We start from the raw sequence: 288,358 nt of genomic DNA on the forward strand, positions 1-288,358 counted from the left end.
AAAGAAATGTGTACTTGCAGGTTTAGGGTTTGATACCGTATCTTATGCACAGTCGACAGTTTTGCAGTGTTTTTTTGGGGAACAGTGATGCAAAGCACCACACGGTTTGGGGAAAAAGCAGAGCTTTTCCCCCCATTACAGAATCTGCCTTTTTTTTTTTTATACAAGGGAAAACTCTTTCTGTTTCTAAACGGTGATGCTGGAATCTGATTTTGCATCAGATTCCGAAGCTCACGATCTGAAAAGTAACAGAAAGGTTTTTAACTCTTAACTGTCAACGTTCTTCTAAGGGGCTGAAGCACGATTCACGAAGGATGCTGTGTGTCATGGGCGCACCAAACACACGCTCAAGCTACCTCGCTGTGTTTCTCGAACCGTGTTTTTAAATTTGTGAAAATCCTTGCTTGCAGTATTTTTACGAACTTGGTGAAGCGAGCTGTGTGACGCGACCACCGCCGGCTCCACCCGCCGCCTCTCGTTAGGAATCCCCAGCAGGCTCCCCCCGCCCACAGGCGTTTAACGGCCGCCTGGGCTGGCTCCACTCGGGGCGACCGGCTGCGGGGAGGCCCTGCCGGCTGGTGACCGGCCGGCCGGGCTCTCGGGTGGCCTGCGGGGCCCTGCTGGCAGCCTAGCTGCACGGAGGCTCAAGGGCCGGGGCCGCGGAAAGGCTCCGCGGGGTTCCCGCGGTACCCCGGGACGGCTACCGCTCTGCTACGGGGCGGGCGCGCTGGGGGGGGGGGGGGGCGGGCGCGCTGGGGGGGCGGGGCTACCGCACGCTAACGCGCAGGCGCGATGGAACGGCGCGCGCCGTCTCCCAGGGTACGGCGCGTTCGCGTCCCGTCGTTCCTCGCGGGCCGTTGCGTCCCCTCTGACCCGGGCCCGTTGCTCCACCATCCGGGCTCTCGGCGCCACACGGGGAAGATGGCGGCGCTGCTCCCTGCCGAGTGGATAAAGAACTGGGAGAAAGGGGGCAAGAACGAGTTGTGAGTGCGGGGCTGTGGCGCGGGAAGGTGATGGGGCGCTGTAGGCCGCCGGCCTGCGGGAGGGAGAGGCGGCCTGGGCCTCACCGCTCGGGGGAGGCTGGAGGGGGGGCGGCGAAGAGGTGGGAGCGGGCGGGGAGGACGTCGCTCGGGGCTGCGTCCTTGCTGCTGGGGCTGAGGGACGAAATCCTGGTCGGACAGAGGACCCTGGCCGCCTTCCTATCCGGCACGGCCTCCTTTGTCGGTTGCTGACGACCTCCGCCGAAACTCGTCCCCGGCAGCTGGGCCTAGCTGTCTTGGCGCCCGTCGCCCGCTCCCCGAGCGCCCCCTTCCTGCCTCTGGGTTTGGTTTATCGGGTGTCGGGCCCCGGTTGAGGCGGCCCCCCGGGATAATATGGAGCCTGAAGCGTTCTTGCTTCGCTGGCTGCACGATGTTGGCCTTTCTGGCAGAGGTCTCGGCCCCCGTTCCTATCTTTTACCTATTCCGGGTTGATTAGCGCTGTGTTCTTTGATTCAGGCAAGGTGGGATCAGCTAGTCATTCCTATTCGTCCTACAAGGTAACCCTTGTGTGCTGAGGGGTCTGGCTGCAGCTTCCCATATCAGTCTAGGTTTGCTAGGAGCTTTTCCTTTTCAGAGCCTTTTGTGTATCAGTTTTAAGTAGTCGTAGCTTGGCAGGGTCGCTAGCTCTGCTGCCTGCTGTGTTTCGGGAGTGCTTCTCTTCAGGGTGGCAGTCACCAGTCTGTCAGTTGCACGTTACTATGTTAGTGTGGACAGGGGTATTCTGTGTACTAACTATATGTTTGTAAATGCTGTTATTTTAATTGTTCCGTGCCCTTCTGTTTTTTGTTGTAACTAAAAAAACCCTACAGTTTCAAATGTGGGTGTTTGGGGGATCACTTTAAGAAACAGTACTTGATATTCACTCACTCTTTTGTGTTACTTTCTTTTGTTCATCTGTTTTAAAAGGTTGTGGAGATATGGTAATGATCTTCTCTGTGCATGAAGAAAAAGGTAGTGGGATAGAGAATGGAGCACATAGAGGCTCCCTGCACAAAACACCATTCTCCCCAAACCCTCCATTTTGTATTGAAGGCCCCCCCCCCGCCTTATAGCCATGCCATTTTTGGCTTTGAATTGTGCTAGAACCATTATTGCATTAGCATGTAAGTTTAACATGGTTTAATGTGAATGATACAAGGCCAATAAAAATCTCTTCTGTACCTACATTTCCAGCAATAATAAAAGTGTTCAGGAGTTGCCAAACAATGCTAAGGCTTGCATTGCTTTATTAAATCTCCTGCTTATGATTTTGTGGCAATAGTTGAATTTGCATCCAGCATGGTGATTTTTATGTAATAAGCACAGAGTCCTTTTTATTGAACTTCTGTGTTTAAGAACTTCTGTATGAATAACAAAGAATAAAATGTATAAATGTATACTGATACCTTTCAGAAATGCGCAAATGACTTGTGCATCTACACATATATAATGTTATGTATTTGCTAGCTTTTCTGTAATGGTTGTTATGTGACTACAGGCAAAAATGACTTAGGATTTTTGTAACTTACTGCTGTGATCACTGAGATTGTATGGAATTTGCACGAGGACAGAAATTTCATAGTTGATCATATAATGGCAACTGCATCGTTTGCATAGAATTAGCAGAACTTTTAACTGTGTAAGAGGCAAGTTAGCTTGGCTTTTGACCATGATAAAACCTTTTCTGATTTTCCCCTCCCCCTAGAGTAGTACTTCTTAACTATGATGGCAAGAGAGTGTTAATCTGCTGTGGGACCAATTAAATAAAATGATAGGCAAAATTCCTGTGTTTGTGGCATTTACACTTCATTTGGAATACTGCTTAACTGCAGTTCCAGGCATGATTTAAAGAGTAGTTTGCAAAAGATGCCATACATTTTAAAAGAAATGTGATTGTGTGTGGATACCAGTTGTCAGTTTTTGCAGTGACAGCTTTATAAGCATGTGGCATATGTATGAACTTGCTTTCTAGAAGCAAAAGAATGTATCTGTAGTCAGTATCTAGAGAACTTTTTAGGAGACTAACTTTTTTGGGGGAATCTTTGGTAGGTAACTTTGCATTTCTTTTTCCAAAAATTCCTATCTCCAGTTTTACTGAAGGAAAATAAAATTAGGATGTTCTCTTCCAAAATGAAACACATGAAATATTTTAAAATAGTATTTAAAGTAAAAGGGGAATAAATGTAATGATAACTTTTTATTAAATTATTTATCTAATACAAATATGCTCAGAAATATAAATTAGGTCTAGGCCCCAGTTCCAATCTCAGGGTTTGTGGTTCAAAGCTAAGACAACATGTTATCTTGATAAACAAGGTACAAAAAAGGGGAGGGGAAGGATGCTGCAAAAGGACAAAACTGACAATTCTAGCAAATACAGGATTGGCAAAAATTTTAGAATTTTTGTGGGTTTTTTGTCTTGTTTGTATTTTTTACTCTATGGAAGTCTCATTTAATAAAGCCCATGCATGAAGTCAGAGTACATTAACTCTTGTATGGAGGGGTCTGTTTTGTTTTTAAACAAAGTGTTGGGCTTATTCACAGGGAGGGAAATACCAGCTTTGTTGAAAAGTGAGGATTGCAGGAAAAAAAGCCCTCATAATTAGCAAAAAGAGGAGATTAGGTCTTATGAAAAGAAAAAAATATTTGTTGGAGCATGAAATGGGTTACATGATCTGGTTAGATCAGCCCAACATAGTATTCTGGCACTTACTAGTTACCTAAGTAAAACCTCAATTTTATGTTTTGAGGGAATATGAAACTGTATTGAGAGAAGTAAATGATTTGTTTTTATTTGACATTTCAGCTTCTACTGTGACTAGTAATGGGTGCTTAAGATGATTGCTGTATGTTTTCTTAGGTGATCCTGAGTGGTGCGGTGGTGGTCTGCCTATGCTTGAAAACATACAGGATTTGTAATACTGATGTAGCTGGTGGGAGGTGCTGTTACTGGGGGCAGGGGAAGAAAAGGTTTGATTGTTTCATAAAGAAAGCAACCTGTAGGGGTGTTCTAAAGAAATCCAGTAAGGAAGTGAGTTTTAAATTGACTAATAATTTGCTGTGAAAAACTATGAACTTTATGTTTGCTGATATGATCAGATTGTCATGGTGTAACAGTAATACCCAAAAACCAGAAGGTAAGGATTTTGTATGTGTCTTAGAGCATCATAAGGTTAATTAGTAAGGCAGCGTCATAGAGCTTAGGTAGCAGTGACCATTCACTGCCTAGAAATTGTTCAGTAGACCTTGTTCAAAACTGTACATGCTTTGATTTTAATTAATCCAGCTACTGATGTGTAATAATATCCAATACAAATACATAAATGTACATTGTGGTAGTTTCAACTGTATTTACGTGCCAAAACTATAAGTTGATCAGGATGGGGTCATCTTATCTGTCATTTTCTGTTTTGTTTAGACCCTTCTCTGTCTGAATAGAATTTATTAAATTATGTGTGTTTGTTTTGCTACTTCCAGATACTGTGTAGAGATTGAGTTGGACTCTGTGTGTGACTGCTTACTATGCTGATCAGTCTAGACTCCTTGTAGACCTGTTTGTGTGTATTTACACTGTCCTTTGTAGTGAAATTGTATTGTTTTGTATAATGTCTTCTGTGATAAGATGCTGGTCTATGACTATAGCCCATATGGATACCTATAAAATGCATACAATGGCAAGCACTTACTATTAGACTGATAGCTTACCTTGTTTTGTGATAGATCAGACACATCGAGGACCCTTTAGTGGGGAAGTAGGGCTTTAATAATGTACTTGGCTGGCAGTTTATGCAGTATGTTAAGCCTCAAGATAAACTGAAGAAGCTTAACATTCTGTAAATGTGAAATTTTGAGACTCCATCTCAAGCACGGCCAACATGTTTGTTACTTTACTTGCACAAGGAATGTCACAGTGTTGAGGTGAAGGGCTGAGAGTCAGGAAAAGGGAGTTTAGTTGTAGTTTTGCCATCCTGACTGCAGAATGCAATTGATTGTACTTTATCTCAACTAGAGAACTACCCACATCAGCTGAATTATGCATATGCTTCCATGTTTGCAGGCACATGCACTTTGTGATAATTACTGCCATATACTCTGTGTGGGAGTGTAATTGAGGATGTAGGACGTTGCGTATGAATTGGGAGGCTTAGGTTCAGTTGCTGGCTCTGTGATGCAAACTTGTTCGATAGGTGCTCAACGCTGCTTCAGAATTTGCTGTTTAAGCAAACCTATCCCATCTTAGTCCAAGACAAATTTAATTTTGAGACTTTGGTTTTCAGAAGTGATTCTGTGATTATTTTAAAATTATTTTTACTTTCTAGGTTATCCCATTTTTAATTCTATTTTACATGTATTACACAGTTTTATCTTCATATCAAGTGATACAGGTTTTAGCAGAGCAGGCGAGTTCTCCATCCTAAGCTTGCAGCAATGAACTACAAGATTAGCATAATAAAAGTTTCAAACTCTTAACAGACAGTTTGGGTCTGTGGAACTGAAAAGTGGACCTGATAAATTTCCATTGTCCTGGGCATTGTTTAAGTGGGAAAGTATTGTTGTGGCTTTGTTTCTGAGTTGATTAATTGTACTAATATTGACAGTTTTATTCTTGTGAACACGCAAGTATTTTGATTTTAATTTATGATGCACTCATTTGAGGCTAGATGAACTAAAATCACAGCTGCTCGGTGGTACTGGAAGGGAAGAATTCTGCCTTGTCTTCATTTACCAGCGCTCTCTACGCTGGTGCTTATCTGACCTCCTGGTAAGCTGCTTCAACTTGCAGAGTTGGCAGAAGAAGTTTTTTGTCCAGTTTTCTGCCAAGTTTATTTAACTGATTTAACTGACATGAGGACTAGAACTGTGTGGCCGAGAAGGGAAGAAGTATGGGTGAATGTGTCCATTTCTGCAGCAGCAAGCCATTAAATCAGTTCAGTTGTACTGCCTGATGGCACCTTCAGAAAAGGTCATCTTCCTTTGGAGTTAGAGTACCTATATGAAAGAATATAAGCACAATCATTAATTTAGATCCAAAGAGTAATACCAACACCTTCTTTTCTACTACCAAAATTTTCCCATGTAGACTTTCACAAAAAGAAAATGTTTACTTTTTTCCCTCCCAATTTAATAATTCAGGGGGTTTTAATTGCAAATATAAAGCAAGTTTTTTTACAGACTGATTTTTAAGTAGGGTTTCTTGTTACATTGATCAAACAGATTTGTGTCTTAAAGTAATGTGAAGTTGACAGTACTGTTTTGGTGTTGCTGGAAAGGGAATTGGAAAAGGTTAGAACTCTTACTTTGTATTAAAATGTACTTAAGTGAACTCTTCAGTCCAAGCAGACAGGGTTGCTGCTCATGTAACCTGGTTGATGATATCACCTTATGACATAGGGGTCAAAGTGTGCATCTCGGGAGATAATTTTTTTGTAATTGGATGTTTCACTTCACCATTACTTGTATACAGAGCTTAGAAATGAGTGCTTACAGGGTAACTTTTTTGTGGAGGAGTAGTAATTAAAATTTAAGAAAATCTGGCTTAGGTCAAACTGATACACTCTTTGGAGACAGCTGGCAAAAAAAATCTATGGCTGCTTTAAAAAAAAAATTTGCACTTAACATTCATGAAAAATAAAATAAATTACGTATTCCCCTATTTTGCTGTCTCTGTTCTGGTTATTTCTAAATTTATTGCATTCTTTCCAATAGCATTTAGAACATCTCAGCCATACCATTGCATTTTGCTGAGCTTGCATGTTTCTGCTGATGACATTAGATGTGAAACTGCGTTTTCCAGTTGTCATTAAAGGGTGCATATACCTTGTATTTGCTAATTACAATCCTTTGATAGCTGGGGCAGCTGTTTAGTCCTGCTAGAGAGGTAATAAACTGTATAGGATGCAAATAGAATGAGTAAGAGATTGCTACAGAATCCTTTTTTACTGTTTATCTTTCATGATAAGCCTCTATAATAATTGTACATACCTGCCTTATTTGAGAACATGCTTAAAAATCGCTCCCACAGGAAATTGTAGTCTTGCTATCTTATGTAGGAATATGATACAGCTCTGATTACTGTCTTCGGTTTCTGCAAATGAAAGACTTTTTGATGAAAAATAGGTGAAACTTTTCACTGAAAATTTGCAAGTGTGAAGAAAATTCTTAAGATATTGATTGATGTCTGTTATATTATAGGTAAATCACTAGCTTTTTTAAAATATTGTTGCTTTTAAATGTGAAACTGCTTTTGAAGCCTCCTGCTGGGGTGACAGTAGTGGTAGAGGAGAGGGAAATCCTTGTAGTCTGGAAGCATGTCCGTTTCAAAGCCATCAGTGTTGTGAAAAAGCCTGCTCTTTAAGCATTTATTTTATAACACGCATAAATACTGTTTTACTTCATGGGACAGTCTGTACAGTATTTAGTGGGTGTTTTTTTTATATATGGCTTTTTACATATGGGTAATTTGGTTGAGGGAGCCTCAGAAGTGAGTAAGAACAATGTAACATAACAGGTCTTTGCATCCTGTAGTGGATTCTCTTAGAGACCAGAATAGGTAAAATTCTTTCTTACCATTGATAAAACATTGCATCAGGAAATTGTGCACATAGTTTAATGTTAAAAATTTTTTACAGGCCAGAGTTTGAAAACTATTACAATCATAGTATTTCTGTGAGAACCATTTTCTCTTTCGTTAATGACAGTAAGTTAATGCTAGCACTTCCATGCTTCCTTTCACATACTGAAATTGCCTAGCGTTCTCACTTTTCTGTGGCTAAGTATGTGTAATGTTAGGAAGGATTTTTTTTAACTATATGATATATATATGCATGAGATCTATTGGGAGTCTTGTATTTCTTTGCTGTGTAACTTCTGTGAATTAATGTTTACTCTATGAAAATTAAAATGTAGTCAGCTGTCTAAACTGCCCAAATTTAAAGTTATTTCAGCCAGAACAAAAACAAAAAAAAAAGAGCCCCAAAACATTTGTGTGTATACTAATATCTAACTATTTTAATGTTTTTTTCTTTTTTATTTCAGTGTGCAACTATGTCGCACTCTTAGTGAAAACAAAAGCCATGATAATATGGGTTTCCGAGGTAAGTTGTGTGTTTTTTTGGTTGTTTTTTATTAAATTAAAAAAAGCCTGGAAACAGTTGATCATTGTACTTCTGAATGTATCTGCTTGGAACATTAATATATGGTGACCATTAATGTGTGCTAAAGGTGAATACTGCAAATAGTAAGGTAATACAAACATCCACAACTAGATTTGTCTTCAGAGGGGTCTGGGTGCAAGATTGCTTAGACAGTAGTAAGCTGTGGGGTAGTCCAGTATTTGGTCTGTGCTGTAGAAAATTGAATTCATTTTACAAACAACATGCAGCTAGATTTTATTCTAAAAGTTAAATATATGAACACTAATGTATGCAAGTGTGATTGTATACTGCAGAAAGTAATTTTTACAACTGTTTCCGAGTTCTAGACTTTTTTCTCCTTTGTTAGCGAAAGACGGTGCTGTCTTTAAGTTTTAAATTCTCACTTTAAGAAATCTTTGGTGTTTAAGGAAAAGTTAAATTTTTGTCTGCTTTGCAGAACCTCTTGGAAGAAAAGCTTCCATATTATTAAGACCGCAGATGTGCAATGCTGTTTACATGGTGTTTTGGGTTCTTGCTAAAATAGTCATAATGGGCAATTGTAATAAATTAAAACATAAATCACAACATTTCAATGTAAGTTACATTATTAAGAAGATTCCCAAAGTTTTTGAAGAAAGGCCACCAGCTGTTCTCTGTTCTAGACAGAGGTTGACTATTTCTATACACTGGTTTCTTTTTCTTTCTCCTTGCTGTCAGGATCTAAAAGATCCCATGGGAATGACTAGACAGATATGCAGTGGCTATATTGGAGGAATTAATAGACAGTAGGAATAGCTGAAGTTCTTCTGGTGATGGGAAACCCCCTGAAAATGTGTATGATCTGGAGTGAGGTACAGAGATGCTGACTGCTAAGAATTTGAGTCCACATGACCTGGATTCAGTTCTGAAAACTGCACTGACACTTGCATTTCTGCCTTTTAGTTCCAGAAGGACATTTATTGAAGTACAATGTACTAAAAGCTTACGGAGATGGGTCAGATTTGGCAGTGTACCTGTGTAACATACCCCACAATGTGGGGAGCCACTTGCAGAGGCATGTCTGAGGCTATGTGTATGGCTGGTTTGGGTTCATCGTAAAATTAATAAATTGGGTGCTGCACCAAACTGTCCTCTTGAATTGGCCTTCAAAGTAGCAGGGTAGAATTGATGTCTAAACCAATCCTGCTATATTCAAGTCTTTAGCAGTTAGTGTTCTTTGCCGAAAGCGCCATGATAGATTAAATTAACATGTCCATTTAAAAAAATAAATAAAAAGAATATCTGCTTTTAATGCAGCTACAGTGGTCTGCAGTCACTAAGTTATTGAGTACTTGGTTTAAGTCATTAAGATCTGTAACGTGTATACCTATTGCGAATATTGTTTATTGAGCAAACCACATGGTACAAATGCAAGGTGAAAGCATGGTGTTTTATTATTTTTTCATGCACAAAAAAGTATAGCGACATTGTGGAGTATTATATAAACTTGTAAGGAATTGTTCTTATCATAGATGTTTTTGCAACCACCGTGCTTAACCTTGTAAGATTTTTGGGGTTTTTTTTTTTGTCAAACACAGCACCTTTGTTTAGTGCTTCAGCTTAATACGAGCTTTTGTAAAACAGCATTCTTCAGTTATGGGAGAATTTCCTTAGAAAAATAAAATTAAAACATCCTCATTGAGCATTTTTTCTCCAATGAAATTATACTTTCTCCTAGAGATACGTTTTTTGAAAATATATCTGTGATGAGATACGATTAAGAAAAAGTACTGGAATGTTTAATATGTATTATATTTTTTTATATATATATACATGGTATTTATGTAAATTATAAGTTAAAGGTGTCTTGGTTAAACCAACTGCCAAGACTCAAGTTATTATGTGCAGGACTCTAGTTTTTCATCCCGTTTTACTGTTACCCATAAACTGTAGGGAAAATCCATCACTTACTATCTGCTTGTACGAAGTCTTAGATATTGATGGTCAAATTTAATCTATCAGCAGTAATACAGTAATCCCTCTCATTGTTAAGAGAAGCATATCCCCTTTACTTGCAGGGTGTTTGAAGTCTACAGCATTATTGTAAACATTGCTTTAAAAGTTAGACCAAGGATTATCTAATATGTTCCTTAATAATCTGTCTTCTTTCAACAGATATCCAGCAGGCTTTGTACGAGCTTGCATACCACGTTGTCAGAGGAAACTTAAAGCATGATCAAGCTTCTAACGTTCTTGGTGATGTCATAGTAAGTATATATTTGTAATAATTGCATACTTAATAAATTTTTAGTTTGTTATAAAAGTCTGAATGAAAATCAAGCAGGGTAATAGTCAACAGATTTTTTTTTTTCATGTCTAAAAAGTCATTCTTGTCAAGTCCTTTTTCTTCATTTATATACACTTGTACATACGTGTAGTTTGTCAGTGTTTTTTCTCCTTTTTGTGGTGAGGAGTATATGTATTCATTTTAGCATAAATTACAGATCAAATAATTTTTTAAGGGCATATGAAGGCTGAAGTTTTTAATAAATGTTAAAAATAGATTGCACATGTTTATGCAGCATGTCTGTAATGCCACCTACTGTTTTTTATAATTCTTTCTTACAGTGTAACAATGTGCGTGTCTGCCATTTTAGTATTGACATGTCTAAGTCCCATGACTGCCTTTAAAATAATCCATTAGACTTTGTTTGAAAAAAATTTTTTTTAAAATGCTTTGAGTACAAATAGATTAAGTAGGGAAAAAGAGTATTTCCCTCTCAACTTTTAAGTTCCTTAAAAAAAATCTGAAAAAGATCACATTACAAAGTTCTCTAAAAATTAGTCCTTGTTCTTAGTAAGTTCTTAGATTGCTGTATTGACATGTATAGAACATAAAGAAAAAATAACGTTTTGCAGTAATCTATTTTAGGATAACCTTTTTAGCTTTTTAAACTTCCGCATTGTGTTTGAGAGAAGTCAAGGCTGAAGTGCACCTTGCTTTTGGGAGGGCATGTGAAAATGTTTGATCTTTAGTTACTGTAGGAAATAGTCATTTGTTTGGTGCCTGAGAGACTATAGTTTACTGTACAGGCTGCTGCTGCTCTTCAGAGAAGGAGTTCCATTGTGCTAGAGAAATGAAGGTAGTAACCAGAGGGCTTTGTCCCTGGCCACTAGATGCTTTTTAAAATTACATTAAAATGTTATGTTACTTCATTACATATCCGTAATTAGTACAGCACTTTTGTTAGATACTAGTCAGTAATTGAGCCTCTTCACAATGAATTAACCTGAATTATTAATTATTATTAATATCACTAGGAATAATATGCATTATTAATTTGATTTTACTTTATGATGAAGTGTTTTTTATGTAATGGAATAAGAATTTTCTAAGTGTACATACTGGAATTTCTGTATCCACTAAGTGTGATCTTTTTCTTTTTAAGGAATTTCGGGAAGACATGCCTTCTATCCTAGCTGATGTATTCTGCATATTAGGTAAGCTGGGTTCCCTTACTTTCAGCATTGTGAAAGATTTGGAGAAATAGGTGCTTTGTGCATTTGCTTGTTGACTTCAGGAAACTTCATTAAATCTGTAAAGCATGACTTCTTACAAAATACGTGTTGATTTTTCCTCAGTGTATCTGTGTCTCAGTTGTTAACATCTTTTCATTCTGCTTTGTTGTGTTATACTTTCCAGAAGTTTACCAGTTAAAGGCAGTGGAAATTGATCTGCCAAGAACAGTTAGAGGAGCTAGCTTGTAAGAATGTTGGATGTTAGCTAATGGAATCAGTGACTTAGTGTTGTTACCATTCTTACAAGTGTTTTGAATAAAAGTTGGCTTACTGGTAGGTAGATCCTCTGTTCTCTGAGTGTGTTCTGTAAATATTTTTATCCGTACTGTCACTGTTAATGAAATGGAGCTTGTACTAATTGTCCAGAAATCTAAAAGCGAATGGCATCATTTACCAAGTTACTGTCTGCCAACTGAGCAGACTTTAAAGTTGTGTACTTCTTATTCTGGTAATAACTTCTGGATTTTTATGTTGTGATGTTGATCAAAGCTGTTTCTCCCATGCTTTTAGCATTTTAATCCTGTATACTTTTTTCCAGATAGTAGTTTTAACTGCTTGCATGTTCTCTCTTGTTCTATGTCTCTGTGTTTTAAACAAATTTCAGCAAATTCTTTTGACAGTCTGCTAATCACAGATCCTGGTTTGCTCCGTATACCGAAGGAGTGTGGTGTCTTCTGTGCTGTGGCTGCCTGTGCAGAGAGGCATCTAATTAAGTTTGCATATGCAACCTCAGTTCAGTTAACATTGAAATTATGAATTTTTACTTTGTTTTATTCATAATGTTTAATTCTGTGTACTTGTATCATCTTTTTGTAATAATTAGTTTTTGTAATGCAGTATTACACTGATACTCTCATTTTTTAAGCTGGGTTAGAAAACTTAGAGTAGTTGCTTCTTGAACTACTTGAATAACTGGAACTAGTGTATGTCTGCTGCCTTTTTTTTTTTTTCTTTTGCTCCTTCCCTTCAAATTTGTGTAGCCAAATTCTGTGCCTCCAGTAGTAGCAGAGAAAAATAGTATGCCTAAGGAGCTAAGCTTCAAACTCTGTGAGTTTGAAGACTCATCCACGTTCCCGGGACTAATTTTTTATCCTGCAAATTCTTCTTTGGCCGAGAGGCTTGGCTGTTAGGGTGCAGACTGATCAGGCAAATCTGTTGCCTCCACTGCCACCCTGCTAATTCATTGGTTTTTAGTCTGTTTGGGGGCTTCTTTCTCAGATCTTAGTTGTTGATATTTTCTCTATGGGTCTAGTTTTTCTGTGAGTATGTGTGTGAGTTTTGGGGTGGTGTTTTTTTTTTTTTAATGTCTGCCTTGCATTCTTTTACTGAGTTTTCCACTCCTTTTGCAGCTCCTCGCTTCCTGCAATGATGTGCTTTTTTAAACTACTTTAAACAAGTGTGCTTCCTTGGCCATTGTTTTATGGCCCGTCTTCCCACAGGAGTGAATTTATGAATTGCATTCAGTAGTTGACAACGCAAAAGAAAAGAATGGAAATACAGAGCCATAGCTAGTAAAAGACTGCAGACCAGGCAGTATATGGTAGTTACTCTGAAGATGCAGGGAAGGAGACTAGAACATGACATTAAGGCTGGGATCATGTAGTTCTTCTCAGTGATTCTTATTTCTTTTCTGTCATGCTTATTATTGATTCCTAATGCTTGCCATAAACCTTATTGCAACAAGAGAGAAGAGCAAGAAAAATTATTATGGCATTCCTCTGGTTTCTGTTTTACATTTTCATGACACTTGTGGATGTGTGAGAATTGTCATCAAAATACTATGTGGACCTCAAGGTGGATGAGTAGCTGGAAAGTGGCAAGAAGCTAGCATGTTATAAACAAGCTGCTTTGCATTATGTTATCATTAGCATTTATTGAAATAGTTGTAAAAATAAGAAACTCTTAGAAATTCCACAAGTAATGATTTTTTTTTTTCCTTTTTTTTTCCACTGTCTTTTCTACTAGATATTGAAACAAGCTGTTTAGAAGAAAAAAGTAAGAGGGATCATTTTACCCAACTGGTATTAGCCTGTCTGGTAAGTTGCACTTGAAGTCTTTTGGTAAAAGTATATGCCAAAATCTGACAAGAAAGATCAGTTCTGAAGCTAGCTTTGTGGGGTTTTTTTTGTTGGGTTTTTTTTGGTTTTGTTGTTTTTTTTTTAGGAAAATACTATTAAAATGTTTTAATAAACAATTTAAAAATGCACCTTCAAAGCATTATGGTAGAGTAATATAGTATGGTTGTCCGTTGAATTCTTTAAAGAGTTCTGAGAGAACTTAAGTTTTTCCCCTGTCAGTTCAACAGAAATTTTGCTTCTGAAGTGTGTTTTGAGTTGGACTTCTTTATGCAACCTCCTCTGTCTTTAGAAGTGTCATTCCTAACCACATGGAATAAGCTTGATTTGTAGGAAAACTCAGCATATGAAAGTAAGACTTTTCTCCCAGAATACAAGAAAGAATGAGTTTAAGCTTTGTAAATATGCAGTTCTTGGTAATAATATCCCTAGATGCTGTGTTTGTACCAGCAATTGGGCTCTAGGGCTTGTGTCTTCAAGGTGCTTTTTTATATAAAATATATGACTGTAAAATTCCAATTTCAGTGAAGTAGTTTCTCAGTTTTGTCCACTTCTGTGTTTGGGACAGAATACATTTAGGATCATGGTATATCATGATATTTTAACTTTTTTTTTGTAGTCAGAACAAATATGTAGCCTAAAGTAATAATCACAATATTTCTAGGTCGTTCTAATTGACAAATTTGATGTATGTTTTTGGTGTTTTTTAGTATCTTGTATCTGACACTGTCCTAAAGGAGCGTTTAGATCCAGAGACACTGGAGTCGTTAGGACTTATCAAGCAGTCTCAACAGTTCAATCAGAAATCTGTTAAAATAAAGACAAAACTATTGTAAGTTTTGGGGTAAGAGTTTTTTGGGGCGTGGGTGGGGAGGGGCAATGGTAATTAGTCCGGTAACAGTATTTTCTAACAATGTGTAGTGTTTCTTTTCATAAAATACTCAATTTTCTTTAGGAAATGTGTTTTGTTGCACTTTAACTTGTCATTGACAAAAGAACTTTGTTAAGCCTCTTGGTTTTCAAACTCTTGAGAAATGTAAAATCTTTTTTAATGTCATCTATTGCTATGGCTTTTGCTACAGTGATTCCATATGTGCAGATTAAATAATTAAGATTTAATTTTATTTGTAAGAAATGTGAATTTTCAAAGCATAAGAAAATTAATTATTGCTGTTGCATTAGTTAAGCATAGGCATTTGCTTTCATAACTAAGAAAATGTAGTTATGTTAGTTTTGGCAACACAGGATATATTTTTGTAGTGTATGTTTGGTTTTTGTCTCTGCATCCAATGTTTCAGTCTCAAAGAACATCACTTGAAACTAGGTCCTTAAGCACAGACTGTTACAGAGCAGTTCTCCAGCGTGGTGTGTAAGAACAAGCTTTACTGTTAAGTAGAAGCATAATCTTGCTTTTAAATGGTCTGCATTTGAAATAATAGAAGACCTGGATTTGTGTGGAGAATGCTCACTACCTTGCAGGTATTCATTGTACTGCATTCCAAAAGTTTTGCAGTAGTTCAGGTAAATTAAAGTTTCTTCAAAATGTGTTCAAAATTAGCATTTTGTATAACAAATTTAATATTATTATAAATAAGCTTCACTGTGGACATGTGTTATACAATAGTGTTTAATTTCTGTTTATTTGCAGTTATAAGCAACAGAAGTTTAATTTGTTAAGAGAGGAGAATGAAGGTTATGCAAAGCTCATTGCAGAACTGGGGCAAGACTTATCTGGAAATATCACTAGTGATTTAATCCTTGAAAATATCAAATCTTTAATAGGTAAGGAATTTCTTGAAGGAATATGGGCACTGGTTTTCCTACATGGTTTTAGGACTACAGAGAGTGTCTCTAGACTACCCTTTGAGATAATCTGTGGATCAAATAATACGTCATGCAGGCGTGTAGTGCGATAGTAACATGTATTGGTAGATCACCTTGGAGGACATTCGGAAGTTCTTGTTTCTGTGGCAAAATTAATTTTGGGAATATTGTGAAGTTAAACTTAATTTAGATACTGAATTTATGGTATGGCCTCAAATATGCATGCTGTGATTTTTGATTCATTTCAGCATTATTTTTTGAGGATGCCTTTGTCGTCTCTTAGCAGGCAGATTGGAGTATAACAAAGTAATGCTTTTTGGTATTTTAAGGTACTCAATTCATGAACATTCTTTTAGTCTTAAAGAAGTTGAACAAGTGATTCCTTATGAAGAGAAACGAGAAGTAGTAAATGTTCTTCCTTTATTTCTGTTTGTGATTTGTCCATATCTCTAAGTTGAGTCTTGGTGGGAATGTCACAATCGAAGTGCAAAATACATTAAAAACAGGAAATATCTGTAACTCCCCATGTTTTACACTTCCTTTTTGAATAAAGAGTTTTGTACAATATATTGATGTTTAGACCAATGCCTGTTTCATATGGTGCCAGTGCAGTAATGGTCAAAAGGTTAATTTTTCATCTGTTACAGAATTTTGCCTGAGACTGTCAAATCCCTGTAATACTACTACTTGTTTTGGAAGAGAGCTAGAGAAGAGGATGTTTTTTGCTAGTTACTACAGTAAAAAATGCAGACTCAGTTTGAGGAATTTTAAAACAAAACATTTTTTTGTCTTCTGGAATTTTAGGAATTGCAAATACACTTCCTATATATAAATTGTCAATTCATTTAAATTACTGACTTGCAGTAGGTCCTGGTGTAGTGGAAATGGAAGGAAGGACTGCTGCAGTTATGTATCTGCATAGTGGATGTGCTTGCATAAAACTTCTCACGGCACAATGAAGAAAATAGCCTAGATATGGATTCTTTTGATATAACTAATATTTCTGTCTCAAGCATGTCTCATGCAGTTTTGGTGGAAAAGTTTACATAGTAAAATACAGGTATGATTACAACATTGCCTTAAGCTGATCTATATCCTTGCTCCTGCTCCCCTCAAAATAAAGAAACCGTTGTCCCTAGTAATGATAATATGGAATTGACAGGACAGTAAAACCAGGTGGATCAGGGTCTAGCTCAAACCAGAACAATTTCTGGGGTGTAAAATAATTTCTAGCTGGCTTATTTGTGTGACTGCCTCAGTATGTGTGGCAGCATAAGAGGGGAGGAAGTAGCCCATGCCTTTTGCTGGCACTGTGGTATTAGCGAGGTTGGGTTTTTACTTATTAGATGATTGCCTTAAGATGGTAATTTCTAGTTTTTCTGTAATGTGAATTGGAAGTCCCATTTCAATATTCAACATAAGTTAAAATGATCGATGCTGTATTTACAGATGATCCAGATGATTTTGCTATAGATAAATCCGGGCTCAATTTTAACTGAGAAGAATTCACTTGAAAAACTGATGCATTTGTGTGGTTTAGTAACAGAATGAAGATGAAAAGTTGCAATGTTAAGCTTTTCTACTCTGTTCTTCTCCACTAGGATGTTTTAACCTTGATCCCAACAGAGTTTTGGATATTATCCTAGAAGTCTATGAGTGCAGACCTGAGTATGATGATTTCTTTGTACCACTGATAGAGTCTTACATGTACATGTGTGAACCTCAAACTCTATGCCATATCCTTGGTTTCAAATTCAAATTTTATCAGGTAATGTATTTCCATTCTTAATTTTTGTTTTTTGGTGGTTGGTTGTCCTCACTGTTGAACTGCAGTCAGTGATAACAGATTTTTGCTGCAGATTTTTTTTCCACATAGAAATTAATTTTGCAGTTCTAAAATTCCAGTATTAAAAGTGGCAATTTCATGATTTGAGTGGAAGTCTCTAATGTGTATTAGAGGAGAATGCTTAGCATTCTCCAAGACAGATGAAAACAATCTTGATACTTCCCCTTTGAACTTGTTTGGTTTTTTATATGCATACAAGCACTATAAGGTGTGAAGATTATCGAATGTTGTTGTTTCTGAAAATTGACTGTGTATTGCAGTTAAGTCCAGTGGCTTTGGAGTAATGGTTAAATAACATGATAATGAGGAGAACTGTGGGTTAATATGTTTCATCTGAACTTTGAGTAGTTTCTTTTCTGTTTCATGACATTCTGCAGTGGTCTGTTTGCTTTTTTTCTTAAATTTGCAATCTTACCCTTTTTAGGATCCAAGTGGTGAGACACCTTCCTCCTTATACAGAGTTGCCGCTGTCCTTTTGCAACATAATCTCATCGATTTGGAAGATCTTTATGTTCATGTAAGTGACAGTGCTACTCTGTCAAATGCCAAAACTAAGAAAACTTAAAAAAGAAAGTCAGATATTTTTACCCTATCCCTAAAGCTTCAGATTGAGGACCTACTGTGTAATACCTGTACATGTCTCTGGTGAGACCCCACCTGCAGTGCTCCATCCAGCTCTGGAACCCTCAGCACAGGAAAGACATGGACCTGTTGGTGTGGATCCAGAGGAGGGCCACCAAAATGATCAGAGAGATGGAACACTGCTTCTGTGAGGACAGGCTGAGAGAGTTGGGGTTGTTCAGCCTGGAGAAGAGGCAGCTCTGGGGAGACGTTATTGCAGCCTTCCAGTACTTAAAGGGGTCTTATAAGAAAGACAGAGACAAACATTTTAGCAGGGCCTGTTGCTATAGGACAAGGGGTAATGGTTTTAAACTAAAAGAGGGTAAATTTCGACTAGATAGAAGGAAGAAGGAAGAAATTTTTGACAATGAGGATGGTGAAACAGTGGCCCAGGTTGCGCAGAGAGGTGGTAGATGCCCCATCCCTGGGAATGTTCAAGATCAGGTTGGATGGGGCAGTGAGCACCCTGCTCTAGTTGAAGATGTCCCTGCTCATTGCAGATGGTTGAACTAGATGACCTTTAAAGGTCCCTTCTATCCCAAACTATTCAGTGATTCTATGTACATGTTCAGTGTTTTTTTAAAATTTCCAGCACTTTCTAGTGCCACATATTCAAATAAACACATGCTGAAATATGAATGGTGATGCACTTTCTTTGAATTACCTCCGTAGCATCTTCCACGTTATTTACCTCCTGCCTGAATAGGACGTGGGAGGTAAATGCCTGAGTATGCTTTAAATGCTCAAGTAACCTTTCTTAAGAACTAGACACTTTGAGTATTTTGCTTTATAAGATCAATTTTTGGAAAAACTGGTAGGACAATTAGCTCCTAACAAACTTTGTTTAGTTTAATAGTAGGCTTTTTTTTCAACTCGTGAATAGGCCTGTCATTCAATCTACAAGAATTCTGACAATTTGTTAGGTTGAAGGAGGAAAATGGAGTTACATGTTCAGATTTAATCAGAGACACTTATCCTTTCCAGTCTGACAGTCATATCAACTAACAAACATACCAGTTTGGCAGATGGTAAACACAATGTTAGTTATCAGAATAATTTTACATTATACACCAATTTTTAATTTCAGGATACCCATAGATATTTTAAGACTCTTAACTCTTCCACTGAAATCAAGGAAATGAGCTCTAGTTACAGCTATGGAAATTTTGCAGTGTAGTCCTGCCATTAGTTTGTATGGCAGTTAATAGCATTAGTCACAATCGGACTTGCTAATAACTGTCTCTGGCTTCATAGGAGTCTTTTGGCTAAAAATATGTTGGCTGGAGCGAGAGTAGGCGTGCATGTCTCAGATAATTGGTGTAGAGGGAGGGATGCATGATAATAATGCTAGTTTGTGAAGGAATGTTTGTAAGCTTACAAAACAAATGCTCAGACTTGGAGTTACAGTGGCCTGTGCAATCTTGGCTCAGACCTGTGTAGGTATGGGCATGTTTTCTGACAGTCTCACAGCTAGAATGGTCCCTGCATTCATTTATACTGTTTATCTTCATTGTGTTGATTCTCAGTCTCATTTTTAATCTACTTCAATTCCAGAATCTCTCTGCCAGTCTCTCTGTCTGTCTTTGCATGTTTGGAATGGCACTTTTTTCCTCTTTTAAGTTCAGGCTTAATTTAACTTGCTATGGGAGTTTCAAGAAAATAATTAGTGTGTAGGTGTTGAGTCTGAAGTGGTATATATTGTGTGGCTCCTTACAATAGCAGCTGTCAGGTTTATCGTTTATATCAAGAATGTTATCCCCCTTCTGCCATTCCTTCCCTATCCAAGCCTGTAAGAACAGTTTTCTATTTCTGTATATATACACGCAGCTATATATAATATGTATGGTATGCTGAAGATAGGATTTACCCCTTGAAATTTCACACTAGGTATTTCTTGGTGAATCTGAGTAGGTTACTTGTGTTTTCAAATGAGAAAAGTGTATTTCTTTAAACCTTTTACCTTTCCAAGTGGGATTCTTTCTTCCCAAAAGTTCTATGAAATTGAGGAATTCTACTATCTTTTCTCTGAACAAGGTGATGCTTAGTCTTTTCTTCCTCTACTGCAGTTTGGGAGGAGAAAAAACAGTAGAAATCTTCCCTTGTTAAAAACAATAGAAGAAAGATTACTGTATCAGAGAGGTCATGACTCCATAGTAAGTTTTGATTACTTATTTGCAGTTTAAGCACAATTTTAGGAATCAAATTGAAGCTTGTCAGAAAGAGAGCTTTTCTTCTGTCTTACAATTTGACCTTTTAATTTCTGAGTGTAGGGTTATCTTCCTCACCCTGGTTGTTCTCAACATACAAGACTATGCTGAGGTTTTATCATATTAGTTGTATCTCAGTGTAAGATGGTTTTTAAGAAACAGATGTTACATATGTTTAAACCACACTCCTGATAGATAGGAAATTTGGTAAGCTTGAAATGGTATTCCTTTAAAATAAAGTGTAATCGAAGTGTGTTTCTAAGTAGGTTACCTGGTTTTCCTTGGTGATGAATTTTTTTTTTCCTTTAGATGAGCAAGTGAAAATTTATGCTTTTGAACATTCACGTTGTTTTAAGGCACTGAGTTTTGTAAATGTTACCATCAACTATGTGTGTCATTGTCACCGTATAGCTACGGCTGAATGGTAAATTGGAGAGGAAAAAGAGAGCTTATATCACTAATGGTTGTGAGGAAGTAGAACAGTATTATATTTCTCATGAGTCCTTGATTTCAGAGTAGTCTGTTAATAGTATACATACTTGTTGGGGTGATGGTGGCAAGGAAGATAATCTCCCAGGGAGTAAGTTTATCTGATTAGTAACAAGGAAGGACAAACTTCTGCTTTGAGCTCAAGTGATTAAAAATACCAGTAGGTCACTTTAATTTTCAGATATAATGTTCTGGTGTTTGTTTTTTGTTTTTAGCTTCTTCCAGGGGATAATGCCATCATTGAGGAACACAAACGAGAAATAGTGGAGGCCAAGCAAATTGTTAGAAAACTTACGATGGTTGTCTTATCCTCTGAAAAGACTGAGGAAAAGGAGAAGGAAAAAGAAAAAGAAGAGGAGAAAACAGAAAAGGTGTGTGTGAATAGTTTCCTTACCAAGAAAATTATTTTAAATTATATTCAACTAAACAAAATACTTATAAAAACATTTTTATATTTATTTGAAACATAGACAGGTACCTTGTTCTTGGAAGGCTTGTGTCTGTCCTCTGATTGAACTTCCGTTATATTGCACGTGCAAAAATGCATGGTTTGGGGTTTGTTCTGGATTACTGTAGGTTTGATGTTATTGGTTCAATGGCTGATAAACTTCTTTCCTCCCTTTTTGTTGTAGCAACTCCACTACGTATGTACCAGCATTTCGCAATTTGTGTTTTTCTAGGACCTGTGATAGTATAATCCCAGTTGATGTCTTGAAAATAAGGATATTAATAAGAGTCTATTCCTTATTTCTCTCAATCAAGAATTGGGATGCAAAGAATTGCCAGATGTATGAATGCTGGTATAATTATCCTGCATTGTAGAAAAAGGTTTTAACTGACATTTTTAATTGTAACTGTCCACTGTGCTTTCCATTAGATCTGTATCTTTGTATGTGTAAGTGTATACTCTTTATTTAAGGTGCTGCTACATCATGTATTGTTCGTGTTGCCCTAGGTCTAATTTGTTTCAGTGTGTCCAAGCCTTACTTGAAAAAGAAAATTATTTAATCTTTTAGCAGCTTTTCTGTTGTCATTGCATTTGAGTGTCTAAGTACTGCTGAAACATCTCATTTAAAACAAAAAAAGCAAAGTAAAAGCTTGATATTTGCATTTTATAAGTGGCGTATTGGAGAGAGGGAAGGGGTCCATCAGTCTTGATAGCTTCTGTTCTTGATTTTCTGTATCCTCCTGGATTCATTGTATCAATCTGTTTTGTATACTTACTCCTATTTGTTCTACCCCACCTTGATAATGTACGTCTCTGACCTCCCTTCCTCCTTCCATTTTTCTTGCCTAGCTTGAAAAATCTAATTTCATTTTCTTCCCTCAGGCAGCTGATACAGTTGCTGCTTTCTGGCTCTCAACTGCAGCCACATCTGCTGCTTAAACCTACTCTTTTCACTAGCTTTATGTTTCTGACCTCCTTCCTGCTCATTATTTTAATATCCCTTCTGATTATACCACATTGTTTTACTCCACCTTCTCTACAGTCAGATGAGGCTACCTGGTATTCTCTGAAGTGGACATGGAGCCCTGTTCTGATGGAAAACTAAACTCTTGATGGGACGTGGGGAGTGTATATATTATTGCAAGTGATGTCAGAAGAATCAAGACAGTTTGTATGGCTAAGCTTTAGAATTAAGAACTAGGGAATTCTAAGTTCTAGCAGAAACTGCGACATTTTTCTGAAGGATTACAGTGACAAAGTCTGAACCTGTGTGATGGGAACATGGAGAGCTGTACTGAACAAAAACGGTTGCTGTGACTCTTTGCACACTGTTACGCAATGCATGCTGCTTCTTGAAAAGCTTGTTTCTGTGTTAGTCTTTTTGTATGTGATTAGCTGTGCAATTCGTAGCAATTAGTAGAGTAAGTACATGTGACAGCTGTTTCCAGTTTAAATTTGAATACTTTGTATGCAGTATGCAGTTTTAATGCACAGGTTTTGATACAATTTCATTATTACCCAAGTTCAACATGAATATTAAACAGATCTATGTGTTTTCTTCTGAAACTTTCCTTTGCATGTTACTCTGTACTAGACTGTTCTCTATTTTCAAAACCATAAGAAAAATAGTTGCCAGTGTAATAAGGAAGTTTTAAAAGGAAAAAAAAAGATTTAAAAATCAATGCAAACTATAGAACCACAGAAGCGTCTGCCTTGTAAGTCACTTCTGTTCTTGTCAGTCTGTCTTGTGTGTTTGCATGATTTAAATAAAACATTTTTTTGCCTTAAAATGCTTAAACGTTTTGTCCTAGACTTGTAATCTTTCCTCCGTTGGCATGAACATCATCTTAGGCTTGTAGTTGCATACAGCTAGTTTGCAGTCACTGTTCCTTACTGTTAGTTGTTTGCTAATAGACTTTTACCTTGGGTACCAGGGAAAACCAACTTATAACAATAAAAAATATTAATACCATGCCCATGAAAAAATGCTTCAAGGCATGATCTTAATTGTAAACTCCTATTATCTCTTATGTCTATATTGCAAAATGGGATATTTGGAAAACTTTCTGTAGACTTGCACATAAAATTAGGCTCTCTTAGAGCAGATGCTAATTTGAAATTCATGATACAGGCAAACTAAGAGACAGGTGAATGTTTTGGGTTCAGTTTGGTGGTGTTGGTTTGTGGGTTTGTTTTAGTTTTTATTTAAAAAAAAAAAAAAAGATTTTGCAAGAGAAATAGTGCTTTAAATCCAGAGCAACACACAATGCAAAGGATTCTTAAATGCTTGCATTGTTCTTAAAATGTAATGTAAAGAAATAAGCTGCAATAGATTGTGACATTTTGAAAAGTACATAGTCAGACGTACATCAGACAACTTTATAAACTTCTGTTTTGAACTTTTATTTTTAAGTTTTTTCTTTGATCCAGACGTTAGAATCTGTGTGGACTGGTTTATTACTGCTTTTGAAGCATGCTTATTGTCTAAATGTCTAGCTGAATTTTATTTTACATATTTTTTTATTACGTAGTTGAAATACTAGTTTTTTCACTCTAGCTGTGGATGACAGCTGCGTACTGCTTAAGGAGAAATATGAAGAAGACTAAGAATATACTTTTTCATTAATTGTTTGTTATCTTGCAGCCTCCTGATAATCAGAAGCTTGGTTTATTGGAAGCGTTATTAAAAATTGGTGATTGGCAGCATGCACAAAGTATTATGGATCAGATGCCACCGTTTTATGCGACTTCACACAAGCCTATTGCAATTGCCCTTTGCCAGCTTGTACATGTGACAATCGAACCTCTGTACCGCAGGTAAGGAGAAAAGTAGAATTCTGTGGCCATGTAGGGGAAAACTACTGTTTATTTTTAAGCATGAATTCACTAATAAGCCTAACTGTATTGATAAGTTTCTAAAGTTTTTCACTTGTGTTTAATGTGAAATGCTGCACATCTTATTTTTCAGAGTTGGTGTACCTAAAGGAGCTAAAGGGTCACCAATTTCTTCTTTGCCAAACAAGAGAGCACCCAAACAAGCAGACAGCTTTGAGGACTTGAGAAAGGAAGTGTTCAACATGCTTTGTTACCTTGGTCCCCATCTCTCCCATGATCCCATTTTATTTGCAAAAGTGGTGCGTCTTGGAAAAGCATTTATGAAAGAGGTTGGTATGACAGAACAGCTTGCCAAAACTTGAAAAATACCAATTCCTCTGATGTAAAAAAAATGCTCAGTTCTTACTAATAATGTATATATTCAGATACTGAAACACAGGAAATTTCCTTGACTGAGGATAAATTTGAAGAATCTTAAAAATAAGATAATTCTTAATCGTTTTTATGATCAATAAACATAACAAAAGTTTTTATGAACAACTTGAGGCACTTTAAGTTTATAACCAGGAATATTTAGTGATAACTAATCTCTCATTATGGTCTTCCTGTTTTAAAACATTATCTGCGTTACGGATATTTTTAAAAAACGGACATATGATACTAGTTGCATGGAATTTTTTACATTATTAGAGTGACAGGGTAGACAATGGGTTACAATAACCTAATACATGTCCAGTGCTTAAAATAGGTACTTTCTATTCCACTTGTTAGGTTACTTGGGAAGTAGGACACGTTGCAACTTTTTAATTAGTGGGGGGTCCCCCTGTTCTGCCAGTTAAAATGCTGCTATTCTTGATTCTTTTTTCTTTATGGTTATGTACAGTAGAATGGAGATCACTTCATTTTAGGAATCTCGTGCAGTTTTACTGTAAATATATGAATATAATAGTTTCATGTGTTTCTGACAAGAATGAGCAACATTTTAGCTATTTGCTCTAGGTCGGAACTATGAAGAAATTCGTCAGTGACAGAGTGGTTAAGGTAACATAGGGAAAGTTTTTTTTTAATGCACTACTGCCATCAGCATGTTCTAGTTATGAAACTACATTTAACCCACAGTAGAAATACTTATAACTGGAGGTGATTTGACTGTAAGTTAACCCATATAGTAGTTTAAAAGTTAGACTACTAACATTGCACTGCAGCTTTCATGCTCAAGTGTACCTTTAAAATAATTGTGCACTTACTGGTGTGATAGCTTAATATGCTTTTCATGGTGAGTGGAACAAGAAGAGAGGAAAGAAAGTGATTTAATAATGGAGACTAAAAGCTTCAGAGGGTATTATTGTGACAGAAAGTTATAATAGCTTCCTTGATATTTTGGTTATTACCTCTTTTTGAACAAAAGTCTATGAAGTCCCTATATATGTAAACAATGCATTTCATCTGTGCATTTGAGTTTCTGTTCAAAATATTTTAATGCTGATAGATCTGGAAAATAAAACACTTACTAGACATGTGGCCTTCATGGTTTATGCTTTTGCTGAGGTAGCCTTGTTCTGAAACTTTTACGTTAATTATGCTACAATTAACATGATTGTCTTTGTTACAGTTTCAGTCTGATGGAAGCAAACAAGAAGATAAAGAGAAAATGGTGAGTTTACTTTGGAGGAAGGTGTTTTTATGCAAGATTGCAATTGAGACCAAATGTTTAATAACTGTACAACTCTACAAAGAAGAGTTTTATGCTTTAACAAATGCATGTTAAGTCTATAACTTGATTTTGGGTTGATTTTTGCCTTGATTTTTATAGACAAGTTTGAGCCAGTCACAGATAGGGGTTTTTTTTTGTATTCCTGTCATCTTTTTTTTTCTTCTTCTGCATTCCTCAAGCCTAATCTTGTTCTTTGATTCCAGTGCATTCTACTACTTATTTGCTCAGAATCAGCTGGAGTACCTCCAGCTATTTATTCTATAAATATACTTTTCATTGGTGGCATCTTGTATCTTAAAGAATTTACTGGGGAAAAGCATAGACAAAAAGAGAAATTAGAAGTAGGGGAGGTGTTTAATAGTACAGTGGCTCATTTTTCTTTATTGGCTAATTTATTTCCCTCTGAATTTTCTCATTTATTGGATTATCAAAATTGGTCACAATGAAACCCAAGTGTCCAATTGAGATCTAACTCATAAAAGCAAGTTGGTTGTTTGGGTTTTTTAAATCAACAAGCAAGTGTTCAATACCAAGTTTGTGCAGTTTGCATTATTACTTTCATTATTACTTATTACTCCTTTTTTTCACTTGTAATGATTTCCTGACTTCCTGAATCATTGCAGAGAAAATTATTCTCTTCTGGGTCATTTTTTTTCTCTGTTTGTTTTTGGGGTTTGGGGTTTTAGGTTTTTTTGTGGGTTGGTTTTTGGGTTGTTTTTTTTTTTTTTGGTGGAGTGGGGTTTTTTTTTTTTTTTGCTACTATGGTTATTCTAACATAGTTCAATGGGAAAGAGAAATGTTTAAGTAAGGGTGAGGATAGGATACTGAAAACATGGAAATTGGTACTGTGCCTTGGGAACGTATATAATGCCTTCAGGTTTTAATCTGGAATTTTGAAAATGGAAGTAGTGGCAAGGAATACCTTAACACATTGAAAGCGTTTGCCAAAATCTGTATGCTGCTGTCTACTGTATATAAATTTTTTAATTATTTATTTGATTTGAAAATATGAGTGCAACTTGCTGTAAACTTCAGCTTTGCTCAAATATCTTATATAGACCAATAAAATATTGACAGTATATATGGTCCATAAATTATCCAATAAAAGATTTATGATGAGAGATAATTTGAAGTCTTTTTAGATTTTTGTTTTGGAAGACTTAATCTTGTGGCAAACTTATATTTTTTCAGTCTACTAGGAACGTGCAATTTGTGCATATATGCATAGCATTGCTTCTGATGTAATTACTTGATAGTTACCTTGAGTTTTTTGTCTTTATCTCAGGAGATACTGTTTAGCTGTTTGTTGAGTATTACCGATCAAGTCTTACTTCCATCTCTTTCTTTGATGGACTGCAATGCATGCATGTCTGAAGAATTATGGGGAATGTTCAAAACTTTTCCATACCAGTACCGGTGAGTAGAACGATTTGTTTCCATTCTTTGGGAGCTGTCTCTTGAATTGTCAGTACTAAAAATAGCTTTCCTTTCTAACCTTTCAAGGTACCGTCTTTATGGGCAGTGGAAGAACGAAACATACAACAGTCACCCACTTCTAGTGAAAGTTAAAGCTCAAACCATAGACCGAGCCAAATACATCATGAAGTAAGTTGTCTAATTGGATAAATAATTATCAACTGTGATACAACATATTGCATGTCACCAACTGAAGAAAAACCTTGACTAATACATTCCCTTTCTAATGACTCAGTAATTTCACTGGTAATCCTTGTTCATGAAGTATTTAATGTACTGTGATTAAAAACTGTCAAATAAGTAAGGATACAGACAAATTTGTCACCAGCCAGGGTATTTCATCTGTGAAAAATGTTCCATTAAATGATTTAAAACCTTTTCCATGGGTATGCTGCTGTTTGATAAATTGCTTTCCTTATGGAAATGTCAGAGTGCCACATATTTTCTCTAGGTATGGAGACCCTTTAATATGAGGAGTCTTGAAAATCTTGTCACAGTTACTGTTTCTGTAGGTTTGAAAGTAGGGCAGTAAGTTGAATTGAATGGAATGATTCATACTCATCTTCAAGAGGGCTCACAATAATTTCAGATTTACCTCACATCTAACGTTTCTGACATGATTGTCAGAGATTTGGGTTCTCCATTTGTTGTTGCCAAAAGAAAATGCTACGGTTTTACAATAACTAGAACCTTTGTAGAAAGGCAAAACAGAATAATTGTTACGGGTAAAACATGGACTTGGAGCTGTGAAAGGTAGAAACAATGATGTTGGTTCCCCTCTGACTTGCTGCATAGCTAGCGTGGACCGTAAAACTTTACATCCCTTCTCTTGCACAGATTTCAGTTGTGCAGATGAGCCATAGTGCTGTCAGTTGGTGAGATTTGCTATGTGTACAATTTACTTTTGTGTATCGACTTCAGGTTTCAGGTTAAGCTTGTATCTTCAGTAGGGAATGCTGTGGAAGTGTAACGCAATGGAATTAATACTATTTTTCAGTTAACTGAATGCCACAAATGCAGAATGACTTATCTGTGACTAAACTAAACTTTCAGGAGAGATTAACAGCATCACATGCTATTTTTGTATGTGGTGTGGGTCCCACTGACAATTTCCGAATGCAAAGTGCTCAAAGTTGAAACTAGAATACAGACCATAGTAATATAGGGACAAGTGGTTTGTTTGTACTCTCTGCATGTTATAGGATTATAAATTTCGGATTCCCAGAGGAGCAGTATTTCTATGCCTAGATTTCTTAAAAACGCATCTGCTACTTGGAATTTAATCTCTGAGACTAATAAAGGTATTTCTTTACTGGAACTAACCTGTTGTTTTAATATTGCTTTAGCTTGTCTATTGCAATAAAATATGTTCTCTTTTACAGGCGTTTAACTAAGGAAAATGTGAAACCCTCTGGAAGACAAATTGGGAAGCTCAGCCACAGCAATCCTACAATTCTGTTTGATTATGTATGTAGTTACATGTATTTGAATACTATTTCATCCTAACAATAGATAGTATAGGGAGAGACCTGCTGTCTTAGTGAGAGAGCAGTCCTATCTAATTTAATGACTTTTTACTTTTGATGCACATTTAAAAATGGTAATTTGCTAGTAGCGTACAGGTCTGAGATACTAAATATCACAGTAGCTCTTGAATAACCAAAACTGCACAGAAAATTAGACCCACTTATTTATAGGAGTAAAGTATTTAATTTGAGATAGCTGAGGTGGGTCTCAGAGGTACAGGGATGTGCTGATCAGGTTATGCAGAATGCAAATTCAAGTTAGGTTGCTGTGGGCAGTTGTGCGATGAAGATACATCAGGGTCACTTAGAAGAAAACGTAAACCTTTGAAGTCTGAAATACACCTATGAAGTTGGGGAGGATTTTTAAGAATACTTGGTGTTACAGAATGCTTGAGAGGTGTAAAAGTATGTTGATAGACCTCCACCTTATTCAGAAATGTGACTTGTGATTATTGATCTACTAGTTTTAAGATGTTACTTGAAGAAATTAATACTGCAATACTCATGCACGCACCTGCATGTCATGTACCAAAGAGAACATTCTAAAACTTAATACAGTTTACTCATATTCTTTCATGACCTAGATTAATTTTTTAAAATAGTCCTTTACAAGTAGCAACAGAAGCACAGCTAAGGCTTAGGATTCTTAAGAAAACTTAAATAAAGTGAAATGTTTTTGTGATTTTATTTTCTGATAACTGAAAAGAAAAATAATTATACAGAATTGTTTCTACATATTGGAGATGTCTTTCATTGATATCTCTAAGGTACTAGATAAATTCATGAGATTACATATTATTTTGAAAGTGGTTTAGGACCTTCTGAAAAACTAATTTCAGAGGATGTTTTGTGTAGGTTTTGAAGACAAGCATTGTTAAATGGTGTTGATTTATTATGTGGAATATAAGGAATACGTTCCTGTTCAGCTGAATGTCTTTTGTAACTTTCAGATTTTATCACAAATACAAAAATATGATAACTTAATAACTCCGGTGGTTGATTCATTGAAATACCTCACTTCACTGAACTACGATGTCTTGGCATGTATCCTTTTATGTAAATAAATACATCTAGTTGCTGATGAAGTAACAGCTGTAGACAGATTAAATCTGTCTGTGAGTAAATATCTTCTATTGTTTTGTATTCTTGCTGCTCTTTGCTGGAAATTCTAGTCAAGTTCGCAAATACCTTTGCACTCTTAGTGGGTTATAGAACCTTCTCTATTTGTTCTTTCACACGAAGAAAATTATACTTTATTTTTAAGGGGTTTTTTTACTACTTTCACTCTGTTGTTGAAGGTGTGGTGATCCTGTAAACTGTAGGTAAACACTGCTTTTTAAGTTACCGTTTCTTTCATGATTTTATTTTTTTCTAACTATGTTGGCGGATCCCATGTATCATGCTTGCTGTACTTGCATATCATGTTCATATATTACAAATTGTGGAGCTGGAAAAAACAAGTCTGTGTAACTTTTCTTTTTACAAATTGAGGAAAAATATTCTTAACTCCACTAAAGACTGTATCATTGAAGCTCTGGCAAACCCTGAGAAGGAAAGAATGAAGCATGATGACACTACAATCTCGAGCTGGCTGCAGAGTTAGTATTCTTGTTTTATTTATTACATTAATGTTAAAAATACTTCACCTTCCCTATGATCTACCATACTACTGATCATTACGATCAATATTTCACTTGGATCTAACAGCTAATTTTTAAAACAAAACAGAGAGTTGGCAAGTTTAATCAATAGGAAATAATTTTTTCTATGTATTATGTGTATTATGTATTTTATGTATTGCAAAAATACATATATTTCTAACATTCCACACGTATTTCGTTAATGCTTATTTAATGATTAGTATCTCATGAGGTGCAGTCACAGCTATTTCTCCTTGCATTAGGTCTGGCTAGCTTTTGTGGTGCAGTTTTCCGAAAATACCCAATTGAACTTGCTGGTCTACTTCAATATGTAGCCAACCAACTGAAAGCTGGGAAAAGGCAAGTCTTGCACAATTTTTATAATGTATTATTTGCGTGTTTGCTGATACATGGGCGCTCGATGCAGTAGTTACTCTAGTAGCGGTAAAGCTCCGTGCATAATACCAGGAAGGTTAAGAAATCTAAATAGCAGAAAGGATAATACCCTCTTTGGTACAGTATTTTTCTTCTAATTGTCTAGCTGTGACATACTATTTTTGAAGTACTGATTCTTCATCTGTAACTTCTTCTAACACAATTTTCTTAACAACTAATCAGACGGGGGAAAAAACCACTCTGCTGGTCTGTGGTATTGTCATAGAAATGATTGTACATTATTTAAAAAACAAGTATCTGTGATACAAAAGGGTGTGGCTGTTATAGTTTTAGATTTTTCTTTCTCATAATGCCTTCTCTGCAGGGATGGCTTTTAACATTTTAATATTATTTTAAATACTTTGTCCAACTTATTTAATGGCAGTTGATTGCTTCTTGATATGTCAGTGTTAATCATAACTCAAAAAAAAAATTTTTAAGCAAGGTTTCCAGTTTGAATCTTCCTTTTGTCCTTCCATCATCATCACTTAGTATTATTAGTTCATTTATTTATTTAATTTTAATGTGTTATTTTTATCATATAGGTGAGTATCAACTTTTTTCTATTATGAGTCCCCATATGGTTACTGAAAGACAGCTTACCAGTGAAGATAACGCAGCATGTTATTTTAGGGTATTTCTGTTGAGAAATCTAGTTTTTTCCCTTCCCTGCAATGTAGACACTCAGTCTCATGTGCTCCCCTGTCCCAAACTTATTTTGTTTTCTGATGATGGTACAATCACATTGAGCTACAGAGGAAGGGTAAGTAATGTTTCTTGTCTTTCCCCAGAATTAATTAATAAGATTAAGTGCTTTGGGAAAAAAAACACAACAATACAACCAAACAAAAAACCCAAAAGAAATTATTTTTAATATTCAGTTTAGTTTGCGATTGTAGAAATAGAATGGATTTACCACTATGACCAGTTCCATAGGACTGGGGTATTCAAGTATTTGAATGGGATTATATGCCGGTATTGCATAGTTCCTAGACAGAAAACATGCTGATGTTTGGAAAAGCAAACAAAAATATAAACAATATAAATTATTTAAATATTAAACTTTGTTTTGAGGGGCATGGATCAATACTTCTTATGAGCAGGTTACACACATTTCAGAAGTTACTGGAAAATATGGCTGATTTGAGTGAACATGAATGATCTGTTGAGGAAAAGTCATTGCCCATATAGAATTCAGAGCAGGAAGTAAATAAAGCCTAGTCTCTGAACGGGATGATTATTGGAGTGTTTTGTATATTCTGTGTTTTAAGTAAAAAATGTTTTCTGTGTTCCAGGTAACCTCTCCAGACTAATTTTGCCAGTAAATTTCTAAGGCTGTGTACTATTCTAAAAAATTTAATTAAAATTTAAAATAGTCCATGTTCATGAAAGAACTATATAGATACAGTATGAAGCGTGTAAAACAACAAAAGGGAGTGATAAACTTTTATGATTATTTTGTTGATACTTAATAGCACCACACCCACTATTATTTTCAAAAACAATGAAATTGTTCTGAAGGGGTTCTGAAATCCAGCTATTGAATGCCTGCATTTTTTTTTAAGTACTAACTTACTTGCAATAAAGAAATCCTTGTGCACTCAGCATACTGGTTTCTTCTTCAGAAAAGAATTAAAACATTTTAATGTGCATCACGGTGTTGCGTTATACTGTGTATTGAATGTCATAGCTTCCATTTATTAAACAAATTTTCTTGTTTTTACTTCACTTTTCTGTTTTCTGTGCAGCTTTGATTTACTTATTTTAAAAGAGGTAGTACAGAAAATGGCAGGAATAGAAATTACAGAAGAAATGACAATGGAACAATTGGAAGCAATGACTGGTGGAGAACAACTAAAAGCTGAGGTGTGTTTTTGTTAAATTTAATTAATAGTAGCTATTGCTTATTAATGGTGGTTCTAAAGAGTCTAATTCATGAACTCTGCCAGTATAGCTGGGAAAGTTGTTACTGCTTTCATCAGAGAGCTTCCCACTCCATTGAGCTTACAAGCCTTGCAGACAGGCAGCCAAGACAAAACGTATATGGCTCATGTACACAATGTAAATGGCTCATGTATACATGAGCCTTAATTGTTGTGCTTCACAGCATCTCATATTAATGAAAGCAGCCTTCATTATCCCGTGATAGATGACTGACCTGCAAATTACAGCAGCCAGTGAGCTTGTGTATTGTGCAGTCCTGTTGCTTTAGCCCTGCTCTGGGGGTAGTAGCTCCCTGTTGAGTGGAGTAACATCTTAAACCATTTTAACAGTTAAAACTGTTGCAGCCTTGGCAACTTTGGCATCAAAGACCTAGTTGAGTCTGACCTAAACTCAGCTAGGTCAGACTAGGTCAACTAGTTGAGTCTGACCTAGACTCAACTCTCTAGGGAGTTGAATGCTATAATTGGAACGAAAACCTGAGTAGTTTAAAAACGGTAGTCTAGAAACAGAGTAGAGACTTTGAGCAGATAGCAGCAGACCTAGGTCTAAAATGCAGTGTTGTGATGCCTGAGCTGAAATGTCACTCTTCATTTACTGTCTAAAAGACTAATTAATAGTAGGAAAGGCCAGTTAGTTTCCGATTCTTATATACATACATTGCAGTACAGGATCCAGAGAGAGTTTTATTGGCAGACAGGAAACTGTATTGATGTTAATTCATCAGTATTTCTGCAGTCAGAAGCACACATGGTTTCCATTTGTGATGCACTATTTCCAAACTTGGGCAACTGTTTCTGTACTACACAGGGTGGATACTTTGGCCAAATCAGGAATACAAAAAAATCTTCTCAGAGATTGAAAGATGCGTTATTGGACCATGATCTTGCCCTTCCACTGTGCCTGCTTATGGCTCAACAGAGAAATGGTGTGATCTTTCAAGAGGGAGGGGAAAAACATCTGAAGCTCGTGGGAAAACTGTATGATCAGGCAAGTACAAACACTTGCATTTGTAAGAACCCCTCCTTTTCTTTGGTAACTTCTAGTGTATCAGCACAATATAAGAATTCAGCACAATAATTATGAATATATAAGAATTTTCAAAATAAGTTGCTGTGATCTCAGTAAAATACCTGGATTTATTAAATATATATTATATTGACAAGTGACCTCTGAGTGAAAGATTAAAACATCCTTTGTCATAAAAAGTTAAGTTCTTATTTCTTAATGTATATTGTATGTAATGTATATTTCTATTATGTTTCTCTGATCTTTGTTAGAGGAGCTTTCTTTGGGTTTTTTTGTTTTTTTTTTTTTAAAGCAGCAGCCTGAATTTTGCTGCCTTAGGCAGTAGGAACTAGTTTCATTTCATTCTGGTAGAACAGAATGCTCTTACAGTTCTGCTGGCTTTTGTAGGGCTTGGGGTTTTTTGGTGGCCTTTTTTTTGGGGGGGGGGGGGGCGTTTTTTTATGTGAAAGTAGAGTTGAGTCAGCATTGAGTGACTGAAGTCTGTGGCATGGAAAATTTAGCATCTCTTCCCCCATGAGAAAATTCTTGCTCCTCTATGTGGTGTTAACTTTTTTGAAAGCTTTTTCTTTTTAAGATCTGCCTAACTTCACTTTTGAACAAAATAATACTGGTTGCTAAATATTTGTATTTTTCACATGTAGTGCCATGACACCCTGGTACAATTTGGTGGATTTTTAGCATCCAACCTAAGCACAGAGGATTACATTAAGCGAGTGCCTTCTATTGACGTTCTCTGTAATGAGTTTCACACACCTCATGATGCTGCATTTTTCCTCTCGAGACCCATGTATGCACACCATATTTCAGTGAGTAGAACTCTTCTGTTTGCTTGCTGTTAGTGATGCTTTATTGCATGTTATTAATATATGTGTTAGGTTCCTGCTAAAGTTTGTTGGAGAAGAAAAAACTTGCAGAAGCTTTATGAGTTGAGCTAGAAAGAGAAGCCATGGGCTGGAACAGCTTATCCTTTATTCTGCATAGAAAATATGGCCCATGTGTCAGCTTTCACAGAACTGACAGAAGTTGCAGCAAAGGGAGTTGTCTGTTCTGATGGTTTAGGTGATCAGTAGGAATTCTCTCCCTCCCTGTTCCCCCAAAGGTGTACGTTCTTCTGCAGATGTTTTAGATGGATTTCTGCTGTGGAGGAAAATGTTGCAGCTGCCAAGATGTGTGGTATCTCAGGAAGTGTCAGAAATAAATTTGTCTCTGCACATAAAATGTTAAATATCGAGAGCAGTTTTTACTTGGTGTAGTATAATGTGTTACTGTAACAACAGGTAGCAGCATCATGAAGAAATACAAATCCATCCAATATGGATAAGCACTAAAAGTTCTGTACAATGTTTTTGAGTGCTTTATGTATGTAAATGACATCTTATGTGTGTAAATGTTTTTTATATGTGTGTAAATGTTTTTTACATAGAAAAGCTTTTGAAAAAAGTTAAATTACATTGTTTGTCTACAAAGATTACAAATTTTTCTTTTTCCTTTTTTTAACCCACAGTCAAAGTATGATGAACTAAAGAAAGCTGAGAAGGGAAATAAACAGCAGCACAAAGTTCACAAATACATTACATCATGTGAGCTGGTGATGGCTCCTGTTCATGATGCTGTGATTTCTCTGCACCTTCCCAAGGTTTGGGATGACATCAGTCCACAGTTTTATGCTACATTCTGGTCTTTGACAATGTACGACCTTGCCGTCCCACATAGTAGCTATGACAGAGAAGTCAATAAACTTAAGGTCCAGATGAAAGCCATAGATGACAATCAGGAAATGGTATGTTTATATAATTTTATGGTCTAGTTTGAACTTTCTAACCTTGAAAGACACTTTTTTTTTTTTGTGAAATCTTGTATGAGGGTCGATTTTTAGATCTGTGAGGTTTTATGTCACCTGATTCACCCGTTCTGATTTGTCACATTCACATAATTTGGATTGACTCTTTCTTATAATTCCCTCATTAAAAGTACCAGTGGCTTCACTAACTGAAAATTACTGGATAATCTGTGTTTCAGAAAGCAATCTTTGACACCCTATATCTATGGCTTAGCTGTTCACTTTTGTCTTAACTTTAGTCAGCGGGTGTTCATAGAATCAGTTGATCTAGAGCAGAACATCATTTAGTGAAATAGAAAGCTTTTCAAGTATTCTTTAGCATTATCAGGAATTTAATTGCTCTGTCTATAGCAAGTGTTAGTATAGTACTAAATGAGTTGCATTGACATTTTATAGCCTCCAAATAAAAAGAAAAAAGAAAAAGAACGTTGCACAGCTCTTCAGGACAAGCTTCTTGAAGAAGAGAAGAAGCAGTTGGAGCATGTGCAGAGGGTTCTACAGAGACTGAAACTAGAGAAGGATAACTGGCTTCTGGCAAGTAAGTGTGTGTAGGGGAAACACTCTGGTTGTTTTTGTAGTCATCACTGTCCCCAGAACTAAAAGTTCAGCTTGCGCTAACACTTTGAAGTTGATTTTTAAATTTGATCTCTTTATATGTTGAGGTCTGTTAGCAAGGTAGACTTTTAATTAGTATCTAATGTGTCTTTGCTGCAAATGCTGAGTAGTTGCTTTTCATGGATATGTTTTGTTTGTTTCTTGCCATGCCAACACCATTAAATATTGCACTAATTTAGGAAGTAAATAAGAGATTGACCAATTCAGTGGAAAGTTGTAATTGCAAGATGGCTTGCATTTAGTTACTGTAGTTAGAATGCTGCTAAGTTAGTATAATTGCTACATTGCAAGAAGGCATGTGAACTCTCAATGAGTGGTTTGAGTTAACTTACTTTGAGTCCTGTGATTAGGAGCAATATGCCAGTATTTGAGTGGTAACATAAACCCTGTTCCAGTCACCAGATAAATATTGTGCCAGCCTAACAGCGCCACGAAGTGAAACGGCATGCAAATGTTTCAAATGGCAGATACGCAGGAAGCGGAACAAATTTTCTCTGACAAAGCCTCTGTAATGTTTCATATTGATTGTGAACTCTACTAGTATGGTTAATCTGAAATATTTTTCTCTGGTCAGTTTTCTTCTCTGGAAGAACTTTCAGTTTGTAACTGGAAGTAGTGTTCGTCTGTCCCAAGGAGCCTAGCATAATCCAGTGGAAAAGCGTTTTATTGTCCGACTCATGTAAGATACACCCAACTGATTTAATGAAGAAACATTGACAGTTAAATCAAGAAAGGTTATTCCCTATAAATATTTAATGTACTGGTACGGACAGCTAATTAGCCACATGAAATTACTGGATGAAGAATTACTACCTGACACATCTACAGCTGATTGATAAATTTTTCTGCTTAAGGAAGCACCCAAAAGCATGTAGAAAATTGTTTGTGTAGATATGATCTGTGTATAAACATGTACTCTTAATAATACAGGCATTTGTGGGGTACAGGGAATAGCTTATTATTGGCTCTTGAGTGCTTAGACTTCAGCTGCAAGAAGTTTCCCAGCATTGCAACTGGAGACAAACTTAATTTTTTCAGCAGTTTCCCCATTGAAACAAATTATCGTTATATTAGCACAAGATTATCTTTATTATAGCACAAGAAATTGTGCTATATGAGGATATTGAACAGTGTATCCACGGTAGTAGTAATTATTATTATTATTATTTTTTTTTTTTTTAAAAAGACTGGCTTCTTGTGGAGATACTTTCGATATAGTGGTTATATCATTAAGAGTTGGTTAATTTTTGGCAGAATAAGTACACTGGTAACTTTAACAATTGGAAACTAGCTATTCTGACTGGCTGCTTTACTTGCTTTACTTTTACACTTTTGAAGTAAAACTTACACACTTGATTGTTCTATGAGCTGTGGTTCTCTTGGGGTTTTTTGCAGGGGGTGGGGTGTCTAGTTGTGGTTTGTTTGGTTTTTTTTTTTCCCCGAGTGTCAAAGGCTTGTTGTTATAGCCATTGAGGGGTAGATACTAAAATTAAATAAAATGAACATAAATTTTTTAGTTAAGTAAAAGCTGACAGACCTTTCTTGAACAAGATTTATTCCATGAGCATCACAGAATCAGAACAAGTAAATCTTGGGTCTTATGGCTTGTGCTCTGCAGCCTGTGCAAGAATCCTAGTGCGAAAACACCAGTTGCCCTCATTGAGGATTATGACTGTTCTTCCGTTGAAGGCATCCATTTGCAGTCTTGAGTTTTGTGCTTTCATCCGTACATTTATTTTCTTCCTACCTTCCTTTTGTGCTGTACATCCCTCCCAGCTTGTTTTTATGCTCCTTGTTAACTGGGCAAGAGCTGCCATGGGACCAGTTTGGGTATGTGTTTGACTGTTGTGTTAACCAACCAGTGGCTGGTCAAACGAACAGGTAACTGTTGAGCATACAGTGCAGTCTTTTACTCAGTGGTAGAACGAAACTTTCACAAAATGTGTGTATATTGGGGTAGTGGTTTACTGAAGACTGTTCCTCTATTTAAATTCCTGTAATTGTTTGGTATATGGAAAAATGTTTGTTAAGGGATTGCACATAGCCAGCATGTTCTTCCATTTCTAAGGAAACTGAGCTGAAAGTCAGCCTCATCTAGAAATGAGAAAACAAGTGTTCTAGAGAAATAGCAGATGGTGTTGCTTTTGCTAATGTGCAGAACAGTTGGAGAAGTTTACCAAAGTTTTTTCTGAGCCTGTTTTTTTTCCCCCCCATTGCATAATAGAAGAATTTTCCCAAAAAGAAAGAAATATTTGCTACATCCACCCTCCTACCCACCTCCTCGTCCTCAAATAGTTAAGTGCATTTTCACTTTTTCTGAGCAGTGACAAAGATATGTCTGGAATACAAGCGGTCTGATGTGTGATACTGAACTTCTTGGGAAGAGTAGTTTAGTGGTAACCCATTAACTTTTTCTTTCTCTTTTTTTCCCCCTCAACCTCTTTGTTTTTGAAGAGTCTACCAAAAATGAGACTATCACAAAATTTTTGCAGCTATGTATATTTCCTCGATGCATTTTTTCGGCAATCGATGCAGTTTATTGTGCTCACTTTGTAGAACTGGTGCATCAGCAGAAAACACCCAACTTCTCCACGCTTCTCTGCTATGACAGGGTAAGTAGCTAGAACTCTGTGTGTGTACTTAATTACTATTATGAGCATGCAAAACTAGTACCTCCCCCCTTGCCTCCCAAAAGAGATAAACAAAATCATTACCTATGTTTAATTCTAGAAGCTGTGACAATCAAAAGTTCCCTTTTGTACTTCAGAATGTACAAACCAAATTTTCCTAGAGCTTCAGGGGATTTTTTTCAAGAAATTTTGTTTTTTACTTATCCTAATGAGACTAGAGTTTCAGAGCAAAGTCATCAACAGTCTTAGGAGGTGCATTCAGGTTTTGCAGCCTTCCAGTGTTCTGCGTTAATACGGCCTCATCTAACCCTCCCATTTTATCTGTGTGTGCCTGACTGCTCTAGTATCAACTGTCTTATACTTGACCCCCATAAGCAGCATCCTTAGGACCCTTCTCACCCTGGCGAATGGTGCTACAGACAGCAGACTAATTTGTATCATTGCTGAGACGAGGGAAGGGACTCCCATGGTGGCATGGGGAGTATTTTTGACAGCCGTAGCAGCCTGACTTTCTGGACCAAACGAGGCAGTTGGAGGAGGCATTTGTTCAGGCTGTTCTCATAGTTCATATAGCCATTCTTTTTCTCCTGTGGAGGAAGACAGGGGAGAATGTAGGTGGAAGAATCTTGCAGTTTGCATTCAGCTCCAATAGTACCAGCTGACTGTACTGTTCTGGGGTATCAGAACAATTCTGGCACTTACTGCTGTAAGAAGTCAAATTCTTAAGTTAGTGCATCGTCTGTACAGTTATAACAGAATTGACTATGAGCTTTGATCAAAAGGATGTGTATGGGGCTGTGTTGTAAAAAGTTATGGTGAAGATTGTTTTCATGTGAACATTTAATTAGGATTGTCTGGTTTCCTTTGAGATGAGACATTTGAAGTTATCTGTTTTGTTTTCATGTGTCCAAAAGAGCATTCTCACTCAAATACTCAGTCCATGTTCTAGGTGACAAAAGTAGGCAACTGCCCGAGACCGATCTGACAAACCTGTGAGGCCAGGAAAAAAATCCTTTCACATCAGCTTTGCTAGGTGCTTACTTCTACCTGCTCAAATAAATTATTAATTTGAAAACAAAACAGTTATATGGCAGTGAAGACACACTTTAACTATGGAAAACTTGTGTATGTCAGCATCAGCTATATGCAGTGCTTCGATTCTGGGCCAAGCAGTGGGGTAATAACGTCTTGAAAGCAAACTGAGAATGTTTTACAAGAGATCTCCTTTATATTTAGAAATCAGCTTAATGGTGGTTTAGATAAGAGAAATTTGAAATTCTTGTTGATTTGCATTCGTTTTGTAATTCAGTAAAGTCACTGTAACTTTTTATTACTGATATTCACAGGTTTTCTCTGATATTATATATACAGTTGCAAGTTGCACTGAAAATGAAGCTAGTAGATATGGCAGGTTTTTATGCTGTATGCTGGAGACTGTGACTAGATGGCACAGTGACAGAGTCATATATGAAAAGGTATGTGAAGTTATTAAAATGTGTTTGCTCATGAGAATATGTAAAGCCACTTGTGTAATTTGTCCCAATAAAAATGGATTTAGTGAAATCATTAGTTAGATGCAAAAACATCATGTGATTGAATTTTTCTGATGGCATAATCTTAGAATTGACTTTCTGTAATTCATGTAGTTTTATTAGAAGTAATTTTGTATAGTGTCAAAAAAAAAGTGTCTAAAAAACATCTTGCATTTCTGTAAGAAATAGCTTGTCTTGAAGATAATTTCGGGAGTATATGGAAACTCACAATACTCCTTGTAAAAGCTAGTTAAATCGTGAATAACCTTTTCTCTCAGCCACAACTAAGACTTACACACATACTTTTTTTAAAAGCTTATTTATGTTTAAGTCTTGTAAAGTGTGATTGTGTCTTAGTCTTTAGCGGAATCAGTGAAAAAGTGCTTCGGTTATAGTATTAACTTTTGCAGAATTACTGTGTTTATGCTTCCTGGAAAATATTTTTTTTCCTTTTTTGCCTGTATTCGCATGTAGGAATGTGGCAACTATCCAGGCTTTCTAACTATATTACGGGCAACTGGATTTGATGGTGGAAATAAAGCTGATCAACTGGATTATGAGAATTTTAGACATGTGGTACACAAATGGCACTATAAATTAACTAAGGTAAATAAAGATGCTGAAAAACTTAGTTTTTACGAACCTTTAACAAAAAACCACGACTTAATTACATTTAATTTGTGTTCTAGGCTTCTGTTCACTGCCTTGAAACAGGTGAATATACACATATCAGAAATATCCTGATTGTGCTGACCAAAATTCTTCCATGGTATCCGAAAGTGCTGAACCTGGGCCAAGCCTTGGAAAGAAGAGTACATAAGATATGTCAGGAAGAGAAAGAGAAGAGACCTGACCTATATGCATTGGCTATGGGGTAACAACACCTTACTTTAAGAAAGTGGTTAAAAGTGGATCATGAAAGGCTTCTAAAGACTTGGAACTGTTACAGTCTAACATTTGATTTTTACCTTATCACAGAAGATTTCACTATCCTGCATCTCAGGGCTGGCCGTGTGAATGAGAACTTTCATTTTGTGCTGGATGATCACTAATTTCCTTTACAAGACTCTATTAAAACATTTTAAATAGTAAAGATTTCCACTCACAAGAGTATAGCTTAAATTTAGAGAAATAGTATAGCAGCAAGTAGGTAGGAGGGAGAGTAAAATGAAGAAAGCCAAGGGCTATTTTACATGACCACTTAGATTTTGGAAGTTTATATGATTCTAAAATGCTAAACTAAAATGTGTAGTTATGTTTTACATCTTTCTGTGATGAATGCAGAACCATCCATGTGTGCTTGCTGGGCAATTCAGGTTGCCCTAACAGTTTTAAGTTTTGTCAGTAGGCTGCTTCTTCTGTGTGTTTGGCACGGGTGTGTGTGTATGCGTGTGTGGTGGTGGTGGTGGTGAAGATGGTGTGCAGGTAGGGCTTCTGTGTCTGGTGTTTCGTTTGTTTGTTTTGGTTTTTTCCCTTTTGAGCTCATCGATAAAGGGGGAAGAAACTGCGTATCAGTTGGGAAAAATCTGTGAAATAAATAACAGATGAACTGTTAGATTAGATCCTCATTTAAAGTTCAACCCATGTTTTGCTTTATGTTTGTGCATATTTAACAATCTGTGCGACTTGCAGCTATTCTGGGCAGTTGAAAAGTAGGAAGCCTTTCATGATACCTGAAAATGAATTCCACCACAAAGACCCACCTGCCAGGAATGCTGTAGCTGCAACAGTACAAAATGGGCCAGGTGGTGCTGGGATGCCTACATCTCTCACAATAAATACAGTTAGACTCGAAGAAGGCACTACTGAGGAGACTGGTAAACAAACCTATGATTATTATTATTATTTTTATCTAGTAGAATTCTTCTGACATTACAGGCCACTCTCTCAAAATCTGGCTCGTAAAACTGAAAAGAAAAAAATATAAATGCGATACTAAATAGAGTCAGTGTGTGTTCTTTATTTTCTAGCTGGTTTTGGGAGAGGGTGTTCTGCATTTAATTACCTATTTTAACTGTTAGCACACTCATATAAGACCATGTGTAGCTTAGGTACTTGTATTATTTCAACCAACAGGATGTATATTAACTTGTTGCAATAAAGCTGTCCTCTTTTTTTTTTTTAAACAGAGAAACTAAAGGAGAAGTCTCAGGGTGTGGTGAAAGTTATTAATAAAGCTGTCAACGCTACACCGAAGGTGACAACAAGCAATGGAAACAGTGCTTCTAATAGGTGAGAAAAATTATGCTTTGACATTTTCTATTTTCTTCCTTCCAAACCATAGAATTAAACTGGGAACTGACCTGCCTTTTCTTTTTTACTTTCAGGTTCCATATAAATTGTTTCCATTTCTTCAAGTTTAGTAAATTTATTTATTAATTTATTTTTATAGATTATTTCTTCCAAAATGTGTAACTGTACTGGTCTGACACTTGTTAAATGTATTCCATTTTAGATAAATAAAGATAAAACAAAGGAAAACATTTGTTTGTTCTGATAGAGACAGCAAATCTGAAATCTGACAGTGACTGTTTCAGGAGTTTCTATCAAACCATCAGAAGTAAAGCTCTTTTGTGATAAAACTATAGCTGGGTTTGTATGCAGGCTAATTAGCCTTTTTATTTTTGATGCAGCAAAATTATTAAAGAGAAAGATGATAAAGAAAAAAGCGGGAAGGAAAAAGATAAAGAAAAAAAAGACAAGACTCCAGCTGCCACTCCAGAGATGAAGGCACTTGGGAAGGATGGGAAAGATAAACCAAAGGAAGAACGGGCAAATAAAGATGATAAACCAAGAGAGATCAAGGAGAAAACTCCAAAATCTGACAAAGAGAAGGAAAAAGTCAAGAAGGAAGAAAAAGCTTCAAAAGAAGAAAAGTCCAAGACAGTTGTTACCATCATTGAGTCAAAGTCAACTGCAGAAAAGGAGAGAGAAAAGGAGCCGTCCAGAGAAAGAGATGTAGCGAAGGAAATGAAATCCAAGGAAAATGCTAAAGGAGGAGAAAAGATGCCAGTAGCTGGGTCCTTGAAGTCACCTGTTCCCCGATCAGAAACATCAGAATCTGAGAGGGGTAAGTTTGTGTATTTAATTTCTGTTCTTGTCTAGAAAAACAGAACGTGTCACTGGAAAAATCACTGAGTGTCAAAAAATGCTAGCAGTGGTGAGAAAGAATTGCTACATAATAGCTAGCATTTTGGCTTTGGCTTTTAAATACAGTTAGCGCCCAAAGTAGGTAGGTAGGATATCTCCAAAAGGTGAATTGTGTGAATTTCACATGTCTTCAGTTAAGTGCTCGTTTTCATAAAGCCTATCATTTTTTTTAGAATAAGTCTAAATGGTCGTTTATTAAAAGGCATTTGTATAAATGAGGCCTTGCAAGTTTTGCAAAAATTTAACGCAAAAACCTCTAGAGTGTACTCTGAGTGTTTCATCATAACCTTTGAACTGAAAGAAAACAGGGGATGTGGAAGAGGTAGGCCTTTGTGTCCTTACGAAGGACGTGGTAAGCTTTATCAGTTCTTTCTTATATTAAGGATTGACAAATCCTTAATATTGATATCTTAAGTTTTTATAATCTGAGGCTGATGTTGAGTTTTATACTTGTACTGCTTAAGGCAAACCAAGTAAAGGAGGGTTGTAATGCCTTTCATTGGGTTCACCTTTTCAGAGTCTTCATAGCAACACTGAAATTCAGATACAGGTTTACCTAAAATGGAAGTTTGAAATGAGCATAATTTTGCAGCAGTTGTTCAGATTACACTTTTCCTGCAGACTTTCATAAAGAGGGTCAAGGCATGCTGGCAACTCTAGATAGCTTAAGATAGTGGTAAAAATTGAATTCTAGCTTAAATTATTTTGTTACTTCAGAAAGCCATATTATTAGATTATGCTCTTTTAAATATGTTTCAATAATGCTATTGTTCTTTTCTTTCCTCAGAACAAAAACGCCGCAAAGTTGATACACATTCTTCTCCATCACATTCCTCAACAGTAAAGGTTAGTATAGCCTGAGGAAGGCAGCACCCATGTTAGGCTCACAAGTTTGGGATGCCAATGTTCGACTTCCTTCAAGTTTTGTGCCAAGTATACACTGGAACCACTGGAGGTTTTATGTGGCATTAGAAAATGCATTCCTTTTCTTTATTGGCGGACTGTCTTTTTTTCTATAAAAAAATATTTTTAATTAACCAAAATAATGCTTCAAGGACCTAGCACAAATTTTGTAAATAGTGTGTGGAAATTGCAAGAGAATTTTTACACAGAAGTGCCTCATTGTTTTAAGCAGTCAGTTTTTTTGGAGTGCAATGGTAGCTACAAGCAAATGAGTCTTTGCAGCAGAGTGGAGCATATTTTTCTGCACTTCTATTGAAGAATCTATAGCACTGAAGATTCCTGGATGATACGGGATGTACGATACCTCTGAATTCATCAGGCTTCTTGATGAGCATCATACCGATATGTGCCTTCTAAGGAGGAGTCTTGAAAGGAGTTCCATTTTAAAGTCTCCTTGGTGATCAGTTCTCCTGTAGTTGTGTATATTCAGTGCGCATGCAGCTTCTGTTGTACCTTCCCTTCGAGGTTTGTTTATTTCCAATGGGTTCCCACCATGTTGAGCCCTGCGTTACGATAAAACCAGATGTGGCAACCAAGCCTACTACCCAGCAAAGAGAAACCCCAAGCATTCAAGCGCAGCACAAAACCATGGGCGTAGCCTACTTGAAGACTCAGGGTAGCCATTCCTTGCTCCATATTTATTTTGTTTCTAAACCATCTATGTTCATGGAATCTTTGAATTTGCAGTACGTTGAACATTTAAAACTGTAAGTTACTAATACTTCATCAAGAGCACTATGATGGATTATGTGGGCCTTTAAACTTCACCATCTTACCAACTTTAGAACAAGTTTTTCCATCTTACCAACTTTAGAACAAGCTTTTCTTTTTTTTCTCTTTTTTCAAAGAGTACATCTTTTTCTATGTAAGATTTACTTGAAAGATTTAGGCTAATTTTGGAGAACTCAGCTGTTACTAGTTTTGGGGAAGCAGGTGACAGTGATAACTACTCAAAATGATGAAGTTTTTCCTTGCCTGTTTTTTATAAATGGCAATGTAAAGTCATTCTAGAGTGACTTCTACCACATTTAACTGAAAGTGGAGAAGATACAGGCTTAAAAACATTTTAAACCTCTTTCACCTGTGTTTCAGCTATAGTTAGAGTTAAGACTATTTTTTCTTTATATTTTGTCTTGGTGGGAGAGTGCTTTTTCACTGTTTTATGAAGAATTAGATATAAACACATTTTGTAGTTTACTTAATAATTGGGTCTAGAAAATAGATATGACTGTCTCTTTTTTTTTTTCTCTCCTTTCTTTTTAAAAAATATTTCAGTTCCTAGCTTTATTCAGTGTACAGTATTAACATAAGATTTATTCCAGAAGGAGTAGCTGTTTTTTGTTTCGAGGGTACAGCCATGCTTCCCAAAGTTCCTCTGAAAACTATTCCAGCTTACGTGTCATCTCCATTCATTTTCTACAGGACAACCTCAACGAACTCAAGGACTCTTCAGCAAAGGTTTGAATCTTTTAGACACCACCAAAGTTTACTTTCATGTTTTGTTGCAGAGAGAACTTAGCTTTGGGTCTTGTGGCAAACCCCATCAGAAAATTCAAATTCCATACCTGCAAATGCTAGTGTAGTAACAGAGGGATTTTTTCAGTGTGCTATATAGAACATCTGTACAGGAGAGAGGGATAGTTATATGGGAGCAACATGGTGAAAATCCCCTGAATTTACCATTCTGTCAATATTTTTAAGAGGTTTTATGGGTCAGCATCTTTTTTTGGTCCTCTCCGAAACTTGTAAATTCATAAAACGTCCTTGTGATTAAGCTATTTATTTGGCTGGATAGTTAAAATAGTTCTAAGAACTGTTAGTTCTTTTTTTGATACCAACTAAAAACCAGTAGATAGTTAAAACAAAAGATATTTGAGATACTTCTCTGGAATATCAGTACTCTTGCCCTCTTACTGCTGTTGTATTCATGTTTAGTGCTATGGTACGATATTTCTAAGCACCACAGACAACCTCCTAAATGATTATCTTTGCGCGTTTGCTTCCTGTAAACACGCTTCAGGTTCAGTATCTTATGAGAATGTATGCTAAAGAATGCTTTCAAGAGTTCATAGAATCGTAGAATACCAGGTTGGAAGGGACCTCAAGGGTTATCTGGTCCAACCTTTCTTGGCAAAAGCACAGTGTAGACAAGATGACCCAGCATCCTGTCCAGCCACATCTTAAAAGTGTTCAATATTGGGGAACCCACTACTTCCCTGGGGAAATTATTCTGAGGGCTGATTGTTCTCATTGTGAAAAACTGTCCTTTTGTGTCTAGTCGGAATCTCCACAGGAGTAACTTGTACCCATTACCCCTCATCTTTTCCATGTGACCCCTTGTAAAAAGGGAGTCTCCACCTTCCTTTCAGCCACCCTTCAAATACTGGAATGTGGTGATAAGGTCTCCCGTAAAGTTTCTTTTCCCAAGGCTGAGCAGACCCTGTTCCCTCAGCCATTCCTCATACAGCTGGCTTCCCAGGCCTCTGATCGTCTTTGTGGCCCTTCTCTGGACCCTCTCCGGCCTGTCCGCATCTATTTTGCATGGCAGGGACCAAAACTGAACACAGTATTCCAGGGGTGGCCTGACAAGCGTGAGTAGAGTGGAGTATGAGTTGAATGACATTTTGGAATATTGTATTTTAGACAGATTATGCAACTATGCTGTTGCTTTATTTAAACTCAAACCACTTGCAAGTAACAGTCACAAATACTGTAAACTTGTAATGTATTATGGTATGTGGCTAGTAGGAAATGGATCAGATCTTCTAAAGTTGCTAATAAGATTTTTTTAATTATGCAGTCAGTATCAATGTGTAACTAAACAGCACAAATGTTTGTCACTTAGAAAATGCTGAGCATTAGGACTCTGTGTAACTTCTGGGTTTATCAAGGATTACTTAAGCATTTTTAAAATAATTGAATATAGTGGATTATCACTTCCTATTCTATATTTACACTACTGTTTTACTTGTAACTCTCTTCGTATAAACAAAATGTTCAGAACACTTTATATGGTTTAATTCAAAATAGCTCTGATTTTATAATGGACACTTGCTGATGGGTTTTTTTAAATTGAATCTTTCCAGTACCAACCATGCCTACTTACAGGGAAGATGTATATAGGAAGCATCCTTTGCTTCATACAATTGACGAAATTATAGTGTTTATAGATTGAATCCATATACTTTAAAAAAAAAAAATTTATAAATCATTGTCATGATATCTTGTATATTTCAGTTTTATGAAATTAGAAAACTATAATATTTGACTTCAGCTCACATCTATCTGAAGTGTGGTATGTGGTAGTCTATATAATATTCTTGCTTTTCCCCTCCCTTACTGTATTAGTCAAGGTTCAACTGGTTAATTGAAACTTCACTCAAGTTTTCATTAGTTAAGCTAAATTTCTATTTAAAACTATTTATTTTACTTAATAACACATTGATGTGGTAATCAAGCAGACAGTGGAGCTAATTGTAATTAAATGATCAACAAACAGCTTTGTTTTTCTAGTCAATTGAAAAGTTAAATTTTAGAATTAACTATAATGTGTTTGTATAGATTTAACTGGAAGTGTATTGCAGTTGTGTGGCTTTTTTTGGATGGATTTACTGTTTAAGTGCTTGGGGAGTGGAGAGGGTATCCAACCCTTTCTTTCCTCTTCTAAATGCTATTTTCTATTCTTTTTCACTTAAGGAACTAATTTTCATTCTTCAGTGCCATTCTAAGAGACTTAAGGCACTTCTTGACAGTGTTCCCTATACATGGTGTAAGACAAGTTAAATGCTGCTCTTTACTGCCATGTACTTGTTTGGGGAAAGAATGGGATATTCAGAAGCCTGTAAGATTTATGGCTGCAGCTTCCACTGAACGTTAGTAGAAGTCTAGTGCTGTTGTATGCTTACAGGCTTTCCTTAGTCTTGACTTTGCCCGATTTCTGGGGCAAGACCAATGAAATGTTGGTTTACATTGCAGGTTATAAAATAAACGGTGCCAAACTTGAGTTAGGTTTGTGTTTATTCTTGATGTGGCCTTTGTCCAAGTTACACAGCATACAACAGTGCCCCAAATTTGATGTGGTTTCAGTTAGCAGCATTTCTAGAAGCAAGCTGATAAAGCCAGATGAGCTAAATCCAGCCTTTCCTTGTAAAGGGGGGTGGGATGGATGCAGTTTTCCAAAACTCTGTAGTGGGATAGTAGAAGAGCGGTGGAATCTGTCGTGAACAACCATGTGAACTTAAGAAATGGAATAGGAGAAAGCAGAGCTACATGTTTGCTTTCTCACATGTAAAGCATCTCTGGGAGACAACTGTGTAGAAAAAACATACTTGCAAGCCGCCGCTGAAAGTTGACAGCAAAAAGGGAGCAAGGATAAATTTACGTGTAGAATGGCAATGTGGGAGATGGAGCAAGAAAAGAGGAATGAGGGAAAAGAGTAGAAAGGACAGTATCTAGTGAAAGGAGTATTGAAGGTTCAGTCTCTGGAGCAGGAGGATAATAAAATTCCAGTTAAGTAATAAAAGGAAAAGAGACCTAACATTGTCGATGTGACTTTTAACATAGGACCAGTAACGTCAAGTTTTGGTAAGCTAAACATTTACGGGAACTGGAGTAGGACAGGATTAATTTAATTAACAGAGAAAATTGTTTCAAACAATATTTGGTTTAGTTCAAATGTTCTAAACTAATCTTCCACTTACCTCTTTCTTTGGTGTCCTTTTAAGTAAGATGTCTCTCTAGAAAGAAATAGAACAGTTTAATTAAAATATAGTGTAGTTTTCCCAAGTAAAATTGATAGCTTATGGAACTGGGGAAAGTATACTGATTTAAATCTGTGTGTTGCTGTAATTTAAATGTATAAAATACCAAGGAAGGGTGTTTTTAATTTAAAAAGTGCTCTTACTGATACTTTGTGGAAAGTATTTCTTGGGAAGATCTAACTATGTAATTGTATTTAAAAGGGCAGAATTAGTTACTGTAATGCATCAGTAGTTATATAATACATGTGCTACCTTATATATACACAGTAGCATTTAAGCTTTGTCAAGCATTACACTTGACATTACTGTGACTTACTTTCTATTCTCCCCTGCAACCCCAGTTTGTATTAAAAATATTCATCTTTGTGAAATTAATATGTTTTACAGAGCGTATAAAAACTGGTTAGAAATGAGAGTGGAACAACAATCTAGTACACATTATGGAGCAAAACCAGTTCTTTTCTATGTTTGGCTGCTTTATCATTTGAAGTTAAGGCTTAAGGTGGAATTTTGTATTACTTTAGATTAAAAAAAACATTATTCAAAGTATTGTCTTAAATACTTTGTGGATTAAGATTATTCCTTAAAAATTAATTAGAACCTTTTTAAGCAGCTGATTCCATTCATTCATTCCAGGCAAGATTGCAAGTGTTGTCAGTCTAGGAAGCTGCATATCCTGTTTCACTAGTACTGCTATCATGTATCAAACAATACTGGTGAACCATGTGTGTATTTAATGGAAGTGTTTCAGTTAAGAGAAGGTGTTCTTGAATTTCCAGTGTTGAGAAAACAAAGCTATAGGTTAAATTATAGATGACAAGTTTAAAAGTGTCTTCAGTCACTTTTTTTTCCTAGTATAGTATTAATGTTTAATTTCATTCTTTGAGCTAGATCTGTTATGTTAGAGTCTTTGTATTTACACATCTAGGAATACATATTAATATTTGGTGATATTGCCTTAATTTAACAGCACTACATTAACCACACTACTCCAACACTGTCCAAGAGTAAGGAGAGAGAAGTGGACAAGAAAGATTTGGACAAGTCAAGGGAAAGATCCAGAGAAAGAGAGAAGAAAGATGAAAAGGACAGGAAAGATCGAAAAAGGGTTGGTGAAGTTTTTATAAACTAGTTTAGAAAGTTGGTATATACTTGTAAAACTTTTGTATTCAAAATCCTTGCCGTAATAATTGGTTGTCCAAGCCTACCCAAGCAGAAGTGATGCGTATCAGGGTTGTTTTGCTTTTGTTCTGTTACTTTTTCAAAGGTCTGTTTACAGTATGTATTCAAAACTTTTTCCCTTGAAAACTGATCTCGAGAAACTGTACGCTAGATGTGATAACTCAGTTGCATTTTAAGTATTTGAAAATTAGCTCTCCAAAATAACATTTTAAGCAGGTGCTACTTGAGGAATATGTTTTAATTTGCTAACATCTGCATAATTGTATTTGGTGCCAGGATCATTCAAACAGTGACCGAGAGGTACCACAGGATTCAACTAAACGGCGCAAAGAGGAAAATGGGACAAGTACGTATATTTTTGTGTGTGTGTGTGTGTGTGTATTAGGCTTTTACTTGTTGTGAATTACAACTTTCTGCTGTGTTTTCAGCTGGTTCTTCAAAGCATAGTAAAAGTGAAAGTCCTTCTGATTCCCCTCGCTTAAATGAGAAGGAGAAGGAGAAGAATAAATCAAAATCTTCAGGAAAAGAGAAGGGTGATTCGATTAAAGCAGAAAAGATGGAGAAGAGCTCCTCTGGTAGCAAAAAGGTAAAGTAAGCTATTCTCACTTTTTTGTTGTTGCTGCTGTTGACAGAACAAGATGATTCTTCTTTCCTGAATTGCACTGCTGCTTTATGGCCTAAATTAAAAAGATAAGCTATGAATGGGTAGGAACATGCTTTGGGAAATTCTGGTATCTTGGGGCTCTAAATATTGCAGCAGGATAAATTGGAGGAAGAGTTCATTTTGGCAGTAGCCAGGAACATTCTGAAATTATTCTAGATTATTATTCAAAACCTAAAGTGTATTTGCAGAGTGGTTTAAGCAAATATGTGAAAGCAGGGTTTATTTACATATAAACTAGTCTGCTTATATTCAGATTTTCAAGTGCATGTGTCAGCACAGCTTTTTTTTGTGAAAACAGGTATGTTGTAGTCGTATTTGTAAAACGCCAAATAACAGTTCCCAGTTGTCGTAGCTCTTTATTGATAGTGGCTATCATAGAACTGTAAGACGAAGCTAGAATAATCTCAAAAAATCACAGAAGCTGATTACTGTCATTTTGACTGATTTTTTTTTTTTTTTTTATCTGTGGCTAGTTATAACTTTAAATGTGTATAATCCCTCTAATCAGACTGTACAATGTATACTATAATAAAATTATTTCCCATATGTGTTTTTCTAAAGGAATCAAGACATGATAAAGAAAAAACAGAAAAGAAAGAAAAACGAGACAGTACTGGAGGGAAAGAAGAAAAGAAACAATATCCTTTTAACACATTAACATTTCAGAAAAACACAGAAAATGAGCTTCCTTTTTGTTTTATGTAGTAAAGTATATTTTCTCCTTAACGTTGAATCTACTCATAAATCTTCAGACAAGCACAGATAATGAAGATTGTTCCAGTCAAGGTAAAGATTTTTATCATTTACTCTGTTTCACATGGTATCTCCTGTGGCTTCTTTTGACTGGTAGAGGATATTAAAAAAACCAAAAACAGCCTGAGTGTAAATGCGCTGAAATTACCCAGGGCTGGGTTTGGGGTTTTTTTTGTTGTGTTGGAGGGACTTTTTGGGGGTGGTTGTTTGGTTTTTGTTTGGTTGTTTTGGTTGGATTTTTTTGTTTTGTTTGTTTTTTAATTCTATTCCAGGCAGGAAAACTTTCCTCATCATCAGCATAGAGAATGTATAGATGCTGAAAGGTGTTGGGGTTTTTTTGTTGTTGTTGTTGTTGTTGGGGCGGGAGGGGGGAGTGGGGTGTCAGCAGTGTTTGGTGCAGTTGCATGTTTGGCCCTCTTTCCAAGAAATGTTGCCATACAAAAGCAAAGGTGAATCCATGTGATCCTGATAGTCATCAGTCTTGATATTCTACATGTTAATTAACAATTATCTTGCCTAATATGTTGGAAACTGAAGTTTTGTATCCTCTTCATATTTTATCTTTAACAAAAGCACTAGCTTTTAAACCAAATTGCTATATAGTGTAGTAAGTCAGTTCATTATCTCTGCTTAATCTTTTATCTGATCAGATTTGAGGAGGAAGAAGCCAAAGGAAAACTTTCGCATGGAGGCATTGACTATTTGCAGAAAGAAAAGAAACTTCAGAATATTTTGAGTAACCCATATTCAGACTGGAGCTTTTAGAAAAATAAATTGTTCTTCGAAGCTGACAGTGTTCGGAAATTTTTTTTTTTCCCCCAGACCTATGCAAATATGTGGAGACTTAAATTTAGTTTTAAGCGTATGAGGGTGTTATTTTTTTCTCCTCTTTGCATCCAGCCATTTTAACAGTCTCGGAATGTTTCATTTTCAGTTATTTGTGAAGGAAAGTGCCCCAGTGAACTTAAAATTCGTTCACCTGACCTACCCAACTTGAGTCACACACCGCTACCAATCTTTCTACATAAAGCAGTGGACAATTTTACATTTTAAAAAGTGTGTATATGTTGGGTAAACATGAAAATAACTGATAATGTTTAACAAATATCAAAGAATATGGCTTCTGTCTCTCACAAATTGTTCAAGTGCTTTATAATTCTTATGTTTGTTTTCTGTTTAGCATTGATGAATTGTTTTTGTGAACACTGTAGGTTCAGCAAGCATTCAAAGTGAACATAAGCAAAAATGAAGTAGAAACAATTTTTTTATTCAGTCACACATTTTTCAGGGTTTGAGATTATTTGCTTTGATAGAGTAATATTGTTCTGACTACTGAACAACGTCTAAGGCAGACAGGTTTCCTTTTTATCAAACTGATACTGTTACAGAGAGGGGGACGACAATGTTTTTAAATGGACAAGTCCTTTGTCTCCAGATTTTGAAGAAGGACCGATGAGGCTGAACATTCATCTTGTTTTCGTGACTGTCTTGGTTGGTTTAGAAAGTGATGCTACCTTTCACAAACACGATTTGTTGTGAATTCCATTTAAAGATACAGGGGTGGGGTGGTCAAAAACTGTAACAGTTTGCCCAGAGAGGTGGTGGAGCTGCCATCCTTAGGATATTCAAAGCCTAACTTGGTGTGCCACAGCCCTGAGCAACCTGCTGTAGTTGATTCTGCTTTACAAGCAATGGTGTTGGACAGGACAGTCTTCAGAGGTAGCGCAGTCTTGGTAGATGAAGTTCCCTACTGAGGAGTTGCAGCTTCTTTATTATTAAAATGTGAAGTTTTATTTTGACCAGCAATTCAATATAAAGTGAGGGTGGTCATCAATTAAAAAAAGCACAACTGTCTTGTTAGAACTACATCATGTTTTAAGGAACAAGGGCTTAGGTAAATGTCAGTCGCACAGTAAACTTCATATCCCACCATGTAATGGCCTAAACTGGAGCATCTGGCCTCGAATACTGACAACACCCGATCCTTTCTGTAGTGAAGTATGAAAAAATGCTTTTTATAGCAACACAGTTGTGGGATCTAATCCTGTGCTTCTGTTTGTTAAATCTTTTATAACATTCTTCTTAATGTACAATGATTGCATTTACTTCGTGCCTGATTTAGAGATAGTAACATTTTGAGGGGCTTGTACTTCTGAGAGTTTTTACCTTCACAAGTGACTGCTTGTTTCTTATTTCTATCTTTAGGTTAGTGTTTCACTACTTACAGTGCAGTGCTCACATTAATACAGTTCTTGCTGTGGATTAAATGAATGAATGACTATGAAAATAGTTTTATTTCCCCCCTTATTCTTTGAATTGTGAATGGAATAAAATGTTGAGTTGTGAGATCAGTACTCATTTGAACATCTAATTCCAATTATGTATGCCTTCGTTGCAGGTGAGATTGAAATGGGAAGATAAACAGCTGTGACCAGAAATGTATTTTCCAGAGTGTAGATTGCACAGAAATTTGTGAATGAAGAGGACCCATCTGCATCTCCTTAAATTATTCAGTTCTCTGCTTTATTTCCCCATGCTGAGGATTTAATTGTTGAGTTGTACATTACTGTATTTTAACTTGTTGCTTAGTTTCTTACACATTTATTTTCAGTACCTGGCTGAAAGTGTTACCTATTCCATATTTTAGCACAATGTGCTGCAAACAAACAGTTGCCATAGTGCAAATGAGGTTTCATGTGTACAGAGTTCCACTTTAGGTTGTCGAAAATACTGCCTGAGTTTAGTAATTCTTTCAATCTGAAATGCATTCTTTTAGATGTTTGAAAACCACAAATAAACAGTTATTGAACCTTTTTGGATTTACCTCATTTAAACTCAGTTTTTATTTATTACTTGGCCTGTTTTTAATATCAGTGACTAAAAAAAAAAAAGTCAAGTGGGAGCACTGTTTTCATGCAATGCTTAGGAATTATTTGTATATTATGTGTACAACGTTGACTTGTTTAAAGAAACAAAGAATGAACCCTGTCCCTTCCATCCCAACCTAAACCTGTGCTCAGTTGTCCCTTGCCACACCTTTTGTTTGTCATGTTGTTTTTAGATTGATTGGAAATGCTCTCTTCAAAACTGAAATAAATTAAGTTTCAATTACAGCTACAGGAGCTTTGTATTGCTGAACTTTAGTCTGAAAAGTTTCACAATGACATTTTTAAAAAAAAAAAAAGAATTTTTTTATCTGCTGAATTCTACCAGTGTAACCTTTTTTCTAAATAAACAATAGTTTTCTCAATGGGTCGTAAATCATTCTCTGTGTGGTCATTTTATTGCTTTATGTATTGTTAGGAGACTCTGATGGTGGTTGGAGTTGCGGGAGGGTGTTTTCTGTCCTTGCCTGCACCCCTGCACCGCCTTGCTGATCTGGTGCAAAGGGCTGGTTACCTCGCGCGGCGCCTGCCGCAAAGCGACGGGGGTGTTACGCTTCTCCAGGGGCTTCAAGAAGCTCAGGGCTTGCCTGCCTGCATTCGGTCAAGTTTACGTCTGTCTTTTGAGGCATTTGTTCCTCACCCGAAGCTCATTAAAATCTCTGGCACTTCTTTTGCCCATTTCCTAATTTAGTTCAAATTAGACTGACTTAGAGGGTCTTGAAAGTGTCTTAGTTCACTTTGACCAGTTTAGTTTCATGCCTGACAAAAAAAGGACTCTGCCTGGCTTCTGGCATGGCATGGTATGTCGCCTGGGTGAAGCTGCCGTCTCAGATGTCACCTGGGTAAGAAATGGACGCTCTGGAAGTTGTTAGGTCACGTTCATGACTGATTTCCACTCCTGTCCCCCCAAAGGTGTGGATTTCCTTCAGTAAATACATACCGTGCTAAAATGGTAGTGTGTTTAACAGTATTGAGCCTAAGAAAACTTCTTCATGAATTAGTTGTTTTAACTAGTGGTTAAAACAGCTGATGGTTCACAAAATACGTGGCAAACAATGAGGAACATTATGCCGACAACATAAAGACCTTTCAAATAACTGCAATACAGCAATTTTTTTTTTTCCTTCTAGAATTTTGTTTCTCTGTTTAAAAAAATTGTTTAATGTGCCCTTGTCTGTGCCTGATGCGATGAGCCCAGGTGTTTTCAGCGGTGATGGGATTTGAGTTACTGCCGTGCCCGAGTGCCTGGTGCTGTTGACACTGAAGTAGACGATGGGACTGAGAGATGGAGCTTGTGCCTGCTGAAAAGAACTGCCCTGTAAGGAGTTGTAACTTGGCAGATTTTTAATTGCAGGAGGTGATCGTGGCCTACAGGTACTGTCCACAAAGCAAATTAATTTGTTTTATTCCCAGGAGTATTTAGAAATAGACTTTTTTTTTTGTATGCATCCAACATTTAACAAAAGCAAACCTACAGCTAACAGTATCTGCTGACTATAATGATAAAAAACCCTAAGCTTTTTGTGTTAAGTATTAGTGCTATTAAACACAGAGGCCTAATTGTCTTCTAAATATTGTGGGGTTTTGGTTTGGGTGGTTTGTTGGGTTTTGGCGTTTTTTTTTTTAAATACAAAGGGAACTTGAACCGAAGGTTGAGCGTCCCAGGTGCTCTGGGATGGTCAGTTTGTGTCTTCTGTAATCTGGGAGCTGGGACAGAGGGATGTGGTGGTGGTGGTTGCATTTGAAAGTACTGAAGGTTAAGAAATTGTAGTGCTTATAGACTTGATGAGTAAAACGCTTTGGATTACCTTTGTCATTAATTAGAGGTTATTTCTGAATGAATCGGAGACTATTAACAGACCCTTGTCCCACAGCCTAAGAAGGACACAGACAAATTGGAAAGGGAGTCAGGGAAGAGTTACTGGTTAATTAGAGGTGAGGAAGAATTACTAAAAAGGAGTGTAACCAAGCTAAATAATCAGGCGCTTCTAATGAACTCATTGGGGCAGTCTAAAATGAAATGCTTCCATCAAAGTCACTCTAGTCCTTGGGCATTTACTGGAGTGTGAGCGAGACGAGGCTCTGGCTGGCTGGCCCTGCGTGGCAGCCCACTGGCCCTGCGTGGCAGCCCACTGGCCCTGCGTGGCAGCCCACTGGGGCTGCGGCCGCTGGCCACCCCGCGGAGCTGCCGCGGCCAAGGCTGCCGCACTGAGATGGGGTTGAGCTGGGCAAAGAAAACGGTCCCCTGGGGCCTCCGAATACAGCGTAACCGCCAGACAAAACGGGACTATGTCAGCCCAGGCACGTGCGGGCGAGTTGAAACAACTGTTTAAAATTCAGGCTGGAGGCACCACGTCCCCGCAGGAGGGGACGAAGCAGTCCGCAGGAAGTTACCAAACTTTGTGAAAGCTGGGATAACTGGGAAGTGCTCTGCGATGTCCTGACTTCCCGAGAGCGGCCCAAGAATGGTCTCTCACCGCATTCGTGCCTAAGGGAAGGTTTTCTCCCCCAAGAAAACATTCCAAAGGAAAGCTGGTCCCTCTCCGCTGCGGCGGTCCCTGCAGAGACTCAGCCGCATGTGTGGAGACATCAGGGGGGCCGTTTGGCGATGGGAGCTGTACGGGGCGGGCTGGAGTGAAATGGCGGGGGTCCGCGAGCGCCGCAGGGCTGGCGAGGGCGTGGAAGGAAGGGGATGTGTTCCCGGAGCTGGCTGGGTTGCACGGCTGCGGGCGACACTGCTGCGCCCCGCGGCTCGGCCACTACGCTCCCGAGGGCTGAGGGGAAGAACAGACGGGCCGGAGCGGCGGGCGAGCACCCTGCCAGGGCCCGGGGCCCCCGGAAAGCCCGGTACAAGGCACCCGTTAATTAAGCCCTGTTTCTGGCGTGGCCTGTCTGACGCGATGTTCTAATCGCTCTGTGTGATCTGCAGCATCTGGTCACAGCTTCAGCTATTTTATAACACGCTATTTTGCCTGAATATGGCAAACTTCCCTTCTTTAAAGGGCAGGGGAATATTAAATAAATACCATTTATATTTATTTGCCTCTGATCAAACTGTGGCTCTTACATTAATTTTGTAGGTTTTTGGTAATTAGCCTGCTCAGCCCGTATTTGGAATTCAAAGCCAATATTTGTTGAAAAGCTGCAAATGATATTAAAAACTGCAGCAAACCCCTCTCCCTCTCAGAAAACGCCGGCCCTGCACGGAAAGCTGTCATGGCAGCACGGGCAGGAAAGAGCTGGTCGGAGGGAGATGGGCTTAAACGGGCGCAAGACCAGGGCGCTGTGAGCCAGGAGGGGGTTGGCCGAGCCCCACCGCTCCCATGGGGTGCAGCCGGGCGAGGCTGGGGCGAGCCCTCGGCCCCTCGCAGGGCAGGCGGTGGCCGCGGCCGGGCTCGGGGTGGGCCGGCTGCCGAAGGGACGCGCGTCCCGTCCCGCCCTGGGTGCTGCTCCCGCCGAGGGCAGCGTGAGGGGACCCCGTCCCGCCCTGGGTGCTGCTCCCGCCGAGGGCAGCGTGAGGGGACCGCATCCCGCAGCCGCTGAGCGTCGCAGTGGCTTTGCTCGTGCTTTCGTGGACACCGTTACAACTCGTCGCCGCAGGCGCAAACCAGAACGCGGTCTCGTGGCTGAACGCGAAGGCGCTGCTGGGCTCTTAGCGACCGAAAGGGGGGATTTTTACAGCAGGGGAACGGAGCCAGGGATAGGCCTGGCTGGTCCCACACCCCCCGGGCCCATGGCTTTCTGGCGTTCTCTCCCTCGCTGTGCCCCGCTCAGTCTCTGCAGCGGGGCCCAAACCCCTTGTCCCCCTCCCGCGCTCGTGGCCTTGACCCGAAGCCCATCACAGGCAGCTCGCTGTGGCTCCGCTTTTATAGTCCTTTAATCAATTTCCTGCGTTATATCATACATTTCCCTACTCATTACAGCGTATCAAGCATCTGCCACGCGCTCATTAATTGGTCAATTACTTTATTTATATGCTAAACATTATCTAAAGCACCCGTCATTACCGGCATCGTGGCTGTGGTTTGTGTTGTGCATTTTTTTAGAGGCTTTATGTGCCTTACCCTCTCCTTGCTGTTGAGGCCAGGGGTGCTTTCATGGGCCCCTGTTAACCCTTTGTGGACCCATCACCAGCTCCGCCCCGTGCCTCAGCCCCGTGCAGCCCTGCGGTGTCGGAGCAGGTCCCCGCTCTCAGAGGGCAGCTCGCTGATCCCCTGCCATGTCCCCCAGCCCTTCCTCACAGCCCTCTCCCCTCGGCTTTAGCTTTGCTGCTGCTGCTGCCGCCGCCTTCAGCTCCTCACTGCTTCTCTCACACCACCTAAAACTAGAATGAAGTAAGAGAGACCTGAAACCGCAACACAACAGACGATGGGAGACTCGCCCCCCTGTAAGCGTCTGCCGGCGCAGGCCGGGGGCCGCCGCTCGCCCCGGGTCGATCCTCGCCTGCCGCTGCAGAGGGGCTCCGAGCTCAGCCGCAGGCGCCAGCGCTGCCGCTCGCTTGGCGATAACAGCCGCTTCACCGGCGGGAAACGGCGCGCTGCCGGAAAGCCTGGGCTCCGCTCCCCGCCGCCCCGTGCTCCATCGCTTCTCGTGGCGCCGACCCTGCTCCGCCGGCCCTTCGATTACAAGCTGCTGTGGAGCGGGATGCTCTCCTCTCGCTCTCCTGCAAGATGTCCTGTCATCCTAAAATGCCACAGCCACCATTAAATCATTTCTGGCTAACACGTCGATGTTAGAAACGGCAATAAATAACTACTTGGTGTGTGCACCGAGGTTTCCTTACCCTGCCCTCTGCGCCAGCCCGGGAGGCGCTGCCAGCCCTCTGCCTGTGCCGCGGCGCCCAGCGAACGCGGCGCCGCAGGCGCGTCCGGCGAGCTGTACCGGCCGCGCCAGGCAGCCGACAGCAGCGCAGAGCCTGGGAGCTCGGAGGGGGCAGAGGCTGCGGGGTGCGTACGGCAGCGCCCTTGCTGGGTGCGGCGTTCGGCTGCTCCTCGCCTCGCGGGGCGGCCGGCGCGCGCAGCCGGGGGCCAGCTGGAAAAGCACTTCTGCTGATGCTGCCACGTTACAAACTGGTCTCTGTTTTTCCTCAGTAATTCCTCTGTTGACGACTGATGAAATAAAAGCAAGGAAGCCTGAGCGCAGAGCCAGAGCAGGACTGGGGTGTTTTGGGGGAAGGGGGTATTTTGGCCAAACCTGCCTCCCCACAGGGCACCACACAGGAGATGGGGTCCCACGGTGGTGGCGGGGCTCCAGCCTGGGGCTCCCGGGCTGGATGAGACGTGGCAGCGGCTACCCCGACCCCGCTGGCGTTAGCCCAGGGCATAATGTCAGCCTCAGCCTCTGCCGCAGCCCCGGTGCCGCGGGGGCACCGAGCGCAGCGCAGCGGCGTGCCGGCGTGCGGGTGCTGCTGCTGCTGTGGGCACTGTCCTCCCTGGTACCAGCTGTAGGTATATGATGTTCTGAGTTAATATTACTTTGAAATTTATAACATCCATGAAAATATTATCTCTGCACTTAAATCCCTTAGTTTAATTGAATAGAGCTATCATTATCCAGAGCTTGTTTATGTATTGCTGCCTGCAAATAAAGTCAATTTTCCAGACTGAGATGATGAATATGAGCACCAAAGAATGTTGTAATTTACTTTTAATAACCATGACATTATTATTTTAATAACCATAAATAATGATTTTTTATTCAAAAAACGTTGCAGTGCTTTGCACAAAACCTTGGAAAGAAAACTACGCCATAATAATACGGTGGGGATTCTGTTACAGTGCATTAGTATTTATTTTATTTTGTTGTCAGGTGCGCTCGTTGCTGTGAGGAGGAGCCACTACGGGTGTGGGGTTTTTTAGGTCTGAACTTGAACACTGCTGAAGGCCTTTGTGCTTCTACTGGTGGCTCTGGAAAATGGGTGAATTACTCCGGATTTTTCACTCAGCACCGGGGCTCAAACTAAGGGCAAACTAAGGGCAAATTAAGGCCTGCTCGCAGCGGCACGTTTTGGCAGGTGCGTGGGGAAGGGCGCATCGCTCAGCCCCATGGCCGGTGTGGGGCTGTGTGCGGCTGTCGGGCGGTGCAGAGAGGGTCAAGACCGCTCGGTAGACGAATGCAGCCCGCCCATGTTGGCCCGGATGTTGAGCGTGAAATGAAGGCTAAAGGACGGAAGGGTGTTTTTTTTCACGCCTCCCTGCACTCATTGTGTGGGCACTTTGCATATAAACAGGCTCGTTTCACCGTGGGCTCCCCAAGGCCAAGGTGAGGGAGGCGCGTGTCCCTGCCGCCCGTGCGTGCTTCCCAAAACAACCTGAAACCTTCAGCCTTGTAGGATGGTTTAGGGTGACACAATCGCTCTTTATTGCTCTTACTTAGCCCTTGCTTATTCCCGAGTTTGTTTTGCTGTTGCTGAAGACACGCAGGTGGGCTCAGCCCCCGTGTCCCACCGCTGCGCACGCGTACGATAAGCACCAGTGGCTGGCGGCAGCTCCTCAGGGCGCGGGACAGGGCTCGGCAGCCCCATGACTGGGACCCACCGCTTGGCAGCCCCATGGCCGGGACCCACTGCTCGGCACCCCACACATGTTCTTCCCCAGAGGCACCGCCATGGGGACACCCCGCGCAGCTCATCTGGTTGGGTTTCAGGGTGTGCTTTGGCCAGCAGGTCCCCCCCGCCCACTCTGCAGCGGCGCTATCTGCCTAGGACCTTCGCTGTTGGACTTCTCTTTTTTGGGAGATGAGCTTCACGTCCCCCAGCAGCAGCCCTGCCCCAGCTCAGCCCCAGCAGATGCCGGGCGCTCGCAGGGGACCATCACCCGTGGTGGCCCCAGGAAGGAGCCCAGCAGGAGCTGGTTTCTGATGGGGACCACCAGGCTGGATGGGCCAGGGGTACCCCTGGAGGGGCTGCCCCTGCTGGGGTGTGATTTGGGGGCACACTGGCTGATCAATACCAGGATTACTTCCAAAGGTTCATAGCTTGTGGTGGCTTGGAAAAAACAAACGGTGGCTGAGGTGAGCTCAATAAATTAGAGTTGGGATTAGCTGCAATGTTGGGTGAAGTTTTTCTTTTAAAGGCATTGCTGAACATGTGGGAACTGTAGGGAAACTGAGCAGAGCAGAGCTGGCAGATCTTTAAGGACATTTAACCACAGAGCGCAAGAACTCTCGATCCCTAGGTGTAAGAAATCAGGAAAGGAAGGCAAGAGGCCAGCATGGCTGAGTCAAGGCCTGCTGGGCGAACTAAAGGGCAAGAAGGAAATGGAGAGGCAATGGAAGCAGGGACAGGGATCCTGGGAGGAGTACAGGGACACTGCCCAGTTGTGTAGGGATGGGGTCAGGAGGGCCAAGGCGCGACTGGAGCTGAACTTGGCAAGGGAAGCAAAGAGTAATAAGGGCTTCTACAGGTATGTCAGCCAGAAAAGGAAGGTCAGAGAAAGCGTACCCCCCGCCGATGAACGTGACTGTCAAACTGGTAACAACAGATGAGGTGAAGGCTGAGGTACTCAACGACTTCTTTGCCTCAGAGTTCACTGGCAATCTCTCTTCCCACACCTCTCGAGGGGATGGTCTGCAAAACAGGGACTGGAGGAGCAAAGTCCTTCCCACTGTCAGAGAAGATCAGGTTCGTGACCACCTGAGGAACCTGACCATGCACAAGTCTATGGGACCTGAGGAGATGCAACCCAGAGTCCTGAGGGAATGGGGTGATGTAGTTGCACTCTCCATGATATTTGAAAAGTCCTGGCAGTCAGGTGATGTCCCTGGAGACTGGAAAAAGGGAAACCTTGCACCTGTCTTTAAAAAAGGTAGCAAGGAGGACCTTGGGAACTACCAGCCTGTCAGCCTCACCTCTGTGCCTGGGAAGATCATGGAATAGAACCTGCTAGAAGCTATGCTAAGAAGGCATATGGAGGAAGGGATATGATTCAAGACAGCCAGCATGGCTTCCCTTCAGATCCTGCCGGACCAATCTAGTGGCCTTCCATGATGGAGTGACTACATCAGTGGACAAGGGAAGAGCTACCGATGTTGTCGATCTGAACTTCTGTAAGGCCTTTGACATGGTCCCCCACAACATCTTTCTCTCCACATTGGGGAGAGATAGATTTGATGGGTGGACTGTTGGGTGGATGAGGAACTGTTTGGCTGGCTGCATCCAGAGGGTAGTGGTCAACGGCTCAACGTCCAGGTGGAGATCAGTGATGCAGTGGTGTCCCTCAGGGGTCTGTATTGGGACCAGGACTGTTTAATGTCTCATCAATGACACAGACAGTGGGATCGAGTGCACCCTCAGCAAGTTTGCAGATGACACTGAGCTGACTGGGTGGTTGACATCCCTGAGGGACAGGATGCCATCCAAAAGGACCTGGACAAGTTCAAGGAACGGGCCCATGTGAACTTCATGAGGTTTAACAAAGCCAGTGCAGGGTCCTGCAGCTGGGTCAGGGCAACTCCTGGTATCAGTACAGGCTGGGGGATGAGGGGAGCAAGAGCAGCCCCACCAAGAAGGACTTTGGGGTACTGGTGGGTGAAATGCTAGACATGAGCCGGCAATGTGCTCTTGCAGCCCAGAAGGCCAACTGTGTCCTGGGCTGCATCCAAAGCAGCGTGGCCAGCAGGTGATTCTGTCCCTCTGCTCCGCTCTGGTGAGACCCCCCCTGCAGTGTTGCATCCAGCTCTGGAGCCCTCAGCACAGGGAAGACATGGACCTGTTGGAACGGGTCCAGAGGAGGCCACAAAAATGCTCAGAGGGATGGAACAGCTCTGCTGTGAGGACAGGCTGAGAGAGTTGGGGTTGTTCAGCCTGGAGAAGAGAAGGCTCCGGGGAGACCTTATTGCAGCCTTCCAGTACTTAAAGGGGGCCTACAGGAAAGATGGGGACAGACTTTTTAGCAGGGCCTGTAGCGACAGGACAAGGGGTAATGGCTTTAAGTTAAAAAGAAGGCAGATTTAGACTAGATATAAGGAAGAAATTTTTCACACTGAGGGTGGCGAAAACCCTGTCCCAGGTTGTCCAGAGAGGTGGTAGATGCTCCACCCCGGGAACGTTCAAGGTCAGGTTGGATGGGGCTGTGAGCAACCTGGTCTAGTTGATGACGTCCCTGCTCACTGCAGGGGGGCTGGACTAGATGACCTTTAAAGGTCCCTTCCAGCCCAAAGATTCTTTGATTCTATGAAAATACATTTGTACAGTCAACATCCGTGAAACCTATTTACCCACGCTGCTGCCCACTCCAGGGAACCACTCCAGAACCCAGGGGCTCTCCCCTGCCCCTTCCCCACAGGGCGTCCTTCGGACCCGGCCAAAATCAACTAGCTTCACTCATCAAGACAACAAAAATTAGCTTGTCTGCAGGGTGCCAAAACAGAAATCCGTATTTCCAGCAGCATCCTCGGTTCAGCGTTATGGGCGAAGCATCGGTGGCACCTCCAAGCTAAATACCTGTGGGGCACCCCAAATGGAGAGAGACAGGCTTGCCTGGCCAAAGGGCCTCTCTCCTCCACTGAGAAGATCAGGGGGCTCTTTTTTTTTTTTTCTTTACAATTTTATTTACAAAATGTATTAAAACTCTTTGTACAACACCTCATTAAAATGAGGCTCAGTAATTGATGCCCACACATGCAGTTTATGCTTTTACAGCCATTAGTTTGCTTGGCAATTTTTTCTGCTCACTGAAGTGCAGTTTCAACGACCAAAAATAGGAACTTAAATTACAGAAAAAAAAAAAAAAGAGGAGGAAAAAAGGAAAAGGGAAAGAACCCCAAAATCCCCCAAAGCAAAACAAACGAAAAAAATATACCAAAACAAATCATCATGAGACTACTGCCGAACTTCCGATAGCTTGAAGTTGGTAGCCAGAATTGGTAAGCACTCAACACGTTTTGTTTTAGCTTTACATGCAAGTTTAAAAAATATTGAACCATTTACCAAACTCCCTTCACTGGTGTGAAGCCTCCACTCTTAAAAATTGGTTTGATAAACATACATCTTTTATACAGCTTTTAAGAAAAATGTTTGTTTTAAATACAACTCATAACCGCACAGCTTTAGCTCGCCCTTGCTGGGGACGTGATCGCGTTCAGAAGTTGAAAAAAAAATCACAGTTTCATGAAAAGAAAATGAAAACAAAACAACAATTTTTTATCAATATCTTGTTAAAAACTCGAACAATAAATTATTCTCCTATGCGTTTTTAAAATGATTTTATATTACATTTTGTCAGAAATACTTATTTTTAACAAGACTTTTCCTGTATAATCTTCTTTTTTTTTTTTAATCCTATTAAAAGTTCAAATCTATCATCAGCAAACTAAACGCCTAAGGGTCAGACTGGTTTAAATGAGTTTCTTTTTCATTGTATGTTACTGATGAAATAAAACTCTATAGTAAACTACAGAAAATACATATTGTCGATTAGAGGTAATTAGTATGCAGATATTCCGTTGAACATTTCCCGTGTGATTGACAATATGTTTAAAGGTGTATTTTTTTTTGTCTTTTTTTGTTGTTTTTTTTTTTTTTTAAAGATGAAGTTAAGTAGTTTCCAGGCAGAGGTTCAAGGCCGAAACGCCGCTGCTGTCTAAGACGTCGGATGTGAGTAATGGCGAGCCCCTACCTGTCGCGGCGGCGGCGGCTGGAGCGCGGCGTCCTCGTTACAGAGAGGGCAAGGACAGGAGCATCCTCCCACCATGGCCATGAAACAAGAGTTGGCAGGAGCTGAGATAATAGAACAGTACTAGCAGGAGTCATGTTAGATTGCTTAATATTACTCTGGAACTGCAGCTCTAATTTGAGTTACTATCCTCTTCCCTTACTTCTGTTTTAAAATGCCCGTGACGGAGAAGCGTTAGCTGAGCACAGCTGTGAGAGAACTGGGGCGAGGCGGAAGCAGGCCTGCGAAAAACTAACCTGCGCTTCTCTTGCTTCATTGCTTGATATTAAACAGTGAATTAAAACGCAAATGCACAGCAAGAAAAGAGATATATGGTCTGAACCTAAACAGCAAGTAGCTTTCCTTTTTTTTTTTTTAATTTTTTTAAGAAGCCACCCAATGTCATTTTAATAAAGCACCTGTAGGTATGCCTGATGATCGAGGGAAAAAAAAAAAAAGCAGTATTTTCTGCCCGCACTTTAGCTACCTTGTCAAGAAATTAATTTACTGATCTGGAAGCAAGACATGCAGTTCCACAGATTACTTTCTTTTGGATTTACAGATTCACAGCCATAGACCTTAACTGGTTTTAACGCACAGATTCTTTTCTTCAGGTGTTACACCTTTTACTGCTATACAGAATTGCTCAAATTAGCTGGAGAGTTTAAAGTGGCTCGGGAAAAAAAAAAAAAATCACACCACCAGTAAGTAAATACTGAAACATCTTGACATCAGCTCATACAAGCAGTGACAGGCCAGTCCGTGTTCGCACGCAGCAGATTTCTGAGGCTTTGTGTCAGGAGGAGTTTCATAATTTGATACGCTTGGGGTGGCCGATGAAACCGGCTGCGGTTTGCTTCCAGGACACAAGTTCACTTACTGTGCAGTGGTATCAAAGAATGGCTTTTGTTGCACTGATTTTTTTACAAGAATTTTTTTTCACACACTAATATCTTATTACCAGTCCTTTCCTTTCCTTTTTCTCTTTTCTCTTTCTCATTTTATCTTTTATTTCTTTTTATTTTCTTCTCTTTTTTTCTTTTTCTTTTCTTCTTTTTTTCTTCTTTTTTTTCCTTTTACTTTTTCTTCTTCTTCTTTCAAGCAAAGCAAGAATATTTCGGTGATGGTTTGCATTGTTGTGAGTCTCAGAGTCTTCCATAAGGCACTGAAGGAAAAAATATCAGTTTTTCCTATTAAAAGTACATTGCACCATCATCAATGTGTGTCACGCCTGACACCTCGGAGAGAGTACGACTGGCTCAGGTGGTCCGAATCTGTGAAGTAGCCACATTCTCTGCTGCTTCTCCTCTTGCGTGCTGTCAGGGTGAGGATCTGTAACAAAACCAGAAAGATTTCATCACTGCCCAGCACCGAGGGGCAGGGAAGCTCAGCCTGGGGAGAGGCACAGTCTGTGGGCGATGGGCTCACCAGGCTTTTCCAGAGTCGTTTTTCAGCAATTCAACTCAACTTTTCATGCTTTAGAAACCGTGATTTCTAGCGTAGACTTTTTTGTTCTCTTGTAGATTTTTTTGAGACTTCCTAGAAGCACTTACCTGACCTCATTATAGCTTCAAAAAGAAAGGGGAGAGGTCACTAGCAAGAGAGAAGCAAATTCTGATTACAGTAATTTTTACAGCAATTAACAAAATATTTTTATATGTTCTGACCTAGCACAGTGCTGGAGAGAGGCATTACTCACTCCAGCACGAGGCCAGCTATCACTGCTGGTAATACAGGATGGAATCAAGCTTCGGTTCAGGGAAGAAACTTAAATCACTTTTATACTCTGAGAATGTTTCAAAAGCCCTTTGCAGCAGTCTGCTGATGCACTCAACAAAATATCACCCACAGCTGGAAGGAAGGAAGGAAGGAAGGAAGGAAGGAAGGAAGGAAGGAAGGAAGGAAGGAAGGAAGGAAGGAAGGAAGGAAGGAAGGAAGGAAGGAAGGAAGGAAGGAAGGAAGGAAGGGAAAGGAAAGGAAAGGAAAGGAAAGGAAAGGAAAGGGAAGGGAAGGGAAGGGAAGGGAAGGGAAGGGAAGGGAAGGGAAGGGAAGGGAAGGGAAGGGAAGGGAAGGGAAGGGAAGGGAAGGGAAGGGAAGGGAAGGGAAGGGAAGGGAAGGGAAGGGAAGGGAAGGGAAGGGAAGGGAAGGGAAGGGAAGGGAAGGGAAGGGAAGGGAAGGGAAGGGAGGAAGGAAGGGAGGAAGGAAGGGAGGGAGGAAGGAAGGGAGGAAGGAAGGGAGGAAGGAAGGAAGGAAGGAAGGAAGGAAGGAAGGAAGGAAGGAAGGAAGGAAGGAAGGAAGGAAGGAAGGAAGGGAGGAAGGAAGGAAGGGAGGAAGGAAGGAAGGAAGGAAGGAAGGAAGGAAGGAAGGAAGGAAGGAAGGGAAAGAATGAGAGAAAGGCAGGAAGGCAAGAAGGAAAAGAGAAATAGAGAAAGGGAGAAAGAAAGAGAGAAAGAGAGAAAGAAAGAGAGAGAGAGAAAGAGAGAAAGAGAGAGAGAGAAAAAGAGAGAGAAAGAAACAAAGAAGAGAGAGAGAAAGAGAGAAAGAGAGAAAGAAAGAAAGAGAGAAAGAAAGAAAGAAGGAGCGAGAGAAAGAAAGAAAGAGCGAGAGAAAGAAACAAAGAAGAGAGAGAGAAAGAGAGAAAGAAAGAAAAAGCAAGGAAGGAAGGAAGGCCGGAAAGAAGGAAGGAAGGAAACCCAGAGGGTGTTAGTTCCCGGCCCGCAGCCGTACCCCTAGATTTTCACGCTTTCTGTGCCGTACACGTTGTAGCCTTCTCTGTACGTAGCGTAATTCTGGGTGCTGGTGGCGGGAGCCGGTTTGAAGTTCTGCGTGTTCTTGGTGAGTTTCATTCGCTTGGACTCGGCCCGAGACTTGTAGCAGAACTCGATCAGCGCCACCATCATGGCCAGCCCGAGGCCGCCCACAAGGATATAGAAAACCCCGGCAACATTGCTGAGGCTCAGAGCGCTCGTCTTGTCCTAAGAGAAACCAGCCACACCGTTAGTTTTGCTGTCAGGAGCGGACGGACAGACAGACAGACAGACAATAGGCTACTTTGCCCTTAGTCCTAGCTGGAGTAACTACACTCAAGGCGTCAGCGTCCCACGCTGGGGCAGTGCTGTCCCCCCGTCCCCGCAGCCCGGGGCTGCGCAGCAGCGACTGCTCTCGCTCTCCCACCCTGCGGCGGGCGAAACCCTGGCCCGCTCCGAGGCAGCGAGACTTTTTTTGGCCGCTGACTTCCCTCGGGCCGTCGGAGCCCCCGAGCGAACCCGCCGATGGCCGCGCGCCTCTGGTGGCAAAGGCACCTCGGGAAAGCGCCGGCGGGGAAAGCAGCGGCTGTGTAGAACGGCGGGTTTTACGGAAGGCTGCTATAAAACTACAGAAAGAAAAACCCAAACCGCTACACACCTGGTTTTGGTGAATGTAGATAAAATTACTGAGCTGCTACTAAACTTATCTACCTTTTTGTCAACAGTTAGGGGAAAAAAACCACCCTGGGAAGGTGGTCAGTTACTTTAAGGTCAAGCAGCAGAGCCCTATGCTAAACTAGCACCTTGGGTGACCGAGGGAGAGCGAGTTACTGAACCAAACCAGTCACTGGAACACAAAAAATGCTGGCCAGGGTTTACCTTCCTTCAGTACATGTCAGATGGGGGAGAAGGCTTTCATTTTTAAAAATGGGATTCCGTAATCAGATTAAATAAAGCTGCAACCCTTTTGCTGCTGCATGGGCCGGCTGGCTGCATGCCGGGATGGATGCCGGCACAGCCCTTGGCTCGGCTGCCACGGCACGCCTTGCCACACCATGCCACGCCATGCCACAGCACGGCATGGCACAGCACGCCACGGCACGGCACTCCACGCCGCGCCACGGCACGGCACAGCACACCCGACAGGCAGATGCCAGAGCAACCTGCAGCACGGGGCTGTGCCCAGGGGCGACTTGCTGACGGAACTCGGTTTACGAGTATCTCCAGGGACAGCAAAACTTGCACGTAGTCAGAATAAAATATGAGCTACCTTGAAAGTGTCGTGTGTTTCACAGGCGGTTGGGATAGATGCAGTGGCAGCCAGCAGCCTGCCATTTAAACTAAAGATATTACTCGTTTACACCTCTTTTCAATTACAGTTTCCTTCTGCAGCTGCTGTGCATTCAGTTGTCCCATAGTCCCAAATTTATCTCGTACAACAGCTACAGGGCTGTGCCCTAAGCAACTTCCAGTCCAGCTGAAATCAATGAATTTTTATTATTATTGGCTTCAATGGAACTTGAAATTGTCCTCCAACATTGAGAGGGTGCTTCCAAATTCTAGTTTTCTGTTTGAATGATTATAGAGAGCACTTCCAAAGGCACCGGGGGAGTTAGGCACTCGACTGCGACTGATTTCAGCTGGAACTGGATTTCTCCTCCTCTTAGTGCCTTTGAAAATGTCCTTTACTCCAGCAAGCCCAGCACTCCTAGTGTTTTCCTCCTCGATGGCTCTATAAGCCTTAAAAAAAAAAAAAAATCCTCTGTATTTTCTTTTAACCGAATAGTGTAAATAAATATTTCCTGCAATTTAAGTGGGCAGCTACTAGGTTGATCCACCTGCCACCTCAGGGGTGGGATCTCCTCTGGGGTCTGCAGCGGTCCTGCAGGAGGAGCTGCTGGAGGCTGGCTGGCCCTGCAGCGCGGCTGGCGTGGGACAGGGCGGTACAGCAGCAAAGTGGTTCAAAGCAGAATAAAAAAGAATATATGATATTTATGTAATGAGTTACCAATAGTATTTCTATTTTTTTTTTTTAAATCAAACCAATTTCAAACTGGATTGGGAAATAGGGCAGGAAGGGCGTTTTTTCCTTATCATGGGTCTGTCCTGAAATCTTCCACCCTTAGCAAGCACATGGCTGTTTCCCAAACTGACATGTACAGAATCTCAGTCATGATTTTGAAACAAAAATGTGTTTTTTCAATAAAACTAAAAATAAGAAAAGATGCTGGCCTGAATAATACACATTGACTGTGCTGAAACTTGCACATTTAAATGAAGATACCAGCTTGGGAGGCTTTGGGGGCTTCTCGTTCCATGTTTTTCTAGCAGAATACTCAAATAGTAAAACATACTTACAACTACAGTCTGTTACTGCATAAAAGAAAAATGCTGTCACGTTCAGAGACTTACTTAATTATTTTTTCTATCCTTTTCTTTCCACCTTCAAAATGTAAATACCAACTTTTGAAAGTCATTCTTTGTATAAACAAACAGCGGGTCAAAATGTGATTGCTAATCAGTACAAAAAGACCTTCAGCGACTGACCTTACTTCCGGAGTCCTTGGCTCCACATTCACCCTTATCGTACCACCATTTGTTTTTCAGCTTGTCTAAGATGCCTTGTTCACTGAGTTTCAATACTGCAAGGTTTACAGGAGTTCTTCACGTGGGAAATAACATAAATAACATTATATTATGTTATTTTATGTTATTCAATCTTTAAACTACTTTAAAACTATACAAAGCGATAAAGCAGGGTTCCTGGCCACAAAGTATTTACACTGCAGGCAACTGGATCATCCCCTTAAGTTAACGCTAGAGCAACACTATATTACCAGGTCCTGCCCATATCGCTTTGAGTAATCGGCACTCACTGTTAAATGAAGGTAGCAGAAACAAAGCAAGTCCAATTTCCCAGTTTGGTGCAGTCACAGGCATCCACAGTAGCTTTACGGATTATGGTGGGTTTGATCTAGCAGGACCCCTCGTTTTGCACTAACAGACAGCAAGCCCCACGAACAGGCAGCCGTGGCCTCTCAGGGTAAAACAGCACCCACGGCTCCAGACCCCGAGGCGGGGTGCATGCGTGTGCACATCTGCGAAGCAAAAAAAAACCCCAGGGAGATGTCACGGGGGAAGATGTTGCCAGCCCTGACGGCTGTTCCCTGCCGGCGGTGGTTTCTCCAGCTCGGAGGCACCGTGCGGGCGGCTGCTCTCCGGCATCCTGAGCCGGTCCGGGGAATGATAGCGGTAAATAAGCAAATGCAAACCTTTATGACACAGATTAATGAACATGGAAACGCCGGCTCAAAGTGCCCCGGGTGGGAAGTGCCAGCAGGATGCAGAGAGCTGCTGACTGCGGTGCTGCCAAGAGCCCGCAAGCCCAAGAGGATCCGAGCTCCCCCGTCCCTTCCCTGTGGGAAAGCGGCGCCTGAGGAGCCCTCCGTTGGGTTTTGCCATTTCCATGTCCTCCTCATGTGATGTCTTGGGGTTTTTCCTGCCCGTTTCCACGAGACAAGCTCCCTGTGTTGGGGACTCCTTTACTGCTTGCTCCTGCTTGGACAGCTTTGATCCCTGCTCCATGGCTATGCGGGGCATCCGGCGGTGAGGAAAGGGACGGGTCCTCATCCTCAGCGATGCTGTGCCACCTCGCACGGAACACAAGCAGGCAGACAGACGCACGGCTGCCCCGCAACATGCGCCGCTGCGGCTCCAGCCCCATGCAGGAGCTCGGTCCACGCCTGCCCCGCTGCCAGCCGCACTTCTCGCTCTCGCTGCTCCTCGCCTTCCCCCCCTCCAGCTCGAAGTGCAGAGCCGAAGAGACTCAGGAGAAAGAGCAGCACAACCTATAAAAAACACCTTAATTACAAGATTAATTACATGGCGGCATTTAGGGAAATGTCCACAGGCGGGGAGGGCTCGCAGCCCTCGAGTGGCAGCAGTGGCTGAGCCTCGCGCCTGGGGCAGGCGGACACGGGAAGCAGCAGCTGGTGAAGAAAAGCCCTGTTCCCTCCGTGGAGGCCGTTGGACCTGTCAGCGCCTGGTGTCGAAAAGCCTCAGAGGTGCTGCGTGCCCTTCGGGAGGCGGGCGGGCGCGGGGTGCCACTGTGGAGGGCGGCAGCCCCAGGAGAGCGGGACAGGCTGCGCTCGGCCAAGCCCAGGCAGGTCGTGGGGTGACATGAGAAAAACAAGCGTGTTCAACAGTTCCTGAACGGAATGTTCCCGAGGCCAGCAGGGAGGGCGAAAGCAGGGAAAAGCCATGGAGGTGGGGAGAACCGCTGGTCCCTGGTCCCAGCGGCAGCGATGCCAGCGCTGCCTGCGCCGGCAGAGCTTCCCGGCTGGCCGGGCAGAGGCAGCACCGCTCCTCCTGGTCTGCACGGGCCTCGGTTTGACACCAGCCAAGATTCTATTTCTGTGAAATGGCTATTTTTAAGCAGCAGCTGTAATCTAATTAAGTATCCATCGGGGAAGGTGGCACGCTCTCAGCTGGACACAGCCGACGGGCGGTGGTGACAAGCTGCACAAGACAGAGCGCGTTTGCTGGCTCGGCTCCGGCAGCGGGCACGGAGCCCCTGCGCTAGAGCCGGCGGCACGGCGAGAAGCCCGCCGTGTCACAGCTACGTGTGCACCCACCCGTGGGCAGGGTCACAAACCACGCACGGGATCGAAGCACGCTCCGCAGACCCTGCAACGCGCCGGCTGCTGCGGGCAATGCCCCCGCCCCGCTGATTCGTGCCGACGGGGACCGGCCAGGTCGTGGCCAAGCCACTGCCGTGGACCCTCCCGGGCGGCCGTGCTGCGACGAGGGCCCGGTGACACCCGGGCGAATACGCTCCAAGAGGCCGCGCGACGGCAATGCCAGCCAGCGAGAGGCGCCTGCCCCTGCCTACCCGTTACAGGCCCCGGCACCATGTGGATTACTGTGCAGGGAACAGCGCTCTCGTTCTAAATTTCATTTAAAAACCATCCAGTTTGGAGAGATTTTATGCAATACATCTCTCCGCTTTGAAAAGCATTGTGCAGCTGAGAATACACAAACAATAGGGAGAAGGTTATAAACACCTTTTCTCCCATCCGCATATTTTATTGTGCAAATTTTCCCCTCCCCCCAGTCCTATTCCAAACACTATTTTTAATTTGCATGCCTTTATAAACCCCATATGGAGTACAGAGAATTTGCATAACATCCAATACATTATAGATTAGCTTTCACAACATTATACAGTATTGGGAAATGAGGAGGCTTAACATGCTAATTAGGGTGCTTTATTTTTTTTTTTAAAGCCAAGATTGCAGTTAATTGCACACACGCAACTGCCAAAAAAGAAAAAAAAAGTAGTAAACTAAAATTATCTTAACTAAACAGATGGGAATTTGCCTTAACCGGGGTTTTCACTATAGTTTGTCACGGCCCTATTTGTCCGGCACGGTACTGCAATACCTCAGCCCAGGCAGGAAAGAGGCGATTTGCTCTGTCCGTCTGTCCGGGCACGAAGAGCAGAGCGGGACGGGCAGACCAGCACTGAGAAGCCGCCACGTCCTTCGGGCCCACCGACCCTTTGCCGGCGGCGCCGGCACCGCGCCGGGCTGCTCCTGCGCCAAGGGCCACAAGCCATCCTGCCCGGCACGGGGGACGCTTGTGGGGCCCGCCTCAGCGCGCCCCGTCCCCCCGGCGCCGCTGCTCCGCTCGCTGGGACAAACGTGGGCACCTGAGCCAAGCAGCCCTCCCGGAGCGCTGGAGAAGGCACTACTTTGTGCTGCACGGATGGAGCACGGAACACGGCTTGTTCCATCCAAGTCCGAAGGAAGCGTTTTGTCTGCTCCCAGGATCTAATCCCGAGACCTCTGCCTGCGCGAGCCGCTCCCCCGCGCAGCAGGACCTGGGCGACCTGGCGGTGGCCGAAGGCGCGAGGCCTCTGCAGGCCCGGTCCGGCGCCTCACCGCGGGGAGGCAGTGCGAGCTGCTGCGCGATGGACGACTCAGCTCCCAGGTTCCCGAGTTACATAAATATATTGAGAAGTGAGCCTGGCTGCTGGTACATTTTCCGATTGCTTGTCTGCGAGTAGCCGCCGAGCCTTGTTCGATTCCACAGGCGCGGCTTTGGCCGAGACCCTGACGGAGGTGCGGAAGGGCACGTCTGGATCGTGGCGTTTCTCCCACCGAGCGGTCAGCGGCGCACGTCGAAGGCGCATCCCTGTACCGCGCCTCGGCGCGCAACTTGGCACGCAACTCGGCCCGTCCCAAAGAAGGCCCCCGGGCAGCGCCGGCGCCCGGCCCACGGCGGCAGGTCAAAGGCTACCAAGTTGCAAAGCGTTTTGTTTGCCATTACAGAGGAGGCATAGGGCTCTGCGGTTGGCTGTAGGCAGAGGGTTTGCCGTAGCCGGCCCTGGCACTGTGTGTTTGAGGGGCGACTTTCTTAAACTGCCTTAGAGGCAGAAGAACTACATGACTCGCCCGGGTCCCAGGGAAGGCTGGCCCCCAGCCGCCCGCCTGCCTCCCTGGCCAGCTGTGCTGCCCCAAGAACGGCTCAGAGGATCATTTCCTCAGTTTCTGGGTCTCTCTCTCAAAAGATTTCCATTTCTTCATCTTTTTCCTGGGATAATTTTGTGCTTTCCAGCTGCTTTTTTAATTAGGTTGCTGTCGTTGGGCTGTACAGGACCTCGTATCCTATGAGGTCCTCGGCGCTTTCCCGGGTGGCTTCAGCTGTTTTTCCTCTGCCTTTTACTTATGACGGGATTCTTTTTCATCTCCCGCTGCGTGGTTTCCAGCCCAGCTCTCTAGTAGCTTGGTTGCTTTTATCAAAGTAAAATGTTGAGAGGTTTGAGAGCTTGTGCTCTCTTGTTGCACTCTCTATGCCCAAGAAAATGAGCTGAGGCAGTTAGGATCGGGATGTCAGCATTCCAGATGGCTTTCTTGGGCAGAAACTTGCAGTGTTTCTCTTCCTCACCATAATGGAAGGATTTCTTTGTTTGCTTGGTTGTGCTTTTAATCCAGATGTAGTAGGTTTGGCTGAATCAGGCTTAACCATGCGAGGTTGGATCTGTTGGGCAGCTCTACCGAACCCTGCTAAGATTTTTTTTGCTGACATCTACAAATCACGGGAAGACTTGAGTCTAGAGAAATGGTACCAGGTGCCTCATACTGAATAGAATTGCCCCCAATGGCAAATTAAGACATTTGCTATGGTTGATTTATTTGAGAGAGGCATGACATTAAGAAGATCAGTGGCTATCCATTCTCACAGGCTTCACTTTATCAGAGTCTGCTGCAAACATGATTTTACACCTGGGACAAAGGTGGGTTTTATCAGTCTTTCAGCAGTTTGGTTTTTTTGCTTCCCTGTTAGAAGACTCCGCTTGGCTGCTGGCAGCATTACCTCCCCTTATTCAGCCATCAAGAAAACAAGTGGCGCCAGTCTTCTTCCAAAGGCAACGTGGCACCATCCCAAAGCGAACCCCCTCTTCCCTTTTCCTTGTGGCCTTGGGGCCTCCTCCCTGCTGCATTTTGGCCCCTCTTGGCTTGGGACACCAGCCCCAAAAGTTCTGATGCACCCCTTGGTGCTGGTACCTCCAGGTGACAAGATGATGCTGACGAAGTGAACTGATTTTTGAAAAGCAATGTGCACTCACTCAGTAAAATCTCACCCCTGAAGGAGGTCCCCAAATCTTTGTCTTCAGTTTAGAAGTCCTGGCCACCTCTCCCTCCAAATGCAGGAATTGCTACAGCGCTTCTTTGTCATGAAGATGATCTTGCATAAAACACAGCATCTCTTCCAGGCTGAGCACGTTCCCTACGCTGATGTGTGAGATCATCCCTCAGAAGAAAGAGCTGCTATACGTTCTTTGTAGAGCATCTATTACTTTTCTATTTCATTATTATCTATTTTCCAGACACACCATTAATATGGAAAAGATGGAACACGATGACAGAGCCCATCTGCTCTCTCTTCTTCTCTTCATGACACCCTCACACTGTGTGAGGGACTTCTTGCCCTGCCTCCTCTCACCACTGCACCTGTTTCAGGTTAGTTGCAGTAATTTTTATCTCCATTGAGAAAACTGGTGGCATGATGATATTTCTTTCTGGCCAGAATGAGTTTGAAGTAGAAGAAAAGTAAACTAATCATCAAATAAATGGTTCTTTATCAGTCCCAAATGTGAGAAGATGTAACTTCTGCCCCTCTCAAATTACATATCATAACAGGTTTTTAATTTGATTGATGACCTTTTAGGTTCCTTTTCATGATTTTACTTGCATCCATAGATAGATAACCCATAGATAACCCAAAACCAGGTGTTTTATCTAGTGCCATCACTCTAGCTTCTACCAGCTTAAGAAAGAGACCCAGCAGGCTGAAGTCCCACATCCAACTTCAAAAGCTGGCCAGGTTGCTCTTTGGGCAATCTGACTCCAGTTACCGGCCGTCATGTTTATGTGCTGGTGCTGCAAACAGGATCCTTCCCTGAACAAACTTGGACTGTGCAGAAGAGTTTGACCAGCTTCTTGGAAAAGTGCTGTCAGTTTATGAAGAGAACATCCCGATCTTGCCAGGAAGGGGCCGTCTTCAAGGAATGAGCAGTAGGATGTACTGATGCTAGTGGCTCTGTAGCCCAGTGTTTGGGTTGGTCCTCCCCAGTCGCAGCAGGAGATACAGAGAAGAGCCGGTGACCAGTACAGGTGAGATTTAGGAGCAAAAGTCACTTTGGGTCTTGAAAATCTCATCCGATGATCCACAGACTTCCGTTGGCTGTGTGTAACCAGTGTTTGAGTGGCACAAAGTCTCGGCAAACACCGTAGTCATGTTTATTACTCACAATCAATAAAGATTTAAGTGGTGATTGGAACAGCTTTGGATAATTCACATCCCATTCTATGCTCTAATGGATGCAATATAAATGTTATACCCAAAAATTATCATTGCCAAGGAGAGCAAATAAATGTGGCAGACAGCACACTCTTCTCTCAAACCAGATGAACCATTGCTCAGAATTAATTTAGAATTTTTAGATGCAATCTTTCAGAAAAGGGACCTGCAAAGAAAAAGTGCACCAAGTAAAAGCTCTTCAAAGCACTAATTAAAGGGCTTCCTCAGAGTTGCGCAGGATTGGGTGGACAGTGCATGGGTTGCACAGAATCGCCCAGGCAATGGAACTGCCCGAGGGCTGACCTGGCACCTTTCGCCACCCGGGTTTTACAGACTAAAAACTGCAGGCGTTCCTCCACCCATCATCAGCCAGTTTGTGATGTTCTGTAGAATATTTGGTGTACAGGGTACAGTGTGGCATCTTCTCAGCACTGTTGCTTGCAGCACCTTGAGAGTTCAAATGCAGCTTTTTTTGGGGGGGTAGAGGGTGAAGAAATCACCCATGAGCTTGAAGGAAGACATCAGAATGACACCAGAATGACATCAGCAGTGAGAGCTCCTCTCTGATCTTGAAAACATCCTTCCTCTACTCGTACCCAGGGCTGAGGCTCAGGATAGCAGAGTGCAAGCTGCAGAAGAGCCGATCAGCACCTCAGCCCGGGGAGGGATGCTCGGCTGCCTGGCTGGCTGAGGAGGATGCCAACCACCGGGCAAGAGCTCCAACCACCACAGCCCCACTGCTCTTGTGAGCGATCCCCACGCAGGAGGGCTTGGTGGCTTCCGCAGTGCTACGCAGGCAGGACGTCTGCATCCCCAGCGGCACCAGGGAGGGATGCCTGCCATCTCACCCAGGGACAGAGAGTTCACTCAGTGATGAAGCTACGAAATTTAAGGCCAGCGGCAATGGGTATCCTCCTCACAAGGCCGATGAACACTGGCTCCAAACGTACAGCAAACATGGCCATCAGGAGCCCCGTCCACTGCAAACAGGTCTGGCTAGAAGGCCAAAGACACAAGTTCCCAATGTGCTTAATACTGCATCTGCCACGGCATCAAATCCTGTGTGGTCACTAACGTGCCCTTTTGCATTTTTTTCCCATCGGTACAACATCAGATGCCAAATAACTCTGGCTGGAGAAGCGCTGTGGAAATGCAGGCACACGGCACTAGGGATGCGGCATTTACGGCAAAGCTCCTTCTGTTTTAATGTACCCTGGCACTGGCCGTTCGGGTACATCAGGGGAGGCAACATGGCAGCACCAAAGGCACCCCCGGGCTCCGGCTGCGTCACGCTGCGGCGGCGCGAGACAGCTGTAAATCTGGACTAGTATCTGGCTAGGCCAGGTTTATTGCTGATTTGTGGGCTCAGAGCAAAAAAAAGCCACAGGCGGTTTCTGGCAAATCCGGCCCTCTGAAGATGGCAAGATTAACGATGCCGTGCCTCTGAGGTAGCCTGTGACACTTGCGGAGCCACTGCAGTCAGACCAAGGGCTCTTCGCCCTTCCCTCCAAATCCCAGTGATGTGACGGAGGCGAAAGTCCATGATGGTACCAGGTGTTGGTTAGTACATTATGAAGTGCTTTTTGACTTGTTTTATTTTTAATCCCTGTTATTTTTACCTAATCCCTTTAATTTATGAATCTGACATTTAGAGCACTCTCACTTCTGCAGCAGGCATTTTCCTCTTGTTTCTTATGACTGTTTTTCTCTTGTTTCTTATGACCAAAGCTGTCCTTGCTGGGTGGAGCATCTGCGGGATTGCTGCCATCAGCACAATCCAACCAACAATGCTGTAACATTGAGTTTAGAGTTTAGACGTTAAATCTTTGGGTTTCTAAAATCCACCTCGTAGTGTCAGAGGAAAGACAAGTGGACTTTGGTGCAAAGAAACAAGCATGTTCTTAACTCAAAATGCTTCAGTAGCAAAACTACTGAAAACACTGAATTCATTGTTCCTGTTGGTATCACTGGCAAATCTCCACTAACTTCAGGGGACGCAGAGCGTGAAGCTTGTTGCAGACATGTGGGAAGTGTCACCTTTACCATGCTCTCAGAGGTAAGTATCTGACAGGGACAGGCAGAACGACCCCGAACGACTGCACCGTTGCTTTGCACTGAGATTTCAGCCCCGCGCATCCAGCACTGCAGAGAAAGCCCTCGAAGCCACGCACCTCCGAGCTGTCCTGCGCGGGCGCACGGCAGCACAGGGCACCGACAAATGCAGAAATCAAGCCCGGGCACTCTGCTTAATCTGACAGGATACCATAAAAATCCCACTAACAACCATCTTGATATCATTAAAATATAGACACAATCTAGGAAGAGACACCACATCCAGCATTATTCTCTAGAGGGAATTGCTTGAGGTTAAAGACCCATCTAAATCAAATAAGGCACTTTATTCCCCCAAGCTCTATAAATCCCAGCCTGATCTGTAACTACTGAACGGACTTTTTGTCAGATCTTGTTACTGAAATAACTTCTGACTAGGTACAAAACCTGCGGGTGAATGCATTGTCCAAGCACTCTGCTCTTTCCGAGATCAGATCTATCTGCCTGTCATAATTTACCGATTTAGCAATGTCTCCGTGCCACAACTTCATGTTTTGCTACGCACCCACGCGTGAGGGATGGGGAAGATTTCGGATGGAAATGGGCTCGTTATTAAAACCCACTATGTTTGTTTCAAGACTTAGAGTTACCTGGTACTTCAAGCTGGAGCAAACAGAGCCCTGAAACCATGGGCATAAAAACATACGGTCACTCACTATTCCTATTTGTTACCTTCTGTCTCAAAAAGTGATCTTCTGTACTTCACACTGAACATCTAATACTCGTGGGAAAAGCACCAGGCATTTCTTCGTTAAGGAATGAATACTCGGTTGCTCTTTGCTACCATTTTTTCCCTGCCCAGCAGTTACCAGTAGTTGCACATCTACAAGATTTAACATTTGAGGGATTGAAATGCTTTATGGGTGGGCAGAGGAAGGGATAAAAGCAAAAGCCATCTAGTGCGAAAAGACAAACAGCTTTTGAAATTAGACGATTAAAGCTCGGCACCTCAAGCCCCATATATATCCCCAGCCACCTAAGAAATACACTGCATGCTGACGGCTGGGGGAGTGCTCGGAGGCGTCGGGCACAGCGATAAGCCCCCGGCGGAAGGACGCTGATTTTCCTCAACAGCGGAGCCAGAAGCGGTCGCTGTTGCTCAAGGCGCCGAGGCCCTGGGTGCCGGGGACCAGCACCCTGGGACCGCAGCTCCCCGGCTGCCAGCGCTGGCCGTGGGCTCGTCCGTGGCCGTCGCCGACAGCTGGGCTGGGACTCTCCTTCAAGAGGTCACTGCACATTTTGCCTCTTTCGTGCCTTTTTGTACTGAACGGTGTCACGGGATGACAAAAATCTTATCTATGAAGCAGCACAGAAAGTAATTTTTAAAATTTGTTTCTGCTGTGACATTGCCAGCAACAGAGCTGGCAACTGTGGGAGCCAGAGCCGGGCGGTGGCTTCTCCAGCCTGTCAGCCTGCGAGGACTGCTGCTGCTCCAAGGGCATTAGCGAGGCCTGCACAGCCATGCTGGCTTCCAGTTCTGCTCGGATGGCAAACGCCTGAAAACGAGAGGCTTTGCGAAGCGTGCTGAACACAGGTTTTGCAACAGCCATCTGAACGCTACGCAGATGATCCATCAGGGGACGGGTTTTTTTAGTTACTGCTGGGTATTTAGTAGCTGCAATAGTTCTCCATAACAGAACTTTGTTCTAGTCTTCGTGACTGTGTTTTTCCACAAAGAGCGTTCTTTTGGCCTGTTCAAGGTTTCTTGCCTTTTTTTTTAGAGGCAGGTTGGAGCAACCACTGTATCCTTGTGGAATCTGTGGGGTTTCTCCTTGCAGTAACTAGGTATGCATTTTAAATTCAAGGGTTTTAACTGGTGCTGTATTTGCTGCAATGTGGCAGACACACACAGATGCATGATGCCATCGTAACACCTACGCACACTCTGAATACACCTGCACGGAGCCAGAAGTGTTACCAGCCAAGACTGCAAGCTCCTCCACTCTTTGCAGAGCTTGCAGCCTGTGTTTGTCAGCAGCAACTGTCTCTAGGAAAGTATATGTTTCATAAATGTAGCTCAAACAAATTAAACTCTGTACTAACAGGATCGTAATTTAATAGAAGTGCCAAGTGCTAATGCAATAACACGTGCCTATTGGATTAGGAAATGCAAGCTGTAACAAGTCTTCGTAGTTCATTTACAGCAGTGCCCAAGACTTGAGGTACAGATGTGGTGAGGGGGTGGGAGGAAGAGCTACCCAAACACGGAGGCAGGCACTTAATGTCATACTCAAACCAACATCATCTGAAACAGCAACACGGATCTCTCCTGTCATTGCCTGGATTCTTTCTAACCTGGACGGATATGAGCAAGAGACTCAACTTACCTCGTGTGCGCGCTATCCCCTCACCTTCTCTTTCTCTTGCCTCTAGACACATCCATTTTTCCCCCCATCTTCTATGATTTATTTTCCTCTTGGGACGGCTTCTTCTGCGACTCCTGCTCTCGGGCTCCTCAGCAGGCTGCAGGTAGGTGCTGCGTAGTCCAAAGGCTACACAAGGCATTCAAAGAACAGCCAAGTCGCTTGTATAAAGCTAGAGGCGTCCGACCCGTGATTACAGCGCCGGCGAGAGCAGAGCAGTCCACCAGAGCAGCGCAAGTGCCTGCGTCCACGTGAGCTCAATGCTGAAACGTTAGGATTACTTTGAAGAAGAAGAAAAAAGGCATTTACTTTTCCCTTTGTATGTTAAGTGACAGCAGTTACCCTCAAAGAGGAAACAGCCAAGCCCGGACGCCCAGGGAGATGCTCAAAGGAAGGGCCCTGCTCCGGCTACCTGGAGCCCCACTTCCAGCTCCTGGTTTTCCCTTCCAGTCCCAAGGAGCTCTGCCGCGGCCTTTCCCATCCCGACGCTTACAGTGCAGGAGAAATGACTCACACAAGCGATTTATGGACGTTGACTGCAGCACCACAGGTATTACCAAAACGGGTGCATGAGTCACAAGTCTCTCTCCAAGATTTCTTGCGGCCATAAAGACAGGATGTAATGTCACTGCAAGAGGCCCGGCTCTGCCACGGTGCGTCCTGCACGAGCACGTTTCTTTGCACACTCAGGTCCGTCTTGGCCAAGGCAGCAAAGCTGGTCCCCACGATGCTAAAGGTTATACAGATACAGGCAAAACAAAACAGCTCCCGATTCCTAGATGCCAGCCCTGACTCCACCAGCTCCTTCCCAGCCTGCGCAACCTGCTCATCCCAAAGTCTCGTTCTGAGTCTCCTAGTTTCATCCCGGGGAAAATAACCCTCAAACAGTCTGCACAACAGCACGGGCATTTCTGCAAACCAGAGCAGGCTCTCTGCCCTTCTTGGCAATGCTCTAAGCGAGATGCTCCGATGAACTCCTAGAGCATTTAGACTTCATTATTGGCACAAAACATACGCAGTATTATTTCCTACTATGCTATAAAGTAATAGCTGTCAATTAAACAAATATTCTGATGTCTTCCTTTTAAAGTATTATTTTGTCTTGTCACTAATTTGCACAACACAGTAATTCTATATTACTTTCCTAGCTCTGAGCATGAATTAGCTCTGTGCTACTATCACTGGCTCTGACCAGCCATTTTATCTTTTTCCAGCTCATAACCCAGGCCTACAGAATGGGTGGCAAGTAAATTCATGCTGATGAACATAATTTCAAACAAATTGCTCAAATAAATTGTGCTGCATCTCTTTAAGATAGCCATTTCCCCAAATGTTCTCTTTAACGTGCAACACATTTGGCAATGGTGCTCTTTAGATGTCAGGTACCATCTAAAATAATGCGTAACAGATTTCTTCTAAAAATATGCCACTTAAAAAAATTATGCCGCAAATGCTAACGGCTGTGCTGAAAATGTATCAAAATAGCACAGAGAAATGAGGGAACAAATCCCATCTGCTAATGACCACGCTCACAGCTCGGAAGGGCTTGGGAATGTGATGCTTTATGGAGCATGGCTCTGGGGGCAGAACTCAACTAGCATGCCGGAAAAGTCCTACGATTAAAAACAAAACAACTGAAAAATGAAGCAGCATTACATTGCGTGTCATTTCACAGATGTACTCCAAAAGAGATATCAGCCTAAAAAGGAATATATTAAAGAAATTAAGTCAAATAATTAGCAAGGAATCTTGGCATGTGAAGTTGGCGATATGCTGCATTTAAACAATCTGTGTTGATTGTCATTAAATGTTATCGTGAAGGTACAATAATACAAGAAATGTATCAACAGCAGAACTATAGAAATTTACCTTAGCAGAAAATTGTTCCTATGCAACTGAATAATTAGTTTCACTTAAGTCACTCAGCCCGCTACCCCCGTCTGCACCCTTTTTTGTCAATTCCTTCTCAAAGTCCTATTCAGCTGTCACTCAGCTCGCAGACGACAGGATTGTATAACAAACAAAATAATTAGTTTCCAAACTCATAATATGCGGTAACATATTTCCTGGAAGATGTTTTTTTTATAACTGCTATTTTGCATTCTCTCATGATTGAGAACTCAGCTCACATGTACAAGAGAATTGGAAGATGGTATAATTTTGCCATGAATCCAACGGATGAAGCTAAATTCGCATTCATTTAGGACAGCTAAGTGAACAAATTTCTGATGCACGTACCAGAACGTCTGCAGCAGCCAAGTCAGCTCACACCTATGGACATGCATCACAGACAAATTACGTATGGATGGTGCACATTCTCCTTTGGACTTGTTAAATAAGGACCGCTACCGAAGCGGGGTAACGCCCTTTGCCAGGGCAGTACTGACAGCCAAAACACTGCAGGGCAGACTGGCACCCTCTGCTCCTCACCAGCGCTGGCATACACTGGTAGCACTGAAAATGAGACATGTATGTCAGCTGAGGCCTTTAGAATGAGCTCATTAAAACAGGAACGAGCTCATTAAACAGCACAGTCTCTTTAGTCTTAAATTACAAGTGGACCCCAGGAGCACGGGACGTTCACAGGACTAACCTTACAGCCTGCGTAACCGAACGGATTAAAAAACTTGCAGAAAGTCAGTTGAATACCTTTTCTTCCTCCTGCTGCAAGACTCAAAATCCTTGTGAAATTTGAAGTCGCTGTTTAATTTTCCAGTGGCGATGAAGACACGATAACGAGAGGAGGACTCGCAACTTGGAATCATTCCTCTCCAAGCACAGGTGAACCGCACGCTAAACCGCAGGGAGGATGAGCGTGTGACCAGGTCCTCTGCGGTACAACGATGGGCACCGGCACAAGCAAACAGGCTGCATACTTACCTCTGGCTTTCAGCGCAAGCTGGAGTATCAGATCGCACGGAGGAGTTCAGCTTAAGAAACTGGCACCATCAGTCTGCAACGACTCACGGCTACGCACAACCCCTCGGCAGCAGGTAGGAAGCGGCCGATTACAACCTCGGGGCGGCCATTTCCCAAGCCTGGGTCTCTACGGGCTAAGCTAAGAGACGTGGTCTGTCAGCTCAGCCGGTAGGGAGAGCCGCCCCGAGCGCGTAACGGTCCCCGTGCCGCCCTGTCTGAGGGGGGCAAGGTCTGCATCTCCACCCGAGGCACCTTCATCACCCCGTCCTCTCCAGTTCCCCCCAGCTATCACCTCCTTTAAGGGAAAAAAAAAAAGAACAGTTTTGAAGCAACTTCTCTGAAATGTTCTATAAACGAAGCGGCGTTCATATAAACAATTAACCAGGGAGATGGGATGAGATGACGAGGGCAGCTCAGGCTTGTGGTGAGAGGATGGAGAGGAGGAGCGCGAGGGCAGCGAGGCTTCGGGGCCGTAGCGCCCGGAGGGCAGCACCAGCGCTCGCGTCCCCGGCGGGCAGCGGGGCTCCCGCGGGGCTGGGGCACAGCCTGAACTCGGCGCCAGCGGCCGGCGATGGGGGGGTGCGCTGCCGGGAAGGCATCTGCCCGCCTGCCGCAACGCCGCGGCACCGCAGCCTGCAGCCTGCAGCGCTTACGAAACGCCTCCTCCACAGAAAAGCTGCTTCGTAACGAAAAAGCCCTTTGATTTACGACGTCTCTAGAAACAACAACTAGCCCCTCCCCGCCTCCCCTAGCTTAGTCTTCTGCGGGATTTTCTCCCCCCAAGGAGGAGCTCGCCAACACCCGTCCTGCTCCCCGGGGACGACGCCGGCTGAGCCGTGCCCCCGAGAGCCGCCGTCTGTAGCTCAGACAAACAACTAGCCCGTCATCACAGCGGGTTATGACAAACGGGAAAGGCAGCGCTTTGTGATGCGCAGATTCAAGCCTCGTGTGTGCTCCCCTTCCCTCTTCGCTGGACACAAAGATGGTGGCACGCCTGGCTCCGCTCCCCTAACCCTCACTGACCAGGGCCAACTGCTTGCCGAGGGATGGTATCGCTCTTTGGAAAAGGCCTTTCAGCACAAGCCAAAATAGAAGGTTGGCCCTGCCTTAATTACGACCATTTACAAATTCCTTTTCAGCCTCCTTAGGGCTGTAGGCATTAGTCGGCTGGGTTTAATTCAACAGACTCAAAGCGGTGAAGTTCACGGAAGCTGGTTTGCACAAAGTTTGCTTTCACGGATGCCGCGTTAGACAATGCGGTGCTGGATCCCAGGAGAGTATTAAACATTTAATATACCGCAAGTGTAACAATGTATAAAAATGCGTGAAGGATGAGCGGCAGAGCTAAAAAGCGTAAAAAAGTTCACGCTCGGCTCCAGGCTGCTGGTGAGCGCTGCGGAGCCCCAGTTATTGAGCAGACCTGAATCCGAGAGCTTTTCCTTCCGCTATTATCACACAGGGGCTTTTGCTAACATCAGAGATGAGCAGCTGAGTAATTTCCTACGTAGCCAACTGTAAGCAACTCTTATTAGCAGAATGCAGCAGTGATTTGCAGTAATTGTCCGAAACTGTGGTTTACTGAAAATACCGTTATTATTGATTTTGGACCAAAGCTTGGACCTTTTTTGTAAAAGAGATTAGGAATTAGTGTTCCTTAAGGAACTGGTTTTACTAGCAGTAGGAGAGTGTCACTATGAAAATTCATCTCAGTACTTTACAGTATAACGCTGTATTTTAAATTAATTTTCTTGGCAATTCCTGCACCCAAGGCGACCAATGACACCCAGCCTACTCTAGCTACAGCTTCTCCTCACCAGGTTAAAGACTTGCCGAAATCGCCAGTTTCGGAGGGTAAGGTTGGCAATATGAAAGCACACTAGCTAACTTCTGCAATACAAACACTTCATTAAAGCAACGTGGAGAGTCTGGCTGCCATGAAGGCTGCCTGAAAGACTGGGGGGAAGCCTCAGGTCAGCAGAAGGCAGTGACAGCTTTGCCACTGCCACCACTGGCACAGGATTTTAATCCACAGGATTTTAATCCTCATCTGTTTCAAAGGCACCGCAGGCACAGACGCAGTACTGCTGCGCAGGTGGGCGCGGAAGGCTGGTCAGTGGCGTACGAAGGGTGACATCTGAGTGTTCTAGGCAAAACTCCCAGAATCTCTTTCCTCAAGATTACTTTCCATTTTAGTGCATCAGTACGCTCCCCTCTTGCAAGCAACCTATCTTTTGTTTCAGCTTTGCCTATTGCAAGCTCTAGCTCCTCGTACGTTACTGTTACTGCTAGTATTTCACCAGGAACGCGTGACTATCATCTCTGCTTAACATTACGTCTTTGCTATGATGCTTGCTTGACTCTCATCTCTTGACCCCCGCTGCAGTTAGATGAGCAGCCCGCCTTTCTGCCCCCCGACCCACCCAAGCAGCTCTTCTCCGGAGACCGGAGTCCCTCCCAGGGGCTCCGGTGGCACCCGTTCAGGCCAGCACAGCAGCGTGTGCTGGTACTGGTTCGCTTGACCCTGCCTCTAAAAAGCAAAGGAGAAGGGAGCCCTCTCGCCTCCAGCCCTGTGCTGGCCCTGGTAAAGACAAAACAACTCTCAAAACCCACTCTGCATCACAGCTAAGTCATGGAGAAGGACCGAAGCCTCGTCCTCAGGGCTTCGTACGGTGGCCAGATGCAATCACCGTTTTCTTGTACATTTACAAGTACTGATGTGCTCTGCTTAGGTCCCACCAATACCAGACTTCCTATCTGTTAGTTAAAGAAGGTTTCCAAGCTTGACCAAGCCTGCTGACGATATTAAATAAGACCATTTCTTTGAAAGAGCTACTGGGCAAGAAAATGGCTTTTTTTGCCCCCACCACAATTATTCAAATGGCTTTAATCTGTGTTCTTTTTTTGTTTTTTTGTTGTTTTTTTTTTTTTTTTTGCCTTGAGAAGTAAAATAACAGCCTTGCCGATTACTCTTTGCTAAGGTACCCGATTGTGGTGACATTGAGGCTGACCTTGGAGTCACCTCCCCCGCTGCCGCACTCTCCTTTGTCGTACCACCATTTGTTTTTCAATTTGTCCAAGAGGCCTTGCTCATTCAGTTTTAATACTGCCAGGTTAACAGCATTTCTTGAAACGATAAAACATAACTTGTAAGAAAAAATGCACAAATGCTTAGGAAATCGTAACGTATAAAAAAAGGAGCACAAGAGGACAAATTGGCTAAAATTTCACAGAACGTGGAGCTATCAAAATGTCTGTACAGCAAATACAGGGTTAAATATTGGAAGGTGGCATGGAAGATAACATCTGCTCAAAACTGAAGTGTGCGGGATGGGGCAACCGTCTTTGAGAAAAAAAGTAACAAGAACACCACATCATGCAGTTAACATTCGTCACATATGGCAGGTTAACTCGGCTTTTACCATTTAAATTGAAAAAGCCATTGAACTGTAAAATTAAAACAGCAACAAACAATCAGAAAGGACAACACGAAGAGAACACTAAAAAAATGGATGCATTAAATAAACGAAACCATAATTTACCGTCTTATTTAACTCCATGGAATATTGAAGATTTTAAACTTTAAAGTTACCTCAAAATCCACAAGAAAGAAAATGACAACACAATACATCAGGGTAGGTGGAATACTATAACAACATGGATATTGTTATATTATTCCACCCACCTTAATGCTGAGCCTTTGGGGGTTGCTACACCATAGCCCTTGGAATCCAGGTTGCCGCCGACTTTCATGGTGTCGCAGGGCTTGCGCTGCTCGATGTACTCATTCATCGTCGACTCCAGCAGGAAGGCAAACTTCCCCTTCGACTTCCGCACCCTCGCCACCCCGTCCGCCGTCGTTTTGGTGAACACCGAGGGCTCGGCCGACTTCATGTACGACCACATTTTCTCGTAGACGGCTATTTTTGACCTCTGGGAGAGACGAAAGGAGGGAAATGAAGAGCCGTGTTGGCAAGGGCACAAGGCTGAGCTCCTTGGGCTTAGTCGGCTTAGAGGTATAATTAACACCCTGTAACTGATTAAGGCTAACGAATAAAAAAGTCAGAGTAGCTCGGGGAAAGACACATTGCCCCCTGAACAATGACCAAGCCGTAAAATGGTTGGGGAGGGGGAAACATATCTCAGACATTTATTCTACTAATTGCCACGTAATTGGCAGCCCGTCAGGATGAGAAACGGCGCGTGCCTGTCCCAGCGCCGCAGTCCCTGCTCTGCGGTGGGCTTATCTGCCCGCGTGCCGCTCTGCTGCTGAAGCAGAGGAAGGATGCTAAATCCTAGCTCATCCATCACGGCCAACAGATGCGAAAGGAGCCTCTCCTCTTCGCACAAATCCTCAGCATTGGTTTTTGTGCTAACTCGCAGCTAGGAAACACCGACACTCGCTTAGTACAAGCTGCCGGCAAGGCAGGAGTCTCCTTTTCACAGCAGCGATACAGGAGACCAGGGCAGCTCTAGTGGCTTCTAATAGCGATGCTCGTAGGAGGGCTATGAACAGTAACTACGAAATCCTTCATTAACCAATAGTCAAACTTCAAAAACTCAGTTCTGCATTTTCCTAAAAGATACCAAGCACAAACATTAGCAAGAAGCTGGAAAAAATTGCTGGTTAATTGCTTGCATGTACTGTATATACATTTTTTCTGTTTTCCTCATTTTGAGACTAAGCCAATCCTAACAGCCTCTAGCTCAGCATACAGGTTTTGTAAACCTGGAAATGTTGAGAAATGTGTTACTTCCCCTTCTCTCTCTTCCCCACCAGTAACATTTAAACCACCCTCGCATCTTAAAGCCACCTCCGGACTCTTAAGCATTCATATCCTGGACTACCGGTTAAACTTTCCTGCGTGGTTGACAGAAGGCAGTAATGCCAACTGTACTTCTCTAAAGTCTGGAAATCCAGAGGATTTATATAAGGCTTTCGGTCCAAGCTGTGGGTATCTTGAATTTATGCCTCCTACTCCTTGCCAGTTTCCTGTCCACAGCTTTCCTTGCAGAATGGGAATGAGGCAGGCAGTAGCTAAATCTAGTTCAAATAAAACAAACTTGTGGCAGAAGACTGTTCATGTCCATCAGCTTGATGATCGAGACATGTTTCCTTCTCATTCAGGACAATTTAATGTGTTTTGAATAACGTAATGCTTAACCATCAGCCTCCAAGCATTTCACAGGGAGTAAGCCCTGCCTCCACCCTTCTTCAGATTAACACGCGCAGCTCGCGACGCTTCGGCGGGGGGAGAGGAGCACGGAGGGCCAGATTTTATTTTATTGTCCTTCCTGAAGAGCTGAAAAACAACTGAAACTGCAAACCAATTAAAACCAGCCCAATCGACAATAGGAAATCAGAGTGACAACAACGCAGCGCAGCTTCGCCCGGAGCTGGCTGGGTGCTGGGGTGCGAAAAACACGCAAGCGGGATTTCTGCTGGGACCATTTCTTGGCTGGAGGATGGGGCGGCTCCGAGCCCCAGCTGACAGCGGGCCCGTGGGTCCTGCCCGAGGAGAGATGCCCCACGGGGCCCTTGGCCAGGCACCCGCAGACCCACGGCTTGAAATATGCTGCTAAGCCGGTTCATCGCCGATTCCCTGGGGTGCCCTCTCCGAGCATGCTGACCTGGCTCTCCCGCTTTTCCAGCAGCCCCCTCGACGCACGGCGACATTTTCACACCTCCTTCCCTGCCGGGAGCTGCCCAGGGCACAGCCCTGCTGCCGCGCACCTGCCAGAGGGGCCGTGGGGCTGCCAGAGGGGCCGGGACGTGGCGGCCGTCACCGGCTCGCCGGCTGCCGCCATCCTCGCGCCCCGCGCGCGGCAGAGCCCGTGCGGCGGCTGTGTGCCCCGGCGCACGCGGCAGCGCGGGCAGCGCACGCCGTGGCCTGAGGCACGGCCCACGGCCGACCTGCCTGCTCTTCTCGTGCAGCTCCCTCACGCAGAAAGGCAACGGAACCAGCCGACACAGACCGCGTCAGCAACGGCAGTTCCGGCATGTCCTGGTTGCAAGGTGCAAGGTGCTTGTCCTTACAACCTTCATCTTCACATAAATAATACACACCTGCCCATCCGTATTTGCAAATGGGCATCTAAGGGACAATGGGAAGTTAAAAACACAGCTTTACTGTTTCTCTTTATGTCTCTCGGCAAGCTGACATGGTTAGCCTTCAAATATTGCGCGTGCACTGCATGTGCTTTTGCATGTTTTCCTCTGCAGAGTGTTCCTTTAATCACACAGATAAACCAGAATTTCTTTTCCGTTTCATCTCCGAGCTCACACCAGAGTATCTGTCTTTGCGAAGTTCTTCCATGCTCTTTCCAGCTGGCCTGACTACTTAAGAGCAACCGCTCATACGTCTGCGCGCTGTTCGTAGTAACGGCGACCTGATGAGCGCCCACAGCTCGCTCAGGGCTGCCAGCAGTCCAGACAAAGCATGATCCCTGCTCCAAGGGCAAAGGGTGAATATCATCATTCATGCTTCAAAAACCCGAATTCCACGACTCGAAACCGCATCTCTTTTCACCTTTAACAAACAGCTTATGCTTTATAGTTTGCTCCTGCCATTGAACTCTTCTGGACGATGCGGTGGATAAAAATCAGTACATTTCTATGTGATCACTACCCGCGTCTTCTTCTGCCAAGTGGGATTTTCATAATATCTTGTTATTATCAAATTAAATGAGCATAGCAGTCTGATCTAGTAGAAGTAGACACAAATGCAAGCTAAAAATGAACACAGCAGATACGGACTGGGAAAGGTTAAAATAAAATGCAGCAGCCACGTGTTGGTTTTGGAGTGGCCAGAGCCTGGCTGGGGGGTCTAAGTGAGGACCCATGGATGAACCCAGGACCAGGGAGGTGACGGACTCCGGCCGCTGGGTCCTGATCAGTTAGCGCTGCTCTTTGCAGCCGTTCCCCTAAATTCCTAATGAGGCCAAAACAATGATTTAGGAAGAGGCTTCTCGGAGAAAGGGACAGTGCCATCAGAGGAGCTGAGGAACCTGCAAACCCACTCAGAAGTGCTCAAGGGCATTTTCTGCCCCAGGAGCCAGATTTTATACCTGCTTAACAACATGAGATGGCCAGTTGACTAAAGCTGGACAAAGACGCAACGAGAGGAAATGAAGGATGGTATTCTGAGTAAGTAAGTGTTTTCCTTTTGTCCATTTTCCAATTGCCTCAAAAAAACCAAACCCAAACCCCAAAGGACTTTCAGAAAAGGAATCTTTCTTTCCTTTCTAACTCTACAGATGCAAATCCCGTGCTGGAAGAACATTTTCACCCACCTGCCCTCCTCTGCGGCTGTTCATGCCGCCCCTCCCAGCCCCTGCGTACCTCCCTGCCCTGTCCCAAGTCCGACACCGGCCAGAGGGGCCAGACAGCAGAGAAAGGATTTAGACTCCAAAATAAGGTAAGGTCTGACAGATCTGCACTGCTGCTAGAGTTCAGCGGCAGTAAACCATTTTCCACTCTCATTAAAGTGTTACTTTTAAAGAGATATTTAGAAAAAAAGCTTAAAAGCAAAGATTTAAACCAATTCAAAGCCCATAACTGCAGTAACTCCCTATGCTCTGCAACTCTTATTTCATTTCTTTGATATTGCTCTCAAGAAGTCCGTCACACATATTTTCCCAGGATTTCAAGGGGATATTATTATCATTTTTCTCTTAAAAGCAACATTTTCAGTGTTTCATCTAGGCCTTGGGACACATTAAAGCATCTTTTCATTATCGCAGCCTTACTGCAGCTATAAAAAGAGCTGGCCTTTGCTCCGTCCATAGTGCTGGGTTTTTTCTTTATTTGGGATATTTATGCAGAAGTATGAGCAACAAACACCTCAGAGGTGTAGGCAGCTCATGCTGAGCCCTCACTTCGTTTGGCCCGTTACTAACCAGTACATAAATACACATTGCTTCTGGGTAGCGATGTGTTTATTTTAAAAGAAGGTGTCAATCCAATCAGTCCACAATTTTAACACTGCCCTTCATTCTAATTCTCCTAGTTTTGATGTGTGGTTGGCTCCAGTACTGAAACGAAAAATCAAACAAACCCACAGCATGCCACAGCATCGAGAAGCACGGCTGGACGGGGCTGGGTGCGCGCTACAGGACCTCTCAGTCATGGTCATTTCAGAATCACAGAATCATTAAGGTTGGAAAAGACCTGTAAGATCAAGCCCAACCATCAACCCAACACCACCATGCCCACTAAACCATGTCCTGAAGTGCCACATCTACACGTTTTTTGAGCACTTCTAGTGATGATGATTCCACCATCTCCCTGGGCAGCCTGTTCCAATGTTTGACCATTCCGTAAAGAAATTTTTCCTAATATCTAGTCTAACCCCCCCTCCGGCACAACTTGAGGCCATTTCCTCTCGTCCTCCATTTCTTCGATCCATTCAACAACAAAAACTCAGCACCCGCAAACCTGGCTCCAGCTGAGCGGGACCAGATGCCTTGATTTCATTTCTGTACATCTCAAATCGCCTTGAGATACATTGCAAAACCCAGACATCTTGGATGATTCCTTGACATTGGTTAAATTTAGCTCTAAAATATCTCCGTGACCGAAGCCTCCTCCCATTGACTGAACTACCTCTCCCTCTCTGCAGACATCCGTCTCACGCTTCTGCTAAAAGTGACACTGCGTCACCTCCGCACACAACTGAGTAGCAGCAAAGCTGTTAAATCAGAAAGAAACAGCATTTTTCCTCTATAGTTAAAGTATGTTACAGGGATGCCCTTTGCCCATTTTAGAATGTTCTGCCCTCTCTGCTGCCTCCTCCACGACCTACAAGTCTCCTTCAAAATGCCTGCTTCATGCACGCCCTTGGGATATTTTATTAAAATGATCAAAATGGTCCTTTGTTTCTTATGACAGGTGCCAGGAAATTATTTCCCAGCAGTCAAGCTCAAAACGTTCTCTTATAGGTAATTATTGTCGATCATCCAGTCATGAGCCAAATTAATCCAAATCAATTTTACTTTTGAAACTAATTTATATATCCTCCCTTTTTTACTCTGTATATTTAAAATCTTAGATTATACTGATGTTAAATTTTTTAATCCTGTCTTCAAAATGAAGAGAGTGATAAACAAGCTTAAAAAAAAGAGAGAGGAGAGAAAGAGATAAGGTCCCCCCAGCAATCCAGGAGCTGGGCTATAAGGAAGAGCAGGAGAACGCTTCATGCTGGGCAGCATCAGTGTAAGAAATGGAACGGGCATCCTGGAGAGGGAGAAGACCTGGAAGGAAGCCAGTTACAGCTGCCTGGTCTCAGGGCTGCGTCCAGGCTACGTAAACTTCAATACACCTTGGAGTAGGGCAGCATACATTGAAATGCAGTAAATCCGACAGAGAAGCGCAGCAAATGGGAGTGAGACAAGCGCGAAGCGGACGGAGCATCCTGACCGCGGCAAGCACACCAAGGTAGGCAGAGACATCGATAACGGACCTAAAGCAGCGGAGTTAACGCCCTCCCCTGCTACACCAGTCCTCTGACCGCTTTACAGCTCTTTAACGAGGGAAATTTATAGCCCCAAGTCAGACAGATGTTGCTGATACGGAACACAAAGGTCCATACTAAAAGCGGTGCAGGTATTTAATCTGAATACTACACACTGCCTTTCTGGTGAGGTACGCCTCACTGATACGAACTTAGGTAGTTAAGTGTGAACCTTAGCTTCATTATCATCACTCATTGCTTTTCTTCCACGTGTGCAATTAGCTCTTCTACAGCAGCTAATGAATCCAGCAGTTTATGAACCATTAAAAAGCAAGTTACTAAACAGGAGTGAAAAAATGCCAGAAGACTGCCTTGGTAGCACCGCCGGCGCCGAGCCTGGGATCGCTCTGAGATCCACCGGTTTTAAGCAGTTGCTTTCTTAGACTTTCAACAGGGGAAAGCGCAACGGAGTGGCTACCACTGTCGTGGCCTTTTGGGTAAGGCTTTGATTTGCCGCCTGGCCGCGGGCCCGCACGCCGGGCCTTGGGTCATCCCCTCAAGGGTGCTCCCAAGCTGCCGCTGGAGGAGCGAGGGACCGCGGTCCGTGCCCCCCGCCCCGCGCCGGCCCTGGAGCGCGTGGAGGTCGGCCTAATGACGCTACCTCAATAACAAGAACATGATAAATATTATTCGTAAGGTCCCTCTGCCTGACATTTCCAAGCTCTTTACTGAGATGGAAAAAGTAGGTCTCACGAAGGCCAGAGGGCACCATTAGCCGCCCTTCCCAAGGGCGGACATGAAAGCAGAGATGCCATTTACTGAAGGGCATAGGGCAAAGTCTGACAGATCAATGTCACAGCTTTTAGCCACCGATAACTTGTGACGCCAGCAATTTACTTACCTATATGGACAGAAAAATCAATCCCATCATTACATGAACGTCTTGGTTTTTTTACATTCTCGGCAGAAGAAAGTAGGTCAGATGCCTCAAGCATGCACAGGGCATTTCTCTTTTAGCAAGGCCAACCCCCAACCTACCAAACTCTACCCAAGGCTTATGAATTTGTGGTATGCCACAGATAAGCAAGGTTCAGGTACGCGAATGAAAAACCAGGCTGTGTATTTGCGGGAATATGCAATCTTTGACAACCCATGCATAAATATAAAAGAAAGGGTGAACTGGTGAAAAATAGTATTTCACAGCCAAGTTTGTGATGGGAGACAACGTCACGTTGGTTTGTCGTTCAAATTAATGACGTTATAACCTCCGCATTAGAAATGGTACTTCCCTTCCCCAGCTGGGGCAAACGAAGCCCAGAGAGCTGAAGGATCAGGCCCACAAAGCCCAGGGCTGCCCGCTCGCCTCTCGGATCCCGCGTTGCGACTCGGACAACCCCAGTATGGCAGCTGTTACCATCCTCCCTCTGCACCCGCCGCCAGCACCGCTGCCCCGAGCGGAGCCGGGGCGGGAGCCCAGCCGGTGGCTGGCGGTGGAGGTGGTGGAGGGGAAGGCGCGCCGGCGGCCACGCCGCACAGGCAGCCAGGGAAGCAGCCTACAAAACCCCTCCAGGCTTCAGCAACGCTACCGTCTTTCCACACCTGATGTACAGAGGGGCCCGATTACAAAAGAAACTACCTTATAAAAATAATACGGTATTGTAGGAGTTTTCTTTTGAGACTTTCTTCCTGCGTATCGCGGTCATTTTGGAAACGTGAGCATTGGCAGCAGCAGGTAATGTGCTGCGGCTGCTTTAACAGCCATCTTTCTGGAGTGAGCTCGCTCACGCAAGCCGACGAGCCAAGAGTCACTTCGGTGTTGCTGACGTGTCAGCAACAGCCTGAGGAGCGGAATGTAAATCAGGATTTTAAGACGTCCTTCCCTGGCACAGCACTGAACTTCAGACTATGCCTGTATTCACCTCCTCACTTTACTGCTGCCGTCCATTCCTCCCCGTTGCAATACTGATGGGGAAATTAAAATGGAAGTCGTTACCACGAGACAAGCCGTCTCCGTAAACCCCCACGGCCAGAGCCAGCGCCGGGCGAGCGCTCGCCCCGGGGAAGCACGCTGCGAGGCCACGCGGGGAGACGAGCGGGGCTGGGGATCACTAGGGCCGTGCGCTGCAAGCGTGTCTGTCCGTCCGTCTGTCCGCCTGCGGAGCACGAGGCAGCACGCACCCGAGCCGGCCGGAGGGATTGCGTCAGCCCCCAGGCGAAGGGGCACCTTTCCAGCAGTGACGTATTTAGCAGAGTAGTCTTGTCTGGGCAAGGGAGCAGCACACCAGCCCTGCTCTGGATTTGGCCCCTAATAAATTAACAGGGAACGGCGTTTCCAGCACACGGTCTGAACACTGTCGGGTCTAATGAGCTTTCAGCTCCAGACAGAACGGGCCAATATACAAGCAATGATGGAGAAATCCCAGCGGACCGCAAGAGGGGATGTTTCATATTCACATCATTAAGAGTTTCTAAACCTTCTTGTATTTTCTAATTATGCAAAAGTAACAGTAGCAGTGCTGTGAGTAATTTATCAGCACCCACGTATGTTAAATGAATCCCTAACAAGTATTAATGTGACACAGCAGCATTACGTAAAGTAGGAGAGTCTTGAAAAACCAGGGTCCTCGCTGCTTGAGCAATGTCATTACCATTATTGTAGAGCCGCTCTCCAAAAAGCAGAGCATTCAAACAGCAAGAGATTTTTCCCCGAGGCGCTCTCTGCTTCGCCTCCGTGGTGCGGCCGGTTTCGGCGTTAACCCACTGCGAGCTGCCGCGCCAGCCTGCGCCACGGGCCGCTTCCGCAGGCGCCGCCTGACCCGAGGAAACCGCTCACCTCTGCGGTGCAGCCGGCAACCCTGCTCCTCCGGAGATTGCCTGCGGAGCCGTACCGGGACACAGGTGAGCGGGGAAGCCTAAACCACAGACACAGGTAGAGCTGACAGACAAATGCCATTTGTCACGGAAGATAAAGGAGAGACTTATTCAAACACGTGTTATTAAGTGTTGGCTGAAAGCTTTGTTGAATCCCGGCTGGTCTGCTGAAATTAGTAAAACGGTTCAGCCACCTTAAACCCGGTTCCATTCAAACGTTTCCTTCCCAAGGAGTGGATGATGGATGATCTGTTAATTTTAGTTCCCGTAAGGATACATTTTCCTCTCCAACCCATAGGCTTAAAGACATTAGATCACTTCAAGGGAAACCATTTCTTTTGTAATTATGTCGCATTTTATTTCCTGCTGTCTTTAAAACTGCCTGTTAGCCATGTGACAGAAAGGAGGTTCAACAGATTAAGAGAAAAAGCCCCCCACAAGTAGACCATCTATCATCCGTGCAATGGAGAGGCTGTGATCTCTCTGCACACATACATTCACCTTTTACTATTCATGCCCAGCTCCACCTATGTCAAACAGGGAAGGGAGAGACTATACGGGTGAGTAAGTCTTTCACACTTCCTGTGTTGAAAAACAGTTGAAACACAGTAGTTTTTCTGATTGATCGCTGCCACGTTGCCTATCAAAGATCTACGCAGCTCATATTTGAAGCTATCACTTTTCTGTGATGTTCTATTCTTTAAAGTCCATAAATACAATCACACTTCAATATTTTTGTCAGGCGTTTGTTATGTCAGACTGTGTTGTTTTGCTTGATGCCAAGAACACAGAAAGCTTAAAACTGCTAATCATACTTTTATCCAAAGGCAAAAGCAAAGCATTTGTATGAATGCTGTGCTAGAAACAAGCCCTTCATCTTCACTAGCAAAATAAATTTTGAAATTAAAAATCAAAGAGTTTAACTACAGATGAAACCCTCAGTGCTGCGTGCACAGAGTTCACTACGGTGTTTTTTACAGGCTCCAATGATGATCTCAATATCGTTTGATTGCACAGAATGCATAAAAATTGCGCGGCAGCTATTGGTTCATAATTCAAGGCTCTTCCTCACCGAAACCGCTCGCTGGTAGAATTTATTTCCCCTACCTCTTGTCTTCACACAATCCTATCATCAGAGGAAAGCAATGAGCTCTTTATCTTATAACTGGGTGTAATATGCTAGTGCTTCAGAACGCATTACGGTCATTATTCCTCCCCCTCTCCCTAATGGGTCTGGGATGGTGCCGTGCTCCTGCCGGGCCGCCCGCCCGCGGGACCAGCCTGGTCCGCCCCAGCCTGCCCTTCCCGAGGGCGGCCGGCAGCGAGCGGAACGGGGAGCCCTCTCTGCATGCTGCCAGCTGGGCTGGGTCCAGCGGCGCTTTGCTCTTCAGAGCCGGGAGGGACCCGCTGGTGACGCTGGTGCCGCTGCAGCCCCACCTCATGCGCCCGTTACACAGCGCTGCCGCAATGGCAGTGGAGGTTTTCATTACCCCAAGTGATTTTAGTGGAAGGTATTTCAAAATCCTTTTGATTGGTTTAAAGAAATTTTTTTTTTTTTTAATTTCCAAGGAATTTGGAGTCAATCCGTTCATTTGCTCTTTCACTGTTTTTTTCAGACTAATGTTTATTTTCTGCTTTGGTGTTAATCTGTCTGATAGCTTTTTCCTTTTCTTTTGAACAAATTGTTTTCTGTATTGGCTTTAGTTTTACCAGCTAACCAAGTTATACTTAAAGTTCTTTTCAAGAGGCAACCTCACCAGTCCCCTTACTGTATTTACTTGCTTTTTCTGGTACTTGCTTCCATGTCAAAGCACCCTTCCTCAGCGTGGGCAACCAGAGCTGCAGACAGAAATGCAAAGTCTCTTGCCAGGGCATCTCGTGCTTTTCTATCTGCTCTCACTGAACTATTCAGACTTCATGAAACCAAGAAGAGAGAAAATCGGGGACCACCTCAGGAGCCATCCTTCACATGACTTCCTGTGTCCTAAAAATTGTAGTTTTCTATCATATTTTAGGTATTTACCATCTGAACCGGGTTTGGAAAGAATCACTTTTTAAGAAAACTGATGAAGCGGAATTTCAAGTGCTGAAGGTGCCCACAAAGGCATAAAACAACAGTATCGCCTTCTCGCAAAACATTAATTACGAGCAAAATATTATTGAAGGGTCTGGGCAGGTTTATCCAAGTGCAATGACCAGTGAAGCCTTCAGATGGGAGCCACACGGAAAGCAAGTGCAGACTCCTCGGTGCCCTCAAGTCAGCTATCGCTCCCATGTGTCCTGAAGTAATGGAGACTTCAGCCTTAGCTGTGCGTTTCGTACTGTGTTGCAAAAAATTCCTAAAAATAAATCTGAAGTATCCAAGCTGCGCTTGAAGGCCATCAGCTTGTTTGACTCCTCCAGACACTGACCCTCAGTCTTTATCGACAGCAGGATCAATGTCGGTGTCAAACTCTCTACCCAATACTCGTGAACGTCAGTGCCAGGTAGGAGTTACCAACTGTAAGAGCAGGAACCATCACGTCCAAAGGACCTTTGGCCTTTCTACTGAAATTCCTAGCAGGCCTGGCAATTAATGCCATTTCCAGGAGAAAAAATTAGGAACTGACTTCAGAGCAGCAAGTCATTTCATCTGAGGCACGGGGGGAGAGTCGTTCTGTCAGGGGCATCCATGAAACTGAGAAAAAGACAAAGTTCTACAATAAAATATCAGTCCTTCGAGGCCTCCTTTTTCTTAGTCTTAGTTAACAGTGACGAACTACATCGGCAGTGGTGTGACATGAGCCGCCTCCAATCTCCCACAAAAGGGAGAAGGACCTAATGCATGATCTTGCTACATGTCACCTGCCTCAGTGTTTCAAGCTGTAAAGTCTTCTCCCATCAGATCAATTTTGAGGACACCTTCTGAAATTTCAGGTTTTCAGTTAAGTGTACTAGCGGGTCAGCTGTGTTGGTCAACGACCAAATACACACTTGGCAAGGTATTTTACAGAAGCTCTTAACAAGGCTATCTGCTATCAGTTAAAAGAAACCACCAGAAATTCAACAGCAATTCATATTTCTAATGTCGAAACACGTTCTGCTTCTACTGAAGTTTAAATACAGCCAAGTTTACATAAGAATTACTAATCGGTTGTAAAGGTCAGGCCTTTTGAATATATGCATATTGGAGGTGCGAAACCTATTAGACTGTGGTATTATACTTAGGCTCAGCGCTGAATTTGGATTAAATGGTGTTATACTGATTTGATGAGCTGCTCAGATATGCTGAAGCTTTAATTGAATGTATTAGAAGATGTTAATTCTAACAGATACATCCTTAAAAGTAATAGCTTAGTGATCTGAAATTGCCTTCTAGTACAGGCCTTTGCCAGTTTTCAAGAAAGAGAAAAAGGTATTTTGGAGCTCTCAATCTGAGTCTGTATGTTAATAAATATCTAAGGAAAGGTTCTTTCTTTTCCTTTTCAATATGGATGAGTGCCCTTTGAAAGCCAAAAGGGAATTGATGTAATCTATTGATTGCCATTTAAATGCCTTTTTAAGCTCATTAGTGCCAAATGTAAAATGTTTGTGAGCAGAAACTGGCAAAAACCATGAAAATACACGAAGGCTCATCTGGTTCTTAGAAATACTGGGGGGACAAATGCCCTGATGCAGAGAGTCACCACCAAGTGAGCAGTGCCTGCTGTGAAACTGTTATAAAAAACAGGCTCTCCTGCTGTAACGGTGAGAGCAATGTCACGCCGACAGCGGGCATCGTGCACGCCTGAAACGGCAATGGCGTACCTAGCTTTAAGCGGCGTAGCTGGGATAGCGTCTACCTGGGAGACAGTGTGAGGTTTAGGGAAACAGCCAAGACTACAAAATAGGTCACCAGCTGCAGCCTGCCCGGGTCTGAAGTGGCTGGAAGTCATTACCATCTGTTCATCTGAAACGAGGTGCTGGTATCGGTCCAGCTCCTAGCAGATAGGTATCCATGCTGTAAAAGAAACCTTCAGAAGTGATCCTAGTTGGAAATGGGGTTGGCAGAAAGGAGCCATGGACTGACGGCTCTGAAGCAGCTCCTTCTAGCTCACGCAGACAAGATGGTGGGTATCTGAAGCTCATTTATGTGTCGTCCCTCTACGATGCATGAGGAGACAGTTTTTCCTTGCTGTTGTCGGTCTGGCACCTGTCACTGGCCTACGGCAGCCATTAAGATCAATATCTGACTAATATCTATCTTTGAGAAACGTTTTAGCTTTACAGCTCCAGGAGAGATATACCCACACAAGCTTCTTTACGGGACCCTGGAGAGGCTGTCCTGCACCTCCTGGGTGAAGTCACGGACCAGCTACAAAGCTGAGTTACTGTTCCTGGTGCCTCTACACACGTGCTGAACTCTTGCTCACAGCCAGGTACCTTCTCCCACCTCAAGGGAAGATTTGGCTGCCTCTCACACCCAGCGTGTGTGTACCTGCGCATGGGCGACGAGCGTAAGGGAGGACTGCGCTACCTTCCTCATGTAGCCGTCCCCTCAGTCAGAAGCTTCCTTTCCCCCGGGCAGACGATCCTGACCCGCTCAGCCAACTGTTCATAGAATCACAGAATCATTAAGGCTGGAAAGGACCTCTGAGATCAAGTCCAACCATAAACTGTAAACCAAACTATTGCTTGAATTGGTTAAACGCTGGTGGGGAATGGGCAGAGGAGGATATTCTCCTCGCAGAGGGAATAAGCATCACACTGTACCCAGGAGAACTGACGGCTTTTTCTGACTCAGACCACCATTGCTCCCACGGACGCTCTAGCAGTGGTGAGAAAAGAGCTTGCCACAGGGGGAAAAGGATCCCCAACCACAGGGCAGGCACAGCCCGCGCCGCAGGCGCCCAGAAACCAAGCGTCCTCGAAGAGTTATTTCAAGTTTCAGCCATCATTGCCACCTTATTAAGTAGCTAATAAAGACTGTACAACGAAGTATTTACGTGAACATATGCATTTAATCCAAGGCAAAGCTTCTGCCCTTCTCAAATCAACCGAAGACTCTAATTACAACAGTTTCATGGCTGCATCCCTCTATTCAAATTAATTACTCTGCAAAAGTTAATACAACTGAAATTAGGCTGTGTGCCTTGAGAAAGCCGAGGCGAGCGAAGCACCACCGAGGGGCCACTCCCCTTCCCGCACGGCCCACCCGGAGCATCCCGCGCAGGCGTCCCCGAGGCTCCGCTCTCGCTGCCCGATGGAGCTGGCGGCTCCTGGCAGACCATCCTCACTTACAGCCCTGCCTCCTCCAGCACCAGGAGGGAGCCACAGCTCATGGCAAGACTATTAACAGCACAACAAAGTATTCATACATTTACTAGACTTTGTATCCTTTCACACGAAACACTCATTCCTTTGATCTCTGGGTGAGAAGGGATTTCCTTGTTATGTCAAACCATTAAGGAAATGAAGAAACACCCCCATACAATCCCTCCTTCTGTATTGATGGCAACGAGACACTCAAAAGGAGATTTTTTTCCCCCCCTAAAAACAGCATAATGACTGTCAACAGCACCAATATTTCTAATGAGGTTGTGCTACCGCTTCTGACAGGTCCACTCAACTCATTTTTGCTGTGTGGATAATACTGCCTCAGGCTGATAATTAAACAGAATACAATTTCTTACACACTAATGTCACCCTTACAAGGTCAGTGTTTATCTTACAGGATTTTAATAAAAACAGAAGCTGTTGTGATGTACCAGCCACCACAGTTAATTAAGAACTACTGAGTATCTATTTCTGTATAAAGACATTTAAGTAAGGCAGACTACAAATGCTTCATAAAAATACCTTTGCATTCAATTCCAGCTTTACATCAGATTTATACATACATGTACATGGGTGTGTGGTCGTGTACTGAAATTTTAAGTAAATTCAAGGAGCCATCAGGATTTCATCAGCCTACAGCAGCAAGGCTTTTTTTGTCTCCCTCCTCCCTCACACTTGCCTCCGGCCAGCATGCCTGACAGGCAATAACTAGTCCTGCAGCACTGGCCACCCTCCTGTACAAAAAAGCCCTCGGCTTGAATGGCATCTGATTGGCACTGCTGAGAGAGAACCGAGAGCTCCCTGCAAGGGCTGAGCACTTCAGTTCGCCCTCGGAGGCGCCAGAAATAAGAGCTTTTCAGGTTGCACGTTTTTAGATACATAAAAGTGGTCTGAGATCCTGTTTAGAGTTTTTAATGACCCTCACCAAACCCTTCGCAGTTCAGCCTGTGGCTTGGCAAGCGGAGAAAGAAAAGATGATCCTAAATAAAAGCATATACACCCTCCCACCCACCGAATATTGCACGCCTAACCAAGGCGAATGCAAGGCAGTGTTCTGGGGGACAAACGCTTCACCCCTGACTGCTTGATACAGCCACAGCTGGACGCGGGCGAGCAGCGGAGACCGAGCAGCCGCGACTGCAGCAACCGATGCACTGCCCAGAAATGAACGGCAACACGTCCCCCCCGCTTCCCCTTCTGGAGAGCGAACATCCGTGTCGGATGGCATTCCCGGCTGCCAGCCGGGCAAACAGAGCAAGTAGGTCAAGAGCATCACTCCTCCAAGAGTTTTCTGTGCTAAATGTTGTGCTAACGCCTGCGTTATTGCTCATCGGACTGAGGTTCTGAAACTGAGGTTGAAAAATCCCTTCCCGTGACAGCAGAGGTCAGGTTTTCCACCTTGAGATGTTTCAGGTTGAGCAAGACCACCCGTTTTTGGTAAAATGCCCTTTGATATTAAAATCTGCACTCAGGCCTGTCCTGATTGCACAAAGCAGCTTTCACCAGGACAGCTATTACAGCTGGGCAGAAACAAACGACCGAAAACCGTATTATTAGGTACTTAGCGTTTAGAAAAGCTCTAATGGAGATTTAACAGACTTACTCTAAAGAATTCTTTGGTTGAGCCTGAATCCAAAGTGCCATAGGCTATTTCAGTTTGTTTAGCCAGGTCTTCTGCGCTCTCTATGGGAGAAACCATCCTTTCCACCGTAAGGAAGGCAGCAAGATTAGCAGTGTAGGAAGAGATAATGATGAGAGTGAAGAACCACCAGACTCCTCCGACAATTCGCCCTGAGAGAGATCTATGGAAAAACACAACATCATCAAATTGCTTGGAAGACATTCCTTAATTTTTTTTTTCTTTTTCATTGAAGAGAAATTCACATGCACAACCCTTTTTGTCCAGATCCTCCAGGTATCTGTGAACAGGCAGACCGTGAGCCAGCTCCCCACAGCCTTTCTCGGGAGAGCAAACTTGGCGTGCACCTGGTCTCACCTAGTTAAACTCTCTCTCCAGTCTTTCAAGTGAAAACAAGGACGGTCAGTTAAATAATTCATCTGAGCCAACACCATGGGAGGCTTGGAGAGGTACAAGCTGTCCTGACTTCCACAGACCCACTGCTGGAGAGGTCTTTTGCCAGAAGACTTTTGTCTTCTCTGCTTGCCCAGCCCTTCCCCGAGGCTGGGTCTGCCTGCTGCGATATGCCAGCACCGTGTCTCTCTGGGGGCTGCCCAGCCCAAAGGACAGCGATGTACCTTTTACTGCATCGACTCTCAAAATGTAAGATGTAGTAAACTGCAAAAAGGAATCTGAGTAAACACGCAGAGGAATAAAAGAAAAATGACCCAGTATCCTTCTCATCACAACCTCGCAGGAATTGCAGACTGAATCTGCATATTGAAGTGAAGAGAGAGGTTGGTTTGTATCATATCAATTAAAATTTGCACATTGCACTGTTCCAAGTCAAGCATATTCCTCCTTTATAACCATGAGTGCAACTGAGAAGGAAGCAGAAAAAAACCCTGTGTTCTGTTTTTGTTGTGGTTTTTATTTTTTGTTTTTTAAAAAGATACTGTTAAGGACTGAAAAAAAGCCTATTTGTAAATACGTAATTACAAGATGCGTAGCGGTCAGGAGGTCTAGGTCCTGTCAGTAAGAGCTCTTGATGCTTTAAAGCAATTGAACATCAAGCTCAAAGTATTTGTTTGGGGCTGAAGGATGCCAGTGCCACGCTGCTCAGCTGCGTGGGGAACCTCACCACCACGTACGGTGCTCATTCTTCAAACACAGCTTGTTGACCAGGAATCATTTCAGGACCTGAGACAAAGCTATTTTGTATGTTTTCCCTTAACTCTACCGATATCGGTGGAGGAAGAATCAATCCCAGATACATCAAATCCGTGGAACCTGGCTGCTGTAGTCCTCAGTTTGTGTGAAGGGAAGAAACAGAAAGCAAGAAAACTCTTACCTGTTTGTTTCCTTCAAGCCCCTCAGTGCCATCCCCAGACAGTGGGTACAAGTTGTCCTACCAACAGATGGAAACAGGAAAAAAGCAAAAGTCTGGTGATGTGCCCCCACCCCACCCACACAGGGGGGTCAGCTGGTAAACTGCCTAGACTTGGCCAGAGCCTGAGATTGCTGGAGCCATGAAAAAAATCCCATTAAACTATTAAGAAAAAAAAAAAAAGAGAGAAAAAAATAAATCCATCCAACATTAAAGAACACACCAAAGAAAAAAAATCACCAACAGATAAAAACAGAGCGTGCAGTCTGGAATATGTTAGAGGAATGTGGAGAAACACACTAAGAGGTGAAGCACTGCTATGCTCCACTTTCCTCTGCCCAAGAAACTGAAGCAGCAGCTCCCACGGAGAGGGCAGATGCAGGCTGGTTCCTATGGAATACAGCACGCGCCACTTGCCAGCGCAGTGAGCACCCCAGCGACTGCCATACCAAGTCCGTACCAGCGTGCAAGGCGGTTCAGGTGGTCACAAAGCTTAGGGAAGCTTGAGGAGTGAGGCATCACCTCTTTGTCCATCAGGAAGCAATGACTTTTGAGGTGTGAATTCTGAGAGACATCGCCATCACTCTGGCCTGCGTGCGCTTCCCCAGGGCAGGCACACATCTCCTGGGTCACCAACAAGTGGAGGCGGCTTCCCTGCCTTTCTTGAGGGCCTCCCAAGAGGATAGAAGGCTTTCCAAGTTTCAACCCAGGCTGTGCTGCAGCCATGCTCACTAACAGAAGGCTACTGAGTAGCTGCAAAGGTAAGCTGCAGAAATATAAATCCAGAATAATGTAGGAAGTCAAGGAATCTCTCTACCTCGCTCTGCATTCTTTGTAGGTATCAGTATCTTGGGATTTCACAGATGGCTAAAGTCCTTTCTGGCCAGCTCCCTTACCAGTCAGGGACTTGGCTTTAGCTACTTTGTAAAACCCAATACCCTACACACCAGATCAGCCTCTTACATGAACTGACATAATTTCAGCCGACTACAAAGCAGTGCCTGCTGAACTCGTCGCCTAAGGCTCCCTTTGGAGCCAGCAGAGAGAAACAGGAGACAGACACCCTCAGCAAGAGATGTATCTCACTTGCTGTAGTCTGGGATGAAGATGCCCATCTGTCTCGTGACTTTGGAGGGAACCAAGATGCCTAACTAAAACACAGCCTATCGCTTTTAGATGGCTGTGTCAGGTGAAATTCATCTCACTTTTGTTCGTTCCTTCACTACATACTTTCCATCTTCAGAAAAGACCTGGAGTTGAATTCCTTCTCCCTGCAGCATGATGCACCGTTTCAGAGCCAGACTGAGCAGAAGTCTGGCTAGCAGATACAGCAGATGAAACATCCACCTGCATACAACAGTGGATTTATCTGGGGTTTATCTGGGGTTTCCAGGTTCCCGTGGCCCTCTTGCTTTACAGTAGGTCTTGAAATAGGAAGATGAAAAAAAGACTTGCCAGGGTGGTTAGGTAAGTTCAGTGGAACTCTTTGGAACAAACCAGTATGTGTTCACTCGCCCTATAGTTTCCCATAACAAATGTCTTACTTGCATTGGTAGCTGCCCCTTTTGTTAGCAGGACAGATGGGTTGCTGGGATGAAGATGTGCAGAAGATGGGCTTTTTTCCAAACCAGTGAAACCTCAAGCTCACACCGCTGTAACAATACCAAGTGTGTGTCGAGCTGCATGCTCATACAGCATATTACACGCAGAGAAAGGTAAAAACATCTTGTCCCAGAGATCTTGCAACATGCATGAACCAGTCGGACAGATACAGGACAAAAAATGGAGAACAGCCGCGAGGCAGCGGGAGGGGGCACGGCTGCATCCCTTGACGAAGGCGGCACTTCCCCCAGGGTCCTACGTGCAAGAGAGGGGACTTGCTAGATGAGGACCAGAGCTGTTGTCAGAAGAGCTGAGGTCACTTGCAAGAAAACTGGATGTCACTACAAAGTTGTTTCTCCCAGAGTCTTCCAATGAGGACAGAAAGGAAGATTAAACAGCTGCTACTAAGACGCAGCCTGGGCTGACATAGCTGTAAGCGGTGGTAGCACAGGATGGGGCAAAAGAAAAACAAAACAAAACACAAAGCTGACACTGATGGAAAGAAAGACAGAGAGAGTCGAAGAACAAGAAGATGGGAGAGCATGGCCTGGCAGCCTCCTGGTCCAAAGGATCCCAGTTCCCCCCAGTCCATCTGCTGATACGAAGACTCCTTATACCCACTGCAGGGGCTGGTGTAGAGGGATGCGGGAGAAAAAGGGTTAGTACATAAACACCGAGCTGGTAGTAAGAGAATACTCATATGGTCTGTACTGTGAACACAGAAATGTTTGTCCACTACTCAAATAATAATTATAGAAAGATCAATCACAGCTTTTAATACCAGCATCACTTTTTCTGATAAAGCCATACCTGTCCAAGTGTGCAGAGTTGTAATTTAAAAACAAACAACTAATGCTTTATCCCAACACGTCATTCTCCAAATTGCCTCAATAAATAGATACTTCGCACAACATTATTTTAAAGTGAATTAGCATGTTAACACATGAGAGGAGTACCAAAGACCGGGAACAACAGAAGTATAACTCAATTATCAAAACAAGGTCAGACGGTGTTTTCAAAAGGAAGTAAACAGGAAGAATGCATACCTTGAGAGGAAATTTAAAAGGAAGCATGGAGTCAAATGAGAGCAAATTAGTAACACGAGAAAAACAAAATAAATATTCAAATTCACATTCAGTTTCCAGGAGAATAATACATTCAAACAAAACGTCATTTATTTATCAAAACAGCTTGAATTTTGTTTCTACCCATGGCCATAAAACACATTTGACTTCCTACTAGTACACAGAAATAATAAGCTTCTCTCACTGCTCAATTTTTAATTGGGCTCTTCTGATCAATACAAGATGGCTGTCACGTTGACAAATAACCCTGAACAACTCTGGTGCCAACTCTCCTTGTCTGGAACCCCCGCGCATTCTGAGCGCACGTCACTTGGTACCTGCTACGCTACAAGCACGGTCCCTTGCGCGCATGCCCAGCTGGCCCTCCAGCATTCCTGCTGGCCTCATGCGGCCAGGCGGCCCTCGCCTCAGCTCAGAGTCAGGAGACAATAAATAACAGCATCTAAAGCGCTGACTTGAGATGCTTCCATCATAGGAACTGGCAGTGGGAGTTTCAGAAAGATCTAGTTACTCAGCTCTCATTGCTATTTTGAAAGTCCCACAAAGTCATTCCCATGGCCTTTAATAGGAGTCTCTTGAGTCTTCTGCTTTGAAAATAGGGATCTAGAAATACACCCTCTTAAATGACCAACCTCATGAGATAATTTTTAATGAACCCCCTGTCTTTTTCCATCAGCAATTAATTAATCCAGCCTCTTTGTTCCACATGAATAAAGAGAAAAATGAAAATACATGCTCTCAGAGATTTCAAAGATACTTTCGCTCAGAACAGTGTTACAAATTTGACTGTGTTTTCTCCCGATTCCATTTGCTGTACACATCTCACATTAAAGTAAGTTTAATAATCTACTTTTGATCCATCAAAAGTGAATTTTCAATGCTTTAGCTCACTATGCAGAAAACACAGCAGCCTTTGATAGCAGAACAAAACTGCTGGAACAAATGTTGATTCCATCAAGGGATGCACTAAGCCCCATCCTTTGGCTGCTATCTGATTCTGTTTAGACGACTCCTATTAAATACAGAGAGGAGAGTATAGGGATATATCCTCTGGAATATCCACACAGCATACTCACCGAGGATAGATCTAACTAGTCATTAGATGTCACAGCTGTTCCACACAAAGGCAGCTGAAAGAGCCTTTATCAGCAAGTACAAAAGTGATCTCTCCAGACTGCTTGTCGGCATCTCTCTACAAGTGCTGTACGCTCTCATTTAAGAAATGTATTCAGACAAAACTCACAATGGAAGAATGAAGCCCCTTTTAATGGCAATAAAATAGTATGAAACATTCATATAGTCAATGTACTGTGAATGGCGTAACCTTACAAAGACACGGATTAAGAATGGAATACTGGGGAACAGTCCATTCTACGGAAAAGAAATCTGACATTTAATCACCTTAAATCAACACATCGGTCAAAGGAACAGTGTTTCTGGAATTTAAACCAAGGTACTAAATTCTTCTTTGTTTCAGTAGCAATTCATGTAACTGCCTGGAGTCTGTTATCATGAAAGATAACAAAATAACCGGACAACATCTTCAAGCGAGGGCCATGTATTAATACTGAGCTAATAGCTTCTGATGGACAGATGTCTCTTGCTTTTTAGAAGTATTTCCAAAGCACTTATCATGGTAGTATTGAAGAAAAAAAATAGAATATGTTCCACTCGTTATATAAGGTAAATGGCTGAACATGTCAGAGTCAGATGACAGCTTAACAAAAAACCTATGCACTTCTATTTAACTGTCAATAAACAGACCTAGCGGAAACAGCGCAATGCCTGCAGCTTTCCATGTGATGTCCCAGTGCTTATTTCCCGGTCCTTTATATTGGGCACACACATGGTCAACAGCAATTTAAATGTTATCACTACTCATCACCTTTAACAGCAAGCAGAGAGGCAAAGTTTCGGTAGAGAATTTAGGCACAAAGCGGAAACACGGCGTATGAACAGGAGGAGGAGGCTAACAGCTATAACTACACAGTCAGGCAGCACACCCAAACACCGACAACTGCGAAAACTAACGTGTGGCCACAGCCAGGCAAAAACGTGTGCCTCTTTTAGGTAGGCTATATATGCGTCTGTCGATAGGCGTGACATCTAATTGCTGCTACAAAGACGTTTAAAACATAGCATGACTCGCATCAAATACCAACAGGCACACGCCAGTATCGCTGAAAGTCCTGGATTTCGCTGCGATCGTCAGGAGATTTGAATGTGCAAGGACTGTGCACTTAAAGTATCATTATTACATTATAACAGGTAAAATCCTGATCCTTTCCATGAAACTTCATAGAAGTTTTGCCACTTGCTTCAGTGAGGCTATTCAAGATCCCTACCACTATATGGACCAGGAAAACTGGTAACTTTTCAATGATTCAGGTATTGAAAAAGGTACGAATTCAGAGATCGACAAGGTGCATTTCGAACACAAGTGCTTAGTTAGAAAAGGTCTGTCTCTCTTGCTTTAATTAGCAACCTTGTTAAAAGGAAAAAACTGCATCCTGTTTGTACTAAGCAGGTATATTTAATAACTGAAAGCTGTGAACAGGCTATTAAAATATTGTCATACAAAATATAACTAGTGCTCCATCACTAAGAAACTAGATAACTTGGCTGCTTATCACAGGCACATCACCACAGTATTTTACCAGTGTAAATGTAGAAACATTATATATATATTATTCAAAAAACACTTGTGGTATGCAGTTCAATTAGAGAGAGCTTCACTATTCTCAGCTGGTTTTCAAAACGCTTCTTTAAAAAAGAAATAAAATTCTACAATAATTAATACCAGTGCTCTCTGTTAAACTGCATCTAGTATCAAACATGTTTTACTACAGCCTGATTCAGAAAGACTGTCTTCAGGAATAAGAAAGGCATCTTTATGGAAACTGGCAATGCTTATTAGACCATACTGACAATGAACACAGGGACAACAGATTAGACTGGATTGAAACGACGACACACATCCAGGGCAGGACGCTGTAACTGTTAGAGGGGCACATACGGAGACCTGAACATACAAAAGGCGGTGGTAAGCAAATCAGTAATAGATGAAAGGATGGTTCAGGAAGAACAAAACTAGAGAAATTAGGCACAGCAGAAAGTAAAAAGATGAGCAGAAGCCAGGATGGGAGTGGAGGTGTTTTAAAATGCTGTTGCATGTGACTTTTTAAAATAAACAATTCTTATTTTGCAAAGCAGAATATGTTATATGCACCAAGGAGATGACCGTAAAATGAGATATGCAGCAAAAACACGGTAGCCCTCCAAGCATTGCTAAAAACAGAAAACCCCATGCATTTTACAGCTTCAACATGGTGTATATAAGTTTGGCAGAAATGCATAAACGGCATTATAAGGCAATGTCACTCACTCTGGAGGTTAATGTTAGCAAGCATGGAGGCTTGACGACGATGCTTAGCGTTGAATGGAATGTCAAAACAAAAATTTGGAATTAAAAAGAAATGTGAAAGAGTAACATATATGCACCATGGCATCAGAAAATGACCATAAAATGCAAAAAGGTGATGGAGTGACATGGAACAAACCTTGGAGAAATATCGCATCCTTGCTGCATAAAGGCACCCAGGGAAAACCAAAGGCTGTTAAATATTCCAAACTCATTTGGAGGGTCGGGAGGATTCTGAGGGTCACGTGGTTCTTCACTGCTGTCTTCCAAGTGCCATTCGTAAGGGCTGAATCTGCTGACTAGGAAAAGAACTACGCTGACGCCAATGTACGCAAAGACTATACACATCCAAATTTCATAAGCCAAAGGATCCAGGAAAGAGAATACGCCCGGTTTAGATTTCTGAGGCTTCTTGATCATGATGGAGATGCCCAGGCTCATAAAGGGTTTGGAAAAGTCTATGACTTCTTCTCGCACCAATGTTATGGTGAGGGGGGCAACAGCTATATCTGCTCTCTGAAAAGGGAAAACAAACCCAAGTTAGTTACAAAGCAGCTGCAATATCATCATAATCTAGAGTCTCAGGCTAATGCATCAGATGACAAATTACAAGAGTGAGTAGGAAACATTTTCTTTGCAGCCTATTTTGCAGTCACTGGAGTTAACGACTACATGATAGTGATAGACAATTATCAACAAGAAAAATTACAACAACATCTGTGCAAGGGCCTCAAGACAGAGGCAGTACCAAGATGTGTTTGTTTCTATTAAGTTAAAATGGAAGAATATACACTACACAAACTGGACAGTGAGATGGCAACTAAAACAACATAATTTTCTAGTAATCGTCTGTATCCATGCATCTTGAAGACTTTGGGCAAATTATGTCTGTTATATTTTAATTTTCTCTTTTCCGTTCTTTCATCAGGTTCTCTGGCCTTACTGATAAGGCCAGGATCTTTGAAAGGAACCTAAGAGAAGTCATCAGTCACTGAATTTCAGGTGCATTTGGGCGCTACCACTTGTATATTCCTTTGAAACCCCATTGCAATAAGGGGCAGCAGATGGTAAAATAATGGGGTGATAGGAACCAGACAGCCCACCCTTTCTGTGGTCAGTGAACAGTAATACAGATTTGTGAGTCCCTGCGAAGGAAATAGCCTGGGTTATCTGAGAAGAATGCCAAGTACTATTTTTCAATATAATGTCTGCCATCCTATTACACAGAACTTAGCTCTATAGATCTATAGCATAGACCATGCACTGGGGCTATATGACCTGGAAGCACAAACTCATCTCCTTGTATCTATCATTCACCACCCTGAACCGAGAACCTCTTCAAACAATAAATCTTTGCTGGATTTCATGGTAGGGTAAGAATGTGAAGGAAAAAAAATGACTTAGTTACCTGATTAAAAATAGCACTCCAGAACAGTTTTTAAAAATTTTTAATTGTATCTGTATTTCTTTACCAAAAAGATCCAAGTCATGCTCTTTAAATAAACCTAGCCTTGATTCAGCCAGGTACTCAAGCATATGTCAGCATTTGCAATGGAAGGGACTAGAATGTTAAAAAAAAGTGTCCTTTCTATTTAAAAAAAAACCAACTAATTATTCTTATGAGACTCTACATACCTACATACACGTTTTTGTAATCTTCACTTTTAAATACCCTAACTGTTCATGTTAGTGATACTTTTAAAGATGCCCTTTTGTTGGTAGTTAAGAATATCATAAAGAAAAAATGATTCCTAGGGAAAGTTTAACTTACCAGTACCTAAACCACTGTGCACCTTTTAAACCAGATTTTTGTTTCCCACTAGTAAGTATGTATCTCTTTCTGGTGGAAAAATAACACCTGATTAAGTAGAATTTTGAATAAAAGTTAATAGGAAATGTTAATTAGAAGTGATCAAAACCTTTGCCACAAAATAATTGAATATGTCTTTATGTAAATCTGATGGTAATGTACGTGACTCATCATTAACATCTGATTTGTTCCTCCTCCTAGATCACAGAATCTTAGAATCATAGTTGGATTGGAAGGGACCTTAAAGATCATCTAGTTCCAACCTCCCTGCCATGGGCACCTTCTCCAGACCAGGGTGCTCAGAGCCCCATCCAACCTGGCTTTGAAGACTTCCAGGGATGGGGCATCCACAACTTCTCTGGGCAACCCATTCCAGTGCCTCAGCACCCTCATAGTGTAGAATTTCTTCCTGATGTCTAATCTAATTTTATCTTCCTTCAGTTTAAAGCCGTTACTCCTTGTCCTGTCACTACCGGCCCTTGCAAGAAGTCTCCAGCTTTCTTGTAGGCCCCCTTCAGGTACTGGAAGGCTGCTATAGGGTGTCCCCTGAGCCTTCTCTTCTCAAGGCTGAACAACCCCAACTCTCTCAGCCTGTCCTCACAGGAGAGGTGCTCCAGCCCTCTCCTACGAGCTGGTAGATAGTTGGTTTAGATATTTTTAAGTAAAATAAGCAGAAATGGGAAAGGCTTCTCAGTATCTTCTCAGTTAATCCCAGTACCACACGCTCTGTGCCAGCTGGTGCCTCAGTGGCACTATGCGGCCATGCCCGAGGTCCCTGCTACGTGTTTTAAGACTAAGGCTAATGGGAGGCTTGTCGGACTGACGACTGGCCCTCTACGGCCTTCCCACAGGAAGCCTCCCTCCATCAAGTGCCCGTCTGCACACACGACCTCTAGATTTGCTCCAGCCACTCGGGAATATCTCTTGACGGTTTGTACTGGAATGTGCAACTAGGGTGTATGTGGACAAGTCCACTGCTTGGGATAATCAAATAAACCACGCCTGTGCACATGAGGAAACCATTCCGAAATCATGAGCCTTGGTGTACCCTCTCACAGCCCTCCTCAGCTCTCTCAGATGTTCATGCTTACTAGGACATTGCTCTTCCCCTTGAGTGATCGCTTTCCTCAAGGAGAAAACCCTCACCTAATTTGTGGTCACTTACCGCAAAAATCTAGCTTAACGTGGCTTGAATATAAAAACTGAAAATGCCATCTGGCTTTGGATGCCTGGGTGTTTACTGGCTTTACAGGTGAATGTGTTAATCACCTAAGTAATAGAGAGACCTGGGGAGACACAGGTAGAGTGTGGTAAAGGGACTGGATGATGCTTGAACTTGATCACTGATAAATTCCCCCCAAACACATATTTGTCTTGTAGCTGCTGCTTGTTGAGCTACTGTTAAATATTAGACGTCTGCAGTCAGTAAGTATGAGATGCACACAGAATATCAGTTTTAAATGTAGCCAGAGTCCATGGCTGGCTGGAAGACTAAGCACTTTGACCATGGCTTCTGTGTTTCACGTTGAACTAATGCGGTACTTACAAATTAATTCTTATTAGAGAAAGCTTAACGGATCAGGACCCCTGCAGAGACTTAGCAATGATTCCACGCGAAGTGAAGCTTAGGTGGGAGGCAGATGCCTTACCGCCTGGCGCTTCTGCACATGGCCAGCCAGCCTTGGAACAGCTCAAGGTAGGAAAAGGCTGGTTCAGCTGTAAGAGCATTTAGTTTCTGTAGCATTTTCCTGGACTTGGAGAAATTTACTTGTCCCAAAGTAATATTTTAATTGCCAAAGTAGACACAGTGGAGCTCTTCCTAAGTGCTGATGCAGCGTGCAATGAAGTCTGTACCTCCTCCGTGAGCAGCCAAGTTCATGCAGGATGTTCCAGGATGTTCCTGATGTGGGGTTTTGGGGGGGATGAAGCTGATGCAAATCAGTTTTTAAAGGCCTGATTGTTACTATGTCCTCATTCATATCATACAGTACTGATTTCTTTGTAAATGATTTAAAATTGCAGTTTAAATTACAAGGGATACAGTATTTCTTTTTCTGATACATTTCTGTCTTCCTGCTTTCCTACCATTTTTGATAGGCGTTCAATACATTGGAAACACCAACAAACACCCTCGTGCCTCAAATGAATATGGCAGCAAATGTTTTCTGCAGAGGAAACAAGCACGGGTTCAGACACAGGGTTTCTGGAAACCATCGACAACCAGGACACTGAGAGTGGATTAGCTACAAGCCAGCACCCAAGCCTGGGTGCCCACCACTGCCCTTAATATTCGTTGCACTAGAGAGGTTAAAAAATAGACCGCTCTTTGCTTATTTATTTAGAGATACAGTGTTTGAAATGGAGAGCTTATGGAGAGCGCTAAGCACTCTAAAGGGTCGTTAATAATTGCAGCACAGTTGTGAATTTCCCTCCCTGCTATGGTTGCAGATAAGCAGAACCCATAAAAATTGAGCTCAGTTAAAAAGAACACAACCACAACCATGTCCTTCCCTGTGCAGAACTGGAGGGGGAGGGGTTAAGAACCTCAACAACTAAGCTTTGCTAATCACTCATGACTAATGGCGTTTCAAACATCATCTTCGCTGCATTTGAGCCAGGCGAGAAATGTCATGGATTCCTCTGAGGCTTGTTCTGTCTTTGCCTACTAGTGTGGGAGGGACGGATTTAGAGGACATGCAGCACAGAGGCACTACCCGCCCTGTTCAAAGCTGACCCCGGGGGGCTGCGAACCTCGAGACTCTTCAGGGGAGGGAGAAAAAATAGCAAATGGAAATATCCCTCTGCATGGAGAAAGAAAAAGGGTAAGAGGTTCCACCTCTGTAATCCAAAAGGAGGGATCGAATTCTGCTTACACACCTAAAGATGAGTCTTCCCAACTTTAGAGCCATGCACTAGAGACAGCAGGAGATACCAGCTATGGTCCTGCCTCTACGTGTTCTGGTCATTCATGCCTGCAGATCGGAACAATTTCGGAACAATTCCTTTGCTGGTGTGTCACTTTTCAAGAAGTGGGTCTGGGCTACAGTCACTGTGCGAGACCTTTGTGTGACGGGAAGCCAGCCAGCACCCAGGAATGTGCAGACCAGAGCAGAGGGACGCTGCCTGATCTCCATCGGGAGCCGAACCCCCAGGCACCCAGAAGTGCTGAATGCAGGTACGCAGCGGCGTCAGAAGAGATCGCGCTGGAATGACGACTGCCTCTGAGCGCATTTTAGGACTTCTAAGTGCAGTCTGAGGTCTCCAGGTGTCAGACAGAGCAACACATCACCTGTGGTATCAGCTGGTAACAGCCACCTTGCAAAGATGGTCCACTATACCCAAGGACAGAGAGGCCAGGTCACGGGGGCAATGTGTTTTTAACACATTACCTCACACTTACATAAAAACAGCAGCTGATATCTAACTAGCAACACGCTGCATTGAAATCTTCATGTGTATTAGCTGACTGGTGTAACAAGGTATTAAGGTGTTAAAACTGCAGTTGGCCTTGTCTGCCGTAGTTTGTCAATGTTAAGTCCGTGCGTGCTTTACGTGGGTGCCCACGGTGCCTTCTGAGACACTACTGCTGTATGCAGACGGAGACGTTAAGGTACGGCTGCTTCTTGAGCTGCAGACACGGGCGCGCTTCCTCTGTCGGTGCTCAGACGCAGGTCAGCCGAAGCCTGCGACCACGTCAGCGTGACTCTGTGCCAGGGCTGCGGTCCTGTTCCCCGGCGCGGCGCGGTGCCACCGCGGCTCGGCGGCTGCCTGGGCAGGGACCGGGCATCTGTCCGTGCGCGCACAGGAGGAGGCTCTGCCTGTCGCGGAGCAGCGGCATCTCACGGCTGCCTTTGGGCACCGGTACCTGGGCTCCCCTCCTGCAGAGACCGGGGTGACGGGCGAGCTCCTCCTGCTCACCGCACAGCCAGGCTCTGCCGCTAAGAGCACACGGACGTTTGGAGGAGAATTAGGAATCGAATTAGTCTTCCTCTGTGCTACGATTCAAAGGCTGTCTATGCCGTCTGCAGTCTTTCTGCTGCTGCTGGGAGAGCCAGAGAGGCCAGCGGCAGGGAGATGTGCAGGTGGTCCCACTCCGCGAGACTGCGGAGGCTGCCTGCGTGCGGGGGACTGTCTGCCCTTCCCACCCTTGCTTCGTTCCTCTACGCTATTTTACATACTGAAAGGTTTTTATAAAGACCTTTTTTTACCTGAGGAGAGTTTTAAAGGCTGTAAGGTCTGGCTGCTCGTTCCACTCCCGAAGCGTTTGTAGTTACAATTAAGATCTGCGCTAACCCTACTGCCAATTAGCCCCAGCGATGCGAGAAGCATCAGGCCGGGGGACGGAAGGCTTCCCCTGGCTGAACAGAGAAGGAAGAACTGCAGCCTGCTTTAAAAGGGAAAGAAGAAATAAAAGCCTACAGAAAGAGGCTTACCCTACAGAAAAGACGATTGTCTAGCACTCGGCGGCTGGTGGGTACGCAGCCCCGCGCGCCGGCCTCGCAGGGTCCGCGTGGTGCGAGGTGCTGCCGCTCGTCAGCCCGAGCGGAGGGCACCTCGTTAGCGGGTGGATGACTGGAGGACAGCACTTGCCTTGCTGGTTAGATTTGAACAGTGATTCAGTCTCCCAGACCGAGAATGATTTACCTACTTCCCTCTTCTAAAATGTCCAGGAAAAAAGCTTTACCTATCTGCTATTTTTATTCTGTCAAACATTTCCACTATGTTTTACATATGTTTTGTTTTACATCAAACATTTCTATGTTTTAGAAATTTCTCTTAGTTTAAAAAATAATAGTGCTTGAATTGGTAGGGTTTTTTCTGGTAGGAAGAAGAGTCTTATTTTGCCACCACCAGAGTGAAAGAGCAAAATTAATGTTTTCTTCAATCTGGACTGACACTTTTGGATTTTTGAAAAATAACCCCCTCATTTTTATGTTGAATTTTATTATTATAATAATTAATTATTATAATTATCATTACTACTACTACCACCACCACTTGAAAATTGCTAACAAAGCACAAGGCCCTGTTAGCTCTTCTCTCACAAGACTTCTGGGTTCTCCTGTCTAAAGCAAAGGAATTTGAGAACATCTGCTTGGCCAGAACTCCCTGCCTCCAGGGCTGCCCTCCCTACGCTGCCGAAGAGCAAGTCCTGCTCCGTAGCTGGGTTCACTTGTACAGCCCGTTGCAAAGCCGCATGGAAAGGTCCAGGGGGGCCAGCTGAGACTGTCCTCGACTTCGGGGGGCCCTACGGCACCTTTACGCCCTCCGACCAGCCCTGACGTGCTATGAGACAGGGGAGGGAGAATTTCTAATGGAAGTGTTTTAGCGCGTCTGTCCCCAGGTAACGTGTAACTCCCGGGACCGTTCCACTTGGCCTAGTTAACGCAGACGCTGTTGCTCTGAGTAGAGCTCGGCGCACACGCAGCCCCCTCCCCTCCTTCCCCCCTCCTCGCTATTCGGAGCCCTCCGACGCGGTGGTCTGGAGGCTGCAAGGACCCGGCTGCACTTTCTCTCCCGACTACACTGCATCCCGCAGGAAGCAAGAGCGACAGTAACAACGAACTGGCACAAACTAAACATTAATTACAGTTAATTAGGGTTTTGGCATTAAAATGACAAGCCGTTCGCTTCCTATGACTGTCCTAAGAGCAATTTTAGAAAAGAACTGTGTGCATGGGGCTATGCAAAAAGGGGCACAGCATTCAAGAAGCCTGGTAAGACGTCCCAGCAGTGCCAGGTGGTGGTGAGAAGCCTGTTGGGTCAGGAATATGCTGTATTTGACAAATGACTAGTCAGTGCTTATCACTTGAGCCAAATGCAATCTAAAAGATTGTGTTTTCTGCCACAGTTCAGTTCAGCTGCTGGGTAACCGGTACCAAAACCAATCAGGCTCCTTTTACACCCCCATGCCTGTCTTCCATACATGCTAATAAAGGCATTTAAAATCTAATCTCCGTCTTGTCTTCCCAAAATGGAATCCAGAGGAGCTAAATATGACAGTCATTTTGCAGACAAGGCTCACCAGGGGCATTAGGGGTAACGTACAGTTTTAGTTCCGTAATGGAGTTTTAAGCCCCCGAGAGATAAAGCAAAGTCGGCACGTAAATGAGGCGCTTGCTCCAAATAATTAGCACTTCTAGAGCACTTTTCATCTTCAAAGGGCTTTGTGCACATCCTTGTGAGTGTGGTACACGGCCTCCTCTCAACAGGTGGAGAAAGAGGCCAAGGGTATTTCATGATGTTTGCAAACAGAGCCGGGAAAGGATCTGGAGGGCTGGTGAGGTTTGTGCTCAGCGTTCAGGGGCTGTTTCCTCTGCTTACAGAAAGCCAGGTGGATTTCTGCGCAGCTTGCCAGCTCAGAAGTTCAGCTCGGCAGGATGGAGAGCTAGCTCAGCAGCGCTGGGCTGCAAGCATTAACCTGGGTCTACAGTCAAACCTCAAGGGACGCATCTGACCTTTGAATAATTGAGCACTGCAGTGAAGAGGCTTTAGTAACTGAGCTCGCAGTGTGAGGAAAGGAGCTGTTGGGGGTCAGGGAGGGAAACGTTCCTCAATTTTTCATTTATGAGAAAACACAGATTGAAACTCTGCTTCACAGTACAAAGGAACGGACTTTTTTGCAGGGGAAAATGACAATGGCAGGGTGGGTTTTGGGCTTGTTTTAAGGTATGGTCTGTGGTGGCTGCCGGTGTGGGAAGGTCACATGTATGGTCGGGTCCAAGGAGTGGCTAGGGCTCAGCTTGATGCTAAGGAGGCAGAGCTCTCTGAGCTCGGCTCCTCCCAAGGGGTTGTGGAAAAGGCAGCTGCGGCCAACCTGTTTATCATGGAATGACAGAACTGTTTGGGTTGGAAGGGACCTTTCAAGGTCATCTAGTCCAACCCCCCTGCAGTGAGCAGGGACATCTTCCACTAGACCAGGTTGCTCAGAGCCCAGTCCAACCTGACCTTGGACGTTTCGAGGGATGGGGCATCTACCACCTCTCTGGGCAACCTGGGACAGGGTTTCACCACCCTCATTGTCAAAAATTTCTTCCTTATGTCTAGTCTGAATCTACCCTCTTTTAGTTCAAACGTGTTACCCCTTGCCCTGTGGCAACAGGCCCTGCTAAAAACTCTGTCCCCATCTTTCCTGTAGGCCCCCTTTAAGTACTGGCAGGCTGCAGTAAGGTCTCCCTGGAGCCTTCTCTGCTCCAGGCTGAGGCCCTCCAGCTCTCCCAGCCTGTCCTCACAGCAGAGCTGTTCCAGCCCTCTGAGCACTTTTGTGGCCCTTTGTCCAGATGGATCTTGCACCGTACAGCAGCTGCACAGGCTAATCTTACTTGGCACCAGTCCCAACGGCAGCGACCCATACCACACCTTTCCTCCTCTGGCGTAGACGGTCCCTGTGCCCTGACCGTAAGCAGTAATTTGAGGTTCTCTTTTGTCATGCCTTTTGCATACGGTATGATTATTTTTTTAAGTGAATAAACTGTTTCATTGCTTGTCACTTGCAAATATATCAAAAGGACCCAATTACAGCTAACACTCTTGGTATTTCTTGAACCACACACAGGGAAACAGGGTTTAGGCTTCCACTGCAATGTAATTATGCTTGGAACTAAACTAAACCTTGGCTTCAGAGGTTCTCGATGTACCTGTACTCTTTAAGAGACATAACGTCGGTTTCCCAAATGGCATAACTGAGGCATGGGCAGCTCAGAAGACCTGCATAACGTCAAACCTCAATGCAACAGAGAAGTGCAGATAGAACCCAAGGGTCCAGACCCCTGCTTACTTTCTCTGATCAGTAGATTTCCCTCCTTCCCCTTAATACAATACTACAAAAACATTGTTGCTTATATAAAATGCTTTTAAGTCGAATGGGCTACCAAGTACATAATAAGGCATCGGGACTGACTGCTGCAGAATAAGAAAACTTTTGCGAATATAGCAATTACTTTAAAAAGAGTGATTCATTTGAAAAGCATTATCTCACCAAACATTTTGCAAGAATGATGATATGTTATCCCAAGGAAATTTTGAGGTGACTTAGAAATTACACTCAGCCATGGAACAGAAGGAGACAATGGAAATATTAGCTTCTGCTCACGTATTTTTAATAAAGGAAAGCTTGTTAAAAATAAACTGTAAAGAAGATTTGGGTGGAATCACAGATCATCTCATTAGCATTTGGGGAAAAAAAAGCAAAGATGAAATATCAGCTTGTAAAGTCTTTTCTGCAAAGCCAATTTTCTCCCCTTCCATCTGGTTTATCTGCATTCCAAAATTCTCATTTTCAAAGAAGTTTCTAAAACGGCAATTCTGACTGTTTTTGTTCTTACTAAACAAAGTATACCCAATATAGAAATATAAAGAGGAATGCACTGAATTAAGATTTTTTTTTTTGTCTGACAGTTGATTTTTAAAGCCCAACCAGGTTTTAAAAAGGAAAAGATGTGGGTAAATTCACACCTGCATTGCTTCTTACCCTGAAAAGCAACCATGGGGCTAACCAAGTCTTTAGTCTCCGGTCAAACACAAACCGCCATCAGTGACCCAGCGACGGCCAGCACCACAGGATCAGACTTTTAGCAGGAGGAGCACCCCCAAGCACTTATAAGACTTGTAGAGAAAAAGGAGACATGGCAAATGCAAAAGCAGCATAGGAAGGGCAAACTGGAAATTCTGCTGTAGACAAGAATTTGAAATTTGCCCAATGCCACTTCTCAATTTTTTCTGGACTCTCATTTGGAGAACAGCAGTAAAAAAGTGATACTTTCCTGCAATGAAACAATTAGAGAAGTAGACTATAAAAATGGCACTACAAAGAAATATCTAGAATTTTAAAGGTGGTATTCAAACAGATGATCTTTATTTTGCAGTTTATTAACTTTGAGCATAACTTCTTATAAAGAACATTAAAATGAAAGTTAAGAGAAACTTACCCCATAGACCAGTTCACCCACCATGCCATTCCATATCTTAGTCTCAGGGTCCCTAGCTCCATATTTCCCATCTCCAACAATTGACAGTTTGTATTTTATTCCAACATGTTTTGCTATTTCAGAAGCTAAGTCTACACAATATCCTTCATATCTCTCATTCCCTTCTAGTTGTTCATGGTTTTTCTTATACATTACATATGGTGATTCCTTTGAAACAAAAGTAAAGATCAAAAGTCTATGAATGTAAAATACAGCTTTAAAACATACAAAATGAGAACTGTTATTATCCTTTACATTACTGGCAAGTATTTACAATATTTCCTGCTTTAGTACAGAAGTTAGAAGAACAAACTTTTGCAGTTGAAAAATCCTTGGCTTGTTGTACAGCCACACATACTATTGATTTTAATCCTAGTATGGACCCATTGAAGACAACAGGACTACTCCATTTACACTTTCGTTTGCAGGATTAGGCCTGATTAGAATGTCAAATAGCATCACTGTAGTAATAATTCAGATTTTAGTGTTTAAAGAACTGACATACCCAACACCTGTACCATCAAAATAATTTCCTAAGGCCCCAGTGACCTAGAATGGGGCTCTGATGGAGATATTTCCAAAGCAGCCTAAGGGAAGCTAGGCTAAAATCCTCAGCAGCAATTTTTGTCACTAAATTCCCTTAGCCTTCTTGGAAAATTCTAGCTGAAATGCTGATTATTATCTCGCTAAATCCATAGGAGTACAAAATACAATGCTTCAGGAAATAGCATAAAATTGGCTCATGCTTAGGAGAATTGTAACAGGCAGAGAAGTCACAAACAATACTGTACAGAGCACGTTTGCTAGCGGCACTGGGGCTGACACGGGTGCTGCTGTTTATGAGACACAGGTAGAGCTTTACTCTTTGGAATTGCATGGGTATAGGTCGCTTTTCACCCAGTGCTAGAGCAGTTCCAGTTCTCTACAGGCTTCACTGTGCCACCCTTACTCAGTCCACAGGGGTGGAGTTTACAGGAGCTGTACCTGAGTGAGGGGTGCAAGATTTGACCCTGCAGCAGGAAGGCCAGATCCTGCAGTCCTTTACATAACATGCATAATAACTTCACTTAGGTGAGGCGTTTGATTGAGTTTCAAGTGTCTGAGAAGCAGCAAAGCGCAATGTTGAGCTCAGTGAGCTCCTCCTGTGAGCAAACTTACTGAGACACATCAAAGTTTGCAGGGTCAAGCCCTCAGTACATCTCTGAAAGATGCTGAACTTTTCAGTCACTTGAAGTCTCACAGTATTGACCCCTCAGGAGCCATGTGTCTTGTTTCCTAAACACAAACACACTAAGAACATAAAACTTACCAAGATGGTAGTGACTACTATAGTTCTGTTCTCCACAGATGAAGTGTCGTTAGACGTCAGCTGATCTAATGCTGGCACAAATCTTTCATATTCGTTCCAATAACCAGCCTATAAAAATGGAGATTGTTACTTCATTACACACGTCTACAAGGATTCTGGTGCATGAACCTATAGCAGGAACTGTCAAAACATATGGCTTTGTAACACTTACTCATGCAATGTTTTTGCTATTGAAGGACATTAGCTTTTACTTAATTTCCTTAAAGAAACAATGTTCTCAAGCCCATGTGCAAATAAATACAAGCCAAATCTAAGTGAAAATACATATTAAATTCTCCCCACCTAAATTCACATTATCATGGTGCCTGTGGAATAAATTCTCCCATATCCACTACATAAGAATATATTATAGACAAGAAAATAAACTGCCCAGCACTCTGAGTAAAATTCTTTGATTTTGACATTTTTATCCATATTCCGCTGCAGTTCCGACAGTGAATAGAGGCCCTGCAGACATGCCTGAGCTAGCTCCGGACTAGATGCACAGACATCATCAGCAATGCAGGCACAGTAGCGTTATCTTCAGTACGGGATCCAAAACCCTCTGCGAGCACGAGGAGACTCTTTGTCATCTGGCTTGTGCTGACCTTCATGGTCCTGTGGCTACATGGCTACGCTATTTCCCTAGTTTTTGTGTTTCTGCACAACACAGAAGTAACACTTTTGTCTGCACTGTAAACCTAGTTGAATGGCTGGGCCTTGTCCAGAGGTATTTTTGTTATCAAATATGTGCAGAAGAGTTTAAGGAGCCTCAATGGTGACTAAGCAGGTGAAATCTCCATCGCCAGGTGAAATCAGGGGGATTTACGTGCCTTGGCCGCACAGACTCTTCTCTCGATACTCGAGAAAATTTTGAATTATTTTGAAATATTATTTTTGAAAATCTGTCCTAAATTTCTTTTGTAACAGGGATCGAGGCAACTATCCCACTTAGGATCTATAGTTTATTTAGGAGACAGGAGAATGAGTAGCAAATCCTAATTCAAACCATACTTATTTTCTGTTCATTTCAGAAGGTTTCTGAAACACACTGGCTCCAGCCTCACTACAGGTCCGAGGCCTGTTACACAGAGGAATTTAGGGGATAGGGTTGAGCACAGGACCATGACAGCAGGAAAATGCTTGTCACTGGAAAAGCTCCAGAGGGTTTTAAGGGAAAAAGCGGCGTCTAAGGTTGTCATGGAAACCAATGAAGATATTACGCAGGGCGAGTGGTTTGGTCCAGGAACAGAATAGAACAAGGTTCCTGGGACAGGGTACACAGCAAGAAGGTTGGGTTTCCTCAGGGCCCTGTTATTACAGCGCGTGTATGGTATTTTTGAGTTTGTTGGAATAAATATTTATGAAGATGTGAAATTTGGATGCATATCTTGAAACTCACCTTCCGTGATCCAGCGGCTTTCATTTCATACACATCGATTGTGTAATTTGTTCTCCGCCCATAGGTGTCAAACTGGATGTTCCCTGTCATTCCTTGAACTTGCACCTTAAGGGTATAATCAGAAAAAACATTTTAATAGAAGATTCACTTTATTTTTTCCCCTGTTACATTTTGCAGGAACCCACTAGCTCTAGCACAATTTTTATGTATATAAAGAGACTTGTAGCGCTTTTGACCCAGCCAGTTATACTCTTTGTAACAAAAACAATCCCAATTGTCTCAGTTTCAGCTGTACATATTCTTTGTCAGTTAGTACTGAGCTGGTGACTCACTACCGCAGAGTGAGCTGCGCTTAAGCATAAGTCAAATTAGCCCTGCAAGTGTGTTAAATGTAAGAAAGACTGATTCTGCCATGCTTAGTCACGCTGGGGTCACATGCAACAATTCAGTGCCACTAAATCCCTCACAAAATGGTATAGAGTGATTTGCGATATGGACCAGAATCCTGTATCATTGCTCATTCCGGGAAATGCTTTATTTTAAGATCAGTCCCAGAGTAGGAGAAAGGCATGAATGTCTTCTCTGAATGAGCACAGGCAATTGTCTCTACTGCTTATGGAGTTTTGGTCTCAGTCTGGATGGATGGGTGTATAGACGGTAAGTCATTATCATTACCTACTCACATGAATCATCTTAAGGGGAAGTATAAAGTACTTACTTTCAAAGAAAAAAACCTTTCTTATTTCCCTGTATGAAAGGGCGAGATATTTCCATTTATCACTTACCAACACTGACAAGCTGTCATCTCAGGCAGAAGGGGTAACGGTCTGAAACTTCAGTAGGGGTAAATCAGCTTTAATATTTAGCAAAATGCTGTAGAAGTTACAGGAATAGGTGATGGAAGGCTAGTCAAAGGGAAACTGTTCAGGGCTGGTGACTGATCTGCTATTTATGGTTTAGAGATGGTGCAATCAAACTTGTTATGGTGGACAAGGCTACATAAAACAGCCACAATTCCTTGGATCTCAAATTATCCAGTGAGCCAAATTCAGAGTGATGTATAAGGAGGGTGATTTTTTTTTCATCAGTAAGTGGATTTGGACCTTTTTAAAACAGTTTATATCATTTCAGGGGTCTAGAAGAACATGCGAGTTATTCCTGTCTCCAGAAAGCTAGAGAGGTGAATGAAAGCCAAATGTGCCCCTAAGAGGTCTTATCAACTGTGGACTGAGCAAATGTATTTGTGGGGTAGTTGACATATAACTCGCAGCCAGATGGGAGCTGCTGAGCCTGCTTTTGGCACTTGCTGGAAGCTGTCTGGCTACCTTGGCACAGCAGTGACTGTACGTCTCAGCAGAGCTTGTTAGGCCAGCTTCATCCTGATGTGTACTGAGACATGAGTGGTGTGCACTTGACATCTTTTGACTTCAAACTTAATTCGTTTCTGTCTTTGGTGGGAAAACCAGCACTTTTCAAAACCTGGCTGCACCGAGGCAGGAAGACTCACCAGGACGCAGAACGCTTCTGGTAGCAGCGTGGGGAGGGAATCACAAATGGAGTGACCATTTATAACTGCCCAGATTTGTTCAGGTAAACTGTCTGCCACTGACCTGATGTCTTAGAATCAGCTTTAGAAATACAGACATGCACAGTTTTCAAGGCTGTAGGGAAGCAGACGCAGGTAATGCCTATTTCCCTCTTGCCAGCAGGATGACTATAGTGTGGCACTGAACCTTCTGCTGGTACAGGATATTTCAAAGATGTCTTGGAAAAAATATTCTTAGCTGAGCTGTTGCTACAGAGTGGAGAGGAAATGTTAAATCAAAAGTTTTTTCCTGAAGGAAAGATTCAAGATTGTTGTTTGAAAAGAGGGAGAGAGTGTGATGGACAGGATGGGGTCTGGAAGGCAGTGTGGGCTGAACTTGGGAAGCACTTGTTGGAGGTGTATGTAAACCTCACTTAGATGACTTTGAAACTCAAACAATACAAGACAACCCACTGAAAGTCAAACTTCTGCGCTTTTTGCCAATCGTGAGTTTGGCTTTGTATATTTTATGAATTACATTTTTAAAATAAATTCTCCCGAATTAAGGGGGTGTCCTGTAGCAGTGTTGGTTTTCTTTGTTGACATAAATACCTCGCATCTCATTTGGAGGAGTTTTATGTTTTGCTTGTAATTAAGTTCAAATGGACAGTACATACTCTTTAACTATTGTGAAGGTTGAATTTAATTAACTTCTCTTCAAAAGTGCGTAATGCTACATTAGTGAACGCGCAGTTAGGGCATTTATTAGGAAGTGACATAATGGCATAAAAATAGCTCTGGCAATGTGAGACTGAACCATCTCTCTCTCTCTTCAGAGTGATATAATCTGATTATAACCTTCTATAACTCATTATAACTTTCTGATACAATCTTTCCAATTTGATCATTGAGAAAAAGCAGTAATTAAGCTAAGTGTATGAAGGCTGACCTAGGATTTGTTTATACCTAACATGGGCTTAACTCTGATCTCACTCCAGTTCTGTGCCTGCACTAATATAATCAATTCTAAGGGGTTTGTTTTAGAGTTATTTGAACCAGATCAAAAGCAGACCATATTCTTGTCTCTTATAACTACAGAAATGTTACCCAATTTTTCCTGTTGTCACTTGCTCTAACACACATAGCAGCCTAAAAAGAGTTAAAAATCAGCAACATTAGAGACCAAAGTGAGGTAGGATCCCATGAAGTAACTACTGTTAGACATAAAAAATAGGCCATGCAAAAGGTAATCAGGCTGAGTGAAAAGTTATGCCAGGAATCAGAACTGCTTTGAGGCTAAACTGTGTCAATGCTCGGGCTGGTGCTGAAATCCAGCCGTACTGCTATGACCAACAGCATTTTTGCCATTGCTTTAAACCAATCTGAGTTGACTTTTTACTGGCAAATTATCAAAATTGCATACATGTGTTTGAGTTCATAAATGCATGTATCCCTGCAAGATGTACAAGTGCTGAGGACCTAGTCTAGTTCTGTTAGATTTGCAGCTTCAGCCTGACTTTAGAAACCCCCAATACATGTTCGTTTGCAAAATGGCTTGTGCTCGCTCCCACGGGAAGCTTGGGTGTTTCGGGGGAGTCAGACTGTAGGTGCTCTGGTGTGGACATCAGGCAGCTGCTGCACCGGTGCCACAGGGATGTGATTTTGGCCAAAGTTTTGAGAGCTAATTTGTTATGCCTTGCCCTCTACTGGATATGTTTTAGCCATCCTTTGGAGCTGGTCATTAAGTTTCTTTTTTCTTTCCTTCCTTTTTTCTTGAGGAGATGCAGCTGTTTGTGTGAGTACAGAACCTCTGTGTACATGGAGTAGGAAAAAAGTTCGGTCCCAGGAGAATTCCTTCCTGTTGTTGTGGAATATATATATTCATCAGCTCGTATGTTTGCCCTTACCATTTTCAGCGCTCTTTCTATATCAATTCCTTGGCTCCATGGTACTGCAGGGTTAGCCAAGCAGTCTCCAGCACTACCTCTCCTGGAGACATCCACACGCTGTCTTCGGAGGTAACGGAAAGCCTCTGCTATGACCAGGACTGCATCATGGGTCAGTGCAGACGTATACTAAAATAGAAGCAAATAAAATATGGTGACAAACTGCAATGTTAGAATTGCCTCAGGTTTATCAGGTCTAGTCCTCTTTGTTACTCTTGGAAGAATCATGCTTGCAAGACTTTTGCTCGCTCTCTGTCTTGCCACAGGTGCTTTATGTAGTTTAACAATTCCATTTATTTCAATTAACAAACTAAAAATATCTTCATTTTGTATAGCATATAGCAGCAAAATAACAAAATCAGTTTATAGTTGCATAAAGTTTAAAATTATTTGGAAGCTTGCTCATCTAAATGAGATCACTACAAAAGTCTGCAATTCTGTGCTGGCCCATACTGCTAGCAATAGCAAAGACGACCTCATATTTGGTTTTTGCTTGGAGTATTCTTTTTCTTTTTAAGAAGATTGCCGAGACAGTTTTGAATTGAAGTTAACATAAATCGTTTCTGTTTGGACCACAATCTTGATTAGGTAGCATGTGTGGCAAGGAACAGATCAGATTACTTTTCTTAGAAGACAGCTATACAAGCAAGCAATCACAAAATACACTTTAGGCATTACACCTCCTTGGTAATTGCCCATCTGCCTTCTCTTACTCCACAGTAAATCTGAGGAGGGTGGTAAGCTTTGTGTAGCAGCAACTCTTCAACAAAACCCCCCAGACTTCTTAACTACTTGTTCACGTTGCTGTCAACTTCGTCCCTTGGTTGCCGTATGTACCTGGTGACACCCCGCAATGCTATAAATTTAGTATCACCTACAAAATGTCATGGAGGTTTTTTTTTTTCATGTGTTTTTCACATTTTTTCCACGTTTATGTGTTTGTCTGAAGGTTTTTCCCTCCTAGAGTGGCCCAGGCTCAGTGTACAACACCAATGGTTTTCACCAGCATTACAGCACACCTAAAATTTAAAGGTCTGCGTGTTTGTACATTTCAACATGTACATTCTGGGAGCAACTGAATGTGCTCAGTGTGTAAGACCAGATTTCAAACCCCTTGTAACTGACCCTTTGTATTTCCACAGTTTGTAAGAGAATGAAGAGAAGATAAAAAAGAATGGAAGGGGTATCTGCATGTACTGGTGTGCCTGCCCTTCTCTCGGCTGTCTGTGTGATACCGCAGAGCTCCTGAATTTAGTGCCAGCAGACCTGCTGCCCATGCGTGAATTAGAAAGGTGGAAATCCAAGGTTCGACTGCATGTCAGCCCTCTTTGTGGGTAAGGCTTCTTAAATTCAGAAGTTAATTTTATCCTGTGGGGCAGGATAGCACAACTGGTGGTCTCTATTTCTTAAAAATGTGTATTATCTTACGGCAAGCTCTTCAGTTTGAGATAAAGCCTTAGGAAATCTGCACAGAACGACGCGCATCTGCATGTGCAGATCAAGAGAACTGTATCTGATAAAACAGAGTGCAAAGGTAGGATTGTGAAGAAGGTTATACAGCAGTCATTCTTACTGAGTTTTAAACGACAGCAGTTTATAAACTCTTACAGGGTGTGTGTGGGCTGGTTCCTGTTCTGGCTGTGACTCGGTACTGGTGCTCTTTTGATGCTGCCTACCTTCCCCTCTTCCTGTGATGCTTTGCAATGATCAACCTCTCCTCTTCCAGTATATTAACAAAGGTTATACATCACCTTCCACACAACAATATAGAATCAGATAGTAATTTAAAGGTATTTGTTCTTGTATTAAGAAAATATTGTAACAGCTGTCCAATCTAGCACGACATAAAACTTAAACGCTGATAATTTTTTCAGCAGACTGCGTCAATTGTCAGTAACCTTAATGCAGTCCCTTCCAAGCCCTGCCAAGAGAGCTATCTAATTTTCTACTTTATTTGAATTCTACTTATAAATGCATGAGCATGCAAAGAGAAAAAAGAGAAAGAGAAGGGAAAGGCTGATAAAATTCAGAATAAATTAAACATCAGGGCTTTAATCTCTAGGCAATTTTATTTCCTAATCAAAAATATTGTACATCAATTTTTAAGTATGCTTTTTGTCTGACTGACAAATACTGTGCACATTTCTATAATGAGCGGTACATTTGTGGAAAGGTAATGTAATCTTTGTGCTCGTACCATATACTTAAGATTATTTTTTAAGGACGGAGAATAATTTTTCCCTCAAGGTAAATTGCTTTCAAGTGGAATAAAATCTTCCCAGGTTAACTTTATATACTTCAGAGTTTTTAAGATTAGTACGATACTTATCTTCCCTTCTGTATCACTGCTAGGAAGCTTTAGAAAGCAGGCCTAAGTCCTAATCAGCAGGGAACAACACACTAATCCCAGTTTTGTGAGGTTCCATTTGCGTGCATTTGCTTCCTCTGAAATGCCAGCAAGGCTGTGGGATGGCATGGCATGAAGATAATTTTCCTTCCCCACAGAAATCAGATGATCCCAGGGATGGAGAAGTATGCCTCCGAATGCCGCTGGCCTTCTGGCAGCAGAACGGCGTAACTGGTTCCTATTCTGCCTGTAGTCCAACACAGTGCTACCATCTACCCTTGTAACCCCCCATGCATTGGGCTGGACTAGGTTCTTCATTCCTAGCTAGTATTTTATGCTTCCCTGAATTTTGCCTTACAATAGTGACAGAATTTAAGGTCTTCTCATCAACCACCAGTCCGAGGTTTTATTTGCCTGTGCCTATTGATGAAAAGGAATAGGCCTCCCTTACCAAAAGAGGAAGAGAAAGAAGGACGATAATAGGAGTATTAATAATATGCAGTGGTCCTAGAAGATTTCATTACTTCCATCACTGGACAGAGTATCCTTGATGCACTCCTCAAACAAGACAGTGAATAGCATCCCCCTCTACTCTAGAGATGCAGAGGCAGAAAAAAATCTGGGGGAGATATTAACAGGTTGCAAATCTCCTATTAAGAGTAGTCTTTAGTCCACCCAATCTATGACAGTTTTGGTGAGCCTGGGACTTTCACTCAAAAAAATTTGGAAAATTTTATTGCTTTCAGTTATATGATATCCAGCGTGTTTAAGTAAAGGACAGTGGTGTAAAATACAGGGTTAGATTATGATGGCAACTGTCAGCAGTGACTAGGAGGTGGCAGTGGCTCCTCAGTGAATCCAGAGCTACTTTATTTTGCACATGAAATTCTCTATTAGCAATAAAATGGACCAGTAACCCACAGTTTGCATCTAAAAACTAAGCTAACTAGCCCCCACACCCTCCCCAAGACTAACTCTAAGAAGTTCAAGTTAAAAGTTTTTACATCTACTGCACAATGACAGGATTTGCAAGACCAAGTTTTTGCCTCTGAGGAACACCCACCATGGTGGGCATTTGTGTCCAACTAACAGCCTCTGCTGGAAGGGCAGTGAATGTTGCAACATATTCTAAGCAGGAATCTGTATCATACACATGCACACATCCGGTGTCAAAAAACCCCAAAATTATTGTTGTAAGCAACTCATACAGTCTCCATCACTGTCAGGGTAAAATAAATACCTTTAATGGTGAATTTTTGGCTTCAGGGAATTCTCTTTCATCGAGCCTCACCCAGCGTTGTAGAAACTGTTGAACCATTGGGTTTTCACTATTAACAATCTGGAATCCAGTAATGTTGGCACCTCCGTGCATTACTCTCTCCAGAACAATGTCTGTGAAACCCTGGGAGGACACACGTAGAAAACAAGAATCATCACCATCCAAAGTCCCTGTTTTTTTTCCCCTCACTTTTACCTGCTACAAGTATAGCACAAAAGAAACAGATTAATTTCCCTCTTGTTAGCTGAAAATATTCTACCAAGGAAACAATTACTATCACAACTGGGATTGTGATAGTAGCATAGAATAGAATTTAAAATGCCTTTTTGTTCAGACCTTTGCAACAGAGAGCTGCCCTGTTGCGTTGCGCAATGTGGTACGTAATATTCACTGGTCAGAAAAAAAACAGTGGAGAAACCTGAAGTACCGTTTCCTCTTTTCTCCTCATCATGGTGAAAACTGGCCAAAGACCTCAATCCCATTTGTACCGTAAAGTGCGCACAAAGGTTCAGCGCCAGGAGCAGAAAACCACTTAATGCCCATATTGCTCTGTGGAGGCAAAGCACACACCTCCTCGCTAGGCAGTTCTCCGTCACGGTGTTACTTAACATTTCACTTGCAAAGAGAATGGTATAATTTTCTCCCACTCCGTTGTTATTTATTCCTGAGGCAGTAAATCGGTGTTGTCTTGATTAGTATGACTTGATTGCAGTCATGTTTACCTGAATGTCAATGGTTACACATTCTAAAAGGTAACCCAGAATAAGAACCCCTGTATTTCTATGCACATGCTAATCAGTGAGATCATGACTGGTTCTTATAATGCAAAATGACACATCTTAAAGTTATACAGTACTTATACTAAATAAGAGTATTTTAAGATTTGCCTTTTCTGCTTTAATCACACCAAAACATGGATACAGATAATCTTCTACTAAGTGGGATTGCCAACTTGAAAGTGTAAGTTTTGGAAAAACATTCTTCCATTCAGTAGACACAGAACCCAAAAATCAGTCTTGCTGCAGGATCAGTTATAATATTAGCGCTTTTTCTAAGGAACTCTAGCAGGTGGTGTTTCAAAGGAATCATAAACATCCCTGAAAGTCAATTCTAGAATCCAGAAGAAGGTCTGATACAGATAAAAATGTTCTGTCTTGTCCTGGTAGGCCAACACATACACAGGCACCACCCCACACTCTGAAATACAGAAGAACAGCTAAACAGCTGTTTACTTGATGGAATTGTTCTAACTTACAGCTTCTTCCCACTTATTTTATATACAAATATGCTACAATTGTTATTTCTGGAGTGCTTAAATTTCAAATACGTTACATAGAAGATTATGGTTGTCAAGTGTCTTATTTATAAGGATACAAATTAGTGGAGAATATACAATTAAATTATTATTTTAAAATTAGTAGAGGATATGAGCTTCTTAGACAAAAGAAAGACTGTAATTGAGTACAAATATATATATAACACACCAATTCTAGTATTTTCTGAAGTAATTCTCAAAATGCAAGAACTCATTCCCGCATTTCCTCTTTTGCTGATTAAAGTTGACACAACTTGAACAGAATATGTTACCCTCTAAACCTTAGCTATATTTGTAACGAAGAAAAGTTCTTACCAGGTTAGCTAACATGTAGTGATAGCCTCTAGAATGTTTGCCAAGGATTACAACCTGTGAGAAGAAAAAAGTTACGTATTATTCAGTTGTAAAAGGATGACCCTTGAGTAGTGGGAAACAGCCAGGAAACTATTTTGGTAATCCTCTAACCCATGGGTAGCATGAGTATTACAGACCCCTGACTTTACAGGCATGATGCAGTCACTTGTGTTTTTAACATGGGCAAAGTACAAAGAAGAGTAGCTCACAAGGCTGAGAAGACTCAGCTGGTGGAGATGACCTTACCTGGCAAACTCACCCTTGTGAGCACAGAGCCTCCCCTGCTGATCAGGTTAATTTTAGTTACCAGTTCAAGGATTTCTGCTCCAAAATAAGGTCACACTGTACCCGTTTACCTTGTTCCTCATTTGTGGAGTGTATGAGAGGCGGGTGACAGAGCCCCGCCACTCACTGTACGTGTTAAACTGTACCGGCACCGTGAGGCTCGGTGGGCTCCAGGTCCTACATGGACCTGCTGCCCTGAGAACCCTGACCAAGCCTCGTCATATATGAAGACTTAAAGTTAAATTCCTAAAGTTACAAGTGGTGACCTTCAGTGCGTTTTGACAGCTTTCAAAAAGCCCTGAAAACTTGTCGCTTCCAGGGCATCCAAAAGGACACATCTAACCTCACCTGTTTAGCCAAAATCACGAAACAACACTATTTCTACTCACACAATCAACGAACAAACTAAACAACAATCACTAGCCAACATCACTAAACGTGATGTTGCACCTTCCACTAAACCAACATGTCCTGCCCTCCCGGACCCCACTTGGGCATCGCTCTGTACAAATGGAGTCATTAAATGGAACGGCCAAGAGACAAAAAAGCAGCAGGATGAACTGAGCAACTGGATCCTGTCAGGGTAACGGGGAGGAGTGGAGGCAGCACTGCCTGGCAAGCCTGAATCCTGCCACGCTGTGTGCTCATCGCCACTCCAGTAATCCCGTGCTTTTGCAGAAAGCAGGAAAAAACCCACAGTTCTCATGTCTATGCAGCTGGCTGCTGGGTCACCAACAATACCCCTTGTACAAGATGATGCCACTGCACTTTGCACTATTCCCTCGCCTTCAGATTATAATCTCAATAACATCCATCTAGTCCCACAGCCATCAGGTGGAACAATGTCCCGCAGTAAGAATTTAATTAATCATGGTGATTACAGAATCAATCTTACCTAGACTTGCTGGGTTAAGCTATCGAAAGCTAAAATCAGCAAAAATAACGCTGGCGATACACCACAGGTGTATCACTGTCTATACCCAATGAGCAGCTCAAGTGAACAGATGATGCTTTTTGATGGAGAATCATCTGAAAATCTATAAGCACCATACTAATGTACTTCTCCATCGTCACCAATAAATGCTCCAAATGCCATACTCTAAAAGACATCTTTTCAACATGACCACTTACATCTTTGCTAAAAACAGATGACATTTGAGTCATTGACTTTAGATATACTGCTGAGCCTGTTAAAGTTCTTGATTAAATTATTAAGTTCCCAATTGCATCTTTGGGTCGTCTTGTCCTTAATAGATGCCATTTCTTTTAAATTCACATTTAATTCTGTAGGAATTTGCATACTTCCAGCAGTCTGAAAATAAATTGCTGTTCAGGTCCTCTTGAGAACTGTATGTACACTCTGTTGGTAGAAAGCATCTGCTTTCCCACACTCACATTTGTTTTCTATGGAAATGTGCAGGCTTCCTTCAGATCATCTGGTGTGCATGCTATTTGCATACTGAGTTCTCTGTATGTTTTAACTTCATCTTAAAGGCAGCGATTTAATTCTAAAAGGTTAGAGACAAAGAGCTTATTTAACAACAATACTCTTTGTCGTTCTAACCTTAATAACACATAAGAAAGTTTTTACATTTCTATCCAGAAATGTGTTTGTTTAAGAGAAAAATGCCATGACAGATGAAGTCAGAGGCTGTAAGAAAAACATATATGGAGCTGCTACAGGCATCAGGAGCAATACTGCAAATAAGAAATGTAGGACTCATTAGCATAGATTGGACTCAACTTCCATCTCATCTGTTGTAATATGTCCAAAATGACCAGAAATATTTCTGTTTAGTCCCTTAGTGAGGTCCAAGGTACTACAGTCAAGCTTTAATTCATAAAGCATCTTCCAGAATTGACCTGCCAGTATTTCTACTCACACAATCAACCATGTTAGTTCGTAATTATTAAACTGGATCTTAACAATGCTTTTAAAATTCACTACACATGCTGTCCTAAACCTTAAGAAGCACAACTCTCCTCTTCCCTCACATTCCACCCTCTACCAAGTGTCCAGCACCTTGAATGGAGCTGCTGGATTAGGGAGCCCAGCAGAAACAATCATAGACATCAGTGTGACTCCTAGGGGAGCGAAGGGGTGGATAAAGCGTTTTTATGAAGAAGGAAAACAGGAGCATATCAAATAAATCTCATCAACTGCTTATATATTGTGAAGCTTATATAGAAAGTGGGATATTGAATAGTGGTGGTGAACAGAAAGCCAGGATTACAGGACAAGGATTTCACAGAGCTACATGCCTTTGCTAAGTTTCACTTCCAAGACTTAATATTGCTTTCACCTTGACTGAAAGAAAAGCGTGTAAGATTTTATACTGAACAAAAGAGGAGGGGAAAAAATGGCTGGAAACTATCATGAATTATTCAGACTTCTGATCCCACATAATTCTTGCCTTTTAGATAAAAAGATCATAATGTCAGGTTTGATACAGAAAAAAATGAAGTTTGTATTTTTAATTAACTCTTTGGATATTTCCAATTCATTAAGAGAAAATCTAGAGGGAATATAACTAAAATCTATCTGGTTTTAAAATAAAAGTCAAATCTGCTGGCCAGCACCAGGCTTACTGGAAGTACAGACCTATATGCCAAATTTGAGAAATTAAGTCAGCATTGCCAATTTTAGTTTTTCATTTGCCTGGGGAAGATATTTTTTGAATGAAAGCATAAAGACAACTTTGTTTCCACTGCATCAGTCATCATGATAATGAATAGGCAACTACAATTTTTTGCCTTGCTTTTATATTTTTCTTACAGTTTTGGAAGATAGCATTATCAAGATTAACTGGCTAACATTAAATTGATATGGAGTATCATGATATTTCTAAAGTCATAATGATGACTCTCTCATGACGTAGCTACAAGGCTACACAACACCTAAGAGGAAGGACAGTGAAGAGGACGCAAAATAGGTTTAGTACTAACCTCACAATGACTCCATTACATTTTGACTTAATTTGCTACTCAAATTACAACCACAGCTAGTTCCTGGTGTAGAACGTGGATCTGGGGGTTTTAGCCACGAAAATTAAATGTTGGAATTAAGGGTGAACATTATGAGGAGACCGGTGAATTCTTAGATGAAAGTCAAGGCAGGAAAGCCATTTTTAAACAGTAGTCACGGAGACGGATCTGTGGTTTCGCTGGAATATTCCTCCAAGGACTTGACGAGGAACTACAATAGTAAGAACAGTGTGCAGGTGAACAGCAGTGGCAGACCAGGGCAGGGAAAGAATGGGTTAACAAGAAACAAGACTCTGTGGGCTCAAAAGAAATCAAGCCATGGAAGAACAGTGCAAGTTTGGTAGGTGGGACTGAGCAGTCATGTTTTGTCTTTTAGAAACATCAATGGTTTGTCTGTGACTCATAAAAGGGAACGATAATTTGTCTTTTATGGCTGGAGGAAATCACAGAAGAGGGGAGGCTGGCAGGGGTCTCTTCCAACCCCCTAGCTCAAAGCAGGGGCAGCTACAGCAGGCTGCTCAGGACCATGTCCAGTCAGGTTTTGAATATCCCCAAAGACAGGGATTCCACAAGCTCTTTGGGCAGCCTGTTTCAGTGTCTCACTGCCCTCACAGTAAAAATGATTTTTCTTATGTTTAAACAGAATTTCCTGCATTTCAGTTCGTGCCCTTGCCTCTTGTCACCAGGCGCTGCTGAGACTCTGAAACCCAGTGAGACTCACTGAGAAGAATCTGACTCCGTCTTGTTCATTCCTTCCCATCAGGTATTTATAGACACTACTAATATCGCCCCTGAGCTTTCCGCTCTCCAGGCTACACGACCCAAGCTCTTTCAGCCTTTCCTTGTACGTCAGATGCTCCAGTTCCTTAATTGTCACAGGGGCCCTTCACTGGACTTGCTCCAGGATGTCCATGTCTTTCCTACACTAGTGAGTCCAGAACTGTACACGGCACTTCAGATGCGGCCTCACTGGTACTGAGTGGAGGGGAAGGACCTCTGCTGAACCGCTGACCATGCTAATCCTATGTGGCCCAGGATGCTGTTGGCCGCCTTTGCTGTCAGAGCGCAGTGCTGGCTTGGGCTCAGCTAGTCTGCCAGGACCCTGAAATCCTTCTCTGCAGAGCTGTTTCCAGCGAGGAAGCCTCCACCCAGTCTGTACTGGTGCATGGGGTTATTCTTCCCCAGGTGCAGGGCTTTGCACTTCTCTTTGTTGAACTTCAGGAGGTTCCCCTCTGTCCACCTCACCAGCCTGTCAAAGTATTGCAGCACAACCACCTGGTCTATCAAACACTCCTCGCAACTTGGTATCATCTGCAAAACTTGCTGAGAGTGCGCTCCATCCCATGACCTTCAGATCATTGACAGAGAGGTTGAACAGTATTAGCCCAGTACCCTTACGGTACTCCAAACAGTGACTAGCCTCCAGCTGGCCTTTGTGTTGCTGATCGCAATCCTCTAAGCCCAGCACTTCGGTCACTTTTAAATCCACCTTACTGCCTCTGCGGGCTTTGATTTTAAAAAGCCATTGAGAAGTGCAAGCGAAGAGAATATGCTTGCACTTTTCCCTAGAGAAGTAGCTAGCATGGTTTTGGCAGCAGTGAAAAGAAAACTACCATGTCCAATTAATACCTGTTTGGAGCTCATGGACCTTTCATTTGAATCCATTGCCATCTGGTCAGTTTAGTCTGTTTAATCAAAGTTACTTATCATCCTTTGTTCACAAATGAAAAAAGAAAGAAAAAAATTGGATCACAAAAGTACAGACTACCTCATCTACAGCTCAAAAACCTGAAATTTTATGAGTCTATTAGTTCTTTCCATAACATAAAATACTGATGCTGACAGGCAGTATTGCCACAAAGAAGGTCTAAAGATTTTTACTGTGCTTTTCATACCTGACAAGTGGCAGAAATATGCCACTTAAATGGAATGACAGGCAGAGATCTGACCTGCTGTAATGTGTCTTTCCATTTCAACCATATCTGGGAACAATGAGGCAGTTTAGAACGCTTCTTTCCTAGGTTTTAAAAAGACAGCAAGAAAAATGAGATCTCCTATAAGCTCAGAGTGAAAAGGGATTTTGTTGTCTTTGTTGAGGTTATTCATGCATTAATTTGGGTTCCACTTTTGCAAAAAGCCCACATGTAACTTCAAGCATTTCCACTGATTTTTAAGTATACGTGTAAGTTTCTGAGGACAGGAGAGCTTGGCTACCTCCAGTTGAGCAGTAATGTGCCTTTATACCTCGCTACAGAAATACAATTACGACACCTCTGCCTTCAAAGCAGTGTGCAAGTGCCAGAAGTGATGGCACGATTCTTTCTTTTCAGCAGCAAACAAGCAAAACAGATAAATGGACTCAGGTCTACAAAAATTTCAACAGCATCGTCAGGATGAGCTATCAGTGTTGACTGCACTTTGTGGGAACAGCATGGGTATCAAGCACAGCAACTGTCTGGCAAACCTAAATTATTGTGGAGCACACAGTCTTCTCCCCTGGGTATCAGGTCAGGTGTTTTCTAGTTTCTATCCCTATTGACAGCTTTTCTGTTCTGAGGGTGGAGTTACTTAAAGCTTGTCTCAGATCTGAGCAGCTCCTACCTGATATTCGACTGAATGATTGAAAAGTTGTGCCCTGTGATGCAGCACACTATTGGACCAGTGGCACTGGCTAATTTGGTCTTCAGAACACGCTTAAGAAAGGAGAGGAACAAAGTATCAGGGTGACAATCCAATTAGTTCAATAAAAGCTGAAGTCAAGGCCCAAAAAGTTCTTGTCAGTACGTTAGCACGGATGTTTAGCTTATCTTGACTGGCATCTGCAACGTACTGCATCTCAGCTCTGTTTCTACCACTCAAGAGAAGGAGAAACTGAAGAAGCCCTTCAGCTGGAAAAGAGAGTCCTCTCCCTAGGCTCCCTCATGCTCCTGGAGACCCTTGCTGCAGTGGGGGAGCTGTCCACGGGGCTTGTGGCCACTGCACTTCAGTTCTCCGGGGTCGGTGCGCTGTTGACCGCAATGCAGTTATCGTCTACAGCGTGACCGTGTGAGCAAAGGTGCGATAGCACTTGGCAGCTGTGCATAATCATCCTCACTATGTTTACTTTGCGCAGGTCACCCCTTGTCATGTAAATTTTCCAGATAGGAGAAGGCCTCAAGTTGCGCCAGGGGAGGTTTAGATTGGATATTAGGAAAAATTTCTTCACTGAGAGGGTGGTCAGGCATTGGAACAGGCTGCCCAGGGAGGTGGTGGAGTTGCCATCTCTGGAAGTGTTCAAAAAACGTGTGGATGTGGCGCTTCAGGACATGGTTTAGGGGACATGGTGGTGCTGGATTAATGGTTGGACTTGATGATCTTGAAGGTCCTTTCCAACCTAGTGATTCTGTGATTCTGTGATAAATAGGAGGAGAACAGAAAATAAAAGCTCTGCTGAAATGAGAACAGGATTTTGCTCATCTAACCAGATGCCACAGTAAAAGTAACATCCCTTGTAACCTCAGCAGATTCATTTTACTGCAAGTTTGCAGAGCCCTCTCCCCTGTTTTCCAATTTACACACATTATTGCAGAAAGAGCGAGTTTCCTTTGAGGATTATAAACACTAAATAAGGCTCAACCATGCCTCAGTAAATTTATAAAAAATAGCTTTTGGTGTCATGATTTTGTCACTTTCTATCACACCCACATCACCAGCATCAATATATGAGGTTCCAAAGGAACCACGACCCTGAGGTGGCAAAAGATATGTCACAGTTAGTGGTGGTCTGTCACAGCCAGAGAAATGATACTTGTCCTGCCTTTAATTCCACAGATAAAAAGCCACTTCCACATTTGGTAGAAGTGGCTTCCCTCATAAAAAAGGGTCAAAACCTCATGATTGTAACTGCAGTGCAAATCCAGGGAAGGCGATTTATTTCTTCACTTAGTATTAATGGGCTGGGAATCTGGTCACCAGGGATTGTGATGCTGTAAAATATGCAGTAAACAATGATTTAATTTATATGAAGAGTGAGTACTATATTAAATTTGAGTTAAAAATTAAATGAAGAAAGTATTAAATATTAAGATGAAGATTCCACACACATATTACTTGTTGCAGATAAAAATAACTGCATATATAGTTGAGATTAATTCATCCAACACTTCAGAGGCTTCATGTCCTTTAGTGAATGTCACAACTCCATACACAGTCCCAGTTGCTGGATTTTGTACTTTTGCGCAGTATATGGACCTAAGGCTTTTACTTCCATGCAACTGCCACCTTATACACTTGTGACTACCCCTCAAAATCCTACCTTCCTCTATAGCACAGTATCAAGATCATTTGTTGGGGCTTATAAAACATTTTTCAAACATCTTTCGGCTCCTCTGCAACGTACCTCTCATGGGAGAAAATCCCTTAGAGAACAGGAATCTCCTAGAAGGGGACAAAAATGTGCATGGTGGAAGCAGGAATCTGAGATGTCTCAGAAGCGTTTTATTAAAGTTTCTCCCTCTCTGCCCCCCTTCTTGAGCCTTCTCTCCCTTACTTCTCTCCTTGATGATAGTCACATCAAGAGTGAAATTTTACTTTTAGGCCATCTCCAGATAGATGACGGTTGTGCATGTTAGTCCTTGGAGGGTAATTAAATGCAACATCTGAAAGCTGTATTGTACTTCGCTCTCCCTCCATATGGCTAAACTTTCTCTTCCCATAACTAATCTGACATCTACTGATTGAAGGTTCTGTAGTGGAATATGCATTTCATTTGTGCATAAAAGGTTACATTAGAAATTACTTAGGAAAAAAATTACAAACCACAACATAGGTTCTGAGGGCATGATACTTTCTCCTAATTTCTTTCAGTGTGATGAAAAAGTTTTCTGTGAATTTTCTGTGCCCTGAAACAATTTTCCTAAATTCATTTTCCTTGGTGTGACTTAGCAATATTGTTAGATTAACTAATCTGTTGGCACAGTTATTGTTAAAGGACATATTCTACCACAAAACATCAGACCCTGGAGGACACTGAGATGAAGAGTTTTACGATCCCTGGTAACTGAAATTCATAATCACAATTATTTACTCTTTAAGCCAAATAAAATTCATTAATTAAAATTTTCTTTATATCAAAATATCTCCTCTGTTTAGATGGATGAGAACAGTGCTATGTATCTCAGGACTGCATCTCTCTTCACAAGTCATGTCCTTCAATACAAAGACCTTCACGTCAAAATCAATCAAAACTTAAGCTACCCTTCATCACTTGAAGCTATTTCACTAAAAACAAGATCACATATGGGGGGGTGTTACAATCATAACAAAAATTCTTTACAGCATATGAAAGGGATACTCAAAATTGCCAAGACCCTTGCCCCTATTTTGCCAAGATATTCTCAAGAGAAGATACTTGTTTCCAGAGGGCTTCCTTGAAGAGATGTGTTGTAGAAATTTTTAATTAGTGAATTCTTTAGCTTCTTGAGTGAGATTAATAAAGTAAAAATCCAGTTGTGTTCTGGAGGAACTTCTGCAGTTGTATTTATGGGAAGTAAATGACTTAATGAAATATGTTACTCTGCAGCAGTGATTTCCACACATAGGTCATTTTAGGAAGGAGATCATATTTTAACTGTCTGTACAGTTCTAGTATATTCTTTGAGAACTATCCACCCTTGAAAAATATTCATAATGGACTGATTTTACATCTAAGGTAATTTCACAGAGGTTCCAGTAGTTTCTCAAGCCTTTGTGAAAATCTTAAAAGTTCAAAACTCACCTGAAATTTCACATAGAGGCTCCAGATCTCACAGAAAACAACTGAAAAACAAACGTGTACAGGAAATTTCATATTACAATAAGCTTTCTGTGTTGAGTGCCAGAATTGCTTTAATTCGACACTGATAAACCATGCTACGGTGCCCTCCTCACTGGTTTCATCTTCTAGATCTTCTGGTTCAGTTTTCTGTCTTCCTCCTTCTTTCTCGGCTACAATCCTTCTCAGGTCAGACGCTACCAGAAGGTCAGCAACCATGACATAAGGGATTTTGATTATGTTCTCTGATCAGACACAAATTTTTGGTATGATGTTCAAAAATTAGTTGTACTGTTTTCATTAAAGCTTGAATAACTTTTTTGAAGACAACTGATTTGGTAGTGTATTTGGGATTCTGCAACTTCTGTTTCTCTACACAGATCTTCAGAGAGTCCAGGGAAACTGAAATTTGTATTATCTGATAGGAAAGGTACACAGAGAAAGGTCCTTGCTTATATTCTGTCTTCCTGCTGCTTCTGATAAATTCTTAAATATTCATTTATCTTGCATCTCACCCTGTCAAAGGCCAGTCTTGTTCATCAGTCAAGGCCCTGTGGAAATACATCTTCTGCTGCTTAAACCTCAGTTCACCACCTCTGAGAAGAGACAAGAGGTTTTGCTAACCTGAGAACAAATAGGTACCGCTGCTATCTCTGCTCTGATACTCTAGAGAGCCCGAAAGAGCAGGAATTTATGTTAACTGCTTAGATGAGTAAGCTTCTCAGTAACCATCACATGCTTTTCACTGACACACAACCACCTTTTGAAAAGACACCAGTAGTTCTTAGTCAATTCTTCTTACCTGAGAAAAGTTAAGCAAACAAGTGCACCTGGCTGTGCTGCTAGAGTTGATTGCCTTGCCCTAGCAACATTGATGGTTAAATTTCCTTCAGTCTACAATGCAACCAGCTCCTATGCCATGTAACATGGTCCCATCACAATAACATCCCCATTTCCAACTTCACATATGCTATCTTTATTTACGCTACCTCCTTGCTTCTCAGAAGTTGTGGATGCTCTCACTGTAGACCTACAAGTCCAGATCAGGTGGACTATCACTATCAGAACTGACTTCCAGACTAGCATCCTTCGCTAAGTTTCACAGCACCTAAAGCCCCTTTCACAAAGACTATTAATAATAGCAATCTTACATTTATTCTTACTTTTCCAACCCTGCAGGAATGACAAATGCTTCAGCACTATCATACAGTTTGAAGGCACATCCACATCATTAACAAGCCATTCTTCAGCGATCCTTGCATTGTGTGCCTAATCGCTGTGACACAGGAGATGGTATCTAACTGTCCCTTTTGGCTTTCAATACTGTGAAATCGTATGTTGAACGTTCTTCAGAGTACATTCTTGCAATAGCAGACAAACATAAACAACGCTCATTTCTTCTTCTCATATCCCACAGGAAAAACGAAACTCCTTCAGAGTTAGCTGCTCAAAATATAAAAGGATGTATATCCACTGGGGGAAGAGAGGAAGAAATTAGGTAAACTGCAGTTTTCGTTTTAAAAACACACAGACTTCCCAGTTTCTCCATACCTCCCAGTATTATTCCCTGGAATTGAACAAGAGTCCTTGGAAACATAATTCTGCTTATATAAACCATTACTGCATGTCAGGATCACTTCAAACTATTATTTGGATATAACCCAGAAGTGTCGCAGTAATTCAGTCCCAGTGCTCACATGAGAATCTTTTGGAAGAGGTTCTGTACTGCAGAGCACTGCCTTCAAGCAGACTTAAAAGTACTGAATAGTAGCCATTCTTTTTTTTTTTCCCTTTTGAGCATTTCCTTTCCTTTTTAAATGCCCTATGAAATTAAGAAAAAAAAAAATTCAGTGCAACCTCCTCTAAGAAAAACAAGGTCACTCTTTCTTATACTTTTTATTGTAAATGGAATTTTACTGTGACTATAACTGCATTCAATTGCTCTTTTCAATGCTTTGAAAGAGTGTGAAAGGTTTATTCTGCTTCACTACAAACAGCACTCTCCAATATTCCCCATTTAACTTGGTGCATAAACCATGAACCAAAAGATTATGAAGACTTAATTTATTTTTTACTAGGCTTAGTATATGCAGCAGGGGAGGCTGTTTTACTCATATAAGGTAATAAAGTTACAGCAATATTTCTCCTTTCTGATTCTTTATATGCGTTCTCCCAGGATAGAAGATACTCAAGTTATTTTTAAGGGTCTATATATATTGTTGATAATTTTATTTTGGAAGAACAAGCTTCCAGTTGTACATATAGCATTATACCTATACATATATGCCCATGGTGTGACACACATAAATTTAATTTAGTAACATGGGCTTTTTTTAAGCCTGGGAACATTAACTTCCTCTAAAATTGTTACGCTGTTTTCAATCTTACTGGTTGAATGCTGTGGGATGAGTTTGTATTTGAGGTTTAGTTGATGACTTACAGGGCCTGATTCTTTATAAATTTAGCCCAGGCTACCCCTGGTAGCTTTAATCTGCTCCACAAAACCCAGTGGGATGGCACTGGTATGAAGGTGGGATAAGAGACAGGAATCCTGTATGAACGTGTAATTACAAGCAGCGAGTGATTTGCACTGGGATGGTACTTCGCCATATAATGGCCTGATCCAAACCCATCCGCAGCCCAGAGCAAATGCACCATAGCTCTGGATCACACTTAGGGACCTCATATGTAGGGACTTGCCCCTGCAAGGCTGTAGCTATCAGTTGCTAGCATCTTACATACTGCACCGCCAGCATCTGGGCTAAAAAAGCCCAGTGGGGTAGTCCCCGCTCCAAAAACCATGCTATTTGAACTGTAGCATAACAGTGCTCTCCGAAATGTACCTGGGAATGTCTTGGTGCATGAGGGGCCCTAAAAAGCACCAGCGGTTCTCTTCCTCTCCCAGATACGTGAGTCCTATCGCACTGAAGCCATTAATCCCGGCTTAGTCAGCTGCGAAAAAAAGACCTATGCTCTTGCGCGGCTTTTCTTTTACTGAGTTAGGACTTCTTCCCTTGTAAATGAACTTAGGAGACACCAGAACTATCACGCTGTCTCTGGTGATGTACAACGCCTGTTTGCACAGTGGTATTGTGCTATTACTATTCATTTTGATGGCATGTTTCCTTCCTCTCCCTGCAGTTGGTTCATCTGAACTGTCGCCAAGATAGTTGCCTTGGAAACTAATTAAGGAAAGCCTCTGGTTAGAAGCAGAGTTTCAAGCATTAAACTATTTGAGAGACAGATGCAGAAATTAAGGTAATGTCCGCAAAGATGAAAGGGTTTATCCTTTATATGGAGAAGAAAGAACCACATTAAATGCTAGGACTGTAACAAAGCAGCTTCTATACACCACTGATTTTTAAAACCTGCAAGAGATGTGCGAGTGAGGGATTTTAAAATCAGCCAGGGGCTTAGAAGAGGTGAAAAAGATTCCCAGAGCTATTAGGGATGGGGAGATGGACAAATACGGTGGGAAAAAACACTCCAGAGATCACGTTGTGCAAATTCTAGCCAGCTCTCCCTTGCCCTCAAACACTCCGTATCTTTTAAAAGACTTCTTGTGAACGTTGTTTTTGGAAAATAACAGTACAGCTAACAAAAAACCAAATCTTCTCCCCACAGCCCAGGTATGGCATGAGAAGCATCAGCGTGTACATTTGCTTCCAAAGCACACAAAGTGCAGGAGAGAGGCTACCTCAAACAGCCCTCAGGCTCAACTTTTCTACGGAGACTGTCCACAAGGGTAACAATTAGTGGCAGAGGCAGCCCAGATGATGTGGACACAGGCTGAACAACGACTGGGACCCTCAGAGGGCTTTCTAAGGGCAAACACACGCGCGCAAATTCTGTGCACTGAAAAGCTGCAAAGAAAGGCGAACTATGCGGCAAATTTGTGCTTTTACAGCCACCTATTAACTGAAGTTCAAAGCAAATACAATCTCTCTGTGAGCACAATGGTATCAGTTTAAATACTGTCTCCAGGATAATGTTCAGGATAATGTTTGACTCTATACTTGCAGCAGCGTAACTGAGAAAGATTTTGGTTCTCTGTACGTTTAATGGCAATGCAGAAGTTGCTGTAAAAATATGCCTGCAACTGCATAAAAGCATACTACAAACATGGTAAAAATATTCAAAAAAATCAAAAGCAGATGCATGTGTGTGCATTTATATCCCACGAATTATCATATAACATAAAATGAGCAATTGCTACTACCACAGAAAAATAAGAACTCTAATGGTGACTGCAGGTTCATATGCCTCTGGCATAAGAAACCAGAGTTGCTTGGCAGTGGTATTCTACATAGAGCAGCTTGTACATTTACGGTGAGACATTTTGTATTAATTATTATTATTACTGATCAGATACATTTAAAACTGTGCTTTAATACCTTTTGAACACTTTTAAGCTTTGTGTGCCATTACCTCAGTCATTCTGCAGGATGACTAATACTCAGTTAAATTCCTGTCATTTGGAGTCTGCCTTACTTTATGAAGTCTGGATGACGGCTTTGGAGAGACATTAGTATTCACCAGCTAGAAATTCTCTCCTCAGGTATGTGTGAAATGTGCTGTAGATGGGGCAGATTAACCCAAGATGTTACTTCTCTCTGCTTTAGCAATCCATCTCCATCCCTTTATTAGTTTTACAGCTGATAGGAGCAGGCCCTTTAAGGCAGATACAGCTGTCGCTTTTGACATATGCCCATTTTTTACTTACCTTCCGCTAGCTACAGTCCCGAGGGTGACTGACCTAAGTAATTCCCCTTTCCTCCCCACACGCCCATATGGACCCGTGAGCTGCTGAAACTCTCTGGATGTGAAGGGAAAGAAGTGACCTTTCATTCTGCTTTAGATCTTGGTTTCAACAATACTCATGGGCACCTAATGAAGAAATGTCCTATATTTTAAGTTTCTAGTTAATTTGAAACGTAAAAATGAACTGTACCAGTTTCTGAGTGACGTTACACAACACTGTACATACCAGATACTCTCTCGGAGCCGCAGCTGAACCCCCTCCTCTGCTCCACACAGCTCCACACAGAGGGTAAGATCGGGCTGCGGCACGGCCATGGCACCAAGCCCTGGAGAAGGCGGCAGCAGCACACTCTGCTCTGGAGGCTGTGCTCCGTACAGCACAGGACCTTCAGAGGATACGGTATCACAGGGGTGCATAAGAAGCAAAGCAGAAGCTGAAGCTACCCATAGCTTGAAGCTACCCTTCAAGCAGCCCACTGTGTTTATAGGCAGTTTTTGTATTCTTAATTGCTACAAAGAATACAGACAAACCCACATCAGACCGTTTATAATGTATAAACACATAAACCAGGAAGCTTCCATGAAGCAGTGTTGATTTTTTTCACTTACATTTTTATTGTTGTTGTTTTTAGTGACTGCTGGTCGACCGAATACTGCGGTTTTGTATTTATTCTTATGACAGCCCAGACGTGAAGCTGTTGTGCGGTGAGCACGCTCCTCTGAGACCTGAACAGCTCTGCAGAGGGATGCAGCTGTGTCTGTACTGAAAACCTGCAGACCATCTTCCTAATCTCAAAATTTCAGACTCAAAGGTCAAGTCATAGCCAGTGCTTGCACTGGACAGAGTTCACTCCATCAGATCACCCTTCTTAATCCTATGGATGCTTTGCTCCAAGTTGTCTTTGACAGTGCGACTGTCATTGTAAAAATGTGGAGACTGCATTCTCTACCATAATATTGCTTCTGCTTTGTGAGATGCCTCCACTGAATACAGATATTGCCTTGGAGCCTAACCTTTATGATTACGTTTGGAGATAGTGTCCTGTTGATAAAAGCATGCCGTCTCTGGAATAAACAGGTCTTTTGTAAAGTTTCACCATTTTGATCCTGAATGCAGTTTCTTCCTCCTAATTTTCCCCCAGGAGATTTTCTTCTAAATGGACACAAAGCCACTCTAGTCTGAAATACAGCTTGTTATCTTGGAAGTACGAAAAAAAACATATTTCTTGACTCAATAACATGTCTCTAAATACACAGCTGAACAGGCTAAAGCTTACTGTTAGTTCTCAGAAGAACGTTCTTCGGTTTATGAGAACAAAATTTCGTATCTATCTGTGAAGGAATACTGGAATACTTTAGCATCAGGGGACAAGAAGTGTGGGGAGCTTATGAATTTGGCATGACAAAAATGCTGCTATCTGTATGCTTGAAAGGCCACTAGATGATTAAACTGGACATAGTTTTGTTGTGCAAGGAGGGATATAGATCCACATGCTCAATGGTTACAGAACTATAGGGCAAGTGAACAAATAGATGGTAACTTAACAGAATGACTATTAATCTCCCTGCTTCCCCCTACTCTGCAGCTGAAGAAAGGGCCAGAGGTGATTTGGGCAGGGTATCCACCTCTAGGAAACAATATGGGTCCTATCACAAGATTCTCTGGAAGGGGAATGAAACCAGATGTGCTGGAGAGTGAAACCTGGCACAAAACAGGTTACCCAGGCCGAGTAGGAACTGAGATGCCCTCTTTCCCCTACCTACGAGGGGAAGACAGCTGGGAGAGACCCTTTCCTGGGTACCAGTCAGCCCTGAGAAGAGAAACGCTTCATATAACACGTTTCAGATCTTGGAAACATAGGGACATACAGATGTGCCAGATGCTAAAGGCATATGGAATACTCAAGGTCACTAACTCACATGTTTGTATGTCACTGGAGGAAGGTACAGAATATTCCAGCAGGACCTGAAGTCTCTGAAGAAAATGCTCAGACGTCATAACTGTCATTAGATAAGCCTATGCTTTTGGAAGAGAGTTAGTTATATGCTGGTTTGAACTGGTTGAAAAAAGCATCAAAGGAAGAGAACTGCACTCACTGACCAGCCTAATATAGGAGAAGAGGTCACTCTTATTTAATCCAAGCACTAACACAAAGCCATGTGGTTTCTGGAGCAGAGAACTGACAAGCTTGCTGAATGGCCTGGCCAAGAGCCCTAAAGTCTGATAGCAAACTCAGCACGTGTGTAGACTGTTTACTGGTTTACAGTCTGTTTATTTCTCCTATGACTTTTGTTCTTGAGTAAGTCCTAGTTAAGCTCCTGAAATCCAGGGTGCCACACTGAAATGTGTGCTCACATTCTGAAATGGCAGGTGCCACACATCCCCACAGCAACCACAGTAAACCCCCTCTCTGGAGGGAAGCATCACTCCCAGCAGGTGATGGGAGGGTTGACCTTTGAAGATGTGCTCCTGAGGAGGCCAAAAAAGGGAGAGGGATGGAAAGGCAGCCTATGTCAACCCTCTGGGGGACAGAGTTTGTCCATCACTACTCTGCCGTAACAGGTAGAGAGTCTTGGCTTCCCTTTGCTCTCACTGGGAAAAAGATCTTTAAAGCCTCATGCAGTTGTGCAGTCAGCATGCTGTTAACGTGCTCAGATCTTACTGCCTCTTAGCTGAGCAGACTTTCCAGACTCCACAAAAAGCACTGATTTGACTTTCTAAACTGCAGTAAAGCGCTAGATTTGAAATATGCAAATCCAGAGTTATCTCTCCCCTCAATGGTATGCTATCAGCAAACACAGTTGGCTATAAAGAAGACAACTCACCACTCCCTTGAGCAAACTGGCTGGCTAGATTTAAGTACCACACATACTTGTGAAGTTTTTAAACTACTTTATGAGAAGATAACAAGGTAAGCAGAGGAGATGGATGGAAAAGCCTAAACTCAGCAATTGTTCAGCTATCAACCTGGGGTCCACCATTACTGACTTTCCCTGCAGAAACTTAAGTCATTGCTTTTCAGCATCGGATAAAAAAACCTCTTGAAATTGTTGCCAGAAGATATTTTTAGCATTAGAGGCACCAGCCTGGGATCTGCTTGGGCAATTCTTTGTCAAGTGAATGGTCTCAGAAAAATAAATGGGACAATACTCATAAAAAAGTGCAGCAGTAAGACTGCTAAAAAGACATGATCAGTAGTACAGTGTTTATCTCAGAAGATACATTTAGTTTGCTTTACTACCTAGCTTGGTTTCCTAAACAAAAAGTTCTAAACTCATTTTTGATGCTGCAAATTCGAACTATTTTGCTCATGAATTACCCTCAGTAAAATAAGAAAAACAGTCATATTACATCAATGGGGCTACATATTATACATAGTATTTATGTGTGAAAATATCTGCAGGATTTGGTTGCAAAACAATGGACGGATAGTGTTCAACCGATTGGCTAAAACTAGTTGATACAGCCCTAAAATCCAAAAAACTGCAAAAAAATTTTAAGAACTTTTAGAAATATTTGAGATAATTTAGGACAAAGATTTCATGGAAATGTCACAATTTTGTGTAACTAAAGTTCAAAAGATGGGCAATAGGCATAATACAGAAGAAGAGTCATTTAACAGTAGAGAGATGGGCTATATACAGTACAATAATGACCACAGAAAGGCTCTAATTGTGCAAAAGTGTGAGCACTGTACGAAGTAGAGTAGAGTTGGGGAAACCTGGAGGCCCTAGTGGCAAATCTTTATAGTTACACAGATGCTAATCACATTGATAGAAAGCTGAATCAAATATTTAATAAAATTACAACTTCACTAGGTTTGAATTTAGAATGTTTGCAGAAGAAAAGAGTTCACCATTTTTTTGCTATATGGTTTGCTTGGTATATAGCTTTCATTTTAGGCACTGGAACGGTTTCATTTTTTTTCTCTCACTTGCACAATATAAGAAGAACATAAGAGAGAACAAAATGTAAACAGAGTCAGAAAGAGCAAACAAAAGGCCTGCTCCCCAGCTGAGAGTGGGCCCAAAGAGCTATTTAAGCTTGGCTTGGGAGCACTCTCCTACATCATTTTTCAGAAGAGTGGGCTGTGGGTATGGTGTTTTGTCTCTTTTGCAAGAACATGAACAAATGAAAGGAAAAGTTTTTTACACTTTGCTGTATGAATTTCCCTAAAGAGACCACTCACCACATTGACTAAAAATACAGAGTAAAATGCAATGCTATGTATTAGGATCACAACCGCACTAGCTGTCAGAGTTACAGACCTGCATCTGCTTGTGCTATGTTTTCTTGAGCATCCCTTTCCTCCCCGTTGCCTTCTGTAACCAGCAGCTATGGGACCTGGCCATGACCACAGCGATGCAGTCCCTGCAGACTGGCCCTCAGTGATACACCTCCAGACTTGACAGGAAGGGAGTATTTTGCGAAGGAACTCAGTGCACGTAGGTTTTGTGTTTCCTGGGGTTTATGGCAGTGAGGTCAGTTTGATATTAGTTTACAATACAACATGTCTAAGAGATATGCTAATGCTTCTTGAAATGCAAATGTTAGTTTTGATCTATTCCACACATTAACCCACAGTTAAATTTAAGAAGCGGCAATTATCAGAGGGTTTTTCAGTCTTAAGGTAAGTGAATTCCCACATGCCTATGAATAAACAAGCAGCACGGATTTGGTTCCATACCAACCCCAGCTTTGCTGTGAGCCCAGGCATCAGGGACCTGTCCTGCTTCCGCTCCCTGCGATGTGTATCTGTTACTACACCTCTTCAAGCACACTGCACAGCATAGCTTGGGTAGCACCCCGGGATATGGCCGGGGGGTATGGCCATTCCTCTGGGGCAAAGCAAACACTGGGAAGGCCATGGAATAGCAGCACCCAAAAGTGCATCTTCCCCAATAAAGGTGTTTGGACTCTATCACCCACAATTTAAGCCTGTCAACAGCACTGGCTGTGCAGAAGGAAGGGCATTATGTACCAAAACATGGGAATGAGCCGTGTGGACTACCAGCTGAATTTTTCATTAGCAATATTTCCATTTGGGAATTCTTTAGGATGATTCAAAGCTCCTTCACTGGCTTTTTATTTCTTGTTTCATGTTCCACTTAAACTGCACCTGTCTTGCAATCCCTGTAAGTAGCCCTGATGCCAGTAATGTTACTCTGAGAGACGAGGTTTTAGGTTCTTAACTTACTTAAAAATAATTCATTATTAACATTTGGGGAAAAAAAAAAAATCACAGAGACATTTCCTGGCAGGTTACATGTAAGTGCTGCCACCAGCTATAAGCATCACTGAGGCATTTTAATTTTACTAGGTACCTGTCCAGTTGATGGGACTAGCATCTCAATGGATATTTAATTAATTTCTAGAAATAGACAGTTCTGGAAACATTAACGATGTCTCTCACAGAGAGATCATAATTTCTAAAAAGCATATACCTGTTCCAAAATGGTGTTGATTCTGTCTACTTCACAGTCAATTAAGTATCTTTTTTCTTGACGTCTGTCCATCTCCTCTATAATTCTTCTGAACTCTTGAACATCCTTTATGCTTCCTACAGATCTGGCTGTCACTTGCCAGTTGTTCTGTACCGCTGCTTCCATAATTGCCTGAAGAATGGAAAATCCTGTAGAGGAAAGAGACAATGCAACCATTTAAAAACAGAGTAACAAAGAAAAACTATTTTGAATGTTTGACAAAGGGTTCACAAAAACTTGCATCACCTAAAGGGACACAGACTAGTTAACAGCCTGCAACTTCTTCATTACTTGAGAAAGCAACATTGTAGGGACCGGTTTATTCTTTCCACTATGCCACTGCCAAAGTCACCGACTTCAGCAGAATTGCTTGGTGGTACATTACTGCAAGGCATATCAGAATCTGTCCAATATATCATATTATGATCCTCTCAGGGATGTTTATGGTCGTGCTGGGGTCTGTGCCAGCTGAGAATAGGAGCCTGCAGCCAGTACTTGGGCAAAAGTCCATCAGCTTGAAGAGCCGGACAGCAGGGGTAATTTGCCTGTGCAGACTGCAGCAATGGGTCATTAACTGGCAAAGATCCAAGCACTGCACAAGAATGCCAATTAAGTCATTGTACAGGTTATTGGAGCCACGATCCGCAGGAGAATATTTTACTGATATTCACTTTGACTTCAAAAAATCTTTTTAAGTATGGAGTCTAGCAGCATTAACCACACTTTCAATGCTTTCATTAAGGTAATACCAACTCATTTAGCAGCCTCAACAGAGGAGAGAAGCAGCACAGAATGACCAAAGGCTGCACAGTGGGAAATTATACAAGCAAACAGCATTTCACTTCTTGTGAACAGCCATGCCTTGGTGGCAGACAGAACTCAAGTCAAGTCCCTAAGTGAAAGGTGGAACTGGGAACAGTAATCTCCTTCAAGTTATGCTGTGTAGGAGTCATCAGACGTTGATTTGCATCCCTTTATTACAGTATATGGCTGGACACTTGGTGAATTACCTGCTTTGATACAGAAAATTAAAACTTTTGCATAGTTCTAATTGTTTCAAATCCGGGCAGATGCCAATAAAAGACAGAGTTCATCTACTTCAAGCACACACAGAGGTTTCCAGTGGAGTTTCTTTAAGAGAAGCATCCATGTGAGCTATGTTTCTGTCCAGATAATTTATTTGCAAAACTTTCAGTCCAATCATTTAGTTGTACTGTGGATTTCTTATCCACAGCCGGACTTGAGAAGCTCAGAGTATCTTCACACACACAAACACATAAACATATAGGATCAACAATCAATCAGTTGTGCTCTGTCATAACCAGTCCCCTGTGCTTTTGAACCTCAAAGGAGTTTGAGCTACAGGGGCACAACATGTTCAGAATAGCAACTGGTATAATTCAAACTCGGTCATCATTGTAGGGGTACGCTGGTAACAACGAACTTGCGCTGCAGTCTGATCTTCCGCAGCCCGCAGTAAATCTGTAGTGGCTGTGTGAAGCCGGAGGAGCTGCATCATTACCTCATTACAGACACAAACAAGGAAAGAGTGTGATTTTCTAGATTGCAGTTAGATTATTATAATTTACCATGTGACTTCCTTAAGTCTCACTCAAATGCCCTCACTTTCCCTGTGCAGCCTCCTTGATTCTTAATGCTTTTCTCTGTATGAATGCACTTCACTATCCCATGAAAGGTGGTGACAATTAGCATGTACGCTGGTTGGGAATTCTTTCTGGCACCTTCTTTCCCCCGAGACTATTGAAAAGGAGGCATTTACATATGTATAGTACAATGAACTCAGTCTTCCTTAACATCATATTTTACAAAAATGGCTGTGATGTCTGTGACAGCGCTGTGATTCCATTACATGTAGGAGGAAGATCTAAGCCCAAGATATTTACTTGGCTGCAAATGAGGAATTTTGATGTAGGAACATAAATACCACTAATGGGGATTTACGAATGCTTTGTGTACGAAGATGCGCTTTTAAAAAAATATGATTCCACTAAGTAATGAGTATTTACAACTTTGTTTCATCATTCATATAATGTCTAAGTATGAACCTTGAGCTTTCTGTAAACAATAGAAAAGAGTCTGTAAGTCTATTTTTTCACTCCAAATTGAGCGGAACGGTTCCACACATTATAAAAAACATGACACTTAAAAAAATAATCTATAGCTCCATTTTTTGTTAATAACATATACAAAATTTACAAATTGTCTCAAGGAAATAAGTGAAAATGAACATGCTGGAAAGCAGATGCCATCAGTTGACTGCCATGCAGCTGGTTTCAGTTAACACTGAGTGAGAGCTCGCTTTGTCAAACCTTGAATATCTAAGAAGAAAGCTGGGCAATTTTCCTAATTTTGTGCAATTGCATGTTTGTGTGGGTGTGAGCATGTGTGTTTTTGCATGCGTGTGTATTAGCGGTTACCATTTCAGGACAGAGCAAGGTTACTCAGCGGCCTTTCTCCTGTGCATGAAAATACAACTATAGTAATCTTAATGTGAAAAAGTTCCAAAGCTTCATTATTTCTGTCTTCTCTACCTCCTGTTTCTCCTCGTCACACCGAGCCTTTGCAGTCACAGTCCTCTTCACTTCCTCTTGTCAGTTCTTGAAATCCTCCCCGCGGCCGCCGTCTGCGCTGTGCCAGCTCGCCCCTCGTGGGCCCTCTCCTGTCCTCACTCCGAGATGTGTGTTTGCCATTCCTGTGGCGGCTCCTTAGGCCAGCCCAACGATGACCCCAGCCCGCTCCCCTGGCCTTACTGAAGCGTGGTTCAAACCTCCTGCTTTTAGGAAGGCGGCACACTCGCATCTTCACGACGACATGGCCGCCGTTCCCAACCTCCGATCTCTCTCCATGCCTACCGCTTTTGGAGCCGTTTACTACATTGTACATCGTTACCCACTACGTGGTATTTCTGTAAACGTGCTCCAGGCTCCAGCTGTACTTTACCATTAAGGGAGCTGGTACATAAGCGGTGTGACTGTTTAAATAAAAGGACATTCTTCAAATGTGAACTTTTCTTTCTCCTTAGCGTAACAATGCAAGCTGTGACAGTTCGGGGGTACTGCCTGGATAGCAAATGGGGGAATTTTTTTTCCTTATTTTGTGCATGTCAGTGGCCAGACCTGTACACGGAGCTTCTCCATTCCCTTCCCTCCCGTAACACGCCGGGTGAATGCCTCACAAGAGATGCTTGCCCCTGAGCACCCGGGAGGTGCTGAACTCTCACGGGTGCCTCTCATCTCGTTCACCCTAAAGGAAAGCAGCCAGCCATGGCAACTATCTCTATTTTGGTTCTTCTATGGTCCACATCAGATCTATCCCGAAAGACTAAAGGACTGATAATTCACCACATGTCTGTGAAGAAGCCATGCAGGAAAGGCTTTCATTAATACTGGCGCTGGTTTATACGACTTCAACCGACAAAGACAAAACATATTCAATAAGACAAGAAAAACTGACATCCTCCTAGAAGATTACAGCAATGAGATCATCCCAGAACAGGTTCATAATACTATTAGTAAAATTCAGAGGCTGTTCATTCTACAGTCATTAACACAAATACAGACAACAGGAAAAATTCATTCAGATCCCAATCTGATCTTTCAGCCTCTTTTTTCTTAGTTATACCTTGGACGTGGAAAAGCAGCAGGATGGAAGGCATACATTTTTCTGGAAGCACTGCTTCTGAGGCCAGCTCGTCTGATGGCACCACATCCCTTCACTGCACGACGTTATTAACGTGTTGGCATTACTGACTGACAAATGTGCCTGGGATGGCGATGCCCATCCTTGCCAGGCCATGTAACAGACCTACCTTACATTTTGGTCCCTTTTAGCCATGTTCTGGAAAGGGGTTACTCCTGTGATCTTTGAACGCAATCACACAAATCAATCTAATCTGCACCTACTAAAAACTTAGACAACCCTGGCCTTAATATTCAAATGTATCATTGTCTGGCTTATTCTTAAAATACCGGTGATTTGAAAGAGCTAACCCTCATCTAAACAGTCTGCAAAATGATTGGGCTGGAGGCAACTATAGTAATAAAACTAGAACAAAACAAGTGCCCAGCTTACTACTGAGTGAGCTGAAGCAAGTATTCTGAGTTTTGCTGACTGAAGGTTGCAAAGAGGGAAAATATTCAATATAAATTTCCCTTAAAGCAGGGAGGATATTACTTGTTGCAATGCGATCTCTGTACTTTAAACAACCCAGACAGAATTACATTCTAGGCAGTCCTCCCTGTGGCTGGACTAAGACACAAATTCACCCAGTATCTTCACACTTCTGCCAGGGAAGCAAAGCCTGCATCGTGGTCCTTCAGGTCATTCCTTTGATACAAGCATCTCTCAACTGACCCTACTAACACAAGTGAAGAGGACATTTCACTCTTTTGCATATATGAAAGCTTATGAAATTTTTCTCACATCCACATAAGCAAAATTCATCTGAGCAGTTTGCTCAGAAATTCTAGATTAAATTCTATGTACTACATCATTGAACTTACTTGTTTAAATAACAGCAATTGTTAACGTGTCATGAGTAAACGACCACACTGGAACATTTGTAGCATCACATGAGCCCTCGCAAACAGCACCGAAACACTTACTGAAAAAAAATTACCCACTTATGTAAATCACTCTTTTCCTGAACATTCCTAATGAGATCTTGGACCTTAGCCTCCTATTAGGAATGAAAGAGCATTTGCTTGCAGACCCTCTTTCTTTTGCCTTGCTGAGTACCAAAGATCTTTCAGGGGTATATTTTCCTGGCATGCAGCATTGCTTGTGCCAGCTGAATGAACAACAGCTCTGATCGGAATACTTGTGTTTTGAACTATGTATCTGGGACATGATATGAAGAACTAGGATTCTGGCCTGTGAGTGAACTTCAGATATTTAAGCGTGGAGCTGTGTTTGACAAGGGCACAATACATTCACCAGAAAGAAGGCCATCAAGGCAAGTGATTCCACATGACAAATACAAATTATATGATGCCAGCTTACATTTCAAGTGTACCAGAGGTCTGTAAGTTGATATATACTTGGATATTCTGTGTGTTTGGCACTGAGCCTAGCACTAATTTAAAAGCAAACAGATCAACATGTCAGGTGTGAGCAAAAACCAACTAGCCAACCCAAACCACATAATTCAAAATCCAAACATGTCAGTTAGGCAAGTATGCTTTGCATAACCTATGTCTGCTTAACCATTTTATAGTAGGGAAAGAAGCAAGGAACAAGCTACTAAATTAGTCACCAGTAAGAGATGCAGCAAATGACTACTGTGCTGGAGTGCTCTTTCCATCTAACACATGTAAATTCAAATTAATAAATAAAAGTAGAATAACTACATTCCATCTGGTTTTGATCTGATCACTTCTATCTGGTAATAAGCATCTAAAGTGCTACACTCCACTATTCCAGTAGCAAACAACCTTCTAGACCAAGAAGCAAACACACTCTAATGTCATTTTTTCCTTCTGCTTGTTCAATTCAGTAAACTTCTACTTGCCCCTGTACATATATTACATTATTGCAACCTGTCATCCATAAACAGAGAAATCGACACAAACAGGTATGTCAGCTTGGCTGTGTGAATGTGCCTGGCTCTAAAGGAGGATTTACAGTAACAGTCTGGTCTGCATTTGCTCTGGATGGGATACAGCTAAACATGCAGGAATTCAGATCTGCTGAAAGCAAGACTTTTTTTTTTTTTTTTTTTTTTGAATGGCTCTTTCTGAATGCATTTCACCTTGATCTGTTCTTTTGTAACAACTTTGCATCTAACTCACCTCTCATTTTACTCAAGTTTTAGGTCAGTGCAACTCCAGTGTTTTTGAATGAAGCTGTGCCAGTGTAAAATGAGAGCAATGTAGTAAGAAACCAGAGTGTACAATATCCAAGGGCAGACATAAGGATGCTGTAAGCAATGCTGTCACCTCCATAAGGTGACTTTTACATATGACTTTCACAATGATGTGGGAAAGTCTCCTGCTATAGGATAGATAGGTTTACCTCAATACAACAATATGATACAAAATTTATGAAAAGATCTGTGTTCTAAGTTTTAGCTTTGCTATGCAAATCTTTATTTAAATATTTCCAAGGGAATAATAATTGAGCAGTTATAATTGAGATTACAGATGAAGAACCAGAGGACTAACTACCTCAAGCGTATGTATACCCATGCATGCTGCCTGGGGAACAAACAGGAGGAACTGGAGCTCCATGCCCAGTTTGAATATCATAGGAATAACTGAAACATAGTGGGACAACTCACATGACTGGAGGATCACGATGGATGGCTATAGGCTGTTTTGTAAAGACGGGCAGGGAAGAAGAGGAGGAGGAGCCACACTCTATGTTAAGGAGAACCTTGAATGTATAGAAGTCAACTATGGTGATTGTGGAAGCTCTATAAAATGTCTCTGAGTCAATATCACAGGGGTCATCTCCAAGGGGGATCTTGCAGTAGGTCTTGCACCTGCTACCGACCTCCAAACCAAGACAATAAGGCCAACAAAGCAATATTTGGGTCACTTAAGCAAGCTTTGGGTCAACAGAACCTGGTTCTTACGAGTGACTTCAACTATCCAGATGTTTGTGGGAAGCAAATACAGCAGCTCACATGTCATCCACCAAGTTCCTGGAATGCAGAGGACTGCTTCCTCATGCAAATGTCAGGTGTGCCAAGCAGGAATGAGGCGCTGCTGGGCTTGCTAGTGACAAATCAAGAAAACCTCCTTTGTAGTATCTCGGTTAGTGATAGCCTTGGCTGCAGTGATCACAATAGTGTGGAGTTTGGGATCCTGCTGAGCACGCTGAAGGTTATGACTAAGACAAAGGTTTTAGATTTTAGAAGAACAAACTTCAGCTCGCTCAGAGCTCAGTTGGGAGGGATTCCATGGGAAGCTTCCATGGAGGATAAAGAACCTAGTGAATGCTGGGAGGTTTTCAAGAACGCTCTCCTGGAAGTACAAAACCAGTTCATCCTTTTTAAAAGGTAAGGGAAGTAGGTGGAGCAAGAGACTGCTACAGAAGGCTACTTCTGGACAAGGCTATGGTGTTAGCTTCCCCATACTCAGTGCTTGTCAGGCCACCCCTGGAATATTGTGTTCAGTTTTGGTCTCCACTATGCAAAATAGATGTGGACAGGCCAGAGAAGGGCCACAAAGACGATCAGAGGCCTGGGAAGCCTGCCGTATGAGGAACGGGTGAGAGAACTGGGTCTGTTCAGCCTTGGGAAAAGGCTTATCACCATGTTCCAGTACTTGAAGGGTGGCTACAAAGAAGATGGAGACTCCCTTTTTACAAGGGGTCACATGGAACAGATGAGGGGTAATGGGTACAAGTTACTCCTGCGGAGATTCCGACTGTACTCAAGAGGAAAGTTTTTCACAATGAGAACAATCAGCCCTTGGAATAATCTCCCCAGGGAAGTGGTGGATATCCTCAATATTGGATACTTTCAAGATGTGGCTGGACAGGGTGCTGGGTCATCAGGTCTACGCTGTGCTTTTGCCAAGAAAGGTTGGACCAGGTGATCCTTGAGGTGCATTCCAACCTGGTACTCTATGATTCTGTGATGCTGGATGCAGACACGTTAACAGAAAACAGATGAGATGGGAACACACTAAAACCAGAGTATGTTCTGCTTGAAGAAAATAGCACAGGTAAACAATTGTGCAGAGAAGGCAGAAGAACTAGCACAGAAAATCAGAGAATGGAATAATGTATTTTGAGAAGTGACAGAAAGTGAAGAGCATTGTGTTGTCCAGTGGGCAGGGCTGTAGGGTATCCCTCTGTGTACTTACTACTAAGAATTCTTGATACTGATGCTATCAGAAAGCTGACAGAGGTAGTGGTCAGGGCATTCTGTCACCAAAGGATGCTGAGATGTGGGAGACATGGGCCTAGGGGTAGTGGACAGCCCTCCCAAAAGGAAAACTTTTTACATGCAAATGTAAAAATGGTAAAACTACAGTAGCATTAAAAATTATTAATTTCCAAGCTTTAGGAGATATGAATAAAAAAAATAAACTGCTTAAGTACAGAGAGATTTCATCTGTCAAGCTCTACACTTAGTCCACGGCTTTGTCTCTGTCCAGCAGAGCCAAAAATCTAAACCCACGCAGTAAGCACAGTACTGTCACACACACAGTGGGATGCAAATCTAGGGAGTTCAGTTCCAATGATATTCCTGCCCAACACCAATTTCCCTGAATTCTCCAGGAAGGACACGCTCCAAGTGACATTAGCAAATTCAAAATAAACCATTTGCTGAGTACAGTCCTGCACCCTACTGGTATGGGGATGCTAACACGATAGTCTTGCCTAGATGTAGACTTCTGTAGTGGCTTCTTTCCCTTCTGTTCACCTTTGAGCACTTCTATCCCATGACTACACTACTTTGCATACTCACTTACTGCCTCTTGTATGGTGCAAGCTAGAATGAGTCTGCACCAAGCTGTCTGCTCCTTGCAACAGACCAGCCTTCAGCTGAAAAGCCTCTGAATGATACAATCAGAACAGAAGTTTCTTTGGGTCTTTCAGACCATCAAAGTTGGGTTTTTTCATTACTCCTGTGCATTGCTTACTGAGGAAACCAGATCTGGCCACCATGGACAGAAAATATCTCAACCATAACCCTCTTGATGTCAGATGCCATCAAGTTGACCATAGCGAGGCCTAAGTAAGATACTTTGGCATAGGTCTGTCCTTAACTTGAGGCACATTTGGACGACGGTCTTTTAAGTTCTCTTCATAGTCTAGACAGAGAGATGCTGTGTAATTTTTCTGTTTTGGCAACATACATGGAAATCAATGGAAGAAAACACAGGCATGAAGTTCTGTAAGGCATCATCATGTAGGTATCACTCACAACTTTTACCTGCAATTGAGAAACTAAAAGAGAACAAAAATCCCAATGTGTTGACTAGCACTCAGCTGATACGGCTCATTACTGCACGTTAAAAATACATATCTAATTTTGTTTACATATTTATCTCAGCAAAAAGATTCTAATTAGGAATCACAGAGTTAGCAATTATCAGGCTGGAAAAGAAAACCTAACTTGTCTGCAAAACAACTGTAGCACATTCCACATGAAGCCAGTTCTCAAAGGAAAATCTTACAAGAACCAAAACCAGAGCATGTGCCAATGTTGCAAGATGTGGTGAATTAAACTCATCTTTTTGTTGACAATGCTGACTTCGAGGAGATATATTTGGCCCAAAATATGCCTTGGAGAAAAACAGAAAATGAAAAACCACCTGATATGTAACGCAACAGGGGGCTGCTTCTCAGTGATGAGCCAAGCTGTTGAACTACCTTTCTCAAGGCTTGACTGTGGCTGGTCTGAGCAAGGTGGTGCAATGAACGCTTTATTTCAGAAACGAAAGATCTGCTCCTGTGTAGAACGCTAACGCTGGCCTTCCCACTGGCATTGATACGGCTATATGGATTTCCCTCCTCTCTTCAAAACTCCTGATGTGTCTCTGCCTTAATGACACATTTTAGCCCAGCTTCATTGTTTCCGAAGTACATCACACCTGGGCCTGTATCTCCCAGAGCGGTCTACACTTAACACAAAGCAGTGCACTTCCCACAAGATGTTTTTGTGTCATCCACTTTTCAGAAAACTCTTAGAAAAACATTAACAATGTTAATGACAATGCTAAATAACGCTCAAAGCACTGCAAATTGACAGATTTATTGTCAACATTCCCATATGAAACAGACAAATAATAAATTTGACATAGAACAAAAAAAAAAAAAAGATTTGGCCTATCCCATACAGAGAATTAGTAATAGAGCCAATTTTGAAATTCAGGTTCTCCTGGTTCACATCTAGATTTATTTTTATTTCAAGCTGTAACATAGTTGAAGATATACTTTAAAAGATTCCTATACTGCCTCCAAACACACTAGCCACTGAAATTATATAGTAAAAACATCAATATGGTATCTCAGAATACAGTTTCCTTGTATCTTATTTGCTAGAGTAAACTGAAAAGCTACCTAGCCCCCCGTGACCTGGGATACTGCTGGAAAGCATTATTTATTATTTCAGGTGAAGTTGCACAATTGTGATACAATTACAAATAGACTTAAAAAGGAAAGTATTGTGTGGAATTATCACCTGAGAAAGGAAATAAAAATGAGTTCTTTTTTAAGCTTAAATATTTTTTTTTTGCCAAAAGAGAATATTAGTGCATTTATTCTGTTATAGACAGTAAATGTTCTGCAAAAAGGAACCCTACCCACTATCAACAGCAGAGGATTTGAAAATAGCTGAAACTTAGCCTCACATATCACTGTATTCATCTAAAGAGCTAAAAATGTAATTGCAATGTATGCTGCAAACTTAAAATTAGTGATAACACAAGTTAATTCTTTGCCAGGATATGCATAGGATTTTTAGCATGAGCATGCAAAAGTGTTGCTGACTGCCTTCACTCAAAAACATGTCTGGAACTGCTGAGTCCAAAAAATGATAAATATTATTCCTCTGAAGAAACAATCACAGGAGATTATGGTAATCAGACTATGAATTTAAATACATATTCATCACAAAAGAAACACTGGATTCACCTCAGATAAATGTCTTCAAAAAAAATTATGCTAGTTGAATTGTCCTCAAACATAGTAAAATTATTCTTTCTATCTGACCTTCAGTCAATCATGTTAGAAAAATATTTATTCCTCTCCCTAACCTTTATCTACACTTTCTGTTTCTCAAACTACCTGAGCAAACAAATCTTTTGCCTCTGAGAATTTTCATTAATAGATGCTATCAGCCTTTCAAAGTCTCTCTTCATCAACATCTCACTCTTTGGTATCCAGCATTTTAATTGCCCTTGCAGCTGGAATGTGTCTCATGTCTCAACCCATAAGTTAATTTCCTTTTATTTATTCTGAACACTAAAAAAAAAAAAAAAAAAAAGGCAATCAAAGAGTGACTACTGTTTTTTAAAATATTCTGAAATTTAAATGAGTTTTTATGATAATACAAATGATAATTTATGGATCCATACTCACAGTCTGTTTGATTCTTTTTAGTCACTCAGTTATTTCTGCATTTTTTTTTGCCAGTGGCTAGCAACAAGGAGCTTTCATATAGCACTATTACCTATATTTTTTTCAGTAAAAGCATTTCTCTTCATAACAATGATTTATTCATTAATTACAAGGTCTCATATTATTTTGAAACAGGTCTGTATACCTCCTAGACCACTTGGCAATACAGATTTGGTCTGAATTTGGCTTGAACATACAAGTGTAGTTCTACTGCATTAATCAGAGCACAGAATATATAATCTAACCTGCTTTATACCGATTCTTCCTGTAGCAAGGCCACAGAATGGCAATTTACAAAGTTAGTAGAGAATTAGCACTACATCAATAGACAACATCTGACCCAGCATAAAGCTTGGGGGTAACAAATTATCTTTCAAGATATTTCATAGAATCTTTGGGTTGGAAGGGACCTTTAAAGGTCATCTAGTCCAACCCCCCTGCAGTGAGCAGGGACATCTTCAACCAGAGCAGGTTGCTCAGAGCCCCGTCCAACCTGACCTTGAATGTTTCCAGGGATGGGACATCTACCACCTCTCTGGGCAACCTGGGACAGGGTTTCACGACCCTCAGTGTGAAACATTTCTTCCTTATATCTAGTCTAAATCTGCCTTCTTTTTAATTTAAAACCATTACCCCTTGCCCTATGGCAACAGGTCCTGCTAAAAAGTCTGTCCCCATCTTTCCTGTAGGCCCCCTTTAAGTACTGGCAGGCTGCAGTAAGGTCTCCCTGGAGCCTTCTCTTCTCCAGGCTGAACAACAACTGCTCTCTCAGCCTGTCCTCACAGCAGAGCTGTTCCATCCCTCTGAGCATTTCTGAGGCCTCCTCTGGACCCACTCCAACAGGCCCATGTCTTTCCTGACATGCTGAGGGCTCCAGAGCTGGACGCAGCACTGCAGGGGGGTCTCACCACAGCGGAGCAGAGAGGCAGAATCCCCTCCTTCAACTTGCTGGCCACGCTACTTTGGGTGCAGCCCAGGACACAGTTGGCCTTCTGGGCTGCAAGTGCACATTGCCGGCCCATGTCCAGCTCTTCAGCAGGGCTACTCTTGCTCCCCTCATCCCCCAGCCTGTACTGATACCGGGGGTTGCCCCAACCCAGATGCAGGACCCTGCACTTGGCCTTGTTGAACCTCATGAGGTTCACATGGGCCTGTTCCTTGAACTTGTCCAGGTCCCTTTGGATGGCATCCTGTCCCTCAGGGGTGTCAACCACACCAGTCAGCTCGGTGTCATCTGCAAACTTGCTGAGGGTGCACTCGATCCCACTGTCTGTGTCATTGATGAGAGATTAAACAGTCCTGGTCCCAATATGGACCCCTGAGGGACACCACTGCATCACTGATCTCCACCTGGACATTGAGCCATTGACCACTACCCTCTGGATGCAACCATCCAACCAATTCCTTGTCCACAAAACAGGCCACCCAACAAGCATATGCATATCATTTCAAGCATATGAGGTGGCAGATTGGAGTGGTTTAGTGCTCTCTATCACTGACCTAATCCATTACTTCTTGCACCATCACATTCTGTGTGTCAAAAAGACCTGGTTTATTCTGCAGGGTGGTGACAGACAACAGGCTCATGTAACCTACAGAGTAGAGACTACTCATTGCCAGTAAGGAAATTCCTGCATCTTTACCTACTATTGACGAAAGAGACTGAAGGGGAAACAATGCCTTGCTTTTATTATTCAACCTTACAATCCCATTTGAATATTAGAGGTCTCTTTCACTGTATCAAAAATCGTTAAGAATTTTAGCATCAGCTATCCCTTCTCTGCTAACACACAGACTATTTTCTGGCTGCTGCTTTGTATCTTGCAACTTCTGAATACAGAGTTTGTAGCCAATAACTTTAGACAGGTGAAAAAACTCCAGATTTAAGCATCTATTGTCAGTTACTGAATATGCTATTCCTGATTCAGCTCAGGAAGGCTGCTCAGATGAAATATTAGGCTGGATTACACAGAAATGTGCAAACAATTCAGCATAAATGTTTGCTAAGTAGAGACAGGAATGTGATTCAAAAGTTTAGCTCTGGCTTCATTTCTCCCAAGCGTCAATGTGCTCAGTTGGGGAAGGAAGGAGAGGGAGAGCATTCTTGGAGTTGGCTCCACACATCAGCACGGGTTGGGCTTCAGATCCAGAGTTTTCTACAGCATCCAAGACAGTTTGTGACTACAGCCCTCCCTCTTCCAGGATATTTTCCCCATGGACTGGCTTTTTTTTTTTTTTTTTTTTTAACCCTCTGTGGTGCCATCCCATTCATTTTTATGCTCCACAAATGGTATTTGCACAGGAAGGCATAAAGCAATTTTGACCAAAAAAGAAAAAGGGTAGCATTACCTAGGCATCGGCAGAGTTTGTCTAATTTACTGCTCTGATAATTGATGGTTTAGAAATACCAATATGATGGGCTTCACAGAGAAAGTGGACTTACGGAATAACCTACACGACTTAAAAGGCAATTTCAGCAGAGGCTCAGCCTTACCATACTTGACCACATTGGACAAAAACTGGTCCTGCATATAAAGAACCTACTGATAGACAGGCATATAGCCTCAAAGTATGTCCCAAAATTAGCATAATGGCAGCATACACTGCTGGATCACTACGACCATGGTACACATCCTTCAAGAACTAATGACTACTAGATCTTCATTAAATGCTGCTAGACAATACACCCATATTTATCCATGACTATACAGCAAAATCACTGAACATGTAAAACTCTGTTTCTTCATTTTATATTAACAATCAACATTAAAAGAAATAACCTTGTTCTTGCATGTGTACATGGTAAACGGTAAAGATTCTGTTCAAAGAAATGGTAATAACTGGAGTATTTGAAACAATTAATACTTTTGCCTATGTCCTCTTGGAAATGGGCTCACTTCACAGTGCAGTATAGGTAGAATTTTCACAGGTATCTGTCTTTCATTTTCAAAAGTGACTTGGGTAGGATGGTAGGAGTAGGTTTTAAGAGGCAATTAAGATGCAGATGCTGAAGAATCTCAGCAGGTGGGGTACCTGCACTCCACTGACTTAAATGGCAGCCAGGCACACATCCCACTTAGGTGCTTTCACAATGTGACCACGTGTATGTTAAAACCCTAAATAACTCTGAAAGACCTGTCCTGTGTGCCTTTTGAAATCACTCAGGAAAGTAGGATATGTGCTTCTCAGAATATGTACTCTGTGACCCGCTTAAAAAGTGGCACACAATTCTCTACAGAATACACTGTTAATTAGTTATTTCACTGCAACATGTTCAACAAGTGCACAGATAAGGACTGCCTGACTAAATGGGATGTGCACATATCTGAGACAAACTATCAATTACTAGCTTGAAGAAAAGGGAGTTAGAAAAATTCCCCTCCAAGGTTGCAGAGTGGTAGAGTATCTTACAAAAGGCAGGGGTTGCACGTAAACTGCAAACTCCCTGTTTTCATAGTTTCAAACTAAATTGCTCTTAATGTTTTCTCAGAGTTGTTTTGTAAAATTAGGAAGCTGTAAGAAACAAATCCATGGGACCAGCCAGCCTCAGTACCCCAATTATGTTGGGCTTTGCACCCAATTACACTGCCAAGTGTTCACTATTATTTAAAATGTTTATATGCTATTTGAATATTCGATCCAATATTCAGTGAACAAAAGAACTCTTCTATTCTATTTGTTTTCAGATTATAACGATGCATGACTACTCTTCTATGACTCCAAAGCTTCACAAATCTGATTGCACGGTTAGCAAACTACAATGATGAAATATGCAAAAAGTTTAGTATTATCTAATCTGAAGGAGAAAATACACAGTGAATGGTACACACAGCTAGAAGCACAAGCACTGACAGTTCTGATCACTCAGTTTACCATTACTGTAGTCATTCAGGTGGAGAAAGACTTCACAGAACAAGGGAGGTCTCTGGTATATAGAGTAGAAAGGTTTAAGTGTTCTGTGCAAATCAATGTTTTAAAATAAAAGTTTCTCATTCCATCACTGCCCTCCTTCAGTAGGGTGGCACTTCTTGTTTAGTCTTTCTTGCCCCCGCCTCCAGTAAACTAAGTAAGATTTCTTTACACTTTCTGCCACTGTAATTATCTCTGTACAGGTATGAAAAAGCCAGGGAAAACCAGGTCGGTCGCGCATGTGAGCAACTGGAGTTGACTTCAGTAAAAAATTTCCATCTAACCTTGCTAATTATTAATGTACAGATGTTCTAGGCTCAAAATATAATGCCTGTGCTTACTCCAGGGAGCTGGTCCCCTCTGACTGTACTCAATACTAACTAAACCTCCCCCTGCAGTGAAAGATCAAGCCAACATCTTTCTTTCTACAGCAAAAAGTTCTATTATTGTTGTTTCTGCAAAAAAGCACAAAAAGTTAAACGGCATATTCTTTAAACACTGGATTACTATGACTATGCTGTATCCCATAGGGCATCAAGACATCAAGAATCACATTCTAACTGTACTGGTACATTTAACACCCCTCACTGAGGTCTTAGCTCTCAATGCCAGATTTTCTTGCTCACTGTTTGGAGCACAACCCATCACTTCACTGATTCCTTTTCTTTTTACACAGCAAAAGTTTTGTCCCTGTTTTAAAAGGTCTACACCGTACATCTCTGTCCTCATTCTTTGGATAGCCCTTTTGTCTCTGCCTGTAATGAAAGCCTTGGTGTCTTCATCCCTGTCTTTCAGAAATAGCACTGCTGTCTCCCCTGCTACACTTCATGGTTTCTACTCATTTACTTCCCCCATTGAGATTCAGCTCTGTCATCTTGGATGATGTGGAACTAAGGGAGGATTAAAAATAAAAGCATGCTGGCTGAAAGACATAGGGCTGAGACCATGATCCTACTACAATGCAGTTAAAGCACATCTCGTCTATACCTCCACTGATTACATGTTGCACTAGTGGTACAGGTACTCTAGGATAAGCCACTTCAGACCTTCAGCCTACCTTAAGCACACTCCCAAATGTCCTCTGGACTCTGGAGCGGACTTGATTTATGCCATTATGCTGAAGAGCAGGAGAGAAACAACTGGACTTTCCAGTTCCTCAGCCTTCCACATAACACCACCACCTCATTTTCCACATATAATAGTATTTTCTTCTCCCTCTTACATCCTTTAACTATAACATCTTGGGAGTGAAGCAGGAAAAGAGCTAAATTAACTCTATAGGTTCTAGATCAGCGCTTTTCCATTCTCTGCAAAACAGTTTTAAAACACTGGCAATCAACATTAGCCTAAATCTGCTTCAGCTAAAGCCATGTAGAATTTTTGTGGGAATTCAAAGATCATTTGAGACTATTCCAGCCATATTCTTGAAGAGATAAGTATGTATTATTCCTAAAAGAGTTCAGAGAAAGACTGAGTTTAGACCTGAGCATATAAACCTGAATGACAGGAAGGACCCCAAGCTATTCAGAACTTAAAAGCCAACAATTTGCACTATTTTTCATATAATTCTTTGGCTCACAGATCAGGCCATGGCCACAGAGCCTGTCAACAGCTACAAGAAGTCTTATTCACAGTCTAGACCTGCAAATGCTTCTTCTGTAGCAAAGTAATCACAGAGTAATTCCCCTATTCCAAGGGAATAATTCTCCAACACCACAGCGTTCCAGGGAGTTTTGCCATTCACTGTGGAGGGAACAGCATCAGGTGCTATATCAAACTGCTTACATGGTTAAACACACGTCAGCAAGGTGGTTCTGTGATTTTGCACCACACGCACCATAATTTTTTCACTGTGCTGGTGACTTATTTCTGGTTGAACACAATAACACGGCTTGTCTCTTCAAGTTAGAAATTAATGCGTACTGGCCAACTGAAGTAAACTATTAAAGAAAAACAATATTTTATTTTGTTATACATAAAAAATTGGAAACCACATCTCTTCAGCTCTATTTGTCAGCTTTACATACTTCGGTTTATCTTTCTTCTGATGGATGTCTTTAGCCACCAGGACTCTAATTCTTATCAGTAGCGCTTACCACAGTGGAAACGCGTATCTGTTGACAAGAAATGAGTATGTAGCTCTCACAGCGTATCAGGAGTAACTTAGATCTTTTAAGAGAGTTGATTTTATAATGGCCAAAGAAGAGAGGAAGGGTAAATTTGAATTCAAATTATTATCTTTTAGGAAGTCACAAGACCAATTCATGGCCAACAGACACGAGAGTCAAGCTGTAAGGAAAAAAGTCTAATACACCAGACATACCTCCCATTGATCTCTCCAGGAATTTTGCATTGAGCTGAACCGCTGGTGTGGCACAGGAAAGCTCTTCCTTGCTGTCAGACATTTGTATTTTCTTGCTGATTTTTATCTTAGATAAGCATTTATTATTGACAACATGAGAAACGTTTCACGCCCTACTGAAGCTTCAGTTCCTGTATCCTTCAGAGTTCCTCAGAGAAACAATATTGAGCATGATCTCCAAACACACACTGGATCCACCTTTAACACTCTGGTGCCATGGGACTGCCTTGCAATACTCAGTGAGTTTCTGCACCAGCCATTGTCTTTCAAAGGACTTAAATTTTCTTCTTGGCATCTGAAGACCAAAATTGTGTCTTCTCTCCCAAGTGCTCCAGAATACCATTACTAGCACAGAAAGTGGGAAATGAAGCCTCCGATACGGCAGCACTCAGACTGCGTTAAAGCAGCTGTTCCACACTCGGGTGGAATGTGGTAGAAGACAGCTTTTCCTTACTTTGCTGGATATACAGACTGCATGCCTCTACACTGCATAGTAAATAAAGCTGCAACACCTCTATCTGACGAACACATACTGACCCCAGTGACGTATTGCTAAAAGGCTATTTCAAATATTCTTTTTCCCAAAAGTAACTTCATTTCTTTGGAAAGAATCCCAAGGGAAAAAAGGAAAAGATATTAAAAGACAAAATATTACTATGGTGCCCTTACTCTTTTTTTTTTTTGGCCAGAAGCCGTGTAATTCTTTTCTGGCTGGCTTGTTCTGTCACAAACAGAATGACCTTTATTGAATGGTCAGCAAATGTGATGGTTTTAACAGAGCTACTGTTGCAGTGAAACCGATGCACCATGATTCTACCCTTGCCCACAGAAGGTAGAGGCTCCACTGGGTATTGTCAAAGCAACTCATGGCAGCTGAATGCAACAACCCAATTAGTGAAACAAGCACAGTTCATGCGTAGAGTCACTTCCAGGCACCATTAGAAGGCAAGACTCCAATGTATAAAGGCTTGCCTCTGAAACTACACATTTCTATTAACTGCAGAAGAAAAAAGTTGGGATAACCTCGGCAATTTGACTTAGTCTAAAAAGGCCAGAGGTCTGGAAGGGGCCACTTCTCCTTGTAACACCGTGGCAGAGCTGGTTGCCAGAATACAGTAGTACACAGTGGCCCTTTGTGATCAGGGCCACAGCTGATGGAAGAGACACCAACTGCTCTGTCCTCCACAAGGAGTACAAAAAAGCTTGCTTTCCTGGCAGAGTAATTTTTTGTTACTTAGCTTAATGGATTTTGGAGCCTTTATCCTGTTGCTTAGAATTTTGGCTTTGAAAACTGAATAGGACAAAGGAAAAGGTCTCATCAGCTTTAATGGGATTTTTATCATGGTATTTGTAAGAACCAGTGTGAGAATGAATGATACATGCCATCAGGACGAAGAGATAAGACAGTGTCAACATTAGATTTTGTCTAGGTTCAAATCTACTCCATCCGCAAAAGTATTTTCACCACTGGAGGATGCAACTATGCACCATGGCTTCGTTTGACTCCTGCGGTGCCACAGCACTATTCATCTGCTGTATGAGACGAGGCAAAAATAACAGATTAGGCTGACTGTCTGGAAAGTACCATGCAAGAAATATGACAGCAAACAAGCCTGATGGCTTCTTGTCTGATGGTTCCTGCGTCTGGGTAGAACCTTCTCCCAATAGCCTTAGCTCTTAAATATCTCCTTCCAATAGGCATGGTTCAGAGATCTGTTTCTGATAATCATGCCTAATGTAACTACAAACTAACACCTGGGGCAAAGGGAAAACATCTCTCATGTACATCAATAAAACAGTATGTTATTATTCACTTTGCTAACTTGTTGTTTAAGGGAACATTGTTTAAGAAGTCTGTAAAGATAATGCATGATCAACGTTATACAACAGTACACAAAAGTCACAGGGACAAGACTACACTGAGCAGAAAATAAAACAAACATGAAAAAGTTTGCACCTGAACAATTTTAATCAAAACCTGTTACGTTTGTCTTAGCAAAATATGTTAATGATAATTTCATGCTTTTTATTTAGGACAGGTTTATAAATATCTGCAAATGAACCATGAATGACAAATAATTTTCTATAATGCAGAAGGCAAATAATTCCATAATTTAATGATTTAAAAATCATCACTAAATATCTGGTTTGCTTTTGAACAAATTTAACACAGGAACATACTTATAATATGTTCACAGTGTCTTAACTGTGATTTATTGTTTTTCAAATAGTTATTAATAAAATGAAATGTGGATGATAACAATTGAAGGAAGGTATACAAATAATTCTAGTCTCAGTAAAATTATATTCTTGTACAGAATAATATGATATAATATTTAACTGAGATGTGGAGATTGCTAAAACAATGTCCTGATACATTTCTTTGTGGCAAAAAGCAGCGTGTTTATTGCGCTCTCGTTTTCTTCTGTAACATGTGGCCATTGACCACTCTCAAATAAGTTAAAAATGTTCTTTGATGCCCTGCATGAGTCACATTGGGCATGTAACTTCACTTACCGTTTAGGGAAGTGTCCTGTTAGCAATTACAGCTCTATTAATTCAGTAATAGAGCTAGTGAATTTTTTTTCAATTAACATTACATTTACTGGAAGCATAGAGCTTTAGGAGAGGAGAGGACCACAGCTACAAGTTAATTTAGGCCAAGCTGACTTTACAACTCTGGGTGAAAAAAATTAAGGAAAATATTTTTCAAAATGGGAGTTAATGAGTTTTACTTTCAAAATCTAAATGAAAATTAAACTAAAGGTTAGTCTTGAAATAACATGGACCAGATTTTTTGCAGTTAAACTACCATCTTTCAACTTGGTCCTAAAATGAATTTTGCAATTTCTGTTTCACTCAAGATTTCCCACTCCTCAGGTTCCACTTTAACTTGAACAAAATTTTCTTTCTAAACTTCAATTCTGTCAAGCAGGAGAGAAAACATACATTTGTTACTTATGTTGAAGAACCGAATGCTATATGTGAATAGTAACTTGAGAAGGTGGCACTGCACCAAGGTATATTCTGTAAAGAACACTCATTAAAAAAAGACTAAAACTACACAAATACAACAGATTTTAGCTTTTCTTTAACAAATATGTCCCTAAAAATCCCTGAAGGATCACACAGAAATCATTAGAACATCACTTTTATTAGTTTATGGAGAACTATTTTCCCTTGTGACACAATGATTTTTTTTTTGTTTTTTTTATTGCTACTAGACTCTGGTCTCTGTATGACAATTGAGGCTGCTATTTTTCATACTGTAACTCATATAAATATACCTCAAGTAATAAAAATGAAGCTAATTCTCAATTTTCTAGTAAAATGTCCTCTGAAGCCTCTCTGTTTCCCTTCATTCTAGTGCAATAACCAGCAATTATTTGTTTAAAGTAGTTCTCAAGAACCCCCATTGTGGTAGATGCTGTAGAAACAGAAAGCAAAAATGTATCCCCTCCCGCCTTCAGCAATGACTGCAAGTTAAATACAACAATTAAGTGGATTTCTGCCATCTGACCTCAAGAGTGGTATAAAACATGACAATCAAAATATTACAAAGCAGCCTACAATAAAACTTCTCATTACTGACACAATGAACTCATTGTTCTCAAGCAAATATTTTAAATAGCATCCATTATTCATGGATGAAGTCCTAAAAATTACCTATCTGCGATCTGGAAGAAAAGAACACATTTAAATATCAAAATATGGGAGAATTTTTCATCTTCTTTTATAACTATGGTTTTGTACAAGCTTTTACCTCTGTCCTACAATTCTGTTGTTTCAAATGGACCTGTCAAGAAATTATTTTTAAACATGTAAGGTCAAATCTTCACCTGTGCAAATCTGCATTGGTTCACTTCAAAGAAATGCAATCGATGGCTTTTGTTCTGAGGCACATTCTGATTTTTGCACAACCAAACCGACTTGGTTACATTCAGCAGCAGCCTGAATTCCCTGCAGTAAAAGTTTTAATGTTAAAAACATTTTGACAAAGTCCAGCTTTAGAGTCAGAGGGAGGTCACTAAAGTCCAAAACCACTATCTGCAGAAAAATGCAAATGAATATCCCACAGACCAAGACCATATCTATGGAAAATGAACAGCACTTAAAACTGAAGAACAAATAACATCATTGCTCCCGTTATCTTTTTATCTGTAACTTTCATAGGAGGCCCAATGAAGCGGTATGAGGATGCAGCTGGCATCTAAAATTCACTCTAAGACAGATGATGATGTGTTTATATTGCCTACTGTGGCCAGTTTTTGAAGAATGTCAATCCAGAGATTACTTAAATTAAATCTGAATTGTAATGGTCTACAGCTGCTTGCACTTAATATGTTTGGCTTCATATATATTATTAACGAAAACTCAGTGTAATTCTAACACACTTCAGATTTTTGAAACCACTGTTCTTATTTATGCTTCCAGATGTATAGTTTCACAGTAATTGTTAAACTAACAGAAGTTACTGCTATATAAATGGGAATTCATAATCAAACAGCCAAGCTGAATACTTCCTTGTAAGGAAATGGTATTTCACTGCATAAATATTACATGGTTCATGTCAAAAGGGAAGCATTGTTTGATCTTCTAGGTTCTGGATGCTGTGTGCAGCTAGACTTTTCTCCGATTTGTAGCATAAGGAAGACAGGCGAACTAAAATGGTCATTATTCAAATGTATGCCATTCACATCCATTTTGCTGCTTTCTTTGAGAAGTGTAGCAAAATGGTTCCAGACAGGACAACTATGTTAATAACTACACTAATACAATATACATGCATCATCTAAAGCCACAAATTTCACTTTCATCAACTTACCTAAAAGCAGACATATAAGCAATGAAACAACCCTGAAAAATTCTTCAGGGCACCCAAATTCATGTTAAAATGGGGAAAATAACTGTTCTTTTTATACAACTAGTTTTTTTTCCTTACTGAAACAGGACAACTGCCACACTGTGATGAACGCGTTTCAAATGTTTGTGTTCAAACTGTCTCCATGATGTGGAATATCTCTAAAAGCAACGCATACACTAATGTAACTGAGGCAGTTACTTTGTAAGGCTTTTTTTAAAATAGCATAGCATGAAACTCAAACTGTCAGTGCATAAATTACTGCTGCCTTGAGGCTGCAATGACTTACGCATCCTTGTATTCACCCCCTCACATACCTCCCCTTTCAAAGAAGGGCTCAGATCTCTCCACCTCTTAGTGGCAGCCGTCACAATGCCATTAAAAATACGTAGGCTTGCCCCTTCCCTGTGTAGGTGAGGGAGGGAGAGAACTGCACAACAGAAGATGGAAAAAACAAACAGGAGGGTTTGGGGTTTTATTTTCAAGAAATCTCTGCAAAAATCGTTATCTCCATAATTACGTGTTCATGTAATTCATTGTTATTTGTCTACAGCCAGGCATAACTTGATTTTATTTCTTTAATAACAATGTGATCTAATTTGAGGTTATCATTGTCAGTTCATGGACAAAAACAACTGATCGATAATGCTAGTACTACTAAGCAATAGGCAATTCTATCTACAGAGCAATTACTGACACTGGTGTAGTCAGCTGAAAGGTTTGCTCTCGCTGAGCCAAACAATGTTAGAAAACTTCTTTATTTTTGATTTCCCTCTTTTTTGTCCTCCCCCCTCCCCCCCCAAAGAATAAAGCTTTATCTTGCTAATAAAAGACATGCTAAACCACACAAACTGAAGACTAATATTTGCTCCTAAAAAATCGTAATTTCTCCATTTTTTAAGCAGGGGCAAAAAAATCCAGTAAGAAATAAGACTGCAGCAAATGGCACTCTGATCTAGAAACATGTTCACAGTATCTTTAGTCTTAGGAGCGGATCATGACACAATCCAGCCTAGACTATGATGGTGTTATGTGTATATAATGCTGGCAAAATAATTAAAACTCCACTGAAAGGATTTTTATACTGCAGTTCTGACTTAAACTCATGAAACTAAATTTTTCATGAATTAATGCACATAGATTGAGGTCAATGTAGTATATGGCTTTGACATTTCATAAAGATGAGTGACAATTATGGATTCTTTCATAGATTTTAGATGGCTCAGCAGGATGTAACAGCAACTGAAAGTCATGTCCAATAGAGGAAATATATTGTTTACATCGTAACTTTATCCAACATTTTCCAGTTTATTTGATGTATTCACCCATTAGAACCACCCATACTTGGGTATTAACTACACCACTCAATACTGAGTTGAAGGCACCCAACAGTTTTAATAAACGCTATCCCATGTTAATTCTGAGACTACATCGTTATTTTTATATCACCAAGGGGATCACAGTATAAATTTACAAGGCCATATATAGCCTTTGCTACAAAAATGACAATATTATGCCCTTAGAGAGATCAGCATGAAACACCCTGCTAAAAAAGACACCAGGAAGTCTCTGCATTATTTGCCATATTTATCTGATGGCCTCAGAATATTTAAAATATTTTAAAGTACCCTGAGAAAATCTTTAATGACCACTGTGATGCATTTTCTTCTCTGGAGAAGTCTTCTCAACTATGAGTCTGAGAACCAGGCAGCTTAAGAACAGCTCAGAGCCGTCATCTTTGAGACTGCTTTGTACACCATGCCACAAGAAGAACAAGAAAGGAGCGAAAAAGGCTTTTTCAGTGATCAGCTGCCATTTCATTAGGCTAAACTAGAATAGCCAGAAGTGGCTTTTATTTTACAATGGGGAAAGGAGCCTCAGTTAAAAGCTCACAACACGTAAGTGCCGATTAAAAAAACACCACAACTGAACAAAGCAATCTGGATCTGTCTTTGGCCTTGGGTAGTATGGTTCAATGCAGCGTACAGTGTGGCCACGCTCCTTTTTAAAACCATTCTCAAGTACAGTTGGGCAGGTTATCAAAATCTGAGCTATCAAAAATGAATTATTGCTCTCCTGAAGGGGAATAGAATGGAGAAATAGCTCGTAACTTCATAAGCAGCAAAAGAAATGCTATAAAAATATTAGCACTTTATGCAAATAACAGTAGTCCTCTTGTATCTGGTTTCTGCACAACCCTGGCAATTGACTGCGTATTATCATCATCAGCATTGACAAAAACATCCCCAAAGCAAACAACACCTCAGGAGCTCCTAAGAAACCTTAACAACCACTGCTTGGTATCTGTTAACCTTTCCAGACAGACGCTGTTTTATCATGTCAGCATGGAAGTGCGATGCTCATAGCTTACCAAGCATTCACAGCTCCAGCACAGATCACTGCGCTGGGGCAGAGATCAGAACTGGAGTTGTGTTTCCAGTAGTTACAGTTCTGGCTTATGAAATTCTTCAATTTCAGACATGATGCATTAGCCCACGCTGCTCACTGAACTACTACTACCTTGGCAAAAGCACCTCACCTTACTTAGGCTCCATCCCATTGACCTGGAGGGAGCACAAATGTACTTCACGCGCAAATCCAGGCTCCACGGCACACCCGCTGTGCAGGGCAGTGCCACAGGAATCTGTCCCTAAAAACTGAAGGAGAACCACTTCAGCAATAAAGGGGATACTTCGCTGTTGTAAGAGATGACAACTCCGTGCTTAATCACGGAAGATTAAACTGAAGAGGGGCCCTGAATAAACGCTGCTATGCTGTGCAAATCACCGACTGGTGATTTGTTTCTTTGGGCTGTTGACAACCAAGGTAAATCAGAAATACTTTTAAGTGCAAAGCAACAGGCTGTGAACACGATGAGCACAGGAGCAGGAGGATTAAAACCTTAGGTCACCTTTCTCTCCCAATGATTCTTTGCATCATGAATCAAAGCAAAAGAGGTGGCCAGGAAAAGCTACGCATCTAGAGCTGAAGAAATTAATAATTACTTGCTACCGAGTAGAAGATTCATGTCAGGAACTCTTCCCTTTTATTCTTTAGAGATTAATACTTAATCACTTTATGGAGGTATTTTTCATTCCACTGTACTACAGTAGTACACTGTCTTACATAGCTTCTGAAATGCATGCTCACAGTGCTGTCATACTCTGAATTGCAAGGAGTTTAAAAAAAGGGAAAAAGAAAAAGGTGTGATTTTAAATGTCTCATGAGAAACCTGAGGGGAAAAAAATAATCTATCTCCGTAAGAGAAAAATGCTTTAAAAACTCCTTAACCTAAATACAATATGAGGTCATTTTACCTGCCAGCTGAGTGGGTTTTTCATAAATGCATTCACATTTGTTTTTCTTCTAACATTTGTTTTCGAGTCATGTTTATGCTTACTGAGACAGGTGATGTTTTCTGGGATGAAAAAGGCATGTGGTTAAACTAGATTGGTAAATTCTCTGAAGCCTGAAAGAAGAATCTACATCTAAAAGGGCCAAGCATCATAGATGAAAGACGGTATTGAAACTAAAACCAATGGATTTCTTCATGTGAACTCCATGGCAATCACCATTTAATTAACTACCTTAAATGCAAAGCTTCTTAGTAATCCATTATGAGATTCTTCAAAGGATCAAAGTTTTTTTCTGGGCGAGAAGGGCAATTCATGGTAAAATTTAGGGGAATTCTTGTGTAGGAATATAAAAACTTTTTCACTAGTAACCATGGCCATTGGCTTCCAGTATGACATTCTGTACATCTCTTAAGTCAAAGCTCACTGTGCTTTCAACTCAAAGGTATTTCCATATCCGTAAGTAGAAGATCAGGTTGTTAACCTGCTGATCAGTACCTGCTGTTTTTCAAATCTTTCATTTGAAAAACATGACTGAAAACCCTTGCATGCCCCATACAGATATTGTTGTTCTTCATTCATTGTTGTTTGAGACCATCAACTGAAAATCACTTCAAAAGCACAAAGCCTCTAACAAAGCTAAATTCTTACACACCATTCACCCAGCATGCTATATAGTCCTGTATCAAAAGAAATTCAAACTTCATAGGAAGCCTTTCCTGGTAGTGAGGAAAGAACACGTCATCACTTAGCTGAGAACCTGCTTTGGAGTATCTGAGGCCACTCTACAAAAGGAGAAGCTTTGATACACTGACTTGTTGAGATATTCCATTTTAGTCATATTCCTCAAGCATTGGAGAAATCTTTGCATTTGGCATTTTTTACACTTGCATCTATTATAGTTGTTCCACTAAGCCACAACACCCTGCGCTCATTCCACAGAAGTTCTTCACCTGGTGAGCAGTTCATTTGCCTGGGCTGAAGATCCTCTTCTCACTATCGCATCATGCTCACAAAAATGTGAGGTCTCTTGTAGCATATGTAGGGAATCTGTTCCCTCATTGTGAATAAGAAACAACCACTGTCGCAAAGAATACCATGGGCCACAGCTATCACTCAGGTTAAGAATGAACGATTTCTAGGTGAAGAAAGATGCACAGGAAGAATGAACATACAGTTAAGATCCAATGAAGGGTGATAAAATTTGCAAGCTTGTAAGAGTACTAGCATGCTAAATACTGACATCTTAATCGCATTAAAGTATAGGACGTCAAAGTTGTCTTCCTTTGGAAAATATGTGATAACCAGAACATGCTACTCCACTGAAATACGTAGTAAAGTTCACATACTAATGCAACATTACATGTCTCTGATACATACCTGAAAATTGTTTCATCTTGATTCCATGACTAAATACTGCTACCTTCTTCAGTCGCCCTCAAAATACCAACCCCCTTCTGCAGACTTTAAGTCAGCAAGACAGTTCACTTCCATGAACAAAATCAGCCCAACTCCCCAGGTGAAGCCAGTCTGACTCACCCTGAGCATCCAGATGCCAAAGACACCAAAGGCTTCCAGTCTTTAACGCAATGCTGCATATACAGATGCAAAATAATAAACTCAAAGAAACTAAGTAAACTCCTAGATCTGTTGGGTGAGATGAGTTAAATAAATAGGTTTGATACAAATATACTCGCAGTCTTTTCCATAAAGGTATTCCTTTCTAGAGCCTTTCTAGTCTAAAAAAATCACATCACCTGCCCAAGATCAACTAATTCCACCTCATCTCCTCTGCTCCCAAGCAAAGCCTTTCCATCACCTCTAAGGCTTGGCTTTGTGTCAAGTACTTGCCCTTGTCTCAGAGCAAAGGGGCCAAAAACCCCTCTCATGTATCTTTTCATCCCTTCTCCCCCTCCACCTGCACTTGGAAACTGTATTGAACTTTAGTTTTGTTTCAGGAAACCTGGAAATGTGAGATTCTGACAATTTAAGCCTTGCTGACACACACAGAAAATCAACTGAGAACAAAAGCTTCTGCCACTTAAATTACTTGTGCATATAATCACAATAAAAACATTAAATGTTATGGCTATACCAAACATTGATAAAATGCATAGTTATGAAAAGCTAAATATTTAAATGCATGCATTTACACAAGTCAGTTTATAAATACAATCATTTCCAGACTTCATCTCTATAGCACAGCTGAGTGGCAAGGCTGCTAGTTCTGTTTACTACTTAAGATATTCAGGGCCTCAGATTATGTTCCTGAGAGTTCCAGTTGCTTCTGTTAGGACCATAAGGTTAGCACACATCCTGCTTTAGGCTTCCAGAAATTATTTATCCAGGACTTTCCCAGTTCATACTCCGTACCCCTGAACGTTCAGTCTCATTTCTACAAGCTGATTTCACATAAAGCCAGGTCAGATTCTGACACTTCAGCCACACCTGGATTCACACTCTGAGTGAGGCTACCAAACACCCTATCACAACACCATTATGAGTGGATGGAAGAATGGATGATATCACATCATCACTGCATGAGCAGAACTGTCACACCATGCTTTGGTGATCCTGCTTTTCTTCATGAATGGGCTGACACATTTCCTTATTCTCGGGGGCTCCGTGAAACAAGATGCAAATTTGCTGCACGTATGCAGTTACTCCACTTGTTGGAAAATACTGCTGACAGTAGTGTGTCTTCCAACAGTTTCAAGGGGTGCTCAGGCATTTTGCGTGGGCATCTCAACACCAAACTGAACCCCACTGTGTATACACAAAATTTGTTACGAGGCTCAAAGCTGCAGTACAAAACAGCGCCATGAACTCTGTGCTGTTGGTCTTCAGCTGCATCTTACTTAGTCTTGCCAGTATGACACATCTCATGCTGGATGACTTTCAAAGTTGATTCACTCCTCTTGTTCATGAGCTAGAAAAACGGTTTAAGTGATTACCAGGGGTAAGCTAAACAAATAGCAGCTAATGGGAAAGATCAGGAGAAAAATGCTTAAGGCTCTCAGTCCACCCAAAAAACAGCCAACATTCATTCTCCCACACAGGGTCTCAATGTTTGTTTGGGGAAGGATCAGTAAAAGGGCTTTCTTCTGTATCTGTGTACCGCAGAGACCAAGATAGAAGGAGTCTGTATGAGACTGTAGAGATTTCAGAGGAAATAAATTGAGGGTGATTATCAAAAGCTAGATTTAACTGTTCAGGCTGAGATTATTCCCGAACACATTTAGACAGTAAAGTCAAACAGTAAAGCAATCCTGGAATATTTCAGTGCAGGTTCTGGCATGTTTCCTGAACAGTTCATACATTACAGTGCTGGAAGCAATGCGCCCTAAATAAGAACGTCAGAATTTGCCCCTTTGTCAGGGTAAATTACCTCTATTTCATACAAACACTGCTAAGCAATATCTACAACTTTCCATTCTATATAAATATAAATTCTAGGCATTATAAGATGGTAAAATCACTCATTCCCAAAAGGCTGATAGTGAAAGAAACAGATCATTTTCTTATTGCACATAACTACATGGAGTATGATTGTTTTTTAAATCTAAATAATGGATTTTCTACCATAAGGGTCTTTACACTGTGTATGTTCTCTATCGTACCAGAGCTTGAAAACTTGAGCCTACATCACATCCTGTTAAGCAAAGCCATGCAAAAGGTGCAACATTTTTTGGCCACACTGCAAGTTGCCTTTTGCCAAGATCGTGACTTAGAAGAAAATTTCTGGACAGCAGCTACTGAGGCACAGGATTCTTCAAATGTGCAGATCTGTGACGCCCGTTCCTGTGGCACGGAAGGCCAAGCCTCAGACTGGGAGGTCTTGCCAAGATTTATTCTCTGCTGTGCATTTCCCAGTATATAAAGAAGTGGGAAAGGAGAATGAGACAGCTCATCTACATAGCTACCTAAATGCTAGCAATTGATATTGTCTACATGTCACCCCCATGATCCTGGGCTGCTGTCCAAAAGACTACTGCAAAAGAGCCAAAAAATTTGGAAGAATCAAGGTTTGCAGTTAACTCTTCCCCGTTTTGTCATCTTTGGCATGCTTTGTGTGTTCCATTATTCTTCACCACAGACTGATATTTACAGAAGATAATGTCAAGATTTTAAATCCTTTCATACTTTTGGAGGTGTAAACAAAATATATTGCATCAAACTTATATGTACAACTGAGAAGAATTAAACAGGTATAAACATACTAACAAACAAGAATTATAATTTCACAATGGAAAAAGCCCATGTTTAATTCTGAGAAAACTGAGCCAGCCTTAAATAATTTTTCTTTCATGCAATGGATTCAGACCAGTTCTTCATCTAGTGGAATAACTCCCCTGCTCTGATGAATAAACATGTTAATGAACAGCTCAGCTATTGATTGTTTTGACATTTGACTGTTCAGCAGGTGCTGAACTCAGGGTTTAGTACTGCTGGTATAGCTGCTACCACCAGTTTCATTTTTCCCCTTTACTGAAGAATGATCTTTTTAAATGAAGATAAAAGTTCCTGACATGCAGAAAGACAATACAGAGTTTAACAAACGAGCTACATGGAAGGGGGAGTTCTTTTGCACCTGTCTGCTGATGGAAGATGCTTATAAACAACAGTCAGTCATTCTGTCTTGGATTACATTTTTCATTGCTGGTTTCAGCAGGCACTCAGTCCGCCAGCACCTGACATTCCAAAATCCCTAGGAATCCAGAAGGTACTAAAGCTCCCACAAAAATTAATCTTACCCCAGATGTTTTTCAAAAAATGTTATGCTCTACTTATCAGCAATTTTCTATGCAACTCTTATTTCATTAAAAAAAATATAAATCCATCAATTTAATTTTGTGGAAGATACAATGACCCTGGTCCTACATACCGCTTCTTTATCAGCTCCAATCTCTCATTTTCCTGAGAAAGGAGTATACAGAAGTGTCTTATCCTTTGATAGCAATAGGTAACTAACCTCATTTTGTAAAAGCAGAACTAAACAGAAGAGTTATTCTTTGTCTTCAGCAAATCAGACCTCATTGCCTTGTACTGAACCCAATTTAAGGCAATTCAATGCCTTACGCATAATCATCAAGAACCTTACAGTTGTACCTTTTTTTTTGGCTCTTTACCTGGTATTTCTTTATGCAACGTGGTACCAGAAGGTTTTACATTAAGAGGAATAGGACAGGTCATATTTTCTGAAGCTGTATTTTCAGGCCTTCTGCATCCCTACCCATCTGCTATGTTCAGGTCAAGTTTTTGTGTTTCTATGGCAATAAGGATTAAAGATGTAATTGCTTTTAAAGCAGATATTTTCAGTTCTTCTTACGCACATAACCTGGGGCTTTAGACAAACACTTCTGTGCCTCAGCCTTCATCTAGCCAGTGTTAACCAATTTAAAAAAAAAAAAAATTAGCCAACAACAACCCTATTTACCAAAGCTGCCCCCCTTCCCCCCGCCCCGGCCCTTGATTTTAGGTATCACTACATACCTGGTGACAGACTAAATCAAAACCAAATAATGGAAGAATTTTAGATTTAGAGAGGTATTTGGTTACAATGCCATAAAGACTATGATCTATCTCTACCTCTGTCTAGACCGAGCTCCCATTGTGTAGGTATGCATTACACAAAGTCACTTTCTGGTCCTGTGATGACTCCTATGATCTGAAGAAAGAGGAAGACGACTGATGCACATTACAGAAATTGCTCGGTGTGATTTTGTTTAAATGATCTGCGTGACAGAAATCAATGTTTTTGTGCACAGTACGTATGACAACTCAAAGTAACTTATAACAAAATGACTGTGTTGCACTCATAGATGGAAAGTGAACAATCTGTACAAAACAGTGTTTCTCAGGCAAAAATAAACTGAAATGTTACTTAAGAAACATCATGGAAATTGAAATAAACAAAAGCTTTGGTATTACAATCTACCATAGCATTTTTATAATTAAATGAGAAGTGCTTCACACTTTCACACAACATTAAAATGATTATGAAAACCACAAGCTTACCTCTCCACACATTCATACTAGTGTTACTCCAGTCCACTGACTTCAGTGGAATAACATCTGATTTACAGTAAAGCAAAGCAAGAGGAGAGACAGACCTGAAGACTGGAAATAAACCTGAGGGTGTTGATGAAGCATAATCCTCAGCATGAGATGCAAAAGATGACTTTCCTGACACTTGCTACCTAAATTCTTAATAGCTTTCTGTATGTAACCCCATCTCATTTCATCCTGACATAATCTTAATTAGTCTTAGTTCTGCTGCAGAGAAGCCTACTGAGGCAGTTAGCACCATATAATTAATCAGATATTTTGCACGCATCACAGCAACCAACAGTGTCAACTTACTGATGTGAGTTAATACAAACAGAAATCAACCTGCCTTTCCCTTTCACATGAACTAAAAGCATGTGGCATGGAATGAACATATGACTATTTCTTCTATACTCAGCTTAACACCCTTTCGTCCCTTAGCAGCCATTTCCTAATGCATCATTACTCTCTGCAAAGTAGAATTTATTTTTTTTCTGCAGGTACTAGGAGAAGAATTTGATATTTCTCTTAAATTTCAGTTTCTTCACAGAATAAGTCCAGCAATTGAAATAAGCAACAACAAGACATAATTCTTGCTTCTGGAATTCATAAATCTCACATTTTATTTTTCTTTCTGTGTGCTTATTTTGTTTTTCTTTGTGTGCTTTAGCAGTTTTTAAGAAACTGAATTTTGCACCTGCACATAAGTATGTATTTGAGAGCACAATCTGCAACATTCAGTCATCATACAGAAACAGAAAATAATGTACTTGCAAATATAAACATATACAACATACACACTATCTCACTGGATTAAAAGTTTTACCACCTATCTATGTAATTGTAGATCTTAACTTTATTCTATTGTTTGAGATTTATCTTTTGTCTTCATTGCAGGAACCAAACATCACATTATTGTGCCTAACATCATCAAAGGGATAACCATATTGTTACATGATCTGATGGCAAAGAAGAAAAAAAAGACACTGTATAAGGAAAACAATTTTATAAAGCTGATTCTCCATTCTCCTAAGATTAAACTGAAATAGTTCAATAAGCAGTATAAAGCCACAGGAAGGTTTATCCCGTTTTGTATGGCATCTGTAATATGCTGTGCTATTTATTAATAGTAAATGTAATGTTTAATACATGGCAGTGTTTTGCTACAGCAGAACACTGTACAACTGCTTGCAAGAACAATTTAGTCCATAACTGATATCCAACGTAAGAAAGAATAATCCAATGTTTTGCGGTTTCTCTGATTCTCAGAACAAACCAGTGAGATAATAATCTTCATGTGCAGTATTTACATGATAGTTTATTTCAGGAACTGACAGTAAACTGCTTACCACCTTCTCTCTACAGGGTTTGTGCCCCAAAGCCATTAAGTATCTAAGATAGGACTTATTAAAAATTGTGACGGTTCTAGTGTTTTCATTGTCAATAGTATCTCAGCACAGGAACACGTACACCCTATTTGCTACCCGACAGAAGGAGTCATTCACTATTATTATTCATAGTTCAGCCTCTTGGAATGGTGTGGGTTTTTTTTAATTTGAAGGCCTATCACAAGAAATTAGGCAGCCTACTGGAATTGCCAACTGTTTCAGGTGCTGTCATCCACGATTACTGCTCAAACAAAGGAATCTAATGTCTGTTTCTCTGTACCTAATTGCTCTGCCCCTCCATCCTATATGAATCTTCTTAATTTGTTTTAATGCTGGAAGAATACAGCAATTACAACTTTGACAAGACTGCTACCAAGTTTTTTTTAACCTAACTAAACCAGCAGTAACTGAAGATAATCAACTGTTCATTTTTGTTCCTGTTTTAGCAGATGCAAATATGTTACCAAAACAGCAGCAATGAGGAAACATATATATAGGAAGGAAAGATAAGATGTGCTAAGTTTATCCGAAACAACTCAAAGCCCATCATCAAGCTACCTATATGCACTGATGCCTCTACCATCCTAAAGACAGAGGTGTCCTTAGTTGTCTTCTAACCCTAAGCTACATTTTATAGTCCTACAGTCACCTGTGCTGTTATCTAACTCAGACTTCACACTTTGACACTTACTCTGAATGTCTGACGTTAACATATGGCCAACATAACATGCATGTGAGCCACAGTAGGTTCACAACGTGATTTTGATTAGCAATTGTAAGATTGTGAGTAGGATGTGAATGGGAAGTCAAGACAAGGGGCAGAAGGCAACGGAGGTAAAGTCAGATTCCTGGGGCTAATTTTGCCAGCAAGAGCTGTGTTTTAACCTGTGATTAAAATCTTGGTATGAACAAGGCAAAATGAAGCCTCGACACAACCTAAACTGTTCCAAAGGGATTAGTCATCATAATAAGCTCATGATTAGACTGTGTCTACCTAAAGATTGTACACACTGAGAAATGTAGGAAAATGCAAGTCTAAGTCTGCAAGTCTTCCCTCATGACTTCCATTACTATCTCAGTTAGTCTGATAGTCATATCATCTAGACAAGTTCCAGTGAAACTCCCACTGTTTTGGATGATTCTTCCAGTCTGAAGTGTCAAATTTCTTATTAGGTATGATCTTGAATGACTGATGCATCTCTTTCCAAAGCAAACTTAATCATGATAAGTTTCATCAGTCCTGGAATATATGACATTTTATTTTGTCACGTGCTGTAAGTTTATCACATTTGGTCACATCAAACCTTTCTTATTCAGACAAATGGCATATTCACGTGAGCTTTCATTTCCAAGTGGACTAAACCAGAAATATGGATGTTTGTGTAGTGGTTTGAGAAGATTTAAAAACTAATGGCATTCTTAATTTCTCGATACTTTCCTACTTGATCTCATAGCTAGTGTTTTTCAATGCTAGCAATATTTAACAACTCAGAAAATTCTGAACTCTTGGCATTCACCTAAACTCAGACTAAAAATGACCGATTTTCAACATACAGTGTGTCCTTAGTTGGGTGGTGCTATTGATCTTCAGCGTGAAAAGCACAGCCGCTGAAGACTTGATCTTTACCAATATGCAGTAGCCTAGGGTATCAGAACTTTACCATGGGAGCCAAGGAATGGAATCTAAGTTTCTTTGGCTCTACCCAGACCCCTTTGATCTGAAGAGGGTCTTGGAGTTGTTAATCATAAAGCTGGTGAGAAGGGCAGTGGCAGATCTATTTGAGGCAAAAAACGCTACTGAGATGAAATCTGTAACCAAGCAAATTCTGTACACTCAGAGCAGGTGGCAACAGCTGCTCCACACAATTATGCAGGATTCCTCATAGAAAATGGTTTCTGATGCTTAGATCTCTTTTTGACAGGATTTGCTACCTTTGGCACTTCTTAGTAGTTAACAATGGGCTTAAGCATGGAAACACTGGTTTTAATATGTTTTTCATTTAGTAAAACATACCTCTGGTCATTCTTGTCATATATCTAAATTAATCTCTAGATATCCATGTGACATATCTAGACCATCTTTTCTCCAGCAGAGGCCTAAAGCATCTTATGCACCATATTTTTAGATCGTTACTGATGCCTAGACATCTCCAGAGTGTATCTTATCATGAATTGTCTTTGTCCAGTGACAGGAGAAATGTGCATTTATGTAAAGTGGTGTGGGATTTGCAATGTCACGCTCAGTGGAAGGTCTTGCTTGACAGCCTATTTCATAGTGCCAACTTTATTTATTTTGCAAGGACTCAAAAGCCCTGGCAAGTGTTGAATCTGTGGCTCCACGGAAACCAGGTATTACAAATTGAATGCTTACGCTGCTAACACTATCCTCCAGACAATCTCTTTACAAATGATCAGTAATATGAAGATGTCTTCTTTTTATTTATCCATTAATTTTTGTTTCTTCAGAATAAACTTTTTTTCTAGGACCATCAGAATGTGCTGCCTGCATCCAGAAGAAAATTGGGATGGGTGGCACATACTGATTCTGGTAATACTTATAGCAAGTTATGAAACAGAAAAATCACTTAAAATGATGGTGCTTACCCCGTTCTGTGTCATAGAGGTACACAAATTTTTCCCACTTATAATGGGTCAAGAGACTCAAGATGGCTCCTTTTAATGCTGGCCGCATCTGGATGACAAACTGCACATCTGCATCAGTTGGGAAGCTGGGTGTGATGAAGGATGTGTGAAGGGCTCCACAAAATGACGTCAGTGTGTTCATTGACATCTGGTCATAGAATCCAAAAATGGCATAAACTCCTCTGGAAAACTGTGAACAGACTAACAAAGACAGGAGTGTTAAAATCTGACATACTGCATGCAAACAAACTTTCAAAGTATAATTGAAGGAAGCCTTCTGAACAATGCTGGAATTATTTTGTATGATGCTGTAGATGGAATGAATTCATAAGATAATATATACTAATTTCAGTGTAGCTGTGAGTTGTACCGACTTTGTCACAATTAAACTGGCCTGAGCACGTTTTTGATTGCAATTTGTCCTGCTATAACATTATAATCCACTAATCTCCCCATATTCTTTAAAAACAAACATGGGATTACATTGCTTGTCTGTAAAATATCTTCCCTCCCTTGAGAGCTCTGTTAGCAGCTGCATAACAAATGTCAGGTCTGCCTAAAAGTCAAAATGTTAAGATATAGTTTTCCCTGGTATCCCACAGGGATATTGATTCAGATCCAATTCAAAGAAATCTGGATGTTTTATTCCTTTATCATCCACAACTCTGAAACCTCTGCATGAAACCCAGGTGTGCTCTTTTTCAATGAGAAATTATGGTGGATTCTTAATTGAGCTGAAGTTATGGTGGATTCTTAACTTAACTTCGGAATCTTAAAGATTCCAAATCTTTCAGAAGCAGTTTGGAAAGCGTATGGCTCTAATGACACACAAATGAGGAACACATATTATTGCTACGTGGGATGGAAGTTGATATTGCTCAACCTGGAGGCTTTTAGTCATTGGCCATTCTGGTGGCCTGAGGAACTTGTCTAGTACCAGAAAAAAATCAAAATGCATCCAAAGGTGTTTTATTTCACATGTACTTATCTGGGGAAACACTTCATTTCCCGTACTACAGGGATTGAACAATGACCGCTGTGGACACAAATTAAAGTATCTCAATTTATAAATGTGGTCAACTTCATGATAGTTGCAAGGAAAACAGTTTCTTTGTTGTTCAAAGCAGATTTCTTGTGACCCTGGGTTCTTTCCATGGAGGGAGACTGCATCAGAGATAGCAAGGGAGCCCGATATGCGAGATTCTGGTCCATAATAAAGATTGTACAACTGAAATACACTACAGCATAGCAGCACTTCAAAACATTTCTGGACTGAGATTAGCAAGTCCAATTTGTAATGAAAATAAGTTTCCCGGAAAAATGTTCATTCAATGTTAACAATTTCACTTGTCAAGAACTGGATTTAACAACAATTTTCAACTAGCCCCACTAACCACTTTTGCCAAAATGCTGCATATTTAACTTTGCAAAAAGTAAGGGGAAGTAATTACCGGTAAAGATGACATGACTTCTACACAGAAATATACAGCAACGTTACTTCCAAAAGTACCATCACAAAACATTTCCTACGATAAATGCTACCATTCGGAATCACTAAAGCCTGTTAAAGTAGTTTTAAAAAGGATTCTCCACAATATCCGCTCACTGACACAGCATCATGGATAACACCTCAAATAGGTAGTCAGGTATAAAAATTCAGTTTTCTTCCTGGAGCTCCAGATGCAGAAATAGAAATGCTATTAAGGAATTTCTTTAAGTGTTTAAGCCACTGCAACAGGACACGACCGGTTGTGGATACCAGCAGCAAAGAACAGACTGTATAGACGGAAAAGAGATGCACAGGAGGCACAGAGAGTGTACGAAGTAGTGATTTCTGAAAACAAAGTTTGCCACAGTAAAGAAAAGATATAAAAGAAGTTATAATACTGCAAGAATTTGTTCCCAGAGGCATGACTGAGGAATCAAATACACTGTTTCAGAAGGCATTTTGTTAAACTATATACCAGCAGGACATAAAGGAGAAAAGCTACCATAAAAATTATCTGCTGAAGTAACTAACTTACAGGTGGAAAAAAGAGAAAAATAAAGACTACATTAGCAAGTCTGGCAGTCTCCAAATCATTTCAGTGGTGTGTAAGCCCTCCACTTCCATGGGAATAATCACTGAAGTGGGGCTAGCAGAGCTGGGTGTCCTCACATATGCTGAGTCAGTATCTCACAGATCAGGCTTCTTTTACATATTTATTAATGGCCTAGTTTACTAGTTTTAAATGTCAATTCTGTACTGCGGAGAAAGCAGATAAGAGCAAGTATTCCAGGAAACATCCCTTCCTGCAATGCAAACAAAACATATTCTCAGATGCTTCCTGACCCTAGAACGCCAGAGTACTTCAAATGATCAGGGGTTCACTCATTATTTCTTATCAGGTATAAGGCCCAGGAGTACTTTTGAACTGTGACTCCACTAAAATCTCTCAGATTTACAGGGACATAGTGTCCGAAAAGAGCGTCAGAAGGGAGCTCAGAAAGCCTACCATGCTATCCAAGTGTATGGCTATAATGAAGAATACAGATTAGCTCTTATTAGGACTGCTAGTTCCTACATCCCGTAGAGTCAGCAGAGAGAATAGGTGTAGTGCTAAAGGCAACCAGCAGCGACTGGCTCCAGCGTGGACCGGTTCCTCCACAGTGTGCTGGGAATCAGCTGAGATGTGCTCTGGTTTGTGCTCTTTCTTGTTCTTAGAGATATGGCACCTAGGCACTGCAGTCAGCAGCTGGAAAACGGTTCAAGGTTTTTGTTCTTTGGACAAAATTCTGTGTTGCACAGCTATTTTAAAACACTGAATTAAGGTGTATCTATTTTCATAGCAGATTGTGCTCATTTATGCAAAGAGCCCATTCTCAATTTGTGAGAGTCTGAGAAGAGTCTGACCGTAAGCAGGACCTTCTCCAAACGATACCTAATGGCCAACATGGAGCTGCTGCTTGCACGGAACATCCCAGCACAGGTGAGAGCTTCTGATTTGGCCTTTCAGATACTTGCAACTTTTTGTGCTAGAAGTTCTGGAGGATCACCAACAATATCTTCTAGCAAGCGCACCCCCCTGTCCAGTCTTATTTCCCCTGATTCAAGTTTGTAATCACTGCAGATCTTTAAGATTTAGCACTTCTACAGACTATCTGTCTTCTATTAGTTTTAAAAAATCTTAATCTCTTAAGCCCCTCTGCTTATTTCTTATAGCTGATGCTTCGTGACTATCTATTCCGCATGCATTGTAGGGTGCCAACTCAATTTTACTGGCCCATTTAAAAGGCAAACAAACCTTTTTTTTTATAAGAAGCTAAAAGGCCAATTATCTTGGTCCTCAATGTTCACTTGCATTTGAACTTTCAATTTTGTTACAATTTTGTAGCATTAGTCTTTTACTTAGTGTGACCTAATCTCCTATGTGATCAGATGAACCCACTGAATCCGTGAACCCGTTGCCATATTGTTACTTGTTTTCCAAAAACCAAACGTGTAATTACATTCATTTTCATTACATTATTATTCTAACATCACTGAGCCATAAGCAAAATTTTAAAAAAGGCTAACTAAACCTTAGCTTTAAGCTCTTTTTCCAAACTATTTTCTATTGACAATCAGAACAATCATCATGTTCCAGTAAGAATTTTGGTATTTTTCCTTCATTAATCACAGTTGATTTATGTTTGGTTTTCCCTATTTGAAAAATGCAGATGGTCAAACACATACTTGGGCTGTTAAAGAAGTGATTTGCACAAATCCTGATACAACCTCATTCCTCAAAAAAAAAAAAAAGGCAATTTCTTTTTGCTGAGCTATGCCTTTATGAAACTGCTCTTAATTATAGTTGTTAATACTGCGGATGTGCATCCGTTCGCAAGGACAGCACATACCCCAGTTAATGTATAACCTGATCTGAAAAGTTGTGACCTCCACAAACAAGGGACAGAGGTCCTAAGCAGCAGTCATCCAACCCGGCATCTAATAACTGTAGATGTAGGTAAGTAAAAGCCGTTATTTTGGCATTAGGTGCAATGTGAGTATTCACGAACAGAGACTTTGGGCTTGTTCTCGGAGTAAGTTAGCTGCCACATGCCATCATTTTCAGGAGAGGAAGGGATGGTATGACAGAAGCTTGTGAACTCTCCAGCATGTCAAGAGAAGATAAGGAACTTTCTGGTTATGAGAGATTAAATTGTTTCCTGCCAAGGGGGGAAAATGCTCAGAGCCAGAGTGATGACAGTTTTAAGAAGAATTTGCTTAGGGGGGAAAAAAAAAAAAAGACAACCAAAAAACCCAACCCAAACCCAATTAAATAAAAACCCTTGTTTCTGTACTGAATAGCAGCTGAGCCACCCTAAACGCCAGCGTAACTCGATGAACCCCAGCCTTCTGTTTTACTAGCAGTTCCATCCTCCCTCCAGTCAAATCAGCCCCACCACAGACACTTGCTAAAATTAACCAGATGTGATTTTTTTTTTTTTGTTTCAGACCCCAGGAAGGCTCCAGGTCAGAAACTCAGAAGATGCCCCATTTCACAGAAGTTATTAGATGTTTTGTGTCTTTTGAAAGAAAAAAAAATTTTTTTTTCTTTCTAATGGTATTTAGTTCTTCTACCTTTTAGTGACTGTGAGTTTTTTGACACAGCAAGGTTGTATAGGCTCTGACATTTCTACTGTCTATTGCCTGGAAGCTACACTTTTTTTTTTTGCCTTTTCCTTCCAGTTCTTACTATAAACAACTGAAGCATTACTAGGAATATTTACAAGTGGGGCTGGATTTTTCTTGTTTAAAGAAAAGATGTATAATGCCAACAAAAGAAATATGTTAACAGATGAATCTCAACACACCATTTACACTAGATGATACCATTAACGACTGATTTGTGAAAGCGGGCAGGATCCTCCCAAGCACGGCATACAGGGCACTTCTGCCCAGGGCTGTAACAGCCTGGTAGTTTTGGAGTCAGGGGTTGGAGGTTACAATACCTCAGACACTATTCCTTCTTCATTACTGTTTGTATGGACAAGTAATTTCCCCTTTGTTCATATCAATTTCTTACAAAATTGGTCGACAGTATTAACCTATGTCAAAGGGGCACCATAAGGCCTGCTTTATTGATAATTATGCAGCTTTTTGGGATGAAAGGCCCTGTAGGAGCACGATCACAATTGACATTACTGCGCTTTGCTCATCCCAGTTCCTTGGTTTTGTGTTCTGCGTTTCCCTCAGCTGTGAAATGATTTTATTCTCTCCACTTTCCTCTGCCAGTTGTCTTGGATTCCAGACAATTCTCATTGCCAGCCTCTGCCAACTGACTAATGGGACTAGTTTATAACGGAATAACATGCAGCGTGTCTCAGAGAAGTTGCTACTTTCTAAGGCTCCATCCTATGACTGCTTTGCCGTAATAATACGAGGGTTATCATTAATGTCACTTCACATAGTAAGCATACAGGCTCTTAGAAAGACTGACAATGCTTCTACTGCTTTCTTTCCCTTTTGTTTTAATACACGGAATGAAAAGGCTCACTCTACCTTGCACCCTGAGGAGTTCAGCACAGCAGTGTCTCCAAATGCAGAATGAGCTACTTTTGGGGGGCTCCAGGGCAATCAGACTTGAGAGCTTCCTTCAAAGACAAACTCATCATATTAAAAATTAAAAATGAAGTGAACTGCATTTACCTATGGCAAATAAAAGTAGCTTTTACATTTATATTGTTAAGGCACTGAATTCTCTCAGGATGAAAATATTCCATTGAGTTGTTTAAACTTCAGCTGACAAAAGAAACATTTCTGAAAACATCCATTTCTGAAATAGTTAACAATGAATATTCTTGGGGATGGGAGGGAACCTAGGAAGCTACAACCTGGAATTGAATACAAATTCTCCTGAGATATTTGCTATAAAAATCACTTCTCATCCTACATAAAGAATGTACCCTTACAAACACAAAAAAATCCCCCCAAATCAATACACAACCCAAAACCTCACAGCAGAGCACAAAACAAAAATTATGTTTTACTCTTGTTACTTCATTTTATGGCAACAATTTTCTCAGTGATATAATTACAGTGTGTTTTATTAGTTCTTTATAAAAAGAACTACTCAGCTTGCTTCACTCTATCTAATGCTTTCTTCAGACATCTACGCATCCTTCAGTTTGTGTTTCTTTTTAGAAGAGCCAATAAAATAAAAACGTATGTTCAGGCACTGGGAGGGAGGTAATATTAAATTGCAAATGAAAGGCATAAGGATTGATCCATTCATATTTTACAAACCATTTACTAGAAAGCAATCCAAAACAAATGTCCAGATCCAAGCATCCCAAACACGCTCTGGTCAGGATCCCGTTCAAGATGACTTTTGTCACCCTATCACAACTCCATTAAACGTTATTAAATGAGTCTTTATTTTTTAACCACTTGTCAGAATTGACTTTGGAACCCTGATCACAATTACAGCTCCTGGGTGCTGGGTGCTGTACAAATACATTACCACAACCTTGGTTTCCTTCAGCATGCCCAATTATTTATGACATACATGACTCGACTCATTAAACTTTACACAATTTGGCCTTTATATATACTACTACAGTGAAATAAAATCCTAACAATGTACATGAATTTGCTGTGTGCTGGATCTTCTCTTCACACTGAAACATTTGTGTGAATTTTATGAGCATATGAAAAATGCCAGCTTGCAACAATAAAAAGAGGCTGTAACAGTGCTAGCAGGAACACCAGCAGCACAAAGTCTCATGCGCACCACAATACCAATAGGTGCCTGTCGAGACCCGCAATGACTGCTCATGAGAAATAAGTGCGTATCTGAAGTCAGATCCTTTTGGACAGAAAGGCTGACGAAAGGTGCAGTTTCAGAAAGCACTCAGAGAAAGGTAGCTGAAGTCCATTCAGGTCCGATGTATTTCGTCCATTAGCGTAACTTTACTCAGATGAAGATAAACCTGGACCAAAACCTCTCCACCCCCAAACTGCCAACTTGATGTATATGCAAATAAAAGCTTTGCTATTTAAAAAAACCCAACTAGCTAATGTATCTAAAATGTCAATAGCAAGGACATCCTTGAGCACCAAACTAAGACATACACAAGGTCAGACTGAACACCACCTTGTTGATCTGAGAAAGGTGTGTTTACTGCAGGTGGCCTGAGTGGCTTGGAATAAGCTATGCTACTTGTGCTGCTATTACCTACTCGCTTTCTGTTTAGCTCCCAAGCTGCTTCCAAAGCTAAGATTATATGTAGGGTCTGAGCTACCTCTGTTGTCAGGTTATTGGTCACGAAGCTAAAAAAAAATTAAAAGATTCTGTAAAACCTTGATGAAGCTCAAGCACAAAATTAGTATCTTGTCCTGCAAACCTACCAAATTATAATGCATGTTTCACTTTCCATTAAAAAAACCCAAATCTCTCTACAACACACTTCTGATGGTGGAAGAAACCCAGGAGTCAATCCACCCCATTCTGAGGAAGTGTCAGCCCCTCATCAGTAGGTCCAAATTATAAAAAAAGGTTTTGTTTAACTGGGATCACTATTAAACACTGATTTTTTTAAAACACCATGGGTTTGGAGTTCTATGAGAACATTCCTTCTGAAAGGCTATGAATCATATTATCACGCTCAATTTGAAGCATAATCTATTGGAGTTTGAGGGAAGCAAAATAGGGGTTTAAAGCTTAAAATGGATTCAAGGTGAGAGAAGATATATACATGCCATACAAATCAACTGATTTTTTTTGAGGATGACTGAAAAAATATGTTAGGTATTTGAGGACTATATTTAAGTTTGTGCTGATCAGAATATCTTGCTTGTGTCTTTACAAGATGGGGTTCAAGCTGTCAGATCAGGCACCACAAATTATAGTCAAGTTTTCTATTTTTCAACCCATCCTGGCAATCCACAATTGTATACAGAGGGGTTAAAAGATGGAATTTTGGTCCGTGGATGGACACTGGGCGAGAAGTAGATAGATGAGAAAACCGTAGTGGAGGGGTTAACAGATGGAATTTTGGGTCTGTGAGAAAACTGCAGTTAGCACAGGAGAAAACGGATGGCTGGGTAAGAAAGATACTATGCTAAGTGAGAGAAAACAGCCCAGAGACACAAGAAAGTTGATCAAGGTTAGGGGAGGATGTGGAAGACGTGCAGTAATGGAGGAATATAAAGCACAATTCACAATTTTGTTTGCCTTGTAACATTCTGCTATTGGCTTGAGCATGGCTGATATGTGACTGCTGGATTATGGTAATATGCTGTGCGAAAAAAGCCTACGAACCAACAGACGGGATGGCTGTGGCGCATGCAGCACGTCTGGCCAGCGGGCACATACACCATAGGCTCCCTGTGTTGAGAGGTGGCAACCGAGGCGCGTTCCGACACTCGCTGGCCACGTGTGTCAGAACTCGTTCCTCTGCAAATGTATAAATACCGGGATTCCCCGAAGGGCAGTGGGCCGGTGTACTGCGAGGTCATCATTGCCTCCGTGGGGACGCCCACATAAAGCTGGCACCTACCGACTGCTGGGCTGAGCTCGTGGCGCAGGACGATACAAGAATGTACAGATGGTCCATCTTCCTCACAGTCCTCGGGTTGGTAAGACAATTGCTTTGCAAAACACCCTTAGTGTAATGCATGTCTGTAGTTAATAAAACGCTTGCTTTTTTCCCCCTTGTAGTCTGTGTATATGTGTTTACCCTTCTCGTGAATCCTAGAAACCACCCTAAAACAACAATCTATTGTTAACAGATCACTTTCCATCCTCATCCCACCACCCCCACATTCTGCTCACAAGGACGAATTCCTTTTAGTTTTAAAGGGAAGACATCAAATACATACCACACAGTTTAAAACCAAAAACTCTTAGAAAGAAGACTCTAACACTGTTACAGAACTCAGATTTAAATGCTGGGGATTTGTGTTATTCGTGAGCTCTTCCACTGCCATTACTGCCTATCCTGGTGCTGACACCAAAGGAGATACTTGTAGGAGGAGCAGCAAGAGGCCTCTCTTCATAGATAGTTAAACTCACTGCTGGAGAGAAATGGAAAGGCATTGGCATCAGCCTTTTATGCTTTGAAGAAGAGATGTTTCTGCTTGGTTGCACCAGGATCATCAAGACCTTGCCAACAACAGCAGTAGGTGCAATGCCAACTCTGCTCCTGATGGGCAGCTCCACAATCCTGGATGCTTGAGAGTTCAGGCACTGGCCTCAAGTTTGGGGAATGTTAGAGGCTTGACGTGTAGATGTAAAGCAGTCCACTGAGCTTTTGCCTTTTGAGAAAAGGCTTAGTCTATCCTGTACACATAACCACACACTCCTTTCTCCCTGAAGTGTGGAATATGAGCTAACACCTGTGTGAGGGAATCAGAGGACCTGGCAAAGCTTTTCCCACGAGAGTCTAAATATTTTCACAGCAAACAATGATCACTTGTGTTCTTCACATCCGAGACTCCAACTCCTGTTTTATGACTAATCCCTGCAGAAACATGGACAGTGTGCATGCAACACAAATGTTACACACACTTAAGTAACTTGTTTCCATCTGTTGCACCATTTGAAATGCTTTTAATTTTAATCTAGTATGTTATGCCAGCATGCTGTGATCACTCTGGATTGTAACTATATCTCTTAATTTCTGAAGCAATTTTTCTAAAAAAGTTGATCAGAGGAAAAAATATGAAAAATCCCATTCTTTAAAAAGTTATTCAGTTATGAAACACAAGGAAATTTAGAAGCCATTTACCTACAGACAGCCAATTAATACGCATATTCTAATAAACCCATAGTAACATTTAATAGTTCAACAGAAAATCACGGATGTTTCTATAATTTTATTCAAAGTAATGAGAGTTCCACAAGACATTAAGCACTCTGCCTTGGAACAAAGAGACATGCTCAAAGAAGTGTTTTTAATGTGAATTTGACAGGATGTGGTAGACCAGGGAATATCCAAGCGGCTATCGTTATCATCTTCAGAGATGATCTATGTCACATATTTTGTCAATACTTTAAACAACAGCCTAAGAGAAAACGAAGCATTTTGTGGTATGAAGAAAAAATAACTAACTTGCACCCGTCAGAAAACAGCAGCATTTCACAGCCGAGGATGTTAGGCAGAACGTACAGCTGAACTGAAGCGCAGCAGTCAAAGGCCATGCTGCGCCTCAGAGCTGCGAATCAGCAGCAGCTATCTCCAGCACTCCGATACTCTGAACATATTTCTTATTTCATTGGAACATCCCAGAATGGAGGAAATAAAAAGGCGGAGGCATATTATTAAATGTATGCTTGTCCAGCAGATCCTTCCCTAAGTGATTTCAGAAGTTGACTTCATTCTGGGCCACTGTGCTGAAAGGCAATAAATCAAAACAAGGCTCTGGCAGTGTGATGAAAGATGATCTGAGTCTGCTGAGGTGGTGCCATTTACAGGCCTGTGGGGATATGTTACAGAGGATGAAATAGAAGAGGCAAAATGGCAAACACACCTGGAATCACTGAACTGGGTAAAACTCACCATGAGGTAAAGGCCAGGATAAAGGTTGGCCAAGGAGAAAGGGGATGCGATTGCCAAAACAGCAGCTGCGCAAGCAGCCTCCAGCTCCAGAGGGTTCCCAGTTGGCTCTATGTATGCAGAGCATGGTGCTGGCTGACAGCCCGCCCAGTTTACCCAAAGCAACAGTGCCTAACACTTTCCCGGAGGCTCTGCAATAGTATTCCAGCAAGTGCTGTCACTGCGAGCGCATCTCGGACCGGTGGTCTGAATTGCACGTTTCCGTACCTCCTCCCCCTGTTTACTCAAGGTTCATGGGGCTGTGCAATTCTCACCCGCTCCTCGTGCCCCTCTGCTCTCAGCTTATCAGTCTGAGAGACTTCAGATCAGTTAACGCAGAAGAGGAAACAGAATGGCTGTGCAAATCTGGCTTCCGCAGCCAGGGAGATCATCTGAAGGTTCAACTTAGGGGTCCAATCAAGTACCCACCAACATCACTGCAGAAGCTCCCACGGACTTCAGCGAGAGCTGGACTAGAACTCAGGCCTATTCAGTACATTCAAAGAGCAAACTACAGAACTGCAAAACCAAAATCCCAACTTCCCTTACAAAACCAAAAGCACCCCCCCCCCCATCTAGTTTTATTCTCGGTATCATTTCTATCTGCCTTACAATCCAGAGAGTCCTTGCTACCAGCATCCTGGACCTTCATGATCACATCTGACAGTAATTCACAGACCAGTACCCTCAGCTAAGCCAGTGCCTTATTTACAGGGAACAAGAAGAATATTATTCTGTATAAATTATGCATAATCACTATTTATCAAGCTGGGTTAATTGGCACATAACAAAAGAGTTGTCTGGTGCACAGCTGAATAATGTGGAAGCCAAAATGGATGGAAATGGTACAGCAAAAGCCTGATTAGGAAAGAAAAGTCACATTGCTACATGTTAATTCTTAACTGAGTGCTGCCCTTTCAGAGGAGGGGACAGCCAACTGTGACAGGCCTAGTTTGAAATTACTTGTTAATCTCAGAGGGTTTGGGCAGGTTGTTGCAGCTTTAAATACTGGTTCAAAGTCTGCTCTCAGCCAGCTGCATAGTGAAATGTTAGCCTGGTGCAAATCCATTACTTTTCTGTGCTCCATGAGACCCTGCTACATTGATAAACAGAGATCAATCTCGTCAATCATCAGCAAAAGCATGAGACTGTGGCACATGTGATGGTGATAGAGAAGTGGGACTCTTGCCATATCTTCTCTTGACAGAGAAGAGCCAAACGCCTCATGCCAAAGCCAGGCTAGCAGCCCTTTGGTTCTACTCAAGAGGTCCTAGAAGTCCTCATCAGAAACCTAGTGTGTCATGAGACAGTGGCAGTGTGGGGCAGCACTTGAATTTCTCTAGAAGCATGCGCACCTGAAGAACCACAGCGTGGTTAACCTTATTCTACATGCACAGAATTGCTTCATTGACATCAGTAAGGTTTTACTAAACGTCCTAGATACCAAAGCTGCATGCATAAACTTAAGCACAAGCTTGGGTGTTTTAATGAACAGACACAGACTGAAGTATGTGCACAAGACACCAAATCAGAGCTGAGGGCCAAATTACCAAGAGGCTCACTCTGGTAGGAGATCCCCCTTCAGTGATGCATTACAACCTAGCTGTTCGGGAGGTATTCAGATGATTTAGTCTGATTTACACCATGGCACTTCCACACTTCCCTAGTCTTTTCTCTACTAACATCTACTAAAAATCTCACCTAGAAGGAAAGCACCCACAAATTGATGACTTCAGAGAACAGCCATTTCTCCCCCCCCTCTGCCCCCTCTCTCAAACTTGCTGATAGAGTTAACAGAAAATAAGATGACTCCCTTAACTTCCACTGCTATGAGTTAGAAGCTCTTTTATTCACAACCACTGCCCAGGCCAGCCAGAGAACATCGCCGTGGTCTCATCACCATAAATACAAATGAATGCAGAACCACAGATATATTTAAAAATTTTTGAATTATGTTACCTCCATTATAGCTCCTCCATATTGAAAACATGGTTAACAAACATTAGCTTTCCTCTGAAAATATTCTGACATTTACCAAAGTTACCAAGCTACACACATTGTTCACACCATGGCTTCTTATCAGGCTTTGCATCCACATCCCCCGATCCAAGAGATTCCTACACCTGAATTCTTGGTGCCCCTTGAAGAGTCTGAAGTGACTCAAGGAAGGGAAGTTTTATGTACAAAAGCATCTTCACTGTACCCTTTTGGTTTAATCTCTATTGTAACCAACATCTGAAGTCGCTGGCAGCTCTTTTGATTGAGAAGGTGGAAACTGATAGGTGAGACTGTGTGTACTGTTATCAAATACTTACAAAGATTATTATCAGTGATGTCATGAATTTTTGTTGTTTCATATGCACAGTTAACCAGTCTGCTCACTGCAAACTCCTTAGTATTTTCGTATTATGAGTTTCTGGTAGATGATTGGTTTTAATAATCTGTACTGTATTTCAAACATAAGACTGTTTTCATGTAATGTTTCCTTGCACATAAATAAAGTACATATTTAAGCCACTCTGTTGCTATTGAAATACACACTTTTTCAAACTACTCTTTAATCATCTATATCAGGTCTACTTTCCAACTCATTCCTTAGCCTCTTGGTTCACAGACATGCTCCATCCTCAGAGATGCATTAACATCCTTAATCCAAATCCCTCTGTAATAGCAGCATTTTTTAGAAGGATCTAAAAAATTTCTCCTCTCTTGCTTTTCACAAGAATCACTAAATCTGCTAACACCTTGCTTGTATACACAAATTCCAACCATCCTGCAAAAACACTGTGTAAACTCAGGAGGGAGAGGAAAACTGAGGCAGGGGAAGTCCAAACCAACAAAGGAACCGCAATGCTATCCAAGTCTTTCTGGTCTTGGAAACAAAAACTCTGATCCTCATGGCAGAAAGTAAGTATGAATTTCTAAAGAGCAATGCACTGTGGATCCCTCATTCAGTAAGACAGTTCAGTGAACCTTCCACAGCTCTCAGTCAGTCCGTGCTGTACCATAATGAATTAGGCCATTTAGGGGCTATTGTCCAGCCAAGGAACAAGCCGATGAGTCTCACCAGTGTCTCAAACACAACTGTGCAACACCCAGATCACTACAAAGTTGGGGGAAACTGCCTTAAAACAGCAGTGTGTGTCCCTATGACAGCAGTCCCTATAGCGAGTCTACCAGCACCAAACAGCTTAACTGGAGCAGTTTGGATGATAGGTGTCAATCAATTTCTCTGTCTTAGGGAAGTTCTCACATGGCTGTTAAATTGCTGAAGCTCTGTGGTAAGCTGCAGGACAAGCTCTTTTCCAGAGGAGCGCTGTCACCCCAAAGGTCTGTCCCCATTGCTGGTTATCCCTTGTTTCCAACACATGTTCTAGGAGGTCAACCATGGAACAAAACCGCGCTAAGGATAGGAAGGATCTTGCCGAGAGGTGACAAACTGGAGAGAAATCCTGCCAGTTCTGGGTGACACAACAAAGCTCTGTAGGTAGGGAAGCCCTTATTCACAGCAGGCACAGACGTAAGCATCGGAAGAACTGTTTCATGAACTCAATGAACTCGATTAATTAATCTTTTTCGGCTCCCTTTCAAATAAGCTCAAAAAAAAAAAAAAATCAGCTTGCTATACACAACAGAAACGAGTATGTGACTCCAGTTAGATTATAAAGAACGCCTTACTTTGAACTAAACGTACCCATGTCCTACGAAATATAAACGTATTAAGTCTCTACTTTACTGATTTCTTATAAGTGAATTCACAGTATCTTCCAAGTTTTACAGATTAAAGACTCTGAATTTTAGCTTGCAAATGCCAGTGACAATGTCAGTTTAAATTTGAAATAAGTATTTTTATTAAAAACACTGTAATAGTTATCAAGAGAAGCGTTCACATTATTCAGCAAAAAACAGCTCATCACAAACTTAAGTTCTAAACCAGGAAATCTCTCTACACACACCCCCTCCCATGTAATTCTATACTGCCTATCAAAATAGCGGACAACAGAAGGGACTATGATAATGTGTCTTTGTTTAAACCAATACATTGTACAGAGCTAATGTTAGGCTATTGTTACTGAATATTCCCAGTCTGATTTTCACACTCCCTGACAGTGTCAAACTTTTCAAAGCAGCCCATCAACAGATTATTTTTGGACTTGAAAATTTTGTAGGCCTTGAAATAGATTTATTTGGTGAACTCGAGTAGTAAAGCTTTTCAGATAGATTAATGGACTAAGTGAAGGGTTTCTCCAGGCTATAATAGAAGGTGTAAGAGACCTCATTGTCCAAGAAACGTCAGTTATAGGTATGCAAGACTCTTGTACTCTGATTTTCTCCATATATTTTCCATTTACATGAGACAGTCTAAGCCCTCCTTCACACTGGCAATGTTATCAGTGAGACAATACCTTTCTATGACAAAAACAGCATAGAAACTTGCATAAGAAAAATGAATTTGGTAACAATAGAATGACTTTCTCATAATAATTTAATAAATTGAAGACATGAAGATTTAAATCCTCCTGCATAAAAATGGACTGATGATTTCATCACTCTTCCAAGCTTCCCAAAGAAGGGCAGACAATATTTCTTACCTCCTGCTCTACAGAGATCACCTATAAAAGAAACACAGGCATTCAAGTCCCTCTATTACACCGTTCTTTGCCTCTGGGGCTAAACTCACTGCTGAATGTGCAGCAAGTAGCTGTGAAACATTCAAAAATATTCTGATTTGTTTCTAATCTTTCTCATTAGAGTAATTCACTTCTAACATCCTTTTTGGTTAGGAGCATGGTTGTTACTGTACGGACATATAGCAAGCTACTGACATTAACAGTTTTCCACTTAAACCAAAAGTCTGCAAATACATGCCAGAAATGCAAATGAAGTTAGGCTGTCACTAGCTTTAGTTAAGCAGCACTGTCAGCCCAATATGTCAAGAAGTCTAACCACATCAAACCAAATGACGAACTCCATGAACCGAAAATTTCTAGGTTATTTTGTAACCATCAAAAGAATTTAAAACCAAACGAACACCCCTTCTTGGCTCTCCATTCTTCCATAGCTTAGTGCAACTAGCCCTAAATTAAATCCTACTGAAGCCATCCTATTAAGGAAAGCAACCAAGATTTGAGTTACTATATTGGAACAGTTTATTTTACTTTGTTCAAGTAGTAAATTTGTGTTATCCCAGCTTCTTCTTCCTCATCCTCTTCAATGTATTTGTTCCATCCTCAGGTGGGTAAAAGTCAGTTTTTTTCAAGGCAGTTTCAGGCTCTGAACTCAGACCAGCTCTCTCAAAGATTTTTTTTTTTTTAATGGATTTAACAGCATACTTTTATGTACAGTTCTTCCTCTTTTTACTGTTACTGTATAAAAAAAATGAAGACACAGAAAGTGGTGAGACTAATAAACACAGGGATGCGATCCTGCAACAAGTGAGAAGTTGCTGTTACTTGCAAAAATGAATGAGGAAAAAAAAAAGAGTAAATGTTTTTTTCCCCCTCTGGTTTCCTCCAATGACAGTCATGTTGGTGCTATGAGTAAAGACAATTTTACACAGAGTAGATGTAATCCATGAATTCGCAGTATCTCTTTAAACACAGAACCATCGGGATATTATTCTGTTTTAATCTACGTTCAATAAAATCTTTCATCCCACCAAAATTCTCGGGTTTTACATGGATTCAGATGGCGCCAGTTGATAGCAGCCTCCTCTTTACTTTGGAGGAATCAAAATACTCTGAATCTGAACTCTTATTTTGTTGAGGAACTATGGGAACAGACAGAGAGATTATCAGAAGCAGAATAATTCAGTAGCCATGAATATATGGATACACACTACATATTAGTTCCAAAAGAAGCAAGTATGATTTAATTTCTGTTCTTCAGAAAGAAAATTTCCCTTCCATAAAATCAACCCATGACACAGTAATTGAAAATCTTTCAAAACCGCACCTGCAAACACACCAAGGTTATGCCCTAGAAAGGGAGTTCTTTCAAGCAATTTCACATCTTACAAAGAAGCTCAATTTAACTCTCCTGGCTCTGGATCCTTTTCTAAAGCTGTGGCTTCCTATCACTTACTTGGTCCTCTCCTTCCTCCCCACAGCCCCCAAAACTATTCTCAAATGAAAAATATCTTGCTATCACACAACTGACTTTGAATAAAGACATAACATGGAGTATATTACTAGGGAATAAAGAGAAACCATCAAACTGCCACAATAAAAATATTTTCTTTTACCAAAAGGACACTTCAAACAAATGTAAATAAGTACAGTATCTAGGATTTTCATGACTTCATTTAAGCGGAATAGATGCGCTGGGTCAAGCCAGTAAGTGAAACTAATCATACTGTACAGAGCTGTAGTCTTCTGGGAAGCCACATTCTGAAGTCTCTTTCTAAAACTGTCATATCTAGAGTCCATTCAAACTTCCCAAATGAGAATCCAAAGCGTGGTCAATTAGAGCCAATGATGTGCGAAATGCAAGATAATTAAATTCTTCTTCTAAAAGATTTATTCCTGAATATCAGTTTTGGGAGACCAAGGGGAGCAAGTGAGAAATCCATCTCATCCTCTAAATCTTAACTCACCTTTGTGAGACTCTTCTCAAGAATCAAGCAATCATTTTGTTGTGTAGCTTGTTAAGAAACATTACTGATTACAGTAATATTACATAATGATGCTGCTTTACATAAAATTTCAAAATTTTTGTCTTTGATAATAAGCAGATGTTGTCTGCACACACAGGAGATGTGCATTTAATTCATGACATGATTGCAGTGGAAAAGAATAAAAACAAGTTTGATATGAAAGAAAAAAATAAATCAAGACTTCAGAAATAAAGAAGATCAACCACGAGAGGAGACATGATTGAGAAGGTAAGGTTTCTTCCTCTAAAACAGCATAATCCAGGGGTTTTGTATTTAAAAAGTTAAATTGTTGCCTAAGATTAGAAAAAGCTACTTGAATAGATGACCCTGGAAAGATTGTTCGGGTGAAGAACCTGAGCTTGTGACTAACTAGATCTGAAAAATAACCAGTTATTTAAGCTAAGCAAGCCCACATGTTCTTACTCTCTTGAAAGACAAAAACACACCCAGAAGCAGAATTGACTGACATCTAATGGAAGATCATGGTGGAGACTACACACTGGCACATTAAGTCTTACAGTATTGCTACTAACAAAGGTAGGGTCCTGAATTTGAATATCCACCCAGCCTTTTATACAGCTGAGCAGACTGCTGAAAGGCAAGTTTGGACATTAGAGTGTCTGATTTCAACATCTGAGCTCTCCAACAAGCTGTTAATGTCTTTATGGAGAAGCACACAGAATATTGAAGGATATCATACATAAAGACTTTTAGCTACAAGCCATATAAAAGCACCCTCTGAAATGACAATATTGCTCTTCCTTATTTCCTCCTTCTGCCATTGTTTTCTTAAGAAGCCAGATAACCATCACATGTAATCCTTATTATCATAATTGATCTTGTATCTTTAAAAGACAAGCAGGACAGAATCAGTCATATTGCAGCTCCACAAAAGAATGAGAAAATACCGTTTAGGGAAGGCCATCTTCCCCCAGGATTTCCAGGAAGCTTTCCTCTTTACTCAGAGGTGAACAGTAGAAAATATCACTTTTCCATAATGAAAAAGAAAAGAAAAAGAGAGATTCATCACTGCACATTTTCTCACCCTCAAGCTGTCCTTTCTGCTGAGGAAGCCAGAAAGGCAGAAGTATTGAGAATATGTATCAAGTAAGAAAACCCTGCTTTTCAACTCCCAAGTTAGTTTTTGAGCAACTTCACACCACAGCCAAATAGTCAATCCAGCATCCATGCTTTAATTAGAGATAAGGGGAGCACCTACTGTTTGCATTTGCAGTGGACCCGGTTCATGAGCAGCAGGAGCAAGTTCAGTCGTCACAACTCTTCTGCTTGTGCCGCTCTGATGCATCACTTCAGCACTTCAGCAGGGGAGGCTTCGCTAACAATTAAGCGGAGCCATTCACAGCTGAAGAGACCCCTAAATTTTGCCAAGTGTGGTAGCTAGTGTTTTATCCTTACTATTGCATCTTGCCAGCCGCTGCACGGCACAAATTGTCAACAGAATCCATCTCTCTCTACACTGTCAGCGTGGGGTGGGGGTGTCTATTCTCCCCTAAGTGTGTATCATATTTATTCCACTAACTTAGCCACTTTTATGGGGGATGAGCATGTAAATATCCTGTCTTATAACAGATTAAATTTTTAGAGAAAGAATTTAAAAATAAAACACAAAATAAAATATGGTTGCCTTACAACAGCTTCATTGCAGAGACTGACACAAAGGAAAAGAAAGCAGAAATGTTGAGCAGAAGGAAGCAGACATAAAAAGTGGCTTGCTAGGATCTGAAAAAAACAATGACAAGTGATGCTCAAACGAAGCTTTTTCATGGTTACAAATGTACTACTTATTGGTAAAGAAAAACCTCCGACTCTGAAGAAAAAGGAAGAAAGAACAAGAGAAAAAATTATTTTCCTATTCAGGAAATTGATAGTGTATGTCATGGAAAATTGAAATTATGTTAAAAAAATATTCCATTTAAAAGCTATCATAGGTAACGCAAGCTGAAGAATAATGTGATCCTTTGGCAACTGAACAACACAAATTTGTAAAGATTTTTTATCTACTAGACTGCCAAAAAGAACTGTTAAATACCTTTTTAGGAATCATGGTGATATATATCTGCTTCCATCCACTTACGTCAGGCATCCTAAGTCAACCTACTCCAGCTGTGATCTGGACTTACGTATTTTATGAAACCTTAAATGCAGTTATTTAACAAGTTTGCTACAGTTGCAAATGTATGTTAAAAACACACCCAAGCATTCTACAGTTACATCTGTCACCACCAGACAATTCAAGTTAACTTCAATGCACCAATTAGTTCAGGTCAATATGGGGAAAGTCTGCTCTCTCGCAACTACCAGAGACAATGCTGTTATTTCAGGTATAAACAAGTAAGCATTAGTAAAATTTGAAAAAAAAAGTGCTCTGAGCACTTTAATCTACTTTTGATCGCTCGTGACTACAGAGCAAGACAATGGAAATTTTCAAGCATGGTACTTAAAAGTCTATCTAATCTTTATTTAACAATCATAGTTCTTCAAAATATGAATCCTTCAAATATACAGTAATGCACCAATGAAAGATCACAACCTGTAAAACAAGAGAGCGGGTTTTATTCCAACTTTTGGGGTTTGTTCTAACCCATTTTGAGTTTGAACAACAGATTGTTCCAGCGAAGGGACAGAAGCTGCAGCCAAAGGGCCATCTGCTGAGCTTCCCTCCAGTGAACCCCGCAGCAAAAGGCAATGTGACAGAGCAACCCAGGCAACTGGGATACATACCATTAAGTAAGGGACAGAATGAAGGACAGAAAACTTTTGCGGGTAAGTGTAGACAAACACGATCCCTGCATCATTGCCTTTTTTTTTTTTTTAAATAAAAAAAATCAGAAAGGTGAAGGTATTTGCTATGACACCAGAAGACTACTGCTATATACACTGCAAACTGGGCTTGCCTTAAGGTTTTCTTTGATTTTTGAAACAAAACTGTGGCAATAAAGTAGATTTAAATGGTCTCTTATATCTGCATCTTCTAAGAAATCCTTTACTCATCTAGTAAAATAAATTTTTTTCTACCTCCACAGCAGAAGATTGTTTAGACCAGTTAGCACCCATTGAGGTTTCATCTTGTCAGCTCATTTCAACATCAATTTGTTAACAGGTTGTTTCTAATGAAGGTATTATTATAGTCTTCGGTGCCTGACACTCCATTCTGTATTCCTTTAAGTAATTTTAATACTTTGGAATTAGGATTAAGAAAAGTCTATGTATACACTGCCCATAAGGACGCATAATTCAGTGTATCATTTCATAACCCAGCTGCCAACAGACAACATTTTTATAATACATGTATTGTATGCGTGCCAGTAGGAGATGAATAGTCCTGTAACTATAATCAATATCGTTCATTCAAACAACTAGCAGTAGCATTTCAAACAACTGGCAATTTCATCAGTTTCACTGGGCTGCCCAAAAATAAACAGCTTGAGAGCAAGAAATGATCTCTGTGGTTATCTATAAATAAGACTAATCTCAGTCATTTGTTTTAGGGGTTCATCACTGGGAGTGGCAGAAGACTCCTATCAGTGCAAAAGGCATGGGAGGCTTCAAGAAACTAAAGAAATGCTGAAGGATTATACTGTTGGTTTCTCATTCACCCAGTTACTGTATTTACATACAGGCTCCACTGAAAGCACCGGGATCCCTCCAGTGTTACAGCAGTTCCAGCTCCGCAGGAACCTCATACAGTCCAAGGATCTGCAACCATCTCAAAAGCCAAACTGGATTCAGAGAAAGCTCCAGTGATCTGACTGAACCTACCGTGGGGATAACTAACGTCACTTCTCAGGAAAGGTGAGCAAGTTTAGGACTTTCAACTACTTCAGTGTAAAACTTGCCCACTCTCAAATGAGTTTTTGAGAGCGAAACAAATCTAACAGCTCAATGTGAATGAGACTGACGCTGAGGCGGATGGGTGCGAGGTGAACCCAGCCAGACAGGGAACAGAAGGCGCCATTCACAGGCGTGTTCACTGTCTCTGGGAAGTGAAATAGCTCTTTTTTTTTTTTTTTTTAATTATGGTCTATCTGCTCCTATCTATCAAAGCAAGGCAACAACAGAGAACAGAGGAAAAGGAATAAAGACAGCTGACTAGAGGGGAAAAAACACATCTCTGCAGAGTACAGATCCCAAAGAAAACTTCCAAAGCTCTGAAGTGAAAAAAGATCCAACTGCTGTGGCTGAAGTGACTCTCTCTCCCTGGCTGCCGTGCTGGGCTGTGGGCAGCACAGCAACACCACTGCTGCCCAGCCTGCAGATCAGTGGGTCGCCAGCCCTGAGGCTCTGAACATATCTCCTGCAGGAAAATCTCCTAACCACTGGGAATTATTATTAAGTTTTCTACCCTATTTCACCAGTAAGGAATCACAAGATGTGTGTTGTGTGCTCTAGGGAAAACAGGAATGCTCAGTTCTCCCAAGGACCTAGAGGTTGGCATTCATCTGCTTCCAGGCAGGATTTGTGCTGCCATGAGACATCACTGCAGAGAGCTCAATACACCTCCAGACTGCAGCAATTTCTTTCTTGCGGATACCATGAATGGGAGCCAAAGCCATCACCTCAGCTCCTCCACACAGAGTGTAATGCTCCGAAGAAACTCCATCAGATGAGCTCTGCAGAAATGCCCTGGCCTTCTGAACAGACTGCTACTGAGCAGGAAGCAACAGCCTATGTGCATACATCCAGGTAACCAAACCGCTGCTGGACCAAGTTAAAAAAGTCACATTGTTCCACCTGTAGCCATAAACAATCACTTTTCAGTCTTAAAGCCTGTTCAGAAAATCTATATCCTGGCAATTAAAATAATCTTCAAGTTGGAGCATTATCCAAGCTTATTGCTAGTGTAATACAAAGGACAACCAGCACACCCAGCCACACTAAGAAAGCATTTCAGTGGGATGTTTCCAGCGTAACGGCCAACAGCAAAAAGATTAATAGCACCAACATCTTCAGGAAGACAACACTCGCTTTCCGGCAGACAAGCAGGGGAAGCTCACAACCCAGCTGGTGCCTCTACACTTCTGAGAAATGAGACGGGCTGTACTGTGGAAGTTGCCTTTGCAAACGAAGTCAGTGGCTGTTTCAAAATTAAAGCCTTGATTATATTGTTAAAGTAAAGCTGTCTGCAGGACATGCAGAGAGAAAAGCCAGCTTTTAAGAATGGGTGAATTTATCAAGCTGCAGATCTTTACTGCTTTGATTAGCAATATTTTAAAGTTACAATTTTTTATTCTATGTTGACAATAAATCTCTACACACTTGAGCTATAATCATCACAGCGTAACATGATCAACTTTAAATCTCTGAGAGAAGTGTGACTCAGCCACAAAAAAGCCACCTCAAACAAACTGGGTGGGAGGATGGCTAAACTGGTCAAACGAAGTCTCTCAGTTTCAGGTAGATGATTAGGTAGCAGTGTACACGGCTATTAACCTAAAGTCCATAATGAGAGCTTAAATGAACAGTTCTAAGTGGACGCAGGCCTTTAACGGAGCTGCACTCCTGCAGTTGGCACTAATTGACCCTTCTGCTGGCAGGCTCAGCAGAGAAGGCAGTCAGCAGTGTCTGAACTGCAGCCCCTCCTCTGTCACGCAGAACAAAGTCACGGTCCTGATTATCCAGGAGGGTTGGTCTTAATGCTTACACTCCTGTAGCATCTTTCATCCAGGAAAGAGGCAGGCAGGACAACAGGGCAGAACCTTAAACCGCTATTGCCCTTCCCACACCCATTTTGCAGAAGAAGGTCTCCTGTCTTGGGAGCTTTCTGATACTTTTTGCAAGTGTACTCCACATACACTGAATTAAACAGATGGATTTCTGAGAAACAGAAATGATAGATTCTTATTTCATACATAGCTTCACCCAGGCTTCTTGAAAACACAATTAATAATCAATTTTTATTAAGTTATTTTCAAGAAGATTTTAATCCCCTTACAGAAAATGTTGCAATAGATTGAATCCAACCCAGCATACACAAGAAATACACAGGGCTGATATAAGCATTTTTAGAGACCACGTAGTAGAAAGGAGGAATCATATTAATCCTGCTTGCAATTTTGTCCAGAATGATGCCATTTTTAAATTGACGTGAAGATCCTGATTAAGGCAGGCTATTCCAGATTCCGGAATCAATTAACAAAACAATTCTTATTAACACAGGGAATCTCCAGACATTACCAAGGAAGCATAAAATCTTTTCAGAAAAGCCCGCAAGGAAAATATACTTTAATATCGAATGGTATCCTCCAGCGTATGCAGTGATTGCCTCAATTCAAATCTCAGATGCATCTTACGTGAAACAGGGGCTAGCACTGCAGAACAACACAATAAGAATTTAAGACAGGAAGTGCAGATAATTTATCTGAATAAAGCTTCCAGGAGAATAACTGATTTATGTTGATAATGATCCAAGCTGGAACCTGACCAGGATGCAGGAGTTAGCAGCATCACTACCCACAATAGGTTCACTACTCATGAAAAATAACAGTGTTTTTACAGATGAAAATAGGTTAAAATGTTATTATGCTTCAGCCAAAAGACCCTGTTTTGCCAGAGATCTGTTCTTGAATTACCTCTAGAGCAACTCAGAAAAAGATGTCAACATTTTCAGTCAGGACTATCACCATTTATGCAAGCAGGTAAGAGACACAATGAGTTAAATTTCCCAGAAGAGTCTATGGTCTTTAATGTCACACAGCCTCTATTTGTACAAGAATTGCAAAATCCATAAACTGATGCAGAGAGAAAGAGAATGGAGAGCGGTGAAAGGTTCACAGCTACAAAAATACATATGGGGGGAGAGAGAAAAAAGAAAATCTGAAAGTAGTTATTGTAAAAGTGACTCCTGCTAAAAGCAAGGTCAGCACTTTCCACTGGAGACTATTTGATTTACACTATTTTGTTTCAATTGAAAAACAAAATCTTTCCTTGGCAGATTCTGCTCTACACAGTCTATTACAGATACTTCTGAGATACCCAGCATCATTTATAAAGGGGCACTTATTACTGCTGAACGTGAACATTTTGTTAAATTTCCCGAAGTTCCAAGAGGAAATATGTGTGACACTACACAAGGGAGTATTCAGTTAGTTGTTGTAGTCAAGAGCCTGGACAACCTGGGTAGTCCTGGAGGAGAGGTGCACTACTGATTAAGATGCTCCAAGTCTCACTTGAAGAACCCACTGGCTGACCTGGACCCACATCCCACACTTACCCAGAGGCTTAGTGCCAGGAATACCCCATGAGGGACTGCTCTGTTTCTACCCTCCACTTCCTTCAAACTCCCTCAGAGTTACTCCAAATTTACCCTGCTGTAAATCAGATCAGAGGAAGACTCCAATACATATCTGGACTGCCTATATTTATCTAATGGGATACAATGAGGCTTTTTTTTCTTTGTTAGGGTAGAACAATGAAGCACTAAAACATTTAGGTCTCAGTGGTAACTGTAGATATGCACAACTACCTATCAATGCTTGCAAATTTTTTTTGTGTTATTTAGCACAAAACAGCTGGCAGTAGAGCACATCTGATGCATATGAATGCACTACTTTGCAACAGGACATTGTGGTTGTGAAAACCATCACTACATTCACTATGCTCTGCATGTAGTAAAGCTATACTGATACATGCTTTGAACAAGGCAACTTCTGAACCCGGAGCACCAAACTGGAGTAGTGGAAAACTTCAGGAGGGTTAACTGGTCTCATTTTGATCAATGTTGGGCTTATCTCACTGCCTCGCCAGGTAATAAAGTAAGCTGCCTGTAGATGGTGTGGAAAGACATGCTATACGTACTTTAACTGACAAAAGTTGTCTATCTATAAAATCCATCACAAGCAGGTTGAACTGTATACCCTGAAGAATGCAAAATAGCTTCTTCCAAAACACACACAATTTTTTTTTCCACATTCATCATCTATATGTCATTATAAAAACTGGACAGAACAGGTGCTTTTACATTGAAAAAGGCAGATTCATTCTGCAGAAACGTCTTGCTAACTTGGACAGGCTTCACCGAAATTGTTTCAGCCAAGAAAAAAAAATGTGCAAAAGTCAGAAATCATAATTTCCAAAACAAAACATTTGGCTTCAATCAAAACCAAATCAATTTTTTGAAGTCTGAAACTATTAAAAAAGCTTTTCTTTTTAATTCCCTCATTTTCTGGTTGATCTCAATCTAATCTTTAAAACCTCTTTGGAACTACATCTGAAATGAAAGATTAGCAAGCTACACAGCTCCCATCATTTCCAAGCATATGTGTTTTTGCAGCCATACATCATGATGTTCTGGGATATACAATACATTCCCAGGATGCAGGAACTCTGGCTGCGCTGGCTGAAGCATTCAATACGAATACATGAAAACTACCGTCAGTCATGACAATCACTCTGCTGACATGGCCGACAGGCGAAAGTAACAGGATTATCTGGCATAGGACAACCGTGTACATTTTTTCTCCTTAGCATTATTTTATATTTATCAAGAAGTCTTAAGTAAATAGGCACAAAAAGCGAGGTTTTAAAAAGGAAATTCAAAATAGGATAGCAGATATGCTGACTGCTCACTCATTCAGCATTGCCCTAGGTCCAACTTCTTTTGACGTACTGCACAATGGTAGTGAAGCCACTCTGGAGATGCTACCTGACCACTGCACAAAGACTTTGGAGGAAGATGGTCAAGTACATTAAACTTGCTAGACAATTTAGAATCCCCCGAACAGTTTCAATTCAATGCAGGGTTAGACCCTGGGTCAGTCCTCTGCAAATCAATGGACACTAATTAGCTCTCATCTACCTGCTGGGAAAAAAGAATACACATGAACTTCAGTTTTCTGACCATCAGACTTCATTAGAATCCAAACTTGGTGACAAAAGTGGTAAAGCCTAAGCAGGCAAAATCCCTGTAATCAGTAAAAACCAATGTCTGACCACGTTCTGCTGTTGAGAGGCTATACAAAGTTCATCACCTCAAAAAACTTATCAATTACCATTCCTCTCCAAGCCATCTCTCCCCCTGCACCTCCCCCTCAGAAGAAAAACACAAACAACGACAACCACCACCAAAAAGTATTAAGGAATTTAGCATACACAGCAGGGTACAAAGACCAATCCAAGATGTGTCATGATGCAGCAACCTTGTGACTCACAAGACCTGATCCATGTTCACTAGGTGGGCTGCAGCACTGATCTTGGACTAAGATCTCTGAAATGGAAATCAGATGAAATCTGAAGGCACTGATCCCCGAAATGCACTGCCACACATCTCCTGGAAAAGCTGGCAGCTGTGAGAAACTGATTACAGCGCATTCTACAGACCTCACTGGGAGAAATCAACAGGCAACACTGCTTCTAGTAAAGACAGCTCTTTCTACCACCACTCAAATAAGCAGTCTGAGTGTGGCTCAGGTAGGCAAGAATTGGGCACATGCTGTGCTGTAGAAGTGTAGACCACACTTAAAATAAAGACCCAGGGTGTGTAGGACGCAAAGAACTTTCCAGTATTAAACCTGCTTTCTTTCCAACAGCTTTGCCTATTTCAGGTAGAAATTTCTGAAAGCTGAAAATTTCTCCTTTGTCAAGTGATAGATTGGCTTGCTGTACAGCTGCGAGACATGTTCTCCTAGGTCCATCAGTGGGAATGTATGTTGTCTTCTGGCAAGGACAGCAAATTAGTAAGTGCTAATTTCAATTTATTTTTCAGAAGCATGAAGAGTAGGGTAGTTTTTGGTGGCTTTTTTTCTGGTTTATTATTTTGAGGTTTTAGTTGCGGGTTTTTTGTTTTGGTTTGGTTTTGGGTTTTTTTTTTTTTAGGAAGTGGAAAAATTGATCAATAAAATGAAAAGGCACTGTTAGCCAATGCTCTCCAAGTTTTTCCACTGCAAACAGTCCTGCAATACCTGTCTGATACAGGTAAATGGTATTACCCTTGTGTAAGAGATAGCAAAACTGTGCTACCAAAAAAAGTACAAGTTGACTTACTCCAAATCACGCTAAGAGCCATCAGAAGACTCCACAATTTCCTTTTCAGTTCAGTCCCTTTACCACATAGGCTGGGCCCTGGATGCTTGTACATGACAAAACTACTGATGGTGAGATCAGCAAGCACCATTACACACATCAGTCCAGGAAAAAGAAGTGTGAAAATAATGAAGTAAGTATGCATGGACTATATACCACTAGAGAGTGGATATACCTTTCCCAGATATCTGCATAACATTTTAAAGACAGTTCTTGCATTAAAAAGGAGTCAAAACAGTAAAGTCACCATGCAGCCCTCCATTTTTTTAAAATTCTTGATCAGAATTTCAAAGCCACATTTGAATTAACTTCAACACAAGGGCAGAACCAAACATTCAAATGTAATCACGTAACTTACAAGTGGTCTGAAAGTGATCCTGTTGTAAATTGTGTTTGGAAAAAAAAACCCACAAAAAAAAAAAAAACTTTCAGCCTACCGAAAAGTCCAAATAGTCTAGCAAAATAATTACATAGAAGTGACCAGATAGGTCACTCCATTCCAGCAGAAGAGTGCTCACCTGGGCTATTATCCAATTCTAGGAGAGCAGTTCACCCTTTTTTCAAGTGCCTGGGCAAGTCATTTGCGGCGCAGTGTCCCTGCAAGTTGATCCTCATGCATAAGGGCTTCTGTGCCTCCTGCGCAGCATACCTGTGAGGGCTGCACATTGTCACTCGCTATTTTAGAAGCAGTTAAGATGATAAAACAGACCCAGTGCCTCAGACACCACAAGGCAGATAGGAAGGAATGGCTGCTAGGCGGATTCATTGACAGAACTGCTTCCTACGTTCTCTCTTCCTCTCTACACAGAGACCTTATCACCAGTTTCTCTCTTGCTCTGTGTATATAGGATAGCTTCACCCCCAATAATTACATCTTGGTGAGACCAACCAAAAAAGGCACGCACTGCCTTTGAACGTTTCACATATGGCTAGGCGCTGATAAACTACCTCTGCACTTCTCATGCTATAGAAGTATCTCCAAACTCCCCGACAGTCAGGCCAGAGAACCTACTGTGAAGGTGTGTGATAGCTATTAGCATCCACACTGCAATGACTACAAACAGCCAAACATGGGTGTCTACTTCGGAGTCTTCATCAGATGGCTGCACGCAAAAAACTCCGAGATGATTTGAGGTTTGAGGTTTCTAGGGCGTCTGATATTCCGAAGATCAACAACAATATAAAGCAGATGATAAAATGGAGGGAAGCACGCCTGTCGGGAAACGTAACACATGCACATTTAGAAGGAAAAGAATCCCCACGGATGAAATCTGGAAATTGCTTCACTGCAGTGATCATCACACAGTCTCACAGAAACTGGTTTGATCTAGATCAATCATGTTTGCATTTCTATTTTTAGATTGCCACATTGTTCCAGTGGTGGCAGAAGCCCCTGTATAGCAAACCTCGTGACAATAGGTATAGAGCTTTTAGGCTGCTTTATAAGCTCCCTTAGAAAGAGGGCCAAGGCCTTCCAGTGATCTATACTTTACAGCAGCACAGAAAAGTACTGATCTTAGACTGTAAATTAAATGCCAAATACTAATTCAACATAAACATCTTTCTCACAATAACCGAACATGAGTTTTCAATTATATGGTTTGGCTCGGTTTGAAACTGAACTATGAAACCAAACTGTTGCTCTTTTAAAAATAACATATTCTAAAACATTTTAAGGATGCCTAACTAAATCAAAATTAGCATTCCAAAATCAGTAATGACAAAATATGTACTTTAAATGGAAAATGTTAAATTGCTGGATTGTGACAATAAAGAATCATTAAAGATACATCAGCTCCCTCATTTCACACCTTCTTGCATAACAGTCCTACACTTGCAGTAGGATGGCCTCCCACCTCCCCGACACTGAACACAGCGAACCCAGAGGAAAGAAACCCACTGTTTTCCGTGGTTCTTGGACAAGCTCCCAAGTCAGCCTTCAATATAACTGTACTTTTGGTTGTTAAAAGCTACTGTTACATTCTTGTTTCCCATCATGGCATCTCCATTTCCTTCTAGAGATAAACTACAGCTGTTACACATTTTATCGGAATGTGTAGTTAATCAGTAGCTCTCCAACCCATGCCAATAGTCTCATGGGTCCTCCAGGCCCAGTGTCATATAGGAAAAGTGAACAATTTCATCTCTGCCTCTGGACAAGAATCTTTCCGAAACTGAAGAAGTAAATGGCACTCCTCATCGTGCTTTACTCTTCGTTCATTTGGTGAATTCAGAGTTTCTCAAAAGAGCATCCATTCATATGAGATTTTTGCCCCATCTCTACAGTGTGAGTTAAATGGAACCCTAACATCTAAACAGTATGTAAATGCTATGTGTGTAACAGAGGAGAGTCAGCTTATTTTAAAATTAATTTAAGAAATAATAAAACATACTTGTATGGTTCCTTCTGCTAACACTGAGATCGCATTCACCTTAAGGACAAATCATCTGCTCTGCCACAAAGTGGAAACAAACTTTAGTTGGAACACACCCTTCACCTTTCGACCAACCCCAGTATTGCAAAAGCTCTGGCCCCTAAACTAAAGCCAGCTGATTTCCTTTGTCACACCGCAGTACCATACACTTGACCACGTTCCACAGCATAAAAGGCATTTTCAGGGCTCTGTAATGAAGAGAGTTGTGTAGAAAGCACACTTCCAGGTGTTTTACCACAGAATGTGGAGAAGCCACAGTGCATTCTTTATCGGGAGAGTGAGGCATCTACCCTGTGGTCTCTACTCACGCAAAACCACCGTACACAGCCCAAACTTGGCAAGACTTTCAGCAAGACATGCTTATGCTTTTGGCAGCAGGGAGCTGACCACTTTCAGCATCAGCATCCTTTGCCAGCTGGCCAAAGAGTACACAGATGCAAGGGAAGCAAATTATCTGCCCACTGGCAAAAAGAAATGCTGAGCAGCACCTAAGGAAAAAGGGTGTGTGCATGTGTGCACATGCGCAAGTGAGTAGGCATGTGAACATATATATATCTATATGCACCTGTGCTTTGGGAAAGGGAGTAATACAGTTAAACTGGAAAAATTGTCTGCTACTAACCCTGTGGTATCATTTTCTGCAACATTCTCACAACAACAGTCAGTCACTTTTTCCATTAAAATCTTCCAAGCTGAATTTTAAAGATTAAACAGAAGGACTGCAAGGATGCTAAAGAAAAATTTCCTAAGAAAGTCTGAAACCAGATGCCCTCAGGAAAGCATTCATACAATCACTTGCAGGGTTTTAGCAACTTAAGGTAAGCATGTCATTGTATCTTCCCTCTTTATTTTTTGGGTCTCTTTAAAGAGTGAGTGCCTCTGGAGAAAACACTACACATCAACACTTGGTAAAATATAAAAAGCCTTCTGGGTTCAGAAGATACATGAGAAATGGCTCAGAAAAATTAACAGGACAAGAATTTGATAGGTTAGGTTTAGCTGAGAGAGAGAATCTGCCTGTAGATTAATTAGATTCTGCAATCACAGCCCCTTTTCACCCATACACATCCCACCACTATCATTACATGATCAACAGATTTTAATGAAAACTAATGCTTTCTTTTGAGAAATTCCATGGGGACTACATACAAGGTTGAGTTTACTTTTCTAAATATTTCTTGAAAATCGTACATAACGCAAGTGCACATTTGTTGGCTGTAAAGGTGTACAACAGCAATTTTTTGCAATGACAGTGCAGAGAGGGAATATGAGATCTGTGTGCTAATGAGCTGACACTGCAGAGGCTAGAGCAGTGTTAGTATAGTGCACTACAAGTGCAGAGCAGAAAGACATACGTGGGTTATTTCTAGGGAACACGATCTACAGAACTGTACGCATAATTCAACATTAATACCAACATCCTTCATCAGAGGTTATAAGAAAAGCATGAAAGACACTTTGGTGATGAATTTATACGTTTGAGTCATTATATTCATATTATTCTGAAAAAGCCAGCTTACTCCCTACATAAACATTTTTGAAGAAAATATAACATCCACGTTTTACTTGATTTTATTCATTCATAGGTCAAGTTAACTGTCTTCCTTTCTGTTTTTTTCTGATGGCAGAAAGCTGCATATTTTAAAAGATGTAATAAATCCCCACAGATAAACTTCAATTCACCTTTAAATACACTGGAATTTTCATCTGTGTTTGCTTGCTCTCTGTTAAGATATCATACAGCTAAATAAATAGGTGGGCAGATAAATACAGAGTGGATGAATACTGTATGCATGCATGTAAATTAAACATACAGAGAGGGGCTCTACTAGCAGTGAAGCAGGGAATACATGAACCAGATTATGCATCATTTAACTGAAAAAGGAATGAGAGGGAGGGGCTTAGGGCAGGAATTTTCTTTTGCTTCTAAAACAAGTTTGTTCCCATGTTGGGATATTGCCAAATCAGCCCTACCAGAGGTAGGCTTTTCATCTCTGGCTCATGAGAATATTTCAGAAGAGGTTTTTATTTTTTTTATTCCTGCCTCTGGAATGCACCAGATTGCACCAAGTGGGATGTGCAGCTATACACTAAGAATGTAAGCTTTTCCTGTGCGGAGCCCCCCTCAATTCCTGCACGCATGAACACTTCCTACAGCCACTCTCACATAAATCAAAGCAAAGGAGAATTAAAAGTGTTATTTTATGGATAGTGACCAGTACAGGCACTAGGCTGAAGCTACACATGCTACTTTCTCTGATTTCCCTTCAGTTCCTTCACCTATCCCACCACAAAGTCAGTCACAGTCTCCCTCTCCAGTGAAGGCACTCAGAGTCACTGCAGGTTTCTCTCCTATGGATCCCTGCCAATTACAAATATTGATCAAACGGCTGTGTAACAGCACCGGAGACAATTTATGCTTATCTCCAGGAGAAGTAAAAATGTTGTGGAAAGAATTCCTTCATGGATATGGCAGCACTCTGAAATTAAGCTGCCTCCACTGGGAAGTGAGGATGTGTTTAAGGGTACTTAGGCCAGATTGTTTTACATGTTAGCCTGGTAGTATGAGGAGCTATTAGTTCATCCTAATGCAGTGATATGTATGAGCATTCTGACTTTCAAAGATAATTGCTTCCAGATCCAAAAAGAGCAACTGTTCTTCTATATTTTTTTATTTTGAGCTACTGAGACCTATATGGCTAGTGACTTGGACTCACTGTATTCTTTTCCTACCAACAGTATTACCAGATGGTTGACATAGCTATGGACAAGGTCACCTTTTCATTTTCTTTCTTCTGTTTCTTTTTTCACATCTTTTATTTTTAAATAGGTTACTCTAGGTTGGTATTCTCTGGTCCACATTTCCTCCAGAGATTTAAGTTTTCCCAGTTCTACTACACTGGTAATATGTGTGTGGGAATATGCAGCCCTATACTGCAGAAAACCATCTCATCTCACTAAAATCGCCACAGCTTTCACTAAGCAATGACAAAAGTCATTAGTTGTCAGAAGATGAGAAGCACACTGACTAAATAATACATTGACTGCCTCTGAACCAGCCTGTGGTTCACTTGTCTTGGTGGGATCTGTAAAGAACTGCTGGTAGAACTTTTAAAAAACAATTAATTATTAATCACCCAAGCAGTTTAATGTATTTAGTTTAAATCCATATAATTGATATTTAGGAAACTATGTTTGAGATACAGCCTTTTGAAGGGATTACACTGATTAAGGATTAATAGTCTGATGTTTGTTGTAAGAGCTGTTGAGGCTGGATAGGATTAGTAAAATAAGATGCAAAGTACAGACACGCTTTTATTTACCATTTTTTCCACTTTACCAAATATTTTTATTGGGTATTATATAATTAACCTTCCTGCAAAAGTTTTAAAGGTTCTAATTCAAAGCCCTTTAGAAAGTGTAATGCTGCACTAGCAAGAAGCAGTCACATGGGGGATATGTTAGAATACCAATCCAAAATTTGCCCAAGTACTTCCCTGTTGTGTATTTCCTAACCATCAACTTTCTCAAAATACCTGAAATCCTAGAAGAATAAAATATCTACTTGTCCAGCCTTCTGATTATACAGTGTGGGACAGGATTATAAGGACTATCCTATCCCCAGCAAACAAAAAATTGAAGAAATAAGATATTTAAAACACAAAATTGTTTTAAAACAAGAAATACTAGTTTTCTATATGCCAATACTTCATTATTTTAGTATAATGCTTCCTCTCTGAAGATATTATACTGTAAGTATATGAACAGGAATCCCATCCATAACAAAGTCAGTCCTTTGCATTCAGAGGTCCTTTAAATAATGTACAGACATATTTCTGTATACTGCAAAAAGCATGCAACCACCCCGCAAGAAGACTCTACTCATTTTCAAAGGTTTACAATAAAAACTGTATAAAACTGGATTTGGACATATCAGTGAATCATACAGGAACTAGTATTGGTAAGGATGCTTTTTTAGATGCAGAACACACACCAGTCTTTCAGAAAGAGATTTCGCATTTTAACACCACATTAACACTACTCAAAGTTCTATTTTACTGCTTCTGTTAATAAAGGTTCAAATTATATGTATGCACTGCTTGTGCAGAGCTATTTCTCATAATTCTCAGTGTTCTGATTGCCTTTTCTCTCCCCTCAGCTCTGATGCTGTTTTTCAGTTTACAGTCTCCTCAGCTTTTAACAGGACTTTCACTGTAAGAAAACAGCCCAGTATTTCAGGGCAGACGAGAGAAGTAAGCCCCTCAAGCTTTGTCCCCTCAAGGTCACTTGTAAACAGGTGTTTCTGTTTTATTCCTACATGGGATTATTTGCAAATCATGCTGTTTCACACAGCTAGGTTGTAGCCTCAACAGAAAAGGGATGTTACTTCAGCAGCAATTCACTGATCACAACTACACAGCACTGCTATATAAACAACACGGTTGTTTTTCTGAAAAACATAACTAAAAGGGTGAAAAGAAGTGATGAGAGAACTTTCCCTAAGGTATTATTCAAGCATATAATGCTGCAAATCTACTAAACCTCATGTCACTACACACATTTGTTGCACTATATTGTATGAACAAGAACTCTAGGCTACCAGGGAGAAATTGAATGGAAGGATAGATAGCAAATAAGTATTTTTTTTTTTTAAAAAGCATGTATTTACTTACAAGCATTTGTCACAGAAAAACTGTTTGAAGAGTCCAAGTGATCTACATGATAGTTCAAATGGAAGGGCTTTTCCGTGGTATTTTGGTTTGTGTTGTATAACTGCACAGCAAATCGAAATGCACTGTGCTCCTGAACGGTGTTCCTCATGAAAAGTCCACCTATGATGGGGGGGGGGAAAAAAAAAAAAGGAGAAAAAAGGGAAAAGGTATTTCAGAATTAATTTTGAAGAGAAACAGTGGCAATAAGTTATATTTGCATACTGCACATCTCGGGAAAGAATGAACAGGAGCAGGCTGAGCCTGAGCACGTAATTCTGACGGAGCGCGTCCATGAAATACATGCCCCGAGTCCAAAGTTGGGCTTCCAAAGCCACGGATCACATCCAGGTGCCTCTGAGCTACCGGGAGCCACTGGGAGCTGCAGGTGCACCTTGAAAAGCAGGCCACTTATACACGGATGGCCACACGCAGATTTAAAAGCCAACTTGGGGAACTGCGGCTCCTAATTCTCTAGGAACTACGCGAATAACGCCTCTGTGGCGTTATTTGCTAAGGACACCGGCGGCGTGGCAAACGTGCCGTTTTCAAGGGTCTGGTGGAGAACACGCACAGCTGAGCGCCGCTCCACGGGGGCGGCAAGGAAAAATCCCCAAGTTTCCCCGCCGTGCCCTCAGCCTTACGGCTCCTGCGGCCCCAGGCTCGGGGCGCGCCGCCACGCTGCCCGCCGCTCCCCTCGCACGGCGCTGGCTACCCGGGACGCGCGGCTTCGGGGCACGGATCCGCACGAGCGCGGGCCAAAGCCGCCCGCTGTTCCTGAGGCGAGCGGACAGCGCGGAGCCCCGCACCGCCCGCAGCCGCCCAGGCGCCGATCCCGCCTCTCGCCCACGGCAACGGGAAGGAGCCGGAGCGCGGCCGGCCCCGAAAGCAGCCGGGGCCGCCCGCGCCCGTACCCGGCGGCGCCAGGGCTCGTCCCCTGCCGCCCCTCCACACAACTTCCCCTCGGCCAGCGACGGGAAGGAGCGGGCGCTTACCTATACTGATGGTGTTGGGGAACCCTGCCAGAGCCTCCCCCAGCAGCCCTGCCAGCAGCAGCACGAGGGTCCGGGGCGCGCTCTGCCCCATTTTCTTCAGCCCCTGCGGTTCAGCCCCTAAAACGAAACTGGCGGCACAGGCATGGGCGCAACTGGAGAGTCGGGGTGGTGTCAATGGTGGTGGCGATGCTGGCGGAGGTATGGGAAGGATGGTCCCCCTCCTTTCTTCCTTTTTTTTTTTTTTTCTTTTTTCTTCCCCAAATCGGTCTCCTCTTGTCTTCACCCCAGCCTGGGAGGGCTCATTGGCTGCGACGGTGCCTTTCTCCCCCCGTCTCCAGCAGCCCCCCCCAGCGCAGGGACTTCCCCCAAAGATGGTGGGTAGCGGAGCCGGCGAGGCTGCTCCGCCCGGGCCGGGAGGGGGTTATCGATCAAACTTGGCGTGAGGCGGGCTGGCAGCCGCTCCGCTCGGCTCGGTGCGGCCCGCCCAGCCGCGGCGCTGGCGTCTCCCGGCCGCGGCGGCAAGCGCCGGGGGCTGCGGTCGGCGGGCGCTCCCCGGCCTCACGTGGGCCGGCCCCGCGCTGCCGCTGGCCCCTTTAAAGCGGCATCGCCTCGCGCGGGGTGTGAGTGCGCGCGTGAGCGCGGAGCGTGCGCCTGCCTGCGGGCGGGGGAGGGGCGGGGGTGCGGCCGGGGTCCTGCCCGCGGTCCTGCCCGCGCGCGGCGGGGGCGGCGGGCGGTGCGGGTGCCGCAGGGCCCAGAGGCCCCGTGAGGGCCGGGGCAGCCGCGTGCCGCCGGGGCTGCCCCCGGGGGGCGGAGGACGGCGCCCGAGGTGCGGGGGCGGCCAGGGGAGCGGAGTGGGGGGGAGGCTGGAAAAGGCCCCGAGCAGCCAGCAGGGTACCCTCCGCCAGAGGGGCGGCCTGCCCCGCGCCCGAGCGCTCCCCGTCCCGCCCCCAGTGCTAACGCCCGAGGGGGGAGGCTCCCGCCTTCGCCCGCCCGCAGTTCCTTGAAGCAGAGAAAGACAAGGGCGAGTTTATCCCACACGAGGGAATGTTGGGTCCTTCCCAACCTCCTAAAAGAGAAGGAAATCCAACCAAGTCTCCGCGTTTCATTCCTTGTGCCGGAAGAGACAGACAGGGAACATCTCTGTCAGATGCTGCGATGCCCCAGCACAGAGCATGGCCTACCCGATGGCTGCAGGGCAGCAGGCAGGTGGGTCTTGGACATCCCTCTCTGCTACCTGCCTGTCAGCTGAGCACCGCTCTTGACGTGCCCCTGGCCTGCACATTCACAGGGAGCTACTGTGCTTCGGCTTAGCACTCAGTTCTCTGAGGGGTTGGTCTTGCACCCGTCCCCTTGACACCTTGCTATATGGATCCTTCAGCTCTTTTCTCTTTTTGCTACTTTGAGGCTCACAAAACTACAAAATGGAGACAGAAAAGAGATATTGGGTCACCTAGTGTGTCTCATAGGCCCAGGGAAGTTTGTTCTTCACTTAATGTTTCCTTTTCCTCTGATTTCAGCAGGTCACTTTCCCTTGGTCCTCCTCTGCTTTCTTTTCTTAATCTCAGACTCTGATGTTCTTTGGGTCTATGTTCAGCTGAGTTAGGGATACTATCAAAAGCAGTTGCCTTTGCATTTGCAAAATAATCAGCCAGTGCCACTGGCTGTAGCTTCCTGTAAGTACAAGAAGGTGTAAGACGGTGGCAGATTACTGCACATACGCCAGTGAATATCATCAGAGATTCATACCGCTAATCTTGAAGGAAGCCAAAGGCACAGGTGAAGAACTGGGCATCGCATTCATGATGCAGGAGCATAACATATGCCTTTAGCAGCATGTATGTGATCCCTACTTACTCTTAGGTGCATGTATTGGTTGCTACATGTTGTGTGTTCTTTTATGAGAGTCATGCCCAGGAGATAGAGACTATTCCAGTTCAGGCAGCGGTAGGGATCAGGCTGCGGGGTGACTGGTAACGTTCCCTGTTTAGATTGAGATGGCAGTTGTCACTTTATCTCTCTATTTAAAGAAATGGTTATCTCTACTGATAGGTGGGCTATAAAGGCCATCTTTGTATCTATAGCACTCTTCAAGCTCAAAGCACTCTGCAAATACAAACTATGAATTCCTGTAAACATCCCTGTGAAGCATGATTGTATTCTTCTCTTACAGATGTGAAAACTTAAAAATCAAGAAAAGCACCTGGCCCGGCTCACCTAGGCAGGAAATTAGAGACTCAGAATTAAGAACGTGAGCAACAGCTTGGCTTTACTGTAGAGCATTCTTCTCTCAAACGTCCTTTGGTAAGCATAGCCAATCTGAAAGCTACAGACATGTATGTGAAGATTAGACATTCAAGACAGTTGTGAAAAGCATGGTCTTATAGGCAAATAATTTCTCTTTCTGGTCGCAAACTAATTCTCTTTCCCCATTCTACCTACCTCCAGCCCATTTCTAACACATTCCCCACAAAGTCCTGCTGTCCTCTTTTTTTGTGTCCATTCCTAGTGGCCCTGCTTTTTTCCTGTTCACTTGCTCTCACAAAGTTCTTCCCTCCATCCCTGCATCTGTGTATTCCAGGCTGACTGCCACCTGCCACACTGACAGCTGATGATGTACTGGAACAATTATGAAAGAAATTATGTTTAACATTATAGATGTTAGGACAAGAGAAGAGATAAAATAGCCATGAATGAAGGTGGCATGTGTCAGAATCTCATTTTCATACACAGCTGGTAGGGTGGGTACCCCATCTCAAATAAAACGGTGCTTCACAGCCTTATCTCAAAATGGAGAGTCTTCTCACACTCCAAAATACATTTGTGCTAAGAGACAAATACATGTTCATTATCACCCACATTTTTCCTCCTGAAGCCTTTAATATACATGTTGTTGTTGTTATTATTATCAGGATTTTCAATGACACTTTGCTTTTTGCTTAGGCAATTAGTCTCATGGTACTATTTGCAAATATATATATATTTACAAATGGTGCAGCAGCTGTCCCATACAGATTTTGGAGAAACCCAAAGAGGCCCCATCCCAGTTTATCTTTCTTACAGTGAACCCAGTGTGTCATAGGACAAAATGGTAGATTAGTTGGCTTTCTGTGGATATTAATGCCATGCAAATATTTTGTATACTTTGCTAGGGATGCTCAGTGACTCAAGTTAATGAGTTCCATGATAACTGAGGTCATACCAGATGCTTTCCCAAACCTTCCCTAACTAAATACGAGCAAGATTTTGCAGGCTAATCAGAGCTTCATGTTTAGATGATTTATAGTCTTCTGGGACACTAGGGGATTCTGAGTACTACCTACCTGAGCAGGAGGAGGTAATGATTTATAATTAGCTAATGTGTTCTCATTGTAATGTCTAATAGTGAATTAGAAACATGCTGTGGTATTTGGGACACAACGTTCTTACCGAGCTTTCTGATGTTACTAGGCTAAACCCATAGTGTTAGCATAAAGTGATGGCAAAATCTACACCAGGATTCTGTGGCTCAAGCTTCACCCTAACTGCACTAAGCTGACGTTATGACTTTTGTCATTCCTATTTCTAATTGCAAGAGAGAAGCTCAGGCAGTGAGTTTCTAGAAGTCATTGTGCTTCTCCCAATACCAACCAAACCGGCTTATGATTGCCAGTCAATGTATAACCGATTGTGACTTAATGGCCTTTTTTTGTTTGCTTGTTTACTTTAAACTGGTTATTTCTTCATAAAAACAAAGGAGACACAATTAACTGAACTTTTTGTTAATATCAGCATTTTGATTAGCTAAACTGATTAATTCTACAATCGACAGTTAACAGAGTGATAGTGGGGAGAGAAGGAAAGATGAAAAGGGATTCAAGGAGAAGATGAAACTACAGATAGAAGGAGTCAAGGGGAAAGTACAGTGTCAAAAGAGAGAAAATGAATACAGACATTACAGCGTCATGTATTTTGGAGAACAGGTCAAAAGGACATCTAGTTAACATTTGATTATATTATGAGTAGCCACAGAACAAACTATTGAAGCTCTCCTGTTTACCTTTCATTACCATGCAATAAGAGAGACATAAAATGAAATTAAAAGGCAGCAGACGAGAGACAGTTTAACAGAAATATTCTGCTATGCAGTTTATAGCTAATCTATAAAGCTGTCTTCTATATAGTATTCTTGGCAAAAATAATTGTTTTTAAAAGTTTCAAATTTTATGTGAATTAGCAGAGTAAATGCATTAGACTAACTACTAAAAAGCTGTTGGGATTAATATTCAGAATTCATGGCAAAAAGTAGCTCCTGGATGCCTCAAGAAAGACCTATTCTTCTTATGCACGATGAGAGTTTACAGTATGTCTAATGTTCTCCACAAGTTTTTGTACTGGTCAGCGTTAGAGACAGGATAGGAGACTACCTGAATCATTGTTTTGTTGTTACTAATTTTTTCTAAGAACAGTTAGCAGGTGAAATCCTGGAACCACAGAAATGTATGGCAGGTTTATTAGCCCTATCATCAGAGCTATGATTTTACCCAATAAATCCTGGCAGAATAATATGGTCTGGTACATAGGAATATGTTCTAGTACATGGAAGGATAATCAAGGTTTATATAGGAACAGGGTCAAAGAGGAAACTTGTTGATAAATAAAAGTCATTACTCCATTATTGAAGTCTCATTCAACTTTAGATAGCAGAAACAAATTCATGCAGCAACTTTTATCAGAACTGAACATGGACTGTTACAGTAATAACCCATATATATTACAATTGCACAACTAAGACACAAATGTGGAAACAGTCAGCATGTACAAATGTCTTCATTTTTCTTGGGATTGTGGTATCTTCAGGATACACACTTCTAATTCTTCTAAGAGCTACTGGGCTGGTGGAAATGGAGTGTTATTATAGTCCCATAATGTCAGAAACAATTTATATTACCTTCTGCTTTCTGATTAACTGTACACTAGGCACTGCTGGCATAACACAGCCCTGCAATTCTTATTTAAACCTGTACTTTTGCTGTGCTCATCTATATTTATTACTTAAGGAAACAGTAAATCAAATTAAAAAGTAATGGTATCCCCTATATACTGTTAATAAAGTGAATCATCTCTCTTTGTTTTATACCCATGAATACAGTTTTCAAGCAGTCTTGGGAGGTATATCCAGTTCATACCCACTTGAACTGTGCAAGATCTGACCACTGAATATTTAATTTGTCTACAATTACTGAAATATATTCTTCTTAAAAACAATCTCTTTTAGCCTTAAGTAGTGAATAATCACTTCTAATGATTGTTTGCCAATCAAAAGTCAATTTTCCTCCCAGTGTGTGTTTCTATATTACCATAACTTACCTCAACTCAGTTCCAATCTGCAGTAGCATCTCTTAATGAAAATGTCTTTGGAAAACAGCACATAGATTCTTAGAAATGGATGTTTAGACAAAAAGAATTTACATTTTTCACTGAAATTTTAAGGATTTCAGGTTTGTTCTGTTCCGCTTGATCAGATAGAGATTCCTACCCTCTCCTAAGACATCAGTCTGGTAGTTACAAAGTTTTAAGAGTTATGCGAAAACCTGACATTCAGTTCTCCACTAATTTCAAAGAATCTTCACTTCTGGAGTGAGCAGCACTAAGGTATGGAATCAACTCACTTTCTTTTTTTAGAGTTCATTCAATTCATATAAATAAGGTATTAGTTATTATGGGAAGGAAATTAGACAGAAAAGGAACATTAAACTGTGTCTCCCTTAATCCTGGGGAATATATTGTCTGTGGAGTATCGGTCTCTCCCTTGCTTTGTCACTACCCAAGAAATGTCACCTTGAATGTGAAAAGATTTCCCTATGCAATTTCTGTGAAAATAAAGCATTTTCTTAGAAGACAGAGAAGCATATAGCAACCATGGTAAGAATGAGTAGCTCTTTCAGCTCTTTTAAAGGTACTTTAAGACCTTTTTTTTCCCCTCTCACTTAGAGACCAACCTAACCTACCATATCACAGAATCACAGAATCACTAGGTTGGAAAGGACCTTTAAGATCATCAAGTCCAACCATTAATCCAGAACCACCATGTCCCCTAAACCATGTCCTGAAGCGCCACATCCACACGTTTTTTGAACACTTCCAGAGATGGCGACTCCACCACCTCCCTGGGCAGCCTGTTCCAATGCCTGACCACCCTCTCAGTGAAGAAATTTTTCCTAATATCCAATCTAAACCTCCCCTGGCGCAACTTGAGGCCATTTCCTCTCGTCCTATCACTAGTTACTTGGGAGAAGAGACCAACACCCTCATCGCCACAACCCCCTTTCAGGTAGTTGTAGAGAGCGATAAGGTCTCCTCTCAGCCTCCTCTTCTCCAGACTGAACAACCCCAGTTCCCTCAGCCGCTCCTCATAAGATTTGTGCTCCAGACCCCTCACCAGCTTTGTTGCCCTTCTCTGGACACGCTCCAGCATCTCAACATCCTTCTTGTAGTGAGGGGCCCAAAACTGAACACAGTATTCAAGGTGCGGCCTCACCAGTGCCGAGTACAGGGGCACAATCACTTCCCTACTCCTGCTGGCCACACTATTCCTGATACAGGCCAGGACGCTGTTGGCCTTCTTGGCCACCTGGGCACACTGCCGGCTCATATTCAGCCGGCTGTCAACCAGCACCCCCAGGTCCCTTTCCACCGGGCTGCTCTCCAGCCACTCCTCCCCAAGCCTGTAGCGTTGCATGGGGTTGTTGTGGCCAAAGTGCAGGACCCTGCAGTTGGCCTTATTAAACCTCATACAGTTGGCCTCTGCCCATTGATCCAGCCTGTCCAGATCCCTCTGCAGAGCCCTCCTACCCTCCAGCAGATCAACACTCCCACTCAACTTGGTGTCATCTGCAAACTTACTGAGGGAGCACTCAATTCCCTCATCCAGATCGTCAATAAAGATATTGAATAAGACCGGCCCCAGAACCGAGCCCTGGGGAACACCGCTTGTGACCGGCCGCCAGCCGGATTTAACGCCGTTCACCACAACTCTCTGGACTCGGCCATCCAGCCAGTTCCTCACCCAGCGAAGAGTAAACCCGTCTAAGCCACGAGCCGCCAGTTTCTCCAGGAGAATGCTGTGGGAGACGCTGTCAAAGACTTTACTAAAGTCCAGGTAGACAACGTCCACAGCCTTTCCCTCATCCACTAGGCGGGTCACCTGGTCATAGAAGGAGATCAGGTTGGTCAAGCAGGACCTGCCTTTCATGAACCCATGCTGGCTGGGCCTGATCCCTTGGTTACCCTACGCATGCCCTGTGAGCACCCTCAAGATGAACCTCTCCATAATCTTCCCCGGTATGGAGGTCAGGCTGACAGGCCTGTAGTTCCCAGGATCCTCCTTCCGGCCTTTCTTGTAGACGGGCGTCACATTGGCAAGCCTCCAGTCTTCTGGGACCTCCCCTGTTAACCAGGACTGCTCATAAACGATGGAGTGTGGCTTGGCAAGCTCCTCCGCCAGCTCTCTCAGTACTCTCGGGTGGATCTCATCAGGCCCCATAGACTTGTGGGTGTCCAAGTGGCTTAGCATGTCCTTGACTGCTTCCTCCTGGATTATGAGGAGTAAATACCATCCAATTCCAACAGCATCTCAAGGTCTAACAAGACAATAAATGGAAGAAAAACACCAATGATGGTAGCAAACTGTCAATATAGGGAATTTACAGAACAGTCCAGAATCTGAGAAGGCAAGAGAGAAAAATCATAGGAAGAGAGAGATATCCTATTGCAACATCGCAGTCTAACCCACAGGCTGGAGATTTTGATCCCTTTATACGAGGAGACCTAATACAAGGTCTTTAAATCATATTTTGTCTTATTGTGAAGGACTTGCATTGTCCATCTGCACAGAGATGAATTTCACCTAACATGATTTGTTTTATTGATTTCAGTGGGATTAACCGAGAGTACAAAGATGACTACAGTTGTACACTTACATTGATGTGAATCACACAATGTGGTTTGGATAATCTGCAATGTTCAGGAGACAAGCAAATCCTTCAGAAAACCGGTGGCTTATTTGAAAAGATCTGATATTAACAATATAGGCAATGTTAACAGAAGTGTTCTCATGCTTTATGAAACTTCCATTCCTAATTAAAAGTTGTTTGGCTTTGTAAGTCACGCCTTGTAGCAATTGTGCTGGATCTTGATAATTACAGTATAAAACTGACCGACTATTTGATTTTTCTTTCAACACAACGGAAGGCATAAGAAGTGAAAAAACAATTGCAGAAGGGTTTTTATAATAGCAGTTCTCACCTTATATCAATTTGAAGAATCTCAAGCATTTTCCAATAGATCTGCAGTGGTCCTTATAGTGGTCCAATAGTAAATTGAAGTGGACTGACAATAGATTTCCTCTTCTGAGGAGTCTGCAAAAGGTAATTAAGAAGTAGCCCATGAGTCCCAAGGAGTCCACAGACATGATTTGCAGGAAAAGGATATTTATTTATTATTATCTGTTAAATATTATTTTAGCATCAGCTTATCTTGAAACTGCTCTTGAACATGTAAACTGCTGGAATCCTGTTTTGAGTTCTGTTATGACCTCACAAGCAAGCAATAACAACTAGACTACTGAAGCACTGACATGAAGGTAAGATCACTGCTATCACTGAACATCTTTTTTTTGGGAACTTTGTCTAACCCATGATGTTGCTAGAGCATCCTACTTTTGATGACGAAGCTCTGTGTTGTATATACAAGCATTACTTTCACGAAGTTTGAAAGCAGACTTTACAGTGTAACTGACTCAGACAAAGTCAAGGAAGAGGCACCCATCTATCAGGTGTTCATAGTCCCACAGTTCTCAGTGTTGTTTTTCAAAATATCCTGGGCCAAATCCTCATCCAGTGTAAAGCACCTTAGATGAGTGAAATAAATTCTACCATGGGGCAGGATAAATGGACTCTGTTTGACTTTTCTGCAATGTAAATGCAGTTGTTATGTTTTGCATGGCACAAAGATTCTGATCAAGGTCTGCACACCAGTGATTGATCTATATATTTGATTTCACTCTTTTCACCCTTCCATGTGTATTGTTTATGAACTAGGTAGCAGACCTTCTGGGCATCCCTTAAGACTACAGTCTAGAAAGAAATTTCCTTTCACTTAAAAATTATTCTATAATCTTGAATTTAAAATTTGTTTTTCCTGGTTAGCTTAGCTGCATATGTTCCCCCTGAAGAAACATGTTTCAACAGTGCAAAATTAACTGAAAAAGGAAGCACTGTGATTTTTCTTGCTTCAAATTATGTAAAGAAATCTTGAAAGATTTTTTTTACTCTTAAATTATTATTTTGTTTCTTGTGTTGCTTTTTAAATATTAGGGATATCAGATGTGATTGTTCCCCTTTCTACAGGAGGCCCCTCTGGTACTACAGTTTGATGTTTAAACATCAAATCATAACTGGACGCTCAATCTCAGATAACAATTTGTGCATTTTAACAAATGCAAAACAATACATGTAAATCAAGTCAAATCCTCCCTTTCCATGAGTCAGATGCTATTTCCTTGGTACTTGTGATGCAGAAGCCTAGAGTTTAATCTAAAAACCATTGCATTCATTAAGCATCATTCTATTGACTTCAATGGTCTTTGAATAAAGCTAATAGCCTATTTTGTTCCTACATATGCATAGTGTTGAGGTGCAAGGGAGGCTAGGGAACAACAGGAAAGGCAGGACTAGAATTTTTTTATTTAAAATATCTCAGCTATTCTTTATACAGCAGAAAGTATAAAATAAAAGAGCATAGCTTTTTTTTTCTTTTTTTTTAAGAAGAAGGTGGCAGATTGGGGGAAGGTGGCAAAGTGGTCAACTTGTAGTTTACCTTGAAACCTGTTTACATAAAAATCACTCTTTTTCAGAAACGGTAGCTCTGCCTCCTGTACCTAGGTTATGACACTGACTCTGAGCAGCACCCAACTCTGCAATTACTTTCCTGGTGATTAACCAGTTAATTAAATCTCTAAAAGTAAGACAATTCATAATTATCCTCAACACCTTCTTGTTAATCAGCTGTACACAGTTATCTGAAGCATTAGGTAAGAAGTGGCCTTACACAAGGTTTCTTTGGGGCCATAATACCTTAAGTGTGATGTAGTGAGTTAAGGAGGAAATGCAAACACATAATTTTAGACTTAACTTTGAAATTTCTTGCTTCTGTGTTGCAAGGCAGACCTTACACATTACTTTGACATATTGTTGTTATTTGCAATGTAATCTTGTATAATAATTAACTCCAACTGATACTCTGCAGTGCTTTAGCGAAGTATTGGGGCCTATTAAATTGGACCATGAATACACAGTTGCTTTCCTTATTTCTAACATAATTTTGCTGTTGAAGAAAAAAAATCAGATTAATGGAAAGGCGTTGCTAAATAGGGCTCATTGGTGCTGTAAATTTCTGGAGTGCTGTTGAAGTATTAAGTATATATGAAAAGCGACATGTTGGAAATCTTTTGGAAAGCACTTGTTTCTATTATTCTTTAGGGAAGAATTCTGCTCTCAAAGGTGAAACGCAACGACAGCAGTACCAAAGGGTATGTTTTCACTGCAAGCTTATTCATAGAGCAAGGGCCACCCCATTCCACCCAGCATCACACAAGCCCTTATGCCTAGATATACATGGACTCTGAACCTGGCTTTGCCATTAGAACAGAATTCAACTTCTAAGTAGATCAGCACTCATCAAATTTTCCGTGAGGAATTTGGCTTTAAGGCACACATGAAGTGTCAAAATATCTGTGGTAAGCAAGGAGAGAGGCTGTTATTCAAATTCTGTATGAATTGGACCATAATGACCACAGATTTTCAAGATTTGCATCCTGGATCCTGTAGTTTCTGAATCATGTGTCTCCCACATGGCTCTTGCTAGAAGCTACCTGCCAGTAGCTTTACCCAGCATTTGACCCTTCTTTCCACATGCTCTGTCTCTTTTTGCAGGAGAATGCTGAAAGATGCCACCTCAGCAGGCTGCATTGTAAATACAACAAAGGCTAGCTGTAAAATAGGGCTCAGGGTGCCAGGAGCCCTCTCAGCTCCTCTTCAGTCAGCAGTCAACGGCAAATCTGTGCACAGATGAATGATAATTACCAGCCCAGTGATATTGCTCTAACAGATCAGTTCACATATGATTTTTGGGGAGAAGACCCTGCCTGCCTAGGGAAAAGATGCTTGGGGATGGCACTGTCATTCAGGGGATGAAACTAATTCAGAAAAGGCAGAAATTGTTCTAGAACAGTCCATGAGTCAATATATAAAGAAACTCATCAGTTAGCAGCCTGAGAAATACCCCTGCAGACCTACTGTCAAATCCAAGCAAATGGCAGGCCATGATGGACGTGTCTCCATGTAGGCATAGAACTATATGAGTATGATCGTGTACTCAGATAGATACATTCTGCTGGTTTAGCTCAGGCCTCCTTGACTGCAGCATAAGCTCTGCTGAAGCTAAACCAGCTATTTCATTTTGGACATGACACTGGGAACTTCCTAAGTGATGAGATTTGTATTTAAAACAAGACCAGAATCCAGCTGTTTTACTTGTTCTCAGTGAATGCGTTTTCCATACTTTGCACAATAATGAACCAAAAGTCAACTAATTTCTGCATATTTGCAGTATGCAATATATGTAAGAGATTCTTCCTGTAGTTCTCATGTTTACAAAGAATCCTTTGGTCAAATAACAGAGTCCCCATAACTTTACACTCACGTATGCCTTGATTATGATACATTTCAAATAAGCTGATAGTGATCTTCTAAAATAGATACATGAAAATAATTTTTGCAGAGCTATAGCTGTAAGCTAAAAATGCAAAGATCAGCTGACAGCACTTCTCACATCCGTCAGCAACGTTCATTTTTGATGACAAAACAACTAAAATTTCCAAAATTGGTTCATCAGGGAAGATCTACTCTCTCAATTTAGTTGGTGTTCATCAAAAGGCTTTTGCTGAATTAGTGAGGTTTTGGAACATACAAGACCACTTAGGCTACTCAAGCCAAAGGGACACTGCATGGCAGCTCTTAGTAGCAATGGGATTTTTCAAAGCTCACAGACTGCCTCAAGATCATGGGACCATTAAGCGTAGAAATATAAAGATGTAACCTTGTGATGAAGTTCTGGTCCCATGCACAGTGAATAAGAAACCCTCGCTGACATCGGTGGATGTCAGACTGGGCTCCAGGTCATTAGATCACAAATGCAAAAAGGAGGTGGCAATACTATTCTAATTTTATTTTGATTAGGCCACGGTCGTCACATCTTAAAAACATGCAGTACGTATATGTATACATTCCCCATAACAGGAAATGTATTTCTGATTGAGAAGGTTGAATGCTTCCAACTGACCCAGAAATTAAATACTTTGTGTCAGGTTTGTGAAAACAGCATTGTGGAGTCCTATATCTTTCGATTACTGGTACCAAACATATTCCTTTTAAGATTAAAAATGCACTTTCAAGCTCTGAGTTCTGCAAACTTATTTGGGGTCCTGAGAGTCAAGTAATATTCTTTCCCTTCCCAATCTCACAACCAAGTACAGTCTTTAAAGGCTAAACAAGGCCTTCAATGGTTTCTGTGTGATGCCACCACCTTCTACTTGCTCCCCCAGTGATGTCCTTGCAGCCTGAAGCCTGTCAGTGGGGTTTATCAAGTGTAACACACTGAAAATTCTGAAACTTGCACTCTTGTTGAAGCTGCTCATAAGAATCCAGCTTGCATGTGCAAGCTGTGTTGGCTCTTTCTGAAAAACAGAAGCGAGACAGCAGTGAAAGCCTATTTTTGGCATGAAAGCCAGCATAACCGATTCTTAAAAATGTGAGCAGGACTGCTGAGTGAGAATGTGCAATAAACAGATTCCCTACTCTGGGCAAAACTGCTCAGGTTGGGGTTAGCATGTATTTCAGCTCTATGGCTTTTCTTTCTGTTCAGTAGAGTATATGATTTGTACTCTAGGCCAAAAAAATGATTTGGAGATAAAAGGTAGTTTGATCACAAAAGGAGCAGCATGGAAAGGAAAGCTCTTTCAGACAAACAAAATAGTGTTCCCTACCTCTGGATTTGAATTTTTAGAAAACTGTCTATATTCTCCTCAACCCTCACCCCGCTTTGCCTAATGTTTTTCAAAGAGATCGATAGGTATTCTCCAAATAGGCTGTTTTCTAAAAAAAGGAGATTGAGCCAAATAACCTTGCAGATTTTGGGAGCGTACTTCCATCTTCAGTAGATTTTTCTGCCAAAGAAAGGATTACAGACCTCAGGCTCTGGCCCTACAGTTTGTATGCAGAGTACTGAAGTCACACCATAACAATTTAGGAAGCCAAAAAGAATATAGACACAAGCAAGGCTTAGTTAATATTTAAATATTTTGGTTGTTCAGCTATAAATTCAGACACTAAGCACAGATTAACTGGATTTGGAGCTATAGAAATGACTGTAATGCAGCAAGGTCAGGGCTCAATGAAATGACTAGAAATCGATGAAATGTGTGAAGTACTGTGGGGGAACAGGGCAGTTAATCATTTCAAAACTTTACTCTGTAAAATGTACTGTACATGATCAATAACAGAGGAGATAATAAAAAAGGCAAACTATACCTCTGTTCCATATGTAAATATGCTGGAATTGTGTTTGGTCTGATTAATTCAGCAAAATTTGGGTTGCTAATTAATGATGCTTTAATCCGAAGGTAGAAAAGTTAGCTCTGGCAGCCTAGGGAGGGACTGAACTTCATTTAGACTTCTAAAAACCTATGTGGATATGAAGTGCATATGCTTTGGGTGCAAGAAATGCTGACTGCTTGGCATCCATTTATTGGCAGTGGGATATGCATTTAGAAGCCCCTTTTGCCTGCTAGCACCACAGGATTAACAATGCACCAATTCTCTGAGCCTCAGGGCCTGATTCTGTATCACTGAAGTCAATAGAAGCTTTGTCATTGACCTCAATGGGCACAGGCTCAAACCCTCAAAGAACACATTATGTGATACATGTTTTTTAAAAAAGGCTTAGCAGTTTTGTGTTTGCAGAACCGGGGGTGACTGACTGACTGACTGATATAAAGAAACTGAAATACATGAAAAACAAACTCGGATTCCCCAGTTAGGCAACTGACTCTACATCTGAACACAATTTAAAAGCAGACAGAATCACTACACTGAGTAGCTGCATTTTGCATTACATTTAAACTGTGAATAATGCCTTCTGAAATCTACTCTAGGTACCTGAAAACAAATAAATCAGTGAAAGCAGCAGAAGCTGTATAACTTTGAGAAGCCTGGTTACTTCATGGTGAAATACAGATGCAGGAGCCTGTATGTAAGCAGGTCTACATTAGAGGATTTTGACTACCATATACTCAGTGTAGCTCTTCTCACTGCTCTGACATTCCTTTGTCTGCCTCCAGGAGACAATCTCTTAAATGACATGGTCACATAAACGTGAGAAACTTTGCTAAGAGCAACTGTTTACCACTATATTCAGAGATGTAAGCAAGTTAATGACTGCATGTAATAAAATACATACTTTGTAACCACATATAGTCAATGGCTGTGCTTTCCCATTCTAGCTTCAGCATTCATTCATTCAAACTCCTTCAGTTTTCCGAAACTTAATCTATAAAAGGAACAGCAGGGCCTGCATGTATATATATTCATGGGAAAAACCCTCCAGAGGAATTAAGGCAATAGCACTATTCATCTTCCTCATATTGAATGAATGAAGTATCAGCTGTCTAGGTTTTGTGTTACTGGTCACCCCAGTCACATGCCATTGTTTCTGATCCATACCTGGATGATTTGTAAACACATCAGGTCTTTCAAAACAGCTTTGTGAATACTTCCAGTGAGAATACTTATTTCCTCAAATCCCTGTGATATCTTATTTACCAAAACAGTCTTGGGGGGAAAGAAAATTTATTCTGTCACCACTATGTGTAAAAGGGGAAAGGAAGCCTTCACTAGTACTTCCAGACAAAAGCTGAGCACATCAGCAAGTACACTCTTTAGAGAGGGGGAAACGCTGCAGAAGTCACCTCACACGAGTAGGGGTTAGAGCATCAATTGCCAGACACAAAGACCTTTTGTAATACCAAACCCTAAAACATTTTCTCAAAAGTCAGTACGATTATCACATCCTAGTGGTGCAGAATTTTTAATGCTCAGCAGCTAGCACATTTTATGAATTCATCACTTTGCTGTTGAACACTGGCATGCACTGATAGCTAGGCACAAAAAGCTCCAGCGCTGTACAGAAGTGGCATTCAGCCTTTGACAAGCGAAGAGCTACTTTGTCATCAAACAGAGGCTCACAAAACCATGGAAGAATGAACCGCATTTAAAATAGAGAAATGTGCGCAGGCACTTTATGCGAGAGTTAATACACTGCTCCAAACAAGTCAGCAAAATCTACAGTCAGAACAGTGTTTTTCAGAGCACAGCTGAAGACCTAGACTCATTGGCTATCTGTCACCAGTCTCAGAAGACCGGTTCTGTATAAGTCAATACAGTCCATATGTGTGTGGGCGCACTCACACCTCTATTTTTTGTTTCAAATTGCCTGGGGGCAGCTGCCAGATCACCTTCAAGACAGCATGTGATGTCTTAATCAAATGTTAGCAAGGAGCTTGAAGCAGCTTAGAAGCCACAAATGGGATACAGAATACTGGGGCACTGAAAAATGACATCATCAAGACAGCAATGATTAGCTTCATTTTTTCTTACCCTTTGCATGCTTTTCTCGGGTAGGATGCTCTCTTTATTGCTTATTTCTTCTGAACTGACATGAGAAGAAAGAAGAAATACTTCTTAAGCAAGATTGGGGTTTTAATAGGAAACTTTTGGTCTATTTTATGTATCTTCATGCTGTCCAGCTGCCTGGATTAGAATAGCAACTGAACAGAAACATGGGATTGCTGCATTCTAATCATCTCTAAAGTTTAGGAGCATAAGCTTTTGCCATTTTTCAAATATGGATTTTGGTTGCAACCCAACCTTGTCATCCTTTCATATGCAAACTTCCCACTGTGATCAGTGGGACTTCTGAATATTTAAGGAATATATGGGAACTTGTTATTTCTTCTCTTCAGTTTCTAAACTGCTAGTGGAAAATTGTGTCAACCAGAGAGGAAGAGAGGGGAAGAGGAGAATATGAGGGAGTGTGAACAGCGCTAGATAATGCTGTGCACCAAACGCTCCTCAATCAGCCCCTTGGCATGCTGCTAGACTGTTGGAACTGCAGCCAGAAGCATTACATTTGCAAGTGCAATATCTGCAGTCCCTTATGAGTAAGTTTTCAAAGACAAATCTCATTCACAAATACCATTACAAATAACAAATACTGTTGCAATATTTGAGCATATTGACACAAGCACACACGAATTTTTCTTACTCTTCTTTCAAAAAATGGAACGAAGTATGTTCAGAATTCTCTTTACTGAAATATTTATGCCCAGTCTAAAGGAGTGAAGGGTACATTTTTAGTACCCACAGTCTCTATAACATAAACATGAAACTCTAGCACAGCTGGTGCTTGACAGTGGATGTATTTGTCTCTTGGAATTTTGTGTTAAGAAGATTCCTTCATTAGAAAAAGAACCTTTTTAGTATTCACTCTCAGATTGCTTTTACTACTAGGTTCAAGGCAGTGCTTATTATTAAATATGTTACCTCAACGTAGTAAGTTCCACCAAATCTTGTTAGCAGTGAAAGCTATAAATATTTGCTTTCAGAATTAAAGTCAGAAAGTAACAATGCATTATTAGTGTTTCTTTTAGACAACTGAACGTATTGACTTAATACTTATTTTTTTTAAGCCACATTCCCCATTCACACTTTTTTTTCTGTTTCCCTCTGATGTTTAAACTACACTGTACTTCAAAGCAATGAGGCTTTCAAACATCATGATTTCACCTTTTGAGCCTAGAAGATAATTTCTTCTGGAAAAGGGAAAGGATATACTAAAGGACTTTTAGAACTTGACAGGAACAGACTGATTTGTCTGCCTTATCATTATAGTTTCCACAAAATAAGATTTTTTTTCCCTAGCTAAACATGCACTGTTTTATTCTATAACAAAGCTGTATATGTTGCCTGCTCCAATACATACAGTCTGATCCTTCTAGCTTCATGCCAACCAGTGCCATTTTGTTACTGTCCAAATGACACATGACAAGACAGAAGTGTCGCTTAAAATACATTACAAAGAGTTCTCTAGCAAGCTTTGAGGTTTATTTCTCTGTTGAGTGAGACTGCATTTTTAGTGACAACACTGCAAAGGACTGAAAGATTTGAAAGAATACAGTCAGTTTATGGAGGTGAAACATGCATTGCTCTAAGTGTGGGAAAGGATAACTGAACTTCTATCACCAACCTGTATTTTTAGAATCATTTCACAATGAGACAGAATTTAGGCTCTTTTGGTACTGAGATAAATAATTCATATAGCCAAAATGTTACTGGTGTCTACTACAGGGAAAAGCCTGTCAAGTACTTCAACTAGTCCTTTTCATTATTGTAGCCATTAATTCATACAGAATCAAACACCTTTCATGGCTTAAGTGACAACAGCTTCTAGTAGTACTGAGAGAATACAACTGGTACTCTCTTAGTATAGTAAGAGTTGCAAAATTTGAATTCAAGCCAAGACTTCAAAATCCTCTGTATGCAAAACTATACAGAGTAAGGATTGGATAAGATGAGCAAATATCCCTTCTTTGTATGTAGCTTTTGTCAAAAACTGAGAGAGTTCATTCTCTAGAAACTTCAGCTAAATAAAGCAGGTATAGAGTAGCTGAAGTAAAGGACCTTTGGTCATTCAGTGATTGTTTAATACTTAGTTTTAAGTGGTGTCTTCTTTCCTTTTTTCGTAGCCTGTCCCTTTCCCCCAGCCCAAAGCCAAACAAAACAACACTTATAACCTGTCTGGTTTTGCACTGACATTGTTCATTTTGTATGTTGTGCCTTTACTTTGTTCCCATTTGTCTTGTCTACTCATATATATATGTCTGTTTTCAGGAGGCTAGCGAAAGAGGACCTTATTTCTAGTTGGTCCTGGAGGTCCTACTATAATTAACACAACTAATTAACATCTGATAAGACTGTATTCTATGGTTGGTGAAGGCTCGCAAACTTTTTAGGAACCACTGTCTTTACAACTGAATCTCACTAATATAACCTCAAATAAGAACATAAAATATATGGTACAAAAAGCATGTGATTGAACCTTCATTTTGCTGCAAGAACACCAACAAGCTGCTTTTACTCTTCGGGAGCAGAGGGAAAGATGAGCATGCTTTCCTTCCTTTCTCAGTTAGATAAAGCATCATGCACCAGGAAACAGTTGTTGTTCTTTTTCATCTGTCCTGGCTCTGGATTGTCCACCTACTCTGACAGTATGTCTGCAAGATCCGAGCAGCTGGCTGGCAGCTTGGTGAAGGTGCTTATGCTTGTTAACAAAAAACGGAGTGAGTGTCCCGGTGAAAAGCTGCTACAAGCCCCCCCCGAGTCCAGTCAAGGTGTGTTTCATTTTATTATGTCAGGACATAATAAAATTTTTACTTATGTTAATTTGAGCTGGTTTATTTACTGATTCCTTTGAAGCTGGTTCATTTCTGTTTTTCTGAGCAAGCTCACATGGTTCATTCCTCAGGGTTGCCTCTTGTAGTGAGGTGAAGAGTTTTCTCAATATCATTCACACAAGGTGATGCAGTGCACTTGCATGGTTCATACTGGTTCTTCACTGAGATGTTTCATGACATTCAGCATGTAGAAGCTTAGGTCAGATGCTGATGGCAGGGTTGAAGACTATGATGGCAGTGTTGAATGAATGATGCTGGAAGCTGGTACAGCTGTGGTCAAGCTTTCTACAGGCAGGAAGCTTTTTGAACCTGTCTGTTACCAAACTCACAAGGAACTTCAGCAGTCCAGAACAGTTTCTGCATCTAGCAAGTTATTTATGGCTTAGCGTTGCTATAGGTTGCACAACGAGTTTGTTTTAGAGGATTTTTTATGTTGCCTCTGCAAAACAATTTCTTGCTCCAGAAGCTCCCAAATTGTAGCCTACAGCACTCAGTCCACAAAACACAGGACTAGCATGCAACTCTGAAGAACATTAAAAAAACAGTAATTTGAGATTCATTCACAATTATTTTAGGCTCTTAAGGCAATGGGACTTAATATTGATTGAAAACTGCAGAAAAGGGCTCTTGGGAGGACAACTTTAATACATCCCAGGTGTAACAGTATGTTTATTCTGTAGAGGAAGTTTCCTCACACTGTAAATCGTTGTAAGATTAGTATTAATCTGACTGAAATGTCCTGAGCCATCCAATTCTCCGGTTAATTCTATTAAGCAGAATTTTCCACGTGCTAGTTTGAAATGTTATCATATGATGACAAATGTAAGCTTTTTTATTGGATTTATGTAAATCCTTTCTTCACTGAAGCTGTTGGAAGGGTTCTGCAGTTGCTTATAGGATCCACACACTGAAAAGCATCACAAATACCTTGTAAGAGACTGGCTTTTCTTCAGAAAGTCCAAGCTTTAGAACAACTGTTTCAGGTCCACTGCAGACTTCTAACCCTTTTTCCTGTTACAGCATCACATGAGATGGCAGAAAGCTTTCTACGTGAGCACCATCTTTAGCATTGTCTGCTCTCAAGAAAGAATGCACTTTCAGAGAGAAACCAGCAGTGAAAAGAACAAATCTGTGCTTGTCTTAGCTCTCTCATTTGGTTATTTCCTCTTTTGGATTGTACAGACTTTAAAGGGTTCTCATCCAAATGGTTTTTATTTGTTGTAGTTTCTATTTGAGAATTGGCAGATTAAAAAACTCAGTCCTCCCAGCTATACAGGTAAGCATGAGAGACAGAAGGAACAAGGAAATTCTGTCTGGATGCCACTTTCCATACCTGGAGAACAGAGCAATTATTTTCTTCGATCTCAGAAAGTTCTTAAGAAAAAAAAAAACCCAAAACCAACACCGAAATTGTCAGCTTTTTAGCATAGTCCATTGTTTTGGCATTTTTTTAGTTCATTACACAGCAGGGCTGTGCTCCAGCTTGACATCCCAGGGCTCAACTACAATACAAACAATAAATAACTAGTGCTGCTTGCCCTGAAGCACAGGTGTAGACCCGTTGGCTGCAGTGGGGCTACTCACACGTAAAGTCAATCATATACTAAAGTGCTGTGCTGGACTGGGGCCTCCGTATCTTGGATGAATAAGCTTTTTTTCAGGGAATTTGCCAAGTCTCCTTCCTAAAGGTCAAAGAAAAGGCCACTTCTATTTCCTGCTGAACTTGGTGGACCTTTTAAAACACATTCTATTCATTCTTAGCGTATGTACTATAGGTATTGAACATTAGTTGACCTTAGTCACAGGAGACTCAAGAAAATTGTCCTAGTAAAGTATAAAAGCTAAGGGTTAATTACAACACCTTAGATCTAGATAATTCTATAAAATTTCTTTGTTCTTATTTATTTAGTTGTTTTTAATTCAAAGGCAATGTTCTATTTGGATGTGGAGATTCAAGTAACACTTTCCAAAATATGAAAGGCTAAATGCCACATTTACAATTGTTTCTGAAAGGGGTTGACCTTTATTAAAGTTACTGGGTAAATACAATTCCGAAGGTTTTGTTTCTCTTGTAAATTAAATGGTATGTTTGTAGATGGAAAGGTCAATTTTCAGTAAAGCTGAGCTTCAGAAAACATCACCTTTCTCAGCTAAATCAAAGGAGTTAATTAGTTTTACAGATGGAATACATAATATGTAATTCTCTTATCTTTGCTTGAAAATCAATTGTTTATGGCATAAAGAGGATACACTTGTCATCATTAGCTGTAAATGTTTGTTTGCTGCAGCAGCAAATACAGACTTAGTCTACCACACACCGTTCCTCTGAGAGGTTGTGTGTAGGGGATTGTGTATCCAAATCCTACCCAATATCAGATTTCATTACTTAGTAAATTTATTCCACCTTATATGAAACTATCATAGCTTTTATTAACAAAAAATTCACTGGGAAAATATTATTAGGCATTGATACTGCTTTGAGAACTCTGCAGTTTAATCCCTTTTCTCCTACGCTGTCCTTAATTCAAATCAGTTTTTTATATTTAGTTATTTTTTACAACAATTTCAACATGAGACCACAAGTATGCGTTAATAAACATTATCTGAACCAGCTGAACACCTGGATGTATTAACTAGAAGGAAGCTGGAAGGCCTAGATTTTCCTGCCTAGGTTTGTGATAGGTTCAGTACCGGCATCTGGAGCCTTGTGGGAAATACTGAGCACCACACTGTTGTCTTAGCTTTCATTATAGAGAATATTGTTTGCTGCTTTGGAGAGAAAACTGTTGGACTAAGAGGCAGCACCTCCTAACTCTGTAACAACTTCAGCCTCCCTCTTTGTGTGGCTTTCCAAAATCAAGGGAGAGAAGGGAATAACGTTTTCACTATCTCTAGTGTCTGTTTAAACCAGTGTGTTACACAAAGCTGAACTTTCCGGCAAGTTTCATGGGTGTCTCCAGGAGGTAGACATTTGAAGTCAGGTATGTAGAAGGTGCTGGAAGAATTCAAATCTTCATAGACATCTATCACCACAGCGCAGTGACTGCAAGTTGGGCTTCTTCTCCCATGCCTACTAGGGATGTCCGGAGACTTCTTATGGACCTTACTCTCCTTCATTTGGCCTGATCTTCTATTTTTTCCACACAGTGCTCTAAGTGCTATTTAAGGACTGCTATTATTTACAGCTAGGTATTATTTACGGCCTGTTTATACAAATCTTATCTGATAAACTGCTCCATAGAATAGATTCTTTAGGACAAATTCCACACACCCTTGCCTTGTGTGAAGCAGCAATACTAGCTTTATTTCAAAGTCAGTTAAGTATCATTATACCTCTCTTCTCCATACAAGCAGAAAATATCTAATGTCGATATTTGTTCTCACAGAAGGGTGCCATATGGGAAAAAAAGAAGAGAGACTATGATGAGATTGTCTGAAGAGACAAGTGAAAATAAAACAACTTATGTCAAGCACTGAGATTTGTAAGAAGTGATGTGCTGACAACAGACACCTTCACGAAGGGGAAGGGAAACCTAAAAGGTAAACACCAAAAAATTACAGGCAGATTTTCCAAGCTGCTTCACTTTTTATTTCTTTTAATGGAAGCTAGGTGACCCAATTCTTTACAGTGCTTTTACCACACTGATACCTTGCAGCTGTTACAGATAATCTAACCTTTAACTTTGTACTGAACAATATTAAACTAAAGTCTTCTTGCTCTAGCAGAGAGCTTGGTCAAAGTGGTTCCACTGCTAAGTGTAGACTAGGTAATTTGTACTCTGGCACAGAGGTTCAGTCGAGGCTTCAACAGCAATAGCAAATCCATCCAAAAACTGTTTTGCAGCAGGCTCTTAACATGATTCCAGTACTACAAGCGGAACCAAAATGGGGTTTTGTAAGAGTCAAATGATTTATTAACCGTTTTTAATGTCCTGCTCTTCTGTTTGATTTTCTGGTGTGGTGCATTCTCCATATCCAAGCAATTTTGAGTCCAGTAGTCAAAACTAACTAACTATTGAGTTCATCTAGGATGAAAATAAAATGGCACATTCCATATTCTCAACAGATGCTTTCTGTTTAAAAACATCTCCAGCCAGCATATATACGGAAGGTACATGAACAGTATGGTATGAGGGCTTAGACATTATATGTGGATTTTATAGAGAACTCTTAAAGTGCAGAGGAGACAAAGAGAAGTTGTATGAAAGCTGGAGGTAGTGGGAGTTAAAGCAGGAGACATTAGATCATAATTTTTCTGATGCTCTCAGTACTGCTGTTCCCAATCTGCTCTTGCAATGCGCAGGTAGCCTGCTCACTGCAGATCCACAGTGAGACTCCTAACTACATTGTGCTCTCCTTATGCCTCTCTTTACCTATCTACAGAGCAGCTCTATAGCAAACCTGTGCCCTCTAGCTTATTAAATCACCATTTACAAAGTACAGCCCCTCAGGTGATACTACAGTTGTTGAAACAGGTATAAGGGTTGTAAAGGATACTAGAATTTTTGAACTGCTGTGGGCATTCAGTTGAAGCAAATAATCCGTGGGCTCAAGTAACTACACTCTGCCAGTGCAGCCAATATATCATAGCAAAACACCGAGCTGTATGAACGCTGGGATCTTCAATCAGATATTGCTCATTTAAAAACGGAGCTGTGCAACAGTGGCCCTATCTCTTGTACTCATTTTTCTTGGAGCAGCAGTCTGACATTTCAAAAGATGAGAAGTACCTTTCAGCTTGAATAAACTCAGAAATCTATCTGTAAACACATTTGGCCTCATCTTGAGAAATGTCAGATTTCTGGAATGAACAGCATGGGTACAATATTTGTGTCAGTATTTAGACAGCCACGTGTAAGAGAGCAGGCATGGTTGCAACATTTTATACTGCACTTTTTTGCAAGTACAATAGCTATAGGAAGAAATGGACATTACACCCAACATCTTTGTCCTACTGTACCAATAAAATAGTTGCAAAAATAAGTGACTGAGTCAGTAGTGGGAGGGAAAGCTTCTTTCACGTCCTTCTGTGCCTCATTTTAACCAGGTATCTGACTTGCTGGGTTCCCATGGAGGAATCCTTCCTGACACTAGATGTCAATGGCTGTGTTAGTTCATTATTGTTATTCATTGTCAGGGTTCCAGTATTGTCACCTGAAATCAAGTCCTTGCTGTGTTGAGCATTATACACAGAAAATGGCAGTTCCTGCCCTGAAAAGCTTGCAGTCCAGACAGGCAAAACAAATGTGAAGTGAAGGACAGCCTATAAACAACATTAGTGCCACTGTTTGATTTGTGTGTGTGTTTACAGCAGTGGTTTTCAGCCTACCGTTTGTGAGCCCCAGAGGGTAGTGGTCTATAAGGGAACCAAGAAAGGTAACTAAGGAAAAAAGGCTTAACTTCACCTCACACAAATCTCTGCTTCCTCTGCAAAGTGTTTAGGGCCTCTGTACTGAAAAAGCTTGAAAATCATTGTATACGGGTTGCCACAATCCAGCCTGTCATTTATAACACCCTGAGACACATCAGCTTACGTATCTGTCTACTGCTTCATAGGCTCACACACCAGTCTCGCCCCAGCCTGTTTCTACTCCAAGTAGTGTCGCATGGATAGAGAAGACCCAGCAATGTCTTGTACCTCCAGGCTTGCCACACTCTGAGATGCCGTGCTCAGAGAAGCCTTGCAGAGATTTCAGAGCAGCACGCTCACAACCATAGCCCCTCAATCTGCCATTAACACCCTCATCTCCCTTCTCCTTGTTATGTAGGATTTACACCTAGGAAGATAAAACCCCCTACATCTTGAGTCTTCAAATGGAAAGGACTTAAGTGCTCCTTAGTACTTGCTTTCCTCCTTCCTCTGATGGAGGTACCAGACAGAGAATACCTGCCAGCAAATAGTGGTTTATCTGCCAGTAGCTACCAAGTTAACCTGCTTGAAAAATTCTCAATTGCAGAAGAACCTGTTTGTCTTAAGACTCCTAGAGACCATAAACTTTGTCAACAGGTCTGACAGCGGTACCAGAGATGGCCTTCCCTGGCTACTGAATACAAGAGAGCCACCCACACACAGAGGAGAAGCACTTGGCTTTTGAACTCAGGTTGTTTATTAAAGCCAGGGAAGCTCACTGGTTGTGGATTAGCCCTGCAAACTACACATGGTACTATGATGTATTTTTCATAAAGCAATTAATTCTCTTAAAATCTTTCAGGGAATAAAATTTTCACTGATCCAATAAAATATGCTAAAATTGCTTATAATGGCACTGCTTAGGTTAGGTAGGAAGCCATTATATCCTAGTTTACAGAGCTAATGGCCAGTATCGAGTGAACATGTTGTAAACTATAATGAAATGGGAAAAAATTACTTTCTGATGTATTTTTACTCTGTATTTTGTAATAACAACAATATATCAACCTTTCTAATATTCTTTTCTCATGATTGAGTGGACCTATTTGGTTTGTTATCATGTGCATGTAAATCTTACAACATCATTTGGCAACTATTATGTTGAAGCTGGAATACTCTTATGTTTGATGTCTCTGCTTCCTCCTTTAAAATACCACCTTGTGCTAAGGCTGAGGAGCAATAAGGATGACACACGAGAAATCTGCATCCACTCTGAGAACATGAGAACATTCCTGCTTCCTCAAAACACCTGCTTTGCCTTATGGCCAGAGTCGTTGGGCTATTTATTCTGCAAACACATCCTGATGTGGGATGGAATTTTGATTCATTTTCCATTTCTCTTTCTAAAATTTCTGATCATCCTCAGAATTCCACAATTTATTTTGGCTGATACTTCTGTCTCCCTTTCTTCTTTGTTGCTTTTCTGAAGCACATATATATATGTATATATACTCATATATTATTTTTCCTGCAGAACAGATAAGAATGGAGAGCTGGTAAAGTCTTTGTTGTTGGTACAATTTAAAACTTGGCCTTGCTCAAATATATGCAGATCTAAGGAAGGTCAGGTACTAAAAAGAATAGTATAACCCATCTGTATCAGTATGATACCCGATCAAAGCCCTGTGTATATGTACCTATAAACTGGAGATAGTTCACATCCAACTTTTCTAACCAGGTACTATTTGTTCTGGAAGTGCAACCTGAAGTCTTGATCAAATGTTTCTCCTATTTATGCTCCCATTTCACTTAAATGGAATTACCCCAATGAGAAAGGCAAACAATATGCAGGATTACAGGATTTCTTAAGGAAGGACTCAAAATACATTCTCTACTATCAAGACAGCAATACCTCACACAATATGCTTAAAAAGCAGAAATATTCAGAAAAGTTTATGAAATGAAACAAACCAAAATGTAAACCCACATCTGTTAAATCCTCAAACCAGAAATGTTTTTAGATCAACATACACAGATAGCTCCACCCCAGGAGTCTTAAAGTGAATGAGCTCTCTCTCAACCAGAAATATTAATTTTAACACACTTTGGCAATTTGAGAAAATATCAAACAGCTGGTGATTGCCAGCATGATCCCAATATATTAGAAGGATGATGTAGAGAATAACAGATTGGTTAGTCTGATATCAATACTGGCTGAAATAGTAAACAGTTCATTCAGGACTGTGTCAGCAAAGCATCCAAACCTAAAAACATGAGTGTTGTGCCAGTCAACATTCCTAGAAGGCAGATCTCATCGTTTTGGCAGGAGTGTGTGCCTCATTGATAATGGCTGCTTCATCTCATCTTGAGGTGGGGTACTGAATTCTTCAAGGCATTTGACTTAATACCACGTCAAATTTTGATTTTAAAATGCTTATAACAGTAACATAAAAGAGGACAGCTTAGATGTATTACTGACCGACTGACAGATCACAGAGTATAGTTGTTACTGAGGGGATATCAACTTTCTTGCTTCTATTGGTAACACTTAAGGACTAGTTTGTGTTCCAAGAAACTCCAGTTTTTTTATTAGCACTGAAGTTGGCAGTAAGGAGAGGCTGCTGTTACAGAGCAATCTGAGACACCCGATAAAATGATTGCAAGGCAACACAACATTTTTAATTTTATACAAATATGCAGCAATCTATCCAGAACATGGATGAAAGTGACACTTAAGGATTAGGAACTTCATCTTTGTCCACCTGATGCAGAGAAGCTCTTGAGTTACCTCAAATGATCTCTCACTGCAGTTCTGTAGCAGTACCATCTAATATGATCCGTGGATGAGTAAAAGAAGGAGGAATTATCAAACTATCTTATCCTTCTTAACAGCAATGGCAAGAACAGTGTTAAAGCCTGGCATCCACGTATGAGAAAAGATACAGAAACGCTAAAACCACTTAAGAAAGTGAAGGGAAGCTGTGGGACTAGGACACCAACCCTCCCACTCCCCTCTCTGATTACCGGGATAATTAAATACTGGAACAGGTGGTAGACTCACTATCTCTGGAGCCTTCAAAACAAGATTACATATTTCTTTAAGAATATGATTTATTCCAGTTGCCTTTCCTGAGGTACTACACCATATGCTAGTCTGCGGGTTGTCTAATATATGGAAACTCTTCAACATGTGTATGCAGAATGTTAGACCAGATAGTGTCAGACTATTCAAAAAGTTTTTGAGTCTTGTCCTTCCTCCCTAGCTTGTGAGGAGAATTGTTCGTCATAAAGATAATGAGTAAAATTGGATATGATGTGATCTGATGTGACCAACACATCTGAAGGGACCAGGAAGGCTATGATCACCAATGCACATTGCCAGATGTGTCTTTAGCTTGTTGCATCTTCTGAACCATTCTGTGCTTTGAACATGGCAGCTTGTGGGACCACAAAAACTAATTGTGGGAAAACCCAGCTTAGACCCAGGGCTTCCTGGATGGGACAGCAGAGGTGGTGTTTGGAGAAGGTGAAGGAACTAAGTAGTGTGGAGGAGCTACAGACATAGATTCTTTGGAAACTTCAATATCACAAGTAGTCCCTATGGAATGCACGAAATAGTGAGAATGACAGGAAGCAATTCCCAGCTTGTAGGCCATCTCTCAGGGCAAATTTTAAAGCTAGAATTCATCTCACCTAGTGTTAGACATCTAAAAGATCGTCATTAGTCAAAGCTGAATTACCTCATGCCAGGAGATAGGTACCACCAGAACACAACCCATATTGCCCTAAATTAAGAATCCAAAAAAGATGGAATGAATGATTTTGTGCTGCCTCTTGGCCATATGGAAGCCTAGGTGAGTTTAGGTGGATATCTAGTTTCTGGATGGATAAAGTCAAGTGAGGTGAACCCCATGCTAAATATCTCTGTGAAGGATAGAATTAGTAGTTTTTCTCAATGAAATGTGCACAGATATATATACGTTAGCAAACTAATTCATTTTCCTCTCCTGTTATGCTTCTGAGACACATTCATACTGTCTTAGTGGAAAGGTCCCCAAACCCCATCAGCCTGGAGCAGATATTCTCTACAGTTTGGTTTTGGTGGTTGTTTTTTTTTCCTCCCACTTTTTTTTTTACTCTCAATTTAAAATTGTCAAACCAAAGAACAAGAAAAATCTTCCAACAGAAAATGATATATCTAATACTATACATTCCATACACCTGCAGGGGGAGTGGGTCTAATTGAGAACCGCACACCGTGCGGCAGCCTTGCCTGAAGTAAAGCACTACTGGGTGCAGCTGTGCACTGCATGAGGGGAGAGCACCCACATACTCAGTCTGCATTGCACAAACATGAGTGCTGACACTTCTCAAAACATTCAAGGAAATGAATCCTGGCTTGGAACTAAAGCAGCCTCTTGTTCATGTGCACTGAAGAATAAACTTTGTAGGCCACAGAGGTGGGGTGTGGATTTCATTTCAGTGAGGTGAATGCATTTTTACAGTATTTACCTACCTCTAACACAATACAATTTTTTTTTTAGCCTTTAGATACACTTCATTTTGAATTTAAGATTTCAGTCTCCCTGATTTATCGGGCTTATTGGGTAATGGAACTTCTTTGATCCTTTAAACCAAAGTGAAATGGAAGACAGACTTGGAAAGTGCTACCCCAAATGAGATTTGGCAAGGAATCAATATTTTACAGTTTAAATATGTATTAATCCATGGCAGAACTAAACCATTTAAACTTTTTATACAGACAGTATTTTACCCTTGTGAAAGTGTATGAAAAGTGTATAAAAAGTGCATATTATGGAGCTATTTTGCTGAATGTTATTTATGATACACTTATATCACTGGGGAAAAGCAAGAGACTGCCCAGGGAAAAATTATTGGGTGGTAGTTTCAAAAGAGCTTGAAAGATTTAGACAGTCAATTCCCAGTGAATTGGGAGTTATGACAGGAGTTATGGCTCTAAATCATATAAGCAGTTTTGAAAATCCAGCTCCTCCTTCCCCCTTTATCTTTAATTGAGTTCATTTGTCTTTCATTTGCTTATTGTGACATTCTCAGGCAATCTGAAGCTGCAAGTAACAGGCAAAATATACACATACAGTCTTCTGCTGCTAGAGGTACTGCACTGTGGACTGGAGTTGGGCTGATGGCTGCCTCTCTAATTTACTCCCTTGTTGAACCCACAAAGGCAGCACCGCTTTCATGTTACAGGCCATCAGGTGCAGAAGTGCAGGTAATAGAGAATGTCACCGACAGAAGCTGGAGTGCGAGGCAGCAGCACTAGCAACTAAGCGAATACACTCCTGAGCTCCCAGCCGAACTGCCTGGCATGGCTCTGTGCCTCCCACCCACGGAGGCTGCGGGTCCATCAGAGTATTTTCTGGTGACCACCGGCAGGGCTTTGGTCTTGCTCAGCTTTAGAACAAACCAGCTTCTTCCTAAAATGAGTTCTAAGCACTTGCCTGATAAAAAACACCCAAAATTACTCTTGGTCTCTGAAGGCATTTTGTAAATGACAAAAAAACCCCCAACCAGAAATACTCTTAATACCTGAAAGGCTTTTGTAACAAAGACAATAAAAAAAGTAATCAAAAAAATTACAGTGGTACTTTCTCTGATACCTCTTACATTAACAATGCTTATAGTATTGATAAAATGATAAATGATGTGATTACATCTTGTGGATGACTGAAACTGAGCACAGATCTTTTCATTTAACCATTCTGCTTTGAACCAGCCATTTCAATTCGAATTTCCTTTTAGTAAAGAGCTATAAAATCAGAAGGTTACAAATAACTGCAGCATATCCTTTTCTTTACTTCTTTTGGACAATCCAGAACAACTATCCATAATGTACTCCTAACACAGTAGAAAAAATAAAGAGTTTTTTAATTAGAAAAAACAACACTATACAACTGTGGCATGCAGAAACAGATGATATAATTTCAAATTAAGTCCTAGCTCAAATTAGAACCTAACAAAATTGAAAATAACTAGAAGTTTTCAAGGCAAGGTGATAAAAAGGTAAACCAGACACCAGAGAAATGCATAACTTATAGACATATGCATAAGTTCATTTTAGACACTGATATTTCTACAGTGCTGAAACATAAGCCTGGCTAATTGTATTTGTTTAAACTTTAACTTTCCTTCAGAAAAAAACTTTCCTTTTTTGGACACCTTTATTAAATACTTATTTGCACACTGACGCTATACAATTACTAACATCATTATTTAACATTTACGTAGTAGCAGTATGGTTGTATGAGATCTAGGAAAATGGATCTACAGTACGTCCAGAAAGAAAACGAATACTTCCTCAAAGAAGATACCAAGGCTTGTAACTTACTCTGTATAATAGATATCAGGTTTTAAAAAAAGTCAGAAGTCTGTGCATATGCAAGAGAGATGAATATCTGAGACAAGCAAAGGTACACTCACTGCTATTCCCATTTTGCAGGTGAAAAGCTGAGACTGGAAAATGGACTTGCTCAAAATCACGGAAGAGAGTAGGTGACAGGATAGAGCTGGTGGCTCACCTGGCTGAATCCTAGTGCAAGACAGTCCTAAAATTAGGGCGAAGCATTTCTGTAATAAATTGTAATGTTATTATACATAAGTCTGAAAAGATCTAAAGTTATTCAAAAAATCACACACTTGCAACAAATAGTGACTAATATATGAACTTCCTCAATGAAAATGCCCCTTTCTCTCTCTTCCTGTTAACCCTAAATTACAATTTGTAATTACAAGGAAAAAAGTAACCTTCCAATTCACATGTGCCATGAACAAATGTACTCTTTTGTTCTACTTGACTTAGGATCAGTCTTCAGTGTTGGAAAACAAAGTTATGAATCACTAATCACTTCTTCTCCTTTACCTGCCACGGGCTGTCTTTCTACGAAATATTCTCCTGTTCCTGTCGCCTTGCTGGGGTGGTTCCTCCAGGCTGTCCATCCCGTCTGTGGGCGTTACACAGCGTAACACAACCCGGCTGATTTTCTCAGGGGGGAGCTGTGTAACGTGCTACGTACAAATGCTGTCTAACAGGCAAGCTCGTCAACCCTGTTGCAGAGGGGCATATATCTGCATCAAATTATGGAGTCTGTTGTGTGTCTGGGCTAAAATATCGATAGTGTGGCTCCATTAGTTCTTACTTGCCCCAGGGCAGCCTGCTATGCTATTATATTCTCTGATAAGCCTTATTAGATCTCTTGTTCTGAAATTTTAGGATTTAAACTTAGAAATATTTAGTAATATATCTAGAAGCAGCTACTCTTATCTGGGTGTCATCAATACACATAACTCCATTGAAATTACATGACTTCAAAAGAATGTCATGCATAAATGATCTTAACATATATAAGATCAATATATAGAATACCTGCCAAAGGTACAGCAGATAGGCAGGGTTCTGCAGCCATCACATATGGTGATATTTTACATTTTAAGATGCAGCGCGTGAAATCTTGATCACAGTGTAGTGACTGGCAAAGCTCCCACCCATTTCAACGAGGCTAGGATTTCAGTCCATATGTGCACCAGCATGTAAAGCTAGTAATATTTATAACATCCATGGTAAACTATACTAGCTGATTGTGCATCCTTTGAAGGTTGTTGGTACTGAATATTGCTGCTAGAAAGGGGAAAGTGGCATGAATCGCCCTCTTGGTAAGATGGAAAAAAGCCTTTTGTGACTATTGGTTCCTAATGCGAAAGCATTAGAACCTGCATGCAATTCTCTAATACGTGCCAGGCAGAAACTAAGAGCCCCCCTTGACACAGCAGTGAACTTCTGTGTGTGCTGCCTTGTGGGAGAGATGGGCTTCAGTCCCATGCCTTCCTGAGACAGACAAATGTACACAGAGTGGCAGATGGAGCCAACGTCCGGTTTAATCTCAGGTGAAGGGACACTTGACTGAGTGTCGAAGAGTTTTTAGGGCTGCTGTAACTTGGGATCCGTTGCCGATGGCTCACTTTAGTTTCACAGTAGGACCAAAATAATTGAGGGGTGGGACTACGTGCATATCTTGGCATATTGTGCTCTTGGGAGTGCCTCTACAGAGCAGCTTGGGGCTGGAGAACTCAAGTTTCATCTTAATAGCACACTGTGAGAGCATTTGCTGTAGACAAGAGAGTGAGCCCATGCAACTGTTTCTGTGCAAGCTGGAGCTGAAGAACCACCAAGCAACCATGAATTGAGCTTCCTCTGCCCCATGTGGAAATACAAGATATTTTGTCATGTTTTGTTTATGTGGTAGGTTATATTTATTTGTTTAGTGTATTTTGGCATCTTTACATAAGTGACATTCATCTATATAAATTTAATTTATTTTTATATTTAGATACATCTAAGAAAGATGTAGGTACTTATACAAATATAAAATTTATTTTGTTAGTAATTTATAATTACCAATATATTTTTTATTTATTTGTTATACTTCTTATACATTGCAATGAAGCACAATACCAGACAGAAATACCAAAAGAGCATCCTGCTCCTTGCTGAGAACAGGCTCCTTACTGCTCGTATCTGTGGCTGATATCTTTAGTTCTTCCCAGCCTCTGGAAGTTGATGCATGCCTGTCCCTAGCAAATGCTGTTGTTTTTTTCACTTGAAAGCATACTGAAAGCAACCAAGTGCAAAAGTGACTGTACTGAAAATTACAAATTTGTTATTGTCCTGTCTTCTTATCAGTTATTATGCTGATCTCTAAATGCTATATATAAATGAGCCATATCTAAGATAACTTGGAGGCCAACATATAATTGCAATATCTTGAAAGGTAACTGTTGGTTGTTTTTCTTAATACTTGCACATTCCATAACAGCAAAACATCAGCTGTCTGACATTTCCTAGTGATTAATGACAAGCCTTCTCCCCCCTCCCCACCTAATACTTATTTAAGCAGTGATGACTGGCAGGGAGGACTTTCCCAGCAGTTAATTACCAGATAAGCTAAGTCTTGGCACACTTAGCTGAAAAGAAACAGCCTCTCCATCAGTCATTATTGCTTACATATAGCCCAGATTGGTGCAGTTTCAATCCTTGCGTAACACCTGCAGGCAATATTCCTTTAGAATGTGCATATAATAGGATATTTTTATATATAGAATAGCAGGCATAATTACGTGAATACTATCCCTTTGTGAAATCAGTTGGAAAATACAATCTTGTATGTATTGCCAATATAGGGAGGTAGAAGAGTGAAAAGAAAAACCACATGCTGATCCATCAAGGAGTTTTCCCAGAAACCTTTTGTTTGATGGAGTCTGGGGAAGATTGCTGCTTTCTACACACCGAGATGCTAACGTGACAATCACACATTTAGGGTTAGGTAACCCTGGGACAAATATCACGTATCAAAAGCAGGCAATGACATGAGCTCTGGATAATTTTTTTTTAATCAGTTTAGGAAAGTATTTTTCCCAGAAGTCCACTTGTGGTATTTTGCTGACAGATAATACCCTCATGCTAGTCAGCTGATGATGCACCTGTTTCAATGGCTCCAGTTCAGATCTGGCCAACTTGGCCCATTACCATTTGCATTAAGATTAATTTAAGACACTTGGTTAGGCACTGGCAAGGCCAAGGCCCTGGCGGATGCTCACTCTGTATTTTTCTGAAGAGGTGGTAACTTCTTGTGATGGCACACAAAAACCAACAGTAATTTTAACTGCTACAGCAATATGTGTCAGAGTTCTGTCACTATTCAGAGCGTACTTGTTTTTTGAAGGCTTCAAAGTCAAATTCTTGGTATGAGAAAGTTAGTTAGTTGAATAATTTGCTATGAATCTCAGCCAGCCAGAAGCTTCAGCAAATACTATCGTATATGCTTGCTTTTGTCTCAAGCTGGATACCAAAAGTTAAGGCACTAATTTGACCATCTTCCTCATTTTATATTCACTACAGGATCAAGCTGAGGTAACTCACTGTCAGTTTTTACTCACATCTTTGTTCTCAATGCTCCTGTTCTCAAAGCTACTGCCTAGCTTTAATGGGATAAGAATTAAAGGTTTCAATCAAGGAAAAATGTTTCTATTTGCCATTTGTCAAGACCCAGAAGCTATTAATCTGCTCCTTTTTTTTTAAACAGTTTTGCCAGGTGCTAATTCTCCATAAACTCAGATTTAGACAGCATTATTAGAGGTAGTTTACTTTAAGCCTCTTACAGTACTTTTAAATATTTTATGCGGCTTCAGCAGTAAACCTAGGCAGAATCTGCTAAACTTCATGGCTTCCCCTTAAATTTTCCAGTCACTCTTGTCCTTGGTATGCCTTATTTTAAGAATGAAATTTACAGTACCTTAGGCATTGAAATCTACTGCTTTTTTGTCCTGTCCCGCCCCTGCCAGGTTCTCTTACTTTAACAGGGAAATATCTAGCAAATGCCACTTCCAAGATCCTTCCCCAGACAAAGAGCACAGCCAGAGCTGTTCGTAGCACACAGTGAATGCCCAGCTGTTTGGATGATAAATACCAATAACATTAGGGATTTTATGCCTGGCTACCTATTTTAAGCAAATTGTACTGTTGTAACATTTAAAGAATCTAAAGTAATGTGGAACAAAAACTCAGCAATGATAGGTGGCCTGGCCTCTGTTAATCCTCTGGCAGGAATGTGTACAGGCAGTTTCTAGCAGTTTTATAACAGCAGAAAGGTTTTTTGCTTTCAAAACCAACAGATCAGAGTTAAAGAACAACATTCCCCTTTGCTTGTAATAAGAAAAAAGCACAAGACTAAATCAAGTCTTCTTATTGCCTAGAGAGATTTGTCTGTCTCAGATAACACATGCATATTTCCTTTGGTTGTATCAGAGCTGACAAACTAAGCAAGCACTGCCTGTCCTTTGATCTTCAACCGAGTGGAGACCCTGGCCTCACAGTCATCACCCACAGGAATGGCATCGAAGATTTGGTAGCTGTCCCTCTGAGTTACTGCTGTGCTGACATCCCAAGACTGTGTTGAACAGACTAGTGATACAAGTACTATTACAACTAGCTTGCAAAGCTGGCAGCGTTACTCATGAGAGTAGTTGGTACACTTACGCTTTGGAGAATAACTAGATCGATTCAAGGAAATTGGCTAAAAGTCTTTTACAGACTCGCTAGTTAATTTCTAGACCAGCAAAGTTAGTCTGAATCATTTTCCCACAGCAAAAAGAAACCCTTAGTGTCCCAGAACCACCTCAAGCTGCTAAAAAAAGTACTAATAATCTATTTTTTTAACTGCTAAAAGCCTTTTGAATGCTAACAGTAGCTGTCAATTAACTTGGGTATCAGAGAGTTTTGAAGGACCATCTCACTATATTGTGGTAGCCCACCTCATTATTAATTGCACCTCAATTGTTTCTTGGGACCAATCTCATGAGGAAAACTCAGTCAAATTGATTCTTTTAAATATATAGGTTATAATCCCCAGTATATAACATTGACTGTTACTTCCAAGCTGGCTCATAGATGTGGAAGAAGGACTACATAGATAATGACTGGTGGTGAAAACATTTTCTTTGGGCTCTTGAAGAGGATGCATGATAGACATCTAGCTAGACACCAATGCAGGCTACCTGGCGTGGGAAGTATCCAGTATATAATAGCCCGTTTTCATCTGCATGTTCTGTTTCTATTAGAAAATAGAAATTCCAACTTGTACTTTAGCATAAAGAAAGCACCACAGCTTTTCTTAAAAGCTGACTGTCAATGGGCTTTTGATGCAAACGAATACATATCGTTTATCTCTTCTTATCTTGCAAGCATTATTGAAGTAGATTTCAACTCTGTAAATGAAATTGGCATATTTGCATATCCTTTTGCTGTATTATTAAAAGGCTGCCCATAAAATTATGCATATTATCACTGTCTGAAGACTTAGAGTCCTGACTGGCTTTCCTTACTGCAAAAAAAAGAAAAAAACTTGATGTCATCAAGCCTTCTGGCTAACAGCTTTTAAATCAATAATAAAGAAACCTACAAATAAAAATATCTAACAACCTCAACAAATTTTATGGGTGTACCCTGCAGTGTGTGAACGTTGGGTTAAAATTTACAATGATTCTACTTTGTAGTATGTGTGAGTATTGAAATTTTCATTTAAAACAATGGATTTCATAACATACAAGTACAGAGCTTCATACTGGTATTTATTTATTGCATTGATTTTTCAGAGCTCCTTTCAAAGTGAAGTGATCAGTTAAATTCAAGGACAAAATGAATGAACCTGGTGAAACAGGTACCACTGAATTGCTGTTCATTCCTGAAATGCTGGCCACTGCTGCTGATCAAAATGCGCAAATCTAATTTGCATGCAACAAATCGTCTTACGTTGGAAGAAGATGAAAATGGTAGGTTTACAACTGGCTAGCAGTCAGTCAATGGTCCTGTGGTTAGCACAAGGCTCTGGGGGTACGGGAGCCTGGAGGGCGTTGCTGCCTGCCTGCTGTCCTAATCTGTCCTAAACTGTGCTGTGTTTGCTGGGCCGGGGCAGCATCCTCGGCCTCCCCGCTGGAGGAGGAACGCTATCCACCACTCGCTGACCTGGAAGAGTTAAACAAGAGATACTTCAGACCTGTGATATTCATCCAGGCTGTGGGGTCAAGCCCCTTTCAAGGGATTTCAATCAGGTCTTTCATATTCAGCTGAAGTGCTGGAACTGGTGAATTACCAGACATAGGAGACGAGCAGTGATTGGTAACTCCTGTAATGCCTCATTTCCTTGGCTTGTTTTGCCTTATAATGGCTTGATAGTCAATGAAACTTTCCAGGGCAAACTTTTTCACTGAGCTTGGTCTGGCAAGTACATTTTAAAATTCAATTCTGATCTAAGAAATAGCCCCAGGTCTTCTCAGGTATTTTGGTACAAAAGCCCTACTGAAATACAATTCACTCACTGGCAGTTGAGATAAATGAACTAACCCATTCTGTGTCACATATTTCAAGTATTTTGAGCTCTAGAGGACCATGCAGACAGATCAGGCTAAGCAACAGGAGCAGCTCCAATCCTCGTCATGTTTTTGGGGGATTTATAGCACTAATATCTCAGTCCCATCGGCACCAACTCCGACGGTCCTCTGTTCTTGGCCTTCTTTCTTGGCAGTGGTCCTTGTAATCCCCTAGGGGAAGGGCTCCCTTCCATTAAAGGGATCTTGGTAAGGAGATCAGGTGACATGATTCTTTAGAAACTTGAAGGATCAGGCCTTTTGACTTATGGAGTATACCTGGAATATTATGATCAGTGTGTTTACATCTTTTAAGATGAGGCCTTTGGATACAAATAGTTCTCTATGCTTTTAAATCACTTTTTGCAGAAATTTCTCATTACATGTGGTGTATTAACTTTCCAAGATGTATGCATCTGCAAATGAAAGAGGAAGCTTTTGCAATTGGACACTCTGTTTTATAAAATTTCATGGCTTGTTAAAATATTTAAATTTAAAAAAAATCTTCCATTAAAACAGCACTAAGTCAATTTACTTACATTTTGAGGGGTCAGATTTCAACAGAAATTAATTGTGCTTAGGCTAGGTTAGGTTTTCATTAGTAATCACTTAATTGATATTCATTACTCATTACAGTTAAGCAATTTCAGGCTAACTGTGCAAATACTGAATTTAGTGAGCTCTTGTAAAAGCCAAATTGATCACAAATATGTAAGGTCTTTCCAATAACATGGAACATATTTGCTCTGTTACAGTTTGCACTCAGGAAAACTACTTGATCATCCTGGGGGGCAATTTTGCCAGCCGAGGCATTGATGTGCTTGAAAGTTCTGTGCTGTGTGTAGCGAGATAGAATACAGAGGTCAGAAATCACATTAGTAATGGAACTAATCCTGATTAAAACAAATTTTATCTGGGATAACAGTATTTATGGAGATATGCAGGAAAAGTGTCGGAGCTAAGCCGTGATTGCAGCTATAGGAGCTGAATACAGATATCACTGTAGCCAGGTTTATTTCATTTTATGTTGTATTCTGTAAAGATCTACCATCCGCTGCTGTTTTTCATGCTTGGTCAGAGATAAAACTGACTTTTTCTGGCATTACATATGCTATTAACAGTCCTTTTCGGATTCCCAGTACTGTCTTTATAAAAACAAGGTAAACGAGCTTCCCAAATCTCCAGTTCTTGTTAGCTACAGCTGTGCTGAATCCTTCATCGAATAATATTTTGTACTTGCATGTTCATGACCCTAGAAAACGTCAGTGTTCATTGGTAATAGATATGATTCAATACTGACATTATTAAGTACTATTATACCCACCATGATGTGGTATAAACAGTGTGTTTAGTGTCCCAGGGATAGTCTGATGTACAGTGAATTCCGGGTGCTGGATTCTTGGCAGTAGCTTCCCGACAGACCTTGGCCTGTCCTCTCAGGGAAGAGATGCTAAAACAAGCCTAGAAAACACAGCCTGTGAGCAAAGGGGAAAAACCCAGAGGCTGTGGAAGTTAGACATGAAGCCAAGTTCAGAAACATGAGAGGGAATTGAAAGGAGGGAGTAATCTCTTCAGCATAGTGAATAGGGTGAAAAAAGAATGAGTTTATATAACAGGATTCATATATAATATTTGGCATCAACCTTTTGTGGGCTGAGTGGATACTGGGCCCCAGAGCAACAGGAAAGCTTGATGCTGACAGAGATGTACTTTCTGGACCAAACCCCAAGTAAGCATAACTGTTCCTGACTCCAAAATGTCTGCCTGAAGGATAAACGAGCACATCTATTCTGGTCAGCGGAACTCATTGAATATTTATATACAAGTTTTCAGTTAAGTGAAATATTTCAAGACATTTACTAGAACTGAAGAATATGGATCTTTGAAAAGAAGAGTCAAGGATTTACATATTCTGCAGCTAAGAAAAGCTTGTTTAAAAACTTAGACACAAACCCGAAAATAATCATGGATTTTCGAAACAGTACAGTCTAATGGCTACAGCAGTGTTGGGTAACTGGTATCTTTTCTTCCACTTGTCTCTAATATATTGTATATCATTGGCTATCTGTTTCCCTGCTTGCAAAGCTTTCAGAACATTCGCTCTCAAATGCTCGCTCCTCCTGTTCTGCAGAGAGATCTGCACACCCAGGAGAGATGAGCAGCAGGAGGAAGGATGGTCTCGTGATTGCTGTTATCACAGGGGACATGGATTTGTTTCTGTGTAACCTTAAAGAAGTCATATGCAGCATGCCTGTATTGGGTGAGGCAATGTCCAGCAGAAATCCTAGAGCTACCGCTGAACCAGCTGGCTCTGAAACCTGTAGCATTTCAGTCCTTGCGCCTGAGCCTGTGCTGCTGCACTGTACCAGGCAGATCTGGCAATGTCCTCGGAGCTTGCTCCAGTATCTCTGCATTGGTCTGCAACTCCACGTTGTCTTTTTTTCCTTCCTGTGTCTTAGCTCTCCGAATTTAAATTGGAACAACAGCACTTCAAAGTGGTCTACTATGAATGCGTGCATGCATGGTCAGGAGCAGTAAAATACTATGGCATGTAAGCACCTCAGAGATGAGAAATGTTCTTCTAAAACAAACAAACAAATAAACAAGAGTAACAGGTAGCAGCAGCTTCTTTGCTTAATTTCTTTAACATCTGAGAAACAGGTTTGGGAAGGGACAACCAGACACGTAATTCTTCTCCTGTACTGGTAAAAATACATTTACTAGGCAGATATTGCTTATAAAATTTGCATCTGTAGAATAGTTAATTAAAAACATGTATGATGGTTCCACCAAATGTCCTAGTGAGCACATATTTTTGTTAAAATATTGGTCTCAAACTTCTGTTGGAGTTCTGAGTATTTGAGAAGAATCACAAAGCAGGCAAAATTCACTCCACAGCGTAAAAAAGAAACCACTGGCGACTTCAATTGCAGTAACATACTGAAGGAATAAATTCTACAGGAAAACAAAACCTTGAAACTGAATTCTGAACTAGAAATCTGGATCGAAATTTTTGATAGAAATATGAAGTATCTCCTCTTATAACCTGTTCCTGGTTTGACAGAGCAAGTGAGAATAGTTTTCATGTGAGCTGTAGAAAAGTATCTAAGATTGACATTTATGAGGCTTAATATACCATATTTATGAAGGCTGGCTTCTAGTTTGAGTTCTTTTGATAACAACAAGAAGGTGAACTTTGAGCGGTGCCATGGAAGCATGCAAAAAACAGGCACAAGACAAGGTTGAAATCCAAGTTGGTACAGACTTTGTCGACTGCAGTTAGGGTTTGGCCTGAGGCAGAACACCTAAAAGACTGACCAGAAAGAAAGTGCTAGGGACCTCCTCGTGTAGATTTAATTTAGTGGATAAACAGAGTGATACCAGGGCAATAGATCAGACAAAACCCCTAAAACAGACAGAGAGAACATCTGGTAATGGCCTTCAGGGAATGAGCTAAATGACTCACTGGGACAGTGTACCTTTACAGGTATTTAGTGGGCCAGCCAGCTGCAGGGAGGATGCAAGGTTTCTTATTTATGAGCAGAAGGAAGATCTATACCCATAAATCACTGTGTGGGAGATGTAACTCTAAAGTACATTTTAACAAGCACAATTAAGAAAAACTACCCAGAAGCACAGAACTCAGCGCTAGGTAATTTAACACAAAGCTCTGCTATGATTTAAGATTCTCTGCCACTGCTGCCTTAATAATCCCTAAATCACACGCTGCCATAAAAAAGCCCGCTCCCACCCTCCAATATATAGATCTCTGTTGAACACAAAGGTTATTTAACTGTTTTGTGCTGAGTGGGGCTTGTAAAGCCAACCAAGCAGCAGAAGAGACTTAACAGGACTCTGTGAAGGACCAGTGCGATGGGGAAACCTCATCTTCCATATCCTGCCTTGAATCCCTGTTTCCTCACTCTGTTCTTGTCCCAGCTGACCTTCTATTCCGGAAACTGACCTCATGAAATGTTGACAGACAAGAACAGTTATGGTTAGAAAACATTTAAAATTGATAAATACACTAGAAAAGTTTTATTTCTCTTTTTTCTTGGTCTGTAGCCAATGAGGTCCTCATCAGATTATCCAAAATAGTTTTGACATTTGCAAATTTCTAATGAAAAATTAGCAAAGACCTGAATCCTTGAAATCGGCTATTTGCATTGAAATGACTTTCAGGCACAAGTTTAAAAGTCTACATGAACAGGAGTTGCCAGCAAGCAACCTTTACAGGAGAATAGCTTGGAAACAAGTTAACATTAAGGAGAAGAATAGATGATGTGTCAAAGAGCTATTATCGATTACAAAGTGCTAAACTCTAGCAACTAAAATAAAGATAAAATCTTTTCTTCAGTCTTTTTCACATAGTGGGCCAGTGAGCTGCACACTGATACAGGTGATCACTACACATCATGAATTGTTTCTTGAAATGAAAAAAACCACCATCACAAAGCATAGATTATACACTAAAAAGTTTTTAAGTAGAGTTGAAAACACACATTCAGCCCTGAGCCTTGGCTGATAGTTTACTGATTTCCGAGTTTGGCAATTAGCGGTGCTGAAGGACATTTCTATAGAGCACAGGTGGTTTGAGGACCTTCCTGAATCAGGAGAACCAGCTGAGAGGTACTCGTCTGAGATAAGCTGACACTGCTAGCTCTTTAAGGTAGATTTAACATGATATATTTATTATAGATAATGAAACTTTCTGTGAATATCAGGGCAGTTTTCTCATGGTTTTTCTTCTCCCTTCCTGTGATAGCTAATTAAGAGTGACAGTAACAGAGCAAGTAGTGAGGTTATTCCTTTAGCCTAAATATTTGAGATCCAGGACTGAGTAGGCCAGTGATGAACCTTACAAATACACCTTCCTCTGTTTTCTTATAATTTCACACTATCAGAAAGCAAGTAATTATATTCAGAGACTTTTTTTTTTCGACACAGCTGGAACTACCAGTCAGAGGGTGCAGCCCAGGACACAGATACAGACTTCCCTATGCTGGCTTTAGAAAACAAGGAAGAAAACTTGTGAGACACTGAGCAGAAAGGCCATTCTTTGAGCCACAGCATCTCTACAATACATATGATCCTGCTTCATGGTTAAGAAATTATCAAGTAAATGTGGCACACTTTAAATCAATTATGTTATAAGGCTTGTCCCTTAATTGTTAACCCTGAAAACTCTGGCTCCTTAGCAAGTGCCTTCAGTGTGTATCTTCAGGGACTAGGACCACATCTTTGGACAGTTAAGACCTAATAAAAAATTAACATACCGTAATGGTGATTAAAAGTGAAGTGGAAATTGCTGATATATAGTGTAAAGAGATTACTTATCTGAGTGTGCTGGGACACATCCTAGGATGCCCAAAGATACCCCAAAAATATAACACAAACAGAAGTCCTATGTATACAGTCAGGCCATATTTACAAGATAAAAGACCAACATGGAAGACTGGCAGTAAAGAAGCTGCCAGTTGATCCTGGTAGATAACCCCCACAGTGTGATGCTAAGGACAAACGGATTAATGAACTCTTTGAATATCTAAACAGGGAAGTACTGATTAGGAGGAAATATTATTTCTGTATTTGATACTGTAAGACCTGGAATGGAAAATTACAATTCAAAAGGCTTTTGCTAAATTGTATGGAGAGACACATGCTTAGAAGACTGGAGAATGTATAGGCACCAGCAACTTAGTCTGTTTAGTTTACCAATGAGAAGATGAAAGGGAAAGAGGACAACTATATTTAAGGACCAATGTGGAGAACATAACTCTGATAATGGTGTCTCCAGTCTGCAAACAAAGCTTTAACAAAGGCTCAGTGGTTAGATATGGATGCCAGGCACATTCAGGCTAAAAACAGGACTCACAGTTTTAACAGCAGGAGTTATTAGACCTTGCAACAATTTTATCGAGGTTGTGAAGAAGTCTATCAATGGCAATTTGAAAATCAAAAGTAGATATTTTTCTTAGGACTCCAGTTCAAAGAAGAATAAGTTCATAGATGTTTAACGCAGCGAGATAATAATAGCACAGAGGCTACTCTTGGGCTGGTAGTCTACGACCTTACTAACTAGATGGCACATTAGTACTCAGGTGTCTCTGGGAAGGGGTGCAGTTTGCATCTGTTTTGGCTGCAAAGCTTACATCTCTTTTGTGCACTTGTACAAACAGAGGGATTGTCTTTTATTTACCACTCAAAGATGCAAGTGCTGCTGAATCAGGTTCAGGGCACTCTTCACCTTCCTATCGTAGTATTGCTTCTGAATTTCAGAGCACTGAAAGAAGACAGTGAGGTGAACATGAGGGACACCTTCTACCAGCCATGACATTTGTAAAGCGTTGATCCACCCAACTGCAGTCTCTGCAGAAAATGGTCTTCGGCTTATTTACAACCACATTGGTATATGCAACAGCTTTGTTGTCTCAGGTTGGGCTTTGAGATGTTCAGCTGAGCAGTTTAATTTCCAGATTCTGTTTGACTAACCTACAGGTACTTTCAATTAATTTGCCTCTTTCACGGAGTATGTTTGACCTCATTTGCACATACAGAGTTAGTGCATCAAATAGCAGTATTGCAGCAAGACACTTATTTTTCAGACTCCTGTATCTGCCCCAGAACACAGAAATATCCCTATTAACTTTCTGTTACAAAGCAGGCTCTTTAATCAAAATTAATAGTTTCAAATAAAAAGCTTAACAAAAGCTCCCTCCTGCCCTGGCTCCCACATAATGAACTGGGGTCATTCTAAAGAAAAGAATACAAATTCTGGGACTAACAAAGCAGAGTGTGAAGTGTTTTTAATATCATGGCAGATATAATTATGGTGTGTTTCTTTTTATTATTATTATTATTAAACATCGAGGTATCTAGGAGGGAATATCAATACAATGCACCATCTTCAAAACAGTGCTTAAATGTATCTATAATTAAGGATTCACAGCCCAGGTTTTATTGCACTGGATATATGTGAATGGGAAGATAACAATCTGGTGGAAGGAGACATATCTTACTGAAAATGGTCTACTGCTTTATGCCTTACATTGTTGAAATGACTGGCGTTAACATTAAAATAGGTGTATTTTGCATGCCAGTTTGTGCACTGGGGGGACCTCTCTGGCCATTCTGGAGTTAACATGTTGCTTTATTTCTTTGCGCTGCTAAATAATAGTTCAATTGCTACAGGAAAACTGTCATGGGTAATAATGTATTTAGACTACTAAGGGCAATAACGCACTTACACTACTGTTTGTTTTCTTCAGTGATACCATTGAACATTGCCTGTTTGGCATAGCTGTGATTTGTTTTGGTTCATTACTAACCTATTTGGAATTACAGCAAAAGAAGGAGGTCATCTCTCTAATTGCAAATAAAATATTTCCATTATAATGGAAGAAGTTCAATGACTTCGTTACCCTAACTCTTCACATATCATTGTGCACTTTATTACTTATCCCATTAAACAGTGCAGCTGCAAGTTTACTGGCCTTTGATCTTTCGTCTTCCTTTCTTTCTCCTCTTTCTTTCTTTTAGAGGAGCATTATAAGCTTATTTAGGCTAACAAGGAGATCGCATGTCTAGTAAATGTTCACAACAAATAAAAATAAATACATCTTAATAATACAGATGTACTTCAAACATCACTGAAGTTCCACAGTGAAGAATATTGCCATCAAAGGCAAGGCTCCTATTGATTTCATTGATTTTGAGTCCTGGCTTCTCCTGAAATCAGCAAGCTGAGTAAAACTGTGTCCCGGTTCATCACTAAGTTCTCCTCACTGCAGGCACTCTAAGGGCAAATGCTGTAGTTCAGCAAAACTGTCATTTTTTAAGAGAATCAAGTTATGGTTTGATAATTACTACGCATCATAGACCAGTAATGGTCACCTCTAATGCTTTGTTTACAACAGGAAAAAAGTATCTTTACAAAGTGTCAATTAATGTGAGATACCCACAATCATGTAAAACCTTATGTCTGGGATATAGGTGGTTTTATATCAGCTCAGCTATCCAAGATGAAAGTTTGCTGATACTCTTTCACTTTGACGCAAATGTACTCTGAGGCTTGCTTGCTGTTCCTATTCCTAATGTTGTTTATCAGGGAAAAACTGATAAACCAGGACAATAAGTCCTCCTGTGAATTTCATGCCAAATCTTTATGGTATAAACACAGACCCCCCTTACATTAGCAATCATTTAACACTGTGTTTGTTTGGTAAGTGACCGGCTGTGTTAGCCAACAATTTCATGTACAGCAGGTAAAGCAATATCTGATTTTAAAAACGCAATGGCAGCATAGGGCACCCTCATGATGAGTGAAATGGATCTTTTATAGTTTGCAAGTGTGTTTTCTATCTAGCACAAATATACAATGTCTGCATAGCCAACAATAGGATAATACATCCTCCTGTTTTCATTGAAAAAAGAGAATAACTAGCTGTTACTGTCCGATTCTCCTTTGTGCTGTTACTATTCACTGGCCCAACAATATTTGCAAAGGCGCGGAAGGCGGTGAACTACGAGTTTCGGTTCACCTTTTGCCGTATTAATAAAGAGATAGTTGCACCGGCGGGCGAGTCCCCGTCGCATGCCCAGCCTTCTCAGCTCCCTGCTGCAGCCTTGGGCCAGGGGAAGGGCTGCGCTGCGGCATCCAGCCCCCGAGCCCTGCACCCGGGTCGCGGGTCTTCAGGGGTGCAGAGCAATCCCCACCTGGTCCACTCGCGTTGCATTAACTTTGGAAAAGGCACCTGGCCAGAACCAGTAGTAGTTCACCAGCAGTCAGGTAACCATTTTTGCACTTGCAGGCAACCAAAGTTGGTTGCAACCAAAGTCTCAATCACCTCTGCACTTGTCTGGTCAAATTTGCCAGCTCTTTAGGCAGCTGTTGTTTGATATCCACCCACAACAAATATGCCAGTCAGATGGGGGTCTTCCCATTTTTGTTAATCTCTAGAAAGGAAATTATTTCCCTGATGCACCAGTGCTTATACATACGACAAGACAGTATTAGCTGTGCACTAGTGAAAGATGAAAATTCTTTCCTTCTTCAGGCTGTTTCTCCAGGTGTTTGAAAATCTGCATGTTTAGTGAGTTTGCCCTCAAACCTGAAGAATCTCATGGGGCACAGGGAGATATCTGTGCTCCACACTGGACCTCCTTTGAGCAAGAGAGGAGGAAACACTTTGTACCTCCAACTCCTTCACTCCTCACAGGCTTCCTTAAGCTGATAGTGACAGACCTTCCCTCTTCATCCTGTGTCAGAGATGTGGGGATCAAACCAGGGCCCTGACCACATCCCAGATGGTCTCAACATACACACCAGCTGATGCCTGGCACCCTGCGTCCTCTTGAGGAAAAGACATCTGCGATCCTTCTCACAAACCTTGTTTGCTACTCTCTACTCCAGGCTCTAGACAGCCATCCTACTGGACAGCCATCCTACTCCATGCCTCATGTGCATGGGAAGAAGGAAGAAAAACTCGGGGACCACATGAAGCCTTTCATTTTGTCACATCCATACTTGCTGTCTTTTCAAAAAAAACTTTCAAAAGTACCTTTTTGTGGAAACTCTGCAATTTTAATCCAACAATGACTTTAAAACCATTTCAAAACAAGACCACTTGCAGTATTTTCCAAGTGTCAACTTATCATCGGATAAGTCACTGGAAGACTGAGGCTCAATATAGACATGAGATCTTTACATTTATTTTTGAGAAAAACTCATTTAGAGGGTTGTATTCTAATGCCTCTTTTTTAAAAAAAAAATTACTTTAATGCAAAAATTACTGAGATTATTTTTTATTTGTATGCATGAGATCAACTATAATGGAATAGTATTGCTAATGTAATTACAATAGCCTGTCTCCAGAGGAGGAGATATTATGCAACATACTCTCTGCTCTATATATTCTGAGCACAGGTACCAAAAAGTAAATGAGCAAAATTATTATTTCATCTGATGGGAGTTTTGACAGATTTATTTCTACTCTAAATTTCTTCCAGAGGAACAGAAAGGTGGAGAGGTCTTCCAATTATACCTGAAAGTAGTTAGATTTGGAAAAGAGGAAGAGAACACAGGGCAGAGGAGAGATTTCTCAATTGATGGGTTGGTATAAAAGAACTTTTAAAACTAGAAATAAGATTACTTCACAGCTATGTAAAGCACGTAATCACACTTAAACTGCAATAATGAAAGAATTAAACTCTGCAGAACTGGGAATCTGTCCTCTAATTGAAGAAAAAAAGAGCAGAAATTTCCATTGTCACGAGGCTGCTCTAGGTTCAGCTGTTGACCTCTTTTCATTCTCTCCGTGTTAGACCACTAAATACCAGGAAGTTATAACTATACTAAAATGAAGTATTGGATCAAAATAGTTTTTCAAAAGTACTTTTTATAGTTGAGGAGGGTATTTGATCATTTTGCGGAAATGTTCTATTTCCTTAGGTATTCAGCTTTTAAGAAGGGCCAGTAAAAAAGCACACAGGTTACGCAATGTTACAGTGCCCGTGTTCATTCACAGTAATTGGAGATTTCTGAAAAGGAGAGATAATTTGTCTAAACCTACAGACTCAGTAATATGCCTGAAATTTCAGCTAAGACCTAAGAGGATCTTAAGAGGACTAACTAGTGTGCGCATGAATTCATGCCCAAGTGATTTTCAATAATTTTATTAGCTCCTGTTTAAATCCTACCCCAAGAGTCCAAAAGGAAATTTTAAGTGCAGAATGTTTTTAAAAAAAACTTTTTCTTTTTTTTAATTTACAAAGTAGATACACAGAAATAGAAAACTGAAACAACTTTCTTGAGTACAAAGTAAACTTATTTCTGGCTGCAGTAAGAAGAGCATTTTAAAAATGTATCGAGCAAAATTAGATAGCCAAACTGGGTATATAGAAATTAAAAAAATCTGTATTTGTGTATAATCAGACTGGAACATGACAGTACATTTGGTAATAGCCTGAAGCAAGCTTGGGTGGTGGGTTGTAGGTACACATACCCATTTCATCTGTATTCTAACACCTCATGCACTACCTCAGATTACCGTATTTCATTACAATAAACTGATATTTGTTCTAGAGATTTTACTATGAGACAATAAATAAAAGAACAAAGAGAACCTTGTATTATTCAGCTTACTTACAGATAAGCCCTGGTTTTCATAGCCAATAGGGTTAGTTTAAAGTTCCATTTTCACCAAAATAACACTTTCTTGAAGACGCGTTGGCAAAATATAATTAGAGTCCATACTCTGCTTTGTCAAATACCTTTGTAACGTTCATCTAGATTACAGCAGTGATCTCAAGTGAGATTGTAATAGCACTGAAATTGAAAGAGAAAGACCATAAATCACTCAATCTGTACCTTCAAATTATCTATCTCCTTCTAAACGTCAAGGTGACAGTTACCCATCTGGTATAGAAGTACAAAGGTTTGTCAGTTAACATAAGAAGGCGTTTTCAAGTATTTTAACTTTAAAAATATGATTTCAACTCATATTGAGGTTTAGGGCTATTCAGACTGTGGTTTTGGCACTGTGATAACAGAGACTGTACAAAATCAGCACCATCATTTTTAAGCTACTGACCCTTCTGGGCCTCTTGTTCCTTTACTGCTGTGATTCAAACATCGATACAAATAACACAGGAAATGCTTATGAAAAAGACTGAAAAACTTTAGAGGACTTGGGAATATGCATCTTTGGCCGCCGAAGAACAAAAAGAGGTCTAATCTCCTGAAAGGATAGTGAGATGGTCACCATCCACCTACTTTTCCGGGAAGAGACTGAAATGCAAGATGAAGTTCAAAGACAGAATCATGCTGGACATTTCAGTTGTGAAAAAGACTCTAATGAAGCAAAATCTGTGGGATGACTAGAAAATTGAAGAAGCAGAAAATGTGTTTGGTGCTAAATGCATTAAAGTTAGAAGAATCCCCAGGGGAACGTGGTTCTAAGAACCAACACACTGCATCCTAATTAACTCCTAAGTGACCTTTCCGGTTATTTGGTGCCCAGAATTAAATCCAATATTACATTTCATCCTGCCCTGTCACATGATGTCTTTCCATGTCCTGCCCCAAATTGCATTCGTCTTTCATGCCACCATATCAATTACAAACACAATTTGCTGCTTGCCTTCTCCAGCAGGTCTCTCCCAGCATTAGTATCTTCCAGTTCCACACTGTTGTCTATTTATTACGGATGATTTTTCCTTCTGCATTTTTTAGGTTGATGATTCACAAACATCATTCAGGAGACAGAACTGATACAGACAGTCAAAACCAGAAAAGTTGAAAATTAAAACAGACTCCTCCATATCCCAAACAAGTTCAGAGTAACTGTCCTGAATGAAGTCGTTCTGTCTTCAGAGCAACTGGGTTTTGTTTGTTTCTTTTTAAAAGGAGGAGCACTAAGAAGAACTGTGCACAGAGCGGAACATCTGAGGAAAGCTTTGGCCTTCACAGTGTTTCTGCTTTCCTCTGTGGGGCTACTTCTGCACTAGCCTTAGCGGGAGGCTCGTTCCTGTACATACATTGCTTTCGTTCACTCGGTGATTGCTCCGGTGCTCTGGGAGTTGGCAAGCCTTGCGCTGGATCGCTCCAGAACCACAGTTCTGCTCTACTGCGTGTAGGTGCCGGTCCTAAGTCATTCTGTGGCCACTTGGGCACACAGGAGTTTCCCCGTCAAGGGACCTACTTACTTTGTGCCGAAGAGGAGCCGTGCACGAGCTGCCACGTGTGCCACGTGCAGGAAAAGCAGGTCCCGTCCAGACACGGCTGCGCTGGGCGCTGTGAATAACACGATCTCTGAATTTATGTTCTGCTGCCGTTTGCCTCCTTTATGGCCCTCACAGACCCTGTCTCCTCCGCTTTACATCTCTAGGAATTTGCTACAATATGATAAGGGCTTTGGATCAGAGGAAAGGTCGTTATTGATCTCACGTACTTTGATCAGTTTAGTGAAGGGAGGCACTGATCGTACATAAATATTTAATGGTTCTGAGGAATAGCCAAAAACACCTTTGCAGGTGTTTTATGGTCTAACAGAAGTTTCTGAGACCACTCCGTTGCCTTTGCTACTGCGTATAAATGCAGCACTGAAGCCTCTAAGCCCCTGTATTAGGCAAGTTTAATTTTGTACTCCACAATTAATTTGATATAGCTAACGCTTGCTCCCCAGGTTTTCTTAAAACATCAAATATTAAAAATGGGTATGTTCATGAAAAAAAGGCTCATTTCATAACTAAATAAAGAAAACAGAAGTTTACAAAAGCACACACGTGGCTGAGCTGAATTAAAGTTTCCTGTCTGTGCATTTCCATGACAATGAGGCCACATAAATACATTCCAAACTGAACGGTTAGCGATGATAAAAGTGGGCAAAATATCAATACCATCTGCTCTCTCCTAATGCTCAAAGAGTGAAAACCTAAAATTAACCAAAGAAAATGAGCTGCTAAATAACCTCTCTCCCCCTCCAAAATCTTAGAGGCCTGTACATATCAGCAAAGAATTTGACCTTCAGTGCTTCATTGTTCCATATTGTAATATTTACATTTCAAATGTTTCCTTAACTTTAACTCAAACTATTGTGCTAGCACGGTTAACAGGACTGTAACTTAATAAAAACACAGTAAAATTCTGCTACTGTTAGTATTCTCCGGTACTGAGACTGCTGTAACTGAGAAGAATAAACTACCTCACTGTCAATAATTTCTCAAGTTTTTTAGCCCCAATTTTGCCTATCCACTTTCACTTTTTCCTGTCTAAAATTAGCTGCTCTATGCTGAGAAGATCCCCATAAATGTCAGCAGATGAGCAGAAACAATGCATTTGTATTATTTTAAAAATAATGTTTTTTTCAAGTCTGGGCATTAAACCAAAAATTAGTTCTGGTTCTAAAACTGTTTTTTTTGAATTATTTGTTTGTATTTTGAATCGTGGATGTTGATTCCTTACTTTCAATCACCAAAAGGAAAAAACCCAGCCAAAGAAACCCCAAGTCGTTAAGCCTTGTCCTGCAAGGAGATCTATGTAGATCTCAGTGCGATTTAGTTTCTTTGTGTATATTATACGTTTTCTGTTTGAAATCCTGCTACGAAGAGCCAGTTGGCACAAGCAGATAATGCACTGAGACTACTTGCATTCAGAAAGGAATATATTACAGCAGCTTGGTTGTCTTTCACATGGAGAATCCTGATACCAAGTCAAGTTGCTTCTGCCACCAGTTCCTACTGGTTTGGATTTTAATATCCCCCCAAATGTACCTGATCAACACTGAAGGAAAAATTTAAAAAACCCAACTTATTAGAAACACTACAGTGGCTGATATTTCTCTTTGATGCTGGCAGGCAGTGTTAGGTCTTTCTCCACACCCAGAGTGAAAAATTCCTCGATTCTGAAACAGCTCACTGTGACCCCATCCACTCTCAGCAAAGTCGCTTTCAAATAACAAAATCTATGAGATACCTGCTCACCAAGATTCTCAGTACTTGAGAAAGGATTTTTCTGGGAAAGGCAGGTCAGGACAGTCCGGAAAGCTTTTGTGTCTTTTCACAGTACCAAAAAATGAAGATCGTGTCAAAGAGGTAACTTCCAGTTTGGCTAGTCAGACTCAGGGGACAGAGGTGGGCAAGGCTGGGCCTCAGAAATTAAAGACATAAAGATATGGATGTAAGACTTGGAACAAAGGTCAAAGCAATCAAAAGAAAATGGTGAGTGGAAACGGAGATTTTGGAAAAAGCGACAGAGTTAATCTATGACCAGAAACTTGAATTTCCTCTCATTTTTGCAGACACAATTATGTGATTTTACACAGTAAGAGCCTGTAAACATACAGTTATGTGTGACTTTCTATAAATTATCTCACTGATGACAATGGAATTATTCATATGAGGAATATATGCTTAGTTCTAGAGCCTGAGCCAGCACACAGTGAATAGTTTCTAGTTACTGGCTGAGCTAAGCATTATAGCCCTCACTGTTCGGTAGAACCCTGGGAAAGATATTTGTTATCCCCTTCTTTTTCTGTATATAAATCTAGTGTTAATGCTACTGATGGTAATCAAGTAGTACTCCTCTTGCTGCTACATTTACAAAGTAAGAATAACAGATAATTATACACAAAAAATATTTTTATTTGAGAATTGTTAATAAATTTAACATGGAGAGAGATTTTGAAGCCTCAGTGAAAATGAAAAGCTAATACCATTAAATGGCTGAGGGTGATTATTTTTGCAAAGAATGTGGATTATGCTAGTTCTCTGTATAAAAATAAAGAGAATAAAACCATGGTTATAATTCCATCTTGGCAATGTAAATAGGATAGACAGATGCTTGATATTGTACAGTAATTATAAATGGCTGAACTGAGAATAAACCTCTTTTGTAGATAATGGTTTCTGATTTTGAAGGCCATTTTTAAATCTATGGTTAGGGTTTTGTCTTCCTGCCAAGGACATGAGTTACATATTTAGTATATAGTATCGTGGTGGTTTCTGAGCTTGACTTTTAATTATAGTATGCAAGCAGGCTGATAAGTCATAGGTCAAACAACATGACATTCACCAAATTGAAAGAGATAGGGGTGGGGGGTGTAATGAGATTATAAATTTATCTGATAATCAGAATCATGTCATGTAACTAAAAGGAAAAAACGACCGTGGCATCTTTGCAAGTATTCTGTGCTGTGAAAGGACAAAAATGAAGGAAAAGACCCTTGACACATTCCTGAAACTCAAAGCTGTCTAGCATGGTGTCTTTGTGAAGCTGTAGGCTCTGCAATTGATACGCCACAGCTCTCTCAGCAGATGCAAGAAAAAAGGGAACATAGTACTATGGAAAGGTGAGAGGAAGAGACAGAATGGCATTGATGTGATTAGCTTTAAGGGCATTTCACCTGAAAGAACACCTGAGGCAACAGAAGCAGAAGGGGCAATAAAAAATGCAGCAAGAAAATTACTTTTCAAAACAATGAGGTTGTCTTTGCCTTTCCCCTCTCAATGAAAACCACTTTCAAAGAACTTTCCGCAGAAACAGATGCAGAAACTTCTCCTGAGAAACATTCATCCACTTATATTTGGTGAAACAACGCAGTCCTCCTCATGCAGAAAGCCGCCCACTGAAAGGACAGGAGTCCAGAATAAATCTAGCTTCATGAGGAATGAAGGCATCAGACACGACCCAATGTTCTCAGGTCAGACCTCAGCTGGTAGAAATTGTCATAAGTTGACTGACTCCAGTGGAGCTCTGAGTAGTTGCACCGGGAGCAGTTGTCCCTGGAAGTTTGTGAAAAGTTTTGTTAAATCCAAGTTAATGAAAATGTAAGTTCAGCACACTGCAAAAGTGACAGGCAGGAGGAGGGGAAGCGTGTTTATCAGCTCGGCTTGGCTGCACTGGGACTGAAAAGCCTTTTCAATCACTGGAGAATGTGTGTAGCAGATAAGTCTGTACTGGTTGGAGAGCTGGAGAAAGCGTGTGGAGGATTTTAAATAGGACACAGAAAAACTTAATTTAAAAGACAAAAGAAATTTAAGTTAAAAAAGGAATGGCTGAATCCTTATCAGGTTTTACACTCATTTAAACAGAATTTAGGATACGGCTGATGAACAGGACAGCCTAACTTCTGATTTATAGCACGCAAGTTACCCCATGGTAAGGTACGTCTGCCCTTAACTAGGATTAAGCACTAAGCACTGCAGGGTGACGTCCATCCTAACGAAACGGGGTAAACCCAGCTGTATTTACTGTAGCATGGGACATACCCTTCATTGGGTCCTGTGGGACAGCTCGCAGACTGCAAGGTCCACCTAACTTCCTCAGCTGTTAATTGCCTTTGGACCCACGCTTTTCATCATGGTATCTCAGCACTGGGATTTCGCTGGAGCAAAGGCCAGCATTGAAAGTGTTTGGCCTCTCTTGGCTGCTGCTGCTGCTGCTGCTGCTCACCACTGTACTGCTCCCCTTTGCTGGGCCGATGCAACTATTAGTGGGGTTAAGCTCTAAGCAGGACTATTTTAGCTTGAAGGGAACAAGCTATAAGCTAGATCCCTGGCCCAGACTATGAAAAAACCCCAAAATTCTGCAATATTTTCTTCTTAATCCTCATTTTTAAGTCCTACAGGCAAGGCCCTACAAACAGATGAACCATCACATCTGATGGGACAGTAACCTCGAGGAGGTAGAAAAGCAAGAAGCGGAATGGAACAGGGGACAGGACAGCATAGGAATTATTTAATGGGGCTTTGTTGCCGGAGAAAGCATAGCAAAGACCAGCACCGAAGCTTTGGTGCTCAGCCTACCTGCTTTTGTATCAAGTGTGAATTTACCAGGCTTTGGAAGGCAAAGACCTCATGTCACGAATGACTGGTTTAGGCCGCTTAAAGAATCACTGCCAAAGATGTTAGAAAAGAGATGTTTTTAATATGAATTTGTAAAAAGTGTGACAACACAATTAGATGGCAAAGTTCAATCTATCGCTTATTTAACATGGAAAAAACATATAAAGGGAAATTGAGTTAGAATTGGGTTGGTATGGTTTATATAGGGATTAGGGAAAGAAGATGAGGGAGACCGTTCTGTTGAGTCACAAGGTTCAGAGGGGACCCCGTTGCTTTCTAAACTCCTTCTCAGAGAGGGGTCTAGGTGCGGCTGAATCCAGTCCTAGTCCCAGACTTGGTCAATGGTTTATGTCTAAAGGCCAATTTACATACACACACACAGAGATATAGATATAAATGACATAGAGTTATATAAATGTATACCTGTTAAAAATTCCCCATGAGTTCAGTGAAGTACTCACATCGAATGCCTTTGCATTTCTCAACGGGTGAGGGTTGAGCCTCAAGGATTGAGGGTTTCATCCAGGTCCTGTGCTGGTCTTCAACGACAGTCCTCCAAACTTCGCAAACTTGAGAGTTTGTGAACTCTGAGAGGAGTCCCACTCAGAGGGAGATGCTGGTCATAGCCTGCTGTGGTCCAGGAGAGCTCAGAGGGTCTCACTGAGAACTGCTGTTTATAAGGTCATGAGATGATTGACTTTAGACATCAGTAAATTTCCATCCTTGCCACGATCATGTGCCAGTAATTACTGGAATGCTCAAAATTCCAGTGACACTGGTACTGATCCACGCAAGTCTCAATTAGATAAGATATGTTCCAGGGCTGTGAGGGGATGATTATTTACTCCCACAACTGAGTTCCTAGAACGGTCAGTGCCGTTCCTACCTTAGCTATGCAAGAGTTCTTGGTATGGTCAAGGGGCTCTTAACTGCCAAACTCATTGCACCAAGGCCAGGGCTTGATGAGAGTTCCTAAGGTCGTAGAGCGGTTCAGGAGCAAGGGGGAGGGGAGGAGGAAATGAACCACCACATCTCAGTGGGGCTGCAGATGGCTAGAGGGAAAAGTAAAATGAGAGATGGAGATAATCAGATAAAAGCACCAGATTCCCATATCTAAAGTTAAGACATGTTGAAGGTTTTCTACTTTTGCTATGCACCGTCTGCTAGGAAAGAGGCAGCTCTTATCTATCTGAAAATGTCTTAAAATTGAACTATGCTTTCAAGAGAATATTATATATTTTTCAGGCACGCATGCCAGCTCATACCTAGGATGATGCTTTCTTACATCTTTTGTGAACAAAAGTTCCAAAGATCCTATGAGTATTTCCCTGTGTAATTTTAAAAAAAGCTTAAAAGATGAAAAAAAAACCCCCAACAAACCAGTAAGCTTTTAAAGAAACAAATTCACTCAACTTGTTCCTGATAAAGTCCCCAACAGAGGAAATACCCAGGAGGTTTCCTAATGTTTCTCCTACCTTTAAGGAACACAGTATTCTGGCTTGAAGTGGAAGAAAATCTCCTTGCAAAATTCTCCTTTCTGGGGAGAACCTACTGATTTTTATGCCACCATAATCCTATGAAACTATAATGGGCTTCTGTCATCAAGTAGTTTCTATCCATTAATAGATTCTTCTCACCCTTATTTGGGAATTCATTATCATTATCATGTATGAGCTGAACTGTATTTAATGGAGGAGATTACAGATAACGGTACAAGACAAAAAAGGACTAAAAGAGGATGAAACTTTTAAACTCTTGTAGAATTCCTCCTGATATCAATAGGAGTCTTTCCACAGGTTTAGTGGAGTGTGAGCTATGCCCTTATTCATCTGACATTTTCTCCGAGCTGCAAAAATGCCTGTAGTTACAGATATTCACTAAAAGTCTGCCTACTAAGAATGAAGAGTGAATGAAGGATTATATACTTATATTTCCAAAAGTAGATAAGTACTATTTTATGCATATTATGATAGTGGGAAATAAAATGAATTATTGATAACTGAAGAGGTTTGAATACCATGATACTTGTTGAGGGTAGGTGCACATGCAGTTGCTAGAACAACAGAGCTCTCCTACACTAAGTACTCCAAGCTCCTAAAAATAAACTCCAGCTCATTACAATTAATAGCTGAAATTTCACTTCATTCCATTTAGTGGAATCAAGTCAATATTGTTCACAAGGTGAACAGAAGTTACACGTGACATGCGGTTAAACACTGAAATCCACTGAAGTGTGTCTTTGAGTATGACACAGGAAGGATTCTGCTGGATGACTAAAAGCCTCCTTTTTCTACAGGCAAACTTAACATGGGCATGAAGCCTGGAAGGTGAGTTGTACTGTTAGATGCACGTGGTGAATATCTAATAAGAGAGCAAGCCTACCTGCTAACCTCGCACAGATCACTAAATCCTTCTTCAGTCAGTAAGGCTGTGCTTAGACTCCACATCAGGGGCATTTTGTGGTGCATCCAGCTGCCAGGGCTCTTTGACTGGCCCATATCCCAACTTTCAGGCATAGCCCAAGTCCCCTGCTGTTGCATGAGTAAGGTGATAGAGAATGCGACCAGCCCAAATGTCACTGCAGTACATTCATTCACGCTCAGGCTATGAGCTGCTTTCAGCTCTTGGAAATTCTGTTTGTGGCTGGGTGGAGGATGCTAATCCCACAGCATCCTTTGAGCAGGTTTTGCTGTTCTCGTGACAACTGCGCTACAAAATGCCAGGTGGTATTCACCTCCCACCCTATCTCTCGGCTCTGCCCACCACAGAAATGAAAACACTTGCATGGCACAGAATCCTTATGTGAAAACTAATACTGTATAAAGCAGCTAGGCTACTTCTAGGCTAGTTCCAACTTCAGTGAGTGCCTGTGGGATATTGCAAAACAAGTAAGCAATCAAACACTAGTATTTTCCACATATTGGTAAGGCTATTCTTTGTAAACGGATCCTCACATTTGCTCCCACTTTCATTGCCGTATACCTCAACCAGCATTCCTTGTTTCCAAGTTAAGCGCTTTCTACGTATCTAGTCAAGCAAGAGAGAACAGACTCTCCAGACGGCAATCCCTCCCTTCCTTAGGTAGCTAGCTGGGAGTGTTAGACAAACATCTCCCACAGAGACCTTTCTCATGCACTTGAAAATCACTTGAATATACAAAGAGTTGAGCAAGACAGTTGAAGAAATAATACTTTTTACATAGTTCCTTTTCAGAGTTTAATGGATTTTTATTATTATTTAACATTTGTTCTTCGGTCATGTTTACAACCTGTAAGGAAGGCACTGCCCTCTTGGCTTGGTATTGTACAAATACATAATAAATTAGCCTCCTTAAAGCTCTTCTTGTCTGAAAATCTAAGTAGCCTAGAAACCTAGAGTATGAATGCCCAGTATAACAAATGCAGGAGCCAAAGAACTGAGTTAAGAGTTAGAGCAAATTAATAGGAAGTGAACAATTCTTAGCTAGTCTGGAGTAGGGATTAACACAGCCATTTGTTACAAGGTGCTATGCTTCTGTATGAATCCTGAAAACGGAGGTTGGCTTCTTTAAGGGGTAGAAATGAGACACGAAGTTTCCATCTGTTAAAAAAATAAAATCTGTAACAACTGAATGAAAATTTTAGTTTCACAGGTGAAATGAGTTTCCATACCCTTCTCCAACTGTGTGCAAGAGCCAGCAGTTCTTGCAGCTTGCTTGGCCTGAATGAGTATATCCCTTGATTGTCTATCTTTACAGGAACAGGAAGGAAAGAAGACTATAGTATCATATATATATCTCTCTCTCCATTCTTAAAGATTTTCAAAACTTGAATAGACAGAGCCCTAAGTAACTTGATCTAACTTTGAAATTAACCCTGCTTTGAATAGGAGGTTGGAATAAATAATCTCCAGAGGTCCCTTCCAGCTTTATTTTCATGGTTTCCATGGTTTATGAAGACATTTTACAATTAACTATAATATAATTTTGCAAAATAAGTGCCTTAATCAAACCCACAATACAAGATATCAATACAATCCCAAAAAACCAAGCACCCTCATGTAAGGAAATTAATTGAGTACCTTTCAACCATAGAAGCTACAGTTGAAGGTGGGGATTGAAACCTATTGCCAAGAAAAGGAACCTTATACTACCACTTTCCAAGTGGCATACGTCACTGAAACAATCAAGTTTGGACATAAGCATAAAACAGGGAAAGAAACAAAATTTAGTTAGAACTGGGCAAATTGCTGCTACTGCACAAAGTACCGTGGAATCATGGAAAACAAGTTCTTAGCATTTGCAACCCCATGCCAAAGCAAACAACTTGTTTGATACATCTCTGAAAACCTGAAGAGATGATTTGCAGCTCTAGTAATGATTGAATACTTGCTTCCTGAGCCTTAGCCAAACTTTGTGCTAAGCACAGCGTAACTGCACAGTTTTCAGTGCAGCACCGTTATGTTAAGCCAGGGGTTAACGCCAGTAGTGGTTAACACAGTGGTCTGTCAGGCAGGCACCTGAGGTGGTTTTCCAGTATTGAGCACGTGATACTGCAAAATCCCTTCCAGATGCGGTTTTAAAAGGTTAAACAGCGTCACCTCTGCAAAGTTTCTATCAGGTGTCTTAATGCAGCCCACTGACTCACCATAGTATATACGCAGTGTGTATTGCTGGTGTAGACTGGCACCACCTGAGCCAGACGTATTGCAGATGGCCAAGCGAATTGCCCATTGGCTTCATGCTAGGAAGATGAAGAGACGAAGGCTATGGAAAAGTTCCTGTTAAATGTAGTTTAAACAATTTCACTCCATTCTAAATGTCAGCCTGAAATTTTCCAGAGTTTTAGTCTGCCAAGTGTATGCAGGCTGGTGATTTCAGCTGAATGATTCCCAAGCTTTGTTGTCCCAATCTTATTTTAAAGCAGGCACCTTGTTGGAACAGACCAAGAACACCCACATGGATAAGGTGGGCCGGTGCTTCTCTTTTGCTAGCTAAAAACCGACAAATAGGTTTTATTGCCTTTGATGCTCTACTTGTTTTATTGTAAATCCCACTCAGTTTTGGAAAAGAAAAAAAGAGACGTGGGCAATTATACCTTCTTCTAAAAGAGCAGGGGATTTGCTAGGGAATTTTGTACAACTGTGGGAGGCCAAATACATCAAAATATTCTCTATGAGGCTGATAGATTGCTGTACTGAAAAGGTAATGCCTGGATGCATGTTTCTATAGGTAGCCATAAAAATGCTGTGAAGGCAAGGGGAGGGAATTAGAGCTGAAATGTCACCTGGCAAAACAGAAGTGATTCTGGACACAAATGCTGACGCTTGGGAACACAGATCCTTTGGGAGCGAGACTCTAAGCTCTATTGCATTTTGCAGGAGGCCATGGAAGTGAGCATGAGTGCCCCAGAGCTGGATCTTGAGCGATAGGCCTTCTTGCTTCCCCCATGCAATGAGAGAAATATTTATCTTATATATGTCATTCTTGGCACGTTCCGGTAGGAAGAAATCCCAGCACACCTGGAAAAGGGGGATTTCTCTCCTCAGAGGGCAGCTGCTGTTGCACTGTTTTCTTCTAGGTGGGCATAATCACGTTAGGCAGGATAACTTTAAACAGAAGCTCTGGAGTACCCTGGGAGGGCAAAACTTTTGGGGGACCTGTAAATCTATGTGGTGACCTGTGATTATCTTTCTCAGCATCACTACATACTCTTCAAGATTCAGTCGTTCCTTGGAGGCCTCATTGCTGGCTGGAAGGTACAGATATTTTGGGGAAGAGTTGATCCCTTTCCAAACTTTGCTGAATAGATATATCTAAAAACATAAATTGGGCTTAAAGCTGATTTTTTTTTTTCCAGACGGCACTGCAGAGATTTTCCAGAATCAAAGCACAAGGACTTTAAAACAAAAAAGGCCAACAGAGAGCTGTGTGAGTCAGAGAACTGGCAGCACGATGGAAGGCTGTTCAGTTCCAGCCCACAGGGACAAACCAAATTGAGAGTACCTGAAGGTCACCTCTATCTGCTGGCTCTCAGCTGACCTGTGTGAAGTGAATCTTTGGTCTCAGTCCATGGCTCAAGCGAAGAGAGGGCTATCCAGAAACAACTACCAGTTCTTGAACCTAGCAGTGTCCTGCATGAGGTGTCTTTTCTGTGCCCATTTTTATACAGGCTGAGCTTCCCAGTACTATTTGTCTGTCACCTTCCCCTCATCCAAAGCTACAGTAGAGCAATCTACTTCAGCAGGCAATCTTCAGGAAGGGATATTCAAGGCTGGATCCAGCCCTGCTGGCACCGGGGTATGCCAAAGAGTTAAACAATTTGTAAATTACTGTCTCCAAGTTGTTCGGTTACTCTTTCTCCATCACTTCCCATTCCACCTCCTTAATTTATGCTCACTATTGTTACTTCTTGTAGCAGGAAGTGTGACATCCCGGCACACAGCTGCTGTCTCTCTTAGCTGGAACGGAGTCCGCTGCTTCTCCCAGTTCCTTGAATGTTTTTATAGACTGTCCCAGCCTTTGATGGAGTACAGCAGGCTCCCCTTGCTAGTGCAGACACATGCTGTTGATAAGCTGTGCCAGCACTGAATAAAACATCTTCTTTTTTTGTTTATACACTCCACAGTAGCTGTTAGCAAAGACCTTAAATTCATGTTAATATGAATAGTAAATTTTGCCATATATTTTTTGCGAGACTGGATTTCTTTCTGTCATCAAGGAAATTAAAGGTATCTGTTAACACTTAAGCTAACAATATGAAACCTGCAGTTCTTTTCGTGCGTTAGCTTACACTACCCTGAAATAATCAGCCCTGATAGGATTCTACAGTATCACTTGGGGTGCCCTTTTTTGAAATTTTAAGGACAGAAGAGACGATCCTCTTATAGTTTCATTTGTGCTGTGAAATACTCTCCTCTGCAGGTAATTTCCTAATTTCTGTATGAGTAACAGTAGCAAAATCTGCACGATGAAGTAAGGTCTGTGTCTTCTTGTGTATCTGTACTAAGCCTGGCTACATCAGGCTCCAATCTTCAGCTGTCTTTGGGTACTACCAGAAAATTATGGCAGTTCTTATTAGCGGTGATGGAATATGGATTTTTGCCTTTAATTTAGTCTGTAACCACTCAGGGAAGTGTGAAAGTGTATATGTGATGGAACTCATGAGTAGGGTAAATGCAATTCTGAAAAAATCCTGTGGATTACTGTTCTGCAGTTCCTAATATGCTTTCACCTTCTAAACATGGAGATAAAAAAATTTTCACAGACAGTAGTTAGTATCTATAACAGAAAGGAACTTAATAAAATAGTATAGAAAATTTACTACTGCACCTGAAGACCTCAGTATGTCATTATACAAAACGAGCAAGTGTCACCAACTGGTGATAGAGAAATGGCATGTGAAAGCTCTCAATGACAAAACTGCGCACACTATAATGACTGAGAGGAAGACAGCATTCAATGCGGACTGAACTAGCCTCTTAAAAATACTGACATTAATACAACTTTCACTGGCAAAACCAGGCATCTTCAACTACACAATATAGCAAGCAGTATTTATAGATGGTACAGAATGAGCCTGTAAGGTTTTCAGGGAGAGGCTAAATTTCCTAAAATGCTTTGGCCTAAATTTCCTAGTCTCAAGAATGAAGAACACTGCTGTGGGAAATTTTGAGCGCTCTTACATGTCTAGGAAATGAGCTCAGTAGTTTCCCAATTGAATCCATAATGAAGAGAGTATCAAAGGCAAGATTCAGATTTGCTCCTGATCTCAAGCCTCAAGAAAAGTTAATGTTAGAGAAGTTCAGATCTCACAAGCCAACCTCCACACTGTTTCTCACTCTTGCTTCTGTGGCTTGCAGAAGCCACCCAAGAAAAGTGATTTTTCATGATGCTCGAATTCAGAGAGAGAAGATTGTCCCATGGGAATGACTAAGCCTTATTTAGGCCACATTTGAAATAAAGTTAATGCTAAAACACCTCTAAGAACCTGTTGTCCTTTTAAATTAAAGATTAAAATTAAGGACAAAATTAATTCATTATAGAACTGAAAAATTTGCATGATCTTTTAAACTTGGTAGAGTGTTCTTATGATTTATGAAATTAAATAACGGATTCTATGCTATACAAAATATAAAACAAGAGAAACAATGGAAACAACTAAGATGCACATCCCTAGGAGCATATTGATCCTAACTCACATGCTTTGCATCTCGAGTTACCACCTAAGCCCGTGGAAAATGAGTTCACATGCTGCTCTGAGTGGGCATCATTTTACGCTTCCTTTGCAAAGTTGACAGTCACCACATCATCTGATAATGGCAAATTGGACTGAACGTATTTATCATAGGAATGTTTTCCATTAACCCATCCTCCAAGAGACAAATGCAATTACACACATTGAACGTCACCACTTTGAGGTCAACGTAATTTATCGGGACTAAAAATAAATCATCATTGCTCTGGTAGGGAAATGGACACCTTGTCTTGCCAACTGCATGACTGTACTAGTGAGCAGATGTGACTTGTCCTGTTGGGGCCAACTTTATCTGACATGCAACCACACACACTTCAGTCATCTAAATCAGGAATTAATTTGGCAATCTGGAATAAGATCGGCCTAGTTTTTTCCAATGGGTAGTCTGATGCCTCCAGGATATTTGACCTGGTATTTATATGGACTCTTCACATATCACCAGGTTCTCTGTGCCCAACTGAAATGTGTACTGTTGATTATTTGTGTAATTTTGCCCCTTACAGGCCAGAAACAGAACCAATATAATTATTGAAGCTGTATGTGTGATTTCAGTTACCATGAATAAGGTGGAAATTTATCCATTGTGATACTTTAACAAGCATACATTTAACGGATGATATGACTTACTATACACATTATAAACTCTTAATGATATTTCACACATCTTCTGTCTGGAATTCTGTGACCGTCTACCTTATAGCTATGATTAGAAAATGCTGCATCAGGAATAGCCCTAGAAACACAATTTATCATAAGCAGGTCATTCATTCTCTTTAAAATTTTCACAAAAACGGATTCAACTTGCACAGTTTCTCTTTTTATTATGCATTTTGACACGATCGTGAAACTGGCAATATACTGAAGGCTGAAATTCTGTGATGACTCATAATTGCTACAAAGATTAAAAGAGAACAGAAAATAGAGTAATTCTTATAATATTCTCATAACAATCTTTTATCTGTGATATGAACAAAGTTCGAACAAAATTATCATGATACGAATTGTAATCAACATCTGTAGCTATTACAAAATTAACCTATTTCCACATCGCTGAGTGGTTTCACTGTTTTTTTTCAACAGGCAGTGAAAAACTAGCTTTCCAAAATTGCTTTTAAAATTACCTGCATTTTCTCTGCTAGCTTGATAAATCAGCAACTGTATATGACTCGCTGACTGTATCATTAACATTTTAGTATCATAACTGGCATGGTGACTGAAGAAAGCAGAACTGTGTGATGTGAAACTCTACGCATATCAATCACAAGTGGCAATCCCAGCTTTCTCAATGCTGTAAAAATCCCCCTCATTAGTGTCAGTTTCCTTATTTTTATCCCATTTAAATAATTTTATTATAAGCAAGTGAAAACTGCTTTGTACTTAGAAAACTATAACTGAAGATGGCAAAGCAGATGACTACAGGTTTGAGGGTATTACAGGATGGCAGAGCTGTACCTATGCTAGTGAAAACTTCATCAAGTGATCACAAAAAGGTAAAAATTGTTGGAGAATGAATGAAGGAGCTCCGAAGGAATGCTGAAAAGTAAGAGTTTTGGATATGCATGGACAGTTCCCAGAATCATCCTTATGGAATAAAATTCTACCATACACAACATTTTCCCCAAACTGGTCTGAATGTGTCTTCGACAAACTGGAAAACGAGTGCAATATGGGTTTGGATTAACCAGGAATCAGGGAGAAGTGAACTGAAAAAAAAATTTGGGTCAAAACCCAAATGTGAGATCAGGGAAATGATAAACAAAGGTTAACTTATGTAAGCAGGTGTTCTTTTTCATTCTCTCTGATTCAACGGGGTTTCTTTCTCCCTGCAATGAGTAGTTGAAGTTCAAAAGAAGGTGAGCTGCAGGTAGCAAGTGCAATAGCACCACCATTCCCATCGTCTCCATTTCAACTCCTTTATATATTATGCTCCTTTCCCTGCTTGTTTGCAGCCGGTAGGTAGTTGCTTGCACTAACTCAAATCACCCTGTAAGGTCATTTTTATTATTAGTTGCTGCTTGCTGAGGGAGCTCATCATCAATCACCTTC

At 41.3% G+C, this 288,358-nt stretch overlaps 2 protein-coding genes across 3 annotated transcripts; one reads left to right on the plus strand and one right to left on the minus strand.

Moving 5' to 3' along the window:
* Nucleotides 1-921: 921 nt before the first annotated feature.
* On the plus strand, nucleotides 922-52,679 carry THOC2 (THO complex subunit 2; the record flags this gene model as incomplete). Its single annotated transcript, XM_082004277.1, has 37 exons — nucleotides 922-983; nucleotides 8,055-8,113; nucleotides 10,307-10,398; nucleotides 11,581-11,632; nucleotides 13,676-13,746; nucleotides 14,496-14,617; nucleotides 15,434-15,567; nucleotides 17,211-17,377; nucleotides 17,880-17,972; nucleotides 20,988-21,143; nucleotides 23,865-24,037; nucleotides 24,189-24,384; nucleotides 25,668-25,709; nucleotides 27,055-27,185; nucleotides 27,273-27,374; nucleotides 28,628-28,712; nucleotides 29,722-29,815; nucleotides 30,289-30,369; nucleotides 30,675-30,771; nucleotides 32,595-32,712; nucleotides 33,598-33,777; nucleotides 34,458-34,622; nucleotides 35,321-35,596; nucleotides 36,053-36,194; nucleotides 38,726-38,883; nucleotides 40,248-40,376; nucleotides 40,908-41,039; nucleotides 41,123-41,307; nucleotides 42,066-42,250; nucleotides 42,563-42,665; nucleotides 43,067-43,503; nucleotides 44,371-44,429; nucleotides 45,969-46,004; nucleotides 50,277-50,414; nucleotides 50,765-50,834; nucleotides 50,917-51,074; nucleotides 51,714-52,679. The coding sequence occupies 37 exons, from the start codon at nucleotides 922-924 to the stop codon at nucleotides 51,855-51,857; spliced, it is 4,824 nt and encodes a 1,607-aa protein (XP_081860403.1). The 3' UTR covers nucleotides 51,858-52,679.
* Nucleotides 52,680-67,713: 15,034 nt separating this feature from the next.
* GRIA3 (glutamate ionotropic receptor AMPA type subunit 3) lies at nucleotides 67,714-224,787 on the minus strand. Of its 2 annotated transcripts, none has more exons than XM_082003981.1 (15): nucleotides 223,828-224,787; nucleotides 222,797-222,955; nucleotides 188,397-188,636; nucleotides 152,736-152,923; nucleotides 133,430-133,483; nucleotides 131,761-131,922; nucleotides 128,135-128,302; nucleotides 124,703-124,807; nucleotides 123,262-123,369; nucleotides 121,914-122,120; nucleotides 111,316-111,692; nucleotides 103,667-103,865; nucleotides 88,131-88,378; nucleotides 70,737-70,851; nucleotides 67,714-68,417 (listed from the first exon to the last, which is right to left on the minus strand). In XM_082003981.1, exons 1-15 carry the CDS (start codon nucleotides 223,916-223,918, stop codon nucleotides 68,172-68,174), a joined length of 2,667 nt encoding a protein of 888 aa, XP_081860107.1. In that variant the 5' UTR covers nucleotides 223,919-224,787; the 3' UTR covers nucleotides 67,714-68,171. The 2 variants fall into 2 exon arrangements, with proteins under 2 accessions (XP_081860107.1, XP_081860108.1); XM_082003982.1 differs by lacking the exon at nucleotides 70,737-70,851 and adding an exon at nucleotides 87,457-87,571.
* Nucleotides 224,788-288,358: the final 63,571 nt, after the last annotated feature.

The sequence above is a fragment of the Phaethon aethereus genome (assembly GCF_964289735.1).
Source record: "Phaethon aethereus genome assembly, chromosome: 10".
NCBI lineage: Eukaryota > Metazoa > Chordata > Aves > Phaethontiformes > Phaethontidae > Phaethon > Phaethon aethereus.

Coding starts and splice junctions, on each gene's coding strand:
- GRIA3 (XM_082003981.1), bottom strand. CDS start 223,918: ATGGGGCAGAGCGCGCCCCGGACCCTCGTGCTGCTGCTGGCAGGGCTG. Junction 123,370..124,702: donor AAGCCGCTGGATCACGGAAG/GTGAGTTTCAAG, acceptor CCATTTTTATAG/GCTGGTTATTGGAACGAATA. Junction 111,693..121,913: donor TGGGTGAACTGGTCTATGGG/GTAAGTTTCTCT, acceptor TTCCCTTTTCAG/AGAGCAGATATAGCTGTTGC.